The 281919-nt window shown below is 47.6% G+C and overlaps 10 protein-coding genes, 1 long non-coding RNA gene and 1 pseudogene across 29 annotated transcripts; 6 read left to right on the top strand and 6 right to left on the bottom strand.

Moving 5' to 3' along the window:
• Positions 1-67956: 67956 nt before the first annotated feature.
• Rpl11 (ribosomal protein L11) lies at positions 67957-71996 on the top strand. Of its 2 annotated transcripts, none has more exons than NM_025919.3 (6): positions 67957-68002; positions 68633-68783; positions 69630-69736; positions 70048-70179; positions 70960-71070; positions 71334-71996. In NM_025919.3, exons 1-6 carry the CDS (start codon positions 67997-67999, stop codon positions 71361-71363), a joined length of 537 nt encoding a protein of 178 aa, NP_080195.1. In that variant the 5' UTR covers positions 67957-67996; the 3' UTR covers positions 71364-71996. The 2 variants fall into 2 exon arrangements, with proteins under 2 accessions (NP_080195.1, XP_006539175.1); XM_006539112.3 differs by having other exon boundaries at positions 67994-68380; positions 71334-71403.
• A 20469-nt stretch (positions 71997-92465) lies between these two features.
• On the top strand, positions 92466-93074 carry LOC115489947 (uncharacterized). The gene is made up of 2 exons (NR_168717.1): positions 92466-92724; positions 92830-93074. It is a non-coding gene; the product is annotated as an uncharacterized LOC115489947 (long non-coding RNA).
• A 6626-nt stretch (positions 93075-99700) lies between these two features.
• Positions 99701-117980, top strand: Eloa (elongin A). The gene is made up of 11 exons (NM_013736.4): positions 99701-99799; positions 106894-106950; positions 108374-108480; positions 109942-111121; positions 111486-111600; positions 111949-112104; positions 112207-112304; positions 113390-113570; positions 114127-114238; positions 115001-115179; positions 115673-117980. The coding sequence occupies exons 1-11, from the start codon at positions 99725-99727 to the stop codon at positions 115732-115734; spliced, it is 2322 nt and encodes a 773-aa protein (NP_038764.2). The 5' UTR covers positions 99701-99724; the 3' UTR covers positions 115735-117980.
• Positions 117981-123447: 5467 nt separating this feature from the next.
• Gm13007 lies at positions 123448-123842 on the bottom strand (annotated as a pseudogene).
• A 10263-nt stretch (positions 123843-134105) lies between these two features.
• Positions 134106-145748, top strand: Pithd1 (PITH (C-terminal proteasome-interacting domain of thioredoxin-like) domain containing 1). Its single transcript, NM_025411.4, has 6 exons — positions 134106-134412; positions 134915-134958; positions 135332-135409; positions 142449-142553; positions 144093-144201; positions 144854-145748. The coding sequence occupies exons 1-6, from the start codon at positions 134215-134217 to the stop codon at positions 144953-144955; spliced, it is 636 nt and encodes a 211-aa protein (NP_079687.3). The 5' UTR covers positions 134106-134214; the 3' UTR covers positions 144956-145748.
• Positions 145749-148737: 2989 nt separating this feature from the next.
• Lypla2 (lysophospholipase 2) lies at positions 148738-153126 on the top strand. 2 transcript variants are annotated; one of them, XM_006538878.3, is made up of 10 exons: positions 148738-148832; positions 150385-150490; positions 150711-150742; positions 150831-150896; positions 151321-151391; positions 151477-151547; positions 151676-151749; positions 151821-151922; positions 152033-152206; positions 152283-153126. In XM_006538878.3, exons 5-10 carry the CDS (start codon positions 151321-151323, stop codon positions 152331-152333), a joined length of 543 nt encoding a protein of 180 aa, XP_006538941.1. In that variant the 5' UTR covers positions 148738-148832; positions 150385-150490; positions 150711-150742; positions 150831-150896; the 3' UTR covers positions 152334-153126. The 2 variants fall into 2 exon arrangements, with proteins under 2 accessions (XP_006538941.1, NP_036072.1); NM_011942.1 differs by having other exon boundaries at positions 148756-148832; positions 151344-151391; positions 152283-153125.
• A 45-nt stretch (positions 153127-153171) lies between these two features.
• Gale (galactose-4-epimerase, UDP) lies at positions 153172-157669 on the bottom strand. Of its 7 annotated transcripts, none has more exons than XR_003955031.1 (11): positions 157562-157669; positions 155894-156016; positions 155669-155784; positions 155234-155347; positions 154804-154980; positions 154424-154537; positions 154272-154338; positions 154094-154193; positions 153921-153998; positions 153647-153761; positions 153172-153549 (listed from the first exon to the last, which is right to left on the bottom strand). XR_003955031.1 is itself a non-coding variant. In XM_006539218.4 (11 exons), the coding sequence occupies exons 2-11, from the start codon at positions 156009-156011 to the stop codon at positions 153491-153493; spliced, it is 1044 nt and encodes a 347-aa protein (XP_006539281.1). In that variant the 5' UTR covers positions 156012-156019; positions 157562-157643; the 3' UTR covers positions 153172-153490. The 7 variants fall into 7 exon arrangements, 6 of the variants coding, with proteins under 6 accessions (XP_006539281.1, NP_001343422.1, XP_030109702.1 ...); XM_006539218.4 differs by having other exon boundaries at positions 154094-154179; positions 155894-156019; positions 157562-157643; NM_001356493.1 differs by having other exon boundaries at positions 154094-154179; positions 157562-157625.
• A 1012-nt stretch (positions 157670-158681) lies between these two features.
• Hmgcl (3-hydroxy-3-methylglutaryl-Coenzyme A lyase) lies at positions 158682-174902 on the bottom strand. Of its 4 annotated transcripts, none has more exons than NM_001357530.1 (10): positions 172503-173944; positions 170717-170800; positions 168872-168979; positions 167917-168061; positions 167398-167493; positions 165615-165763; positions 162564-162627; positions 161185-161373; positions 160442-160567; positions 158682-159241 (listed from the first exon to the last, which is right to left on the bottom strand). In NM_001357530.1, exons 4-10 carry the CDS (start codon positions 167959-167961, stop codon positions 159140-159142), a joined length of 771 nt encoding a protein of 256 aa, NP_001344459.1. In that variant the 5' UTR covers positions 167962-168061; positions 168872-168979; positions 170717-170800; positions 172503-173944; the 3' UTR covers positions 158682-159139. The 4 variants fall into 4 exon arrangements, with proteins under 4 accessions (NP_001344459.1, NP_032280.2, NP_001344458.1 ...); XM_006538564.4 differs by lacking the exon at positions 172503-173944 and adding an exon at positions 174810-174902 and having other exon boundaries at positions 158735-159241; NM_008254.3 differs by lacking the exons at positions 167917-168061; positions 172503-173944 and adding an exon at positions 174810-174902.
• Positions 174903-181049: 6147 nt separating this feature from the next.
• Positions 181050-200624, bottom strand: Fuca1 (fucosidase, alpha-L- 1, tissue). Its single transcript, NM_024243.4, has 8 exons — positions 200200-200624; positions 198249-198383; positions 195664-195801; positions 191346-191451; positions 188251-188451; positions 186470-186660; positions 184328-184427; positions 181050-182276 (listed from the first exon to the last, which is right to left on the bottom strand). The coding sequence occupies exons 1-8, from the start codon at positions 200544-200546 to the stop codon at positions 182136-182138; spliced, it is 1359 nt and encodes a 452-aa protein (NP_077205.3). The 5' UTR covers positions 200547-200624; the 3' UTR covers positions 181050-182135.
• A 506-nt stretch (positions 200625-201130) lies between these two features.
• On the bottom strand, positions 201131-226161 carry Cnr2 (cannabinoid receptor 2 (macrophage)). Of its 2 annotated transcripts, none has more exons than NM_009924.4 (2): positions 225731-226161; positions 201131-204783 (listed from the first exon to the last, which is right to left on the bottom strand). In NM_009924.4, the coding sequence occupies exon 2, from the start codon at positions 204735-204737 to the stop codon at positions 203694-203696; it is 1044 nt and encodes a 347-aa protein (NP_034054.3). In that variant the 5' UTR covers positions 204738-204783; positions 225731-226161; the 3' UTR covers positions 201131-203693. The 2 variants fall into 2 exon arrangements, with proteins under 2 accessions (NP_034054.3, NP_001292207.1); NM_001305278.1 differs by lacking the exon at positions 225731-226161 and adding an exon at positions 209418-209670.
• Positions 226162-247503: 21342 nt separating this feature from the next.
• Pnrc2 (proline-rich nuclear receptor coactivator 2) lies at positions 247504-250433 on the top strand. Of its 3 annotated transcripts, none has more exons than NM_026383.3 (3): positions 247504-247676; positions 248251-248455; positions 248896-250424. In NM_026383.3, exon 3 carries the CDS (start codon positions 248914-248916, stop codon positions 249334-249336), a length of 423 nt encoding a protein of 140 aa, NP_080659.1. In that variant the 5' UTR covers positions 247504-247676; positions 248251-248455; positions 248896-248913; the 3' UTR covers positions 249337-250424. The 3 variants fall into 3 exon arrangements, with proteins under 3 accessions (NP_080659.1, XP_006539101.1, XP_006539102.1); XM_006539038.1 differs by lacking the exon at positions 247504-247676 and adding an exon at positions 247683-248073 and having other exon boundaries at positions 248896-250433; XM_006539039.1 differs by lacking the exon at positions 247504-247676 and adding an exon at positions 247683-248086 and having other exon boundaries at positions 248896-250433.
• Positions 250434-251441: 1008 nt separating this feature from the next.
• Srsf10 (serine and arginine-rich splicing factor 10) lies at positions 251442-265598 on the bottom strand. 5 transcript variants are annotated; one of them, XM_011250188.2, is made up of 7 exons: positions 265059-265598; positions 262941-263045; positions 259473-259576; positions 258148-258310; positions 257774-257827; positions 257520-257621; positions 251516-254224 (listed from the first exon to the last, which is right to left on the bottom strand). In XM_011250188.2, exons 1-7 carry the CDS (start codon positions 265121-265123, stop codon positions 254164-254166), a joined length of 654 nt encoding a protein of 217 aa, XP_011248490.1. In that variant the 5' UTR covers positions 265124-265598; the 3' UTR covers positions 251516-254163. The 5 variants fall into 5 exon arrangements, with proteins under 5 accessions (NP_034308.1, NP_001271125.1, XP_011248490.1 ...); NM_010178.3 differs by lacking the exon at positions 257520-257621 and having other exon boundaries at positions 251442-254224; positions 265059-265279; NM_001284196.1 differs by lacking the exon at positions 257520-257621 and having other exon boundaries at positions 251442-254224; positions 257774-257824; positions 265059-265279.
• Positions 265599-281919: the final 16321 nt, after the last annotated feature.

The following is a 281919-nucleotide window of genomic DNA, read 5'->3' as shown; positions in this document are numbered from 1 at the left end:
CAGCCTTCTCTCCCACATCAAATGAGGATTACAGATGTACTTCCTGTGCCAGGCTTTTACATGGAAGATGATGAGCTGAGCTTGGTTCTTCTGTAGCAGGCATGTTACTAACTGAGCTGTCTCCCAGATCCTTTCTGCTGTTTGACAAATACGCATTTTCTCCTAAAGCGATTTGTACATAGTGAGTGATTAGCTAGTAGCTATTGATTGACTGATTGATTGATTGATTGATTGATACGCCACCCCATCCCAGGCTTCATGACTTCTTCTTTGCAAGTTTATGTTTGTTATTTCTGGAGGCTCTGCAGACGGGTCTTGGTACCTGCCTATCCCAAATCTTTAGTTTTTGCCATTGCTTCCCCGAGTCTCAGTGTTATCCTTTGCCTTTACTGACCCCTAAGACAGACTGGATGGCAGGCCTGGGATTGCTATCAATGAAGACACTGCTTTGCAATTCACAGCCCCATGTTGCCATGCATGAAGAAGTCACTTTGCATCGAATCAAACACGCTAGCTCATGAAAATGAGAAGAAACTCTGCAGCCAGACAGAACTAAGCTGGAGGACCCTGTGTGATATGCCTGGTCCCTTAAACCAGTGGTTCTCAACTGCCCTTTAACACAGTTCCTCGTGTTGTGGTGACCCTCAACCATAAAATTATTTCATTGCTACTTCATAACTATAATTTTGCTTCTGTTATGAATCGTAATGTAAATACCTGATATGTGACCCCCCCCCAAGGGGGTCATGACCCACAAGGTGAGGACCACTGCTCTAAACCCTCCATCATTGGAGAAATGGAGACAGTACTGCACCCTCCCCCGATGCAATGACATTGGAGAACACACATAATTGTGAGCTGTGCTGCATGGGGAAACGAGGTCTGGCACGTAGTAGGTCATCAGAGAGCAAGTGTATGCCATTCCTGAGGATGATGGATCGCTCGGGGACAATCTAGGAAGAGGCAGAGTAAGAACGGCACTGGAACAGCTGGTGGCCAGTTTTCCCAGCGGAGGAATGAGGGACAGTGAGGGTCTCGTGGGCAGCTGTTTCCTGGGGTTGTGATGTCACTGGCCCATCCAGGAGGCCACAGTACCCGCGCCTGCTGCTGCCTCCCAGCTGGCCGGCTCCACTTCCTGTGCCCCGTGCCTGCCCTCGTCTTCTTTCTCATGACCTCGGGAGGCAGCTGGACTCTGACTCAATGAAGAGCCCTCATCTGTAAGTTGGGAACAACGGCCTCTCCCCGTGCCCCGTGGCTCTGTCCAGCGATTTTTAAGCTGAGTTCTTCCGAGTCCTGGGGATCTGTGGAAGGACTTGGGATTGGTGAAGCTGCAGAGACTGGAGCTGAGGAGAACAGGGTCCCTTGAGCAGGCACCTTCCGAGGCGCTCCCTCCAGCATCCACAGCCCTCTGCTTTCGTCTTTCTTGTCGAGCGAGGTACTGGATCTTCCTATGAAACCTAGCACAGAAACAACACATTCCATGACCAAAGAACATTCGAAAACTTCTGATCTTCCATAGCATACAAATTAATCCCGTTAAAATAAAATAAGAGGCTGGAGAGATGAATCAACAGTTAACACATATATGCTACCCTCTCTGAGCACCCAGGTTTGGTTCCCAGCACCCACATGGTGGCTCACAGGCATCTATAACTCTGGGGGATGTGATGCTATCCCAGAATGCACTTACAGATGGAAGGGAGAAACAACTCTACAAAGCTGTCCTCTGCTGCCACGCGCATGATGAGCATGCCCCCCTCACACCATGCACACATATGTGCAGTAATAACTAAAATAAATGAATGTTAATAAGTACAATCCGTAATGGCCCTTCTGGCAGCAACCGTGGTGGCTTGTGTCTTCTGGGGCTCACTTCCTGGCCTCTCTTTTGCTTCTTGAAAATGGTATCCATTGTAGCTACGTCTGACCATGTCCTTAAGTTTTTCTATGACTTGAAGATATACACGTCCTTGGTGCCTGAGGAAGTGAAGACAGGCTGAAAGGTGGCACGCTTCTCTCTGAGCACGGACAAGAATGCTGTCCCGCCGGAGAACCGGGAGAGCCCACAGCTGGTGTGGCCTGCCTGCGCTGTGGGTGATCTTTACCCACCTTTATGGAGATTTGCCAGACAAATCTACCACCAGGATCTCTAGATACAATCTATGTGACCAAGGAGAACAGGAAACAGGACCCTGGTGGTCACCTGAGTGGCATTCCTAAAGAGCAAAACATCTGGGGCCGGGCATAGTGGCGCCTGCCTTTGATCCCAGCACTCAGGAGGCAGAGGCACTCAGGGGGATTATCTATGAGCTGAAGGCCAGTTTGGTCTACAGAGTGAGTTCCAGGACAGGCAGGGTTATAGAGAGAGAGACAGAAAGAGGGACACAGAGAGAGACAGAGACAGAAAGAGCAAGCACAAAATTATCTATATCAGCTCCTGGACCCATCAAGAAGCTGACCAAAACCCAACATGACTTAAAAAGAGTTACAAGATTCCCTGTGAAGACGAGGGAATGATTCCTGAGCCCTGGCAGAGAAATATGTCTGTCATAGGCAGCAGGCATCTGTATGAAAGAAAGTCCCCAGCCTTAGCCTCATCCTCGGGGGCTGCAGCTGCCTCCTTCCTGCCAGACTGGAAGAGCTGGGGGAATCCCTTTCATCTAAGCTGCCAGTCTGGCCTCTTCCCCTTCTCCTCCAGCTCCTACAGTGCTGACCCAAACGATTGGCTTTTTAAGACACTGTCACAAGTAACCCAAGCTGTCCTTGAACCCATGAAATAGCAGAAGATAGTTCGAGTCTCTGATCCTCCTGTCTCTCCAGACAGCTGGTGTTACTGTATGACCACACCCAGTTTTACGTGCTGCTGAGGATGGAACCCAAGGCTTTGCACATGCTGGACAGGAATAATAATAATAATAATAATAATAATAATAATAATAATAATAATAGCTTTGGGAATAGCAGGAGAGATGGACAGTCAGACTCCTACTCTCGTGGAGATCAGCACTGCAGGGCACCAATAGGTAAGCAATGAGATAAATCAAAACGGAAAGGCCCAATGATAAGCTTTTTGTTATTGTCTGTCTGTCTGTCTGCCTGCCTGTCTGTCTGTCTGTTTATTGAGACAGGGTTTCTCTGTGTGGCCCAGGCTCTCCTAGAACTCACTCTGTAGACCAGGCTGACCTCAAACTCACAGAGATCCACTGCCTCTGCCTCTGCTGGGATTAAAGGTATGCGCCACCATCATCAGGCCCATTAAAAAATTTTTTTTAATTAAAAATGTTCACAATCTTATCCATACATAACGTTTTTGATTCTTCATTATTCTCTCTTAGCGCCCTCTACTCCCGAATCCCTCTTCCATCTAACAATCCTTCCGACGTTCATGTCTCTTTTTTAAAACCAGGGAATTTTATTAAAGCCGATTGCTTGAAAATGAATATGGGGGGGCACTTAATTACTTGAACAAGGTTAACTTACCAGTAGTTACATCACAGAGGAGTATGAGTTTTCCTCCGCAGCAATTATTAGCTGTTTAGAGAGCCTCAGACTAGAACAGGACTCACAAGCCCTGCCTCCTATTCTTTCTCTCTCTCTCTCTCTCTCTCTCTCTCTCTCTCTCTTTCTTTCTTTCTTTTTTGGTTTTTTGAGATAGGGTTTCTCTGTGTAGCCCTGGATTTTTTTTCCACTATTCATCATTTTACGGATAAGATAATTAATTGAGGCTCAGAGAGGTATATTGTCTTTTCTGAAATCACACAGCAGAGCTTGACCTACGCTCAGTTGATCCAGAAGCCACAGATTTAACCATTGGCTGAGACTAACTGCTCATGAGGGATGCTAGGGCGAAGATGGCAGCTTGGGTTTTGGAGGAATGCTGACTGAGCTAAGCTGTTGGAGCTGTTCCAGAGGATTAGCCTGAAGGCCCCGTTGAGTGGCACAGGAGGTCTTAGGCTCTCCTCTTCCTGTATTGCTCTGTCATCCTTCCAAACAAAATCCCTCAGGTCCGGGACAGAGAAAGGGAATCGTGACGGTTGGAACCGGGCTGTCGGGAGGCATGACAGCGTCTGCAATCATCTCTGTGGGTTGTGCAATTGAGACAAGTGTTGAGACCATGACTCACAGCTTTGACGTCGCAGAGGAAATTCCAAACAAGGTCAACGAACAGCCTGTGTTCAGAGAGTAGCCATCCCTCCACAGCTGCGGCCACCTCAGGCCCTGACTCCACGCCCCAGTCACTGCCTGCATCTGGGGCACAGATGGAACCTGCCACCCCTCCTGGCTCCAGGCACCCTCCGCTCAGGTGGCTGCTTGAGGACCACCATTCCCTGAGCTGATGCTCTAGCAGAGAAGCCTGGCAGGTCTGGATTCAAGTCATGTCTCAGCGCTCAGCGGCTGGTGCCTTTGGCGCATGTTTCTGGTCCTCTGCATCCTTATCTAAACAGAGACCAGCAAGGAGGTGTTCCCGTGTAATCTCAGCACATACCGTCTACAGCTGGGGGACTGGCAAGTTCCAGACCAGCCTAGGCTGAGTAAGGAGACCCTGCTTCAAAGTAAAACAAAATCCAAAATAAATAAATGGGAGAAGTAGTGGTGGTGGTGGGGGTCTGATGCTCAATCTCCAGGTGGATACGACATCAGGTAGGAGAGGGCAGTGCCCTTGCCTGCTTCGTTCAGAGCTGTATCTGGGATCCCAAAAGGTAATGGGACACAAGAGAAGCGTTAATCGTTTTTCTCCTCTGTAACAAAATAACCGATAAGAGCAACTTAAGGGAGGAAGGATTTCCTGGCACCCAAGCCGGAGGCCACAACGTGTCAGTCACAAGCAGGGTGCAGAGAACACTGGTGCTCAGTCTCCTTCCTCCCCACCCCTACTATGTATTCTCCATGGAATGGTGCCACCTATGGTTAGTGTAGGCCTTCCTATCCTCTTTAAGCAAATATAGAAACTCACTTAGAGATATTCCCAGAACTTCGTCTCCTAGATAATTCTAGATCTCACCCAATCGAGACTCAACACTAACCGTCATATAGACCTTAGTAAGTTTTGAAAAATGAATGAAAGTTTCGGTAGAGCACCCAGCACACAGTAGGTACTCAGGCTCTGGCTATTACTATCATCAATCCCTAAGGAACCTCTACTGTGTGTCCCCCTCCCCACCCCCAGCACTTGGTGGGTCAGTTCGTCTGGGATGGATCCCCAGCCTGGATGTCTGGGCTGTTGGGATTGGGCTGGGCAGGTGATAAAGGTGGAGTGGGTGACATAGCTGCTCACTGGACAGCTCTTGAGATGTTTCACAAGATGGGTTCACCCTGAGCCCAGAGACCTCCTGCTGGCAGCTTTGGGGCTGGACAAACCTAGAAAGGAGAAGGGAATCCTTGCATCAGCCAAAATCCCTGGCAATAATAGCAGAGCCTCAACTTGGAAAGGGGGTTGTTCTGTGGAGACAGGCAAGTGATTATTAACTGGATATTGTTTTTTACTTTTTAATTTGATTTATTTTATGTGTCTGGGTGTTTTGCCTGCTTGTTTGTTCATGCATCACTTGTGTGCCTGGTGCCTACGGAGGTTGGAAGAGAGTGTTAGAGCCTCTGGAACTGGAGTTACAGACGGTTGTGAGCCACAGGGTCCGGCATTTTTTTTTTTTTAATATGGAATCTTGTCAGGAGGTGGTGGCTCACACCTTTATTCCCAGCACTCAGGAGGCAGATGTAGGTGGATCTCTGAGTTGAAGGACAGCCTGATCTACAGAGCAAGTTCCAGGACAGCCAGGACTACACGGAGAAAACCTGTCTGGAAAACAAACAAACAAATATTTCTTAAGAAAGTAGAGTATAATTTACACATATACAAAGATGTTCGGTTCTGCATGCAATAACAGTGAAACATGAAAAACCTTGAAATAACCAACAACTTCTGTATCATTGTTATCGTTTTGGGCATACTGAAGATCTGTCAACTGCAGGCTCCTTCCTATAACAGGCAAGGGCTGAGCTCTGCCTCCAGTCCTGTCATTCAGTAATTCAACTGTGCCTGGGAATTCATTTACAGAGATGTCAGTGAGGACTGTGTTGTAGACAAGTGTATAACTCACAGGGCCCCGCCCCCACCCCCTGGATGTTTCTGTGGGAGAAGCACAGGGCAGGGCAAAAAGAGGAGAGGAGAGTGCAGCCCAGAGCCTTGAAAGTGGTTTCTGTGGGAAGGAACCTGGGAGGGAAGGCAGAAGTGCAAACAAGGTTAGTGCCCCTGATAACCATCACTTGAATCCTGTAGGTGGGTCTCTAAGTACTCAGTATCTGGCCCAGGGCAGGGAGATGCTAAGTTGGTCTGGGAAGGTTAAACAGAGAGCTTGGTTGGAGATAAAGACTTGTGGCTGTCAGGCTGGTGTGTGGAAGAACGCTCTGTGAATCAGCTAGACCTTGGGAGCAGCAGCCTCCCAGATGTCAAAGAAAATAGAACAAAGTATCCTTGTCCATAGCTATATCCCAGCAATGGAGAAGCCTAGGCAGGAGAATCACACTGAGTTGACGCCAGCCTGGACGTCATAGCGTGTTCAAGGCCACCTGTGCCCGTTCCATTATAATAATAATAATAATAATAATAATAATAATAATAATAATAATATAGTTTTTAAATAACTTAAGCTGGTTATAGTGGTACATGCCTTTAATCCCAGCACGTGGGAGGCAGAGAAGCAAGGGGAATTCTAGGAGTTCAAGGGCAGCCTGATCTATGGAGCTAGTTCTAGGACAGTCAAGACTTTGTGTGTGTGTGTGTGTGTGTGTGTGTGTGTGTGTGTGTGTGTGTGTTCATGTGCATATGTTGTGTGCCTGTGTCTTCAAAGGCCAGAAGAGGGTATTGGATTCCCTGGAGCTGGAATTACACATGGTTGAGAGTTGCCCCACGTAGGTGCTGGGAACCAAACTCGGTTCTATTCCTAGCAAGAGCGGGAAACATAGCCAGGTGTGGTGGCTTTTTATCCCAGCACTCAAGAGGCAGAGGCAGGCAGATCTATGTGACCTCAAGGCCAGCCTGGGCTACAGAGTGAGTTCCAAGACAGCCAAAGTTACACAGAGAAACTGTCTCAAAAATAAATAATTGCCGGGCAGTGGTGGTTCACGCCTTTAATCCCAGCACTTGGGAGGCAGAGGCAGGCGGATTTCTGAGTTCGAGGCTAGCCTGGTCTACAGAGTGAGTTCCAGGACAGCCAGGGCTACAGAGAAACTCTGTCTCGAAAAACCAAAACAAAAAACAAAAACAAATCAAAAATAAATAAATTGAAAATAAAATAAAATAAAGAACAGGAAATAGTCTCAGCTGCTGAGCCACCTCTGTCTTTTCTCTCTCTCTCTCTCTCTCTCTCTCTCTCTCTTTGTGTGTGTGTGTGTGTGTGTGTGTGTGTGTGTGTGTGTGTGTGTACTGCAGGTTAAACTCAAGCCTTATATGCCCTGAAAATACTCTATCTCTGAACTGAACCCACAGGCTCCAGACTCATTTCCTTACTTCTATTTTATATATATATATATATTATCTTATTGTTTTGTTTTGTTCTTGAGACAGGGTCCCACCATATAGCTCTGGCTGCCCTTAGACTCACAGCAATGTTCTTGCTCCAACCTCCGAAGTACTGGGATTACAGGCATGAGTCACCAAGTTCTTGGAGTTAATAGTGTGTGTGAGTGTGTGTGTGTGTGTGTGTGTGTGTGTGTGTGTGTGTGAGTGTGTGTGTGTGTGTGTGTGTGTGTGTGTGTGTGTGTGGTGTGTGTACACATATGTGCACTTGTGTGTGGAGACCAGGTGTCAACCTCTTCAGTTGCTCTCTTCTTTTTTTTTTTAATTTTTTAATTTTTATTATATATAAGTACACTGTAGCTGTCTTCAGACATTCCAGAAGAAGGAGTCAGATCTTATTACGGATGGTTGTGAGCCACCATGTGGTTGCTGGGATTTGAACTTCGGACCTTCAGAAGAGCAGACGGGTGCTCTTACCCACTGAGCCATCTCACCAGCCCCTCTCTTCTTTTTTTAAGAGTAAAAAACAAATTATATGCATGGGTGTATTGCATGCCTATGTGTCTGTGTGTCACATGTGTACTGTGCCCATGGAGGCTAGAAGGGGGAGTCAGGTACACTAAAATTTGAGTTACTTAAGGTTGATAGCTGCCATATGGTTGTTGGGGGTTGGACGCAGGTCCTCTGGAAGAGCAGCTGGTGCTCTCAACCACTGGGCCATCTCTCCAGCCCCTCCACTCTATTTCTTAAGACAGGGTCTCTCGCTAAATGCGATGCTAAGTGCTAAGGCCAGACTGGCCTCTGGGATGAGCATGTCTCCATCTCTCCCACCCCCATGCTGGAAACATATGTCTAGCTTTTTACCCATGTGCTAGAAATTCGAACCCTGGTCCTCATGTTTCTGAGACAAGCACTTGGTAACCGAGTCACATCGGCTCCATTGCCTTAGCTCCAGAGCTTCTGGTTTTACAGGGCAGAGCCCGCCATTGAAGAACGACAAGCTCCAGGAAGCCTGGAATCTGCTCTGGAGTGTGTATTAAATTAGGGAGGGGGATGTGGAGGGGTAGGGGCTAGGAGTGGGGGTTCCTGCAGCCTTGGGGAGAATGAATGGTGAGGCAGACATGGGGGTCAACAGAAGAAGAAGCTGTTGGGCTAGTGAAGTGAGCTGGTAATTGGTGTTAGAAGCACTTGTGGCCTCTGTGGGGGAAGGGCAGGGTAGGGTGAGAAAGAGTTTAAAATGGGTGGCTTTTCTAGCAGGTGCGGAGGGAAGGAAGGGCTCTGACGTCACAGCTGCAAGGTCCACAACCCAGAGCCCAGAGCTCAGCTCTGGCAGAGCGGCCCTCAGACAGAGGCACTCAGGCCTGGAGGAGGCAGGGATTGGATGACCTCACTCAGCTCCTCCACGCCTCAGGCCCACCTCACACCTGCTTGCAGCTCTGGAGCCACGCCACCTGTCCCTCTTGCCCAGTGCTTTTGAATAATAATGTCCATACCTTCCCTCCTAAGCAAGGACTCTCCATCTTCCAAGCCTGGGGACACCGAGTCCCTAGGAAGAGAGAGGGATGGACCTTGTAACTTGACCATGCTTCTTCCATGCTAGCCCTCACTCTGATACTATAGATGGACATCCATCCTATGGACCTCAGTTTTCCTTCTCTACAATGGGTGCATTTACCTGTTAGTTTACAATTAAGACAGAAAATGACAGCCTGACAGCTGGGTGGTGGCGCACTCCTTTAATCCCAGCACTCAGGAGGCAGAGGCAGGCGGATTTCTGTGAGTTTGAGACCAGCCTCGTCTTCAGAACGAGTTCCAGAAACAACCAGAGCTATACAGAGAGACCATGCCTCGAACAAACAAAACAAAACAAAAAGATGAAAAGTTACCCCAAAGTTAATTTCGATAGCCCCGTCTCCTCTCCAGAGTTCTTGCTGCTGCTGCTTAAGGTATTCCAAGCTTCTCTTCTGTTCTTTCTTCTTCCCTTCATCTTTCTCTCTCCTGCCTTCCCCCTTTCTCTTTTCCTCTATTTCAAAGATTTGCTTTTTTTTCCCCCAAGACAGGGTTTCTCTGTGCAGCCCTGGCTGTCCTGGAACTCACTTTGTAGACCAGGCTGGCCTCGAACTCAGAAATCTGCTTGCCTCTGCCTCCCGAGCGCTGGGATTAAAGGTGTCCACCACCACACTTGGCCTTTTCAAAATTCTTGATGAACTTCACTCAGGCTGAGAGCCCCTGGCCTGGCCCATTATGGAACCTGGGCCCCAGCCTGGCTGCCTGCAGAGAGACTATACCCCACAATGTGACCCTAAAACAATCCCCCTGCTGGGAAGATCATGTGCATGTGTCTCCTTCATCCCCCTCTCCTTCATCCTCATCAGCATGAGGTGCTATGGTCCCCACTTACAAAGTGGGGCCTGGGAGGAGTCCTGCCTTGCCCAGGTGCTGAGTGATGGGGCCAGAGCCAGTGCACCAAGTTTATCTTGAAGAGGGAGTCGCTGAAGGTTTTAGACAGAGATAACATGATCCGATTGAGCACAGAGGGCAAGAGAAGGTTATTGTTCAATTTCTGCTTTCCTGCGTGCTCAGGGGGAGGTGGTGCCTGGATAAAGGTGGAGCTGGAGATGTGAACACTTGTCGGGATTGAGGACCTGGGGTGAGATGACCAAACCGAATTGGGTGAGGAGTCCATAGGAGAGGCCCATGTTGCCTAGCACAGTGGTTGTGTAGCCCTAGGCTTCTTGGCTCTTCTGGGTCTCCAGTTCATCATCTGTGAAATGGGCTCACTCACAGCCTAATTTGCAAAGAGCCACAAGAGCTCAACACAAGAAGCAAAGGCACTCAGGCCAGGGCCACAAGTACCCACCCTTCTCCAGCATCATTGGAAGGGACTTCTCCTGTGGTCCCTATTGCTTCTCTCCTGGGACAGCTTCTGGTGGCCTGGGGGCCTCCACTCCCTCAGCCTCCAGGAGACCAGCAGACTCAGCTGAGCTGGACTCTGGGAAGCATCCCTGTTTTCTGGCAGAGAGGGTGGGGACAGCAGCTCAGGGTGCAGGTGCTGTCTCTGGTCCCTCCCCAGCTATTTCCAGCGTATGTGCCGGAGGCCAGTGCAGGTGCGGGTGATGAGTCAGAGCCAGGCTGAGAGGACTGTGCCTGGGGGCCTGATGTCATCACAGTCTCCCTCCTTGGTCTTTTCCAAGTGTACATTCTTTGGGGGGAGGGACTGGGCCAGTGCCAGTTGGTCCCTGTCAGTGTCACCAAGAGGGCATGGGAACCGAGCCTTTCACATTGCCCAAGCCCACCTCTGCTGCTGGCTATGGACGGGGGCAAAAGCATTGTCCTGTTTCTGACTAGTAGGACTCTGACAGGGTTTAGCACATAGTAGGGCTAGAATAAATGTGCACTGGGCCAGTGAACCAGTATTTGTACGGAACCACTGGTTTTGTTCCTGTGCACAGAATGTAGGTTTAAAGAGGGTTTAAGTGAGAGTCAGGTCAGGGAACTTGGCCTCTTTGAACTTTAGTTTGTTGTAGAGGGGGAAGTGGGCAGGGGGCACCTTAACAACTCTGAGATTCGGGATCCTATCATAGAAGCAGCAACACAGCCAGCATTAACCTGTCTGTAAACACGTTCCCCATGAGGCATGACAAGTCCTTGTTCCCATACCCCCTCCCCCACCCAATGGCCTAGATGGCAAGGCCACAGATGAGTAGAGGCTTTTGACACAGTAGGCAAGGACTTGAATCTTGATGGAGCTCAGCTGGCAGAGCACTCCTCTAAAACTCACCAAGCCCTGGGTTCAGTTCCCCAAACCATATAAATCAGGCACAGTAGCCTACACCTGTGACATCAGCCCTGGGAGATGAGGATGGGAGGGTCGCAAGTTCAAGGTCATCGTGAGTTTGAAGCCAGGCTGGGCTATGTGGTCCTGGTTCAGCTTAGTGATGGGGGCAAGAAGTATGGTGAGGACTTGTGCGCAAAGCATCCAGCACAGGATCCAGTGTACAGAGGCAGCTACAGGTAACATACAAAAATCCAGGCTTAGAACTAAGACTCCAAAAAAAAAAAAAAAAAAAAAAAAAAAAGAACTAAGACTCCAGCTGAACAGAAAGCACCTTGGGAGGGAAGAAGAGGCTCTGGAAGTCACTTTGCTCCCAGCTGGCTGTATGTCCTTGGACAAGTCCTCCAACCTCTCTGGGCTCAGCATCCCATCTGTGAATTCAAGGATTTGGACACATGGCTCAATCGTCCTCCTGGCTCATCCTCCCTGAGCTGTGACCAGACCCTGGTGAGCTGGCTCCTTAGCCAGCAGCCAGATGATAATGGTCCTGAGGTGACTTAGATGAACCCCTGTCAGTTCAAGTAGTTAACTGGGAGCTTGCCCTCACCCCAGTAAGCCAAGCTCCAGGTAGGCAAAGAGGAAATGCTGGAGGCAGCCATCTGAAAAGCCAGCAGGCGGTTTCAGGCCCCTGCTTCCCCTTAGGCTGTCTCACCTGGCCACAGTATGCACCTGTCATCCTGGTGTGCCTTCAGGGCACTGTGAAGTACATCCCCCACCACCCTACCCCCCACTCCTGGTCTTCCACAAGAAAAAAGCCAGGATCCTGAAGGCATCTTCCCATGTAGCCTGTAGCTGAGCTCATTCCTTCTTAGTCGCTCTTGGCAAGATCACTTGCTCTCCCTCAGCTTAGCATTCTTTGTTGTGTTGTGTTGTGTTTTGTTTTGTTTGAAACAGGGTTTCTCTGTGTAGCCATGGCTGTCCTGGAACTCACTCTGTAGACCAGGCTGGCCTGGAACTCAGAGAGCCACCTGCCTCTGCCTCTGCCTCTGCCTCTGCCTCTGCCTCTGCCTCTGCCTCTGCCTCTGCCTCTGCCTCTGCCTCTGCCTCTGCCTCTGCCTCTGCCTCTGCCTCCTCTGCCTTTGCATGTCCACTCCACCATCTCGTCTCCCATGACCCTCAAAGACCTCAGCTTTTCTAGCCAGCTACTCCTGTTTCTGGCTTCTGAGTGCTACCATCAGAAGTCAGCCTTGAAGTAGAGGTAAGCCCTGGCCTTTGTTATCATGGGTCCAGGCTATTCCGTTCCTGCTGCACCTGGGGGCCATCAAGAAGACCCTTTTTAGCCCGGCGTGGTGGCACCGCCTTAATCCCAGCACTCAGGAGGCAGAGGCAGGCAGATTTCTGAGTTCGAGGTCACCCTGGTCTACAAAGTGAGTTCCAGGACAGCCAGAGCTATACAGAGAAACCCTGTCTCGAAAAAGACAAACAAACAACAACAACAAAAACCAACAGCTTTGTCCTCATTAGGGAATATAGAAACAAGAGAGCAAGGCCCTGCAGTTAAGAGAAAGAGCTGCTCTTGTAGAAGATACAAGTTTGACCCCCAGCACTCAAGTCAGAGGGCTCAGAACTACCAGCAACTCCATGGGGTCTGATACCTCTGGCCTCCATAGGGATCCTTACACATGTGGCATATGTATGTGAGCACACGTTCTCACATGCGTGTGCGTGAGCACGCTCATGCACACAGACGCAGAGGACTTAAAATATAATTATTGAAAAAACTTAAAAAAAAAAAAACCAAACCAAGTAAGGCCAGGCGTGGTGGCACACGCCTTTAAGCCTAGCACTCGGGAGGCAGAGGCAGGCAGATTTCTGAGTTCAAGGCCAGCCTGGTCTACAAAGTGAGTTCTAGGACAGCCAGAGATATACAGAGAAACTCTGTCTCGAAAAAAACAAAAACAAAAACAAACAAACAAACAAACAAACAAAAGACTAAGAATTTTTCTGGAGACAGCAGGCAATAGAGCAGGGTGCAGTGTAGAGGAGAGGGCTCAGGCAGAAGTGCATAGTCAAAATGCTGGTGGTGTCCAGGCTTAGCAGTTTGAAGAGCGCTGGCTGCTCTTCCAGAGGACTTGGGTTCGAGACCCAGCATCTGCATGGCAGCTCACAGCCGTCTGTAACTCTAGTTCCAGAAGATCTAACACCTTAATCTGTCCTCTGCAAGCACTGCATACATGTGCGTAGACATCCATGCAGACAAAACACCCTTATATATAAAACAAAAATAAAGTTAAAAAGAAAAAAAAAAAAAAAAAGAAAGCCCACAGTGCAGGTGTCAAGTGCTGTTTTGAGGCCGTTGCAGAGTTCGCCAAAGCCTAGTGGATAAGCAATTCATTCCATGGGGAGGCTGGTGGGAGAGGATTCAGATTGGGGGGGTGGGGAGACCGAGCAAGACCTTGGAGGGTTATCAGGGTAGATATCAGGCTAGAGGCTACCATCTAACCCTGGCTACATAGGAGAGTAAGCAAGCAGGCCACAAACGAAGGAAGAGATCCGCACATTCAGAGGTCTAGTGCTTGCATGAACCATACATACCAGGCAAAGTTAGTGGGGGGGGGGGGGGACGACACCAAAAAGGAGCTTAAGCTTAGGGGCGATGGCAAGTAAGCCCAGAAGCTTGGACTTGATTCTGGGGTAACAGGGAGTCCTTTGAGGAGTGCTGAGCAGGAGAACGACCCCTTCAGGTGGATTTAAGAACTCTCATTGTTATACAATCCAAAAGCTAGAGGGCCGGGCCAGGGCCAGAGAGGTCAAGTGTGGAGAGGTCAGGCTGAGGCTGAATCCCCCGGGGGGGTGGGGGGGGTGGGGGTGGGGTTAGTTAGAGCCCTGGAAAGTTCCATCTCTGTGTGGAATCAGAGATTGTAAACATCTAAAACTTGATTCAGCAGGCTAAGAGGAGGGGCAGCCCCAGACTTGAGCTAGAGAGAACCGGGCTGGTCCTGCCTGTACCTGTGGCTGAGCAGAAAGCTGGCGACCAGGCAGCCTACCGCTAACAGGTTTCCTTGTGACTCAAGGTGGCTTGGACTGGAGGATGCCACGGCCTATTGCCATGGGTAGTGGGGACTTTTAGGGGCAGGACCCTGTGGTTAGAATCTTTGTGACGCTTCAAAATTTACCATGAACTGTAAGCCTTTGAAGGACAGTATGAAGAGGCAGGGCCTGTAGGAGGTGATTATGCCAAGGGACCCCACCTACACAGATAAGTTTATAGCCAGAGAAAGCAGGGGAAATGGAAGGTTAACTGGTGAAGCTCTTGTTTATGGGAGACCCCGTCTCGTCTCATCTCGTGGAAGGTGGACGACATTCCTGAGGACATCTGAGCGTTGACCTTTGACCTCTACACACACACACACCAACACCTGTGTGCGTGCACACCAAGATGTTTTAAAATAAATAAAAGGGAGGGAGGGAAGCCGGGTGTGGTGGTGCACGCCTTTAATCCCAGCACTTGGGAGGAAGAGGCAGGCAGATTTCTGAGTTTGAGGCCAGCCTGGTCTACAGAGTGAGTTCCAGGACAGCCAGGGCTGTACAGAGAAACCCTGTCTCGAAAAACCAAAAAAAAAAAAAAAAAAAAAAAAAAAAAAAAAAAAAAAAAAAGGGCGGGAGGGAACTATTTGGCCCCTGGAAGCAGAAACCAGACCCTCACCAGATACCTTGTCTGCCAGGCCAGGATCCAGCCTCCAGGATCCTGGATCTATCCTCCAGCTGGGATAGAATGAACTTCTTTGGCTTATAAACTAGCCAGTCACTGGTATTTTGTTACAGCAGCACAAACTGACTGAGACAGTCTCCTTCGTTGTGGCAACCCTTGCACCCAGTGCAAAGCCTAGCACCCAGTAGGTGCTTATGCAAATGTCCTCTGGGAGAAGACTTTAGCCTTCTCTAATGACTATATCCTGTGATGCTAAGACACACCTGTAGGTACTTAGTTCCTGGATAGGACTCCCATGGGTTGAGAGCAGCAGGCCCTGAAGTGTGACCATCAGATCAGCCACATGGGCCCTTCTCAGTCGCTACCAGCCTTATCCTCCACTCTGAATTCTCTCTGGCCAGCCCCAACACACTCTTGCTCCTTCCTTCCTCCCTTTCTTCTTATACTTCCCACCCCCTTCTTCTTTCCCCAGGCTTGGCCCCCAACCTTGGCTTAGACTTGCTTTAGCGGTCACCAAAGTGGCTCAGCCTCTAGCTTTCTACTTCATTCCATTGAGCCCCGAGCCGTTGGCTATTACTACATCTCAGCTCACAATACCTTGTAGACACAGAGTGCATGCTCGCATATACTAAATGAACAAGCCAGGTGCAGTGGTGCACACCATTAATCCCAGCATCTGTGAGGCAGAGGCAGGCAGATCTTGAACCTGGTTTGGTTACAGAGCCTTAGAAAAACGTGGGGGGGGGGAGGGTGGCCAGCGGGTGGTTCACTGGCCATAGTACCTTCTAGCCCCAACCCCAGCGGTAAGGAAATAGGAATATTCCTTGGCTGGGGGTCGGGGCAGCCCCCTCGATTTTCTGTCCTCTATTGAAGAGCTTCGCTTGAGCTGCAACTGGAGGGTGAGGAGGTGACCTTCCTTGCAGGTGCGGTGGGCAGAGCCAGGGAACCCCTGGGGGGCGCCCACCCGCAAGCCTTGTTTTCTTCAACAAGCAAATCCATATGTAATCCGTCGGTTATTAGCCATGCCCTATTAATTTCTGCATTCATCAGATCAGGCCCCTACTGTGCCGGCAGCAGGGCTCCCAGGCCCTGGGGACGGACAGTGAGGAATGAAAGTGACTCTGAGGCCTGGCACCCTACAGAGAAGGGCTCAGCTGAGGGCTGCGAACCGTTCCCCAGCTTGGATCCCTCCCTGGGGAATCCAAACCAACCCCCAGGTTCCGGCATCCTGGGCAGTCTTCCTTCAGCGACTGCTGGACCAGCTTCCAGAGTCCAGGCTTCCTGCCTGTCCCTCCCCCCATCCACCTGGGCACAGAGGGTCTTTCATCCATTGTCCCCGTTTCCTGCCTCTCCATCTCCAGCTGCTGGCCGGGACCCTGCAGGCTCACTCCCGACAGGCCCGGCTTTCACCAGTACACCCCAGGGAGCGAGGAGGGGAGTGGTCTGGGGGGGAGGGGCTGGAACTTTGTAACAAGGAAGAGTTTCCTGTCCTGTCCCCAAGAGATATTAGATCCCAGAGGATGGGAACTGGGCCTGTCCCCAGAGCACCCCATGCTGCGGGTGGCAATGATGAATGACCCTTAACACACAGGCTTCCTGTGATCTGGGTTCAACATCGTCCCTGGCCTGGTTGATGGTGTGTCAAGGAGCCTGCTTGCCATCTCTAACTGTCAGCGGGGTGAGTCCGGCCAATTCTTAGCCTCTCTCCAGGGCTCCTTTGACAGATGTCGTACCCAAGCAGAATTGTGAAAGCGAACTCGGTCTTGTTGGATTGAGGGCCAGAGAACAGCATCCAAGAAAAAGGAGTTTTTCTAGGCTAATGGCTGAGCAGGGAGGGGCAACCACCACCAGTCCTGGCAATCTGAGTTTGGTCTCTGGAACCCACATGGTGGGAGGAGAGAACCAACCCCTGAAAGTTATCCTCTGAGCTGTGCATGTGTGCTACGACATGCCTGTTCCCACGTACATATAAAATAAATAGCTGTGGGCCAGGCTTGGTGGAACACATCTTTAGTCCCAGTCAGTACTCAGGAAGAAGATGCAGGTGGATTCCTGTGGGTCTAAGGCTAGCATGGTCTACACAGCAGGAAGAAGATGCAGGTGGATTCCTGTGGGTTTAAGGCTAGCCTGGTCCACACAGTGAGACCCTGTCTCCAAAAATCAAAACAAAACAAAAAGCAATGTTCCTCCCTCAGGCTGATCTTCTCTCCAAAGCATGAAGATGATGAACGGGAACCTGTTCAAAGATGCTTGATTAAGCACCTACTGTATGCACTGCTCTCTGCCAAGCGAGAGAAGGAGCAGAACGCCCAAGTTCTTGTTTAAAAGACTGATAAGCAAAGTATAGAGGTCATAGTCAGCTGTGACAATCACACAAGCCAGCTGAGGCGGTGGCTCTGGACACAGCTTGTCTAAGTCTGTGCCCAGCTCTGACACCCGCTGTTCTTTAACTGAACGTTTAATATCGTCAATGTGACAGGATCTAAAATCACCCTAAACAAACCTCTGGGCATGACTATGAGGGAGCTTCCAGATTCGGTTAGGGAGCTAGGAAAGTCCACCCTGAATGTGATGCCTGGGACAAAATAAAAGGGTGGGGTGGGCTGGAGAGGTGGCACCACAGTTAAGAGCACTAGCTGCTCTTACAGAGGACCCAAATTTGGTTCCCAGCACCCACATGACAGCTCACAACTATCTGAGACTCCAGCTTCTGGGGACCCGATGCCTTCTTCTGCCTCCAAGGAAAAGTGATGCATGCACGGGCACACAGTCACACAGGGACACACTCATCCACATAATTAAAATAAGAGGAAAGGCAGAGACAGGCGGATGGATATCTATGAGTTCCAGGTGAGCCAAGACTATGTCATGAGAGCCTATCTCAAAAACAAGCAAACAAATGAAAAGACTAGACTGGCTGCTTCAAGTCCTTGCTGCCATGATGGGCTTGCTTGGGAGAGCATTGTGAAGACTTTGCGTTCACCTGTTATATACAAAGCTATTGCTGTAGATGCTGATGGGGTCACTGAAGGGGTTGGGGGGGGGGTAGTCTGGCTAGTACTGCAATGGATGCCACTTCCTGAGGACCTGAATCTTCAGTGGTGTGAGTGAGCCAGGAGCTTCCTTTTGAGGACTCACAGTGGTCCTGGTAGCAACCAGAGACCCTCTCACGCTGCAGAATTTGGAATCGGGGGATCTCTGACAATCAGGCCTTAATGGCAGGTCACAATTTTGGGCACAATCCAGTGGCCTGTGGGAAGGTTGGAGAGGGTAGGGCACAGGCCAAACACTGAACTTTCTCAAAGCACTTTATAGACATGGATATATTACCCAGCAGCCCTGAGAGAGGCCATGTTGGTTTTGAAAGCACCCTGTCTGGGAGTCTAGGACCCAAATCATGCCTCCAGCATCCACTAGTGGGGAGCCTGCTACAACAGCCCTCTCCCCACGAAGATGATTACGCCAGGTCTCTGTCTCACACAGAGAAGCTAAGCAGTCAAGAAGTGACTGTCTTAGCCACCAGCCCCCTTCAGACAGGGGCTAAAGCCAGAGAGATCTGTCATTGTCCCAAAGCTGGAGTAACCTCCTGTCTTAGGAATAGCAGAACCTTACAGGACAGGTTCCTTCCCTTTCACTGTCCCTCAAAGAGTGACCATCCTCCATGCTAAAGGCTGCACCTGGGACAGAAGTTGTCGCTTGCTTCCTCAGGTCACACTAACTTCTCCAGCAATGACAGTGACAAGAACTCAGACCTCAGCATAGACACAGATCTGAGCCAGTGACGGGCAAGGCCTCACCTTGACTAGAACATGGTTAGACACAGCTCTTGCATCTATGCACAGCTCTCTCATCCTCCCGTTCTCTCCATATTTATTTGTTTGTTTGTTTTTAAGACAGGACTTCTCGGGAGGCAGAGGCAGGCAGATTTCTGAGTTCGAGGACAGCCTAGTCTACAAAGTGAGTTCCAGGATAGCCAGGGCTACACAGAGAAACCCTGTCTCGGAAAAACAAACAAACAAACAAACAACAACAACAAAAGACAGGACTTCACTATGTATAGCCTTGGCTACCCTGGAACTTGCTATGTAGACAGGCTGGCCTTGAACTCATGGAGACCCACCTGCCTCTGCCTGGGATTAACTGTGCACACCCCCTATTTAAATTTAAACTTAAAAGTACTAGAGTCTTTTTTTTTTTTAAGATTTATTTATTATATGTAAGTACACTGTAGCTGTCTTCAGACACACCAGAAGAGGGAGTCAGTTCTTGTTACAGTTGGTTGTGAGCCACCATGTGGTTGCTGGGATTTGAACTCTGGACCTTTGGAAGAGCAGTCGGGTGCTCTTACCCACTGAGCCACCTCGTCAGCCCAGTACTAGAGTCTTAGAGGAGGCTTATCTGTTTCCCTTACCATGTGGATGGGTTGAATAAGTCTCCTCGCTGCTTTTTCTCTTTATTTGTGTCTATAATAGGTGTGCCGGGGCTAGGTGGCCAAGCCTAGATTTTGCTTTTTAAAAACTATGGTTTTAAATGCCATAGGCAAGGGGTTACAAACAAAACAAAAAACAAAAACAAAAACAAAAACAAACAAACAACCCCTACCCCCAGCCTTGCTGGTTCCTCCATCTCTGAGCTCATTCTTGGGGCTGGGGGCTGGAGGGTTGAGCGCCAACTCAGCTCAGGTGGCCAGGTCCTGCTGGAGCCTTCTGGTACTGGGTGGGAACTAAGAGGTGAGGTCTGGGCAGGTTCTGAGCAGGTGCTGGGAGGGAACTGAGAGAGTAAGTCCTGGTAACTTTTCCTGTTCTCTGATAAAATACATAAGCCACTTAAGGAGGGTCCATCAGGGTGGGGAAACGGCATCAGCAGGAGCTTGAAGAAGTCCACGCATTGTGTCCAGAAGTCAGAAGGCCTACAGAGTGGCACACGCCTTTAACCCCAGCACTCAGGAGGCAGAGACAGGCGGATCTCTATGAGTTCGAGGCCAGCCTGGTCTACAGAGCGAGTTCCAGGACAGCCAGGGCTACATAGTGAGACCCTGTCTCAGGAAAGAAGACTGGAAAGGAAAGCAGCAATGCGCACCCCTTTGCTTTCTCCTTTCTCCACACTCCGGGATCCCAGCCCAGGGAATGGTACCTAATTAACTAATGAAGCCGGCAATCCCCGCAGGGATGCTTGGAAGCCATTTCCCAGGGGATGCTAGGTCTCATCAGACGGCCGATTAATTGAGACTAATTGTCATAGATGCTGAGCGGGTTGATGCTGGGTAGGAACTAAGCATGGTGGGTACTGGGTGGGTACTGGATACATGTTCACTCAGTACTGAGGGAGTAGTGAGCAAATACTTGGCAGTAAGGACCTCAGGCTCAGCATCCTGCAGCAGGTGCTGGGGCCTGAAACCCGGTGTCTTAATCCAATACACCTGCGGCTCCTGCGGTTATATTTCTAGAATGTACTCGGAAGTTCTCGGTCTTTCCGTTGGTCCTTACACATCCCAGTCCGGGCTACCACTCCTGTCTGAGAACTGGGTCAGCATTCTTTCCTCCCAGCTTTCAAACAAAGCTCCAGCCAGTCCCCTTTGTGGAGCACCTGCAGTGTCCCCCAACACACATCTCACAGAACCCCACTCTCCACAGGCGGAATAATCTGCCAGTGGTGACCCTGTCATCTGCGATCTTTAAGGAGGAGAGTTATTTTTAGGCTGGTGAAAGTACCCTGGCCTCTCTCAGAGGAGTTTCCACTCCCGCCTGCTTCTACCACAACCTGATTTCCTGTGGTTGTGGAGGCTGCCATCCTGGCCAGCTTTGTTATACTGGGCCTCAAGAGTTAAACCAAACAACAACACCCCCCACCCCCCATCTTTTATCCTTCATGAGAAACGGGAGGCAATACAAGCCTCTGGCAAACAGTGGGAGGATGGGCGAAGCTCTCTGTTCCTTGCTGTGCAACCCTGGGTTTGTCACTTTCCCTCTCTGAGCTGCTGTCACCCATATGTAAAAGCTGGGGGTTGAACTGTTAATGACGAAAAGCCTCAGACAGCTAAGATTTGCATGGAACTGTGAGCTGCTGAGTCCTTTCCATCCCTGGGAATCAATTCTTTCTATGAATGAACTATACATATTATAGTACAGATGCAAATCTATGCAAATTAGAAAAGACTTGAAGACACTGGCTCACACTTAGCTTACATCTTCATACTCTTCAGGGATCTCTCCCTACTCAGCTCCACAGAGAGGAGACAAGCTCAGAGAGGGACACTGACTTGCTCAAGGTCACACAGGGAAACACTGACCAAGCATTTGCAGGCAGGTTTCAAGCCAGTCCCTTTTCTCATGTGCTCTGCCTGCTGTTCGGTCCTGGCCTGGGGCTGGCACCTCTCTGGACTGGAGAGAGGCTCTGCCACTCTCTAAGTCAGCAGAGCAAGCATGCTGGAGTAGGTTCTATTGGAGTAGGGATACGGTGTCTTCCAGGGAGAGCATGACAATTGGAGACCCAGAATGATGGAGATGTAAAGAAAGCTCAGTCCACCAGCAGGGTAGCCCATGAAGGTCACCCCTTCCTCTGTACAATCAGGTCACCCCTTATCTCCCCTGCTGCAGGGCAGTGAAAAGCAAGCACAGATAGATAGCTGGGGGCAAACCCATAAAGGAAACGGTCATTTTAAGAACATGGCTGGAGCCGGGCGTGGTGGAGCATGCCTTTAATCCCAGCACTTGGGAGGCAGAGGCAGGCGGATTTCTGAGTTCGAGGCCAGCCTGGTCTACAGAGTGAGTTCTAGGATAGCCAGGGCTATACAGAGAAACCCTGTCTCGAAAAACCAAAAAAAAAAACATGGCTGGAAGATGGCTGAGTGGTTAAGAACACTGACTGCTCTTCCAGAGGTCATGAGTTCAATTCCCAGCAACCACATGGTGGCTCACAACCATCTGTAATGGGATCTGACACCCTCTTCTGGTGTGTCTGAAGACAGCTATAGTGTACTCATATAAATAAATCTCAAAATAATAATAATAAGCCGGGTGTGGTGGCGCACGCCTTTAATCCCAGCACTCGGGAGGCAGAGGCAGGTGGATTTCTGAGTTCGAGGCCAGTCTGGTCTACAAAGTGAGTTCCAGGACAGTCAGGGCTATACAGAGAAACCCTGTCTCAAAATAAATAAATAAATAAATAAAATAAAATAAAAATAAAAAAATGTGACCCTGGGGTTGGAGAGGTGGCTCAGCAGTTAAGATTACCAGTTGTTCTTCTAGAGGACCCAGGTTCGATTCCCAGTCCCAACATGGCAGCTCACAGGCATCTGTAATTCCACTTCCATGGGATCTGATGCCCTCTTCTGAGCTTCACAGGCATTAAGCATGCCTGTGAAGTACACACACACACACACATGAATAAAATAAATAGACTCAATAAAAAATTTAAAAATTTAAATTAATAAAACAAGAACGTGGATTTTATTCTGAAGGCGATGGGAAGCTCTAGAAAGGCTTGCTCTGATGTTTAGGATAAGCCAGCATCAGGGGACTCAACTGGGCAATGCGGCCAAGAGTCCCACGATTAAAGTGGGCAAACTGGATACACCATGGCGGTCTCCTTCATCCAGTGGGGAGAGGAACCAAGGCTCATCCTTCCTGCCCCTCTGTCCCCAGGCTGGTGCCCAAACAGAAAGGAATGCTAAGGTCATCTGAGCAGCAGCCAGCCTGGAATCCAGGGCAGAGGCAGCTAGACCTAGTCCTCCAGGGCCCTTTAATCTGCTCTTCTGATTTGTCAAAGAAAGATCCAAGGGCCTTAGGGAACCACAAGTCAAGGATTTCTCAAACATGTATTTAGTACCCACTAGGGCAAAGTATTCTTGCAGGGGAGAAATGCACACCAAAGCTGCATTGTCTTTTGGTTCTGGGGGTTGAGTCTGGGTGGCACAAAAGCTCCAAGGACATATTTTCTGACTCTCAACCTGGGACACACGACTCGCATGGACTTTCTCAGACCCAAGTTTTATTTGTATAAGAGGCCTTTAACAACCAGAGTTCTGGGTGGAGTTGTGCCCTCCACCCAGATCCGCTGAGGTCTTGCTCACCCCCGAGCAACTCAGACGCTGGCCTTAATTGGAAGGAAGGTTGATGAAGATATGGCTGTTAAGGTGAGGTCAGGCTGTGATGTGGCTCAGCTGCTAGGGCACTTGCCTCACATGTACCTGGGTTCAATCCTCAACACTGCATAAAAAAAACATGCAGTGGGGCTGGCGAGATGGCTCAGTGGATAAGAGCACTGTCTGCTCTTCCAGAGGTCCTGAGTTCAATTCCCAGCAACCATCATGGTGGCTCACAACCACCTGTAATGAGACCTGACGCCCTCTTCTGGTGTGTCTGAAGACAGCAACAGTGTACTTACGTATAATGATAAATAAATCTTTGGACGAGAGCAAGCAGGGACTGAGCGAGCGAGCAGAGGTCCTAAATTCAATTCCCAACAACCACATGAAGGCTCACAACCATCCTTACAGCTACAGCGTACTCATACACATTAAATAAATAAATAAATCTTTTTTAAAAAATGCAGTAGAACATACCTGTAACCCCAGTAGGTAGTCAAGATGATCCCTGGCTACATAGTGTTTTTGAGAGCTTTGGCTACATAAGACCCTGTCTCAAGTAAAAAACAAAAAAGAAAAAAAGAAAGAAAGAAAGAAAGAAAGGAAGGAAGGAAGAAAGAAAGAAGAGGAAAGGGAAGGGAAGGGAGAGAAGAGAAGAGAAGAGAAGAGAAGAGAAGAGAAGAGAAGAGAAGAGAAGAGAAGAGAAGAGAAGAGAAGAGAAGAGAAGAGAAGAGATATTCAGGGGTGGAGTGAGGCCTTAACCCAAATATGACTGTCCTCTTCCTATAAAGGGCGGAGACACAGGGTGAAGGGCATGTAGTGTCAGAGGAAAACATTGGATAGAAGTTGCTGAAGACTGAGGGATGCCCAGGCTGCCCGTAAAAGCAGGAAGCATTAAAGAAGACACCTTCAGTTTAATCTCCGAGTCCTCAGAGCTGGGAGGGAAGAAAGTCCAGCCTTGAGTCTGCCTGATAAACTCATCAGATAAAGACACCTGTTGGCAAGCCTGAATACCTGAGTTCGATCCTCAAGTTCCACATGGAGGGAGGCAGAAATAGATTCCTGTAAGTCCTCCTCTGACCTCCACACATGCACCTTTGCCTGTGTGCACCCTTCCCACAATTAAAAAAAATAATAATAATAATTTGGGTTTGTTGTTGTTTTGAGACAAGGTCTCTGTGGGACCTTAGCTGCCCAGGAACTCACTCTGTAGACCAGGCTGGCCTCAAACTCAGAGATCCATCTGCCTCTGCCTCCCAAGGGCTGGGATTAAAGGCGTGCGTAATGCTGCTGCTGCTGCTGCTGCCACCACCACCACCTCGCCTGCCCCCCACTGTATTTGTTTTTTAGAAACACACTTCAGCTTTTGGGCACCTGTCTGTGGTCACAACAGCCCAGGAAGCAAACCATAGCATCAACATAAAATCACTTGTCTCTTGGGTCCCATCTGGTTCCCAACTGGTCATGGGGTCCAGGGGTCTCCCAGAACAGATGCATATAAGTTCCGCTGAGTTCCCGGATCAGGGTGGCGCTCCGATGGACTCTGCCTGGGTCTGGCTGCTCTGCCTTTTCCCTGCCCCTTCCAGTTTTAGCTCCACTCACTGGCTTCCTGTTGTCCTCCCCGCCTGGCCTGATGCTCGCTTGCTCGAATCCCTTCCTGCCCAACACCTGTTCCCGTCTCTTCCTCCCTGGGTGGTGCAGGTGAGAGCAGCTAAGCCCAGTTTCCTTTGTGAGTATGCATTTATCTGTTTTGGCTTTACTGGGGATTGAACCTAGCATCCCTTCATTCTGGGCAACCATTTTACCACTGAGCTATGTCCCCAGTCCAGGCGGCTTCCCTAGCCCTGTCGGATACTCACAATAGTAGTTCTTCCCCCTCCCCCCAGCAGGGTCGCTGGAGGTTGGGAAGTCACAGCCATTCTTTTAAGTGCGCAAACCTTAGGAAGAGCATCCTGTTTCCTCATTGTAGACAGTATCAGTATTTGAGCTTCCCGATGCCCCTGTTGGACTGAGTTACCCACAGGGTATGTATGGTTCCTGTCCATACCTGGACGTCTCATGGAAGGAAAGGGGCTATCCTTGTAGCTGTGTCCAAGCACACAGCAGACATACAAAGAATGCTTGTTGCTTGAGCCACTGAGCAGAGAACAACTGGCTATATAGCCAGGAGGTTTGGGGACATCTTTCATAGACGAGCTTATGTATCCTTCAAGAAGTGAAAATTCCCCGAGAGACGGAAGCAGGGGCTGAGCAGAACTCTGAACCGGCACCCCAACCTCACCCCAGATCCAGCTTCCACCCTCCCTCGTTGCCCCCCACATGTTGTCACCCACGCACACCCCAGACACCGGCTTCCTTTGAGTCACATTTTCCATGGCTAGGTGGGGTTGAGCACGTGGCAGGTGAAAAACTGTCCTCAAGGTGTCTTTTTCCTGCCCAGTTCTCAGCACACCTGCAGGCTTCCAGTCCCTGCCGACTGGATCTATCCACTGCCCCCAACTTCAAAGGCTCAAGGCCAACTGGAGGCCAGAACCCCAGAGGTTACCTAATGTTTCCAATCAATGCAGGACAGTAGAGTCCACCTCTGGACTGTGGGACTTTGGCTAAGCTCCTGCCTCCCTTTCCCATCAGTGAACAGTCCCTAGGACTCACCTGGGCCAGGGAGGGAGGACAGTGGGACACTTGAGGGAGCAGGAAGGAGTCTTGCTGTCATGTGCCCTGTCTGGAGTCAGCAGGCTCCTGTTCTAACCTCCCCAGAAAAGAGCTCACATAACATCTGGGGACAGGCAGGAGCTTCTAGAAGTGAGAAGGATTCTCCTCTCTAGGCCCAGTGCTGTGCCAAGTCCTAAAGGGCCATCAGCAGCATTGATTACAATATTGGCAGGGCAGGCAGTGAGGGGCACTCTGGTGGGGAAAGCACCAGCCTGGGAATTAGACACCTGGATTTGGCTGGCTGCCTCTCTGCATGACATATGCACGGCCTCTCTCTGGAGGTCTCGCTGCCTCTGGTCTACAAGAAGGGCTCCCACTCTTGATGCTCCTCAGGCCTGGGACCGCTGGCTGCTTTGCTGAGAGAGAGAGCAAAGGCTGGGGCAGATTTCCAAGTGGAGTCCGTTTCTAAGTCAATCCCGAAGCCAGGGATGGAATCTCGCCTCTAGGCCAAGGCCAATCCCCTTTGATTTCCTCCCAACGGCTTCTATCCCAGGCCCTTTGATTCCCTGTCAGTCCCATTCATGGCCCATCTCACCAGCCAGGACGTTCCTTCCTCCCCCAGGGCCCCCACACCACCACTACCTCCCCGCTTCTCCTTCTGGAGAAGTAACTTGGTAAGTGGATGAATGGGTGGGTGGACGGGTAAGACGGATAGGAGAATGAAGAAACTGGAGACAAATAGGAATGGAGGGGTAGGGATAGGTGGGTGACTCTGTAGGACAGACGGCGTACCGATGAATGAAGAAGCTGGAGTAAACCCAGCAGCTGGTCATTACTTTGAACACACTACAGCTTCCTTGAAGTCCTGCACCCACTGGGGTTGCCACGGAAACCTCCCCTTGCTTGTATCACTCCGGTCCCCAGCTCCTGAGCATGGATGTGGGTCTAAGATTCCCTCCCCGATTCTACCCATGAGGCCCTGGGGTGAACTGCCCACCAGAGAATCCTACTCCCCTGTTCCACGGAAACAGTTTCCAGCCTCACATGTGGACCCTCTGCATACACGCTCTGGCGCAGGGGGCAGGAGTCTCTGGGTGTCTGGGCTCAGAAGGAATTGCTGGTGGCAACAGGAGTCAAAATGGCGGCTATTCTCCATAGCCCAGGGAGCCAGTGTGCCCAGCCCCTAGCTGCCCTCCCAGATAATATGGATAATTAAGACACTGAAGTTTTTTTGTTCGTTTGTTTTTTGGATTGGGAGTGTGTGTGTGTCTGTTTGTTTGTTTTTGTTGTTGTTGTTTTATGGAGACGGGGTTTCTCTGTGTAGCCTTGGCTGTCCGGAATTCACTCTGTGGACCAGGCTGGCATCAAACTCAGAAATCTGCCTGTCTCTGCCTCCTGAGTGGAGGCGTGTACCACCACTGCCCGGCAAGACACTGAGTTTTAATTTATTTCTTTATTTTGAATTTCTAAGGAATTAATCCCAGGTTTGCACATATTAGGCAAAGACAAAGTTATTTGGTTGTTTGGTTTTGGTTTTGGTTTGACATAGAGTCTCTTTATGTAGTCCTGGCTATCCTCAAATTCACTCTGTAGACCAGGCTGACTTTGAACTCACAGATCTGCCTGCTTCTACCTCTTAAGTGCTGGGAATCTAGGCAGTGCCACCATAGCCTGCATTGTTTAAGAGCTAGGGACAAAACTCAGGACTCTGTTCGGGCAAGCATTGTACCAACGAAGCCACATCACCAGTTCCAGGCATACTTTATAAATAAGAAAAAAATGCATAAAGTATATGCCAGTAATGTAATTCCAGCATTGGGGAGGCTGAGGCAGGAGAGTATCTACTTTGAGACCACCCTCAGCAATAAATAAGGAAGAAAGGACAGATGTGACAGAGAAAAGAGGAGAGAGAAGGGGAAGGGACAGAAGTGTGAAGGAGATGCCTCTTAGAAGTGTTCCACAGTTTAGGTGTCTGTCTCCCTGTTTTACCAAGAGGCTCCTTGAAGAAGGCACTGTCCCTTGGTCATCTGCCCCAGGAAGATACATGGCAGAAGTCAACTCAGTGAATAAAGACATGCATAAGAACTAGGCATGGTAGCACAGGCCTATTGTCCCAGCTACTTAGGAAACTGAGATAGGAGGATCACAAACTCAAGACATGCTTGGGCTGTAAAGTGTGCCCAAGAGAGCCTGACAACTTGGGGAGACCCTACCTCAAAAAGTAAAAAGGGTTGGGAGACAGAGGCAGGCAGATTTCTGAGTTCAAGGCCAGTCTGGTCTACAGAGTGAGTTCCAGGACAGTCAGGGCTACACAGAGAAACCCTGTCTCAAAAACGAAAACAAAAACAAAAAACCAAAAACAACCAACCAACCAAACAAACAAAGGTAAAAAGAGGGCTGGTGCGTGGGGCCTGATGGGTAAAAGCAAGCATGATGACCTCACGGAGAGTCCCAGAACCCACATAAGAAGCTGGATGCAGAGCCTGCAGAGTCCAGGGGCTCCTACTTAGAGATGGGAGCAGAGACAGAGTCACCTGGGAGCTGGTTGGGCAGCTAGCCTACAAAATGAAACAAACAAACGCAGCAGCAGAAATGAGAGTATCAACGCTGGAGCAGGAGAGGTGGCTCAGTGGTTGAGAGCGCTGGATGCTCTTCCAGAGGACACAGGCTTGATTCCCAACACCACATCAGTATCTCCCTTCAACTGCACAGACACCCACCCAGTCAAAACAGCCATAAGTAAACAAAACATTTAAAAACAAGATGATCAATCCTTAAGGTTGTTCTCTAACCTCTACTCATTAGCTATGGTACACACATAACAACAAAATTAATAAGGGATGGAGAGATGGCTTGGCGATTAAGCTGTTCCCAGCACCTAAGACACTCACAGCCACCTTTAACTCCAGCTCCAGGGCATCTGACGCCCTCTTCTGGTATCCACAGGTACTGCATATACTTATGGCATATTTACACAGACAACAGAAATAAAAATGATGAAAATAAATATTTTAAAAGTAATTAGCCGGGCGTGATGGCGCACACCTTTAATCCCAGCACTCGGGAGGCAGAGGCAGGCGGATTTCTGAGTTTGAGGCCAGTCTGGTCTACAGAGTGAGTTCCAGGACAGCCAGGGATACACAGAGAAACCCTGTCTTGAAACAACCCCCCCCTCCAAAAAAAAAAAAAGTAATTAAAAGGCTGGAGACATGGCTCAGCAGTTAGGAGCACTGACTGCTCTTCCAGAGGTCCTGAGTTCAATTCCCAGCAACTACATGGTAGCTCACATCCATCTGTAATGGGATTGAGTGCCCTCTTCTGGTGTGTATGACGACAGCTATAGTGTACTCACATAAATACAATAAATAAATCTTAAAAAAAAAAAAAAGTAATGAAAGTAAAAAGTTGACTGGACCTGGTAGATGCCTTGTATCCCAGCACTGGAGGAGGCATGAGTTCAAGGCCAGCCTGGTCCACATAGTCCAATCAAGGCTACAGAGTGAGTCCCTATCTCAGAAAAATCAAATAGACTGAAGAGATGGTTCAGGGGGTTAGAATACTTTCTGATTCTTCAGAGGACCCAGGTTCAATTTCCAGCACCCACATGGTGGCTCGCAACCATCTGTTAATTCCTGTTCCAGGGGTCTGTTGCCCTCTTCTGGTCTCTGTGGGTAATTTGTACATGTATGTGTACCACCACATGTAAAATAAAATGAATAAATGTAAAAACAAACAAACAAAGAAACAAAAATAAAGGAAAGCTGTGGCTATATGAGGTAGTGCACTGTGGTGGCATGCAAAAATAAATGAATTACCAAAAAGCGCAGATGAATTTGAGTAGATTTTCTCCCATCCCCAACGCCCAGGATGAATACAGGGCCCAGGTAGAAGACATCTGACACATTTTTTTTTTTTTAGTTTGTTCAATGCATCCTGAGAGCTAAGGTTTAAGGCCTGGAGGGTGGGACCCAGGCCAGAGACATGCCCGGGGCCACCCTGAAGCATCGACAGCTGCACATAGCCAACCTGGGTCAACCCTGCAGAAAGCCATGAGGGCTGAGTGCCAGCTGCTTCCGCTTTCTTGCCTCACCAGGAGCCAAAGGAGAAAGGGCATCGCTATCACCCACAGGCCACTTGTCATAGCATAGGCTAGGTTAAGGACAGCTTTTGGTGGCCAGGCAAATGAAGAACTCTGGCACAAGACAGAAGACAGTATCCCAGGACCTTGGTTTTGTTTTTGGGGGTTTTTTGTTTGGTTGGTTGGTTTTGGTTGTAGTTTTTTGGAACAGGGTTTCTCTGTATAGCCCTGGCTTATGCTATCCTGAAACTCCCTCTGTAGATCAGGTTGGCCTTGGACTCACTGAGATCTGCCTGCCTCTGCCTCTTCAGTGCCACCACCATCTGACATTTTTTTTTAAGATTTATTTATTATTATACATAAATTTCACTGTACCTGACATCAGACACACCAGAAAAGGGTGCCAGATCTCATTATGGGTGGTTGTGAGCCACCATGTGGTTGCTGGGATTTGAACTCAGCACCTTTGGAAGAGCAGTCAGTGCCCCTACCCGCTGAGCCATCTCACCAGCCCTGACATTTTTTTTTTTTTATCTTTTTCTTTTTTCCAACATTTTTTTTTAACATTATTTCCTCTGTGTGCAGACATGCGTATATCATGCTGTGTGAAGGTCAGAGGACACTTTACAGGATTCAGGTTTTTTTCTTTGACTATATGGACTCTGGGAATCAAACCTAGGTTCGGGGCCTGTCGGCAAGCACCACGACCTGCTGAAACACATTACGCCCCCGATGACTTTGAGAACACCTCTGAGTTCCCTTTTAGAGGGCAGCAAGAGGCTACAATTATAACCATCACCCCTGGGCTCCTACTGTCTTAGAAGCCATGTCATCCCATTCTCCAGTGGTGGCAATGGAAGCTCAGACAGTCCAAAGAACTTGTCCACAGTCACACACAGCAGAATAGAGTCTGGCACCCAAGTCTTATGGCCATCCTGCAACCGTATGCTGTTCAGCATCCTCTCTAGACCCAAACCCTCCGCAGAATGAATGATCTGGTTCCATCTCAGAAGGTCAAATGGCTCCCCCAGAGCTGCACAGCTGTTGGGGTGGAGAGGGACAGGAAGCAGGATTGCAGTTTGCTATTAACTGGAGCAGGTGACAGGCAGCTTGCATGGTGGCAGCCTCAGGGATTTTTTTTAGCCCCCCCCCCCGTGGGTGGAGCCACCTCTCACCAGGTGCCTCCAGGAATAGCTGCCCAGCCTCAACCACGGGGTTTAGAGATTGAGAACTGGGCAGCGCCCTCAGTATCCTTTCTGCCTCCCTGACTTGTAACTTACAAGCTAATCGTCAGCCAAGTCCCTGGGAGAGTCACACCTTCTCTTCACACTGTCACTGCTCTATCACGGTCCCCTAGGATTGAACAGTATCTGCAGGTAGGTATTATGGGATGTTCGCTTTCACAGGTAAAGAAAGAGCTGAGACTCAGAAAGGAACCAACTTGCCTGTGGCCACAGAACAACTCACACCCTCGGTGCTAGGCCCTGACTCAGGCAGCTCTGAACATGCCTGCCAGCTGAACTGGTTCAGACAGGTCACTTCCTGTGTCTTAGTGTGCTCATCTAGATAAATAGGGATGACAGCATCTACTTCTTCTTGTTCCAGTTCAGCTAAAATGAGTGACATACACTATGTGTGCTTAATGCAGCAGATAGCAACGGCTGGGCCGCAGCTCAGCTGGCAGAGTGTTTGCTGGGCATGCACAAAGCCCTGAGTTCAAGCCCTGGCACTACAAAAATGGCCGTGGTGGGGCACTCACCTGTGAGGCCAGCACTTAGGAGGAGGACACAGGAAGATGGGAAGTTTAAGGTCTTCCTCGACAACATAGGGTGTTCAAGGCCAGCTTGGGCTACATGAGACTTTCTTTGAGTGACATACAAACCAACCAGCGGGTAGAATCAACGGTGTGGGGTTAGTGTTCACTTGCCAGCCATATCCTAGGAGGCCAGAAAACTGTGCCTCCGTGTGACTAAGCGGCCACCGAAGGGACCCTGAACTTCACTTTTTATGTCCCTCCCTCTTTTGCAGACAAGGAAAAGCAGCAGCTAGCTGCTCAGGCCTCCAAAGGTCCTGCAAAGCCGGGAAGGCTGCTCCCCAGTGGGGGAGCTAAGCTGGTAGCACTCTCCGGTCCTTGACAATGCAGGAAGCCCCCGGTGTAGTGATTGCTGGTATTGTCCCACACAATGCTACAGACTGCAACAATACAACAATCACAGAGAGGTTTATTTCCATGGGCTCCACAATCATCCCAGCCCAGGGGAGGGGCCTGGGGGTAGAAGAAGAGGCTCCCAGGCAGGATGCGCAAGCAAACAAGCCTAGAGGACCCGCAGCTGGGGCCCAGGTGCAGGAGAGAGAGTGAGGCAGGAAGCGGGCAGGCCATGCTTTCTTTCCTCTTCTTTCTTATTTGTTTGAAAAGCCACTTTACTTTCTAAATCGGTCATTGTCACCCGTTGGCCCCCACCCCACCTGGGCCAGGGCCTCCGGTGACAAGGGCTCAAGAGGAAGCTCAAGGGGACAGGGCCTCAGCTCAGTGGGATCTGAGGCTTCATCCTCCGCAAGGACCTCATAGGCCACCGCCAAGTGACAAGACTCACTTGGATGTACCTGCCCGAGGAGTCAGCATGAACTGAGTCCTGCAGCTTCAGTTGCCAGGGATGGGCCGGCCAGGGGACTCTATAGACAGGAGGAAGTTGGTAGTGGTTAGGGGTTACAGCTCCTGAGGTCTGTCACCCTGGCAAATCTTGCCGCCTCTCTGACCTCTACTTTCTCACCTGTGCAAATGGAAAGCCTGAGAAAATGTAAGATGATTAAACACAGAGAGAAGCACTGTCATTAGCGGGGATTATTAAGGAAGCCACCAGCCCACAGGCATTTGACAAAGTATTTCATTCAACCAGCATACACAGGACTAGGTAGATGAGAGAGGAGAAGCGAGCTGGGAAGCCCAGCAGGAAGTTCTCACAGCAGCTGGCCCAGGTTTTGCAGGACAGGAAGAGAGCATGATTGAAGACACCGTGAGGGGCCTGGACATTCGTGTGGGAGGTTCAAGGCTTCAACTTTACAAACTTCACCCAGCTGTCCCTCTAAGCTCCAACTACCTTGCTAGCCAGGGGCAGCTGCCAGGAGCCGGGTCTAGGACCTGGAAGTGTTGGTAGCTTTGCTGATGGGGGACAGAAGGAAATTAGCAAAAGTGCCAGACGAAAAAGAGGCCTGTGTACTGATATACTGGATGGATGGATGGATGGATGGATGGATGGATGGATGAATGGACTGATGGGTGGGTAGATGGGTTGGAGGGTGAATGGGTGGGTGAGAAGATGGATAGATGGATGGGTGGATGGGTGAATGGATGGATGGATGGATGAGTGGATGGCTGGGTGGGTGGATGGATGAGTGGATGGCTGTGTGGGTGGATGGATGAGTGGATGGCTGGGTGGGTGGATGGATGGATAGATAGGTGGGTGGGTGGATGCATGGATGGAGGAATGAATGGATGGATGGGTGGATGGCTGGGTGGGTGGATGGATGGATAGGTGGGTGGGTGGATGCATGGATGGAGGAATGAATGGATGGATGGGTGGGTGGGTTAATGGGTTCATGGGTGGATGGATGGGTGACTAGATGGATAGATGAATGAATGGCTGGATGGATGGCTGAGTTGGAGGGTTGATGGAAGGATGGGTGGAAGGATGGATGAGTGGATGGGTGGGTGGATGCATGGATGGAGGAATGGAAGAAGGAATGAGTGGATTGATGGATGCCTCCATAGTGCTGAATTCACAAGTTATCTTCTGTATCATGTGCCACACTTTCTCCTATATCTGTAAACATTTACATGTTCCTGTACATGCAAGGACACGTGTGTATAGGTGTACATGCATGTGCATGGGTGTGCATGTGGAGGAGCCCTGACCACAACCTTGGCTGTCATTCCCCAGGTGCTATCCACCCTGGCTTTCATTTTATGGTTTTATTATTATCGTTGGTGGTGGTGTGTGTTTGAGACAGAGAGAACACGTGCTTGTCTAGGTGCGTGCCACCGCATTTGTGTGAAGATCAAAGGACAACTGGCAGGAGTCAGTTCTCTCCTCCCCTCAGAGGGCTCCAGGGGTTGAAATCTGGTCATCAGGCTTGAGTGGCTTTTGACCCAGGCCCTTCCACTGGCCCCATCTTGGTTTTGGAAAGTCTCCCACTAACATGGAACTCACCAAGGAAACTAGCCTGGCTGGTCAGGGAGCTACAGCCATCTGTCCGTGGTGCACACTATCTTTAATCCTAACCCTGGAGAGGCAAAAGCAGGAAGATCTCTGTGAGCTTGAGGTCAGCCTGGTCTACAGAGTAAGTTCCAGGCTACTCAGGCCCTGTCTCAAAACACAAAGAACACACACGAACACACACACACACACACACACACACACACACACACACACACACAGGTTCTGGGGATTGAACTCAGGTCTTTCACATTTACCAACGATCTATATGGCTCATTTTCCCTTAACCATCTCCACCACCCAGGGCGGTACCTATAGGAATATTATCCCCATCTTACAGATGAGGACACTGAGGTCCAGAGAGTAGCAGGAAGCCATTCAGTCTAGGACACAGAGTTAAGAAACTGCAGATTGGAACTGGAACCCTGGCACCCAGACCACAGGAGCCACGGGTTTAGTCACTGCCATAACTATCCCTCCTTTATGACTGGGACTCAGCACATCTTTTTGGGCCTCCCTTACCTCCATATGAAGATGCTCTTGCCCCTTTCTGACTGCAGCTTGTCATGGGGACAAGACACCGCTGTTTGGGGGTCACTGATACCTGTGACAGTCTTTCCTTACCCCTGTCCCGGTTTCTCCTGGTTAAGGGTGTAAAAGGTATATAGGGTGACCATAATGTCTGCACCTCAGTTATTCTTTTTAAAGTCAGAGAAACATTTGGGGGGGGGGTCCCAGTTCTCTTTTTTTTTTTTTTTTTTTTTTGGTTTTTCGAGACAGGGTTTCTCTGTGTAGCCCTGGCTGTCCTGGAACTCACTTTGTCGACCAGGCTGGCCTTGAACTCAGAAATCCGCCTGCCTCTGCCTCCCGAGTGCTGGGATTAAAGGCGTGCATCACCATGCCCCGCTCAGTTCTCTTCTTTCATCATGTGGGATCCAGGGTTGAACTCAGGTCCTCAAGCTTAGAGGCCAGGGCCTTTACCCACTGGGCCACCTTGCTGGCTCAAGCTACTACCTACATATCTGTTTCCAGACCTTGTGGCTGCCCTTGATTATACCCCATAAGGTGCCTAGAACGTCAGAGAGAGGGAGAGGAGGGTGAGATGGCACAGGGGTGCTCAGGACCCACAGACACTGCCACTGCAGGGGCAAGGACACAGGGGTGCCCTTTGTAAGTAGTGGGCATTTAGAAAGGAGAGAAGGGTAGAGCTGGGTGTGTCCAGTACCCCACATTCTAAATGACATCCACCACAGCTCATTTGTGACCCAGTCGCTTGCCCCTTTCTGGACTCAGTTTCCCCATTACAAATCGGATGCAGTAGCACGCTCACAAATAAAATTGTTTTTTGGGGGGGTATTAGAGACTGAATTTAGAGACAGAAGCCCAGGAGACCCAGAAGGGCTTCTAAACGCATTCCTAGGTCACCCCCTCCCCTTTCTCTGGGGTGATGGTCAGAGATGGAGCTCCTGGGATAGAGCTGAGGGCTTGCAGCAAGTGCTTAGACCTCAGCTGCTCCTTGAAGTTCTAGTCCAGTTCTAGTCTAACTTGGGTCTTTGCCTGTACAATGGGTCTGAAGATAAAATATCCCCTCATTCCCACTCTCCAGATGAGAAGACTGAGTTGCCACAAGGCCTGGGACTGATGGACGTCAGTGTCCCAGTCCTGCTCCCTCTGCCTCACCTTGGGAATCCTGGCTGGCCCCTCACCAGGCCTGGCATGCTGTCTGCTGCTTCTCACCCAGTGACAGCTCGCTCTATTGAGGCTGGCCCCCCAAGCCAGCCTTGGTGACCCTACTTAGGACACCTGACCCTGAACTGTTTTCCAGCCTGTGTTTTTCTTGTTCCTTTGCTCTGTTTTGTTGTTGTTGTTTGTTTGTTTGTTTTTTCGAGACAGGGTTTCTCTGTGTAGCCCTGGCTGTCCTGGAATTCACTTTGTGGACCAGGCTAGCCTCGAACTCAGAAATCTGCCTGCCTCTGCCTCCCGAGTGCTGGGATTAAAGGTGTGCGCCACCACGCCCGGCTTCCTTTGCTCTGTTTTGAGACAGGGTCTTGCTGTATGGTTCCAGGTTGGTCTCACACGTGTGCAATCTCTAGGGTTACAAGCATGTACATTTGGAGCAAGAATTTAATCCTTCTACCTGACAGGTGTCCCCAGCTCCCTCTCAGTTCCTTTCTTTGGGGTGAGCTGGGCTGGCATCCACTCTGAAGCCCCACCCTCTGATCAGAACAGACAGGCCAATCACAAAACCGAATCATTTTCCTTCGCGTGGGTCTGGACATGTGATACAAGTTAGGCCAATCAGAATCCCACGCCCTGGGATTTTCGGCTGGAGCACGTGTTGAAGGCTGAGTCTCCTGAAATGTGAGCGAATGGATTGTTGATTAGTCGTCCCTTCCTGGGATTAGAGCGGAAAGGGGTCTGGTGGAAAAGCCAGGGTCGGAGAGATGGTTCAGTGAGTCCAGGCACTTGCGGCCAAACCCGCTCACGTGAGTTCAAACTCCAGATTTACATGGTCGAAGGAGAGACACCTCTCCTGCAAATTACGCTCTGATCTCCACATGTGCCATAGCGTGTGCAATGTAGTTACTGGGCTCCTGTAAGGAGCGTGGGTGAGCCCCAAACAGCCAGCCACGCAGCGAGAACTCCCACCCAGGCAGGCATCAGGAGACAATCTCTCCTAGCTGCACAGATGGAGTTCCCTGCCCCCTTCAGTTAACTAGTTACCATCTTTGTACTGTAGCCTCTCCAGAGACCGCGCACAGCTTGGGTGGAATTCACTGCAGCTGGAAGGTGGGTAGAGAGGGAGGGTCTAGTGACCAGCAGACCCAGTCTTATTGGTGAGCGGGGTCACATGGAATCATAAAATCACAGCTGCCCAGATTAAGACGGTAATGACTGCCCGGCGGTGGTGGCGCACGCCTTTAATCCCAGCACTTGGGAGGCAGAGGCAGGTGGATTTCTGAGTTCGAGGCCAGCCTGGTCAACAAAGTGAGTTCCAGGACAGCCAGGGCTTTCAGAGAAATACTATATCTCGAGAAAACCAGAAAAAAAGAAAAAAGAAAAAAGATGGTAATAACTGTCGGGACATTATGGAGGCGAAGGCAGAGGCAGGTCGTTATCTGAGTTTAAGGACAGTCTGGTCTACATAGAGTTTTGGGGCTAGCCAGAGCTACATAGTAGGACTGTTTCAAAAGGAAATAGAGAAGAAAATGGCGATGACGACTTTGCTGAAAGGACAGAGTTCCACAGGAGATAAACCAACGACATCATTAGAAACCCTGGATCCAGCCATGCCTTAAGTTTGACTCACACTTGAAACTCTAAGATAAAGGAGCCACTTAACTTTTAACTTCTTCCCCTTTATTTTTTTAAACTAGTTTGAAGCGGGTTTCTGGCAAAACCAAGATTATTGGTTAATAGAGCTACACGCTCTCCTCTGTGCAGCTGACATGGGCAGTGCGCAGTTACTGTAGCGGTAGTAATGTACCTCTGGGGGTCTCAAAGGCCATCTCTCCCTGTTCTGTTCCTAGTTAAACAAACCAGTCAGTGCTGTCCCCGCCCCTCTCCTGCTGTCCCCACCTCTCTCCTGCTGTCTCCGCCCCTCTCCCATACTTTGACGTGTTCACTGCTCTGTTCCAGAAGGTTCTTTGCTTGTGCATTCGTATCTTTTCACTCCCCCCCCCCCCCCCCGCCCCATATCATCTCCTTCGGTTCCATGCCAACCTTCTCTTTATCTGTGGCTGTTGCTGCAGGAGCCCTAGGGCCTGGAATTTTGCGCATGCTCGGCCAGCATTCTGAGCCACATCCTCAGCCTCCCAGCGTGGCTCGTAATAAAACCCTTGACCCTGTAGGCCTCTGGATTCCACCCAAAAGGAATAATTACAGTTCAGTACAGTGTATATATAAGTGTGGGGTGTGTTTTCTTGTTGCTCTTTAGATCTCTTTGCCTAGTCAGGGACGAAGTCAGTAACCAATTTTACAGATAAAAATCTTCGTCTCTGAACTAGGTTCTGACCTAAGCGCCCTACTTTCCAGATGAGATGAAGACAAAAGAAACCCGGTGTCCTTGAGTCGGAGGGAATGGCAGTCAGGGGCAAAGACTAGGGATGAAGGTACTATAGCCATAACCAAGAGGCGGCTGTTGTATGGCTTTCGGTATGCCGGGCACCCACCTAGGTTATCTCAGAGTGACCTTGAACTGAGTACTGAGTGGCCAGAATGACCTTGAACTGTCTGTCCTGCCCCTGTCTCCCAAGTACTGTGGTTACAGGTGTGTGCCACCACACCCAACTCTGTCTTCTTCCTCTTTTTATAAGATTTACTAATTTTGTGTGTATGAATGTTGATTGTTTTGCCTACATGGATGTTTGTGTACCACGCTGTGTGCCTGGTCCCCAAAAAAGGCAGCGTCAAATCCCTTGGAACTGGAGTTACAGATGGTTTTGAGCTGCCATGTGGGTGCTGGGAGTCAAAACCAGGCCTTCTGCAGGAGCTGGCAGTGCTTAGCCAACAGAACCATCTCTCCAGCTCTCCTCCTGTAACCCTCCCCTTTAAAGACAAGTTCACCCTGTCTAGTTGGCCTTGAAGGCGCTCAGCTTGTCCTGTTTCTACCTTTCAAATACTCAGATTATAGGTGTGCACCACCATCCCTGGCTAATGAGCTACTTGGGATGAACCCAGGACTCCCGGCATACTAAGCAAATTCTCTATCAACTGAGATACCTCCAACAGACCCTAGGTTTGGTTTTGCTTCTCTTTATTGAAATAGGGTTTCTAATCCCAGTACCCAGGAGGTCTCTGTAGTTCAAGGGCAGCCTGATTTACTGAGAAAGTTTAATGAAAGCCAGGGCTACACAGAGAATCCTGTCCCCCACCCTCACCCCCAAAATGGGGGATGGGTCTCAACATGTAGCCCAGGCTAGCCTCAAAATCACCACCTTCCTCTACTGCTTCAGCCTCGTATCTAATGATGAGATTACAACTGTGAAGTATCAGACCCAGTGGGCCATCTGTTCTGAAGAAGGGTTGCTTACTCTAATTTGGAGAAACTGAGGGATAGTTTATAGAGTCTTGCCTCTTCCTCCTGATGCCTGGGTTCCTGGGACATCATCACCAGCCGGACACAGGGAAATGTCCTGTTCTAGAGGCCGCAATTGCAGCGCCAGAAGCCAGGCGCACAGGTTGAGAGGGTGGCACCTTGCGATCCTCGGGTCCCGCTCGAGACGGGGTGGGGATGGGGCTGTCTGCGAGTGGGCGGCCCCTCCCTAAAGAGCAGTGAAAGCGGAGCGTCCCGCAGCGAGCGCAGCAGGTGCACTGTTCTCCGCGGGTGTGCTGGCGTGGGCGTGGGCGAAGGACCCAGGCGGTCCCCACGCCCATCCTCCCTTCTGCCTGCCCTCCCTCCAGTGGCTGGTGGCAGGTGAGTGGGTGTCGAGGAACCGCCAGGCAGCGGAGAAAACAGGACGCCGCAGAAATCTGATTACTCACCTGCAGCTGCGCAGCCCCAGGGCTAATAAAAGCAGAACATCCTGTTGTTTCTTATTACCGCCCTGTGCCTCCCCCAGCTTGGTCCGCTCCCAGCTGCAGCCCCGGCTCGGCTCTAACTGATCGCCCAAAACCGGTAGCCCCGGGGTCCATGCCCCTCAAAGCCTGACCCTACTGCCTGCCCAGCACACGGTGGGATTAGGGTAGGCTCCGAGGGTGGTCTTCCTCACCTGCCTGATAATCACCTGGATGCTAGTTAACAATGCAGGTCCTCAGACGCCGTCTACACCTGCTGGGTTAGGAATTCCTGCCCTTTAGGCCCCGGGAGTCTAAACCCATGTGAAACGGGGCTGACTTGTATGAGAGATGTTAAGAGAGTCACCAAGTTCAGGTGTTATGGGTGTGTTTCTCCTGGATGCTACCTAGAAGTTAGGGGTGGAAGGGACCCCCCACCCCAGAGCATCAATTTACTAATTTACATTGTAGTGGATGCAAAACCACCCAGCACCCAGAATGGTGGTAGTGGTCACTTAGGAGGAGCTGTGGTGGTTTTACATGGATTGCCAGCTTTGAGGCATCTCGAGTCACCTAGGAGACAAGCCTGTGGACTTGCCTTTACTGGGGGTTCCTAGCTGGTGTTAATGGAGGTGAGAGATGCGCCCTGGATGTGGGCGGTACCATTCCATGAGCTGTGGTCCTATCTGAGTTTTACTCGGGTTGAGTGAGCAGGGGGCTCACCCTTCTGCATCCTGACTTCACATGCAATGTGACCAGCCACCTTACACACCTGCTGCTGTGACTTCCTCATCTTCCAACGGCGGCGTAAATGCTCCCTAGAGTTACTCTGTCAGGGAAGTTTTTACAGCAATGAGAAATGTAGTTTACACAGGGATGAGCGGGGACCAGGCACTGAGAGTGTGCTGCTGTGGCCAGGGATGCAGGGACCATTCTGTGCACGCTGAGGAAGGCCCTTCACTCTCTGCTGCATCAGGAAAATGGTCCTGTCTGGCCACTGGTAGCCCATCCAGCAGCCTCGGCTATCTATGACAGGTGGGACAGGGCCACACCTTTCTCCAAATTCTCAGCCTCCGCAGCTCCAGGGAGGCTCCCATCCCAGCATCCTCCATAGCTGGTCCCCAGGGACTACCCAGCTCCTCCTCCTCCTCCTCCTCCTCCTCCTCCTCCTCCACTCACTGTGATCGGGGCAACTTGGGCTACTGTGCAAGCTCTTAGATGAAGCTATCCCCAGTCCCTAAGCTGAGTTCTGCCTGAGACTATTTGAAACAGGGTACCCCTGGGTCCCAGTTCAGTTGACAGGTAGTGGACGCATGAGAACGCCATACCTGGTGGCTGTGCCCGAGAGTGCTGTCCCTGACCTGCCGCTGTGTTCTCCAGAGCAGCTTTCCAATCTGCCTGCTCCTGTCTCCCCTGCCTGTTGGCACCAGGCAGCCAGAATTCCATTTGTTTGTTTGCTTCGCGATAGGCTCTTGCCATGTAGTCCTTCCTGGCCTAGAACTTGATATGTAGACTTCCCCCCTTGGATCATTATTTAGTTGAGTTTTGGCTCATGTAGGTAGCCCAGGCTGCCCTCACAAACTCACTATGTAGAGAAGGATGACCTTTAACTCCTGATTCTCCTGCCTTTCCATGCCCGGTTTATGCAGTCAGTGGTCGGACCAAACCTAGGGCTTAGGAAAGTGAGATGGCTCAACAGGTAAGGAAGGCTCTTGTCCCCAAGCTTGACACAATGCATTCAATACCAGGACCCAAGTCCTGCAACTTGTCCTCTGGCCTCCACACACAAGCACACAAGTCATGGCACATGAACACACACACAAGCCATGGCACAAGAACATATAACACACACAAACACACTAAAAATGGAGAAAAAAAGCCATCGGAAAACCCCAAATTTCTAGCCCTTCGCCCCGGTTACCTTAACAGACTTCTTAGGTGGCCCTGTGGCTCCTGTCACCCCCTCACTCTTGTCCCAGGGATCTTTCTGAGACTGTTTCTTCCCTTGCCTGGGTACAAACCTCAAGCCATCAGTATGGGATCCATATGCCACAGGGCAGTCCCCTCCAATTTACCTCACAGCAGAACTGGGTGGCACACAGCCAGCTCTCTCCGGGCATCCCTGAAGCATTAGTCTTGATAGGAAAGAGACAGGGGAAATGGGGGTTTAGGTGAATAGCCCAAAGTCTAGTAAGTAGCAGAGATGGGACTCGAACCCAGTTCTTTCTAGCTCAATTGGTGCTTTTAACTGGGCGGCTGTTTGGTCTCCTTCCACCTGGGTCAGGTTCCCCTTTGGTTTGTATCTTCTCTGTTGTTTGAGAAGACGATTGGCTTGTGGTAGATGTTTGATAAGTAAATGAATGGATAGACATTTCTGTCTGCACTCCCAGTTATTCCATAGCCGGTGGATGTGGTGCACACCTTCAATCCCAGCACTTGGGAGGCAGAGGCAGGTGGATTTCTGAGTTCGAGCCAGCCTGGTCTACAGAGTGAATTCCAGGACAGTCAGGGCTACACAGAGAAACTCTGTCTCGAAAAACCAAAAAAACCCTGTCTTGAAAACAAAACAGAAGAAAAAGAAAAAAAAAAAAAAAGCAAGCTTGCAGATGTGGGCCATTGTGTGCACATGTGTGTGTGTGTGTGTGTGTGTGTGTGTGTGTATGTGTGTGTATACACACAGGGTCTTACTAGCTAGTTCCCAGGTTAGCCCTGGCCTTACTATGTATCTCTCAATGCCTTGAATTTATGTTTCAGCCTGAACTTTAGGCAGGAGCTGCCATACTTGGCCAGACTGACTGGTCTGTCTGTCTTTCTTGCTATCTGTCTTTTAAGGCAGGATCCCCCTCTGTAGCACAAGCTATCTTCTGACTCACAGTAATTTTACCCCCTTCTAACTTCCCGAGTGCTGTGCATGCATGCAGCCATAGCTACCACTTCCAACATCGTTCCCATCCTCACCCTCTTCAGTTGACACTTTGTTTACTTTTCAACTGGGTTTCTTTTTTGTGAATTGTTCATTGAAACATTCTGCCTAGTTCTGTGTGCCTGTGTATGGGGGTGGGGGTTGTGTGTGTGTGTGTGTGTGTGTGTGTGTATGTGTGTGTGTGAGAGAATTTTGGATTTGAGATTTGTTGTTGTTGTAGCTTTGTTTCTTCTTGATTTTTGCTGTTACTTTGTTTCATTTTTGCATTTACAAAAAGATTTATTTTTTAAAAAATTTAATTTAATTTGGTTTTTTGTTTTTGTTTGTTTTGTTTTTCGAGACAGGGTTTTTCCATGTAGCCCTGGCTGCCCTGGAACTCACTCTGTAGACCAGGCTGGCCTCGAACTCAGAAATCCACCTGTCTCTGCCTCCCAAGTGCTGGGATTAAAGGTATTTGACATCACTGCCCGACGGTTTGTTTTATTTTATTTTTTTAAAAGATGTATTTATTTATTATTGTAAGTACACTGTAGCTGTCTTCAGACACTCCAGATGAGGGAGTCAGATTCTCATTACTGATGGTTGTGAGCCACCATGTGGTTGCTGGGAATTGAACTCAGGAACTTCGGAAAAGCAGTCAGTGCTAACCTCTGAGCCATCTCTCCAGCCCCTTGTTTTATTTTTTAACAATGTATGCTTGCCTGTGGGAGTGGGTAGGTACATGTGTGCACAGGTACATAGGGTCAGAAGATGTCAGGTCCAGACAGTCGTGAGTCACCCAGCATGTACCCATGGCAACCGAACTCGGGTCTTCTGCAAGTGCAGCACACCACACACACACACACACACACACACACACACACACACACACTTTTGCCACTGAGCCTCCCACTCCCGCCTCTGGCCTTTGCTTTTTGAGACAGGTTACACCATGTAGCCCAGGTTGGGCTGGAAGGCTTCATCTTCTTGCCTCCCTTCCTGAGTGCTGGGATTTTAGGTGCGCCCGGCACTCAGGTGTTTTGGGTTTGGTTGGAGTTAGGTTCTGAAGCCCCAGTTCCAAATCCAGCACGCCTAATGTCATGAAGTCATCTATCCCTCTGTGTCTGGGGAACACCTTCTCAGTCCATCTTCCAGAGGGACAGAGTGACTACTGGGAGAGGAGACACAGCCCTTTTCCCTAGGTCTTGGTCTATTCCCCAACCTCACTGGCTGTGTCCGAAGGCCAATCCTGTCTCATCTATACCTAGACTTCTTTATCTATAGAGCCAGTGAGGCAGAAGTCCCTCACAGCTGCTGTCTGAGGACTGAGGGAGTGACATATGAGAGACTTCCCAGGAGTCACCATGCAGCAGGCGCTGGATAACTAACATCCATTGAGCATCATGCTAGCAGCAGAGGACAGACAGGCCCCTGGGCACCCAGGGCTTTCCGTCCCACAGAAGGACACAAACACAAAACAAACAGATAAGAGCCTGTGGCTAGTGATGAGGGCCAAGCAGAATAAGGGCCATGAGACAGATGACCAGGGACTGAGTCACCTGGGTGGTCACACTGGGAAAGGCTCTGGGGAGGTGAAACATTTCAGCTGAGGCACCACCGAGGGTGTGGGGAAGCCTTGTGCAAAGGGCTGAGAAGAAAGCACCCTGGCAGAGACAACAGAGATGGCAGAACACGGGCAAAGGCCCTGAGGCAGGAACGGCTTGGCATTCCAAGGAACTTCAGAGAGATCAGCATGGCCAGGGCCATTGAGTGATGGGGGAGGGGAGGACTGAGACCTGGAAAGAGACGGGGTGCAGTGGGTGGCTTGAGACACCAGGCTGTCATGATCTTATTTCTGTCCAGCTGCGTGTGAAGGTCAACTCTCTACGAATTCATCTCAGTGCTTCGAGAAGCCACCAGTATTTTTAGCCGGTGCCCACTCTCTGCAAAGCCAAACTTCCCTTTATTGGTATTAAATTTACTGCTTTTGGGTTGCAAGGGGAGCCCCCTTCTGCTTTGTAGCTGAGGGTTAGCGAGGCAATGAGAGCCTTCCAGTCAAGACTGTGTAACAGCGGGGGGGGGGGGGGCGGGGACGACAAGGGGATGTGGAAGAAGCGGGTCCCAAGTTCCTTCTTACCCGCTCCAGGGATATCTTCCTACCTGTAAATGGAGAGTAATAGAAGCCGTGGTGGTGCACACCTGTCCTTCTGAAGGCTGAGGCAGGGGAATCACAAGTTTGAGGCCAGATTGAGCTACAAGGACATCTCTCAGATAAAAACAAAAAACCAAAGAGTATGGTGGCTCTTTACCATAATCCTATCACTTCAAAGGCTGAGGCAGGAGGATTGCCATGAGTTCAAGGTCAGCCCAGAGACCCTGTCTCAAAACATCAAACTAAATAAGTACAAATAAAGTAAGAAAAGCGCCTGACAGCTGATGAGAGGATACAGGGGTCACAGCTTGGCCTGTGGGGGTGACCGATGGGGGTGGGGTGGGGAAGGTTCCAGGTGTGGAATGAGGTGCTGAAGATGATGCTCCTGGTGGAGGCTCACTGGAGGAGAACCCAACTCACACCTCTCAGGCCTGTTTAATGACTGGTGTTCTGAGGGTCTGCCCAGTCTCATTCAAGCATTCTCTAGACCCAGCTTTCCTTCCTGGGCCTGGGTTACTCTACTCTCTCTCTCCCTGTCTTCTTGCCCGATCCTTTCGGCCAAGTGATAAGAGATATAGCATCTTAGTCCAGAAAATTAATTAATTAATTAATTAATCCCTGACCTGGAGCCAGAAGATGATGGTGGTCACTTTGCAGTGTAAGATGTAATACAATGGGCTACCTCAGTGTCATATAATTGAACAAACATACAGAAAGACACCTGTACTTCAAAGACAGCTACAATGTCATGGAGTCAGATGCTCCAGGATGACCCGTCATAATTCCCCAGCCAGTCTAAGTTCCCACACTCCCAGCAGCATCGGCTTAAGTTCCAAGGTTTTGCAGACTCCTGAGGCTCTGGGTAGGTCCTACCTGCAGATGACCAGGGGTCTGCATCTCAGCTCAGACAATGCCTCAGGCATCTCCACTCCCACGTCCAACACAAACCCACAGCAGCTCAGCTTCCTTCTGTGAGATCAGGACTGTCAACTTAGTACAGCTTCCTCTGGCAGGGAAGGGCCTAGTGCATCTGGTCAATTTTAGGGACTTCCTGAAGCTATTTGGGGATGTTTACCTTCCTGTTTAAAGAGCATCTGTTACCCAACAGGTGGGAAGACCTGCCCACTGTGGGCAGCACCATTCCTTGCTTTGGATGTTGGGTATACAGAGGAGACAATGAGCTGAGCATAACTGATCATCCATCTGTTTCTAGTGGATCGGAGGTAATGAGCTGCTTCAAGCTCTAGCTTGTGGCGACTCCCTGCCAAGAAGGGTTGTGCCTTTGAAATGTGAGCTGAAATAAGCCCTCTCTCCCCTAAATTGGTTCCCTGCACCAGGGTTTTTTGTTTTTGTTTTTGTTTTTTTTTCCTTAAATTCCAGGGAAAATAAAGGCACATCTCAGGTGGCCAGGACTCCTCCCAAACTTCACATCTGATCTACCCCAGGTATCACGAGCTCAGCTTCCTTCCCATCTAACTTCTCATCCACTACCCAAGACAGAGGTGTCACTGTTGCCTGCCATTTTGACCACCCCCTCTCTGTATTTCTTCTCCATGTATCAAGTGTGCTTTTTAATGGCTGTAGAGATGGCTCAGGGGTTATAGAGCACTGACTGCTCTTCCAGAGGTCCTAAGTTCAATTCCCTGCAACCACATATAGATGGCTCACAACCATCTATAATGGGATCCGATGCCCTCTTCTGGTGTGTCTGAAGACATCAACAGTGTACTCACATACATAAAATAAATAAACCTTTTTAAAAACCTTTTCTGGCGGTGACCACCTCCCTTCTATAACCTGCCTCTCGAAAAGGATCTCTTTCATCCCTCATCAGAAGAGGAGAAGAGGAAACACAAGAAAAAACACCTGGTGCAGAGTCCCAATTCCTACTTTATGGCTGTGAAGTGCCCAGGATGCTATAAAATCACCACGGTCTTTAGCCATGCACAAACGATAGTCTTGTGTGTTGGCTGCTCCACTGGCCTCTGTCAGCCTACAGGTGAAAAAGCAAGGCTGACAGAAGGATGCTCCTGGGCTGGAGAGATGGCTCAGCTGGTAGGAGCACTGACTGCTTTTCCGAAGGTCCTGAGTTCAAATCCCAGCAACCACATGGTGGCTCACAACCATTCATAATGAGATCTGAGGCCCTCTTCTGGGGTGTCTGAAGAGAGCTACAATGTACTTACATATAATAAATAACTAGATTTTAAAAAAAGAAGAAGAAGAAGGATGCTCCTTTAGGAGCAAGCAGCACTGAAAGCCCCTGTTTGAAGAAGACTAGGAACCAACAAAAAACAAAAAGCAAGCAAGCAAACAACAACAACAACACCCCACCAGCTGAATCACTTTGGTCCTCTGTTCAAATGCTCCATTCTCAATGGAAACATCTCTCACCCCTTTCCATAGCCTATGAGGTCCTGGGTTAGCTGTGAGGCAGAGCATCTTACCTCCTGATGCTTTCCCTTCCCCGCCTCAGCATCGCCTGTGCCCTCAGCATCGCCTGTGCACTTCTGTGAACACCCAAGTGCTTGGCCTCTGCACTTGGGTAGCCCTGAACCACTTCCACTCTTGCCCATTAATCTACTTATGGGAATCACCTCCTTTTCTCTCTCTCTCTCTCCCTCTCTCTCTCTTTTTCTCGCCTCTCTCTCTCTCTCTCTCTCTCTCTCTCTCTCTCTCTCTCTCTCTCTCTCTTCCAGTGCTGAGAATTGAACCCAAGGTCTCCTATGCACACTACACCTAAGCAATATTCTCAGGCCTCCAGGACTCACTTCTGCTTATTGTTATCCATGTTTCCCTGGCCACAGAACATGAAATAGCTCCCCCTGCCACCTCTACCCCTCTGGCCCCTCCCCTGCAGTGTGATCCTCACATTCCCATCTCCATTGAGCCCATTTGTATATTCAACGCCAGTGGAATGTCAGCTTCATAAGGTCAAAGATGTTTTTGTTGTTGTTGTTGTTGTTTATTATATGTAAGTACACTGCAGCTGTCTTCAGACACTCCAGAAGAGGAAGTCAGATCTTGTTAGGAATGGTTGTGAGCCACCATGTGGTTGCTGGGATTTGAATTCAGGACCTTCAGAAAAGCAGTTGATGCTCTTAACCGCTGAGCCATCTCTACAGCCCCCCAAAGATGTCTTTTTATCTTGTTCTCTCTTATCCAGAGTACTTCCTGGTCATAGCAGAATACCTCCTGGTGCTGGATGAATGAACAGCCAAGAAGCTGCTTGGTTGGCACGCGCTAGGTTGTCCTTGAGCAGGATTTTGTTTTGTTTTGTTTTGTTTTCTGAGAGAGGGTTTCTCTGTGTGGTCCTGGTTGTACTAGAACTTGCTCTGTAGACCAGGCTGGCTTCAAGCTCAGAGATCCTCCTGCTTCTGACTCTTGAATGCTGGGATTAGAGTTATGTGCCACCGTGTCCTTTGAAAAGAGTTTTCAATGGTTTGTTCCATAACTGTGTGTGTGTGTGTGCACAGACACACCCATCACACACACACACATGTGTAGGTGTGTGGAGGCCAGAGGGGGACATCAGGCCTGCCCTATCACTGTCTAGTGTTTTCCCTTTGAGACAAGGTCTCTCATTGCGCCTGGAGCTCAGCTTTTGGTCACCGAGCCCCAGAGAGGCCTTTGTCTCTTCTCCCCATAGTCCTGGGGTTGCAGGTGCGCATACGGGTACACACTGGTTTTTACATAGGTGCGGGGATCTGAACGCCAGTCCCCATGCTTCCATAGTAAGCACTCCAACTGGCTGGGCTTCAGAGATCTTCTTGCCTCTGTCTCTTCAGATCTGGGGTCAAATTCTGGTCCTTATTCTTGTCCCTTCCCACCCCTGCCTAATTTTTCAAGACAGGGTTCCTATGTGTGGCCCTGGTTGTGCTGAAACTCACTATGCAGACCAGACTGGCTTCAAACTCACTGAGACTCTGTATCTTGGGTGTTGGGATTAAAGATCTGAGCCACCACATCTGTCCCTACCATTGTTATTTTAAAGTATTGTTTTCTTATTACTTGGGGTGGGGCAGTTTCAAGACAGGGTTTCTCTGTGTAGCCCAGGCTGTCCTGGAACTCACTCTGTAGACAAGGCTGGCTTCAAACTCAGAAATCTGCCTGCTTCTGCCTCCTGAGTGCTGGGATTAAAGGCGTATGCTACCACTGTCCAGCTTTTTAATTTTTTTAAGAGCTATTTTTTTATGTGTGTGTATGTTTTGCTTGCATGTATGTCTGTGCACCGCATATGCCTGGTACCTGTGGAGGTCAGAAGAGGGCTTCTGATCTCCTGGGACTGGAGGTACAGAGAGTTGTGAGCTGTTATGTGGGTGCTGGGAATACAATCCAGAACCCACTGGAAGTGCAGCCAGCGCTCTAAAGCACTGAGCCATCTCTTCAGTCTCTATTACTGCTGTGCTTGCGTAACTCAAACTGATATCAAATTCCATGTAGTCAAGAATGACCCTGAATTCTTGATCTTCTCCCTCCATCTCCTACATACTGGACCATAAAAGTATATAATAAAGTATATAAAAGTATATTACACACTGACGGTACTATTGTTAGTATTTTATCACAACACATCAGCATGTCCATAGGAACATATGAAATATCATTTTATATTTTATTTTGTTTTGTTTTTTTTTTGAGACAGGGTTACTCCAGCTGTCCTGGAACTCACTCTGTAGACCAGGCTGGCCTCGAACTCAGAAACCTGCCTGCCTCTGCCTCCCAAGTGCTGGGATTAAAGGCGTGTGCCACTACTGCACGACTGAAATCTCAATCTTGAGAAGATGAGGAAAAATGATGCATCTAGGCACATTCCTGCCCCCTATGAAGCTCTAGGATAAAGCAGGGCAGAGGTCAGTCTTCAAACACAGAACTGGATCGTGGTCTTGAACTTGGGGACTGGCAAGAGAGAGAATAATGAGGGACACATAAGGAAATATCCATGCTTCGCCAAGCCACTAGCATGTGTCGTGGGGGCCACAGGGTACACAAGAACAGGACACTGTCAGCCTCTCTCTCTCAGGCAGCGTTTGAAGGAGGTAGGGGACTGATATCCTTTAGCCCTCCGCCCCCGTGCGTCATGTGACTGGGAAGCAAGAAGAGGGTTGAGAAGGCACAGTGTGGTGACACACATCACATATTGAAGGTCAAATGAAAGCAGATTTAGCAGTCTTGTGGAGCCACTTCCCTGGATCTTGTGAAGTGGGTCAGAGCGCCCCTGGTGGACATACATGGAATGACAGTCTGCCCACCTGATGGTAGTGCTTTATAGCGCTGGATGCTTGCTAGGCTTGAGTTCTGCGCTGCACCAAGCTTGTGCCTTCATCTTCACGTAATGCTCAGACCTTTCACCCTGCGCTCCGTGTTGTTGTCATGGTCACTTTACAGGCCAGGGAACTGAGGCAGAGAGAGGGAAGGTGGTGGATCCAGCCAGGCTGAACTCTCACCTGCCTATCAACCAGAGCGTCACGCCCCTCCTTCGCTTGCATACGGGAAGGCTGGCTAAGTAAAGGAGGGGATTGGCCGGGACTGAAGCCTAAGAGCCACTGATCTCAGCTGCGGGGAGGACCTGGATCTCATTGCAGCAGAGCAGAGAGCACATTCTTAGGAGGAGGGGGATGAGGTCACAGGTGTTATCTTGAGAGGAGAAGGGGAAGAGAAAAACCAGTGGGGGAAGGGCGGGGGTGGGGAGAGACCATAATATGTGTGTATTTGGAGGGACGACAAGACAGGAGGATAAGGCCAGGGCAGCAGGCTCTAGGCGGTCCCTAGCTAGATTCACTCAGCAAACCTTTGGTCGGGTCCTGATAGAGCACTCAGGAGAAGATGGAACCACGTTGTGGAGAGGCCGGAGATGGGAAAGGAAGGAAGGGACCGGAAAGACCCTGGTTGGTGATGAGTGTGGTGAGCCCATGAGGGTGGCCAAGCACTGGGCTCCAGGAGCAGCTGAATAAAAGTTCTGTGGCTAGCCTCAAACTGCCCGTGTAGCCCAGGCTAACCTTGGCCTGCTCTGCTACCCCCACCTTCCCCAGTGCTAGGATTACCCGGTGTGTGCCACCACACCCAGCCTGAAATAAAAGGATTTTGGTCAACCAAATCTTGAGCCCAGCTTGGTAAACTTACTGAAAATCATGTAATTGCATGCTTAGAATAAGCAAGTGTGTTCTATAAGTTCTACTTTGTTATCTTTTTCTTTTTTTCTCTGTTTTTTTAATGCAACGGGAGGCGAGGAGACATGGAGTCTAAATGTTTTAGAGGCTATGATTCCAGAAAGGGCGAACATTCCAGATGGAGAGTGAGGGAGAAACCAGGCACCTGGCTGGAGGAGCCTGGCCTCACTGTTGGGCTGTGGTGAATCTGAACTGAGCAGACTCTTGTGCCAGAAGACTGTCTGCCTCAACCTCTAAATTTGGAGCAAATATCCCTCTCAGGGCCAGCCTCACTTCCCACACGGGGAATGTGAGACTCAGAGGGGTCAAGCAGACTACCCAGTCTCACGAGCATTAAAGGACAGAGGCGGAGAATGAGGTGCAGTCCAGGGCTGTCGCTCCAGAGCTTGGGCTCTCTGACTTCCTTGCTGCAGCAAACGAACAAGTCCTTGTAGAGGTTCCCGTGCGAACCCCGCGCTGGCGCTTCGCTGGTGCCTCCTGCTGGCGGAAACGTGGAGTTGGCAGGAGGAGGGAAGCGCTGACTTCTAGACGTGGCTCCCCTGGCAGTTTCCTCCCTTCCAGCATTGCCCAGAGGCTTGTAGTCAGGACCAGTTGTCTAGCTGTCATCTTTCCAACGCGGAGATCGAGGGACTTCTCAAAAATGACCCAGACGAGTAGAGAAAGACCCAGGTTTCCTGGGACCACCAAGTCAATCCCAGGGAGTTTGTTATGCTGCCCAGGGTCCCTCTCAAACTGTGTGTGTGTGTGTGTGTGTGTGTGTGTGTGTGTGTGTGTGTGTATGAATATACATGTGTAGATAGATAGATAGATAGATAGGATCCTTTGGAGCTGAAAGACATTACTGATGTGGGTGTCTTCAGTTCCACAGATCAAACCCAAGGCTTTGTGCATGCTAGGCAAACATTCCGTCACCAGGTTCTTTGTGTTGTGGGGGATTTCTTCAGGCTCCTCTTTCTGACTTCATACTGTTCTTTTATAGCCAGAGTAACCAAATCTCAGCGTCATGACAGGGTGTGACCTTTCTGGCTCACAGAACCAACCCAACCCCAAACTCTCCCTTCATGGTCTAAGCTGATACCAACAAGCCCAGCCTTATCTCATCTCTCCATGTTGTTTCATACTGGCTACTCGGCAGCTGTGTGTCCTTGCCGAAGTCCTTCAATCTCTCTGTGCTTCCACTCTGTCATCTCTGAAGTGAAATAAGCACCATCTACTTACCATGCCTGGGTGTGCAGGGTGGACAAGGGCCTGGGTGTGCAGGCTGGACAAGGGCCTGGGTGTGCAGGGTAGACAAGGGCCTGAGTGTGCAGGTTAGACAAGGGCCTGGGTGTGCAGGGTGGACAAGGGCCTGAGTGTGCAGGTTAGACAAGGGCCTGGGTGTGCAGGCTGGACAAGGGCCTGAGTGTGCAGGCTGGACAGGGGCCTGGGTGTGCAGGGTAGACAAGGGCCTGGGTGTGCAGGCTGGACAAGAGCCTGGGTGTGCAGGGTAGACAAGGGCCTGGGTGTGCAGGGTAGACAAGGCGAGGAGGACCCTAGGTACAATGCCTGGCACTAGGACACATTAGTATCTTGTGTGTGTGTGCATGTGTGTGCATATGCATACATATATGCACATGTATATAGTTTATATGTGTTTACATGTTTGTGTGTGCATGTATATGCATTGTGTGCATATGCATGCATGCATGCATGTGTGTGTGTGGTGTATGCATGTGTGGGGTATATGTGTGTGTGCCTATGTGTGTGTGCCTGTGCATGCGTGCATACATGTGTGTATATAGTGTATGTGTGTGTATGCATGTGGGTGCCTGTGTGTATGTGTGTGTCTTTGCTTAACTCTCACCTTTTTTCCCAACTAAAAACAAAACAGGAAGCAACAGGCCAACAGCTTGCTTTAATAGTTTGGGGTGTGGCTGGGCAGTAACTCACTTGCTCCTCATGTGCAAGGCCCTGGATTCCGTCTCTAGCAACAAAAACTAAAACACAATAAGGCAAAATAATGAGTAATCACGCGAGTCAGGACCCACTGGAGGAAAGCAAGAAATGACCTGGAGTTCACTAGAAAAGTTATAGTAGATAGTTAATAGGAAAACCACTGGAGGGTCTGGACACACAGCTCAGCATGTAAGGCTTCCTTCCACCAAGCCTGGCATTGAGGTCCATCCCCTGGACCTACACGGTGGAAAGAGAAAACCCACTTCCAAAAACTGTCCTCTGACCTCTACACACATGCACAGCATGCATGTGTCCAGAAACACATGTATACCGCACATGAATAAGTGTAAAAAGAAATTTTTAAAAGATTAATAGAAAATAGTAGACAAATTAATAAGGGATTGTTTATTAATAGCCTAATGCCTGAGGAGGCCAAAAGAGGACAAGGAATCCTCCAGGAACTGGAGTTAGAGATTGTTGTGAACCACCATGTAAGTGATGGGAACCGAGCCTAGGTCCTCTGGAAGAAAACCAAGTGCCCTTAACCACTGAGCCTTTAATTAAAAGCACTGACTGCTCTTCCAAAGGACCTGGGTTCGATTCCCAGCATCCACGTGACAGCTCATAACTGTGAAACTTGAGTCTGGCACCTTCATACAGACATACATGCATACATGTAGGCAAAACACTAATGCACATAAAAATAAATCAATCTTTTTTTAAACCCTCTTATTTTATTGTTATTATTATTATTATTATTATTATTATTATTATTATTATTATTATTATTATTATTTTAGACAGGGTTTCTCTGTGTAACCCTGGCTGTCCTGGAACTCACTCTGTAGACTAGGGTGGCCTCGAAGTCAGAGATCCACCTGCCTCTGCCTCCAGAGTGCTGGGATTAAAGGCGTGCGTCACCACGCCCGGTGCCCCTCTTATTTTTATGAGACAGGGTCTCTCATTGAATCTGGTGTTCACCAAACTAGCTGTTCAACCAGCCTCAGACATCCTCCGCTCTCTGTGTCTCCAGCCCTGGACTTTATAGGCATAGACCATTGGTCCTCGTCCTTGCAAGACAAACATTTTCCATGCTGAGACTTCTCCCCACACCTCTTTGTTTGTTTGTTTGTTTTGTTGTTGAGACCGGCTCTCAAGAAACCAAGGTCAAATGTAAACTGATCCTCCGGCTCCACCTCCCAACATGCTGGAGCTACAGTCAAGACAGGCGCCACCACATCCAACTGAAATAACAGAATTCCATCTTTTGAAAAGTTGCCAGGGGCTGGAGAGATGGCTCCGTGGTTAAGAGCACTGACTGCTGCTCTTCCAGAGGTCCTGAGTTCAATTCCCAGTAGCCACATGGTGGCTCACAGCCATCCGTAATGGGATCTGATGCCCTCTTCTGGTGTGTCTGGTGTGTCTGAGCGACAGTGTGCTCACATATAGAAAATAAATAAATAAATAAATCTGAAAAATGAAAAGAAAGGTTTTCAGACTAATAGGTGAAAATGTCTTGGTGTTCTGTTCCCCTGGGGATTAGTGAGGACACTTGTTGTATCTGTCTCTGTTATCTATCTATGTTGTCTATCTATCTGTCTAGATATCTATATCTATCTATCATTCCTTAACACTGCAAAGTTGTGTCAGGCATTGCTTGTCCTTGCCCCATACTGCTACCAGGTAGAAGGCTTTTATACATTTTTTTTAAGATTTATTTATTTATTATATGTAAGTACACTGTAGCTGTCCTCAGATACTCCAGAAGAGAGTATCAGATTTCGTTACGGATGGTTGTGAGCCACCATGTGGTTGCTGGGACCTTCAGAAGAGCAGTCAACGCTCTTAACCACTGAGCCATTCTGCCAGCCCGCTTTCATACGTTTTAAAAATCAATTTCTAGGACCTCTTTTGGATCTAATAGAGCCTTATTTTCTGGTGGTTTTCAAACGGTGCTTCTCTAAGTCCTACTGTTCCTCAGAAGCCAAGGACACAGGGCTGGGGGTTGGAAGGGGGAAGAAACCAAGCAGAGAGAACCTTGTGTCCCACCTCCACTCCCACTAGCTTAGCCTTGCACATGGTCTTATCTGAAGACTGAGTCTGTGGTTAAAACATGAATGAAAACCTGACACCTGCAGCTCTTTCCCCAAAGGACAACCAATAAGACAAGGGCTGTAACAAACCCAGCTCCTTAGAGATTCCTGCAATGCACCATGGGGCTCCGGCACCCCCTTTCTTCCATGTGGTCCCAGGTATGAGCACAGAAAAATGTTTAGTTCTTTTGAAAGGATTTGTTTTTATTATTTTTAATTTTTGTCTGTCGGTGTGTATGTGTGTGTGTGTGTTGCCCATGGAGGCCAGAAGGGAGTTTTGGGTCCCCTGGAGATGTCTTTAGTGGGTGCTGGAATTGAACTTGAGTCCTCAGGAAGCGCAGGAAGAGCTCTTTTGTGGAGGGCAGAGTGAGACAGGATTTTATTGTATAACCCTGGCTGTCCTGGAACTTACTTCATAGACCAGGCTAGTCTTGAACTCATAGAGAACTGCCTGCCTCTGCCTTTAAAGGCATGTGCCATCATCACTTGGCTGCCACCATTGAACGGCTGCAGTAGCCTTCTACCTCTCCATCCTTTTTTTTTTTTTTATGATTTTTTTAAAGATTTATTTAATGGGGCTGGAGAAATGGCTCAGTGGATAAGAAAGTGTTCAACCAGACAGCTACAGTGTACTTACATATAATAAATAAATAAATCTTAAAAAAAGATTTATCTTATGTATATGAGTACACTGTAGCTGTTTTCAGACACCCCAGAAGAGGGTGTCAGATCCCATTACAGATGGTTGTGAGCCACCATGTGGTTTCTGGGAATTGAACTCAGGACCTCTCTACAAGGACAGTCAGTGCTCTTAACCACTGAGCCATCTCCCCAGGCCCCTTGCTTTGTTCTTCTAAGACAAAGTTTCATATGGTCCAGGCTGACCTTCAACTTCACCATCTAGCCACGGATGGCCTGGACCTCCTGGTCTTCCTGCCTCTCTCTCCTCAGATGGCTTTACACCCATGGCTCTGGGATGCACTGCATCTTTTGGCTCCCAGGCTTGGCTCAAATAAACCTTTACTTTATAAAAGGGTTAGTGATCTATTTTGTAAACACTAACGGAGGCATCTTCAACCTTTCCCAGTATATATATTGCAGTTTCTCCTTTGTCCAGGACAGGATAGCAGGCTTCCAACATGGCCCCTGAGGCTTGAGAATGGATAGCACAGGTGACTCTGGAGGAATCTGATCTGAGGGCTTGTCGTAAAGTGAGAACAAATCCAAACTGACCGTAGGCTGATGAGCCATGGGTGACAGCCAATGACAGCTTGCAATTCTCAACAAACCACACTCAATGCCAACTTGACCAGCCAAGAGTGAGTCCCTGACTCCTGATACAAAGCATGTCCCCTCCTTTCATGAAATTATGCATGAATCTGAGATTTTCTGTGGATTATACCTTTTTTTCCCCCCTTTGGTTTTTCGAAACAGGGTTTCTTGTGTAGCCCTGGCTGTCCTGGAACTCACTCTGTAGACCAGGCTGGCCTGGAACTCAGAAATCTGCCTGCCTCTGCCTCCCAAGTGCTGGGATTAAAGGCGTGTGCCACCACTGCCTGGCAGATTATACCATTTTTATTATGAGGAGAAGTCTCACTCTGTAGTCTAAAACTTTTATGTAGCCCAAGCTGGCCTTAAATTTGTGGCAATCCAGGGGCATTGGAGAGATCACTCAACAGTTTAAGAGCACTGACTGCTCTTTTAGAGGTCCTGAGTTTAATCCCCAACAACCACATGTTGGCTCACAACCATCTGTAATGGGATCCAATGCACAATTCTGGTGTGTCTGAAGACAGCTACAGTGTACTCATATAAATAAAATAAGTAAGTCTTTAGAAATATTTCTTTGAGGGGCTGGTGAGATGGCTCAGTGTGTAAGAGTACCCGACTGCTCTTCTGAAGGTCCGGAGTTCAAATCCCAGCAACCACATGGTGGCTCACAACCATCCGTAACGAAATCTGACTCCCTCTTCTGGAGTGTCTGAAGACAGCTACAGTGTACTTACATATAATCAATAAATAAATAAATTAAAAAAAAAAAAAAAGAAAGAAATATTTCTTTGTGCCGGTGCAGTGGTGGCGCACACCTTTAATCCCAGCACTCGGGAGGCAGAGGCAGGCGGATTTCTGAGTTTGAGGCCAGCCTGGTCTACAGAGTGAGTTCCAAGACAGCCAGGGCTACACAGAGAAACCCTGTCTCGGAAAAAAAAGAAAGAAAGAAAGAAAGAAAGAAAGAAAGAAAGAAAGAAAGAAAGAAAGAAAGAAAGAAAGAAAGGGAAAGGAAAGGAAAGGAAAGGAAAGGAAAGGAAAGGAAAGGAAAGGAAAGGAAAGGAAAAGAAAAAAAGAAACAAACCAACCAAGCAAAATTTCTTTATGTGGCAATCCTTCTGCCTTAGCTTCCTAAATGCAGGGATTAAGGACAACAGTACCATGCCCAACTGAGATGAAGCCTTTGAAAACTGACAAAGTCAGGGGAGCCCTGGGCTTAGTGCTTGTGAAGGAGACCTTGTCCCTTCCACTCTGTGAACACAATGGGATGGTCACTGAGGAGCCAGGAAGCCGGTTCTCACCAGACATCCTGTCTACCAGCACCTTGATCTTCGGTCTCTCAGGCTCTAGAACAGGTGAAGGCTAAACCTCTATGGCTCATAAGCCCTCGCTTTACAGGATTTTCCAATAAAAGTTCAGGTGTACCATGACAGCTCTAAAAAGACAGACTTTATCCAGTCAATTATGAATTATTACAGAGGGCTGGAGAGATGGCTCAGTGTTTAAGAGCACTGACTGCTCTTCCGAAGGTCCTGAGTTCAAATTCCAGCAACCACATGGTGGCTCACAACCATCAGTAATGGGATCTGATGCCCTCTTCTGGTGTGTGTTTAAAAACAGCTACAATGTACTCATATAAATAAAAATAAATAATAATATTTCAAAAAAAGAATTATTAAAGAGAGTTAAGTAGTGTTGGCACACTCCTTTTATCTCATCACTAAGGAGACAGAGCCATGCAGATCTCTGAGTTCAAGGATAGCCTGATCTACAGAGTAAGTTCCAGGACAGCCAGGGCTGTACAGAGAAACCCTGTCTTAAAAAATATTGTTAAAGTGGGGCTGGAGCGATGACTCTGTGGTTAAGAACACTGGCTGCTCTTCTATGGGACCTGGATTCAATTCTCAGCACCCACATGGCGGCTCACTAACATCTGGAAGTCCAGGGGCTCTACCACCCTCTTCTGGCCTCCTCCAGCACTGCAGGAACCCAGAGCATGGACATTTGTGCAGGCAAAATACCCATATACGCACAATAAATATACAGGTAAAGACAGTTTTCTACCAAGCCTGATAGCCTCAGTTTGACCTCAGCACCTGCACAGTAGACAGAGAGAATCAACTTTTGCAAGTTGTCCTCCAACTTCTTCATGCGTCCATACAAACAAACAAATGTACTCAGATTTTCAAAAGAATTGTTACAGGGACTCAGGTGATGGCTCGGTTGATGGAGTGCTTATCATGCAGGTGTGAGGGTCTGACTTCAGAACCCCAGCACCCATTTTAAAAGCTGGGCATATGCCTACAATTGGTTCAGGTGAAGAGAGAGGCAGGGATCCCAGGAGCCCGCTAGTCTAAAGAGTCAGTGAGCCTCTGTCTCAGAAAGTAAGGCGGGAGCAACAGAGGAAGAAACCCAATATTGTTTCTGGCCTCTGTGAACATCGGTCCACACGTGTACACATGTGAACACACATACACACATGAGAACATATACACAGAAAAAAGAACATGAAGGAAAGAGAGAAATCTAGGTATGACCTTTGTGCTTCTGATTCCAGCCCAAGATGGAGTGACAAGGAATCAGATGTGTTCTCCTGACTGATGCAGGTGACAAGGCTGAGGAGACACGATGGCCTTCTGGTGACAGACCTCAGTTTGTAGGACAGTGCTTCTGAGGGACAAAGAGAAGTGGGGAGCCTCAGGATTGCCCCCAGCTGGCTGCTGAAGGATCTCTAAGCTGGGCCCAAGGGAGGGCTCCCCTAGGGAAGTTGGCTTCTCCAGGAGGTTTGATGCAAGGGCTGAAAGTGCAGGCCGGAGCTGCAGAGAAGAGGCCAAGAGAACTTATAAAGGAGAGGCTGAGTGCTGGGCTCAGTTAGGAGAGTGCTTGCCTAGGATGGGGAAGGTCCTGGGTTTGATCTCTAGCACCGCATAAACTAGGAGTGTGCCACCATCCCTGTCATCTCAGCATTCAGGAAGTGGAGTTCAAGGGCATCCTGGGTTACATAGTAAGTAAGCTAGTCTGGGCTGCATGATACTTTGTCAAACAACAACAACAGCAACAAAGTATTGTTATAGCAGTTCACTCTCAAGACATTCCTACTTATCAATTTCCCTGGTTGTGAGAACATTTTTTTGTAAAGAGGGCAATTCTCAAGTGTTTCTACCTTGTCAAAGAAAATTTAAAGGGTCCTTTCTCAGCATCATTAGGATTTTAGAAAGGGTGAATGGGGAGTTCCCTGGACCTCCCTGGACCACAGAAGCACTGAGTAGGAGGAATAGGGTTTCCCTGGCTAGTTTTATGTCAACTTGATACAACGTAGAGTCGTCTTTGAAAAGGAAACCTCAGGTGAGAACGTTCTCCCACCGGACTGGTCTGTAGGCAAGCCTTGTGAACATTTTCTTGATTGATGTGGAAGCAGCCCTGGGTTCTATAAGAAAGCAGACTGAGTTAGTTGTGGAAGCAGCACCCTCCGTGGCTTCTTCTTCAGTTCCTGCCTCCAGGTTCCTGCCTTAAATTCCTGCCCCAGCCGCCCTCAGTGATGAGGTATGACCGGAGACTTGTAAGTTGAAATAAATCCTTTTGTCCCCAAGTTTCTTTTGGTCATGGTGCTATATTGTAGTAATAGATACTCAGCTATGACAAGGGTCCTTAGATGAAGGGACTCACCGAAGGACAGGACGAACCCAGAATTCTATAAATTAGTTCAGGACTGCTTTTTCCCCGACGGCCAACTTTCCCTGATCTGGGCTTGTTTCCAAGCACACAGCCCAGTTCCTGAACTTCTAGAAAACACCCTTAGACTCGAGACAGGGGCTGTGACCTGAGTCCTGCGGCAACCCTTCAGAAAGAAAGCCAGGCCACTCTCGCTCCTCTTCTGCCTACTCCCTCCCCCTACCCCCATGTTCTGCTGCTTCTAAAACCCAGCACTGGCTGCTGGGACCATGGAGATGACAAGTTGGGGCTTCAGGCCTCCCATCCTCTCTTCATTTCTTCAGCTAGGGATTTACTGGGAGACACAACTAGGCATGAATTCTAGAGTCGACTTAAATTCCAACCCTGGTTTTGCTGATGGTATTATTATTATCATTATTATTGAAATAACATTTCCCTGTGCACCCCTAGCTGTTCTGAAACTCAATCTGTAAACCAGGTTGGCCTTGAATTCACCTGCCTCTGCTCCCCGCTCCCCGCCCCTGAGAGCTGGGATTAAAGGCATGCCCAGCTCTGACTCCTTATTTTTAATTTTACTAAAAACTGTTCTAAGATTCCTGGTTGAGAAATCTTCACATGTATCCTAGATCACTAAACTAGAAACAATTACTAATGAAGCAATTTTTTTAGATTTATTTATTTTATGTGTGTGTGTACACTGTAGCTGTCTTCAGACACACCAGAAGAGGGCATCAGATCCCATTAGAGATGGTTGTGAGCCACCATCTGGTTGCTGGGAATTGAACTCAGGCCCTCTGAAAGAGCAGTCAGTGCTCTTAACTTCTGAGCCATCTCTCTAGCCCAAAAGAATTATTTTTGAATTTTCTGATGCATATTGTCCAGCAGCCCTGGAGAATATTAGAAGAGCAACCAGTGGTTAAGTTTGTTGGGTTGCCGGGCAGTGGTGGTACATGCCTTTAATCCCAGCACTTGGGAGGCAGAGGCAGGCGGATTTCTGAGTTTGAGGCCAGCCTGGTCTACAGAGTGAGCTCCAGGACAGCCAGGGCTACACAGAGAAACCCTGTCTTGAAAAACCAAAAAAGGGGCTGGTGAGATGGCTCAGTGAGTAAGAGCACCCGACTGCTCTTCTGAAGGTCTGGAGTTCAAATCCCAGCAACCACATGGTGGCTCACAACCATCCTAACGAGATCTGACTCCCTCTTCTGGAGTGTCTGAAGACAGCTACAGTGTACTTACATATAAATAAATAAATCTTAAAAAAAAAAAGTTTGTTGGGTTACTCTGTGTGTGTGTGTGTTTTGTGTTGAGCACTGTCCTTGGTGCTGAGATGTGGGCGGTACCCATGGTGTCACTGAGAAGAGAGCTGATGGTTATCAGATTTCAAAGAAGCTCAGTAGACAAAACCACAAGCATAGCTCAGAGATTTTTGTTTTGTTTTGTTTTGTTTCTGAGACAGTGTTTCTCTGTATAGCCCTGGCTGTCCTGGAACTCACTCTGTAGACCAGGCTGGCCTCGAACTCAGAAATCCACCTGCCTCTGCCTCCCTAGTGCTGGGATTAAAGGCGAGCAACACCACGCCCAGCTAGCTCAGAGATCTTAACTGGTTCTTACTGGCGATGTCAGAATGGAACAAATGCCTCACTTGTCAATCAGGATGAGAGTTCCGGTGAGTGGCTCATTGAACTCTGTAGTGGAATAGGCAGCAGGAGGCAGAAACTGGTTTGTTCTCTGTCCAGCTTTTGAAGAAATCACGAAAGAGGGAGAGAGTGATAAAGGAGGGAGGGAAAGAGGAGGAGGAGAAAGAGAGAGTGCATTTTAGCAAATCCCGAAAGAAAGCAGCTTAGATAGGTGGTTCTCAACCTGTAGGTCGTGACCTGTGATGGTCAAATGTCCTTTTCACAGGGGTCTTGTATCAGATACCCTGTATGTCAGATCGTTGCATTATTATTCGTAACTAGCAAATTTGCAGTGTCTTAGGGTTTTACTGCTGAGAACAAAGTGTCTTAGGGTTTTACTGCTGAGAACAGACACCATGACTAAGGCAACTCTTATAAGAACAACATTTAATTGGGGCTGGCTTACAAGTTCCGAGATGCAGTCCATTATCATCAAGACAGGAACATGGCAGCATCCAGACAGGCATGGTGCAGGAGGAGCTGAGAGTTCTACATCTTTATCTGAAGGCTGCTAGCAGAATACTGGCTTCCAGGCAGCTAGGATGAGGATCTTAAAGTCCATGCTCACAGTGACACACACACCTACTCCAACAGGGCCACACCTTCTAATAGTGCCACTTTCTGGACTGAGCATATACAAACCATCACATGAAGTAAAAACAAAATAATTTTATGGTTGGGGGGGTCACTGCAACATGAGGGACTGTATTAAACGGTCACACATTAGGAAGATTGAGAATCACTGGCTTAGGTTTACGTGCCATAATGAAGATGTCAGTTCTGTTTTCATTTGATAAGGTAAGCAACTTAGAGATGGTCAAAGCTGGACCTGGTGGCTCAGGTCTGACTCCAGCTCTCTTGAAGCCTGAGGCAGGGGGGTTGGTTTAAGTTCAAGGCTAGCATGAGTTACAGTCTCAAACAAACAATTTAAAAGGAATAACCTAGTGTTTGGTTTTGTGTGTCTTTGTGATTCAACCTAAGATCTTGTACATGCTAGGCGAGCTCTCTACCACCGGGCTGTATCCCCGACTTTTTAATAAATTATCTGTGGTATGCATTCATGTATATATTAATTTTTTCTATTTTATTTTATGTGCTTGATTATCTTGCCTGCATGTATGTCGTTGTACTATTTGCATGCCCACAACATTGGATCCCCCAGAAACAGTTGTGGGCTACCATGTGAATGCTGGGAATTGAACCCATGTCCTTTGGAGGGAGAGCAATCATTCTTAACCACTGAGCCATCTCTCCAGCCCGTCCTTCTTGTATTTTGAGAGGGTCTTGCTGTGTTGACCAGTCTGGCCTTGAGTGGACAATACTACTACTTCCAGAGAGTAGGAAAGCAAGCCTGGGGTAGAAGGCCTGTTCTTGTGTCTTTTTTTTTTTTTTAAGATTTATTTATTTATTATATGTAAGTACACTGTAGCTGTCTTCAGACACTCCAGAAGAGGGAGTCAGATCTCGTTACGGATGGTTGTGAGCCACCATGTGGTTGCTGGGATTTGAACTCCTGACCTTCAGAAGAGCAGTCGGGTGCTCTTACCCACTGAGCCATCTCACCAGCCCCTGTTCTTGTGTCTTGAACAGTTATTAGGTATCTGTTCTAGAGCCGTGGTTTTCAACCTTCCTAAGGTTTCGACCCTTTAATATACTTCCCCCTATTGTGGTGACCCACAGCTATAAAACCATTTTTGTTGCTACTTCATAACTGTAAGTTTGCTGCTGTTATGAATCATAATATAAATATCAGTTTTACAATCATCTTAGACAATGAAAGGGTTGTTCAAATCCCAAAGGGGTTGAGACCCGTAGGTTGAGAAACACTGTTCTAGAGGCTAAACAAACACACACATCGTGTTAGCTTTTGGCCATTGTACAAGATGTCAGGGTTTAGGCCCAACTCCAGAGAAGTTCCTGTGACATCGGAGACTTCATTTATCCATCTCAAAGATGGAGTTGATGCTGACCTCCTAGTCTGGTGTAGATCTGTGCAGTCGCAGAGAGACAAGTGTGTTGTCAAGTTCATTGTCCTAATGAAGGAGCCCCTCTCAGTTCTACCCTCGTGAAGTGGGCAGCCTAGGGCTTGGCTCAGAGGAGTTGGTTTCATTATCATCTTCTGACTTGGTGCTTAGCCAGTCGCTGGGTGGTACGCAGTCCACTTCTGACCCTCAATTGTTCTCTTCAGGGAACAGGAAGTAATACTCTTTTTATTACAAGTCTGAGTTTTTGTTATTGTTGGTTTTTGTTTTTGTTTTTGTTTTTTTGTTTTGTTTTCTTTTTTTGAGACAGGGTTTCTCTGTATAGCCCTGGCTGTCCTGGAACTCAATTTGTAGACCAGGCTGGCCTCGAACTCAGAAATCTGCCTGCCTCTGCCTCCCGAGTGCTGGGATTAAAGGCATGTGAATTGCTCTGTAACTCAGAATCTGCAGGTCTCTGTCTCATGTGTGCAGAGATTAAAGGCATGTACCACCATACCTGTACCTAAACTTTTCTTTTACCTGGAACTTGCTCTGTAGACCAGGCTGACCTTGAACTCAGAGATCTGATTGCCTCTATTTCCTGAATGCTGGGATGAAAGGCATGTGCCATCATGCCTGGACCAAAGCTTTTCTTTAATTCTTTTTCACAAGATGGAAGCTTAGCTGGGTGGGATCCTGCCCTGGGGTCACCACTACCTTAATATCTTTAATCTGGTTTTCTCCTTGAACACAAAATTTAGCTCCACTTGACTTCCTCGTCATCCTTTAACCTTTGAGCCATACATTTTGTATTTTTCCTTTCCATGCTTGCTACACTTGGTCAAAACACTCTTTATGAGAGTGAACTACAGGACAGAATCTATTTTAGACTTTTTTGAGATTTTTCTTTCTCAATGCAATTAATCTAAATCTCTTCAATTTAGCCAGGTAGACTATTCAGACAAGGGCAAAAAGCAGCTATATTCTTCACCAAATTATCACAAGAACAGTCTCTATGCCACATACTAAAATTCTTCTCCTCTGAAACCTGTTGAGCCAGGCCACCACAGTTGAAATTACCCTCAGTACCACAGTGGTCTTCCATGTTTCTACTAGTATGGCCTACTAAACCCCACTTGAAGCATTCCACTGTTTTCAAAAGTCGCAAAATCCATATTCCTCAAAACAAAGCATGGTCAGGCCTATCATAGCAATGCCTCAGCCTTGCACCAACTTCTCTCTTAGCTATGATTTTATTGCTGTGAAGAGACACCATGACCAAGGCAACTCTTATAAAGGCAAACATTTAATTGGGGTTGGCTGTTAGCAAACATTTCCAGTCTTGGGGAATAACTCTATTATGGGTAGTCCGGTGACTATTTAACACAAGGGGAATGCACTCTACATGAAAGGATAGCATCTTTATAAAGCCTCAGATCTATCATTTCTATAGGGCACCACATTATCTCATCATAATCGTGATCAGCATCATTAGCAGGCATGTGCTGCACAATTACAATCAGAAAACCGGTGGTGATTTTGTAATTCCAGGTCCCTCCTCTGGCAGGGTACTTGGCTCAAGACTAACCCTTCCTCTTAAAACATGGTCTCCTGCTTCTCCTGGCTCCTTGCTCCACCCAGGGTCTTTGGGGACTTGAGACCCGAAGTGAAAAGAAGTGAAAGGCACAGGGTGGAGCCAGGCTCTGCCTTCATGCCCAGCTGGCTTCCCTCTTTCATCCCATGAGAAGCTCTGGCTGTGAGTCACCAGGTCTGAGTCTTTCTGTTCCCCCTTTTCCAGTGCTACTGGCTTTTCAAGAGCTCCTGTCTCTACCTGGAGCCCTTTCAGTTGCACAGGCAATGTTGCAACCCTTTCAAAAATGAGAGAACAGAATGATCCTTCTGGTTTCCCCATTTCATTCTTTTTTTTTTTTTTTTTCTGTTTCTCAGATCCCTCCATATCCACTCACAACTTTTCCCATTGCTCAGCCATTCTCCCAATCCTCTTTGAAATAGAATACAGGGAGAAGATGAAGAAGAAGGAGAAGGAGAGGAGGAGGATGAGGAGGAGGAGGATGAGGAGGAGGAGGAGGAGGAGGAAATAGAAATTCCCCTCTGGGAGCAGTGTGGGAGAGAACCCAGAGCCAGCAGCAGTAAACTTTTTGGTAATGTCCTGAAGCAGAACTCTCATTTCTTCTTCCCTTGCCACCACTTCTCCTATGGCATTAGGAATCCTCTCTCTCTCTCTCTCTCTCTCTCTCTCTCTCTCTCTCTCTCTTCTCTCTCTCTCTCTCTTCTCTCTCTTCTCTCTCTCTCTCTCTCTCTCTCTCTCTCTCTCTCTCTTTGGTTTTTTTTATTTTTTTTTTGAGACAGGGTTTCTCTGTGTAGACCAGGCTGGTCTCAAACTCGGAAATTCACCTTCCCCTGCCTCCCAAGTGCTGGGATTAAAGGCAAGTGCCACCACGCCTGGCCCCATGTGTCTCATTCTGCTCTGTGTTAGGGGTCACTCATAACTGGATTTTTTGGCTTCTTTATTGGGTTCTATTATCTGTTGCAGCAGCAACGGGGAGCAACAACATGGGGAGCAGCAGCTGTCACAGGCCCTCTTGGGCCCCTTGCATTTAAGCTTTCTGAAGTGTCCCCAGAATTCAAAACATAAACATCTACAGCTTGTGAAAATCACACCCCTTCTAGAGCATAAAAGAAATCATAGTTATTGGGCATGGATAATCTGAAACAGCCCCATGTCCCCCACCTGGGATCAAAACAAGAACATAATCACATAACATAACTGGGCTTTAAAAAAACAAACTAGTCGGTCATGGTGGTGCACACCTTTAATCCCAGCACTCGGGAGGCAGAGGCAGGCGGATTTCTGAGTTCGAGGCCAGCCTGGTCTACAAAGTGAGTTCCAGGACAGCCAGGGCTACACAGAGAAACCCTGTCTTGAAAAATACCAAAAACAAAACAAACAAACAAACAAACTGAAATTCTCATTATGTGTAGGTTTGAAAGGTTGGAAATGCTGGGGGGCTTCTGGCCTCCCTGTGTGGGTTAGAGAAGGGTACTGGGGGCAGCAGGAAGGAGAGGGCAGGCCCTTTTTCTACCGAAGGCGTCTGTGTTCTTCTTTGCCCATGCATTCATGTTAGAGAAACTGACTGACTCAAGGAAGGCCAGCATCTGCCTGGGATGTGGATCTTGGTGGTCCTCATCCTTGAGTTCAGCTTCTGAGGATTCAATGTAACCCTGGAAGGGGGCGTGTCCTATAGTCTGTAACTGATGATCTCTTCTCAGAAGCATCTGTAAGCCATTGTCAGATCTCTCTCTCTCTCTCTCTCTCTCTCTCTCTCTCTCTCTCACCTCTGATGTCCTTTTTCTTTTTAGCTACCATGTCTAATACTTCTTTTGGAAGGTGGGTGTTGCTTGGATGTTGTAGGCTTGACTTAATTATAAAAGTAACAACTTACATACTTCACTGAATTACACAGTAACCCATGACACAGAAGTAGCTGTTTTACACAAGGGGAAAACAGACAGAAGTAATTTTAATTAGTAACTAGCTAGTTGGATCAAACCCACACCTGCCTGTATTCACAGCTCAGGACTCTTATTTTCAAAATTTACTTTTTATTTATTAGTTTATCTGTATTTAAGTTTTTCCTGCACATATGTCCTTGTAAGTGTGTGCCTGGGGTCCTCAGAAGGAAGACAAGGGCATCAGACTGGAACAGCTGATTTAAGCCACTACTCTGATTTGTATACTTGTTAACATAGTTACAAAGTAAAGGGTCTAGAATCTGTATGGTTTCTTTTTATCTTCGCACTTATTTTATGTATGAGTACTCTATCTGCATGTACACCTGCATACCAGAAGAGGGCATCAGATCCCATTACAGATGTCTGTGAGCTACCATGTGGTTGTTGATAATTGAACTCAGGACCTTGGGAAGAGCTGTCAAGTGCTCTTAACTACTGCGCTGTCTCTCCAGCCTCAGCTGATTTTTTTGTTTTTGTTTTTGTTTTTGTTTTTCGAGACAGGGTTTCTCAGTCTAACCTTGGCTGTCCTGGAACTCACTCTGTAGACCAGAATTCAGAAATCCACCTGCCTCTGCCTCCCAAGTGCTGGGATTGAAGGCGTGCGCCACCACTGCCTGGCGTCTCAGCTTATTTATTTATAAAAATTATTTTATTTATATGGGTGTTTTGCCTGTATGCACACATGGCCTGATGCCTGTAGATGCCAGAAGAGGGATCTGTCTCCCTGGAACTGGAGGCACAACCAGTTTTGAAATACCGTGTTCATGCCGGGAATTTTGTTCTTAACTGTAAAGCCTTCTCTCTAGCCCTTTGCTCAACTGATTTAATGGACTTTGGGCAGTGACATCACTCAAGAACCACCAGGTTCTGAGACTGTTCTTGGAGTCATGGACTCAAGAACATACCAGCATCGGACAACCCACGACCTAGTCTTTTGCCCAAGATGACTGCAGTTTCGAGGACAGTCCACTAGAGGTGGCAGCGCCACGACAGCTATGCCTCTCTTTCCCCCTCTCCCCTCGTTTGTCTGCCTAGAAGAAAAGCCCGCCTCCTGACCCATAAGGCCACGGGGCCGGAAGTCTCCCTCTCTCTTCCTGTTCTCCACCATGGCGGTGAGTAGGCGAGAGTTGGCTTTGCCTCGCTTTCATCCGTCTCCATCCGCAGTCGGCGGAGCCCAGGGCGGCTGTCTCGCGGGTGGCCGGAGGAGGACGGAGCCCGCGAGGCTGTTGGCATTAAGCCCGGCGGGACTGGGCGGCCGTGGGGCACCCCCGCCGCATCGCCGCCCATCCTAAGAATGGGGCTCAGGTCTGCAGCCCCGAGGGCCCAGACGCAGTGTCTGGGGGCTGCCGGAAGTGCGAGCGCGACGTGCGGAGGTCCACGGCGGGGCCAAGGGGACACTTGCAGCTTGTGTGGTGCTGGGGAGTTTCTGCGAGTCCTACTCGCAGGACCCGTGCTAGCTTGGGAAGGGGGACGGCATGGCGCAGAGGCCGGTACTTCCTGTAGTTTTGATTAGGGTTACATTGTATACTTTCTACGATCTCTAGTGTCTGTTCCCTACTCGTGGATCCGCTTGGGATTCAGGCTCTCTCTCTGTGTTCGTTCTCTTCCAAACGCGGAGACCTTGGTGGTCCCGAGGGCTTAGGCGGGATCCGGGACGATAGAAGTCAGAGCGGAGAAGACCTTGGCTGTTTCTCGTCTCTGACGGGGCGGGAGGGTGTTGATGGCTGTGTCCCTCTTCGCAGCAAGATCAAGGGGAAAAGGAGAACCCCATGCGGGAACTGCGCATCCGCAAGCTCTGCCTCAATATCTGCGTCGGGGAGAGCGGAGACAGACTGACCCGGGCAGCCAAGGTGTTGGAGCAGCTCACAGGCCAGACCCCGGTGTTCTCCAAAGGTGAGTGGCGGTGGGCTGACCAGAGAGGAGTGGATCTGGAAAGCTTGCTTCATCTGACCGGAGCACGGGTGCAAATGGACTTATAACGTGAGCTGTCGTGGGCCTGGTTGACAGCTAAGAACAGGGTTAATACCGTACACTGTTGGCATGAGGTCCTATCCATGCTTTTATTTGTATTTGTGTGTGTGTGCATGGGTACTCTGTTTGCATGCATGCCCACATGACAGAAGAGGGAATCAGATCCCGTTTCTGTTGGTTGTGAACAACCGTGTAGGTCCTCAGAACCTGTTAAACCTCTGAGCCATCTTTCCAACACCCCCCCACCAGTGCTTCTTAACTTCTGGCTCTGCCTCAACTCACTTAAAATGAATTGTGATTCCCTTGTTTGGCCACATGACAGGAGTTACCTTGCTAGAAACATGGAGTCTGTTGCTAGTGTGGTTGTGGGTGGTCTGTGATTGGGTTTGGATACTGTTTCTTAGGACCACAGTCAGCATTTTGAAAACACTGGCTTTTGTCAGTTTTAGTCTCCCAATTAGAGCATAATCATTGGTTGGGCCTGATAGCCCACAACTGTAACCCCATTACCCAGGCTGAAGCAGGAGGATTGCTGCCAGTTCAAGGCCAGCCTGGGCTACATTTGAGATTTTTCTCTCTCAAGGAATGTAACAGTCTTGCTAACCTGTGTCTGTTACTATGGCCATGCTGTTTGAGGTTCTTAGTATGGCTGGGTAAATTAGAGATGGAAAGCTCTGTTTTCTGTGTTGTGGACGATGTTGACTGACACGCTAGATGCCGTGCAATGGAAATAAGACATTACCTGCCTCTTGTGTCCCCGTCCTGCAGCTAGATACACTGTCAGGTCCTTTGGCATCCGGAGAAATGAGAAGATTGCTGTTCACTGCACAGTCCGCGGAGCCAAGGCAGAGGAAATTCTGGAGAAAGGCCTGAAGGTGAGGCTGGTGGGGTGGAGGCTGCTGCATTGTCAGAGATGGGCTATATATACACACATACAGTGCCTTGGCGTTTCAGAGATGACTGTTCCTGGATTTCTGTCCTTGGGATTTTCTCTGCTCTTTGGAAGTGGGGATCGTTTGATGGCATTTGTAGCTGGGGCATGACTTGGTTAGGGGAGGGATACCTGTGCTCCTAGCTAGGACTCACAGAGTTTTGGTTTTGCTCTGGGCCTACTGGGTGTTGATCTGAGCTCATGTTGGGCTACTTGAACATGATGGATAGCATGGTCACTTCTGTGTCCATTCAGGTGCGGGAGTATGAGTTGCGGAAAAATAACTTCTCGGATACTGGAAACTTTGGTTTTGGAATTCAAGAACACATTGACCTGGGCATCAAATACGACCCAAGCATTGGGATCTACGGCCTGGACTTCTATGTGGTATGTGGACTTCTCAGTCCCAAGCTGCCTGTGGGGAGAGGTGGCTCCTCTGTCGACGTCCACACATGCTGTCCTGCTGTTGGGATGGGGAGCTGGGTTGAAGTCTCGTGTCTTGTCTGCCTGTGTGTCCCCCTCAGAAAAGGGCCTTGTAGCAAGTGTAGAGGTTCCGGGGTTTATTCCCTGCCGTTGCAAAGCTCTCTGGGTCATCCTGGGCTGCATTTGCCCTTCGAATTTGCTTCCCTGTCTCCACTCATCTCCTTAGCCTGGGGCACAGGAGTTCTGTGAGGAAGTCATGGAAATGTGGGGGGTGCAGACTGCTCAAATGGGGATTGTCATGTGGGAATGGCCGTTATCATAGTGGAAAGCGCTTTGGGGGGGTATGCTGCTTTTGGCGACTTAAATTTTTCCACATTGCACATGTAAGTTTTTGTTTTGAGGCAGGGTCTTTGATTTACAGCCTAAGCTGGCCTTGAACTCCCTGCATGTATATCTGCACCATGTGTGTGCCTGGTGCCTGTGGAGGCCAGAAGAGAGAGGACAAGGGAATCACATACTGGAATTGGGACTGGAGTTACAAGGATAGAGACCAGTTGAGGAGGAAGCCTGCGGGGCATGTGTGTGTACTGCCTGGTGTGTTGTCTGGGTAGCTAATGACAGTTCTGTCCAGCTGAGGTACTAGTCTTGATGACTTGAAGGTCAGTCTGTAAAGTGTGAGTCTTGTCTGTTCACTGTTGAGCCAACTCTGAGCTGGCTGGGTGACTGTTGGTTATTCTGGCACAGGTGCTGGGTAGGCCAGGGTTCAGCATCGCAGACAAGAAGCGCAGAACAGGCTGCATTGGGGCCAAACACAGAATCAGCAAGGAGGAGGCCATGCGCTGGTTCCAGCAGAAGGTAAAGCCGATTGTCCCACGTGAGCTGGTGCTCTGTGGTGCTGGGGACTGGTGTTGGGATGGGAGCTCTGCAGGTACAGTGCTGTTTGGTGGGTAGCTTGTATAAAGATGGAATATCTGGGCATTTTGGTAAATGCCTCCTAGGGTTGGTGTTTGAAAAGGTCTTGAGTGTAGGTATCTGGAGTCAGAATTCTCAGACGTTAGTCTTTGTTGCAGTTCTTGCTCTGACCTTGTTCTGAAAACATGCAATTTCTTCTCTTTCAGTACGATGGAATCATCCTTCCTGGAAAATAAACTTGATCCAAAAAGCTAATAAAATTTTCTCAGAAATGCATGTTACAGTTGTGTGTTTGTGAAAGGCGCGTGGCCTCATTCAGATCCTGGGACCACAAGCACTTAAAGAAAGCCTCGATGAGAATTGCTGGTGGCGGCGGCAGCCTGCGTCCTGGACTCCAGTGTCTCCCCACAGCTGAGACTGAGCATTGAGTGCCCTGTGGGTGGGCTGTGGTGCAGAGGTCCTTTAAGTGGGTTTTGAGAGGTATTGGGTTGGTTAGGGTTTGGATTTGGTTGTAATTAAGGGCTGGGACAATGTCCCAGTCCCAGCAGGTGTCCCTTGTTTGTGACTTGGTGTGTGGTGAAGGGACCACAGCTTCTGGTGTGGTGGTAAAGACTATTTTGGCTTTGTTCATAGTTGAGTTGCATTTAAAATGACACAGTTGGGAGGGAGGCCTTGTTAGGAAGGAAGTCTCACAGGCAAATTGTCGGATTAGTCCTCCCTTGATTAGCTATGGTAACCTGGAGCAGATCTGTCTCTTTCACGGAAGCAATCATCAGACAACTACTAGGCGTGTGAGCACTTGAATTTTTTTTTGTGTGTTTTGTTCGTGGAATCCTAACACATTAAAACTTGGCTTGTTTTGGTGTGAAGAATCCTGTCACTAGTGATCAAAGCCATTATTTTGGGGACTGTGTAAGTGGCACAGTAGGTAACAGTGTGAGCTTGAGACCTAAATTCAAATTTAATCGCCATTACTCATAAAGGGTTCTTGCCAGCCAGCCTAGCCTAATGGGGAGTACCACGTCCTGGTGTGATGTTCTGCCAGAAACTAGGTTGCTGCCTTCCATGGAGCAAACACACACAAGCCACCATTTATTTAAGCTGTTTCCATCTGTGTGTTCAACACTTGTTTTGAGATGGTCTCTCATCTCTGACTGTCCTATCTTTGGTGTGTCCAAGAACTCCTTGGTCACACCAGGATGCAGAATCCTGGCCCTCTGCCTCCTAAGCCCCTCTGCTTAGGGGCTAAAGGCACACAGGGCCATGCCCAACTCTCTTAAATTTACTTTAATTCAACTTTGTGTGTGCTTGGATGTTTTGCATGTGGGCCTGTACTTGCTACCAGTGAAGGCCAGAGTAAGGCAGATGGCATCTGACCCACCCACAACTGGGTTGCACCATGACTGCCACAGGGATGTTGGGAATCAAACCTGATTTCTGCAAGAACAGCAAGAGTGCTCAAAACCAGCCATCCCTCCAGCCTCTTGTTTGCCTATTTATTGAAAGCTCAGAAAGTGAGCGGTTTAGTTTTCAGACAGTGTTAACTTTTCCTGTCCCCCTCAGCCCCCAAGCTAGAGTCTCCTGTCAACTAGAGTGGCTTGGAACTAGCTGTGACTAGCCTCTGCCTCCTGGGTGCTGGGATCTGAGTGTGCCACCACACCCAGCTCACACAGTGCCAGGCCAGCAGTCAGCCAGGGGAGCTATAGCTGCAGCCTCACGCTCTGAATTAGGTAATTGAGTAAACCTGTTGAAAGCGCCTAAGCTAGCTTGGAGCCTGTACTGTACTGTACAGAAGGCACACAGTGAATTTAAGCATTCCAGAAGCTAGGGTGTGTCAGGTCCCTGTACTACCAAAGGTTCTCAGCATGTGGGTCATGGTCCCTTCATAGGGGCCACATTTTCTACGTGCCAGATATATACAATCTATAACTGGCAAAATTACACACCGGTTAGCAACGGGAATAAATTTATGATTGGGAGTCAGCACAAGAGCAGGTTGAAGCATTAGGAAGCCCAACAACCTCTGCTACTATCCCTAGACTCAGCGTAGAAGGGAGGCTTGGTGTAGGAAGCAGGCCGGAACTCGCTTTCAAATGACAGGGTTTTGGGGTGTTCGTTTCTCAAGCTGGTTTTTCTGTAGGTCAGGCTGGCCTTGAACTCAGGGTCACCTGCCTCTGCTTTCCTACATTGGGTACTGCTGTATTGTATGCAACTGGGGTGGCTTTAATGTTTTATTAGTTATGCTTCTGGGGTGAAGGGTGTTTGACAACCATCTGACAAGTGCTGGGAGTCCTGACAGAACTGGTGGATTTTGTGGGTTTTTTTAATTTTCATTCTTTTTCTTTTTTTTTTAATTGTGTACACTGTAGCTGTCTCCAGACACCAGAAGAGGGCATCGGATCTCGTTACAGGTAGTTGTGAGCCACCATGTGCTTGTTGATAATTGAGTTCAGGACCTCTGGAAAAGCAGCCAGTGCTCTTAACCGCTGAGCCATCCAAGCTTAAGCTGTCTTTATTAAGATCATAAAACTGCCCGGGATTCTGGCTCAATGGAAACTGTTGGGAGTTAGAAGGTGAAACTAGATTTTAGTCCTGCCTCTCAACTCTCAGTGTGATATTGAAGAGGTCATGGCCCATCCAGGAGAGTGGCTAGACAATGAGTAGACAGACAGGATCTCCTGGGATCTCGGGTCCCCCTCAGGCCAGCATGAAAACTGGTGTTTATGTTCTTCCACACCCTGATGCTAGAGCAGTGTCCAGAGTGAGTGTGTAAGCACACTTGACTTTGTTATGTGGTTATTTTTTCCAGCTTAGTCATGAAAAGTTGACAATCAAGCATGGTCAGTCTTAGATAAGACATCTGTCCCAGCAGCAGACTTAGAAACGCCAGGCTCCCTTAGTGAGGGTTACAGGCCTGAAGAGAGCTGAGAACCCAGCTCAGCTCCTGTCCTGGTCCTGCAGAGACAGGAATGCCAGGTCAGTGGTTTGCAGTTGAGCTGCATTCCCAGCTGTAAGGATGTCAGCAATGTGCTATAAGCCCAGAGTCAAGCATCCTGCCATCAAGGGAAATCCCGTGTCTGCTATGCATGAGCAGCGTTAAGGGTCGGTTAAGGATGGGAGCTGGGGAAGCCGTGAGGTCAAAGGGCAAGAATGAAGGTAAGTTGTCTAGGGCTCTACTTCCCAGTGTGAGGTGGGGAAGGAATATGTCAGTCAGCATATCTGCGGCCCTCACAACTGAAGTCTTTTCTTCCCATCTTTCAGTGGGCTCTGGGAGTGGAGCTCAAATCAGCCTTACTACGCAAGCACCTTTACCCACTGACCCATTGCTAGCCCCATCCAGATATCTCTTAAAAGATGTGAAAAATGAAATATAATGATTCATTGTACTAGATGAATAATTTAGACACAATCTCATTAAGTGACAGGGTCTTTTCCCGGTGAAGATACTAAAAACGCTGATGTCTTCTAGTATTTTTTTGCATGTGTGTGTGTGTGTTTGCTTGGCTTTGATTTTTTTTGTTTTGCTTTGTTGTTTTTATGTGCCTTTTTATCTGATGTGACATATTGCTATGTAAAGCGAGCATGTGGCTCCTCCTGTCCTTGCTTGCCTCTGAGCTCTGGAGTTACAGCTACAACTAGGCACTTTATTAACAGTGTTCGGTTTTTTTTTTTGTTTGTTTGTTTTTTTTGAGACAGGGTTTCTCTGTGTAGCCCTGGCTGTCCTGGAACTCACTTTGTAGACCAGGCTGGCCTCGAACTCAGAAATCCGCCTGCTTCTGCCTCCCAAGTGCTGGGACTAAAGGCGTGCGCTACCACCGCCCGGCTCGGGTTTGTTTTTAAAACATAGTTGAGAGAATGAGGAATAGTGAGCTTTCATCTTGAAGCGGCTACGTATTGCTACCTCCACCCTGGCTGGAGAAACCCCAGGGACCAGTCAGTGGGTATCTCAGCCATTAGATGGTGTGGGGAGAACAGAAAGCAGGGACATTTGTAAGCCTCTTGCTGACCCTGCTGCCCTTGCTAGCAGGGCTACAGGCAAGCCTCTGTGGGCCTCTGGAGAGGATTTGGCTTCTTTCCTGTAACCGTGGGCTGGCTCATCCCACCTTCAGTGAAACCTAGTGCTGATGGGCTCCAGGCAACCTTTGGGTGAAGCTCCAAAGTGAATCCTAAAGAGTTAAGGGCCCAGAAAGTACCTACAAACAGTTGTAAACTGCCAGCCACTGGAGACCTGGTGGTGCCTGGGGGTACAGAGCTACTTGGAGAGCACTTGTTATGGAAACCATAGAGTAGTTGTCAGAGGGGAATCTGGCCCAGGGGCACCACAAGGACTGAACTTGGCTCCTGAAGGGACAAGGGCAGTTAGCTGACTTGCCACAGCAGACCAGTGTGAACAGAAAGGATGTGTTTGTACCAGTCAAGGACCGCTGTGCAGCCTAGCCCTGGAGTGTTAACATATTTATAACTAAATACTGATAAAGTCAGTAGAACCTTGAAAGAAGCTGGAAAGCTAAGGCAGTCAACAGTTTCACTCTGGAGGAAGTTACTGTCCCTCCCTGTTTTCCTGAATGCTGCTTTTGATAGCGTAACTAATCCTTTGACTACCATGGTGACCACCATCAAAAGTCCTGCTTTTCAGTTTTAGGCAGTCCCACTGTGGGGCCCAAACTGGCCTAGAACTCAAAGTGGTCCTGCATCATCAGCCCCCTGAGTTGCTGGGGTTACGGGCCTGAGCCATCACCTCTTCCTAGAAATACAGTGGTGTTCATGTTGTCTTTGAGTCAGTTCTGCTCAGATGCAACACCTGGTTTGACCTACGAGCACAGGTAGTTTAAGCATCTGGAGCCCCTGGTGTGGGAGTGAGTGACTGCGCATGGCCCTGACAGGTACACAGGCATATTTCCTTTGTCAGCTCACTAGCTGCCACCTGCTCTCCATTCAGTGTCGTCAAAAGGAAGTCCTGTGGTGAGTGCTAACTTCAGTGCGATGATACAGGTAAACCTAGGAGTTTGTGTGGATGTGGATGTGAGGTAAAGCGCCCAGAATGTTATCTGATGGTCCCTCAAGGGGTCAGCACACTTTACCTCACTCCTGGGGCTTGGGGTTCTTCCATTTTTAAGCAAAAATTATTGTAAAACTATGTGTGGGGGTGGGAGTGGTTATGTGAGGGCAGGTGTCCTTGGAGGCACAGATCCCATCGGAGATAGTTATAGTGGCTGTCATCCGCCCAGTGTGGATGCTAAAAGAACTGAACCTGGGCCCTCAGCTAGAACAGTGTGAGCTGTGCACCTAACCACTGAGCCATCTCTCTAGTCCCAGGGTTTTGAGTTTTTTTGTTGTTTGTTGTTTTAATATTTACCCTTTTAGCCTATATTCCCCAAATCTTCAAAGAGTGTAAAAACCAAGATGAAGGCAGTCTTGTGAACAACTAAGTCTGTAGAAACATACCCAAGCAACTCCTGAATGAAATTTACATGAAAAAAATGTGGTAAGATCACTCAGTGCTTAAGGGAGCTTGCTTCCAGGCCTGGGTTTGATCCCTTATGGTGGAAGGAGTGAACTGACTCCCTGACCTCAGGAGCCCTCCTCTACACATAATTTTAAAATATGTTCAGCTAGGCATCGTGGCCTATGCCTTTAATCCCAGCATTCGGGGATTTCTGTGAGAGGCCAGCCTGGTCTTCGCAGTGAGTTCCAGGACAGTCAGGGCTACACAGAGAAACCTGTCTAGAAAAGAAGAGGAGAAGGAGGAAGACAAAGAAGAAAGAAAAGTAGAAGAGTCTTGCAGGGGCATCATGAGTTTGAGACAAGCCCAAGCCTCAGGGTGACACCTGTTTGAAAATAAAAACAAAATCCCACAAAGCAAACCGTTACCATCAGTGGCCACCTGTTCCTCCTGTGTTGCCCTTGAATCTGACTGAACTCAGATGGAACACAAACAGGCCTGTCAGTCAACTATAATCCCTTTAAGTCTCAGTCCCGGGTAAAATAGATTCTACCCCTTCCTGACAGCGGCGCTTTCAAGAATTAGAGTATAAATGTGTTAGTTTGCACCCTGCAAACTGAAACTTGGAAATACCCTAATTTGAAAGCCCTCTTCAGTACCTGTAGAAATCATAGCCGCAGGGCCCATCAGGTTGACTGCTTGCCCTCACATCTGGAAGGCTAACTGAACATAGCTGTTGGTGTCCCAGCACTAGGAGGGACTTCCTCAAAGAATCCCCATTAAATCCAGATCACTTTCTCACCGTTGTGAAATGAGGAAGCCCTAAATCTGCCTTGTGAGCTATGAGTAGGTAGCAAGAGTTTAATCCCAGAGTCCATCTGATTGAAGGAAAGATTGTCCCCTCCTCCACACTGTTGTGGCAAGTGTGCACACTGTCATATGAACACACAGGCACATACAAAATAAAAAACAAAATAAAATGGGGCTGGAGATGGCTCAGCGGTTAAGAGCACTGGCTGCTTTTCAAAGGATCCTGGTTCAATTCCCAGCACCCACATGGTGGCTCTCAACCATCTCTAACTCTAGTTCTAAGAGATCTGATGCCCTCTTCTGACTCTGCAGACATCAGGCACACAACATGATACACAGGCATGCATGCAGACAAACCACCCATGCACATACAAATTTTAATATTGTTTTTCTTGCCGGGCAGTGGTGGCACACGCCTTTAATCCCAGCACTTGGGAGGCAGAGGCCAGCCTGGTCTACAGAGTGAGTTCCAGGACAGCCAGAGCTACATGTACAGAGAAACCCTGTCTCGAAAAAACAAACAAACAAAAAAAATTTGTTTTTCTTTTTCTGAAATAGGGTTTCTCTGCAAAGCCCTGGCTGTCCTGAAATTCACTCTGGAGACCAGGGTGCCCACGAACTCAGAGTCATCTGCCTCTGCTTTCCGAGTTCAGTGAAGATGTGCATCACCACCACCCACCTTTAAAACGTTTTAATATTAACAAAACCAAAGAGCTAATTCAGGGCCTGTGGCTTAGCTCAGCATACAGTAAATGCACTGATAATACCAGCCCCATTTCCGGAGCCCATGTAAAGGTGGAGAAAACTGACTCCACAAAATTGTCCTCTGGTCTTCACATGTGCCCTGTGCCATGGGCCCTTCAGCCCTCTCCACACACACAATTTTTGAGACCGAGTCTTACTATTTAGCTGTGGCTGGCTGAGAACTCACGGAGATCTACATATCCACTGTTTTTATTTCTATGGGTGCCAGGAATTGGACTCAAGTTGTCAGGCTTGTATGGCACATACGTTTACATGCTGAGCCTTTTCTCCAGCCTGTATTTTTCTGTTTCAGAGGCATTTATTTAAGTGCTAGATTTAGAGCCAGGACCTCGTACATAGCAAACGCTCCCCCAAAAGACAGTTGTCACCACTAACTATGCCTGCATGTATGTCCATGCACGCTGAAATTTTTCATAAAAAAACACCTTTGCTATAGATACTTTTTTGGTTAGTTGCCCCTCCCCGTGCTTATTCTGAGCCAATAAATGTTTACATTCATGCTGCTTTTTTTTTTAAAGATTTATTTATTATTATATCTCAGTACACTGTAGCTGTCTTCAGACACACGAGAAGAGGGCGTCAGATCTCATTACAGATGGTTGTGAGCCACCATGTGGTTGCTGGGATTTGAACTCAGGACCTTCTCAAGAGCAGTCAGTGCTCTTAACTGCTAAGCCATCTCCCCAGCCCTCATGCTGCTTTTTGAAGCCGCTCTACCGTACATGAGGGAGAATTTCAATCACAGAAGCATTCTCAAAACCAGGAGCTGAGTTGAGTCTCTAGCACACACACACACACACACACACACACACACACACACACACACACACACAAAGCACAATTATGAAAGCATCAGAGAAGCCCAAAGAGAACTCCACTAGTGCTCCACTCCTGTGCTCCACTCCTGGCCCAGGGAATCCCGACCCAGGACCCAGCCCCATTTGTACAATCCTCTGTAGAGTGCATCTGTAGAAGCAAGCCCAGCCGAGTCTGACCTCAGGACTCAGGCTCTGGACCCTTCCTCCTCCGAGTCAAACTGCAACAATGAAAATAATCTCCCTCTGTGAATCAACATTAGCTACTACTGAGCTCTTATAGAACACCTGAGTTTGGTTCCCCAAACCCACACCTGGTGTCTCACACTGGCTCTAAGTTCAGCTCCGGGGATTCCACACCTCTGGCACCTGCAACTAATATGTACATTCCTTCAACTCAAACACTCAATGTGGTCTATGCCTGGATTTCTCGCACTTAGGAGTAGCGGCAGAAGGAGCAAGAGATCAAGACAGAACCTGTCTCAAACAGCAGAGAAAAAAGGAAGGAAGGAAGGAAGGAAGGAAGGAAGGAAGGAAGGAAGGAAGGAAGGAAGGAAGGAAGGAAGGAAGGAAGGAAGGAAGGGTGGATAGATGGATGCAAAAGAAAGAGTGTCTGAAATTGAGAATGATGTGGGGGTGACATGACATGTGGCTGAATTCACAGGCTTTATGCTGACCCGGAAGGCTAGCCCACAGAAGTGGGAGGGCACAAGCTACACAGCCTGGGAGATCTGGGACAGAGAGACCCATCCAGGACTGGCTCCTAAAAATCTTGGCATCTTGGTGAATTTTTTTCTTTTTCTGAATTTCCTATCTTTGATAAATAGGAATAAATACTCCTACCTGATTTGGTTACTGTGTTTTTGTTTTCGAGAAGATTTCTCTGTGTAGCCCTGGCTGTCCTGAAACTTACTCTGTAGACCAGGCTAGCTTCACAAGATTCCTCTGCCTCTGCCTCCTGAGTGCTGGGATTAAAGGTGTGGGTCACCACCTCCAGGCTTAATCCAGATCTTTTAAAGTGGGGAAGTCCTCCTTTAATTTGGGCCACACCTCCTGGTGGCAGTCTGTATAGACAGGGAAGAGAAGCTCTCTGTCTGTTTGCCCTCAGTCTCACTGGCAAGTCCATTCCCTCGCTGTGGTTGGAACTTACATTTTTTGGGTTCCAGCGTATATTGAAGACATCTAAAACATCTGGCCTTGTGGTCTGAACAACTACTGGATTCTTGGATTTTCCCTTGGTAGAGAGCCCTTGTTGGACTGACTGGACCACAACCTGTAAGCCAGTCTAATAAATCCCTTTTTACACACACACACACACACACACACACACACACAATCTAAATTCTCTTCCTCTAGAGAACCCTGATATCATTGTGGCGGTCATTGAGGCAGTCAGTTACAGTGTTCATTGTGATAGTGATCCCTGGTTCTGGTGGTCATTGATGTGGCCAGTTGTAGTGTACACTGTTCTGGTCAGCCAGAGTGGCCATTTATTCATCATTACAGTGGTCAGTTGTAGAATTCAGTGTGATGGTTAGAAGTAGTGGTCCTTGAGGTGGTCAGTTGTAGCCACAGTGATGGTCAGCTATAGTGGCCACAGGGTGACCAGTTATGGTATTCATTGTGCTGCTGAGAAGTCACACTGGCCACTGATGTGGTCAGATGTAGTATTCCCCTTGATGAGCGACCATAGAAGTAACTGTAGTGGCCAGTTGCAGTCCCCGTGATGGTCAGCTATAGTGTTCATTGCAATCATCAGCGGTTGTGGTTAGTTGTAATCACTAGTATGGTCAGCTACAGTGGTCATCATGATCTTCAGCATACTGGTCATTTGAAGTGGTCCCTGTGGTGCTCAGTTCTATTTTATGTATATAAGTACACTGTAGCTGTCTTCAGACACACCAGCAGAGGGCATCAGATCTCATTACAGATGGTTGTGAGCCACCACGTGGTTGCTGGGATTTGAACTCAGAACCTCTGGAAGAGCAGTCAGTGCTCTTAACCTCTGAGCCATCTCTCCAGCCCCGGTGCTCAGTTCTAATATTCAACTGTAATTGTCAGCCATAGTGTTCAACACGGTGATCAGTTGTAATGTTCACCATGGTCAGCCATGGTGGTCACTTTTGGTCACTTATGTGGTCAGCTGTAGTGGTCATTGTCACGCTCACTGCGGTCATCAGTTGTAGCTTTAGACTCTCACTCTAAGACTCATTTTTATTTTTTACTTCAAATATTTTTATGTGTATGTGCCTACATGAGCTTGTGTTCAGGAACCTGCAGAAACCAGAGGAGGGCACTGAATGCCCTGCAGCTGGAGTTACAGGAGGTTGTAGGCTGCCATGGAGGTGCCAGGAGCTAAAGCCAGGTGTTTTGCAAGAGCATTCGCTGCTTTAACCACTGAACCATCTCTAGCCCATGGTCTTTTGATCTCTCTCTCTTTAAAATTCTTTTTTTTTTTTTTTAGATTTATTTATTTATTATATGTAAGTACACTGTAGCTGTTTTCAGACCCACCAGAAGAGGGCATCAGATCTCATTACAGATGGTTGTGAGCCACCATGTGATTGCTGGGGTTTGAACTCAGGACCTCTGGGAAGAGCAGTCAGTTCTCTTAACCGCTGAGCCATCTCTCCAGCCCTAAAATTCTTTTATTAAAAAAAAAAAAAAAAAAAAAAAAAAGAATTATTTATTTAAGGGGCTGGTGAGGGGCTGGTGAGATGGCTCAGTGGGTAAGAGCACCCGACTGCTCTTCCGAAGGTCAGGAGTTCAAATCCCAGCAACCACATGGTGGCTCACAACCATCCTTAACGAGATCTGACTCTCTCTTCTGGAGTGTCTGAGGACAGCTACAGTGTACTTACATATAATAAATAAATAAATCTTAAAAAAAAGGGGGGGGGGGCTGGTGAGATGGCTCAGCAGGTAAGAGTACTCCGCTGGAAGTCCTGAGTTTAAATCCCAGCAACTACATGGTGGATCACAACCACCCATAATGAGATCTTCTGGTACGTCTGAAGACAGCTACAGTGTACTTATTTATAATAATAATAATAAATAAGTCTTTGGGCTGGATTGAGCAGGGACTGAGCAAGCGGACTTGACCAGAGTGAGCAGAGGTCCTAAATTCAATTCCCAACAACCACATGAAGGCTCACAACCAGTGTGTACTCGTATACATAAAATACATAAATAATTCTTTTTTTTAAAATAACTATTTATTTATTTTATGTAAAGGAGTACTGTAGCTGTCTTCTGACACACCAGAAAAGGGCATTGGATCACACTGCAGATGGTTGTGAGCCACCACGTGGTTGCTGGGAATTGAACTCAGGGCCTCTGGAAGAGCAGTCAGTGCTCTTAATCACCAAGCCATCTCTCCAGCCCTTTAAAATTCTTTTTACGATTTGTTTTGAGACAAAATCTTTCTTTGGAGCACTGGCTATCCTGGAACTCATTACATAGACCAGATGGCCTCCAATTCACAGAGATCAACTCAGCTCTGCCTCCCAAGTGCTGTGACTACTTCTTTTTGTTAAGAGTTGTTTGTGTGTGTATGTTTATGTATATGTGTATGTGTGTGTATATGTGTATGTGTGTATGTGAGTATGTGCATGTGTATGTATGTATGTGTGCCTGTGTATGTGTGTGAATATATGTGTGTGTATTCACACCTATGTATGTTCATGTGGGTGAGGACTGTCCTCTGACCAACTCCACACACCCACTGGGCATGTACCCATTCTAAGCCTGTGTTTTCTCGTTAGATCTGCCAAGTGCATTTTGAAGCAGAGTTTCAGGGAGAATATCCCTCATGGGTCAGTATCAGTATTTCCTACATAGTTTTTGTCCATTTGACACAAGCTAGAGTCATCTGGGAAGAGGGATACTCAGCTGAGAAAGTGCCTCCATCAGACTGACTGTGAGGTGTTTTCTTGGTTAATGATCGATGTGATGTGGGCCCAGCTCACTGAGGGCAGTCCACTACTGGGCTGGTGGTCCTGGGCTATATAAAAAAAGCAAGCTGAGCAAGCCACGAAGAGCAAGCCGGTAAGCAGAGCTCCTCCATGGCCTCTGCTTCAGTTCCTGCCGTGAGTTCCTGCCCTGACTCCCCTCAGTGATGGGCTGTGATCCAGATATGTAAGCCAAACAACCCCTTTCCTCCCCAGACAAAAGAACATTGCTAGGGCACAATGGTACCAGGATGCTGACACTTCCCTGATGGGGTGGTAGAAAGAGTCTGACCTAAAGGAACTTGGGAGCATGGCATATGGTTGCATACTGGAAGGCCAAGAACAAGAAGAACTGTATATATAAATGTACCAACATCCTGCTCCTGAGCTCCAACCCCAACTACAAACATTGTTTGTACTCTGGCTAGGAAAAGTGTTTTCTATAATGGGCACTGGGAAGGGGGCCAGAACAGCAACTCTGAAACTGTATCTCTCTGAGGATAGAAAGTAAGTAAATACACTGTAGCGACTGAGGACCAGGAAAAGAGTTACCTGTACATAAAGAAGAAATGGGAGTTTACCCAGGGCTGGGAGACCAGAATGGGAAATAAGTATGTGTGTACACAAGTTATCTAAGTGTGTGTGGTACCTGGCCCTTTCTGATGGAAAGTTCTAGAAACAACCCCAGTAACACTACCTTAACCAAGCAATCAAAACTGATGTCAGTAACAAAAATGCACATCAATAGCAGAATTTATGTGAGGCTTGTCTGTCTGTCTATTTGCTTTGCTTTTTTTTTTTTTTAAATGATTTATTTAATCCCAGGACTTGGAAGGCAGAAGCAGGCGGATTTCTGAGTTCGAGGTCAGCCTGGTCTACAGAGTGAGTTCCAGGACAGCAGGGCTACGTAGAGAAACACTGTCTCGAAAAACAAACAAACAAACAAACAAACAACAACAACAACAAAAAAGATTAGATTTATTTATTTTTATGTATATGAGTACACTGTAGCTGTCTTCAGACACACCAGAAGAGGACATTGGATCCCATTACAAATGGTTGTGAGCCACCATGTGGTTGGTGGAAATTGAACTCAGGACCTCTAGAAGAGCAGCCAGTGCTCCTAACCACTGAGCCATCTCTCCAGCCCCAGAGCTTTGATTCAAGTATCAGCTTCATTTTGTTTTGTTTTGAGACAGGGTCTCTCTCTCTCTCTCCATAACTCTGGCTGTCCTGGAACTCACATAGAGCCATCTGCCTCTGTCTCCCAATACTGGGACTACAGGTATATTGTACCACCATGCTCAACTGAAAGTATCAGCATCTTTTTTTTTTTTAAAGATTTATTTATTGTTATACACAAGTACACTGTAGCTGTCTTCAGACACCCCAAAAGAGGGCGAGGGCATGAGATCTCATTATGAGTAGTTGTGAGGCACCATGTGGTTGCTGGGATTTGAACTCAGGACCTTCGGAAAAGCAGTCAGTGCTCTTACCTGTTGAGCCATTTTGCCAGCCCTCAACATCTTTTTTTTGTTTCTTTTGTTTGTTTGTTTTTGTTTTGCTTTTTTTTTTTTCCTGAGACAGGGTTTCTCTGTGTAGCCCTGGCTATCCTGGAACTCACTCTGTAGATCAGGCTGGCCTCGAACTCACAGAGATCTGCCTGCCTCCTGCCTCCCAAATGCTGGGATTAAAGTTGTGTGCCACCACCGCCTTATGAAAGCATTTCCTAAAAAAAAAAAAAAAAAAGAGCCAGCCATGGTATTGAGTTCCAGGATAGCTAGGGCTGTTACAAAGAGAAACCTTGTCTTGAAAAACAACAACAAAACAGAATAAAAGACAAAGAATAGAATAGGAAGCGAGACATGGCAGCTCACAGCACTCAAAAGGCTGAGGCAGCAGAATTGTCATGAGTGTGGGGTCAGGTCATGTCTCAAAACCAACCAACAAATAAAAGAGTAGATTTGGGGGGACCTTTTGGGGGACCAGGCTTCACTCTACAGCTCTGGTTGGCCTGGAACTTGCTATAAAGCTCAGACTGGCCTCAAATTCCTGGTCTTCCTGCGTCAGGCTGTGGAGGGCCAGGATTACATATGTGCACCACCATCCCCTGCTTCTATCAGGTTGTTAGCCTAATTTATTTTTTTTTATTTTTTTTTTAAAGATTTATTTATTTATTATTATATGTAAGTACACTGTAGCTGTCTTCAGACACACCAGAAGAGGGAGTCAGATCTTGTTACGGATGGTTGTGAGCCACCATGTGGTTGCTGGGATTTGAACTCTGGACCTTCGGAAGAGCAGTCGGGTGCTCTTACCCACTGAGCCATCTCACCAGCCCGTTAGCTTAATTTATAACCTGTAAATATTTGGATACCCGACAGGTGGCCCTCTATCTGTACTCCAGCCTTTGATCCTGCAAATGTCGGGGGGGGGGGGGGGGGGGTAAACCTAGTCCAAGGCCACCTTCTATTAAGTGTTTGCATCAGGACACACACATCTGCTCTTCCTGCTGCGTTCACAGGGCAGGTCCGCTCTTCCAGGGAGAAGGCTGTTACCCCTTCCTCGGGTTCTGTATGTCTCTGCTTGCCTCTTGGATTTTACAAAGCTACCTGACTAATTAGTGAGAGGAGTGGCCCTATCTGTAGTCCAGGGATCAAACCCATTGCCCTCCATGCTAGACAAATACTCTAGCACTCATCTGCATGCACAAACCCATTGTTGAGGGGCTAGTCCTAAGCTTTCCGAAGCTATGGCTTTACCACACTCCTCAGTTCCCTGCCTCTGCACAGACCTGTCCTAGACCTATCCAAGTGTGTTCATTTGTGGATTCCCCAAACACTTGTTTAATCCCTCTACCATGGCTACCAAGAAGGCTTAGTCACAGTCCCTGAACTCAGGGAGCCCACAGGAGGCTAGAATTGAGTAAAGGTTTTTCAAAGCAAGGGATGCAATGCACAAGCTGAGGCTGCCGAGCTTGATGCTGGAATCTGGGGTTGACAGAAAGATCCTGAAGCTACAGCGGGGCAGGGTTGAAGTTCAAGTCTGTCCAGTGACTAGAACAGAGTAGGAGGTTAAAAAAAAAAAAAAAAAAAAAAAAAAAAAACAGGCAGAAGTGAAGCTTGAGGCACTGAGGGGCCAATGCTGTTGACACTGTTTATGGGGGACATGAATAAATGTCTGCTTACCTCAGATAGGGAACTGACTACAGAAATAGGGAAGCTCCCAAGTCCGTCTAAGTGAACTGATGAAATTAGGTTTGTTGTTTGTTTGGTTTTGTTTTTTTTGAGACAGGGTCTCACTATGTTGCCTGACTGGCCTTGAGCTGCCTGCCTCTGGCTCCTGTGTGCTCGGATTAAAGGCGTGTGCCACCATTCCTAGGTACCAATGAGTTTTATTGGTGTTACTTACAGGAGCAGAAATGACTCATCTGCCACACCAAAGACCACCATAGCATGGATCACAGTTCTAGAAATCTGGGGTGTACAGCACAACTTGTAGGCATCTGGGAAGGTTGGGGAGAGCCTTCTTCAGGTGCCTAGGCTTTTCTGAGAATATCACTCTGCCATTTTTATTGCTTCTATAAGCTTGGGGAGGAATAGTGCTATAGACTATGGTCAATTTCAGGGACTTCCTGAAGCTACTGAGTTGTTAAACAGCTTCGTTCTGAGATGGAGTGTTTGTTCTCTTCAACATGGAAGTTGGCACAGAACACTGTGATAGGGTGCAGGCACCACGAGAAGCCTAAATAGTATTTGTCATGACAGCCTCAGGTCAAGGGAGGATCTAGTACCCAGCAGGGACTTAGTGTTTGCTGAAGTAATTGGGTAATGCGGAGTTGCTGGAAACTCCTCCAAAAGTTTGTACTGTAGCCTGGGCACAGTGGTTTTCTGCCTGGTCTGTGTACTGACTCACTTAGGGAGCTTGAGGACCTGAGTTCACATCCTCAGCACCCATGTACAAAGGCAGAAATGAAGCTGACAAACTGGCTCAGGGGCCTGTCCACACACCAGAGGGCCTGGCTTTGACCCCTGGACTGATTCGGAGAAAAGACAGAACAATCTCCTGCAACATCTCCTCTGTATGCCATATGCATGCATGGCACACACCTGTATCTTGCACCCAGATACATACATAAACGTAACTTTGAAAGGATTTTTAACGTATCTTATATGTGGGAGTGTGCCTATATGTACATCTGTGAACCATGTGCATGTCCTGTGCCTAGGACAGCAAGAAGACAAAGCTGAGTCCTCCAACTCCTGGAGTTGGAGTTATAGGTGTGTTAGGTCCCAGAACAAATGGCTAACTGAGGTGCCTATTATTATGAAAGCTGATGCTGGCTGCCAGGCTCTTCCATCGTTGCAAGTACTGGTTCCAGAGGGCTGGTTCCCCTCTGTTCTTCTCAGCCCTACTCCCTACTCTAACCCTCCCCACCTCCTGAGCTTCCTTTCCTTCCCCACAGGTTTTTTTTTCTTCTATACCCAGCCATTTTGGCCCTGGGCTTCCTTAGCTTCTTGGTTCTCTTACTCCCATGATTCCTCCTGGTTCTTCCCCCTCTCCTTTTTTTTAAAATATTATTTATTATTATATCTAAGTACACTGTAGCTGTCTTTAGACACACCAGAAGAGGGCATCAGATCTCATTCCGGATGGTTGTGAGCCACCATGTGGTTGCTGAGATTTGAACTCAGGACCTTCAGAAGAGCAGTCAGTGCTCTTAACCTCTGAGCCATCTCTCCAGCCCTCTTCCCCCTCTCCTGGTCCCCTCTCTGGTCTCTCTTTTTTCCTCTTCCTCTTCCTCTCTAGATATCCTCACCCTCATATCAACACTAAAAATCTTTTCAACCACACCTAGGAGTGGTCATGACCTCATTTTCATTCAGGATGCTTGTGAGCCTCTATGTGACCTGGGAATTGAGTCCATGTCCTGTGAAAGAGCAAACTAGTACTTTTAACCACTGAGCCACCATCCCTCCAGCCTGGCCTGACACTCATTTTTTTTTTTTTTTTTTTTTTTGGTGGGGCATTGTTTTCTGTAAGAGCTGTCAGTGCTCTTAAACTGATAAGCCATCTCTCCACCCACCCCCTCCATGGGGTTTTCTTTTCTTTTTCTTTTTTTTTAAATTATTGTTTTGTTTTCGAGACAGGGTTTCTCTGTGTAGCCCTGGCTGTCCTGGAACTCACTCTGTAGACCAGGCTGGCCTCAAACTCAGAAATCCACCTGCCTCTGCCTCCCAAGTGCTGGGATTAAAGGCATGTGCCACCACTGCCCGGCAAGATTTATTTATTGTTATATGTACAATGTAGCTGTTTTCAGACACCCCAGAAGAGGGGGTCAGATCTTGTTACTGATGGTTGTAAGCCACCATGTGGTTGCTGAGAATTGAACTCAGAACCTTTAGAAGAGCAGTCAGTGCTCTTAACTTCTGAGTCATCTCTCCAGCCCTCTTTTGGTGTTTTCAATATAGAGTTTCTCTGTGTGCCCTTGGCTGTTCTGGAACTCAGCAGTTCACCTGCCTGTGCTTCCCAATGCTTGAATTAAAGGTGTGTGAGCCACCACCATCCAGTGTGTGTGTGCCGCCGCCATCCAGCTACCTTTTTTTTTTTTTAAGAAGTCAGAGGGATTGGAGAGATGGTTGAAAATTTAAAAGCACTTGTTGCCAACCCTGATGACCTGAGTTTGATTTTCAGGACCCACATGTTATAAGGAGAGAACTGAATCCCACAAGGACTCTCATGAGTCCTGTGGCAAAAATTCAAGCGCGCGGTTGCGCGCGCGCGGGCACACACACACACACACACACACACACACACACACACACAGAGAGAAGAGGAGGACGAGAAGGAGAAGAAGAAAGGAGCAGAAAGAGTGGCACCACTAAAGAAGCCAGAAATTGTGTCTATAACCCTAAAGTCTGGTTGAGCAGGCCAGGGAGGGCTGGAGAGATGGCTCAGCCGTTAAAGGCTAGGCTCACAACCAAAAATATAAGAGCAGGCCAGGGAAGGAGCTCGGGGTGGGTGAGACAGGAGGATCTTTAGGCTTGCTGGCCGCCATTTGAGCTAAGTAGGTCAGTTCCAGGTTCAGGAAGAACTTGCCTCAAAATAATGTGGAGAGCTACTCAAGATACTTATTATTGACCTCTGGCCTCTACATGTATGAACACACACACACATGCAAGTGCACTCCCTCACACATATACGAAACACACACATATTTAAAAAAATTAAAAGTCCTAACTGGGTGGTGATGGGGCATACCTTAATGCCAACAACACTCAGGAGGCAGAGGCAGGTGGATCTCTGTGAGTTTGAGGTCAGCCTGGTCTACAGAGTTCCAGCATAGCCAGGGCTACCCAGAGAAACCATGTCTTGGAAAAAAAATGAATAAATTATTACTGGCTAATAGCTGTTTCTGTCAAGCTTGCAATCCCAGCCCCTGGGAGGCGGCAGCTGGAGGACCAGGTCAGGACAGTCCTCAGATACGCAGTGAGTTTGATGCCAGCCGGCATTAAAGGAGACCCTGCCTCAAAACCAAAATAAACAAAAACCTTAAGTCTTCCTTGTGAACAGCACGGCTGAAGAGCAGGTGTTGAGAGCAATGGCCTGATTCCCAGGGTGATTCTGGGCAGCCTGAGGGAGAGCAGGGGCTATGGGCCCCAGGGGCCCCTGAGGGCTTTGATTTGATTTGCATATGAGAATCATTCTGAATTAACAGCTCTGCTGGAGAGGAGTGGGGCAGGGACTGAGGTGGCCTTGAGGGTGAATGGGCACTTTGATCCTATAGAGAAAGTGAGAGCCCCAAAACGAGGGTGGGGGCAGGGGGCTTTCCAGGGATTGCGGAAAGCACAGTCAACAGGATCAGCGACTGCAGGTGTGTTGGGGGTAGGGACCAGGACAGCTTCTGACTTGAGCAGCCTGGGTCTCTACCGACTTTCTAGCAGCCCAGGGTTTCCCTAAGCTTTTTGTCTCAGATGCTGAGTAATTTCCTTACTTTCATTTCTTCTTCATGATCTTCCTGTTCATTCCACTTAAGTTGTGTGAGTCAGGGACCGTGCTGCTGATGCACACAACACACACACAAGCATACAACACATAGGTGAACCGACTCTCCTGGGAAGGAAGGCTAGAGGAGGGGAGCAACCCAGCTCCTCCCAGCCAGATAGGACTGGTTTTCAAGGGAAGTTGTGAAAGCTCCTGGTTTAAAACTGACAATTGGTTGGGTTTCCTACAGGCTGTGAGAGCAAACAAACTCTGCCAGCAGGGCCACACTAAGCCCACACGCTGCTATCTCAGCTCCAGGCTTCCTGTGCTGGACAGAGCAAAATATTTACCAAGTGCTGCTCTGCCTGGAGCTGTTTCTGTCCTGGTCATGTTCATGGCTCTGTGGCAGCAAGCCTGCTGACTCAGCAGTCCTTTCAGGACTGAATTGGATCTGCTGAGGTTAGGCCTGGTGTCATTGTGCCTTTTAGTCAAGTCCATCCAGCAGCAGAGGCTGAGTGTCTTCTTATGTATCTATCGAACTTTCTCCTTGGGCTGGAGAGATGGCTGTTCTTGCAGAAAAAGACACCTATGCCAGGTGGCTCACAACCAATTATAACTCTCTCTAAACACACACATAGCATGCACACACAACACAAAACGTGATATAAATAAATACATTAAAATTTTTTTTTCCCCAACAGATTTTTTTGTTTTGTTTTGTTTTTTGTTTTTCCAGACAGGGTTTCTCTGTGTAGCCCTGGCTGTCCTGGAACTCACTTTGTAGACCAGGCTGGCCTCGAACTCAGAAATCCACCTGCCTCTACCTCCCAAGTGCTGGAATTAAAGGCGTGCTTCACCACGCCCAGCTCTATTTTTGTTGTTGTTGTTTTTGAGACAGAATCTTTAGTAGTCCAGGCTGACCTCAAACTCATTATATAGCCAAGGATGGATTTCAAGTTTCTGATCCTCCTGCCTCTACCTCATGAGTTCTAGGATCACAGTTGTGTACCACTAAGCCCAGTTTTATGCTGTGCTGGAGACCGAATCAGGGTTGTGTGCATGCCAGTCAAAGACTACCAACCAAGCCACATCCCTAGCCCCCTCCACAGGACATTTGTTCCAGGCCTTTTACCCAGTTCCTCCTCTGGGTATTGTCTGATTAAGGGCAGGATTTTTTGTTTTTGTTTTTGTTTTTGTTTTGAGTGATATTATATCCATTCGCTAGACCAGACTCCTTGGTTAGGGTTAGGTGGTTTGCATACCTCAGGAGGCTCAGTGTCCAGCCCAGGCAGGACCCTAAGTCCTATTGTGATAAATGTTAGAATGGGCCAGGGAGTGCCGCTTACCAGTAAAGCAAGCAGCTAGCATGTGTGAGGCACTGGATTCTGGAGCTGGAGAGAAGAAGGCTCAGTAGCTAACACTTGTTGCTCTTTCAGAGGATGGGATTTGGTCCCAGTCCATGGTGGCTCACACCACTGCCAGCTGTAACTAAAAAGAGAATATAGAAAGAAGCATCTGGATTAAAATAAAGCGAAAGGATGCATACACAGTCTCTCTTTAGGGCATTTTATGAATTAGTGACCGATGAGGCAGGGTGCAGCCCACTGTGAGTGGCACCAATTGGCAGGGGGTCCTGGATTCTGTAAGAAAGCAGGCTGAGCAAGCCAGTCAGCAACATTCCTCCATGGCTTCTGCATCAGCTCCTGCCTTCAGGTCCCTGCTCTGTGTGAGTTCCTGTCCTGACTTCCCTCAGTGATGGACTAGGATGTGGGAGCGTAAACCTTCTCTCTCTCTTGCTGAATGGTTGCAGGCACAAGGTGCAGGGATAGAAAACGAAAACCAAAAATTAAAAAAAGCCCTTTCCTCTTCTCCAGCTTGTTTTTGGTCATGGTGTTTCATCACAGCAATAGTAACCCTGACTAAGAAGAGGGTCCTGACTTCTGTTTTATCACTCACGACTGGTTTGTTTTTTACTTTTTAGTTTTGTTTTTGTTTTTCTGAGACAGGGTTTCTCTGTGTAGCCCTGGCTGTCCTGGAATTCAGACTGTAGACCAGGCTGGCCTGGAACTCAGAGACTCAGCTGGCTCTACCTCCTGAGTGCTGGGATTTAAGGGGTACATCACCACTGCTAGGCCTTTCAAGGGGTTCTTCAACTATTTTGTGATATTTGGAATTCTCCTAAGAGCTTGTGGTTTCACTGCAAAAGAAATCATCTATGTTGAAATGCTATCAAAAATTATTGCCAAATATTAATTGCACAAAGGAGTTTGATTATGACAAAATAGATACAATTATAATTTGCTTGTTTTCTTATGCTTACTTTATATCCGTAAGTGTTTTGCCTGCACGTATGTCTGTACACCATTTGGATGCCTGGGACACGCAGAAGCCAGACAAAGGCATGGAATTTCCTGGGAGTGGAGTTACAGATGGTGGTGAGCCACTGTGTGGATGCTGAGAATTAAACTCAGGTCCTCTAAGAAGAGCAGCCAGTGCTCTTAACTGCTGAGTCATCTCTTCCAGGAAATCTATTTTTAAAGCTATATGTCTGATGTGATCGTTATCTTTCTTACATATTAAGCTACTGCAGAAGCTCTAATAACTAGTAAACTTTTCCGTTGATCCAGGCCTGGGATGTAGCTCAGTGGCAAGGGAGCTAACCTAGCTTCAGAGACGGTCTAGGTTCAAACCGGAAAAACACAGGCAAACAAGCAAAATCTCCTGCCTCATAAATTCTCTTCCATCTACAGGGCTTGCCCAATGTATCATTGATTTGATAGCAGCGTATTCTTCAGCCACGACACCAGCACTCTGATGAGAGAACTGTGAGGTATTTTTTTCTCTGGCCTAGCCCATTAGCAGCATGAAGCGCAGCTGCTTTGTCCTCATGGCAGCTCTGTCCTCTTTTCTGTCCTCTTCCTTCTTTCTCTTTCAGACCCTGGCCAAACGCCCAACGCGCGCTGTCCCTGGCGCTCTGGTTTCTCTGCACCATCCAGCTCCTTCTGCCACGCCACTGCGCTTCGTTGCAGGGCACGCGGACTTTCTTCGACCTTAATTCAAAAAATGGAGAGCCAGGCCTTCTTCGCCCGTGTTCACCATCTCCCACCTCCAGACACGTACAGCTTGCCTGCCCTGCTGTTTTCTTCGCGGCATTTAATAAAGTTGCCCTCAAACTTAAAACAAGAACAAAATATAGGAGGAAGTAGAAGAGGAAGTGGCTGGTGGCAACGGTTCTCGCAGGTGAAGTCTCTGCTTCCAGGGGCAGTGGAGCTTTCGATGGGCAATGCTGGATATCTGGTTAGCAATGACAGAGAAATTGTCCTAACAGGAAGCTGAAACAGTGCCACAGGGCACAGTGGGCCTCTCTCCGGAGTCAGTCAGTCAGGATGGGAAATTCTTTCAAAGTGAAATGGGAAGCCTTGTTCCCAGCCAGAGGTCTGGGCTTCAGCTACTGCACTCCACGCACTCCTGTCACCTGATCCGGCCTTAGTTTATTTTCTCTGTGTGTAACATAAAGGACAGAGATACCCACCCAAGGTTGCTCTTGAAGGGAGCAACATTTAAAGTGCCACCTCTGCTAACTGAGATGAGTCTTACATTTGGGTTTTGTTGTGTTACCTGGCTGGCCTCTGTCACTCCAGGTCTGAGGGGCGCTTATTGAGGGGAGAGGATTCTGACCACACACTTGTCCCAGATACCATATGCCTGTCTCAGGCAACTCAGCAACCTGGAATGGAATCCGTTTGGACGTGTGCAAGTCTCTGCCTCTTGGGAACAAAGTAACTTCTCTAGAGAGAAAGTTCCTTGAGGGCTGTAGGCGGTCATGCTGGCTTGAACACACATGTTCTGCATGGTTGGTTTGCATCATGCTCAGATGACCTGCCTTGCCTTCAAGGTAGAACTCAGCCTCACAACGCTGTACTTAGTATCTGGAAGTGTTTGTGGGAGTCCCATCAAGTCAATTATGGGGCATTTAGAGCAGGGTTGGTGGTACTCTGGAACATTTGTTTTGTCCTTGCTATCCCTCCTACTGTCATTCAAGGTCATCCAGTCTTCCTGTATCTGCTATTCTCCTGCCTGAACTGATCCTCCACTCACTCAAGTATCCTACTTGGCCTCCAGGCAGACCTAGGCTTCCTTCTTTGTGCAGACTCACTCACTCACTCACAAGTTGGCAATTTTTTCCCATTGGCCATCAAGTACTTGGGAAACCCTCTACTACTGATCTACAGCTCCAGGCCTCTCACATCTCCTAGATCAGCAGAGGAGAGAAGGTTTATAGCTTGAACCTGCTCTTCATCCCAAATAGCATTTCAGGCAACAGGAAGCAAAATAGCTTAAGTACAAAGAACCCGAGTTTAGTACACCCTATGTTGGGGGCTTGGAATCAGCCCAGAAACTACTCGGACACTGATCTCAGGCAAATAGGGATGGTTTACTGAAAGCCACACCCCAAGAGAGATCTATCAGGGCCATGGTCCAGACAAGCTGGATATGACACTGTGTTAAGATCCTTACAGGGGCACAAGCCCCTTCCGCTCCACTGGAGCCCCGGGCTACCTTGCCAGCGGAGTCTCGCCCAACACCCCCAAGGGCCCACACAGGACTCCCCACGGGATCCTAAGACCTCTGTGCTTTGTTAACTTGTTTGCATAACCAAAGCCATGAAGCTGTTATTATTCTGATAAAGTGATGTAAATTTTGAGACACAATCTACAATATCAGGTGTGACTACAAAAAAAAAAAAAAAAAAAAAAAAAAAAAAAAAAGATCCTTACAGGGCTTTTAAGCCTAAAATCCACAAGCATCTGTGTCAAGTTATTCCACCAATCAGGATTTTAAGAGAGGAGATTTCCTTAGGAGCAGACCTTTGCTGTACACTTATCCTGTTCCCATTGATTGGGGTATGCAGCTGTGGCAGGGAACTTGCCTTGGCTAACATTCATGTCTTAACTTGCCAACCAGGATGTCAGTTACACATGTGCATCTCTCTTTCTGCCAAGTAAGATGTCAAGGACAGTATTGGGAACTTAAACTTTACTTGACCCCCTACTTAAAATGGAAGTCTTATTCCTAATGGCCTTTTTTTTTTTTTTAAAGAGAAGATTTATATGTTTGTTTATTTTATACATGTGAGTACTCTGTCACTCTCTCCAGACACATCAGAAGAGAGAAACTGATCCCACTACAGATGGTTGTGAGCCACCATGGGGTTGCCGGGAATTGAACTCAGGACCTCTGGAAGAGCAGTCAGTGCTCCCAATGGCTTCTTATATTGACCTGGGTGTCTCTCTCAAGTTGGAGTCCATCATGGGAGCAGCTTATATAGGCAACAACCATAAAAGCTCATAATAGGTGCAGGAAGTACTGCTGGGTGGTTGGTTCGGATCCAAGCTTATTGTGGCTAACTATACAAAGCAGTTCTAAATAACTTGTATTGAGAATGGTTTCCAAGAACACCAAAGCACAGAACATCCTAGTGACAACATGTGAGGAAGTTTTTTGTTTGTTTGTTTTTGTTTTTTGTTTTTTGGGTTTTTTTTTGTTTGTTGTTATTGTTGTTATTTCAAGACAGGGTTTTTCTGTATAGCCCTGGCTGTCCTTATGACATTAGTAACAGAACAAAAAGGAAGGCTAGAGAGGTAACAGTTACCTAGGCCTTCTCACTATGTAATCTCAGGAGGCAGAGGCAGGAGGATAACTGAAAATAAGTGGTCAGTGTATGCTCCATGATGAATTTCAGGATAGCCAGGGCTACATAGGACACAGTGTCTCAAAAAACAAAACAACAACAAAACAAAAAAACAAAACAAAACAAAAAAATGTGCTAGAGAGATGGCACAGTGGTTAAGAGCACTGACTGCTCTTTCACAGGGCCTGAGTTCAATTTCCAGCAACCATGTGTGGTGGCTCACAACCATTGGTGATGGGATCTGACGCCCTCTTCTGGTATGTCTGAAGGCAGCTATAATTGTACTCATATACATAAAATAAATAAATCTTTGAAAAAAAAATCCAAACAAGCCAAAAAGAGCCAAGGTATTTGTATTAGTCAGAGTTCTCTATAGTCACAGAGCTTATGGTAATGTCTCTCTCTATTGAGGGAATTTATTGTGATGACTTACAGTCTGTAGTCCAACTACCCCAACAATGGTCAGCTCTGAATGGGAAGTCCAAGGATCTCGTAGTTGCTCAGTCCACGAGGCTAGTTGTTTTAGCTCGTCTTCTGTAGAAGTAGATTCTAAAAGATGTGCCAGCAAGTAAATGCAAGCAGGCCAAGAAGAGTGAATCTTCCTTCTTCCAATGTCCTTATGTAGGTCTCCAGCAGAAGGTTTGGTTCAGATTAAAGGTGTATTCTACCATGCCTGGATCTGGGACTTGTTTTGTCACAGGCTGACCTTAAACACAGAGATCTCCTTGCCTTAGTCTCCTGGGATTAGAGGTGTATAGTACCTTCCTTGGGCCTAAGCTTTTCATAGCTACTATGCCTCAAGATCTCCATTCCAAGATCCAGGTCAGAAACTTGTGTCTTCCAGCCTCAAGATCCAGATCACCGGTGAGCTCTCCAATTCTGGATCGTAGTTCATTCCAGATATAGTCAAGTTGAGAGCCATTACATTTCATGAACCTTTTGTGCGTGTGTTTGTTTGTTGCTGTTGTTTGTTTCATTTTGTTGAGACAGGGTCTTTCTGTGTAGCTCTGGCTGCTCTGAAACTTGCTCTGTAATCCAGACTGGCCCCTGCCACATGAGTGCTGGGATTAAAATCATCACTCAGTTTTCCATTTGGTTTTTTCCTTTACCAAATTGAAGGTCCTTCTTTTACCTTCCCAAGTCTTGGGATGCTGAGAGGGATGCCCCATCCTTAAGATTCTTCAGGACATGCTGGGAGGGAGAGATGAACGGCATAGCACAGAGCTGTGCCACCAGGAAGACACACTCAGCCAGCCTCAGTCTGCTTCTGCCAGACATTCCCTGCAAGCAGGTTGACCTGCTGAGCCATCCCTGTGACCATCAACTTAGCCATCGAGCATCTATCAGCTACAGAGCACAGAGACACTCTCTGAGCTCAAAGAATGAAAAGACAACCAAAATAAGCAAGATAAATAGCTAAAGGAAGCTTGCAGGCTACTACTGGATACAATGTATATAAATGCAGGACATTTGAAAGTACTCAGTTATTTTGTTATTCTTTGTGTAAGGAAAGGAGATGGCAGTCAGGACTTCCTACAAGCTAAGCAAACATTGTATCAGTGAGCCAAAGCTTCTATCTGTCTGTCTGTCTATCTATCTATCTATCTATCTATCTATCTATCTATCTATCTATCTATCTATCCATCTATTTGAGACAGGGTCTTTTTATGTAGTCCTGGCTGTCCTGGAACTCCTTATGTTGACTAGACTGATCTCAAACTCAGAGATCTGCCTGACTCTACCTTCTGAATGCTGGGATTAAATGCTGGTGCACCACAGCTTCAGAGTAGCTTTGAGGTGTGGGGGAAGGTGTAATCCCTAAGTATATATCCACTCGTGAAACACTGAGAGATGTAGTCAGTTTAGAAACCTGAACCTGTGAGGAGAACTGTGGCCACAGTTAAGCAAAACAAACATGTTCAACTGGAGGACTTTGTATGCTGTTTTCCAGGAGAAGAGAATTCAGTATTCCTTCTTAACTAGACAGTTTGTCTTCTTCCTTCCTCTCTCTCTTTCTTTCTTTCTTTCTTTCTTTCTTTCTTTCTTTCTTTCTTTCTTCCTTCCTTCCTTCCTTTCTTTCTTTCTTCCTTTCTTTCTTTCCGACACAGGGTTTCTCTGTATAGCCCTGGCTGTCCTGGAATTCACTCTGTAGACCAGGCTGGCCTCGAACTCAGAAATCTGCCTGCCTCTGCCTCCCGAGTGTTGGGATTACAGGCGTGCACCACCACGACAGCACTTGTCTCCTTTCTTTCTTCATTCCTTTCTTGTTTCCCTTCTTTTCTTATATTCCATTTAATGTGTGTGTGTGTGTGTGTGTGTGTGTGTGTGAGAGAGAGAGAGAGAGAGAGAGAGAGAGAGAGAGAGAGAGAGATTCATATGTGCCAGAATGCCAGGATGAGTGTGCAGAGGTCAGAGGATAGCCAATTCTCTCCTCCCACCTTTAGGATGGTCCCAAGGATAAAATTCAGCCATCAGCCAATTATCTGGTAAGCTCTTTAGCCACTGAGCCATCTCTCTGGACTCTATGTTTATAAAGTTTTATTTTTAGGGGGATGGTTTTTGGCCTGGATGTCAATTGGTTTAATCCAAGCACTCCGAGGCGGAGGCGGAGGCGGAGGCGGAGGCGGAGGCGGAGGCGGAGGCGGAGGCAGGTGGATTGTTGTGAATTGGAGGCAGGCCAAGGCTATATAGCTCAGGCTATATAACTAGTTCCAGGGTAGCCAAGGCTACCTACTGAGACAATGCCTCAACATTTATTCTTTCTTATTTAAAAGATTTATTTTTGGCATTCACCTTTAATCCCAGCACTTGGGAGGCAGAGGCAGGTGGATTTCTGAGTTCAAGGCCAGCCTGGTCTACAAAGTGAGTTCCAGGACAGCCAGGGATATACAGGTTTTTTGAGACAGGGTTTCTCTGTGTAACTCTGGTTGTCCTGGAACTCCCTCTGTAGACCAGGCTGGCCTTGAACTCAGAAATCCACCTGCCTCTGCCTCCCAAGTGCTGGGATTAAAGGCATGCATCACCACTGCCTGGCTCTTTTCTTTTCTTTTTTTCTTTTTTGGTTTTTCGAGACAGGGTTTCTCTGTATAGCCCTGGCTGTCCTGGAATTCACTTTGTAGACCAGGCTGGCCTTGAACTCAGAAATCCTCCTGCCTCTACCTCCCGAGTGCTGGGATTAAAGGCGTGCACCACCACGCCCAGCGGCTCTTTTCTGACAGAATCTCATGTAGTTCAGTTTGGTTTTTAATATATTATGACTTTTTATTCATTATGATTTAATTTATTTTTAAATGGAGCCAGGTGGTGGTGGCATACAACTTTAATCCTGGCCCTTAGGACGTAGAGGCAGGTGGATCTCTGTGAGTTTAAGGCTAGCTTCGTCTACAGAGTGAGTTCCAGGACCTCCAAGGCTACACATAGAAATCCTTTTTGAGAAAAGAAATAAAAAGAAAGAGAGAAAGAAAGAAAGGAAAGAAAGAAAGAAAAGAAAAGAATGTCACATGAACAGTCTAATAAAAGGGGCTGCTCTCTGATTTTGCAGACAAGGTGGTTAATAATGTGTTATTATTTTTATTTCTAGTGTTTCAAATTGCCTTGAAACCAGACAGCCTGGATTGCTTTCCCAAAATTACAATACCGTTAAGTTACTTTAAAATTACACGATTTCTTTTATTGCGAGGGTGTGTCACAGCTTGCAGGTGGAAGTCAGATAATTTACCTGAGTCAGTTCTTTCCTTCCACTCCAAGGGTCCCTGGAGCCGCGTCGGACCCTGATCACTGACTCCACCCACCCTTAGGCGAAAACGAGCGTATGACTGGAAAGGCGGTGCGTGAGAGTTAAAGCCAGAGTTTGGCTTGCAGAATACAGGCTTGGGGGCGTGGCTGGTTGCGTGGCTCTGGGTTGGGCGTGTCGGGGGCGTGACCTGTGCTGTATTCGACAGATCGCCGTGATATAGTGGGCGTGGTCTGGCGCGGGGGCGGGTCCTGAGGCCTTCCACACATACACACACCCCCAGCGGAGGCCCGGAAGGGACCATTCGCGCTTCCGTCTCCGCCGGGCCCTCACGGAGGGCGGAGTTGCGGCCCGAGGACGCGACGCGAGCCCAGTTCCGGCGAGGAGGCCGCGCCAGTGACAGCGATGGCGGCGGAGTCGGCGCTCCAAGTTGTGGAGAAGCTCCAGGCGCGCCTGGCTGCGAACCCGGACCCCAAGAAGGTGAGCGGCGGGCGGGCGGGCGGCGCGGGCGGGCGTTGGGCGCGGCGCGGGCCCTGTAACGGTCGCGGGCAGGGCGCAGTGGGGTTCTCCTCCGACCCGGAGCCAGGCCCCACGGAGCGGCGCGGGGCAGTGGGGAGTTCGCGGCCGGCGGGCGCACCCCGGCTGGGGGCTGAGGACTGGAGGGGCGGCCGGGCCTTGCGGCTCTCCCCGGGGTTCGGGCAGCCGCGCCAGCTGTTTCCCCGTTGCAGCCGAGCGACTCCGTCCGCTGCTTGGGGGTCCTGCGGCTCGAGGACCCCTGTGCTGTACCCTGCCCTTTAGCCGAGAAAACGGGGAACGCCTTGGGGTTTTTCGAGCTCTGCTCCTGGAGCTCGGGTCCTGGATGAGGGCGTGAGCGTGTTAACTCCGCTCTGACATACTGGAAGGTGGGACCAGGCTGTGATGAGCAACCATGTTTAATTGCACTTAACTACTTTGTTGCTCCTTTTTAGAAACTGTTACTTTTTAAATACATTGTATCCCCTCGCGGTCCCCCGGGTGTCTAGGCTTCTCTGAGCTCTACGAAGAGGGTATGGTGGGAATTAGAATCGTTTTCACTGTAGTCTCTAGCCGAAAACACCAAAGGGTGTGACATGGCTTGTCAGCATTCTAGCCTGGGCCTGAGGTTCCTAAAAGGTGAAGTGTCCAGCGAGCTGAGTGGAAGAGGAAGTGGTGGAGGGAGACAGCGAGCGGACTTACACATGCAATCTAGGTTCCTAGCCAGCACCAGCTCGGGACTTTGGAGGAGTTCTCTGCTCGACCTGTCCCTTCTCTAGTTTCTTCCTGAAATACCAGCTAGACCCAAGTGCTCTTTATAAGTGTTAATCACCATCAGAATTTCCAGTCAGGGACCCCATTCACTCTTCTTGTTCCTAGTTGGGTCACTACCTCTCAACCTCCGGGCCACTTTTTAACTACCCTCCTTTAGCTCAGAGATACACTTCTTCAGAAGCTGTTGTTATAAGTCAGCGAAAACGTAAATGTTTCAATTGTCTTGTGTTTTACTTTCTTTGGAGGCCTTGGGGACCTTTGGTCAGACATATTTACAAGTTCTTTTTACAATAACCCTTTGTGGGCATCTAATAAATGGTCATTATTTCCAAGTCCCAGATTGTCTTTCTGAACACTATAAGATTTGTGACTGACCTTAAAGTAACCACCCTCATTTTGTTGTTTCTGCCATCAGGTTAAAAAAAATAAAAATCCTCCATGTAATATAATATCTGTAGGGTTTTTTTCCCCCATTAGAATTTAAATTTTGGAATGGTCTATTTGTGCATGAAATGTCAAGTTAGAAAAAGGTTAAGTAAATTTTCTTAAACTCCTAATAATTATTTAAAAGGGTGTTTGGTGGTTTTTGTTGTTGTTGTGTTTGGTGTTATTGGCAGGGACTCATATGCTAACACTAGTAGGCAAGGCCTCTACCTCTGACAGCCCTAATTTGGCTTTTCATTTCCCAGAGAGAAAATTACCTTGGGGCTGGGGATGTATTTCAGTAGCAGCTATGTGAGCTCTTGGCTTCTGTACCCACTGGGGAGGGAGAACTGAATGTGTTGTGAAGAGAGAGGTGAGGAAACTGTTGAGAGACCCCTGTGCAAAGGACCTGAAACGTTGATATTCAGAAACACGCTGACTGCAAAGAGAAAATTGCAAGCCTGCACGCTGGCTTTCCAACCTCCTTTTAACATAGCAAGCTCTCACAGGTTTGTGAAGTGGCAAGATGATTATAGAGCAGTATTGAATTTGCAACCAAATCTTGCTTCCAGACCATTATTAGCCAAAAGGCTGATTCCACACCTGTGTTTTTGGGATTCCTGCTATTGGATTTTGGTGTTTTAAGTGTAAATTAACTATGTATTCACTCTGCCTTCATCTAGCCTCTAGGCTCACTTGTTAGAGACCTTACTGGGAGATGACTTAGCTTTTGCTCCTATCACTGGATTGGAAACAATTTTCATGACAGATAAAGTTAGCAGTCCTTTATCAGGTTTTGAGTGTAAAAACTATGAAGCCCATAGATTGGTGGTAGGTGGAGAATGAGGGGGTCACTGCTGGGAACTGGTTAGCTCTAAGACTGGAAGTGGAGAACCCAAGATTCCTATGTATGGGACTGTGTAAACTTTTGTTATTTCTGTCATCTGCTACCAGTTTTTGCTGGGCTACGTTGGGTTGACAGCGCTGGTTTCCATCTACTTGAGGATATCCATAGTCCTCTCTGCTTGTTGTTGCTTCATTCTTGGAAGTCACTGACTGAAAACTGGGGATGGTGAAGTCTTTTTCTCTTATATTGGGCTAAATCAGCTTGAACATCTCAAGAGTTTTCATTGTGTCTGCTAGACCAAAGGTAGGCCACAGGCAATACTCACTTTGCCAGTCTGTACAAAGCCTTGAGATCAACACATCCTCTTTGACTTCTGACTCCATTTCTCTCTCTTGGCTATGTAGTGGTCCTGTAATTGTGTTTTGTGACCTTTGCCACATGAACTGTAAGCTGTCAAGTAGCATGGTGCTGAGAAAGAGTACCTGCTTTCTTCTTTCCTGTGAAATACTCTGGGCATGAGTTAGGTGTCTGTGTCTCTCCTTTTAAGGACAGTGATATTAGTTTCTTGGCTTTTTAGGCAAGTATGGAACAACCCTAGACCCAGGTTCAATGTCAGCAAAATAGGAGAACAATACCCACTAGACAGGGTCAAATAAGACAAACTTACCATGATTCCGGGCACATGGTGGATGGCATATAAATGTCCCCTTCTTGGGCTGGGCAGTGGTGGCCTACGCCTTTAATCCCAACACTTGGGATGCAGAGGCAGGCGAATTTCTGAGTTTGAGGTCAGCCTGGTTTACAGAGTGAGTTCTAGGACAGCCAGGGCTACACAGAGAAACCCTGTCTCGAAAAACCAAATGGGGGGGGGGGGGAGTCCCCTTCTCCAGGGACCACCATTATAGGAGAACCACCCATTTTAACTCTTTCCAGTAACTCCAGATTTCCCTTTGAGAAAATGTTATTAGCCTTAACCTTTGCATAATGTTTCCTAAGTTGGATCATAGAGGAAGTGGAGAGTTTAAGTATAATTTTTACTTCATTAAGTTTCATATTCCCCAGATACACCACTGGGCCTCTTATACCCAGTCAAACAAGATTGTCACCTGTGATTCAATTGCTCTGCCTAGAGACAATGTTAAGTAATTATGGGAGTAAAATGACCAGAAAAACATACTTGTTGCTCCACCTTGTAGTAATATGACCGATTACAGCCTGGACTATAAAAACAAGTCTTGCTGTCTAATATTTAAAAATGAAGGTAGAGCCAGGCGTGGTGGCGCATGCCTTTAATCCCAGCACTCGGGAGGCAGAGGCAGGCGGATTTCTGAGTTCGAGGACAGCCTGGTCTACAGAGTGAGTTCCAGGACAGCCAGGGCTATACAGAGAAACCCTGTCTCGAAAAACCAAAAAAAAAAAAAAAAAAAAAAAAAAGGCAGATAGTTATCTATTTTGTTTTATGGTTTTTCTGTTTGTTTGTTTTTGTTTTTTTGAGACAGGGTTTCTCTGTGTAGCCCTGGCTGTCCTGGAACTCACTCTGTAGACCAGGCTGGCCTTGAACTCAGAAATTCGCCTGCCTCTGCCTCCCAAGTGCTGGGATTAAAGGCGTGTGCCACCACGCCCGGCTTATGTTGGGTTTTTTTTTTTTTTAAGGTTCATTTTTATTTTTTATGTGTATGAGTTTTACCTGCATATATGTATGTTCACAAGATGCATGCCTGATGCCCATGGAAGCCAGAAGAGGGCACTGAGTCATGGAGAACTGGGCTTACAGACAGCTGTGAACTGCCATATGGGTTCTGGGAACTGAACCCAGGTCCTCTGCAAGAGTAGCCAGTGATCTTAACCACTGGGCCATCTCTTGAGCCCTGTTTTTTTGGTTTTTTTTTTTTTGTTTTTTTTTTTTGTTTTTTAGAAAAAGATTTATTTATTATATGTAAGTACAGTGTATCTGTCTTTAGACAAGGAAGCCAGGTCTTGTTATGGATGGTTGTGAGCCACTATGTGGTTGCAGGGATTTGAACTCAGGACTTCTGGAAGAGTAGTCAGTGCTTTTTTTTCTAACCGCTAAGCCATCTCTCCAGCCCCTGTTTTGACTCTTTAAAAATTGAAATAGCCGGGCGGTGGTGGTGCCCGCCTTTAATCCCAGCACTCGGGAGGCAGAGGCAGGCAGATTTCTGAGTTCAAGGCCAACCTGGTCTATAAAGTGAGTTCCAGGACAGTAGGGCTATACAGAGAAACCCTGTCTCGAAAAAGAAAACAAGAAAATTGAAATAGTTGTGCATATATGTGTTCTATATGCATATAACCAAATAGGTTCAATCTCCTGTTGATTTATACACATGTATGTGGGTGCCCCCGGAAGCCAGCAGAGGGCATCAGGTGCTCTAAAGCTGGCGTAACAGGTGGCTGTGACGTGCCAGATGGTGCTGGGAACTGAACTTGGATTCTCTGGAAGAGCAACAACTGTTCTTTTTTTTTTTTTTTAAAGATTTATTTATGAGTTCATTGTCACTGTCTTCAGACACACCAGGAGAGGGTATCAGGTCCCATTACAGATGGTTGAGAGCCACCATGCGGTTGCTGGGAATTGAACTCAGGATGTCTGGAAGAGCAGCCAGTGTTCTTAAACCTCTAAGCCATCTTTCCAGGCCCCTGTTTTTGCTTTTGAGTGAGGATTTACTCAATATGTAGCTCAGGCTAGCATCAGACTTTGTGTGCTAGGGTTGGTTACAAGGGTATATATACTACCACAGCTGGCTCAGTTATCTGTTTTACACTGGTGTACCTGACCACACTCCCTGTATGGAAAGTGTTTATATGCACTTACCCATTCTTAGAAAAAGGCTTAGCAATCCTGATATCCATTGGAAATTCCGTAAGTAGGGATTGTCTGAGCAGTGTCTGGTCCAGGATCCAGGGTAGGACATGGAAAGAGTGTTGGCTGATGAGTGAGATGATTAGGGAGGAGCATGTTTAACCTTTATGGTGTTGCAGACACCGTGACTAAGCACTGCACATGGTTTGTCCCAATGAATCCTCACAGCTTGCAGCACATGGAGACTAGTTTTGATTTGCAGATGAAGTAATTAAGGTTCAGGGAGGTTACTGACTTGCACATGATCAGCCAAGAAGCTGAGACGACCTCTCTCTCTCTCTCTCTCTCTCTCTCTCTCTCTCTCTGTCTCTTGAGCTTTGCTCTACCAGTTTTGACCTAGTTTTAGAGTCTTCAGAAAGGAAATGGGCAAACCCAAATCTTTCTGATCTACCCAGACATGTTTGATCATTATTAACAGCAAAGCTGAGATGCCAGCAACTCAGATTGGTCTTGGGTTCCCATTTGTGTTGACACTTGTGTTAAACACTATCCCTTAAGGAGGTCTGTAGGTCCTCTCTTCCTTCTTGTTCTGCTTTAGATATACAAGTCTGTAGATGATTTCCCTAAATTTGCTGCCTTTCACAGTCCTCTGCAAAGTCATAATTGCTGATGGCTGTGTTTGATTGTTTTTTTTTTTTATTTTGTTTTGTTCTGTTTTTGTGGGGAGGGGCAGAATCTCTCTCCCTCTCTGAAACCCATATGACCTTTGAACTCTAGGTGATCCGTCTACCTCAGTTTCCTAAATGCTGAGATTATAGACATTAGTCACTATACCAGGCCAGTTAGTGAGGGTTTTTTAAGTCATTATTTAGTTTCTGTATGGATGTTTTGCTTGCATGAATGTCTGTGCACTTCATGTGTGCTTGGAGGCTAGAAGAGAGCATCGGAACTAGGATTAGAGATGATTTGAGCCTCCATGTGAGTGTTGGGAATCAAACGCAGGTCCTCTGGAAGAGCAGCCAATGAGCCATTTCCCCAGTCCCATTTAGTGAGTTTTAATTCACTTCTCTGTCTCTTCTTTCCCCTTGGCGAAGAAAGTAGTTAAAAACACATAATCTAGCCAGGCTTGGTGACATAGTCCTGTATGTAACCCTGCTGCTATTCCAGAGGCTAAGGCAGGAAGTTCAGAAGTCAACGCCAAGCCTGATCTCTAAATGTGAAAAGAAGGCTAGGTTAGGGGCTGGAGAGATGACTCAGTGGTTAGGAGCACTGACTGCTCTTCCAGAGGTCCTGAGTTCAAATCCCAGCAACTGAGTGGTGGCTCCCAATCATCTGTAATGGGATCTGATGCCCTCTTCCAGGGTGTCTGAAGACAGCTACAGTGTACTTACATACATAAAATAAATTTTAAAAAATGATGTCACTTCAGCATGCCAGAACTTAGGGGAAAAAAAGAAGGTTAGGTTATAGCTTGGCGATAGAGTACTTGTCAGCATAGTTAATCAATAGGTTCAATCTCTAGTATTATAAACAAAAAACCCTAAAAGCCACAAGAGAGGGCTTAGGAGACATAATACATTTGGTAACATGCTTGCTTCAGGAGCTTTTCGCTCTGAGTTCAGTCTCCTGTACCTATATAGAAATGCTGTGCATGGTGTCACACTTTTGTAATTCTGTGTTGGAGAGGCAGAGACAGAAGGAGCCCCGGAACTCAATGATCAGTGAACTTAGCCTAATTGATGAGCTCCAGGCCAGTGATAGACCTAGCATCAAGGGAGGTGGCAGTGATTGTTGGTTTTTTGAGACTGGGTCCCTGTTTAGACTAGGCTGTCCACCTCCCCTCACCTAAACAGTGCTGGGGTTAACAGCATGCACTGCCATGCCTAGCATGATGATTGTTGTCCTGCCCTCCGCAGACATATGTGTGTATACAGCACCCACAATTTTAAAAACCTCACAGAAGAAACCAGAGACTGGAAAACCATATAGACTAAAGTAAATCTTGTACTGTTTGTGTCTTGGACTAGTGACAAAGCATCTCTGAGCCTTTCTCCACGCTCTAAGATGCAAATAGCATCCATAGTTGTTACTATGAAGGACGGAGCTCCGAGCAAGTATCTCACCACCAGATAGTATCATCTACCTCAGAGAAGATCCATATGACAATAGAAATTAATATTTGTTTTCTTCTTTCTGCAGCTATTGAAATATTTGAAGAAACTTTCCATCTTACCTATCACAGTAGACATTCTTGTGGTAAGAATTTTTTAATTGTAACTATTATGTATTGCAGATGTTTCCCACTATAGCATGTGTAAAGGGACGCTTACAGAGGTTAGGCTTTACAATGAAAGAAGCCAGGTACAAACCACTGTTTGCTTTATGATTCTGTTTATATGAAATGTCCAGAATGGGCTAATCCATAGACAGAAAGTAGATAGGTGTGTGATTGTTAGGGCTTAGGGAACTGGAAGGAACAGTTTCTCTTTTCACATTCTAGAGTTAGGTTGTGGGAAGTATGAGGAATTATGAGGAGGTAAGTATGAAGAAAGTTCTAGAAATCACCATACTTTAATGTACTTTGTCATGTGACAAGGTGGGCCAGCATGTTGGAAGCAGCTCAGGGTGGTGTGCATGATAGACAAGTGTGCTCAGCCAGGCTGCATGACTATTTCCTGGTACTTGAATGTTGGGTCAAAATTTTTGGTTCAAAATTTAAAGATTTATTCTTTTACTTACATGTATGGGCTTTATGTGTGACTTTATGAGTGTTTACATGCCCAAAGAGAACCCAGGCCCTCAGATTCTCTCAGATTGGAGTTGTAGGCAATTGGGAGCTACCTGATGTGGGTGCTGGAATTGAATTTCTGTCCTCTGCAAGAGCAGTAATTTCTCTTAACTGCAGAGCCATCACTCTGTGTCCCTCAACCTGAAATTTAAACACACGGGGTACATGAGAGATAGGTGAGGGTTTGAGTGCTTACTGATCTTCTAGAGGATCCCAGGTCAGTTGTCAGCATTCATATCAGGCAGCTCGATACTTCCTTTAGTTAACTCCAGTTGGCCTCTGAGGGCAGCTGTTCACACATGGGGTACACTTATACACACACACACACACACACACACACACACACACACACACACAGAAGCATAAATATTTTTTAAAAATTAATGCATGAAAAGAATATTGGCTTTGGGATCTACTACTCATAGATTCTAATTCTAGAAAACTTTTAGGCTGGCATGGCTGTGTGCACCTTTGTAGGTGATTCAGAGTTCAAGGCCAACCTGGTGTACATACTGAACCCTGTCTTTTTGAAAGAGAGAGAGAGAGAGAGAGAGAGAGAGAGAAAGAAAGAAAGAAAGAAATCCAATTTCCATTGCTTTCCGCTGATTCCTTCCTTAAGGGTTGTGATGAGCACTTTCACTGTCTCCAAGAGAGCGAGCTGGATCAAACCCCACCCCTCCTGTTTCATTCTGTGCCTCTGGGCTGTCCTGATGGCCTTACATAAACCTGTGGGCTTTGTTACTTTGTGTCAGACATTTGGGTCTAGGCTACAGAGTAACTTAGTCTAAGGCGTAGGCATTTTAGGAGGGATGTTTCTTGCTTTTCTCTATAGAAAACCATGCCCTTGGTTTCACAATCCTCATTCAGTCAATCCCTGTGTTACGTTTGTAGGAGACTGGGGTAGGGAAAACAGTGAACAGCTTTCGGAAGCATGAGCAAGTAGGAAACTTTGCCAGAGACCTGGTGGCCCAGTGGAAGAAGCTGGTTCCAGTAGAGCGGTAAGAACATTTCTTCTCTGCTTGTTTGGCTTCACATGTCAAATTAACTATGTGACCTCAATTACAAAAACAACCCAGGGTTATTGTAAGTTATTGTAGAATATATGGTAAAGTATTAAGAATAAATTTTTCTTGCTCTCTTACCCTCTTGTTCTTGCTCGTTTGTCTCTCTTACTCTTGCTTCCCGCTTGCCCGTTCTCTCCCCATTCCCTTCCCCACTCTCTCCACATGGCCATGGCTGGCCTCTGCTTCTCTACTCTTCTCCCTCTCTCTGCCTTTCGACAAGAAACGCCTTAAAAGCAAAAACAAAACAAACCATACCACACACACCAAACAAAAAGCAAAAACCAAACCAAAAAGAATAAAATTTTTCTTGCAACCTGTGGGGGAAGGGAGAGCTCTGGCCCTAAAGGTTGTCCTCTGGCCTCCACATGTCCATGATGCAGGCATCTCGTGGGAATAAGTACATAAAAATGCAAGCAAATATTTTTTTCTTAAATTCTTTTTTTTTTTTTTTTTTTTTAAAGATTTATTTATTTATTATATGTAAGTACACTGTAGCTATCTTCAGACACTCCAGAAGAGGGCGTCAGATCTTGTTACAGATGGTTGTGAGCCACCATGTGGTTGCTGGGATTTGAACTCTGGACCTTCGGAAGAGCAGTCGGGTGCTCTTACCCACTGAGCCATCTCACCAGCCCCCTTAAATTCTTTTTGGTTGGTTGGTTTTGGTTTTTGAGACAGGGTCTCTCACTATAGCCATGGTGGAACTCAAGACCAGGCTGGCCTTGAACTCAAGAGATCTGTCTGCCTATGCTTGTGAGTGCTGGAATTAAAGAAATGGGGCTGACATGCCAGGGCACAATTCTTTTTAATGTTGAACATTAACACTTTGTTAGGTGTGTTTTGTTTTCTTTTGTTGGGGGCTTGATGCTGAGGACTGAGCACAGGCTCTCTCACATACTAAGCATACTAAGGGTGGAGGTGGCTGGGCACGTGGTCAGAGATCCGAGGATAGGTTTGGAGAGTCAGTTTTTTTTCTGCCACCATGGGATTGGACTCAGGTTTTCAGGCTTGCATGGCAATAATTATCTGTTGAGCCATCAGGCTGCCCTCAATATCTTCTTTTAACACACCGGCTCATTCTAATCTAGCCTTGGACATGCTATTAACACGATGACCTTGAACATCTGATTCCCCCAACAATCCTATTTTAGCCTCCTTGGTACTGGGATTTTAGATGTGAGCCAGGTGTGGCCTGGTCTTTGTTGTTTGTTTTGTTTTGTGGTGAGACCAGGTCTTCTGTAGCCCATTGGCCTTGAATTTGCTTTGTAGCAGAGGATGGCTTTGAACTTGTGATTATCCTGACCCAACTGTGCCCTCCATGGCTGAGGTTGAGGTCTGTGACTTTGTCTAAGAGATTTATGCTGAGGTCTACTTCTGCTTCTGCTTTTATTTTAGAAATAGTGAGGCCGAGGATCAGGATTTTGAGAAGAACAATTCCCGTAAGCGTCCCAGAGATGCTCTTCAGAGGGAGGAGGAGTTGGAGGGGAACTACCAGGAAAGCTGGAAACCCTCTGGTAGCCGGTCCTACAGCCCTGAGCACAGACAGAAAAAACACAAAAAACTTTCTGAGCCTGAAAGGCCTCACAAAGTGGCTCACAGTCACGAGAAGAGAGATGAAAGGAAGAGGTGTCACAAAGTGTCACCACCATATTCTTCAGACCCCGAGTCATCTGACTATGGCCATGTTCAATCCCCTCCACCTTCAAGTCCTCATCAAATGTATACAGACCTCTCCAGGTCCCCAGAGGAGGACCAGGAGCCCATCATCTCACACCAGAAGCCAGGAAAAGTCCACAGTAATACCTTTCAGGACAGACTAGGGGTTAGTCACCTGGGTGAACAAGGAAAAGGGGCTGTTAGCCACCACAAGCAGCACAGATCTTCACACAAGGAGAAGCACCCTGCAGATGCCAGAGAGGATGAGAAGATCTCTGCTGTGAGCAGAGAGAAGTCACACAAAGCCTCTTCCAAAGAGGAAAGCCGAAGACTACTGTCAGGGGACAGTGCCAAGGAGAAGCTGCCCTCTAGTGTTGTTAAGAAAGACAAGGACAGAGAAGGCAGCAGTCTCAAGAAGAAGTTTTCACCTGCCTTAGATGTTGCTTCAGACAACCACTTTAAAAAGCCCAAACACAAGGACTCCGAGAAAGCCAAATCTGACAAAAACAAGCAGAGTGTAGATGGCGTGGACTCAGGACGAGGGACAGGAGACCCATTGCCCAAAGCCAAGGAGAAAGTTCCCAACCACCTGAAGGCTCAGGAGGGGAAAGTAAGAACTAACGCAGATGGAAAGTCAGCAGGCCCGCTCCACCCTAAAGCGGAGGAGACAGATGTGGACGATGAGTTTGAGCGGCCCACGATGTCCTTCGAGTCCTACCTCAGCTATGACCAGCCCCGGAAGAAAAAGAAGAAGGTTGTGAAAACGTCCAGTACAGCACTTGGAGAAAAAGGACTTAAAAAAAAGGACTCTAAAAGCACTAGTAAAAACTTGAACTCAGCTCAGAAATTGCCCAAAGTCAACGAAAACAAGTCAGAGAAGTTGCAGCCAGCTGGAGCCGAACCCACCAGGCCTCGAAAGGTAACTCTGCTTCCTGCCTGCCAGGCTGCTTGTCCTGCTGTCCTATGACTGGTTGAGTTCTGATTGTTATTATTAATATTCTCGAGCTTGCTAGCACTTAGAGTGGATAGTGCGCAGGATAAGATTTGTTCTGGGCTAGGGAGGAAGCGTGTGTATAGTATAGTATAGTATAGTATAGTATACAGTGCTCACTGAGAGGGTATGAGAGCCTACATTTACTTCTTAGCACCTCAAAATTTTCCAAGACATTTTTTGCCCTATTGACATTTATTTCTTTATGTAAATGGTGTCATTCGTGACTTGGTTAACTACTGCAGGGGAGAAAGCTGATTACAGGGTGGGCTCTGCACTGTGTCTCTTGCAGGTCCCTACTGATGTGCTGCCAGCATTGCCAGACATCCCCTTACCTGCCATTCATGCCAACTACCGGCCCCTTCCTTCCCTTGAGTTGATTCCCTCCTTTCAGCCAAAGCGAAAAGGTAATTTTGGACATCTTTTTATTGATTTTTAGTTTTTTGAAACAGGGTCTCATTACATAGCCTTGGCTGGCCTGAAACTCACTTTGTAGGCGAGGCTGGCTTTAAACTCAGATTCACCTGTCTCCGCCTCCCAAGTGCTAGCATTAAAGATTATATTTTTATTTTGCCTGTATTAGTGTTTTGCTGGCATTTGTGTCTATTCACCAAGTGTGTGTGGTACCCAAGGAGGCTGGAGGAGTCAATGTTGGGGCCCTTGGGACTAGAGTTACAGAAGTGGTGAGCTGCCGTCTGGGAGCTCTTCACCATGTAGTGTAGACCTTTTGTGACTTGGCTTTCTTCTTTCTACAGCTTTCTCTTCACCCCAGGAAGAAGAAGAAGCTGGGTTCACAGGACGCAGAATGAATTCTAAGATGCAGGTGTATTCTGGTTCCAAGTGTGCCTATCTCCCCAAAATGATGACATTGCACCAGCAGTGTATCCGGGTGCTTAAGAATAATATTGACTGTGAGTTACCAACCTCGCAAGCGCTTTGCTCCACTGGGACTTTGTCACTGGGAGCTTGGCTGCCATTCAGCACTCACCTGCCCACCTCTGGTTTCTCTGCAGCTATCTTTGAAGTAGGAGGAGTCCCCTATTCTGTTCTTGAACCTGTCTTGGAGAGGTGCACACCTGATCAGCTCTACCGGATAGAGGAATGCAATCATGTGAGTGTCCTCAGTGGGAACAGTGCGCCTCCCCGGCTCTGTTTCCAAAGGTGGCTTGGTCTCTAGATCTGCTGTGGCAGAAGGGCAGGTCAGAGGGCAAATCACAGCTCTGGGCATGTTTGTTTTGCGAGTCTGGGCCTTTAAACAAGCATTTTTGTGCCTGTTCCTGGGATCCTTCTTTGTTTTGATTGTTTGGGGTGGGGGGTTTGGCTTTGTTTTTTTAAGACAGAGTCTGGCTCTCCTGGAACTCACTGTGTAGACCAGGCTAGCCTCAAACTCAGAAACCCACCTTCCTCTGCCTCTTGGGTGCTGGGAATAAAGGTGTGAGCAACTTCTACCCTGCTACCTGCTATCTTTTTTTTTTTTTTTTTTTTTTTTAAAGATTTATTTATTTATTATATGTAAGTACACTGTAGCTGTCTTCAGACACACCAGAAGAGGGCATCAGATCTTGTTACAGATGGTTGTGAGCCACCATGTGGTTGCTGGGATTTGAACTCCGGACCTTTGGAAGAGTAGTCGGGTGCTCTTACCCACTGAGCCACCTCACCAGCCCCTTTTTTTTTTTTTTTAAGATTTATTTTTATTATTATACATAAGTACACTGTAGCTGACTTCAGACACACCAGAAGAGGGCGTCAGATCCCATTACAGATGGTTGTGAGCCACCATGTCATTGCTGGGAATTGAACTCATGACCTTTGGAAGAGCAGTCAGTGCTCTTACCCCCTGAGCCATCTCTCCAGCCCCCCCCCCCGCCCCCTTTTTTTTTTTTGAGACAGGGTTTCTCTGAGTAGTCCTGGCTGTCCTGGGACTCACTCTGTAGACCAGGCTGGCCTCGAACTCAGAAATCCACCTGCCTCTGCCTCCCAAGTGCTGGGATTAAAAGGTAAAGGCGTACACCACTGCCTGGCATTTTTTTTTTTTTTTTTTTTAATTTAGTGATTTGCCTTCTTCCTAGTATTGTGGTACTGCTACTAAGTCAACCTGCCTCCCCCATACTATTAGGCATCGGGTCCTGTGTAGGTAAAGGGGAGATAGGAAGGAGAGCGTGTACACAAGTCATGCCTTGGTCCTGGTTTCAGGTATTAATTGAAGAAACAGATCAGTTGTGGAAAGTTCACTGTCACCGAGACTTTAAGGAAGAAAGGCCAGAAGAGTATGAGTCCTGGAGGGAGATGTACCTGAGGCTTCAGGACGCCAGAGAGCAGCGGCTGCGCCTGCTCACAAACAACATCCGCTCTGCTCATGCCAATAAGCCAAAGGGTAAGGAAGCGCAGCTGAGCCTTCTGTCCAGGCTGCTCCCGAGTGCGGGTTCACAGGCCCCGCAAACCTTAGAAAGCTCTAGACCAGTGGCCATGGGTTGTGACTCCTTCTGGGGGGTTCAAAAAGTCTTTCACAGGGGTTGCCTAGAACCATTGGAAAACACACATAAACTTACATTACCATTCATAACAGTAGCAAAATTATAGTCAGGAAATAACAGTAAAATACTTTTATAGTTGGGGATCACCACACATGAGGAACTGTATTTTTTAAGATTTATTTATTTATTTTTGTGTATGAGTACATTGTTGCTGTCTTCAGACACACCAGAAGAGGGCTTTGGGTTCCATTACAGATGGTTGTTGTGAGCCACCATGTGGTTGCTGGGAATTGAACTCAGGACCTCTGGAAGAGCAGTCAGTGCTCTTAACCGCTGAGGAACTGTATTAAAAGGTCACAACATTAGGAAAGTTGAGAACCACTGCTCTAGACCCTCACATTGGCAGCAGTTCCTTTGAGTATGAAGGTAAATATTGATGTTTGTATTTCTACTCAGGACGACAAGCAAAGATGGCTTTTGTCAACTCTGTGGCCAAGCCACCAAGAGATGTCCGAAGAAGGCAGGAGAAGTTTGGAACCGGGGGAGCAGCTGTTCCTGAGAAAGTCAGGTAAAATCTCTCTGCTGCAAGAGCATTACCCTGAAGGAGAGCTGGGGGGCAGGAAGTGACTCATTTGTGGTGGAGTCACTCAGTGGAGAGTGTTCTTGAGTGGTTACCAGAGCTGTACCTTCCTCTTGGCCTTTGCTTAGGTGATCATTTCTGCTACATGCATGTGTTCTTGTAGGCAGAGAACAGGACCTGACTCAAGAACGGGCCCCTTCTGCATTAATTTTTCTCACTTATACCCCAAAACTGTTTTTATGTTTGAAGATATAGCTATGCCAATAAAATGCTTAAGCCTAGGTTGATTCTCACACCGGTGTTACCAGGCAGATGGCTGGTGTGCACTTGTGATCCTAGTGCTGGGGAGCGAGTCCCCGGCCAGCCTAGCCTGTGCAGTGAGCGCTGGGTCTCAGTAAGACTCTGTCTCATAGCCAGGTAGCTCCTGAGAAATAACAGCCAAGGCTGACTTGGCCTCCACATGAACAGATGCCCTGGTACCCACATCTGCATACATATAAAAGAAAACAAATTTCCAGGGTGACTAGATTTTTTAGGGCACATGAGCATTTCCAAATTATAGACTGACATTTTAACAGGAAAAGCTTAGTGTGACTGTCACTCTCAATAAAGGGCTAACAGCTGTATCTGAATCTTCACCAGCACTCAGTGTACCAGGCCCACTGCACAGAGCCCCAGTGAAGTCACCCAGCAACAGCTCTGTTGAGATTGTGTGCTCCCAGCTAATTGTCAGCTTTGTCTGTATTGCAGGATAAAGCCAGCGCCATATACAACAGGAAGCAGCCATGTTCCTGCCAGCAACAGCAGCAGCAACTTCCACTCCAGTCCTGAGGAGCTGGCCTATGATGGGCCCAGTACTAGCAGTGCCCACTTAGCTCCTGTGGCCAGCAGTTCTGTTTCCTATGATCCCAGGAAACCAGCTGTGAAGAGTAAGCAACTTTGGTGGGAACAGGGCTGTGGGCCAGTAGGGATCCTGACACAGATGTTAACTGAGCCAAGGACAGGCTGGCCCTCCTCAGGTGTTTCGTGTTTATTAGCTCATGGTGAGACCTGTTGCTGCTCTGGGAAGCTGCAGGGTCTGGGTACTATTGAATGTGTGAGTTGGAAAGTTAAATTGTCGGCATTGTGGCCTCAAGAGTCAGCAAAGACTTCTGATTTGCCTCTTAAGCCGCCATGAGCACAGCGGCCAGTCTTGGAAAGCTGTGGTGTCAGAGGTACTGGTGGTTCTGCACCTACAGGGTCTGGTAGAGTCTGCCCCATTTCATGGGGATTCTCTGACAGCTTTTCAGACAGTTCCTGCTAGTCACTTCATTTGTGTGTAGAGTGAAGTACACAGCCAGGGAATACAAACTCAGTCTGGCTTTGCGTGGTGCATGTCTGTGCTACATCAGTCTGAAGCCACTGACTCCTTTGTCTTCACAGAAATTGCTCCGATGATGGCCAAGACCATTAAAGCATTCAAGAACAGATTCTCCCGGCGATAAACAGGACTTGCCTTGGAGGTTGAGTCTGGAAGCAGGAATACAGGGACGGTGGGGACAGGAGAAGAGGATATCTACAGAAGACCCATATCTTTTGCTTTGTGGAACTTTTGGCCTCTTGACTCCTGTACACTTCCATGTGTCCCACTGTGTGCCTCAGCCCTGCACCCTGCTTGTAGCACACTTCAGATTTCTGAAGACAGTATGAGCCTCAGTCCTACTGAGGACTTTAAGATCAGTTATACTTTTGTTGCTAATTAGCATCTTTGTAAACTATAAGACATAGTTTTAATAATAAATATTGCCCCCAGATGTATTTATAATAACCCCAGGGTTTTTTGTTTTTTTTTTTCCTTTTTTTTGTTTTTTTCTTTTTGTCCTCTATATTTAGCCTTTTACTTTCCAGGTCCTTTATTAAAGTTAGATGAGCCTAGCAAAAGCCATTCTTGTCCTGGGTCAGCTCTTCTGAGTAGACACTGGTCAAAGGGCACCTTCAGAGCCAGTGTGTTGCTCCAAGCCCATATACAGGGCCAGGAGTGAGAGTGCCAGAATGCCTGTCCTCCAGCGAGCCTCCCTGTTAAACCCTCAGAGTTCCTTGATGGGCGCTTTTCTTTCTTCAGTAGTGTTTGCTAAAGAAGGCTGTTTGCAAAGTCTATAGTCCTTTGTGCATCATCTTCAAATCACACTCCTCTTCCCTGTTTTCAGGCTTGCTGGAGGACAGACCCTTAAGATATGAATTTATGTAGGACCTCAGCAGTTTTATAATCCTAGTTTCTGGTTCAGTATTTTACATACACACCTGCCCTTATTTTGCCTTTCCCTGCACTGTGGGGAAACAGACATAGCAGGGCTTTTGTAGCTCTGAGTGTGATTTTGGGGGGTTGAAATGCCAGCACTTTATTCTCTTGTTCTCTATGAATTCCTACCAGGAGTGAATGATTTAAAGCACTGTAGTGCTGTGGAACTTGCTTTTGTTTGAAAGGAAAGGTGCTGATGTGCCCAGAGGAACGGTATTGTGCTGTGGCCAGCAGAGAACTCTGTGCAGCCTCCGCCTTCTGAGTGTTGGCCTTGGGAAGGGTGGATGGTCACCCTGGTCCCAGCCAACCAGTTCAGGAGGAAGATTCCCTATTTCTAGGTCGCATAAGGGCAAGGTTAGAGCTAGGAGGATAGTGCCAGCTTCTTCCTTCCTGTCAGAAAACGTGGAAGAGGACTCAATTGGCTATGAGCCAGGTGAAAGACACTATGAACTTGAGGGGACAGACAGCACTGGCACTGTGCCTATCCTGTTTTAGCACCCTCAAGACCTCAGGCTAGTGAAGACTCCCAAGGCAGTCCAGGAAACCTGCACAGATAAAGCTAGGCCCACCTTACTGTGCATTGCTATGCTGGGTCCCTGTTGCCATGGGACACAGGTATTGCTAAGTAAAACATTGTTTCTCTTGGTTGCTTGTTTCACCATACCACCTCTCAGCCTGACCTCAAACTCTAACATCAGGTCTCTTAGCTGACGTTAAAGGGACATTTGTACTAGGAGCCAGGCCCCTGCTGTCTAGAACAGCCTCCTTTCTAGGTGTTGACCACCTCAGATTTATGCCTTAGCTGTGTTTCAAGACTTCCCTTTGCCATTTTTTCCTATTGCAGGTTCGATTGTGTATGATTTAATTCCCTTTAGGAATTTGTAGGCCTAGGGAAAGAAAGGACATGCATTTGCCCGTCCCAATGTCAGCATCTGGTTTGGCACACAAAGATTTCTGAGGCACCCAGTTTACCTAGAGCCAGATTTTCTAGCCCTTCAAGAGTGTCTGTGTCAGGGATAGGACTGCTGAGAACAGTGAGGGCCCAGTGAGCAGCTGTCTCCACAGTCCCTCACCCCATGCACAATGGCCACAAAGCAGACACAGTCATGTTCAACTTTTGGTCACATTTGTGAAGACTCGTGCAATGTTTTCTGTGCTACACTACATACAGGTCACACATGATGGACTAGCCCTTTACATACAGATGACACATACAGAATAGCCCTTTGCGATCCTTGGCGTTCCAAGGGCTCTCAGGGGCTCACTTTCTCTGTTTTGGAGGCAGGAGGAGCAGGAGTGAGCACCACCCTGCTCTGCATTTGTATTTTGGTCCCAAAATGTAAATACAATTTTCTATGTTACTTTTTTGTGGTAACTACAAGATGAATATTTTAATTAGATAAGTTATACAAAAAGGAAAATCCCATGTCTAAATAAAAAGCAAAAAAATTCTACCTGCTGAGCCTTTCCTCATTTTGTAAGGGAAGAGAGGCCAATCACCAGATGCCTGCTTCACTAACCACTGATGGAGCTGCAAGCTCAGCCCAGTGTGGAGGCGGGGTTCAGCCGATCTCCGTAGGAGAGATTTTAAGGGAGCAAACATCTTCAGGGGGACAAAGGGAGCTAAGGTGGACATTTTCTGTGTATGGTCAACATTCATGCAGGGACCAAAGGAAGATTGCCATCTCTCAGCCTCCCCTGGGAAGGCTTTACCACTCTGTTGGCGTTGGCATTCTGGACCTTGTCTCCCTCACGTCAGACAATACACATTCACTCAGGCATTTACTTGCTTCTTTATGTTTTGTTTTGTTTTTTGGAGAAAGGGTTTCCCTGGCTGTCCTGGAACTCACTCTGTAGACCAAGCTGGTCTCGAACTCAGAAATCTGTCTCTGCCTCCCAAGTGCTGGGATTAAAGGTGTGCACCACCACTGCCTGGCTTTAATTGCTTCTTAAACGCCTAGGGTTGGGGTTTCTATCTAGAACACAGCAAGACCAGAGAGGAGTTCCAGAGACAACAACCAAAAAAACCCCAACAAAACAAAACAAAACCAAACAAAAACCAGGGTAAGGAGCAATTGTCCAGGGCCTGCTTTGTGTCACTGTCTCTTGTGATTCTTGGAAAGCCTGAGGCTGAGTTCGTAACTTCATTGTTAGGAACTGTGACTCTGAGGTGGGGTAGTATAGCCATGGTCAATAGCTTCAAGGGGCAGAAAGGAAAGATTGGAAACTCAGGTTCCCAGACTACAAAGATTTGAGCCCCTCTGGCTCTTGGTCTTTTCTCACAGGTGTGAAAGGTAAGTCTGTCTCACTCACCCTTGGCATCTTGAGATCATAAAGAACTTGGTAAGAACCTGCCATGTTGGCCGTGACTGAGCCGAACAACCCTGCATTTATCTGCTGGGTCAACAATTATCTCCTAGTTACCCAGTTCTGTTAGCCCTCCTCTTCTTTTTTTTTTTTAATTTATTTATTTATTATATGTAAGTACACTGTAGCTGTCCTCAGACACTCCAGAAGAGGGCATCAGATTTTGTTACGGATGGTTGTGAGCTACCATGTGGTTGCTGGGATTTGAAATTGGGACCTTCAGAAAAGCAGTCGACGCTCTTAACCACTGAGCCATCTTGCCAGCCCAGTGCTCCTCTTCTAAAAAGGAATCCTCTTCCCTCCTTTCTTTGCTTTAATGGATCTAGTTGGCAGTGTTAGAAGAGGCACATCAAAGCTAATTATGGAGCAGTGTATCTGGTGGGTTACTGTACCTGGAGTCTGTAAGTCAGTTCTTTGGCTCTTACATGTTGCTGAGCCTGCACCTGCATTACATCTTGCCCGTTAGGCACCTGCTCCATGCCAGACAACTTTTAGTCCCGATGCACTCTGGGTTCTCACATATGTGCTAGGGAGTCAGCCATATTGTTGCAGGTTGAGACAATATATAGCTCAGATTGGCCTTACAGTGATTCTCCTGCCTCAGCCTCTTGAAGGCTGCGATTACAACCATGTGTCACTGTAGCTTGTCTTTTGCTATTATGTTGGTTCATTCTTCCACCTGTCACTTTTTTTTTTTTTTAAGATTTATTTATTAGTATAAGTTCACTGTAGCTGTCTTCAAACACTCCAGAAGAGGGTGCCAGATCCCATTATGGATGGTTGTGAGCCACCATGTGGTTGCTGGGATTTGAATTCAGGACCTTCTGGAAGAGCAGTCAGTGCTCTTAACCACTGAGCCATCTCTCCAGCCCCCTCCCCTGGCCCCCGTCACTGTTTTCCTTCCACCCTTTCAACCCCATGACACTAGATAAAAAAAGAGGATGGAGAGGAAAGGAAACGGGTCCAAGAATAATGGCAGAGTCAGAAAGGGTGATGCTATTGTTAAGACTACTTCCTGCTGACTAGGGGCAATGAGTTCCTTGGAGCAAATTTGATCTTCATCATCAAGATATCTAATTTCTTGTTGTTTGCACCACAACTACTTAAACTATAACCAACAGCAACCAACTAACAACTCACAACCAACCAACAACCCATACACACACATACACACCCCCTCTGAAAATTTCTCAGGTTTCCAAATGTCACACAATTGCAAGAACTATCTGCATCTGTCAAATTCACCCCAACCCCTCTTTCCTAGAGCATGAATCAAATCATAGCTACTGGACAATATGAAGCAGCCCCCTTTCCTACCTCTGAGATTAAAACAAAAACATTGGGGCTGGAGGGATGGCTCAGTGGTTAAAAGCCCTGACTGCACTTCCAGAGGTCCTGAGTTCAATTTCTAGCAACCACTTGGGGGACTCACAACCATCTGTAATGGGATCTGATGCCCTCTTCTGGTCTGTCTGAAGACAGCTAGAGTGTACTCATCTATATGAAATAATAAATCTTTAAAAAATTTTTTTTCTGTTTTTTTGTTGCTTTTTTAAGAAACAAAAATTCAGCCGGGCGTGGTGGCACATGCCTTTAATCCCAGCACTTGGGAGGCAGAGGCGGGTGGATTTCTGAGTTCGAGGCCAGCCTGGTCTACAAAGTGACCAGGACAGCCAGGGCTACACAGAGAAACCCTGTCTCAAAAAAACAAAACAAAACAACAAAGAAACAATATTCCAGAATTCTCACTACATTTCCCCCTTTCTGTTTTTGAACCATTAGTTGTGCTGTGTGTAACGGGAAGTAAGAAACAGAAATTTTAAATAAAATCACATTTTGGATCAGTGGCCAAGGCTTTCTGGAGACTTCTGCTCTTAATCTTTAACAGTTTTGATGATAGCTACAGATTTTCATTTCCTGTAGAAATGTAATTAAATCCACATCCCCAACAAAACACTTGTGGGCTTCCATTCTGATGTTAACATATCTTTATAGCATACAGGCTGATTGAATTCCACGGGTTTTTTTCTCTAACCCAGTGTCTCTTGGCTGCTATTGTTCCTTTCTCATCAACTTTCAGAATTTAAAAGTTAACAGAGCACTATTTAATCTATCCCTGGGAATCTTTATTCTTGCCTTTTGTTTTTAAGCATTTTTTTTTTTCCTGAGACAGGGTTTCTTTGTGTAGCCCTGGCTGTTCTGGAACTCACTTTGTAGACTAGGCTAGTCTTGAACTCAGAAATCCGCCTGCCTCTGCCTCCCAAGTGCTGGGATTAAATGCGTGTGTCATCACATATTCCAGCCTAAGCATTTCTTTAAGGTGTGATTAGATCTTTCTACAACTAGTTGTCCTGTGGGACTCTGTGGTATAGCCTTAATGTACTTTTTTATTATAATGTGTGAAGAGTTGCTTCATCTTACTGGAGACATATGTAGGGGCATTCTCAGCCTTAATTTGTACAGGTATCCCCATAGTAGCCATTAATTCCAGTAAATGTGTAGTTACAGAATCAGCCTTTTCAGAACTGTTGAAACTGTAGCTATGAAACAATGCTCTGATGAACAAACTTTAGTTTTCCAATTTCTGCAAATGGAAATATCCATCTGACAGATGTCATGTCTTTTGGTACCCTTAGAGTTACCTCCAGCAGGTAATGGAGTTTGGTTATACAGAGAACAAGTAGGACATTGTATTATAAAATCCTTGGCTTTTGGCCAAGTGACAGAAAACTTTTTCTTAGCCAGGCTTGGTGGCACACGCCTTTAATCCCAGCACTCGGGAGGCAGAGGCAGGCAGATTTCTGAGTTCGAGGCCAGCCTGGTCTACAAAGCAAGTTCCAAGACAGCCAGGGCTACACAGAGAAATCCTGTCTCGAAAAAACAAAACCAAAAAAAGAAAGAAAACTTTTTCTTTAAACCTTTACTATTAACATGTTTTTCATGAAATTTTAAGGCTTCTAATACATTTCCTATTAATTTTCTTAATTAATAGGAAGATAAATAAATAAAAGTCAGTTTCTTAATTTTCTTGTGCTAATAGACCCAGCAAGCCTGTATGAGACCAACTATGGGTGATGTGTAATGGATATTTTCTATTTCTGATTGCCTGTTGCAGTTGCATAAATAACAAAGTTAATTCTTAATTATCAGGGTTAAATTAAACAATTTCTATATGCAAAACAACTGCATATTGAGAGTAAATATATTAAGAGATTCAGAAAAATCTAATAGTACCATAACAATTGCATACAGCTCTGATTTTTGAACTGAAGTATATGGACTTTGAATTACTTTGCTCTTTTTTTTTTTTTTGTCTGCTTTAAAGCCTACCATTCCCAACTTATTTGCATCTCTATAGAATATAGCTGCTCCAGGAATTGGCATTTCTTTTAGAACTCATGGGAGAATGCAACTAGTTGTTCTTTTTAAACTGAAGACATTTGCTTTTAGGATATTTGCTGTTAATTTCTCCCAGATAGTTTGCCAGAAGCTTTTTGTCAATTTTCATTGATTACCCATAAAGACAATGATCTCAGCATTAGTATAAGAAATAATAAGGTACCACAACTTCTTCTTCATCTGTTCCCAACAGTTGGTATAGTTTTATTTTAACTTTTATGATTAAATCAGAAATTTTCCTATGTAAGTCATTAAGTTTTTACTTTGATCAGTATTAAGAAAATCCATTCTATAACACTAACTTCCCTTTGCAAAATGAGTGCAGTAGGAGAATGATCTGAGAGCAAACTAACCAGACTCCAGTCAAGCTTGGATCTGGAAGGGCCACATACGCATCTTGCAGTCTGTTTTCTCAGGGTTCATTCTCTCTCTGCCTCAGGAGTTAATCACGTTGGACTGTTGAAGTTCCAGTCTCGTTGTAAAGTTTGAAATAAGTTACTTAACCCTTGAGCAGTTTATCCAATGGTAGGCCATAGCTAATTAATATCTCCCATTAATTTTTGAAAAATTTGCAACTGGGGACTGGAAAGATGGCTCGGAGGTTAAGAGCACTGGCTGCTCTTCCAGAGGCCCTGAGTTCAATTCTCAGAACCCACATCATGGCTCACAACCATCTGTAATGGGATCTGCTGCCCACTTCTAGCATGCAGGTAGGTGTACATGCAGATAGAGCACTAATACACATAAAATAAATAAATCTTAAAAGGAGTTTGCAACTGATCTCTGATCTGTACCTTTTGTGGTTGAATTTTTTTGTTGACTTTTTTTTGGATACGACCTTTATTGAGCTTATCCACCAGAGTGGGAACAATGTATGTACAAAACTAAATGCTTGTTATTATAATTTCTGCATCACAATTAAAATCAAAACAGTTTTTTAAAAACCGTCAACTCAGCCGGGCCTCGTGGCACATGCCTTTAATCCCAGCACTTGGGAGGCAGAGGCAGGTGGATTTCTGAGTTCGAGGCCAGCCTGGTCTACAGAGTGAGTTCCAGGACAGCCAGGACTACACAGAGAAACCCTGTCTCAAAAAACCAAACCAAACCAAATAAAGCAAAACAAAACAAAAAATTTAGAGTCCTGAGATAATAAGGAATCCAGACATCCTTAGACAGTCTTCTGTTGTCCTTTCTTCCCAGTCAGCGATTTGTGGATGTGTGGGATGACACCACCACCAGCAATGGTAGCTTTGATCAGAGAATCCAATTCTTCATCTCCACGTATAGCAAGCTGCAAGTGACGAGGGGTGATACGCATTACCTTTAAGTCTTTTGATGCATTTCCTGCCAACTCAAGTACCTCTGCGGTGAGGTACTCCAGGATGGCTGCGCTGTACACAGCGGCGGTCGCACACAGTCGGTGGCTGATTCTCCTAGATTTCAGGTGTCGATGAATACGGGGCCCCAGGGAACTGCGACTGGGGAAACCGCCTTTGACTTGGCCTTTCCGGAGTCCTTTCCAGCTGCAGCCATCTCGCTCCGACAAGCGAGGAAGAGACGAAGCCAGGCGGACGCTCAGCGAGATCCCGGTGCCCACTCCTCTGTCGGACCGCAATTCAAACTGCCAATTTATTTTATAACACAAATAGTTAATAGAATCTCCTCTCTGTCGTTTTTCAGGAGCAATTTGTAAACCCCATCATGGCAGAATTCTTTGTGTTTTCTTAAACATTTTATCTAAAGTATCTGCATCAGAATGAGCCAACAAACATTACCCATGTAATTATAATGGATTGAATCAATTGCCTGTGAATTATTTTTCTAGCAGGTGCACAAAATGTTGACATAAAGGTGAACTATTTAACATTCCCTGTGGAAGAATGTTCCACTAATACACACACACACACACACACACACACACACACACATATATATATATATATATATATATATATATTTTTTTTTTTTTTTTTTTTCCTGAGACAGGGTTTCTCTGTGTAACCCTGGCTGTTCTGGAACTCACTCTGTAGACCAGGCTGGCCTCGAACTCAGAAATCCGCCTGCCTCTGCCTCCCAAGCGCTGGGATTAAAGGTGTGCGCCACCACTGTCTGGCCACTAATATCTTTTTACAGGTTGTACATTATAATAAATAGGTATTGTCTCTTACCCTATTACACTCTTGCCCCCTTACTCCCAATTCCCTTCCCCCCTCTCTCCATGTGGCCATGATTGGCCCCCATTTCTCTACTCTCTCCTTCTCTCTGCTTTTCTCTGCCTCTACTACCCTCTTAACTCGCCTCCCCATGCCCTGAATAAACTCTATTCTGTACAAAAAAAAAGGAGGTACTGTGAAAGCAAACTTTTCCCTAACTTGCTTTTCAAGGGGATAGTTTAAAAAAAAAAAAAGGCAGTTTCTTAAATCACTTGCTATCATAGGCCATGCCTTAGGTAATAAAAAAGGTGAAGGAGTATTAGGTTGTGAAGGACCCATTGGTTATTTACTCTATTCACCTTTGTGTTAGGGTTTTATTGCTGTGAAGAGACACCATGACCAAGGCAACACTTATAAACACAAGCATTTAATTGGGGCTGGCCTACAGTTTCAGAGGTTCTGTCCATTATCATCACGGTGGGAAGCATGGCTGCATCCAGGCAGACTTGGTGCTGTAAGAGTCGGGAGTTTTACATCTTGATTAAAAGGTAGCCAGGGAGAGACTGTCTTCCATACTGAGTGAAGCCTGAGCATAGTACCTCAAAGTGTACCTTCACAGTGACACATTTCCTCCAACAAGGCAACCCCTCCTAACAGTGTCACTCCCTATGGCCGAGTGTTCAAACACATGAATCTATGGAGGCCAAACCTATTCAAACCTCCACACCACTCTTTTTTTTTTAAAGACTTATTTATTTATTATATGTAAGTATACTGTAGCTATCTTCAGACACTCCAGAAGAGATCGCCAGATCTCCTTACGGATGGTTGTGAGCCACCATATGGTTGCTGGGAATTGAAGTTAGGACCTTCGGAAGAGCAGTCAGTGCTCTTAACCGCTGAGCCATCTCTCCAGCCCTCCACACCACTCTTAAATCTGTCAACATCCTCCATCTTCCTGATTACATTTTTATAATGAATACAGTGGAGTTCTATGAGCTGGTGGACTCTTCTTTATGTTGCGCATCCAGCTGCTCTTGCACCATATGTTCAAATGCCTGTAGTTTTTCTTAGTTAAGGGCCATTGCTCCACCCACACAGACTTGTCAGACAACCATTTTAAGGGTAGGGCTGTAGGTATCACAGCAGTGGCTCCTCACAAATGTGAAGACTCAATCCCAGTGTTTGGACAATTGGCACAGACTGGGGTTGTTGTGGATGACATATATCAATGCCTTCCCCAGGGACATCTACCATTCATTTCACCCTTCTTTCATCATTGGCTGTCTGGAATCTCAGGAATCCACTGAGCACCCCACTGTTGTAAAAGATTCCTTCCACGTAAATTCATGGCTATGTCAGCCACACAAGTATTAACTTTCCTATTTGACCTTTGGTCCTACACATTTAACCCACCACACCCTTTATCTGAGATAAATTTCGAATTCGTAGAAACTATATAAACCTTTTGAAGTGGCCAACATTCTGAATTCCAACAGTTTTGTTAAATGACAGTTACACCAGTTCCTGTATCCACCGCACTTCCATGTCAATACCATTGACTTGCAGTTTTAATCATTAACTGCTGTCATTTTCCAGTACTCCCAAACCCTCCTGTTCTTTCTACTGGAGCAGCTTTGCCTTTGATGTAGGGAAACAGTAGCAGCTGAGTAACCCTATCACCTGCACTAAATTTCTTTTTACATAGGCCATCATTTTAACTTCTTATTTGTAATCTTCATCTATAATTCGTGGATGCACAATGAATTTTTAGAAGTCAATCCACTCTTTCTCAAGATCATCCCTCTTGTCCCTGAGGGCCAACGACCATAAACTCCAGTAGCTATTTTCTAACATTAAAATTTGGGGGGTATTGTAAAATGTTTTTCTATGGCCAAGTCTAGACTAGTACTGCGTAGATCTGAGAATTTCTTTCTGCTGCATGGATCTGATACCCAACAGAACCCTGTATGTGGCTTGGTACCCTCTAGAGTCTGGTCATCTCAGTTTCTCTTTTCCTTGAGTCTCCCTAACTGTTTAGAGAAGTATCACAGTCCATCTTCAAAATCCACTGGACTTCCCTTTCTGTAATAACTATTGTCTGAATGTTCTTTAAAGACTAACAAACTACAGGGCATCAAACACTTCTCACACACGCTCTGCATCCAGAGCTCATATTTTAAACAATAAGCAACAGCTGAGACTGTTGTAGCAACAACCAGGGAGCCTGCCCCCGCCCTCTCTCTCCTCTCTCTCCTCTCTCTCCTCTCTCTCCCTCTCTCCTCCTACTGGGTTGCCTTTTTATGCCTTAATATGAGGGGAGGTACCTAACCTTATTACACCATGATATGCCATGTTTGGGTGATTTCTCTGGGAGCCCTGCCCTTTTCTGAAGGGAAACAGGAGGAGTGGATGGGAACGAGGAGGAGGCAGGCAGGCTATGGAGGAAATGGGAAGGGGGGGGGGAACTGCAGTTAGATATAATGTATGAGAGAATATTTTGTTTTGTTTTGTTTTTCGAGACAGGGTTTCTCTGTGTAGCCCTGGCTGTCCTGGATCACTCTGTAGACCAGGCTGGCCTCGAACTCAGAAATCCGCCTGCCTCTGCCTCCCAAGTGCTGGAATTAAAGGCGTGCGCCACCACCGCCTGGCAGAGAGAATAAAATTTTTATAAAAGCAACACATGGGTTTTGGCCTGAATGTGTCCTCTTCCCCTCCCCCATCAGTTCTGAAGCTGAAATCCTAAAGTCCAGCATGACAGTGTTAGGGGGCAGGGCATTTGGAGGTAACTAGGTCATGGCAGCTTTAGCTTTGCGGAGAGGATATTCCCTGTATAAGAAGAGAAATGTGAGCCTGGTGTGGTGGCACATGCTTATAATCCCAGCCTTCATAAGGTTTAGGATTATGAGTTCAGGCCAGCCTGGGTTAAATGACACCATACCTAAAATTTTAAAAAATCAATAGTTTGAGAACTACAGATAGTGCTGTATGCAGCTCTTGCCGGCAGGGCTAACCGTCAGGGCTGGGAGGGCTCTCATCACAGGTCTGTGGGGGCTACTGTCACTCCATTACTGTTTAAGGAGATATGGCCCTTGTCCTCAAGAAGCCATACAGTAGAGGCTGGAGAGATAGTCAGTGGTTAAAGAGAATTGCTCTTGCTGAGAACCTTGGTTTAGTTCCCAGCACTCTTATGGTAGCTCACAACCATTGGTAACGCCAGTTCCAGGGGCTCTGATTCAGCCTCCGATGGCAGCCAGGCACAAACACTGCACATGCACCCATGGGCACTGTTAAGATCTTGTTGCTTCTGGATGCTTTTTGTGGCATATAAGGATATAGTCAGTAATAATTGACAGTCAACAACAAGCATGCGATTGTGGGTTTTCTGCTGTTTGGTTCTCCATTTGGTTTTGTCTTTTTGAGGCAGGGGCTTACTCTGTTGCCCAGGTTGGCTTTACAATCTTCCTGCAAGTTCCCCACTCTCAAGAGCTGGATTCCAGGCTTAGGCCTCCACTCTGGCTCAGGCGTGGCCAACATTTCTTGTTTTCAGTTTGAGTGATGATCATGGAGGCCAGAGGAGGCCCTCAGGTGTCTTACTCTGCTGCTCTCTACCTTATTCCTCCCCCACACAGTCTCTCTCCTGAGCTAGGCTGGACACCCCCCCCCACCCCCCCAGTGCTTGGGTTAGAGGTGCAACTGTCCCAGTCCTGGCTTTTTACACGTGTTCTGGGATCTGAACCCCAGCCCAGTCTATCTCCTCTTTTTTTGTTTTTGTTTTGGGGTTGTTTTTCTTTTTTTTTTAATTAATTAATTTATTTATTATATGTGTGTACGCTGTAGCTGTCTTCAGACACTCCAGAAAAGGGCATCAGCTCTCCTTACGGATGGTTATGAGTCACCATGTGGTTGGTGGGAATTGAACTCAGGACCTTTGGAAGAGCAGTCGGTGCTCTTAATCACTGAGCCATCTCACCAGCCCCGGTTTTTGGGTTGTTGTTTTTGGTTTTGGTTTTGGTTTTCTTGAGACAGGATTTCTTTCTATAGACCAGGCTGACCTTGAACTCAGAGATTTGCCTGCCTCTACCTCCCCAGTGCTAGGATTAAAGATGTGTGCCACCACATCTGGCTTGACAGCTGTTGTCTTCAAGCTGGAGAGATACACTGTGTGCTTTTCTAGAAAACTGAGGTTCAATTCCCAGCTCCCACATGGTTGCTCCCAACTGCCTGTAACTCCAGTTCAGGGATCCAGTGCCCTCCTCTGGTCTCCATGAGCATCAGGATAAATATGCAGACACACAGTCTCATAAGATACCCATGCATATAAAAATAAAAAGTAAAAAACAATTCCCGTTATCTAGCTTCACTGAGAGAAAGAGAAAGGTGGACCCAGACTTGGCTGTTCCTGAGGGATGAAAATGTTTGCAGAGGAGGAGCCTGGGAATGGGAAAAAGAAGAAGTTTGCAACCTCTCCTTTTTGTTTTGTTTTGTTTTGTTTTGTTTTGTTTTGTTTTGTTTTTCAAGACAGGGTTTCTCTGTGTAGCCCTGGCTGTCCTGGAACTCACTCTGTAGACCAGGCTGGCCTCGAACTCAGAAACCTGCCTGCCTCTGCCTCCCAAGTGCTGGGATTAAAGGCATGCAACACTACTTCCCGGCTTGCAAACATTTCCTATTCACTCCAGGGCAGTCCTAAGGTCCCTAAAATTCCCATTTGGTCTGGCGACATGGCTCAGCAGATAAGAAGTGCTTGCTGCCAAGCTGATAACTTGAGTTTAATTCCTGAAACCCACAGAGTAGAAGGGGAAACCAAGTTCAGCCAGTTGTCTGTTTCCCTCTGAATCCACATGTACACAGTGCAATTTCCTCCATAAATAAATGTAGACACTCCTACAAGACAAGAGTGGAGAAAAGGGTCTTCGTTGCCTTTCCATTGCCATGAGAAGACACCATGGCCAAGACAACTTACAGAAGAAAGAGTTTATTTGGAGCTCACCGGCTTCAGAGGGTCAGTCCATGCACACCATCACAGGGAACATGGCATCAGGCAGGCATGGCACTGGAGCAGTAGCTGAGGCCTTAAATCTTGATCCACAGACACAGCTAGAGAGAACTAGCCAGGAATGGGCATGGATTTTTGAAACCTTCAAGCCCCCCTCCCCCATTGACACATCTCCTCAGACAAGGACACACCTCCTAAACCTTCCCAAACAGTTCCACCTACTGGGGACCAAACTATATGAGGCCATGGGGCCATGTGGAGTGGAATCATTCAAACTACCAAAGCCTCTCCTCTCTTACTTGTCTTTGTTCATGTTTCTTATCACAGGATTAAAAAAACAAACCAGACCACTGCACAGAAAACCAGGAAACTGAATGACATCATGTTTCTTCAATATTCTGAATGAGCCGGGCATGGTCGCGCACGCCTTTAATCCCAGCACTTGGGAGGCAGAGGCAGGCAGATTTCTGAGTTCGAGGCCAGCCTGGTCTACAGAGTGAGTTCCAGGACAGCCAGGGCTACACAGAGAAACCCTGTCTCGAAAAACAAACAAACAAACAAACAAACAAACAAACAACAAATTCTGAATGAATTTATCCACAGCCAAATAACCAGTTTCACATCTTCAGTACCATGCGCCATGTGTGCCTGTGTGGCAGCCAACCTCTGAGGTGGCCTCTGACGAGCTCTGCCATCTTTATGATGCAGTTTCTCACACCCTAAACATGTCTGCCCCCATGGAACCATGGGCCACTGCAGACCTGACAGCGTGGGATGACCAAGCTTAGCTCATAAAAGACACTGTGGCTTCTTCTGCCTTGCCTTGTCTTGGGTCACTTGCTCTGGTGACAGCCAGCTACTGTCAGATTATGGGTCCACTTGAAAAGGAAGCCAGGCCTGCACAAACTTTCTCTCACCTGAGTCTTCTACCTTGGACCTTTAGGTGACTTCAGGCTCCTGAGAGACCTCAAGTCAGAAGCCACCCAAGGAAGCCACGCCCAAATTCTTGACTCAGAAACTGTGAGATAATAAGTCTTAATTGTTGTTTGACGCCATTAAACCAGGGAGTTATATAACCAAAGAGACCCAGTTTTAACTGAAGGGAGGTGGGCAGACCTCAGGTATTTTTATAGCCTAAGCAACAAAGCCTGTCTCTCCATCTTTGAATTTGGACTCATCTATGAAACTGGTTTTGACTAGGGAATCATAAACAAACCACAGAAGCAGAGGTTAAAAAGCGACTGTGCTTAGCCAGGTGTGGCAGGCAATCCCTGGGACCCCAGTATGCAGAAGGTGGGGGTAAGAGGAGTGAGTTGAAGAGGCCAGCCTGGGCTATCTAATGAGCCTCATTAGATACAAAATACAAAACAGGTACCAACCAGACTACAGATCAGGCCAAAAAGGTGGTTCTGGTTCAAGAGTAGAAATGCTTGCCACCAAGTTTGATGACTGTGTTAGATCCCCTGGAATTTATATGGTAGAAAGAGAGAACTGACTCCTGTGAGTTACACACACACACACACACACACACACACACACACACTTTAAAAAGTAAAAAATGTGATCCTGGAAATTTGGTGAACTCCTCTTATATCTAAGCTAATGTCCTCCCTGCTAGCGCCATGGGTCCCACATCCCAGATAGCCAGCCTAACTAGACTCAAGGTAATCCCAGACTTTCAGCGCCTGAGACTGCAGCCCAGGAAAGAGCTACCCAGCTAATCACAGACTGATGGGAGAGACAGTGCTGTTTAGAGCTCCGTTTGGGGTGAGTGTTCAGCCTCTAGCTAATTGACTCAACACAAAGACTTCTGGGTGTCGCCCCTTTCTCTCCTCTAGGGAGTTCTGGAAGGATGCGTTTCAGGATTCCTATTGGTTGATCGCAAAACTGGGTCACTTCCTAACCTTGTCTGGACTCAGCTTAATTCACCTCTTTCGGTCTCTGTTTTCAGCATCTGCAAATTGGAGATCACCCAAGTTTGAGCCCCTCCCCCTTAAAGTTCAGGGGAGCTGGCTCGTGGGGAAAGTAGGATCCTTGTTCAGATCCCAACGCCCACGTGAGAGCTGGACTGAGGGCCTGTGGTCCAGTGCGGGCTGAGGGCATGTGTCTGTGGCCCAGTGCGGGCTGTGGGGTCAGGAGGACTCTCCAGGGAGTCACGGCCAGCCTGTCTAGCTGAAACAGTGTATTTCAAGTTCAATGAGAGACCCTGTCTCTCTTGTTTTAAATATTTATTTATTTTATGTATAAGAGTACACTGGCTAGGCAGGGGGGTGGTGCACACCTTTAATCCCAGCACTTAGGAGGCAGAGGCAGGCAGATTTCTGAGTTCTTGGCCAGCCTGGTTTAAAGAATGGGTTCCAGGACAGCCAGGGCTACACAGAGAAACCCTGTCTTGAAAAAACAAACAAAAAAAGAGTACACTGTAAGCTGGAGAGATGGCTCAGCACTTTTATATATATGGTGAGTGTTCTCATCATATATGTATAATAAATAAAATGTATATGAGTACACTGCAGCTGTCTTCAAACACCAGAAGAGGGCATCAGATCCCATTACAGATGGTTGTGAGCTACCATGTGGTTTCTGAGAATTGAACTCAGGACTTCCAGAAGAGCAGTCAGTGCTCTTAACCACTGAGCCATCTCTCCAACTCTGACTTTCAGTTTTTTTGACTTCGACTATGAAAGTCATTCCATGTGAACACAAGACTCAAAATGGAAATCAAAGGTCCTTGTCATATCAGATGGGATGGCAGCCTGAGGGTAGGGGTTCAGTCACCTGCCCAGCACCACACTTCTAGTAAGTACCAGTGTTTAGACTGCACAGAGGTAACGAACAAATTGGATACTTCACCTGTGTTAGCCATTCACTGCACTGTGTTGTCTGTTTTGGTTTTGAGACAGGGTCTATGTGCCTAGTATGGCCTTGAATGTGAGATCTACCTCTCCATTGCCATTGCTGGTCCATTGCCGGCTTTCCAGCAAAAATCACCACACCCATGTGTTTTGCTTGTTTGTTTTTCAAGACAGTTTCTCTGGATAGCATTGGCTATCCTGACACTCATTTTATAGACCAAGCTGGCTTCAAACTATGAAATCGGCCTGCCTCTGCATCCTGAGTGCCAGGACTAAAGGTATGTGCCACCACCTTACATGTTGAGTTCTTCTTTTGCGGGGGGTGAGGGGGTGTTTCGAGACAGGGTTTCTCTGAATAGCCCGGGCTGTCCTAGAACTCACTTTGTAGATCAGGCTGGCCTCGAACTCAGTCTGCCTCCCGAGTGCTGGGATTAAAGGTGTGCTCCACTGTGCCCGGCTTCTTTTTTTTTTTTTTTTTTTTTTCCCTTAAGATTTATTTTATGTATATGAGTACACTGTAGCTGTCTTCAGACACACCAGAAGAGGGCATTGGATCCCATTACAGGTGGTTGTAAGCCACCATGTGGTTGCTGGGAATTGAACGCAGGACCTCTGGAAGAGCAGTCAGTGCTCTTAACCACTGAGCCATCTCTCCAGCCCACATGTTGAGTTCTTGAATCACATTCTTCCCTTACTATTCAGTGTGACTACTCAACAGATACTATCCTGCCCACGGAACAGAGAAAAATGACTCAGAATAGGAAAAGGTGATATTTTCCTAGTGTCACACCGTCAGGGACAGACCCAGCATTCTCACCCCAGGTCTGGTGGTGAGTATACCTTCTATCAAGAAGGTAGCTATGGGCTATGAAGATGACTCAGCGGCTAAGAGCATTTGCTGTGGAAACACAAGGACAGAGTTCAAATCTCCAGCAGTCACATAAAAGCCAAGCACAGGCCCAGCAGCAAGCCCAGCTTTGGAGGGTGGAGCCTAGAAGCTCGCTGACCATTTAGCCTAGTCTAAATGGTGAGCCTCGAGTCCGGTGAGAGACTGCATCAAAAAAATATGATGCTGCTGAGCAGGATGGCCCATGCCTTCAATCCCAACGCCCCGGAGGCGGAGGCAGATGGATTTCTGTTGCGTTTTATGCCAGTCTGATCTACACAGTGAGTTCCAGGCTCAGTAGATAGTTCCAGCCAAAACTAGGTAGTAAGACACTTTATTAAGGGAAAGAGCGCGATAAGCCACAGAAGACACCAAATAGATAGATAGATAGATAGACCCATGATAGATATATAATAAATGTAACTAATTAAATCTAACACCAGATTTGGTGGTGCGTGCCTTTAATCCCTGAATTTGGGATTTGGAGGCAGGAGGGTCAGGAGTTGAAGGTACATAGATCATCTGAGGTCAGCCTGGGGCACATGAGAAACTAGCTTAAAAATATGGAAGGAAAGGCGGAGAAAGGAGACAGAGAAGGAAAAGAGGCGGGAGAAAGTAGGGGGTAAACAGATGAGGTTAACAGGGCGTCAGGGGGAGAGAGGAGGCAAGCTTTGCTGTGCTGTCGGCCCCGCCTTATCCACCACGCCGGAGAAAGGTGGCCGCTAGGGAAGAAAGCGCACGCTTTGGCTCGGGAGGGGAGGATTCGCGTCCCTGCCACGCGTCCCCAGCCCTACAGTTTCCACGCTTGAACGGTACCACTGAGCGACACCGCCAGCGTCCAGCTCTGCTGGCGCAGGTCCACGTCAATCCCTCCCGGCCCCGCCCTCTGGGCCGCGCGCGCATGCGCCGCGCAGGGGCGCCTTTTACGACGCCTCGGTGGCGGCGCTTGGCGGTCGTCGCGGAGCCGAGTGAGCTCCGGGTGAGCGGCGGTGCCGAGGGAGTCACAGGCGAGCCGGCGGGCGGCGTCGCCATGTCGCACGGCCACAGCCACGGCGGGGGCGGCTGTCGCTGCGCCGCTGAGCGCGAGGAGCCGCCCGAGCAGCGCGGCCTGGCCTACGGGCTGTACCTGCGCATCGACCTGGAGCGACTGCAGTGCCTCAACGAGAGCCGCGAGGGCAGCGGCCGCGGCGTCTTCAAGCCGTGGGAGGAGCGGACCGACCGCTCCAAGGTGGGCGGCCCGGGAGCCCCGGGGCCTCGCAGGGTAGACAGACAGGGAAACTGAGGCCCAGAGGAGCAAGGTGGGCGCTTTACCTCCCTTCCGAGGCGGCGAGGGCATGTGAGGGAGGAGAGCAGAGAGGACTGCTGTCTCTTCCTCTGACCATTGGTCCAGATGGCTGTCCGATGGCCTCACCTGGCCTGGGGTCGCGATCCGTACTTCTAACCTGGAACCCAGACCCCTTTGAGAGCCATTTGAAGGTTCTCCAGAAGGGTACACAGAAGCACTGGTCTTTTGAGTTCGCAGCCTGGGAAACCCCCATTAGAATCCCTCTAAGAGGGGCCGTGGTGATTAGAATATGGAGACTGAGCAGCTCCCAGCTATGAGGACCTGGGCGCGGGTTGTTGGGACAGGTCCATTTGCATCGCGACTCAGTTTGTAGAACAGGGAGGCCAGATGCCTGAAATTGTAGTTTCTCAGCAGATATCTGTTGCTTCCTCCCCATGCACCGCAGTTTGTTGAAAGTGATGCGGACGAAGAGCTCCTGTTTAATATTCCGTAAGTATCTCCTTGGCTCTTGCCTCAGGCAAACTGGGCTGTACCCAGTTGTCTCTTCGGATGACTTCATTTGATGGCTATGTCAAGAGTGCACACCTGTGTCTAGAAATGGGGTAGATTTTCTTTGGTGGGTTTGAGAAAGTAAGTATAGGAGCTTGTGTGTGTGTGTGTGTGTGACTACACATGCATTTGTCGAATTATAATTGAGGTGATTACATTTCTTGGAGGTATGGAATGACAGGGTCTTTGAAAGGACTACAGGTGGCAGATGAGTCAGCTGAGCTAAAAGGGAAGGGTCTTGTCAGAGTCACATGGCTGCTGGTCCTCAGGGTTCAATCCCAGGTAGACAACCTTCTCTTTGGAATTCTGGCAGGTTTACGGGCAATGTCAAGCTGAAAGGCGTCATCATAATGGGCGAGGATGATGACTCGCACCCCTCGGAGATGAGACTGTGAGTAGTGAGGGCTTCGGCCCTCGGGAGACTCCCACCTAGCTTTTGCTGGTATATTTTATTCCAGGGATATGGAGATGGCTCAGTGGGTTAGAGGGCTTGCTGCATCAAGTATGGGGGATCAGAGTTCAACAACAGGTTGGCCTTGTTCTTAGTTACATTGAAATGCATGTAGTGCTTCTTGAATTAATTACATAAATAATTTAAGATGTATGTATATGTGTGTGTGTGTGTGTATATATATACACATATACATACACACACACACACATGCGCGCATGCGCCTTCATTTTTGTGACAGGATCTCTTGTTTTCTGAACTCCTACCTCCCAAGTTACAGATGGGTGCCACCATGACGTTCCTTTGAGACAGATTCTCCTTATGTAGACCAGGCTGTCCTGGAAGTCACAGAGATCTGCCTTCCTCTGTATTCTGAAAGCTACCCTACCCAGCTGACTTTTTTTGTGTGTTGTGTGGTGCTGGGGATAGAACACTAGGCCTTGTGAGTATGAGGTACCTGCTCTACCACTGAGCCTCATCCCCAGCCCGATGACTGTCTTGGTGTGAACATCCTTGGGGCCAGCTGCTTATCTCTTCCAAGTGCTGACATGGCACCATTCACTGAGAGAGTGCAAAGCTGAGGCCGGCTGGTGATGACTTTGCAGTTTCCTTAACCTAGCTGCAGGTCCCAAACGGTCTTTTTCTTTTTTAAAAATATTTACTTATTATTATACGTAAGTACACTGTAGCTGACTTCAGACACACCAGAAGAGGGCATTAGATCTCATTACGGATGGTTGTGAGTCACCATGTGGTTGCTAGGATTTGAACTCAGGACCTTCAGAAAAGCAGTCAGTGCTCTTACCCGCTGAGCCATCTCTCCAGCCCCCGAATGTTCTTTATGGCTCCTCTCACTGTACACAGTTCCCATCTTTACGCTGTTGTGCTGATGTGGAATTGCTCCATCCGCATCTGTGTGGCTGCAGCAAAGTTCCAGATCTGTTGTTGCCGCCATTGGTAATCCTCCCTTCTGGAGCGTTTGCCTGATTCTGAAAGAAGAGGAATCTGTTTTGTGAGTTCTGAGAAGATACTGAAAATTGTCAAGACAGGGCTAGGAGCATAGCTCAGTCACTAGCTTGCTTGCCTAGCAATCACAAGGACCTGCGCTGCACCTCAGGCCTCGGGTGAAAATGGTTATAGAGTGTGCTTCTGATAACCCCAGTGCTGGGAAACAGGAGACAGGAATCCCTGGAGCTCACTGGGCAGCCAACCTCAGCTGATTGGTGAGCTCCAGGCCAATACGAGGCCCCATTCAAAATAAGGGGGATGGCATTCAACCTAAGGTTGTCCTCTAGCTGCCACACAAGCACACAGACATAAATACACATACACACGAGTGGAGAGATAGCTCAGTGGTTAAGTATATTGGCTGCTTTTTCAGAGGACTAAGGGCCCACATGATTCTCAGCACTCACATGATGGCTCACAACTATCTCTTAATTCCATTTCCAGGGACTCTGACACCCTCTTGTCCCCTGAGGGCACTAGATGCACAAATGAGGTGCACAGGCATACATGCAAGCACTCAGATACATGAAATAATAAATGAAGGGACCAGAGATAGAGGGCTCAGTGATTGAGAGCACTTAATGCTCTTGCAGAGCAAGTGGCTCACAGTTGCCTGTAGCTCCAGTTCCAGGGCATCCAGCATCCTTTTCTGGCGTCCTTGGTCACCTGCATGCACGTGATACGTGCACACACATAATAAATTTTTTTAAAAGATTTTATTTATTATTATATGTAAGTACGCTATAGCTGTCTTTAGACACAGCAGAAGAAGGCATCATATCTTATTAGGGATGGTTGTGAGCCACCATGTGGTTGCTGGGATTTGAACTCGGGACCTTGGGAAGAACAGTCAGTGCTCTTACCCTCTGAGCCATCTCACCAGCCCCCCACATAATAAATCTTAAGAAAAAATATAAGCTAGGTAGAATATTTCATGCCTATAATCTTAGCACTTGGAAGGCTAAGATAGGATTGCTGAGAATTTTAGACTAGTTGGGGCTATATAATGAGCTCCAGGCTGATCTGGGCTACGGAATGACACCCTGTTATAACAAAACATTTGTAAAAGTTTTAATATAATATCAAATTCAATTTGGAGCTAAGGTTATATAGCTCAGTGGGAAGGGACTTAGCACAGGTGAAGTCCCAGGTCCAGTCCCTGTCATTCTTGGAGAGGATCAAAGTTCATTCCTGGTGCCCACACTCAGTGGCTTACAGTCATCTGTAACTCCAGCTCCAAGCTATCAAACACCTTCTTCCGGGTGCCTTGTTACACACCTGTAGGTGTTCACCCACACAGAAACACACATAAATAAAATCAATAAAAACAAATCTTTCAAAGCTTGTCTGTCTCTGTGGAATCATTTGAAGGAAAGTAGTTGTTTGATCTGATGCTTTGCGGATACTTGTTCCTGGGGGCAGGTTGACTTGACTGGGGCAAGCTGCTCTCTCCCTGTGTCTCTCTGGTTAAGAGTATGGTCTGTGGAGCAAAGTGAGCTAGCTCACCCTTGCTAGCTGCTCCATGACTTACAGACACTGTTTATCGCTATGCTTTGATTTATCTCATGGATATGTGTGTATGCCTGAGACTGTAATTCTGTATGTGCACCACATGTGTGCAGTAACCTGGAGAGGTCAGAAGAGGAGGCTGGCCGGGCAGTGGTGGCGCACGCCTTAAATCCCAGCACTCGGGAGGCAGAGGCAGGCGGATCTCTGAGTTCAGCCAGGGCTATAGAGAGAAACCATGTAAGAAGATGATGGATCCCCTACAATCTGAGTTACTGGTAGTTGTGAGCCACCGTGTAGCGACTGGGAACCCAAAATGATTGCTTTTAACCTCAGAGACACAGCTCTCGTCCCTTAGTGTTGCCCTCTTTCTCCCTTCCTCCTGCCCTCTCTTCCTTTCTCTCCCTCTCCCTCCTTCCTTTCCTTCCACAGGGTTTCTCTGTGTTGCCCTGGCTGTCCTGGAACTCTCTCTGTAGACCTGGCTGGCCTCGAACTCAGAGTCCATCCACCTGGATCTGCTTCCTGAGTGCTGGGATTGAAAGTATGTACCACCACACCTGGCAGGGCTTTGGTTTGTTTGTTTGTTTTTAAATTTTTGTTTTTTTCTTTTCTTTTTTTGTTTTTTTGTTTTGTTTTGTTTTTTCTGGTTTTTCAACACAGGGTTTCTCTGTGTAGCCCTGGCTGTCCTGGAACTCACTCTGTAAAGCAGGCTGGCCTCGAACTCAAAAATCTGCCTGCCTCTGCCTCCAAAGTACTGGGAATAAAGGCGTGCGCCACCACCCAGCGCTCGCTCTCATCCTCCCCCCCCTCTCTCTCTTTAGAGATTTATTATATGTAAGTACACTGTAGCTGTCTTCAGACACACCAGAAAAGGGCATCAGATCTCATTACAGATGGTTGTGAGCCACCATGTGGTTGCTGGGATTTGAACTTAAGACCTCTGGAAGAGCAGTCTGTGCTCTTAGCCACTGAGCCATCTCTCCAGCCCAAGTAGATTTTCTTAAGGCTTTGTGTTGTTTTTTTCCAGAGGGGATCTTATTCTGTAGCACACACTGGTCTCAGATGTGTGGCTGTCTTCCTGTGCCAGTCTTCCATATGCTGACATTGGGTCACCTGCCTGGTAGTCAGTTGTTAGCCGTAGGAGTCCTGCTGTCCTACAGGGCACCAGAGGGTGTTCCTTCCAGCTAGCTGCATCGTATACTAGTTAGCTTCTTCCTCTTTGCTCCAGCACACCTCAGGCTCTGGTAGTTGCTTCTCTGCTCTTGTGTCCGTGAGGTCAACTTGCTTTGCTCCTGTGTGTGTGAGAGCATTCATCATTTGTCTTGTGTTATTTTACTTAGCGTAATATCCTCTAAGCTTGGCTCCATTTCATCAAATGACAGATTTTATCTTTTTATAACTGAATAGCGTCCCATAGTGTACTTATGTCCCATTTTCTCTCTCCATTCATCTGCTGAGAGCACTGAGGTGGGGTGTGTTGGACTCTGAATGGCACCATAATAAGCAGCAGATGGCAGTAGGCGTGCGCCCGTCTCTCCCTGGCTCCCGGCTTCAGCCCCTTTCCTCTGGGTATTTACTCAGTAAGGGAATTGTTAGATCAGACGGTATTTCTGTTTCCTGTTTGCTTGGGTTTTGTTTAGTTGGTTGGTTTTTAAAGAACTTCCCATAATGACACCTCTAGTTTGCATTCCTGTCCACAATGTTGTGTTCCCCTTTCTTTGCTTCCTCATTAGTGTTTGTTTCTTTTTTCTTTTTTTTAAAGATTTATTTGTTTATATATGAGTACACTGTTGCAGTTGCTGTCTTCAGACACACCAGAAGAGGGCATGGGATCCCATTACAGACGGTTGAGAGCCACCATGTAGTTGCTGGGAATTGAACTCAGGACCTCTGGAAGAGCGAGCAGTCAGTGCTCTGAACTGCTGAACCATCTCTCCAGCCCCTAGTATTTCTTTATTGTCTTTTTGGTAGTAACCATTCTGAGAGGATAAGATGGTAGATAGATAGCCCCTGGTTTAGATTTGCATTTTCTTGGTTAGTGACTCTGAACATTTTTCTTACTCCTGTTGGCTTCTTGAATAGTTTCTTTATGGGATTTTGGGACAGGGCTTACTGTATAACCCGGATTGACCTCAAACTTGTGATCTTCCTGGTTCTCAGTGCTAGGATTACAAGCATGTGTCATCACGGACGGTTTGCATGTCTTCTGAGAAGAGTCTTCAGGTCCTTTGCCTGCTCTGTAATCAGATTATGTTCTCTTTGGGCTTCAGTTGACTTCCTTGTGTGCTTCGACACACTGTTCACCGGTGTCAGAGTAGCTTGCTGCACTGTCTGTCGCTCTGTAAATGGAAGCCTGGATGTTTAACTACAGTGCTGCCCTGCCTCATAATGCTGCTCGTGAATGCTCACTGTCATTACCCTGCTGTGGACGTGTCTCAGAAACGCTTTGAAGCAAACACCTGCCTTCTTTAGTGACACACATTCTGCTACAGTGGGTGTGTCAATCAGATACCTTGAAGTGATAGGAGCTGAGCGCTTCAGAATTTGTTAGTTAATATTTTCTTTACTGGCAGCTTCTTTTAAAGATTTATCTGCTTATTTTATGTATATGAGTACACTATAGCTGTACGGTGTACAGATAGATGGTTGTGAGGCTTCATGTGGTTGTTAGGAATTGAATTTAGGACTTCTGCTTACTCCGGTCAACCCCATAGACTCCAGTCAACCCCACTCTCTCCGTCCCTGTACGCTCTGACCCAAAGATTTATTTATTATTAATAAATAAGTACCCTGTAGCTGTCTTCAGATGCACCAGAAGAGGACGTCAGATCTTATTATGGGTGGTTGTGAGCTACCATGTGGTTGCTGGGATTTGAACTCAGGACCTACAGAAGAGCAGTCAGTGTTCTTACCCACAGAGCCATCTCTCCAGCCCCCCTTTACTGGCAGCTTTATCTTAACTTTCCAAAGCCTTTTATGAATTTGTGGTCTTTTTATGTACCTTTTTTTTTTTTTTTTTTTTTCTTTTTTTGGTTTTTCGAGACAGGGTTTCTCTGTGTAGCTCTGGCTGTCCTGGAACTAACTCTGTAGACCAGGCTGGCCTCGAACTCAGAAATCCGCCTGCCTCTGCCTCCCAAGTGCTGGGATTAAAGGCGTGCGCCACCATGCCCAGCCTTTATGTACTGTTTTTTTTTGTTTTTTTTCCAGAGCTGAGGACCGAACCCAGGGCCTTGTGCTTGCTAGGCAAGCGCTCTACCACTGAGCTAAGTCCCCAACCCTATGTACTGTTTTTTGAATTAGAAATCCCTGATTGGGGCTGGAGTAGTGGCTCAGTGGTTAAGAGCATTGACTGCTCTTCTGAAGGTCATGAGTTTAAATCCCAGCAACCACATGGTGGCTCAGAACCATCTGTAATGAGATCTGATGCCCTCTTCTGGTGTGTCTCTAGATAGCAACAATGTACTCACATAATAAATAAAGAAATCCGGCTGATGAGATGGCTCAGCGGTTAAGAGTGCCGACTGCTCTTCCAAAGGTCCTGAGTTCAAATCCCAACAACCACATGGTGGCTCACAACCATCCGTAACGAAATCTGATGCCCTCTTCTGGAGTGTTTGAAGACAGTTACAGTGTACTTACATATAATAAATAAATAAACATTAAAATAAATCTTAAAACAAAAACCCTGATTGTAGTATTTGAAGAAACATTGCTGGGCATTGTGGCATAAGCTTTTAATTTCAGCATTTGAAGGCAGAGGCAGGTGGATTTCTTGAGTTCAGGGCCAGCCTGGTCTACCTACCAAGTTCTAGGACAGCCAAGGCTATATAATGGAGAGACCCTGTGTCCAAAAGAGAGAAAGAGGAGAGCAAGGGAGAGGGGGGAAAGGAAAAGGGAAAAAAAAAGGAGGAAAGAAAGATAATATGATGATGTTCAGTGCTGTTTTGCTTGTTGAGCTGCCTGCTCTTATCTCTTAACTGTGTCTCAGGTGTTTCTGCGGAGTAAGCCGTTGTATTGCTCCACGTCTCGGTGTGGGCTGAATGTGCTGAGTTCATGCTTCTCTGGGCAGCCCCTGCCCGTTACCCAGGATCTCAAGCCACTCAACAACGCCCCTGGCTTGGGCTTTGGAACCTAGCTTTTTTCTTGCTTCTCCTTCCCAGTCTCCCTTTCTCTTCTTTCTTTCAAGGTGGGATCTTGCTCTGATGCCCGAGGTACCCAGAATGAACTCTGCCTAAGCAGTCTTCCTGCTTTGGTCTCCTTCATAGTCAGGGCTGCCGGCAGGCTTTGAGCTTTGTAGTCAGTCATCAGACATTTGTGTGTAAATGCCAGGAGAGTGCCATTCTGATCCTAACTTTGATCTTTTGATGGAACTGAAGCTAGTTAAGTAGTCGTCAGAGAGTTTTAAAACACTGAAAAATTTAATAATGCATATCCCTTGACATTTCTTCTTTTTTCTCCCCCTCAGGTACAAGAACATTCCACAGATGTCATTTGATGACACAGAAAGGGAGCCAGAGCAGACCTTCAGTCTGAACCGAGACATTACAGGAGAATTAGAATATGCTACGAAGTAAGCGTGGCACCTCCCCACTGCCTTCCCTTCATTTCCTTCTGGGGATGGTCTTGATCTATAGCCCAGCCAGCCTTGAACTCTGTCCTCCTGTATCTGTCTTCCCGGAGGCGTGCTGCCTGCTCATGGCTCTTCACCTGCAGTGAGCGTGCAGCCTGTGTGCTTGCCTCTGTCTTTTGTCCAGTGTCCTAATCTCTGAGTATTGGAAATGAGTTAAAACAGCAGAGAAAGCTTGATCCTTGGTGTGGCTGCTCTTGGCAGAGATTGTTGACTCGGAAGTAAGTATTGAGCAGTCCTGGGTGAGCAGCTAGTGTGGCTTAAGAAAGGTATTTACAGGGGCTGGCGAGATGGCTCAGTGGGTAAGAGCACTGACTGCTCTTCCAAAGGTCCTGAGTTCAAATCCCAGCAACCACATGGGGGCTCACAAACATCTGTAATGAGATCTGACGCCCTCTTCTGGTGTGTCTGAAGACAGCTACAGTGTACTTACATATAATAAATAAATAAATCTAAAAAAAAAAAAGAGGGCTGGTGAGATGGCTCAGTGGGTAAGAGCACCCGACTGCTCTTCCGAAGGTCCGGAGTTCAAATCCCAGCAACCACATGGTGGCTCACAGCCATCTGTAACAAGATCTGACGCCCTCTTCTGGAGTGTCTGAAGACAGCTACAGTGTACTTACATATAATAAATAAATAAATCTTAAAAAAAAAAAAGGTATTTACAGAATTCCTCTGCAAAGTAGGCTCAGGCGGACTCAGTCACCTGCACCCAACTGGCCCCTTCTTTAGTGAAGTCAACACAATAAACATGGCTTAGAACCCTGCTTTGTCACCCACCTTGACATTAGGAGCACTGTCCTTTCTTCCTTTCTTTTTTTTTTAAGATTTATTTATTTTGTATATGTGAGTACACTGTTGCTCTCTTAGACATACCAGAAGAGATTCCACTACAGATAGTTGTGAGCCACCATGTTGTTGCTAGGAATTGAACTCAGGACCTCTAGAAGAGCAGTCAGTGCTCTTAAGTGCTGAGCCATCTCTCCAACCCGCCTGCCTGCCTGCCTGCCTGCCTGCCTGCCTGCCTGCCTGCCTGCCTGCCTTCCTTCCTTCCTTCCTTCCTTCCTTCCTTCCTTCCTTCCTTCCTTCCTTCCTTTCTTCCTTCCTTCCTTTCTTCCTTCCTTCCTTCCTCTTTTTTTTTTTTTTTCTCCCAGACAGTCTTGCCATAGATCCTTGTCTGGGCTGGAATTCACTTGTAGACCAAGTTGATGTTAAACTTGTAATTCCTCTGCCTCTGCCTTCTGGTTATAGTGATGGCATATGCCACATGTCTCTCTGTCCTTCCTGCCTCAGACCAGGTCTGACAGGTGCTTAGCGCATGGTTGCTTCATTACTTGCTGCTCTGAAGGAGCCTGGTGATGAAGGAGCAAGTGTCCTGATATTTGCCTGCAATTTGCACTGAACTGTTATCGTCCCTGGTGGCGAGATGCAGACCACGTGGTAACCCGTGTCTTCTCTCCTGCTTCCTTTTCCAAACTCTAGAATCTCCAGGTTTTCAAATGTCTATCATCTTTCCATTCATATTTCAAAAAACTTTGGAGCAGATACGACGAAGATCTTTTATATTGGCCTGCGGGGAGAGTGGACTGAGGTAAAAGACATTGGTAAATGTGTGTCTACACCATGGGGCGGGCACACCAAGGGCAGGAACAAGGGAGGGGCTGGCTGCTCCATCTGTTCATGATGTTCCTTTGGTTTTTTTGTTTGTTTTGTGACGGGCTGTCATTATATAGCCGTAGGTGGCCTAGCACTCATTATGTAGACCAGTCTTGCCTGGCTCTCACAGATCACTGCCTCTGCTTCCTCAGTACCTGGCTTCTTTAGATTTCATCATAACGTCTTCAGTGGATAGACTATAAGTTTTCTTTTATTATTCATGTATTTCTATTTCATGTGTGTATGCACATGGTTATGTGTGTGTTGTGCTATGTGTATTTTGCCACAGGGCTCTCTTTTAGCACACAGGAAGCCATGGGTTCCACCTGTCACACATTCTTGACAATTTCTTGTTCTGGGCACCAGCAATAAAATGATAAGTTCCTTAGACAAGTTCCTATTCTCGCCTGGATTTTCTCAGCTGCTGAGAAGCCTTGAGAGTAGATAGTGGTCTTTGCTGGCTTCTCAAGATTAAAAGAGTCCGCAGAGGGAATGTCAGCCGGTTCCCGAGGCGGGAGCCCGCGGAAGAGCTGCTGCAGAATGTGTGCTTTAGTAGCCGCTGACCTCATCTCCACCTTTTCCTGTAGCTTCGCCGGCATGAGGTGACCATCTGCAACTATGAAGCGTCAGCCAACCCAGCAGACCACCGGGTGCATCAGGTCACCCCGCAGACACACTTCATTTCTTAAGGGCCAGCCGGGGCTCCCTCAGATGCGCTGTTAGTGAAGATGTGCGACCACCTGCTGGGAAGGACAGAGGATGCTCCAGCAAGAGTTGCCTGCCAGAGCTTTGGCCAGGCTTTGTCTCGGGGTTGCTGCAGGAACCTGGCCTGTGGAAACCGCCTCACCACCAGGAGCGGTATGGGTGCCAAGGGATAGTCTCTCTCTAAGGCACTGCAGAAACTGGGTCTTAGGCTGGGTGGCATCTGTCAGTCATGAATAATGCTCACTTCCCAGTCTGTGGCCACGGGATCCCATGTGTCTTTTTGCTTGTGGCAGATTTCTTGTGTGGTTTGTCCTTTTTCAAAAAGGATGCTTCCTTGACCGTAGGAATCCTTCTGAAACCCGAGTTTCGTGTTTGAATTAGCCATCAGGAGGGTCTCCAGCTAGAAACACTTCGTCCCTGCTTGCTCCTCCTCCTGTCATTGCTCAGCATTCGTGTCAGGGTGCCTAGCTGGTGTCACATATCAGACACAAGTGTCCCACAATGGTGGTTGGAAAGGAAGGAGTCTCCTGATACATGACTGCTTGGGGAAGGTCTTACACAGTCTAGCCAAATAGTTGCGAGTCCTTTCCCTGTGTGGGTGACCTGGTTGGGGTAAAACTGAGACAGTAAAGATTCCTCTTGGGACCTCCTTGGTGTTTCCCTGCTTCTAACTCATGTTATAAACCCAGGGCTGGAGTCTGGAGACCCTGCTCCTTCTGTTCATGGCTTTCATTCATGGTGACTAATGAGCTTCCTAATAAATCCTTAGAGACTTAAGGTCTGTCTTTTCTTCTGTGCTCTTGGTAGTGCTGTGAAACTTATATCTCACTAGGAACTGAATTGAACTTGAATCCTGTTTTCTTTTGATCTAGGTAGATCATGCATGTCACAGTTAAATAAAGACTACATCAGTTTCTCCAGGAAAGGTTCAGCCTCTGCATTTTGTAAAAAGGATGCTGAGGTTAGAAACCTAGGTTCCATTTCTCACAAGGGGGAAGAAACTTGTTGAGTTACATGTAAAAACAAGGGAGGCTGTGGGCTGGAGAGATGGCTTGTTAGTTCAGAGCACTTGCTGCTCTTCCAAAGGCCCTGAGTTGACTTCTCAACACTGGCATGGTGGCTCAGTACCAATTGTAACTCTAGTTCCAGGGGATCAGATGCTCTCTCTTGGCTGCTGTTGACATTTCATTCACGTGGTACACAGATGTAACATGCAGATGAAACAGCCATACACACACAACAATCTTAAACCCAGGAGAGATGCTGGAGGCACCACAAGAAGTAAGGGTGTGGATCCTGAGAGCAGTTACTTCTCAGTGAACACAGTACGCTTGGCAAGAGCCCCAGCAGCTGAAAGCATCCAAGACCCCACTGTTTCTGAAAGCAGGAAGAGCTGGTGAGGGAGCAAGTGCTGCGTCTGGCCCTGGAGAACTCTGAAGAACACCCATCCTTGTCCGGAGGATCCTGCCGCTTTCTCTCAATCTGGAGAAACGGGCTTTGGTTGTTAGGAATCGAGGTTCTGAGGTACACTAGAATGTGAACAGTGCTCTGTGCCCTCAGACTCGCTCCAACCTGCTTTTCAGAAAATCCTCCAGACTAGAAGGGCTGCTGGTGAGGGTGTAGCTCTGGGACAGTGCTTGCCTAGAATGTGTGTGGCCCTGGAATGGGTTTCTAGCATCCAGAGAAGGGGCTGGAGAGATGGCGCAGTGGTAAAGAGCACCGGTTGCTCTTCCAGAGGTCCTGAGTTCAAATCCCAGCAACCACATGGTGGCTCACAGCCATCTGTAATGAGATCTGATGCCCTCTTCTGGTGTGTCTGCAGACAGCAACAGTGTACTTAAATATAAATAAATCTAAGGCCCTGTGGGTAAAGTGTTTGCTGCTCAAGCCTGACAAGAATTCCCAGAATCAGGCTGAGAAGCCACAGGACACTGCACATGTCTGTGATCGCAGTGAGCTAGGCAGACAGGACATTGCCCTCAAGCCCTCGGGCCAGCTTGGCTGGAGTACACAATACAACAGCAAACCAGAGACTGCCTCAATAACCGAGTGCTGGGCGTGGTGGTCCACACCTTTATTCCTAGTCCTTGAGTGGCAGAGTTGGTACATCTCTGTATGCTGAAGGCCAGTCTGGTCTATGTAGCCAGCTCTGAGGACTGATGTCTTGAGTTCGTACTCTGACGTGTGCTCAAAACATGGATGCATGTCATTCACACGCAACACCCAACACATTACAATACTAGCTCATTTGTTCCACTAGCTCATTTGTAGCTCACAGGTAGCTCCTGGAACTGAGCCTGAAGATTGGAAGCGTCACTTGCCACTGTGGCTCATGTGAAGAAAGTACAGGGGCTGTATTCATCCACGGACCAACCCAGCAGGGTTCTGCAGGCACTGGGGCTGGTTAGCTGTGTTGCTTTCTTCTCGGTTTTTATTCCTCTTTCTTTTGTGATATCCGTTTCTAGGTCTTTGGCTTGCTGTGGTCCCTTGATCTCCATATTCTAAGCACCATCCCATGACCTGAATACAAGAACAAGCTGCTTCTCTGTCAGGAGGGAGGTGTTTTTGTTGATTGCCCAAGCTTGTATTGCTTTGGGTTCGCAGGGTGGGAAAAAAACAAAACCAAACAAAAAAACTAGTGTAGGTTAATCTGGAAGTCCTCTGCAGCTGAGGGGACCCCTGTGACTCATTTCCTGTTTTCTGGTCCCTAAAGGTTCTCTACAATTCAGTCCTTCAATTCAGCTTGTCTCTCAGCCTGGACTCCAAGTCCAATTTTCACTTTACCAGTGTGACTCAGTGGTGACCAAATGAAGCCCTTTTGTTCTTAGCTCACAGCTGGTGGCATTTTGTGCAGCCTGCAAGGCATCACTTGTCAAGGACAGTGCCGAGCCAACCCTGCCAGTGTGTCAGTATCCTGATACGGCCTACGGACTTTCCCAGGGTCCTTCTTCAAGTGGGTAAGGCCTCTCACACTGTGATTTTAGTGTTCAAAGCAAGTTTACGTGGCCTCCTTGAAGCTTAACAGCAAAGTGATGAAATAGCAGGTGGTTATTATCATTTTATAGCTGAGGAAGCCGGTCAGGAAAGAGAGATCACAGTGTAATCTTGAGGTCGATATATATTTACTTCCTTCCCCAAGCCTTAGCTTCCTCATCTTTAAAGATAAGAGTGGAGGACGGGGTGAACTCAGGTCTTTTCAGGTCAGGGTGTATAATGCTACAGCTTGAGAAACAGTATGGAGGGTAAACAAGAAGCAAGACGAATAAAGAGACAAATCTAAAGTACGACAGGAGACGTGTGGCTAAAAGCATTCACCAGTTTTGAGAGGGAAGCCAATCTCTGAGACTTCACAGAGTTCCACTAAAGTAACCATTTCACTACCTAAGCATACGATACTGCGCACTGGAGACCTAAGCAGTGAACTGTATCTTAATGAAACAAGACAGTGGGGAACATCCAAGACCACACCTGGAAGTGCACCCTGCTCCACGGGGATGGGAAGACGGCTAACTTTATGCTAAACAATACTGAGGAATGCCTCTCCTCCAGGACGCAGGTCCACCAGGAGGGCTTAGCTGGTAGGACATCTGGGAATCCAGTGCCATGTCCAGACGCTGTAGGTGGCAGCGTCGCATCACAGGGAGTGGTCCCACTGTGGGCAACATGGCAGCTTCTACCTGGAAAGCCGGACTCGCTTCCGGGTTCCGTACTGCTGGCCGGGCTACTTCCGGCAGCAGGATGGCTGGGTTCCCGGGACTGGAACGGAAGTTCCGGCGGGGGCGGCCGAGGGGGAAGAGTGTGTGCCTGTGCGGGAGAAAGGGGAGAATCGCCCGAACGGTCTCGGAAGCCACTGGGAGTGAGGTATCCAGGCGTTCGCTCAGCGAGGCTGCGAGGGTCCCGGGGTGGCGGTGGGGAGTGGCCGGAGGGCGCTGTCCAGTCCCGGGACGGCCGGGCCAGGGGCTGCGCGCGTGGCGGGAGAGCGGCTGCGCGCTGGGCAGTGGGAGACCCCATTGTGGGGCGGAGGCTTTCCAGGGTCAATGCCCCTTTGTGGGCAGGTGCGAGCCGTGGGGCAAGGCAGCAAATGCCACCGTAGGGATGTGATGACCCTGGCTCAGAACCCAAGTTCCCACTGTGGAGAATGGGAGACGACGGTCATCCTTTGGAGAGTGGGAGCCGGGTGGAGTGGGAGTCCCCAGAGCTTAGAAGGAAGGGGATCCTAGCTTAGGGTGTCAGGTGCATTCCCTGTGGAAAGAGGAACCCCAGAGTCAGAGGTGTGGAAAGATGCTATGTGATCATCCTACCGTGAGGAGGGGCAGTCAGGGTCAGAGCTGGAAGGTGGGAGCCAGCGGGAGGGCGGGGCGCCCTTAAGACACTTCAGAGGCAGGTAGCACAAGCTTCCGGAGTTTGGAGGATGCTAAGGATGGGGAGGGGCCAGGCAGCCTGATATTCTTTTGTGTTGGGAGTCCCAACACCTGTTCATTTGGGGACCCGTTTGGAGTCAGTGACAGCAGCAACAGCAGGTAGCCTTGTGGAACTGGGAAAGCTTAGAGCACCAGTTTTTGGTAGAAGATGGCAGAAAGGAGTTTGGCTCTCATGGGACATGGGTGGCTTCCAGAGGCCTCGGGAATTTCTTACTGAGCCAGACAGCTGAGAAGACTGGATAGGGGCTGGATAGGAGGGGAGGAGAGGGAAGATGGATAAGATGGGATGTGGGTGGGACTGAAAGCCTGTTTCCAGCGGTTTTCCTCCAGCTCTCTCTAGGGGCAGGACTCAGGGAAGGGGAATTCCAGGAAAGGGACACCTGAGACCTTGGAAAGATGCAGTTAGCCTTCGGAGACATAGGGGGAAGGCTACAGGGACCACCCTGCCTTCCCTTGCCCCTACACTTCCAACCCCTAAACCCAGTGCCAGCCCACCTGTACCATGCTTAGGCTTTGGGATTGGGTCAGAAACCAGGCGTGCCAGTTCTAGACCAAGTTCTCCTTCTCAGCCTTGGGATGGAGACTTCTTTCTTTCCTTTCTTCCTTCCTTCCTTTCTTTCTTTCTTTTTTTAATTATTTGGTTTTATGCACTTTGGTGTTGTGTCTGCATGTATGGCTGTATGAGGATGTCAGATCCCCTGGAACTGGAGTTACAGACAGTTGCGAGCTGCCATGTGGGTGCTGGGAATTGAACCCTGGTTCTCTGGAAGAGCAGCCAAGGCTCTTAACCGCTGAACCATCTCTCTCCGGTTCCCTGGGGCCAACTTTCTACCCCTCTGCCTGAGATTTCTTTCTGCCTTTACTTTCTCTCTGCTCAGAATCAAACCCCTGTTACTGCCCAAGGCTGAAGGCCTCCGGGCGGGCTTCTTAAACCAGGAAGGCTTCTCTCCCCTGGCTTTGCTTCTAATCTACGACTACCTTCTCTTGTGTAGGCCCAGCCTGCAGGAAGCCCTGCAGTGTATGTGTGGTAACACCATGTCTGTGCCCCTGCTCACCGACGCAGCCACCGTGTCTGGAGCTGAGCGGGAAACGGCCGCGGTAAGGGGCCAGCCAGGTGGTGGGTGACGGCTGGCTTTGGGCAATGTGGGAAACATGGAGGAGGCTATATGAGAAGGGTTTAGCCTGAAGCTAGAAGGGTTAATCATCTGTTGGCTCCCACCCCGGATCCTCTGGGTCTGAGGGGCTGGGGGAGTGGTAAGCTGGAGTGGGAGGTCTAAGGGGGACCTGCCTGTCTCATTTCTGACTGTTTTTTTCCCAGGTTATTTTTTTACATGGACTTGGAGACACAGGGTGAGTGAGCTGAGGGGCGGCCGTTCCTTCATTGGGTAGAGCTGGAGGGCCTTTGTCCTACACCATCGTCTCTTCTTCCTTCCCACAGGCACAGCTGGGCTGACGCCCTCTCCACCATCCGGCTTCCTCATGTCAAGTACATCTGTCCCCATGCGTGAGTGTCACCCCAGCTAGAGAGGAGTGTCAGGGGCGGGGGTTGTCCTCTGGTCCTAGACCTGTTGTCTTCATCAGCTGCCTCCTGGGGCTTGGGCTCGGAGCAGTCTGGCCATATCAGTCCTGGCTCTAGAAGCCCTAGGAATGGGCTCTAGTTCTGCTTCTCCCCGAGAAGCTCCCTCGACCCAAGACCTCCTAAAAGGAGCCTTTCCCCAAGTACTCACCCTGAGCTGGACCCCCGTCACTGAGCCTTGGTCTCTGCTTCTCCATCATTACCGCTGATGCCCCAACCACAGCCTCCAGCCCCACGTGGCAGGTTGCCTGGCAACACTTGAAACACAGGGCTTGCCCACTGGGAGGGTTCCCCAAGGGCAGTTCTGCCCATTCCCAGACTCTCAACTGATGGATGCTTTATCCTTCCTAAGATGTTCTGGCCCTCCCTCCCCAGGCCCAGGATCCCTGTGACACTCAACATGAAGATGGTGATGCCCTCCTGGTGAGTTTGGGGGACAAGATGGAAACCTGGGGAGCTATAGGGGTTAGTGAGAGCTTTCTAACAACTCCTGTCTGTCTTTGCCCAGGTTTGACCTGATGGGGCTGAGTCCGGATGCCCCAGAGGATGAAGCTGGCATCAAGAAGGCCGCAGAGAACAGTAAGGCCCCAGCCCTCCCCCAGCATTCCCTCCCCCGTCCCCATTCCCAAAGCACCAGGCAGTGCCCACCTGCTCCCTTCAAGCCTCCAGCAGTCTCCTTCACCGGGTCCTACCCTCCCCCTCCCCAGTCAAGGCTTTGATTGAACATGAGATGAAGAACGGGATTCCTGCCAACCGGATCGTCCTGGGTGGCTTCTCGCAGGTGAGGAGGCTGTGAGGGGGAGGGGAGGTGTGTGTGTCCTTCTTTCCTGACCTGTCATTCTCTTCTCCCAGGGTGGGGCCCTGTCCCTCTATACAGCACTTACCTGCCCCCACCCTCTGGCTGGCATTGTGGCATTGAGCTGCTGGCTGCCTCTGCACCGGAACTTCCCCCAAGTGAGTATCCTTCCAGGCCCCTCCTCTCTCTCCCCCAATGGTCCCTGTGGCTTGGGCGCCATGTTCTGTGTAGCGCTGACCTTGCCCTGGAAATTCTGTCCGGCCCACAGGCAGCCAATGGCAGTGCCAAGGACCTGGCCATCCTTCAGTGCCACGGGGAGCTGGACCCCATGGTACCTGTTCGGTTTGGAGCCCTGACAGCTGAGAAGCTCCGGACTGTTGTCACACCTGCCAGGGTCCAGTTTAAGACATACCCAGGTGTCATGCACAGCTCCTGTCCTCAGGTCAGTGGCGACAGCCTACTCCTGTGTTCCCCCTCCTCCTTCCATCAGGGAACCTCACCATCTCCCCCCACCCCAGGAGATGGCAGCTGTAAAGGAATTTCTGGAGAAACTTCTGCCTCCGGTCTAACTAGTTGCTGGCTCCCACCATGGTCCCCCAGCTCATGGGGGACCCAGCAAGCAAGCACCGCATCATCTTGGATCTGAGCCGGTCGAGCCCCTGTCCCTTCTCTTCCCACCCTATCCTCTTCCCACAGGCCTCTGGGGCAGGTCGCCGAGGCTGGCCAGGCCTTCTTGCTGGCCTTGGCCATCTGGAAGTCAGCAGCGGGGTGGGCTGCTCTCTTATCCTGCGTCCCCAGAGGCGGGCCCCAGCAGCAGTATTGGAGGGGCTGTAGGCGGCGGGAGGAAGGGGCCCAGCTGCTGACCCGCTCACTCAGGACCTCACCCACTAGCCCCGCTTTGGGCCCCCTCCCGTGACCTCAGGGTTTGGCCCGTGGGGCCCTCGTGGGCCCCTCCCCCCATGACTCTGCCCGGATAATCGTCTCTCCTGCCTCGCTGCAGCCGCTTCTGTCACGAATGTGTCCATGGCCCGGGGCCCTTGCTGCTGTGGGCTGCCTGCTCCAGGACAGGCTGGCCAGTGAGGAGGTAGAGTCCCTCGGGGCCTCCCCTCAGCCCCTCCCCGAGAGGGGCTGGACCCTGCCTCCCCATGGCCCTTCCTTGCAGGCCTGGAGCCTGCAGGGCTGGATTGAGGTTCAAGGGCCCCCCCAACTCCCTGCTGTCTCACCCCCACTATGTCCCCCCTTAGGGCCAGGGAGGTGGTGGGGGAGGAGTTGTGTCTTGTCTTCTGTCTTCATGTGGTTTTGGGTGTTTTTCTCGTTTTGTCCTGGATTCCGATAAAATTAAAGGAATTGCTTCAACTCTCAGGGCTCCCTTATGTGGTACAGCGTGGCCATCTGTGAGAATCTGCCTCTCGATAAGAAAACATCTTTATTTTAAATACTTTGGAAAGCTTAATCATCAGTGCCTGGGGGAGGCTATGGTCCCAGACCCCCTGGCCTCCCCATCCCCAAGGCTCTGGGGATCACATGAGCTGCTGAACTCGGGGGGGAGACAGGCTGGAAAGACCTGGACTTCTTTCTGGTCAGTGGAACCAGAGGTCTCCTGCCTGGAGGGCTGAGCAGACAGCTGGCATTTGAGGTAGGGTGGCCCCAGAGTGTGAGGGTACAGGGTCCTGTGGAGACTGGAAAGCAGGCAGCTGCTCTTTTCTGGTCCATGGTAACGAGGTCCTCAGGCCTGCGCCCCAAAGCCCGAAGGGTTCTGCTTCTGCCAGCGCCACAGATCTTCACCTGAGCAGACATGGATGGTCAGGACTTGCCTGAGGACGGCCCGAGCAGTTGCCCTTATAGCCGGTTCCGCCCTCTCCTGGGTTCCACAGACACTCACACATCCTGTCCAGCCCCAGGGCTGCTGTCCAGCCCAGCTCCTCATGGGCCAGGCTGGGGTTGGCATAACAGGCCGCCACATCACCTTCCCGCCGTGCCACCACCTTGTACGGGATCTGCAAAGGGGATAGTACACATACTTGGTTGACCAGGCCCCGGGCCTCAGGAACCACAACCAAGAGCTCTGTCATAGGCACCTAGCACTGAGGTTCAAGGTAGCGGCTGGAAGAGACGGCTGGACTGGAGAGCCCACTGTGTTTGTGGGTGGGGCCTACCTTCTTCCCTGAGGCTTTCTCCATGGCTTGGACCATCTGCAGGACAGAGTAGCCTGTGCCCGTGCCCAGGTTGTAGGTCTGCCCAAGAGAATGGAGTCTATCATTCACCCTGTGTGCCACCTTCACCCTGGATTCCAACCGTTTCCTCCCCGGCTCTTCTCTTGGCTCCCTACCCGGCAACCACATTGCTCCTTCAGCTTCTTCAAGGCTGCTATATGGCCCTTCGCCAGGTCCACCACGTGAATGTAATCCCTCACACCTGTGGGGGAATTGCTTCCATCGGAAGTTTGCCCCCCCCCCGCCCCCAACCCCTGTCCCCATCTCCCTCCTTGCCCTGACTCCTAGGCTCACCTGTCCCGTCCTCTGTAGCATAGTCATCACCAAAGACATTCAGGGCCTCTCGTCGCCCGATTGCCACCTACAGCAGAGGTCAGGTCAACTTCAAGGGCGCTGGCACCAGTGGTAATCTGTGTCCCGCTCCCCCAGAACTGCCCCCCCCTTACCTGGGAGACGTAGGGCATGAGGTTGTTGGGAATACCCTGAGGATCTTCACCGATGCGCCCAGAGGCGTGGGCGCCTATGGGATTGAAGTACCGAAGCAGCACGGCGTTCCAGGCCTGCGTGGTAAAGGTCAGACGGTGGGGCTGGGCCACTCGGAGGGAGTCCCAACTCATCCACAGCCATCTACCTCCCCATGTCTATTCTGTGGTCTCTACCAAGGAGCAACAGAGGGCACCTGCATACCAGCTGCCAAGACCTTGGGCAGAGAACACTGCCGCTTCTCGCTTCTCAGCCTCTGCCTCCTTGTGCTGAGAGTGCCCGGGGTGATCCTGGGCTCAAGGGGGCCAGGGAATGGAGCAAAGGTGGGGTGAGCGGTCCTCACCGTGTCTGCCCGGCACAGGTCCCGGATCATCTCCTCGATGAAGAACTTGGACTTGCCGTAGGGGTTGGTACAGCCCCCCGTGGGGTGGGCCTCATCCAGAGGCAGGTACTGGGGGTTCCCGTACACGGTGGCTGAGCTGCTGAACACCAGGTTCTTCACTCCGTGGGCCCTCATGATCTGGCCGTGGAGGGGAGGGTCAGTGGCCTGTGCCTCACGGGTAAGTCCCACTTGTTACCCCACCCTAGGAGGGTGGGGCTGAGGCGACGGGCATCAGTTACAGAGAGAGAAACAGGCTGGGGGGGTAAAGAAAGGCAGGTGTCCGAGATGGTACGGCTTGGGTCCTCTCTGACTCTCCCACGCAGGCCCTTACTGTGGCCAGCATGCCAGCCAGCCTGGGGCCCAGCTGGCGTCTGTGTCCCCGTCCTCTTACCTCTAGAAGCTGGATGGTCCCTGTTAAGTTAACTCTATAGTAGTCCAGAGGCTTCTGCACTGACTCGCCCACAGCCTTGAGGCCAGCAAAGTGGATGACGGCCTTAAAGCTGTGCTGCAGGGGGAAAGCCAGGGTCAGAGGATGCTGTGCCTGCATCCTTGGCGATGCTCCTCCTACCTGCCACGCTGGCCCCAAACTCACAAAGACTCCCAAGTGCTTGGTTTAAAGGCATGCTCTAAATGCCCCAGCTAGCACCTAGCTTCTTTTTTAAAAATGTACTTATTATTATATGTAAGTACACTGTAGCTGTCTTCAGATGCACCAGAAGAGGGCATTGTGAGCCACCATGTGGTGGCTGAGATTTGAACTCAGGACCTTCAGAAGAGCAGTCAGTGCTCTTACCCGCTGAGCCATCTCTCCAGCCCCAGTACATACCTTCTTAAAGAGGTGCTGTAGGGCTGCCTGGTCCAAGATGTCCATCTCCTCAAACTCCACAGAGCGGCCTGTCAACTCCTGGACCCGGCGCAGGCTCTCAGGCATGGAGTCTTCTCCTGGTGGTGGTGGTGGTGGTGGGGCACACGGTGTTCAATATTAGAGAATGGGGTCCTGTACCCAACCCCTCTAGAAACTGTTCACTGATTCGTACCCAGCTTCACTCACCACGAATGGCGTTATGGAAGTTGTCAATGACCACAGGTGAGTAGCCTGCCTCCAGCAGCTCCAATACCGTGTGGCTGCCGATGTAGCCAGCCCCACCTGTGACCAGCACCTTTTCCATGGCGCCTGCTTAGAAGACAGAGTTTCAGAGGTGGCCGAGGCTTCCTGCTCAGGGCCTCACTCCAACTGGATGCTCGACCCCTACCTTCATCTTGGAGGATGTAGGGGTGAGCCCTAGTTTAAGGAGAGGTTCCAGAATCAGCCCTGGGTCTAACTAGCTAACTACCAGTTTCTGGCTGTAGGGGCTGACGTTTTGAACTCTCTCTAGGGCACAGTTTTCACCTCTAGAACTAATTATTGTACACACCCCATGTATTAGGAGGGCCCAATGAAGCAGTTTAAAGGTCTGCCACCTGCATATGTAGGACATCAGACACACCATGCTGTCTAGTTCCTGTTGACAGAGGGTGGGAAGATGGGCCTTTTGAAGACCCACCCTTCCTGCCTCCATGTCTGGAGTATGGACAGTCTCGGGCAGAAGAACATCGCTTAAGAATGGGAGGCTAGGATACAGAAAAAGGGACCTGTCCCTGTAAACTGACACCTTTTCCCCGGAGCAAAAGGTTCCTGGGTTTGATGACTAACATCTAGTGCTCCAACAACCCTTCCCCTGGAAGGTCAGTTGGGAGGAAGCAGTAAGAACGCCAAATGGCCTCAAGGGTGGGGTCCTTAGCCAGGAAGGCTGTGCCCAGCTCAGAGGCTGCAGTGCCAACAGCCCTGGAGTGGGTAGGGCTTCACCCCACCCTGGGGCAGCCAATAGCTCAGCTTTGGCCCAGCTGACTTGGAGCCACAGATCCCGCCCAAGGAGGGCAGCACCAAGTGAGCCGGTGTCGACGTGGATTTGGCTCGCTCTCCGCTGCCAGGTGTGCATCCCCACCCTGAGCAAACTGCTGGGCGGACAGAGAGGCAGTCCACACAGTGAGGCCTTTCATTTTCACGACCTGGCTCGCTGCCGTCTTTCTCCGAGCTGCCTCAAGTTTCTGCTGGGGTTATTCTGCTGCAGCCCACTGGACGGGGCGTCCAGTGCGACCCAGAATCACTACCCCGCACTTGTGCGTTATTTTCCCAACATCTGGATGTGGCAGGTGTTTCTACCAGCCCTGGGTACTAGGGTCTGAGCCCAGAGGCAGTCGGCCTGGGGTCACACAGCAATAAGAACTGACTAAGGGGGATCCCCGAGACTATGCCCCGCGACTCCCTGCAGCTCCCGCATTGCGCGAAGACGCGGGGAGGCGGTCGCTGAGGGGACTCTGGTGGCAGAAAGGCTGCTCTGAGGTCGCTCCGCTCCGGACTAGGGGATGACCTTGGTCAGCGGTCCCCTCCTCAGTTTTCCCTGTCTGTACAAGGCAGGAGAGCGGATGCTGGGTCTCAGCAGCCTGGGCGAGGCGGAGCTTAGCTCTGGACTTCGGGTCTGGGCTGGGAGCAGGAGCGGGGAGCCGAGCCCCGAATGAATGGGCTCGGGTGGCCCCCGCTACGGTTGCGGAAAACGCGAGCAGAAGGGGTGAGCCTGGCCCTGTTCCGAACACGAACCGACCCTCTTGGAACCTCCTCGCTCCCCACCAAGCATTGGCCCTTCCGAGCTCACTAAGCCCTTCATTCTACCGGCCGAACCTGCGGAAGCTCCAGCGCTGACTCCAGGCACCGCCTCCCGCGACCAGCGCCGCGGCCCCTTTAAGACCTGACAGCCCAGCCCGACCCCGCCCCTCCACGCCCTCCAGGAAACGTGTGTACTGGGTTACTGCCTGGACGGCAACCCTGGAGGGACAAATGGTCTGCACAGGCTTTAAACGCCTGCGCAGTGCGCTTCCATCGAGGGCGGAAATGAGGGGTGCGGACGCCATCCGGTTACCGGCGGGCTGTTGAGGAGAAACAAGGTCGGGACTGGGCCCTTTCTAGTCCCTCCACTCAGAGCCACTGTTTGTGTCAAACCCTTGGTCGGGCAGCTCCAGTTGGAGGACATGGCTGGCCCGGGCTGCGTCCAAGTTCACGTGGGAAGAAACCCGCGATGGCGAAGGAACCTTGACATTCACAGTAGCAATTGCTGTGCCCATCGCTGAGCCGCTGCCTCCCTCCCCCAAAGCTGTGTTTGCGCACCTGCCCCCGTATAGGGACTCAAGACACTTTTGTCTCGGTTTAAGATACAAAGCGGGACCGGGCGGTGGTGGCACACGCCTTTAATCCCAGCATTCGGGAGGCTGCTCCTGCAGAGGCCCCGAGTCCTGTTTCTGGCACCCACATACCTACCGCCTCTCATTACATAGGATGCCATGCCCGCTTCTGACCTCCGTTGCACATACCATACATAGCTGGCATTCTCTCACAAATACATAAATGAAGCTAAATCTTTCCTGGTAGTACAGGTCTTCAGGCCCAGCAGAATTTCAGTGAGTTTATGAAAAGGGAAGCTGAAGATAGCTAGCGCGTGAATAAATAATAATAATAATAATAATAATAATACTGTCAAGTTGACCATTGTGGAAGTTTGTTATCTCACTGGAAGCAGATACAGATGGATCCCTGGGGTTCACTGGCCAGCCAGCCTAGTCTCCTTAGCTAGTTCCAGACCAGTAAGAGATCTATCTTCCTGATCTATCTTCCTGCTCTGGAAACAGGCACGTTCTCAGAAGCGAGTCCTAGGGTGTTCCCCACAGCAATGATTTCCAGTCAGTGGTCTGGGGGCTTGGGTGTGGCGATGGAAGAGATCCAAAGATGAACCAGCCACAAAACCTTCCCTCTTCCCTCAGAGCAATTTTACTCCTCCACCCATAAACACACGTTTGAATGTTATATTAGAAAATTAAACCTTTAATTACATAAGCTGTTTTCAAAAAAATCACACACAGAGTGGAGATTTCGTTGGCAGATGACCACAGATGCAGATCAACCCCCACCATTCCAGCAAATGCTCTGCTGGCATAAGGGGAAACTGCTCTCTGTCCTCAGAGGTAGAACAAAGGCCCTGCGGCGGTGGACATCAGCTCTGTTGGCAGGCAGACTCACCCAGGGCCATCCCAAGCAAGTGCTTAGGCACAGCTCTGGGGAGCTGGCCCAGGCCAGGCAGCTCTAGCCCTTATCATCAGGGACAGGGACCTCTGTGATGCCGGCTCATTTGCTCTCATTCCATCTCTTCATCCAGGAATCATTGTATACACCCAATTCCCTCCGTTCTGGTTCAGGCGAACGAGGGTCTCAGAGCTTGCAGGTGGCCTGTGCCACTTTGGAACTAGTTTTTCTGTTAAGGGCTTGACAGATGAAGTCCCCAGCTTCTAGAAGTTTCTGGAGGTTCACACCCTTGAAGAAGTAAGGAATAAAGTAAGGCAAACAGACCATAGACAGCTGTTGACATGGGAAGGGGAAGATGACAGCAAACAGGCCCCTCCTGCAACAGTTGTGACCACTGTCTGGGGCTGTCTCCAGCAGGCGGTTTGTGGAAGGGACCTTATTAGTGGTGTCCCATCTCCATGTTCAGGGTCCAGCCTGCCCCACAGGAACTGTGATGTCCATTCGTTGGCCTTTGTGTCTCTTTCCCTGTGCTGAGACTGTCCCCAGACCATTGCTAATGCTAGAGAAGGTCTCACCTACTAGACCACTCCCTCACCCAACTCGACTGTAACAGTAAGTCCAATCTGCTAGCCGGCCATTACTGAGTGCCAAGCACGCTACAGTTTCTTCTGATGCTACAGATTGGTCCAGGGTGTCTCCACTGACCTATGCTTCTGGCCATGCGTTTTCTTAATCCTGTGACAGTGGAGAGCACACGCACCGTTGTTACTCGGGTTTACAGAGATGAAATACTTGGAAGTCGAGCAGCCGGGGTGGAAGAGATCTGGGCTTTCAACCATCAGACCTCAAAGCTGAGATGTAGTGTGACCTCTGTGCCACCACCGAGGTCCCACAGAGTCCAGTGGAGCCCTGTGTGGCTAATTTCACAGTGTGCCCTTGTTCATAGAGAAAACAGTCTGGGGGAAGTGACTCACTGCAGGTCACAAAGCTGCCCCCTCTTAGGGCTCCTTCCACTTTCTGGGGGCCTCCTGCGACTGAAGTGTGGATGTCACCCTGGGATCTTGGCCTCCTATGCTCATGATCATATCCAAGCAGACCAACCTCTCTTCTGCCACGCTGCTTCCTCTCTGTTTCCTCTGCCGGAGACCTCTCTCTTCATTCCCTTTTTTGGTTGGCTCATTCTCACCCTTGGGGTCTTAATCTCCTCCCTCTAAGGCCACCAACAGAGCCTCTCCTGCTCAGGCCCTTGTCTACTGGTTATTAATACACACACCCCAGGCTGCTCTGTCAGGACTTCAAACCCCACAAGGGCTCCTACTCCAGATTGCTCACTCTCACCTCTCCTAGATAACTCTCAGAAACAGAAAGCTTCCACAAGCCCTGCTTAAGCTCCATCAACCCTAAGCATGCCGGGCACATCAGTCCATGGACTCTAGGTAAGCCCTGGGTAGTTGAGGGATGTCACCACCAGGGGGCAGGCTGGCTTACCGTGTGAATCCCTAAGCCATTCAGCATGTAGACCAGGTCCTCAGTAGCCAAGTTCCCTGATGCCCCTTTTGCATAGGGACAGCCTCCAAGTCCTGCCACAGAGGAGTCCACAACACTCACACCCATCTGGAAACATAAAGACGGTGAATGGCGGCTGTTGCCTGAGGAGCCGCCTCCTACACCTCCTGCCCCAATGTCAGAGGAACCCACTGAGGGTCAGAGCTTCTCTCCCTGGAACACAGTCTCCTCTGTGGCACTGCTCTCCCTGCTGGAGGACTTCCTCTACCCCTTTATGGTTGGCTCCTGACTCAATTTCACCCTTTGGGGCTCTCCTCAGAGAGGCTCGCTCCTCCGGGCCACCAGTCTAGCCCCTCCAGTCCCAGAGTGGTAGATCCTAGGTACAGCTCTTTTGGGGGGCTTTATTTTGAATAGTGTCAAAGAAATGAGAGGTTGGAGAATTCTCAGAAGGATTTGTAATGGGCCAGCAAGATGGCTCAGAGGGTAAAGGTGCTTGCCCCCAAACCCGATAACCTGAGGTTAATCCCCAGGCCTTACATGGTGGAAGGGAAGGACCAACTCTAAGTCTCTCAGTTATGTTCTGTGGGAAGCCATTCCCTTAACCTGTGTGTGCCGCCATCTGTGGCCTCATAGACATCTGCCTCAATACTTTATTAATAAATACGATGAAATGGTACTTCCCTGCCCCATGCCCTCTGGGAATATGGGCGCACGGCTTTCATTACCTGCAGGGCCACCAAGGTGTTGGCCAGAGCTTGACCATAGGTATCATGGCAGTGGACAGCCAATGCTGTCACAGGCACTTCATGCATGACAGCAGTCAGCATGTCTTTCATGAGTCCTGGGGTACCTACGCCGATGGTGTCCCCAAGGGAGATCTCATAGCAGCCCATCGAGTACAACTTCTTGGCAACCTGGAGAAGTAAGCAGATACTTAATAGAGGAGCCCAGAGCCACCAGCATGTGACACTGGGGCTCTGAAGCAGGGACTCTGCCCATCAGAGGCGCTGTGTTCCTCTTGGACTCTACCCCGACAGTTTCAGTGGAAGGGACCAGCATTACCCAGTGGCTGCAAGACTGCGCTCCAGAACCAGCCAGCACCTCCAGCAGCCCCAGCCTCAGCCCATTTCCTTCTTCCCCATGCTGACTGGAATCAGAAGCCCGTCCTCCAGAGGGAGGTGGATCTGTGATCTGTAGGTCTAAGGTACTAGTTTGATACTTCAGGAAACACAGGGACTATGTAACTCTTTGGAAGCTCATTTGCAATTGGCTGGCTCACTGCAAATCCTAAACTGCCAACTGCTCCCTCATCCCCATGCCTGGCCTGAATGACAAAGATGACCATCCTGATAAATGACCAGGTGATGTACCACCCTCCACCCCTGCCCATGTGCCTATCAGGTGACAGTAATGGCAGGGCCCTGAGCCCATGTTCCAGTCCGCACTCTGCTGTTCACTGGCTACCTGCTTTGGGAGGTATAGCTTCTGTGAGCTTCAATTTCTGCTTCTAGAGACTGGTGATGGGCTATAGGGAGGTAGCCATGGGGGTGGGGTGCACAGACCAGGGCACAGCAGCCACCCGCCATTCCTCTACCTGGATGCCACATGGTATTGGGGAGAAAGAAAAAGGATTCCATGGGACACAATGGGCTGAGACCCAATCTGCCATCTGTACCCAGGGTGGCGAGTGACTTACTTCCTCAACTATACATGGAAGAGCAGCATTAAGTCAGCAGCGGGGTTTTCTGGATGAAATGGCCCAGGTTCCTCACACTCAGTCCCTATGCTGGGTCTTCCTCCGTGGAGCCCGGGTTGCTAGTCAAGAGGATGAGTGCGCTCTCTAAGCTACTCCAGGGGAGCTGGGGTTCCTGGGGACTACCACACTGGAGATGACGCCTTAGCTGATGAGACTGGAAGCTGGGCTGGGGCTTTCAGGTGGGCTAGAGACCTGCCACGGAGGTAGCCTGTGGGGCAGCTGGGCTGGGCTCGCAGTATATGAGTGAGTGTGTGTTCTTCTGGGAAAGGGAGGGGAGCTGCGCCTGCGCCTGCGCGTGCAGGGTAGCAAGGAAGTTACCCTCACAAGACCTGGCCCCACTGCACACACCTCAGCAACTTTAGCCGGGGAGACCTTCCCCTCGTAGGGGCATCCGAGGGCACAGGAGACATACCTGTGAAAAAGGGGGAGGAACGCATCAGTGTCCCCATTGCCAATAGAAGGGCTGGTGACCATTTGACCCACATCCCTGGTGAGCCCACAGTAAACATGAAGCAGAGCAGGAGGCCCAGTGCTGGGTGAAAGGTCGGCTCTGCGTGGGGAAAAGGCTCTTTGCCCTACTTCTGGGCAGAAGCAGAGAGGACCGGCAGGGAAGGTGGGGCTTAGAGGCCACTGGACCGGAAGCAGGGCTGCAGGTGGCTGAGAATTCCCAAGAGGAACAAGGAAGCAGACTGGAGCTGAGTGTCTGGAGGGGGCGCCCCTTGGGGTGGGAGTGGGGGAACAGTATTCAGGTCAGTAATGCCAGCGTGAACACACAGGCTCCAGGGCCTGATGTCTCACCAGCTTTGATATTTACTGAGATGAAGAGGATGTGCCAGGCACTGGACACAGAGCAGTGGGAGGACCCTAACCTGCAGGAGCTCATTCAAGTCAGGAAGATGGTAAATATGACCTCAGTCACGTTAGGAGGGGAGAGAATTCCAGAAAGAGATGAGCTGTGAAGGGAGCAGTGGGGGATGGGGAGTTGTGGGGAGAGGCAGAGGCGGCTAGCATGGCAAGGGTTAGTGAGGCAGACCTCCCTGAGGGCATGGGGACTTCAGAGGGAAGATCTTCCAAAGGTGTGTTCCAGTCAGGGTCAGGGTCTGGCATGCTCGGGACAGAGCAAAGGACAGACTAAGGCCTGGGGACAGTCGGGGCAAGGAAGTATGACATGAGGCAGGAGGGGCGCCCAGACTGACTGTGACAATCATGTAGAGTCTGCTGTCACCACCTGTTGGCACTGGGGCAGCTTTAGTTATGCTGAGGGTGAAAATTCAAGCCTGCAATCCTAGCCCTTGGAAGGCAGAGGCAGGAGGATTGCCAACTTCCGTTACAAAATGAGTTCCTAGTCAACATGAACCTAAAGAATGAAATGGTACCCAGGCAGTGGTTCCCAGATGTACACCTTTGATCCCAGCCCTCAGGAGGCAAAGACAGATGGATCTGTGAGTTCCAGGCCAGCCTGGTCTACAGAGTGTGTTCTAGGATAGCCAGGGCTACACAGAGGCAACCAGTCTCAACAAACAAACAAAACCCTAAACAAAACACCTCATGGAAACAAAAATTCTATATATTAAAAAATGGAGCCGTGCGTCGTGGCACACACCTTTAGTGCCAGCACCTGAGAGGCAAACGCAGAGGCAGGTGGATCTCTGTGAGTTCCAGGCCAGCCAGGGTTACAGAGAAAGACCCTGCCTCAGTAAATAGATAAATAAAGCTTAAGAAATAAAATAAAGGGGCTGGAGAGATGGTTCAGCGGTTAAGAGCACTGACTGCTCTTCCAAAGGTCCTGAGTTCAAATCCCAGCAACCACATGGTGGCTCACAACCATCTGTAACGGGATCTGATGGCCTCTTCTGGGGTGTCTGAAGACAGTTACAGTGTACTTATGTATAATAATAAAGAAATCTTTCTTTTTTTTTTTTTTTTTTTTTTTTTTTTTTTTTTTTTTTGGTTTTTTGAGACAGGGTTTCTCTGTATAGCCCTGGCTGTTCTGGAACTCACTTTGTAGACCAGACTGGCCTCAAACTCAGAAATCCGCCTGCCTCTGCCTCTAAATAAATCTTTAAAATAAAACAATAAATAAAAAGAGATTCAGTAAATGTTTGCTGGATCAACATTTCCACAACCTCCGTGTGCGTTCCACCTGCATTTGCTGTTTAGTTCTTTCTCCAAACATTGCTAAGCAAGGAAAGGTGGTACAGGGGCACACCTCTGATCCTAGCAGTTGGGAGGCAGAGGCTGGGGATCTCTGTGAGGTCCAGGATAGCGGGCTACATAGCTACATAGTGATATCCTGTCTGGGGAGGGGGCGTGGGGAATTTACCAAGCCCGAGCACAGGCCTGGGAGCTGGGGGGCACACGACGGAGAACCAGCTTCCCTGTCCTCCACCTGCTCATCAGGTCTCTGTGCAGCCTTTGATGGGGCAGCATCACCCAGGGATGTGGGAAGTGGGCCTTCCCCAGGCCAGAGCACAGTGGTGAGGGAGGCTGAGGAGCTAAACAGCTTAGTGTTTCAGGGCAACGGAAGACTTTGGCCCCCAAGGAGGGGCGCTGTCTCCTGCTGAGAGACAAAGAAAAGCAAGAGGAGCTGATGTGCAAGGAGGACCCTGCAGGAGCTGAGAGGCAGAGCAGAGGAGAAGCACTGTGCCTGTGGGGAGCGAGTGCAAAGGCCCTGGGACAGGGGCAGGGGCAGAGGGAGAAGGATGGGCAGGGACAGAGGGAGAGACAGGGGCAGGGGCAGAGGGAGAGACAGGGGCAGGGGCAGGGACAGAGGGAGAGACAGGGGCAGGGGCAGGGGCAGAGGCAGAGGCAGAGGCAGAGGGAGAGGCAGAGGGAGAGAGAGAGAGAGAGAGAGAGAGAGAGAGAGAGAGAGAGAGAGAGAGAGAGAGAGAGAGAGAGAGAACGCTGCAGAGGGCAGAGATGCCGCACACAGAGCCCTGAAAATCACAGTGAGAGCGATCACTCAGCGTGGACATAGCTCAGTGGTAGCAGACTCACGTGTTACAAAACCTCATCGGGGCTGGGCTTCATGCCCAGCACGGCATTCTGCTGTTTGTCTGTCTGTGCTTGTTTGTTTTGAGACACGTTTAAAGCCACAGGCTACCAGTTCCCATGCTGCCGGGCCTGGCTTCCCAGCAGGGTTGGGCATGGTGGCACACAACATTCCAGACTTAAGGCAGGGTCAGCTGGATGTCTGTGAGTTCCAGGCTGGCTTGACCTACACTTGGTCAGTCAACACTGTATGTCTGAGAGAAAGCCCGGCTCATCTGACCACATGCACTTGGAGAAAGGTTCCCAGGAGTAGAGCTTGGGACACCCAGCCCGAGGGAGAGAGACCGACCGGCAGGTGGGGGAATCCACCTACACTCTACAAGGGTCCCGAGAAAGGGGCTCACTCACCCTCTCACAGAGATGCTGGCGGCCTGGGCCGCCTGCATGACTCCAGCAAAGCGCTGGAAACTCTCCTCTATAGAGCAGTTCGCGTTCTTCCGGGTGAAGAGCTCAGACACAGCACCGAAGACGCTCACTTCCTTGGCACCCGCAGCTACCTGCCAATACCCAGTGAATACCTTTAGCACTTTGCTCCTGGAGAAAGTGGTCACTGGCAAAAATATTTTTTATGGCAAGTTTTACAGTTTTATAACTTTCATAGGCTGAACATACATACATACATACATACACATATACATATATACACTTTAGGAAATAAGGTGGGGCAGGCAAGATGGCTCAGCAGGCAAAAGGTATATACCATCAAGCCTAATGATATGAGTTCAATTCCCCAGGACCCACATGGTAGGAAGGAGAGAATCAAATCACACAAGTAAATAAATTAAATAATAATAAACAAAACATGTGGACGTCCCAGTCCCTAGTTCCCCAGACCATGTTACCTACTTGGGAACAGGGTCATTGAAAATGTAGCTGGATAAATTAGACCACACCGGAGCAGAGTATCCCTAACCCAGAATGACTGGTGTCCTTCAAAGATGGCTGTGTGAAGTACTGAGACATGAAAGGCCACGTGAGGTGGAGGCAGGCACTGGAGTGAGGCACGTACAAACCCAGCAATAGCAAGGCTAACCGCGCATCCCTAGTTACTACAGGATACGTGGCTCTCTGGAGGCCTCAGACGCAGCCAACACTCCTGACCTCTGGAACGTGAGGCAGCAGAGCAATTCTGTGATGGCTTGCACTACTTTCTCAAGCAGCCCTCGGAACTGCTTATACCTCAAAACAGAGCACACCTTTCATCCCAGCACTCAGGAGGCAGAGGCAGGTGGATGTCCGTGAGTCCGAGGCCAGCCTGGTCTACAGAGGGAGTTCTAGCACAGCCAGGGCTACACAGAGAAACCTTGTCTCAAAAACAAAACAAAACAAAACAAAACCCAAAACCCAAAAAACTAACAACCAAAACAAAAACAAGGCTGGAGAGCAGCGCTGGGCTGAAGTGTTCCCCTCGTGAGCATGAGGCTCTCCATCTGAGATACCAGACACCCATCAAGTCTGCCACTGTAAACCTGGGTGTGTGTGTGGGGGGGGGTCACTCATGAAATAAGTTTATGTCAAATCACACCATCAACCTCTCCAGAAGCTAACTACTGTCCCCACACAGCTGCTAACTACTGTCCCCACACGGCTGCTGACTACTGTCTGCAATTCCAGTTCCAAGGATCTTATGCCCTCTTGTGGTCTCTGCAGGTACTGCATGCACAGGGCACTGCATGCACAGGGCACAAACAAAACAAACAAAACAACAACAACAACAACAACAAAAACCGCTATAGTACACATAAAGTAAAAACTAAAACAACAACAACAACAACAACAACAAAACCAAAGTGGGTGATCCCAGGCCTTGGTGTTTTTTTTTTTATCAGGCCTTGTCTCTCAGCTATTACTAAACATTGATTATGGGAGCATCCACTTAGTGGTAAAGTGCTGCTATCGTTCGTGGCTCAGAGGCAGAACTGACTGAGGTTAAGCAATTCATCAAGACAACAGAGGAGTGAGTGACAGGGCTGAACTCCCCCCTCCCCCAAACCCTCCAGCCCCACCCCCAGCCCCAGTCTGATGGTATTCAGCCCCACTGGTGGCAGGCTGTTCAGAGGGACATCCCAGGACAAGGCAGGGACTGGTAACCATCAGTCTCTCTCAGGGGCCTCGCCAGTCAACCTCTTACCGCTTCCTCAAAGCCTTTCATGTTTGGAGTCAGGACTGGGTAGTTGATGCCGGGAAACTTCTGAATGCCCTTCAAGACGTCAGAGTGGTCAGCCATCTGGGAGCCGAAGAAGCCAAGAGCTCAGCGGGAGAAAAAACCTCCTCACTACTGAATCTTTTGTCTCCAATACTTTTCTTTTATTATTATTATTATTATTATTATTATTATTATTATTATTATTTATTTATTTATTTATTATATGTAAGTACACTGTAGCTGTCTTCAGACACTCCAGAAGAGGGTGTCAGATCTCATTACAGATGGTTGTGAGCCACCATGTGGTTGCTGGGATTTGAACTTCGGACCTTTGGAAGAGCAGTCGGGTGCTCTTACCCACTGAGCCATCTCACCAGCCCCTCCAATACTTTTCTTATCTGCCTGACCAGAGAGGGGTCAGGGGACATCCTGGTCAGCGTGATCTTGGCAGCTCCTGTGTCAGTACTGCCACCTCTGAGGTACCTGCAGTCACAAGCCACTTACCAAGAACCTTCTCTGGTGGGGCCCTGGGCGCCACTCCTTCTGCATTGCCTGGTGCTATCAAAGGGATTGTTTGCTATGAAACAGCAATTCTGGGATGGTTTGTATATGCTCGGCCCAGGGAGTGGTGCTGTTAAAAGGTGTGGCCCTGTTGGAATAGGTGTGTCACTATGGGTGTGGTCTATAAGACCCTCATTCTAGCTGCCTGGAAGTCAATATTCTGTTAGCAGCCTTCAGATGAAGATGTAGAACTCTCAGCTCCTCCTGCACCATGCCTGCCTGGATGCTGCCATGCTCCTGCCTTGATGATAATGAACTGACCCTCTGAACCTGTAAGCCAGCCCCAATGAAATGTTGTCCTTTATAAGAGTTGCCTTGGGCCAGGCAGTGGTGCTGCACGCCTTTAATCCCAGCACTTGGGAGGCAGAGGCAGGCGGATTTCTGGGTTCGAGGCCAGCCTGGTCTACAAAGTGAGTTCCAGGATAGCCAGAGCTATACAGAGAAACCTTATCTCAAAAAACCAAAACCAAAAAAAAAAAAAAAAAAAAAAAGAGTTGCCTTGGTCATGGTGTCTGTTCATAGCAGCAAAACCCTAACTAAGACAAATTTTCGCTCTCCCCTTTACAAACACAGATAGTGCAGATCACCAGCATCCTATATTCTCAGAGCTAGGAGAGACCTCAGAGGCCATCTCTAACTGAAGAGGGCAAAGGCCTCACTAAGCAAGAGCTCCAGTAAGCCAGGTCAGAGCCCAGAATGAATCAAAGCCCATGGCTCCCAGGTCGAGTTCTTCCCATGCTACACAGTGCTCAGATTCACCTGAGAGCCCTCAAGCCAGGGACATGGAAAGCTACGCTTCCAGAGGCTACAAGAGCAAATGGGACACTTCCCTCCCTCCCTCCCACCTGGAACAGGCTCCTCCCACCTGGAAGAGGCTCCTCCCAGAGCCTGGGCTCACCTGTGGCACCCACTTGGGAGAAACAAAGCTGGTGGCCTCGATCACGGGGAGCCCTGCTTCGGAAAGCATGTCGATCAGCCTGATCTTCACTGGGGTGGGTACAATACTCTGTGGTAGACAGAAACCCAGAAAAGGAAGTCAGCCACACTGGTAACGAAAGGCAGCCGTGGTCGTTGGCCAGCGCCTCAGCCCAAGCCTAGGCTCCTCACTGACTTCAGCCACTAACGCGAGCTTACACGTGGTCTCCAAGCTCTACGACCCGTGTCTCCTGGCACAGAAGCCTGCTCACTCGAGGCGTTCATATTTACACGGAAGCCCCCTTTTCTCCCTATGCAGACGCATCCATAGTTCAGTGTGTTAGTCTAGGACCCCATCATTAACTGAGAACCATGTGCCTTGGCTGGAGATGAATCACCACAGCTGTCTGTGTGCTGTGGGATGGACCCCCAAGTGCCACACCCTCCCCTTCTCTCTCCTCAAAGCTCCTTTCCATTCCTTCCCTATATCTGGTGACTCAGCGGAGCCTCTGGGTTCCTTTCTAATCACCCCGAAGGTCCCAGGTGTGCTAGGGCATGGTTTCCCCCGGTCAACTCGCCCTATGTTGGAAGCATCCTTACTTTCCTGCCCAAAAGTCTCCCATGAGGGGCTGGAGCATGAGGACTGGCTCAGCTCATCAGTAAAGAGTCCTTTCTGTTTTCCAGAGAATCCTTTCTCAGTTCCCAGTACTCATGCTGGGCAACTCACATATGTCCTTGAACTCCAACAGCTCCAGGAGACCCAATGCCCCCTACTGGCCTCTGTAGGCACTGCATGCATGTGGCAGATATACACAGGTACACACATACAGACAAAAAATTCAAAATAAACCTTAAGGTAGGTGGTGGTGGTGGCACATGCTTTTAATCCCAGCACTCAGAAGGCAGGGGCAAGTGGATCTCTGTGAATCTGAGGCCAGCCTGGTCTACAGAGCGAGTTCCAGGACAGTCAGGGCTACACAGAGAAACCCTGTCTCAAAACAACAACAACACTAATAAATAATAATGATAATAATAATGCCTTTCATGACTCCTTGGTACCAGCCAGTTGGATTACGTTACGTGTCTTAATGGTTCTAGGTCGGCATCGTGAGGCCTTCCCGTCATGCTCCCTGGGACTGGAGTTACAGATAAGTCACCATATAGGTACAGGGAATTGAACCCTGGTCCTCTGAGCAGGAAGTGCTCTTAACCATTGAGTCATGTCTCCAGCCCCATCGCTAGCCACATTCAAGTGCTCACAAGCCACATATATTCTATACATATATTAAGGCTGTGTGAGCCACATCAAGGTCACCCTTGGCTACATGAGTGCTATGTCCACAGGTTTAGAACACCTTAAAAGAAAAGATATATTTATTTTATGTATGTGAATACACAGTTGCTCTCTTCAGACACACCAGAAGAGGGCATCAGATCCCATTATGGATGGTTGTGAGCCACCATGTGGTTGCTGGGAATTGAACTCAGGACCTCTGGAAGAGCAGTCAGTGAGCTTAACAGCTGAGCCATCTCTCCAGCCCTAGAACACTTTTTTAAAGAAAGTTTTATATTCCTTTCTAAGTAAATACTTCTACATATATATAAGCCTTTTATGTTTCTTCTACATAGGGGTAAGACTGAGTATATATTTTGTTTTTCAGTCTTGAGCCACTTGATATACTTATTATTATAAGATTATATTATTACAATATTATATAATATTAACATCTGTATAATATTCCAGGTTAACAAAGTCCATAATGTATCTGACCCAACTTCCCTGGAATGCTCAGAACAGAGGCACGAGGCATCCTTTCCCCCTCCTTACCTTTTCATTCTGCAGCCCATCTCGGGGACCGACTTCCACGATCTTCACCTGCTTTGGCAAAGTGCCCATGGAGGAGGTGCTCACCTTTGGTTTAAATGAGGAAACCCAAGTGTCAGGCGTTAGCATAGGACAACACAGAAAGCACTGGTCTCTCTTTGCTACCACAGGCAGCTATGGTACCTCACATCTAGGCTCTTTCAATCTTAAGATAAAAAAGCAAACTGCTTTGAACAGGAATAAGCAAGGAAGCTGTGCTCCCAGCCCAGCCGGGTCCTCCTCTGGTCCAGACCCACCTCCCCTGCCCCCCCACCCCCTTGGCTCCGTTTGTACATCAGTCATTCAGCAGTCCCCAGACTTCCACACTGTCCTCTCACTCACTTGATCCCATCCTGCCTATCTCTGCAGAAGGTAGCGCGTATGCACATCCACACGTATACACTGCTGCTCAGCTGGAATCTGACTCACCCCTTCCTCCCCCTTGTCATCCTGCCTGAGAGGCTCTGCAGAGTTCAGTGCTGGCTGACCTCATCACTCACCCCTACTGTTCCACCCCCTTCCACCCTCTGCCCACGCTTGCTATGCTGCAGCCCAGCAGGCCTGACCTAGATCCCCTCAATCGTTCAGTCAGTCAGAAAGCCTTCCTCCCACCAGCCTTGGCAGAGCTATTTTTTTATTAATTTTTTTCGAGAAAGGGTTTCTTTGTGTAGCCCTGGCTGTCCTGGGACTCACTTTGTAGACCAGGCTGGCCTCGAACTCAGAAATCCGCCTGCCTCTGCCTCCCAAGTGCTGGGATTAAAGGCGTGCGCCACCACCACCTGGCACAGAAGAGCTATTAACCCACCATCTTGGGTCCTTTGTATTTCTCCAGACTACAACTATTTCCTTCCATATACGCTCAGGGAGAGGAAGCTCTCTCTACTCCATCTCATCCTGACTGGCTCTGTGCCTGGCAACACGCTCAGTAACGTTACAGGCACAGCGGATAATGAACAAAGGGCACAGCTGTCCAGAGGACAGCAGTCACTGAGACCCAGGAGAAGTGAGCCTCAGATTCAGCATCAGTGATGGGATGCGGAGAAAGACTTGGCTATGTTAAGGCTTGTGTAAAGCCTGATTTGAAGCGAACGGCTCACAGGAGGGACAGTGGGTCTGAGAGAACACCCCCAGCAGTTGAAGAAAGTATTTCCCCCAAATTTTAAAGCTTTTAGTCTACTGTTGAGTCTCTCTCAGATCTTCCCCTACATCCTAAAGAAACTTGCACCGGGCAGTGGTGGTGCACGCCTTTAATCCCAGCACTTGGGAGGCAGAGGCAGGCGGATTTCTTGAGTTCGAGGCCAACCTGGTCTACAGAGTGAGTTCCAGGACAGCCAGGACTACACAGAGAAACCCTGCCTCAGAAAAACAAAAAACAAACAAACACCTTGCTTAATTATTTATGTGTATGGGTATTCTGCCTGCATTTTATGACACATGTGTGCATTGTCCTTTTAAGAAAACAGCATATCCCTTAAGACTGGAGTCACCGATGGTTGTGAGCCACCAGGTAGATTGTAGGAGTCAAGACCAGGTCCTCTGGAAGAGCAGCGATCATTTTAAAGCAGGGAGCCATCACTCCAGCCCTTCCCCCACACCCAGGTAAACATACTGCAATGGGTCAAAGAGAAAGATGCCATGCATGCCAAAGTTCTCCAAGCCCGTGAAGACCTTGAGGAAATCAACTGGAGCTCGCTTGTCAGCGCACCTGAAGCGGCTTTGGGTTTTAGCTGGAACAGTTTCTGACAAGCACCTGAATTACAAGAAGTCGGCAGGGCGCTGGAGAGGTGGCTCAGCAGTGAAGAGCACTGGCTGCTCTGCCGGAGGACCTGAGTTCAATTTCCAGCAACCACATAGCAGCTCACCGTTGTCTGGAATTCCAACTCAAGGATCCAACACCCTCACACAGACAGACAGACATGCAGGCAAACACCAATACACATAAAATTAAAAATTAATAATGACATTAATAATAATAATAATAATAATAATAATACAACCCAAGAAGTCGTCAAGCTGAGTGAAAGGTCCATATAACGACGTCTCCCTCCAACAGACTGTCAGACTAAAAAGACCTAAAACGCCCAGAGGGGCGCGAGTGTCACAGGTCAGGGACTGGATCTGTGCATTGCTCTTCCCAAGGCCCTGAGACATAGCAGAGGCTCAGTGAGTACACACTGAAGCAGAGCCTGCTTCCAACTTCCTTTTCTGGAACACAGTGAACTTAGTTCCACTTCCTCCAGCACACAGCTCTAAACACAACAACCCAGCCAGGTGTGGTGGCTCGCGGCCCGAGGCCTGAGGCCCAGCGCTTGGGAGATGGAAGCAGGGGGAATCAGAAGCTCATGGCTGCTTTCAAGTTGCTACACAGCAAACTTGAGGTCAGCCTGAGATATGTGAGAAATTTTTAAAAAGCCCAGGGTCGAAGAGATGGCTCCACAGAAGATCTGAGTAGGGTTCTCAGACCCAAGTCAGATAGCTCACCTGGTGGTGCATGCCTTTAATCCCTTTAATAATCCCAGGACTTGGGAGGCAGAGGCAAGTAGATCTCTGTGAGTTCAAAGCCAGCCTGGTCTACTAATTGAGTCCAGACAGCCAAGGATGAGTAAGCCTGCCTTTAAAAACCAAACCAAACCAAAAACGGAACAACCAAACCAAACCAAATGAAATAAAAGTGCCATCTTGTGCCATAAGACTCATGAGGGATCATTTCCTCACACTAGTTTGTAAAAATTATCCCTAGCTGGGCATGGTGGTCCATGCCTGTAAGCCCAGAGTCATAGCAGGCTCTGAGTTTGAAGCTAGCCTGGTCTATGTAGTGAATACCAAAGTTATATAGAAAGAAACTTTGTCTTAGATAGATAGATAGATAGATAGATAGATATTATGACCCACCATGTTACTTAATTCTCATTCTCTCCCCCTCTCCCCCTCGGGTTTATTTCCTTAACTTTTCACGTTGATATTTGCCTTTTCATTTGATCCCTGAGCAATCATTGGAAGTGGGTAGACTAAAGATGCAGAAGTGGCTTTCTTTTTCTTTCCCATTTTTTTTGTTTTTGTTTTTTTTTTTTTTTGTTTTTTTTTTGTTTTTGTTTCTTTCGACACAGGGTTTCTCTGTGTAGTCCTGGCTGTCCTGGAACTCGCTTTGTAGACCAGGCTCCCCTCGAACTCAGAAATCCGCCTGCCTCTGCCTCCCGAGTGCTGGGATTAAAGGCGTGAGCCACCATGCCCGGCCAGAAGTGGCTTTCTGGGCTTTCTGAGAGGCACCCACGAGCTGCAAGGAAAGTAGTTTTTCCAAGTGCTAATACAATGCCTAAACTCCCCAACATAAAATCGTAACAGCGCCATCACAGAGCTGAGGGTGTAGCAGTGACGCTGGCGCTGATCGCTCCTAAGTCCAACTCTCACAAAGCACCACCACCGACTGACTGGTCACTCACTAAATCATCCTGAGACTCTGCATTTTACGTATAAGCAAGCTGAGTACACACCTCTGTCACTCAGCCTAGAAAGTGGCAGATCACCCGGACACCAGTTTGCGGTTTAGCCAGCACAGCTCTTTTTGCCCCCCCCCCCTTCCTTCAAATAACTGCGCGTGGTCAGAATGCCAGGACCAAACATGCCCAAAGGACAGTTCTGAGGGAATCCCTGTCCGGCCCACGCGATCCAAGTTCTCCCCAGGCGTCCATAAAAGCAACAAGGGCCGAGTAAGGCGGCAGACAGGGATGCTTGTGTTTCCCACACTGAACACTGTTTTCCACTAATGAAGGGCCGGAGAGATCCGAAGCTCAAATAGGGGAAGGAGTCAGGGTCACCGTAAGGGAGGTAGGACGCCCAGGATGGTGTCCCCGGTCTCCACAGTCACAGCGGGTCGATTCTCTTCCCGCCGCCTCAGTTTCCCCGTTTCTTGCAATGGATCTGAGCCAGACCGGCTGGGTCCGGAACTCTCAAATCCTCCCGGCAACAGTCCCTCGAGCGGTCCCGCTCCTCCGCCTGTCACAGCAGCTGAGGAGGCCCGCCCGATCCCATGACTGTCACCCGCCTGGGGAGCACTTACAGCCCGGAGGGACGTCAAGCCCACCAGCCTCCGCGGGAAAGCCTTCCTCACTGACGCCATCTTCACTCCGGAGGCCAACCCACTGGGCACCACGTGACCGCCGATCCCTCTGTGGGCGTGGTTAGGGCCGGAGGCGGTGCATCGCTCCTCTTGTGAGGCTCCCAGTTTGGTTCCTCCCCTCAGCCTGTCTGTTTTCTTTTCCTACTCCCCTCTAAGTAGCTCTACCCTCCAATCATGCCCACTCCATGATTTTCTGAACACGTGTCCCATGAAGAGCCATGACATTTGACAGCCCATGTGTAGATCCCGAGATTTTTTTCACCTCCACCTGCTTCCCCCACGTCTTAAATCACGCCCGGTTCCAATCCAGGGCCATTTATCTGCCTTCTGAAAGGCGTTGTGTTCCCAGGGCGTGTTGGGGTTGAAGATGACTGGGAAGCTGGTGGGCCAAGCCGATGGCTCCTTTAGTCTTAAAGGAACAGGGAAGGCAAGAAGGCCTAGGTTAGCGAAGGACTGCTATAACTGTGGGCTTCTAGGGGCTACTACTGGTGCTCGGGTGACTTGTGAAACCCTGAAGCTAGCCATTAGGAAATCATTGTGTCCCTGTGTATACACTGTCTTACTTCCTTCTTGTCTTCCCGTCCTCAGCCTCAGTGGGGAAGTCTTCAAATGACTAAACATGCGTGTGCATCATGCAGAATGGCGCAGATCCCGCCCCAAAGGTTAAGGTCACAAAGTAGAATATAAAGGTTCACTGTGGAGCTGGTGAGATGGCTCAGCGGGTAAGAGCACTGACTGCTTTCCCGAAGGTCCCGAGTTCAAATGGTGGCTCACAACCACCTGTAGTGAGATCTGGCCCTCTTCTGGTATGTCTGAAGACAGCGACCATGTACTTATTAAATAAATCTTTGGGCCTGAGTGAGTGGTGGCCGACTAGAGCGAGCAGATGTCCTAAAATTAAATTTCCAACAACCACATGAAGGCTCACAACCATATGTACAGCTATAGTGTACTCATATACTCCATGTAGACCAGGCTGACCTAAACTCAGAGATCTGCCTGCCTCTACTTCTGCCTACTAAGTGCTGGAGTTAAAGATATGTGCCACGATGGCCACCAAAGTTTTAAATTATTACTAGTGTATTTACTTCATGTGCATGGCTGTTTTGCCTACATGTAAGTCTATGTAGAACACCTGTGAGGCCATAAGAGTGAAGCAAGAAAAACATCTTTGCTAAATCCTGACCTGACCTTGGGCTGACATTGAGGTCAGCTTGACCCTCAGGCACTTACAGGAATTTTTGCTAACCTGCTCTGGCCTGCTTTTGTAACCACAAGGCTTTCTGCTCCCATCAAGCAAAAACAAACCTGTCTCCACCTCTACTTTGTTTTTTTTTTAATATTTACTTATTTTATGTATATGAGTACAGTGTAGCTGTACAGATGGTTGTGAGCCTTCATGTGGTTGTTGGGAATTGAATTTAGGACCTCTGCTTTCTCCGGCCCACCCCACTCACTCCTGCCCAGAAGAGGCCGTCAGATCTCATTACGGGTGGTTGTGAGTCACTGTGTGGTTGCTGGGATTTGAACTCCGGACCTTCAGACTCTTACTTGCTGAGCCATCTCACCAGCCCTGTTTTTTGGTTTTTGTTTTGTTTTTGTTTTTCCGAGACAGGGTTTCTCTATGTATCTCTAGCTGTCTTGGAATTCACTCTGTAGATCAGGCTGGTTTCAAACTCAGAGATCCACCTGCCTCTGCCTCCCAAATGCTAGGGTTAAAAGTATGCGCCACCACCACCTGGCTCCCTTTTTTTTTTTTTTTTTTTCCCCAGACAGGGTTTCTCTGTATAGCCCTGGCTGTCCTGGAACTCACTCTGTAGACCAGGCTGGCCTCAAACTCAGAAACCCACCTGCCTCCTTATTCTTACTAAAAGTTCATATCCTGTCATGCTTGCTAACAGCCATCACAGCTACATCAATGAGAAGTACCAAAGTTGTGCCTTTCCCCTTTATAAGCCCCCTGCTCAGAGTGTAAGCATGCAATATCAGCACTTAGGAGCTAAATGCAGGAAGATTAGGAGTTCAAGGCTAGCCTCAGCTACATGGTAAATTTGAGGACAGCCTGAGCTACATGGGACTCTTGTTTTAATTGTGCACTGTAGCTGTATTCAGAGACACCAGAAGAAGGCATCAGATCCCATTACAGATGGTTATGAGCCACCATGTGGTTGCTGGGAATTGAACTCAGGACCTCTGGAAGAACAGACAATGCTCTTAACTGCTGAGCCATCTCTTCAGCCCGGTGGCACGTATCTTTAATCCTAGCACTTTGGAGGCAGAAGTAGAAGGATCTCTGTGAGTTCTAGGCCAGCCAGGACTACAAAGAAAGACCCTGTCTCCAAACAAACAAACAAACAAACACAGGTTCAAAAATAGAATGGGGTCAGTTAGATGGCTCAGTGGGTAAAGCACACCTGAGGCCACAATTTAACATCTGAGACGTGATTCCTGGAGTGCCTGTGCCTGCAGGCACACACATGCACACGCTGGAACAGAAAGCATTCTTAGGGCTGAAATGATACTGAGAACAAAACCTACATTGGAAAGGAAGCCAAGAGGCCTGGGATGGCAGCCTGCACCTGCAATCCCACTGGAAGAAAGCAGCCACCTCTAGGTGGAGTCAGGCCCTTAAAGGGTTTAGCCGATGTGGCAGGATCTGGCTAGGGGACACTCCTAGGAAGATGTTGTTTTCCTTCCTAGAATTCCCACCCCTAATGCAGTCCCCACTGGCCTTGTAAGCCACCATGAGGTCTAGTCTCCACTGGATCTAGTCTAAGCCCCTGACTTGAGAGGTGTAGTCGCCTCCCACAGTCCCTTCCTCCTCTTTTTTGGCAGGACCATTTCTTGGCTCTCGGATGCTGCTCCAGAGCCTAAGCTGCAGGGAGGCTCCCAAACAGTTCGGGTTTCCTTGTCCTTTTTTACTGGGCTCTGGTCCCTAGGCTGTGGCTGCCTCCAGGCATCTGGCCTCCTGCCTTATCTCTAGCCAGGAGCCTCGATATTGGCTCAGTCTCCTCTCCATCCTCTTCCTTCCTTCCTTCCAGGAAGCTGTGGGGTACACAGCTCATCTGCCCTAGGCTTCTTTCAAACTAATCCATTGCCCTCAGCTTTGGTTTGAGTTAGTTCTTTGTGCTTACAACTCTGTTTGCGCTTGTTCTTAAATTTTATTAATGAAACTGAGAACCCCAAGAGGGCACCCTGACTTTCCCAGTATCATATGAGGCTCCACTGGGACCTCCAAAGACTCCTGGCAACTCATCTCCACTGCGTCTTAATTCTTTAATTAGCAGAGCAAATGGACTTGCTCCTGAACCTCTAAACCACATCACTTTGAAGCTGAGGCAGGAAGATCCGGCAAGCGTTTGAGGCTAGCCTGGGCTACACGGTGAGTTGCACAAAGACCTAAGCTACAGAGTGAGATCCCGCCTCAAAAGACGACTAAAAAAAATAGTGATTCTCTCTCTTCCCATCTTCCTTCCTTTCTTAGTTAAAAAAACAAACAAACCAAAACCAAAACGAAACAACCCTACCCCCCCAAAACCAAAACCAAACTAAAACCCCCTAAACCAACCTAAGAACAACAAAACAAAATAAAAAGTGAAGACACCACTAGGTATCTCAGGGAGAAAGTGCTTGTTCCAGCTTCCAGTTGTAGCCTCATGACGGGTTGTCCAGGTAGGAACTCAAGAGAGGCCATGGAAGACTGCTTATTTGTTCCTAACAGGTCACTCAGCTTGCTGTCTGTCTGTCTGTCTGTCTTTCCTTCCTTCCTTTCTTTCCTTTCTTTCTTTCTTCCTTCCTTCCTCTTTTTGCTTTCTTTTTTAAAGATTTATTTATTTATTATATGTAAACTACACTGTAGCTGTTTTCAGACACACCAAAAGAGGGCATCAGATCCCATTACAGATGGTTGTGAGCCACCATGAGGTTGCTGGGAATTGAACTCAGGACCTCCCACTGAGCCATCTCTCCAGCCCCCTCACCCTAATCTTTTAAACAGTTGCTCTGTGACTCAGCTATGTTCCTAAATGAGACCACTGTCTTTTTTTGAACAATGACTTCATGCTGTATGTTTCTCCTTCAAGTTATGTTTGTCGTGGTTTTTATCAGAGCGACAAGAAAGGAACTGATACCATGTTTTTATGCTTACGCATATGGTTCCTGTTGGGCCACCTTCGTGACAACCTTGGGACATACGTGGCTCCCAGACTGTGGATTAGACATGTCTGAAAGCAACTCAAATGTCCATGAACACTGCTTATCCATAAAGAGAATGAAGGAACTGGGGCGTGTCACAATGTAAACGAACCTGCTGAGTGACAGAAGACAAACACAAGGAGCTCAGACCATGAGATCTCAGTGACATGTGACCTAGATCAGGACACACCATGGATGCAGAGGGTGACAGTGATCACTTACACAGTGGGTCTCACAGAGTGCATGGAACATCAGTTCTCAACCTGTGGGTCTCGACCCCCGAGGCAGTTGACTGACCCTTTCACAGGGGTCAAGTAAAGCCATATACACATTATGATTCATAATAGTAGCAAGATTACAGTTATGAAGTGAAATAGTTATGGGATGAAAATAATTTTATGGTTGGGGGTCACCACAGCATGAGGAACTGTGTTGAAGAGCGGCAACATCAGGAAGGCTGAGAACCACTGAACTAGAGGTAGGAGGGTGCTGGAGAGAACTTCCAACAGCCATTGTTTCTTACAGGGATGGTGAGATTGTTCTAACTACTGTCGTGGATAACCTGTGAATATTCTAAACGCCATGGGACTGTAAGTGGGTTTTGTTTGATTTTCTCCTTTTGTTTTTTGTTTGTTTGTTTGTTTGTTTGTTTGTTTTTGTTGTTGTTGTTTCAAGACAGGGTTTCTCTGTATAGCCCTGGCTGTCTTGGAACTCACTTTGTAGACCAAGCTGGCCTCGAACTCAGAAATCCGCCTGCCTCTGCCTCCCAAGTGCTGGGATCAAAGGCATGCGCCACCACGCTCGGCTTCCTTTTGTTTTTTTGAGACAGGATTTGTCTGTGTAGCCCTGGTTGTTCTGGAACTCACTTTGTAGACCAGACTGGCCTCAAACTCAGAAATCCACCTGCCTCTGCCTCCCAAGTGCTGGGATTAAAGGCATGCGCCACCACACCTGGCGCATACTATTTTTTAATGACGTATTTTGATTTTGTTTATGGGTGTTTTGCCAGCATTTATATTTGTGCTCCATGTGTGCAGCCCAAAGCAACCAGAAGAGGGCGACAGACACTGTGTCTGTAACTGGAGTTGTCGAGTGTGTGCTAGGAGCAAGCCTTGACCCCTGATGAGCCATCTCTCCAGCCTTCCTGGTTTTCTCAAGCACATAGGTAACGCTAAAATCTCGTGGTGGGCCAGGCAGTGGTGGTGCATGCCTTTAATCTCAGCACTTGGGAGGCAGAGGCAGGCGGATTTCTGAGCTTGAGGCCAGCCTGGTCTCCAAGGCAAGTTCCAGGATAGCTAGGGCTGTTATACAGAAAAACCCTGTCTCGAAAAATCAAAACAAGAACAAAAATAAACCCAAATTACACAGCCACCATATATTTTAAATTAAAAACAAGGGAAGCCAGTCAGTGGTGGTGAGGGTCTCTGAGTTCAAGGCCGGCCAGGGCTACCCAGAGATGGCTCAGTGGTTAAGAGCACTGACTGGCTGCTCTTTGATTTCAGTTCCCAGCACCCACATGACAGCTCAGAACTGTCCGTGACTCCAGTTCTGGAGGATCCAATGCCCTCTGCACATAAATTCCTGAGTACACAGTGAAGCACAGGTTGAGCTGGTAGTTGTCAAAGACAGACACCAGAATGAGAGAGAAGCCCCAGGGACCACACACAGTGTTCTGCATTAAAGAGACCAAACAAGCTAGCTCTCTCCTCCTTCCCTTCCTCTGGACAGTCTATACAGCTTAGGGCAGCCTTGAGCTCACTATATAGACAGGCCGGACTAGCTTCGGATCCTGTTGGATCACAGGCATGCATACCACACTTGGTTTATGCAGTGCCAGGAACTGAACCAAGGGCTCTGTGTATCCAAGCAAGCATGGTACCAAGTGAGCTCTATCTCCAGGCCACTTTTTTTTTTCTCCCTAAATAAAAAAAAATTTTTTTTAAATTAAAAAAAAAAAAAAACAAACAAACAAGGAAACCAGAAAATGAGTATAAAGCTGTAACCTAAGTTAGGGAAAGAAACCTATCACATGCTTGTGGTAGAAATAATTTGGCATACAAATTTACTTCCATCTTTTTTTTTTTTTTTTTTTTTTTTTTTTAAGGCAAGGCAGCATCGCCTTCTTTCATTGGTATCTCTGTGTCAGAGACCATCCCGTGAGAAAGCGAGCCCTTCACAATCTCCCTGACAGGCCAAATGGCCTCATGCTAGGAGCTGGTTATCACTCCCTCCTCCCTATTCCCTTCCTGGCACCTGAGGCTGTAAAAGCTAAATTATAGTCCCCTCTTCCCTGTCTCTTCCTGACTCCCAAGCCATCCAAGGACATGAGTTACGCCTGAGCCCGGCCTGACACCCCAAGGCTGTCAAGGAGGATCTATGTTCCGCATAGATCTATAAGATGCAGAGTGCCCGCCGCCTGGAGCCTGACTTCGGACCTCATGTGAGCAGATGCCCACTTTTTTGTTCTTTGTTAAAATTCCCCCTCGACCCCTCCCCATTCCCTGCAATGTATGCTATAAAACAAGGCACCTCAGCATAATAAATGGAGACCTTGATAGGTACAATCTACTTGGTCATCTGCTTCTCTTTTCTCTTCCAATCCCATATCCTTACAGGTCTGCGGTCCCCCTGGCACCCACGAATAACTGAATCCCGAGGGACGGGATATCTCTGAAGACGTGCTCAGTGGCAGAGCGTTTGGCTTGCTTGGCATGACAGCCTGGCAAGCCCGGAGGGCAGGACCTGGTCCATCTCTGCGGGACTGGTACCAACCAATAAGGCAGAGGGGGTTGAGCTCGCCAGACCTCTCTGACCTGCTCCCACAGGCAAGAGGATGACTTGGCTCATTATCAGGTAGGTCATCAGAGAAGAGAGGGAAGTTCCACCCTAGTGGAGGCATGGGTGACTCAGCTGAGCTGGCCAGGTCTCTCTGCCCACCAGAAATGCTAGCAATGGCTCGCCCATCCATTAGAACGGCTTGGGAGATTGACCACTGGGTGGAAGGAAGGGAAGCTACTTTATTGCAGGGATGGTAAGCAGCGCCCCAGGCAGTCTGTCCTTGAGCTCCTTTGATCAGTTCACCTTTGTCAGCTTCAGAGTCCACGCAAACTCCACCGGCAGAACGGTAGGTGGCAACTGTGGCAGAGAGATGAGGACGCCCTCCAGTGGATCCTGGGTCCAGCTCAGGTCTCCTTCTAGTCCTAGCATTGTTATCTGCAGAAGGCAAAAGTGGAGAGCACCCGGTTATTCACTGATGAGCAGACTGTGCTCCAGATATGGTGGGGGAAAAGCTGTGCTGGGACAGAACAGCAAAGACAGGTGGGTGGGACATTCGTGTGGAAGGAACCTGGGAAGGAAGAAGCAAAAGCCTGCCATTAGCCAGGCATGGGGTAATTTTAGCACTGGGAGGAGACAGGAATGTGGAGGTTTGGTCTTTTGCTATGTACTGTGATGCTAAATACTGGCCCCCAAGGCCTGGTTGCCTCCAGGGATGAGAGAATCTGTACAGATAAAGTAATGCTATGTGACCTTGTTCCTTAATTTAAAACTATTGGTTGACTAGAGATGCCAACAGCTTATAACTGGGCAGAGGAGAGGTAGGTGGGATTTTGGTACCCAGGCTTGGGACCATAGGTGGAGAGAGGAGTTACAAAAACATAGCCATGAGGCTGGAGAGATGGCTCAGTAGTTGAGAGCACTGACTGCTCTTCTAGAAGTCCTGAGTTCAATTCCCAGCAACCACACGGTGGCTCACAACCATCTGTAATGGGATCTGGTGTGTGTCTGAAGACAGCTACAGTATTCATGTATAAATAAAAATAAATAAATAATATTTAAAAAAAAACCAACAACATAGCCATGAGGGCTGACCAGATGGAAATGGCAAGTTATACCTTGGGGGTTATTGATGGAAAAGTAGACAAAATAGCATAGAGGGTAGATATCTGCCCAGCTCTAGTGCATTAAAGGCTTATTATAAATATGAAAGTTTTCTGTCTTTTATCTGGGAACTGAATGATCAAAAGTGGGGTAGAAACCCCCAATTGAGATTAAATACTTAATACAACACAGGAGAGCCACAGGCTGAGATTAGCCTGAGTTACATAGAGAACTCAGCTTAAAAAACAAGAGCTGAGGCTGTAGTTCAGTGGTGGAATGTTTGCCTGAGCATGCCTAGGCCCTGAGGTCTATCCCCAGCAATAAAAAAATGAAAAACAAAACCAGAACATGCTAAACCTTAGGAGGGTGCAGGGAGCCATGTAGGAAAGGCGAAAGGCTGGCAAGTGTCTCCTGGAGCTAGCTTGTCATTCTGCACGGCCAGCAACGGGTGGGCTCCAAGCAGGCAGGGTCCTTAGAGACTTCATCCCGGGATTGGGTCTCTCTGCTGATACGCTTTCCTGTCACTATTACACAGCCTAAGGACTCCTGGGCATTATCCCACCCTATTTGGGCAGACTTTCTGCAGGCCAACATGAAGATGTACTTTCACATAGTAATGCTGGACAGACGAATTAATGACTCCATAATTCCTAATGATTTTGCAGGATTTCTAAGTTGATATAAGTAATTTCAAGTCCTCTATAGAATAAAAGCTGCACTTAGAGCTCGGTAAATCTTCATGTGTCATGGGCTAATTGTACTAGAAGAAAAAAGCAAGCGTGGAACAAATTTACGATCGCGGACAACATTCCTTCCAGGTTAGCTGTGACACTATTATCTGGTAACTGTGACACTATTATCTGGTAAGTACAGGTCACAAACTGGGCACGGAGAATTTATTCTAGGTGCGAGAACAGCAACTACTGACTAGTTTATCTATCCAAACCTTCAAAATAATAAGACACAAGGCAGATAATTTGTCTCTTGACAAAACTGTGCTAACGCGTGACATTAATGAACTTAGGGGCTAGTGACAGGTAATGCTTAGTGAGACACTAGCCTTCATGGGAGGACATGTAGACAATTCCGCCGTTAGACCTCAAGTCTTATCGATTTATGACTTGAATTGTTGCCGTAAACTTACTATGAGCTTATTGGAATGTAAAAGTATTTAGAAAATCATGTGATCAATTACCCTTCTCTAATAGTTCTGCCTGCTGGTTGTATGAGGTAGCTTTTAGAGACAGTATTTATACTGAGGACGGAAGTAGAGGGAGTGAGAGTGACAAGACCAGAGATCATCAGTCTCTGGCCTTCGTGCAGTGCTGGGTCCTGTGAAGGCCCGGGCAGGTCTGTGGCAGGAGGGACTGACAGAGTCTCCTTACCTTTGTGGCCGAGGTCGTTTTGGGGGATTTGAGGTTCACGATCCCATTTTCTGGCCAGTACAGGAAAGTGGCGTAAACAGTTGCGTTTTTAGTAGTGTACCTGGGAACAAAGAGACATCACTGCCCACGTCTGAGTCCAGCTGTTATCCCTAACATTCCCCCACACCCCAGTTAGATAGCTCACCCATCAAAGCCCTGGTGTTTGTCATCACCACTAGGGAGTGCAGTAAGGTGCTCGGGAAGGAAAGGGTCTGGAAAATTCATTGGGATTTTCTATTATCCCTTCACTGGGTTTTGTTAAGGTTTGTTGAAAAATTAAAATTAACCCTTGGGCAACTTATTTTCTAGAGCTTTCCCTGATGCCTCACTAGCCTTAAGCTTGCTGCCTCCCCCTTTCTCCCAAAAAAGAAGAGAAAGAAAAGAAAGACAGCCTAGTGGTAGCCATTAAAGGTGGTCCATGCACCATTCAGGAAGTAGATGCAGGTACATAGATATCTGTGAGTTCAAGTCCTTCCTGTCTACACACAGTTACATGCTGTCTCAAAAACAAACAACAAGCTGGGCTGTGGTGGTGCACGCCTTTAATCCCAGCACTTGGGAGGCAGAGGCAGGTGAATTTCTGAGTTCGAGGCCAGCCTGGTCTACAAAGTATGTCCCAGGACAGCCAGGGCTACACAGAGAAACCCTGTCTTGAAAAACCGAAAAAACAAAAACAAAAACCTTCTGCTGGGTGTGGTGATGCAGACATAGAATCCCAGCTACTAAGGAGGCTGAGGCAGGAGGACAGCTTGTCCCCAGGAGGTGGGGGACAGCCTACGCAGCATGGTGAAACCATGACCTACACATAGGAAAGGTACTCATTAGGAGCCGACGCCACAGAACTTGGTATTGAAACCTTCTCAACTCCAGATCCACGAGAAAACAACAGAGGGTGAAACAAGTGAAACACACAAGGGTGACACAAAGGTGACACATCCCCTGGCCCGAGAGGTCACCGTGTTCAAAGACAGGATAACAACCAGCTCACAGAAAATCATCCATAGGGGAGAAGAACAAAGGCACTCTGGTGTGGCACCAGGCTCCCTGCTCAGGCCTGGCGCTCCGCGGGGTCCTCACACAGATGATGGTAACTAGTCTTCAAATCGAGTCTAGGAAGCCAAGTACCATCACACACTTTGCAGTTGAAAAAACTGAGGTCCAGGGTCAAATAACTAGATCTAGAAGTCCGTGTACAAATAGGAAAAATTTAGGGTGGAGCTCTGCACAGGGTGGGTGGAGACAGAACCCAGCTGGGACATGAATCTTACAGCAAGAGGCAAGTAGCCAGGCAAGGACCTGAGGATGTGCCAGGTCCACAACAGCCACAGGCCAATGCTGGCCCACATCGGAAGTATGAAGTACAACACTGATAGGCTGTCCTGTGTGGTTTGAGCTCACTTAGAAGCTGGCTCTGGAAGCAGGGCGCCTTCCACCGAATTTTGGACCCAAGCATATTTGTCTCAAAGTGTCCTGAGGCCCCTTATCAGGGGCTGGGCTGCCCCCTAACTCCACGTCAGGAACGGAAAGAGAACAGATCAGAAGCAAAACCCCTGAGTTTTTGAGAACAGCTAGGTTAGCCATCTCCAACAGGGCTCTCATTGTCCCTGATACAAAGCACCCGTGTGTGTGTGTGTGTGGGGGGGGGTGGCGGGTCAGGAAGCCAGAGGCTCAGCCATGGGCAGCTCATCCGCGGAGACAAGGAACACTTGAAACTCCAGCTGACTCCCCCAGCTTCCCCAGTTGATTTCTGCTGGTGTTCGTGAGCCTCAGAGTGATGACATCACTCACTGTATTGTCTTACTTGTTTAGTGAGAAGTCTCACTCTGCTCTACCCAGGACTCCCTGTCAGGAACTCCAGCCTTAAGGGCTTCCCCAAGTGATTTTGGTTGGGTGTTTAAAGTACTCAGTTTAATATTTTGCCATCTATCTATAATCTATAATCAATCTACCTATAATCTATGTATCTATAATGTATGTATGTATGTATCTATCTATCAGCTATCACTTGTTACTAATTCTTTGACTTTAGCTTTACTATCACTCTGAACTGAACCATGGCTATTATCAGTCACTCTCCTGACCACAAGAGAAGGCAGGGCTCACCACACAACCGTCTTGTTCTTTTCCGACTGCACCCTCCAGGGTTTGGAGGCATAGATGGCCTCCCCGTTGATCTGCAGCCACTTGCCGACAGCAAGAAGCCTTTCTTGGAAGATGGGGACGATCAGACCATCTTTAGTTGGTCCAATGTTGAGAAGATAGTTGCCTCCCAAACTTACCGTCTGAACCAATTCCTAAAGAAGGCAGAAACAATAAAAACTGAGGTGTGACTACCAAGCCTGGCAGTGTCTAGAACACACAGACATTAGGGAATGCTAAGAGAAAAATCCCTGGCTTCAATCCTTAGCACCACAAAGGGGAAATGGGGGGGGGGTGAGTTACACCTTAGAGCTGGGTACGGCAGCAAATGTTGTTTAAGTACAGATTATATGCACCTTCGGCAAAACCGATGAAAGGGAAGCTGGGCGTGCTAGCCCATGCCTGTAATCTCTGAGGAGGGAAGAGGCAAGACGACCAGGAGTTCAAGGCTAGCCTTGGCTACCAAATTTGAGGCCAGCAGGGACTCCCAGAAGACTCGGCCTCAACAAAGAATACATACCATAAAGAGACATTCTGAAGACACTGGAGAGCAGGTATCTGCTGTGACCGCTAACAACTGTTGCTCAAGGCAGTCCAGGACTAATTTTACATACAGAAAAATTTAAAGGCGAGAGCCCATTAGAGAACACCTAAGGAAACTTCCATTGACTTTTGGTGTCTCCTCCTACTCTTGATTTTACGTAGCTGCAGCTACACATGGCACTTTATTCCATACCGAAGCAGCCGGCTGAGTACTCTTCAGTGTAGCTGTCCCGCCTACTGAATCACCCAGTAAGGAATGGAAACCACTCACATGCGAACTGAAACACCCCTGGGAAGGGGCTGGGAAACGATGGCCCAGAGGGGGCGTGCTTGCTTTATGAACAAGAAGACCTGAGCTCAGAACTCAGGTTCAAAACAAGACACACAAAAACCAGCAATGGCCAAAAGACTCTGGGTGTTGTGCTGGGTGTCACAAACACACTTGTGAACACATCAAAACAAACATTAGCACATGTTATGTTACCTGTGTACACACACACACACACACTCCACAAAGACAAGAGAAAGTTCTGGAAGAACAGCTCTGTAGAAAGAGCTTCCCCTGAGGCTGAGAAGATGTCGAAGGCAATGACCTCAGACAGTGAAGTCCCTTGCCACCAATGTGAGTGACGTAAGTTTGATCCTCGGGACTCAGGGTGGAAGGAGAGAAGTGACTCTCAAGCTGACCTCTGACCTCTGCATATACAACATGGCACACACTTGCCCCCACCCCAAACAAATAAGGAGACATAGTTTCAAGTTTTCAAATTCCAACCCCTTCCTCAGTGATAGGGACAATGTCCTTAGGAGAGCTTTGGTCTTGCTGGAGCAGCTGTGGCCTCGATGAAAGGAGTGTGTCACCGATGGGGTGGGCAATGAGACCCTCCTCCTACCACGTGACAGTCAGTCTTCTCCTGCTTGCCTTCAGAACAAGATGTAGAACTCTCAGCTCCTCCTGCACCATGCCTGCCTGGATGCTGTTATGCTCCCACCTTGATGATAATGGACTGAACCTCTGAACCTGTAAGCCAGCCCCAATTAAATGTTGTCCTTATAAGAGTTGCCTTGGTCATGGTGTCTGTTCCCCCCATTAGAACCTGAAGACAGTCTCCGTGTACTGTGGCCCGAGCAGGCTGGAGCCACTGGACTCCTGGTCAGAGGGCAGCTCAAAGACAGACGAACAGCTATGGCAATGCTCTTACCTCGATGATTTCATTTTCCTTGGCGATGGTCGACATGGTCATGTCTTTTCGATAGCCCCAGGATGCTCTGTCCATGCTGGTGCACATCTCCCACTTGTGGTCTGGCAAGCTCTGTGGCTTGTATTTGTCTTGACAGTTGTAGTACCCTCCATGATGACAGGAGCAGTTCTGGCCCCACCGGTCATTCACTATCACCTCATCCTAAAGGAGGGAGGAGAACGGGGTCATCGGCACAGCACCGCCTGGCTCCTTTATGCGACGCAGCTCCCTCCGGCAACAGTGTGTTTGGAAGGAGGAAGAGCAGGACTACACGAGTGCTTTCCCCTGGTGCTCGCTTGCTCTACAGAGCACATGCGGGACTCTAGACGTTTTTTGGCTGTCCCAGTGAGGGCCGTGCTGCTACCCAGTGAGAGAGACCAGAGATGCTGAGAAATGTCCTACAGTATTGAAGACAGTGCCTACTACAAAGCAGCAACCAGGGCTGGAGAGATGGCTTGGTGGGTAAGAACACTGGCTGTTTTTCTAGAGGACCCAGGTTCAATTCCTAGCACTCACATGGCAGCTCAAAAAAAAAAAAAAAAAAAAAAAAAAAAAAGGAAAGAAAAAGAAAAAAGAAGAGAGCTGTCTGTAACTCACACAACCCTCCCCCCAGATATACATGGAGGCAAATTCCAATGCACATGAAATCACCAAAAACCAAAGCAGCATCCAGCCCCTATCGTCAGCAGTGCCCGAGCCCAGGGACCCAGCAGAGGGATGCATGGACTAAGTGTGTATATAGAGAGAGTGCCTGTGGCCCAGGAGATGGCTCAGAGGGTAAAGCACTTAATTCGTAAGCCTGAGGCCTCTCCAGCACTCATTTGAGATGGCGCAATGGTTAAGAGTGCTTGATGCTTTGACAGGAGATCTGGTGCCGCGTTCTGGCTTCTATGGGGTTTTGCCTACACACATTACTCATAAACTTACACAGGCAAACATTCATACACATATAATAAACAATTAAAAAACTTGTGCGAGTGTTTTGCCTGCATGTATGTCAGTGCACAAGAAGGCCAGAAGAGGGCATCAGCTGCCCTTGTGCTGTAGTTCCAGGTGGTTGTGATTCACCTAGTGAGAGCATGCAGGGTAAGGAACTCAAAGAGCCTCTGCTCTGAGCCCTCTCCCCAGCCCTGGCTGTCATTTTTTTTATTTTTATTTTTAATGTGATTGGCATTTGCTTCCTTCCCGACACTGCATCTTTGCTTATGTTTTTTTTTTTCTTTTGTGATTCTCCTTAATGGGGCTGTCATCCCATGCACTATACGACCCAGCCCCATGAAGGCCCAGCCCGGAGGAAAGGCACCTACCTCTCTGGGTAGTCCTGGCTGTCCTGGAACTCGATTTGTAGACATGCTGGCCTCTGACTCATAGAGATCCACCTGCCTCTACCTCCTCAGTGCTGGGATCAACGTTGTATGCCATCCCACCCAGCTGTTTAATTTGTTTCTTGAGATAAGAGTCTTACTATGCAGCCATGGCTAGCCTGGGAACACACTGGGTAGACCAGGCTGGCCTCAAACTCATAGAGATCTATCCACCTGTCTCCTGAGTGCTGGGGTTAAAGGCGTGCACCACCACATCTGGTCCATCTCAAAGTCTGAATGATGGCCATCAACTGCTCACTCATAACGGTACATAACTGAGGCAGAGACAGTGGTGCCATGGTGAGTTACAGAGTGTTTTCCCTTTAAACGCTGAGCAGAGACAGATGTGGACAATTTAGACCATGGCATCCCGTCTGTGTTAACTACCTGGGGATGAACTGCACATCTGGGAGTCCCCAGAGACTCGGGGGACCCCTGGAAGCCAGGCTTGCCCTGCTGTTGGCCTGCCCTCCCGTGAGTGAGTGAGTGAGTCTGTCTCCAGCATGAGAGCCACCTCCACCAGCACTCACCACTCAGGGGTCTCTTCTTTCTCTCCTTCCCATTTTCTGAGTTTAGTAATGACTTCTCAATACGACCCCCACAGACAGGACTCCACCAGGCCACCTTCATCCAAGCTAAGTTTTAGTGCTTCTCTCTCTCTCTCTCTCTCTCTCTCTCTCTCTCTCTCTCTCTCTCTCTTCCTTATATGTAAGTACACTGTAGCTGTCTTCAGGGCGTCAGATTCCATTACAGATGGTTGTGAGCCACCATGTGGTGGCTGGGATTTGAACTCAGGACCATCGAAGAGCAGTCGGTGCTCTTAACCACTGAGCCATCTCTCCAGCTCCCGGTTTTGGTGTCTCTGATTACACCCAGGCCGGTGCATGCGAAGCACCTCTCTACCACCAACTAAGCTATTTCTCCAGCTACCAAGCTCCCCCCTCTCTCTCATTTTTTGAAACAGAATTTCTGTGTGGTTCTGGCTGTCCTAGAACTCACTCTGTAGACCAGACTGGCCTGAAACTCAAAGAGATCTGTCTGCTTCTACCTCCAGATGCTGAGATCAAAGGCGTGCGCCACCACCGCCCGGCCCGACCTGCTTTATACTTAGATCTTTCTTTAAAATCTATAAACCAAGAACCTGTAAAATCTTTGGCATTTTCTATCAGAGATCAAGACCTCCGTCATTCAGTCCAAGGTCCATAACACAAGGTGTAAACTGGCAGCCTGTGTACTGGCCAGTTACAGGGAAGGCTCAGTTACCCAAGCACCCTACAAAACCCAGCATAGGGCTGGTGAGATGGCTCAGTGGTTAAGAGCACTGACTGCTCTTCCGAAGGTCCAGAGTTCAATTCTCAGCAACCACATGGTGGCTCAGAACCATCCCTAACGAAATCTGATGCCCTTTTTTGGAGTGTCTGAAGACAGCCACACTGTACTTACATATAATAAATAAATAAATCTAAATAAATAAATAAATAAATAAATAAAACCCAGCATAAAGCTAGGAATGGTGCCTCACACCCATAATAATCCCAGCTCTTGGAGAGCGGAGGCACGATTGCTAGGACTGCCCCTGCTACAGCCTACCTACCCCAGCTGAGACTATGGGTAAGTATCAGCGTGCTCATTCACACTCTTTTTTTTTTTTTTCAGAACCTGTAATTCATAAGGTAGTTGATAACCACCTACCTTGACAGGGCTATCGTTGTAGAGCCAAGCAAGGAAGCTGGTGGAGTTCCAGTACGTGTCAGGACACTCCCACTCCCCGTCGGACCAGATCAGGTCAGGCTTGTAGCTGGAACACATGGGACGAGAACAGTTTGCCATCAGAATCTGTATCTAGTCCAGTCTTACGGACAGGTATTACAATAAATATTTACAAATTAGAACTGGGAGTCTGGCTCTGAGGGAGAGCACTTGCCTATCACATGTGAGGTCATGAGTTCCACTCCTAGCTTGTCAGAAGGAAGTCTCTTGATTGGAAAGGACCATAAAAATCACAATGCAGAAACTAAAGAGATAAGAAATCTTTTTTTTTTTTTTTTTGCTAACACAACCACAGTCTAAAAGAGCCTCAGAGACAGGGTGTGGAGAGGTGGCTCTGTAGTGCGGGGTCAGCAGTGGATGGCTCAGGCTCTGGAAGAGAACGGGCTGCTCGTCTAGAAGTTGAGACTCTCGTCTGATTTCCCACACCCACAATGGAGGTTCACAATCACCCATCCTTCAGTTCCCCTGGGGATCTGATGCCACTTTCTGGCCTCTGTTGGCACCAGGCGTACATGGAGAGCATAGACAAACATGCAGGCAAAACACTCAAACAGCTAAAGTAACGATTTTAGGGCCGGGTGTGGTGGCGCACGCCTTTAATCCCAGCACTCGGGAAGCAGAGGCAGGGGAATTTCTGAGTTCGAGGCCAGCCTGGTCTACAGAGTGAGTTCCAGGACAGCCAGGGCTACATAGTGATACCCTGTCTCGAGAAAAACAAACCAAAACAAACCAAAACCAAAAACCAAAAACCAAAACCAAAAAGTAACAATTTAATTTAATTAAAAGGAGAGCTGCAGGGGCTGGTGAACTGGCTCAGTGTGTAAAGGCGCCTGCTTGCCAAGTCTCACAACCTGAGTTCAGTCCCGGGCACACTGACTCTGCAAGTGGTCTTCTGACCTCTGCATGCACACCATGGCACATGCATGCACACACGTCCCAAATAAACTAAAGGGTAATAATCATAGTAATAATAGCAATAGTAATAATAATAATAAACTGCGGTACTAAGGCACATTTCCCCTAATCTCCTTCGCTGCCCCTTTAGAAAAGGAACTACATATAATCAGTAACTAATTAGGGGGGCTGCTCCCAGGGCTCCAGTCACCTCAGGGGGTGAGCGAGCCTGCTACTGCTCGCAGAGAATTGGGTTTGCTTCCCAACGTCATGGCGGCTCCCAACTGCTTATTTCAGGGAATTTGATGCTCTTTGGTTTCCTCAGGCACCTGCTGCCCATGGTGTACACGAACAACACATAAATAATAATTAAGCTTTGACAAAGAGGTTGGTGCTTGGGCAGGCCAGGAGGCTTGCCTTGAGCTGGCAAAGCTTCTGCTGCCAAGCCTGATGACCAAGCCTGACCCCCAGAATCCTCCTGGAAGGAGAGAACCAACTTCCGCAGGCTGACCTCTGACCTCCTCCACATGCGTGCTCATAAGGCATACGTGCTCACGGACACATCGTAATCAAACGTGACTGTGGCTCAGTGGCAGAGCACTGCTCAGCAAGTTGAAAGACCCATGTCTTGTCAGGGACCAAGAAAATAAAAAAAAGAGCTAGGTGTGGTAGCATTTGGGAACCTGAACCTGAGTTATTGCAAATCAGAGGCCACCCTGGGGCTCTATGCCCATCACCTTGTCAGCTCCTGTGATTTCTAACCCCAGTTCAGGGATAAAGAAGAAAGCAAGGGGGCTGGCAAGATGGCTCAGTGGGTAAGAGCACTTAAAGACTGCTCTTCCAAAGGTCCTGAGTTCAAATCCCAGCAACCACATGGTGGCTCACAACCATCTGTAATGGGATCTGACGCCCTCTTCTGGTGTGTCTGAAGACAGCTACTTACATATATAATTAATAAGTAAATAAATATTATTAAAAAAAGAAGAAAGCAAGGGAGAGACTAAGCAAGTTACTCTAAGCCACAAACTTTACAAAAGAAAAAAGCTAGGGGCACTGGCACAGGCCTATAATTCCAGCACGAAGAAAATCCCAAGCCATCAGGATTGCTATAGATGTGAGGTCAGCCAAGGTTAGATAAGACTATAGAGGGAGGAGAGAGGAAAGAAGAAAAACAACAACAACCCAAAAACTAAACTTGATTTCAGAACTCCAGACACCTGCACTTGTCCTGCCCTCTACAGGTGTTTTACAACTGTCCTGACAGTCATCTGACTAAAACCAGATGCAAGGGGACTGGCTAGAAGTTTGGGACAGTGGCTCATGGCTGTAATCCCATCACTCAGGGGATGCTTGAAATTAGAGGCCATCCTAGGTTACAAAGGAAGACCTGTCTCAAAAACAAACTAACCAACCAGCCAGCCAGCCAGCTGAGAATGGAGGCTCAGCCTGAAATCCTCACATTTCAGAGGCTGAAGCGGGAGCACCAACAAGGACTACAAAGTGAGATCTTACCATAAAAAGAAAAGCACACGCCTTTAATCCCAGCACTCGGGAGGCAGAGGCAGGCGATTTCTGAGTTCCAGGCCAGCCTGGTCTACAAAGTGAGTTCCAGGACAGCCAGGGCCACACAGAGAAACCCTGTCTCGAAAAACCAAAAAGGCAGGTGGAGCTCTGAGTTTGAAGCCAGTTTGGGCTACATAGTGATTTTCAAGATAGTCAGAGATACACAGAGAAACCTTATCTTGAAAAACCAAAGAAAGAGAGAAATTCAAACATAATAACAAAAATAAAATATATAAAGTGAGAGTTAGGGCGCGTAGCCTCCCCCAGCCTTGAGCAGGCTGGCTCAGACCTGTTCTGCCACTGTTAAGGAGACCACTCAGGGTGGAGTCTTCTGACCTAGATAGGCCAATTGTTCTGCCACCTTTGAGCTTATCTCCAAGACACTGCTACCTGTCTCAGGAAGACAGGTTCAGAAACCTGTCTTCCTGAGACATTCCTGAATAAGCAACAACTTGGTGACAAAGCATCAAGAACCTGGCGTGGTGGGGGATGGGCCTTCCCCCTTTATAAACTCAAGACTCTTAAGTAAACTTTGGGCCTTGATCAGTATCTTTGTCTTGGTCTCTTGCCATCTTCTCTCCATTCAGGCCCAGCCTCCCCTTCAGGAACCCGGTTCTCGTGGCCGCGGGCTACAGGGGCGAAGAAGCCCCCCTTGGGCTCCAAGGGTCCCCCATGCAGGGGTGGCTCCCACATATAACTAGGGAAAGCATTGAACGGATTAGCAAGAGGGGCAGTGGGTGAAAGGGCTTGCTGATCCTTGGGGTCCACACGGTAGATGAGAAAACTAACTTCCCAAAATTGTCCTCTGACTTGAACACGTGAGTTGTGGCACGCCAACGCCACTCATCCTCCAACCAATCAGTCAATCGACATAAAAGAAAACATTGGGCAGGTTAGCTGGAGGGGTGGTTTTTATGCTAAGGTCTTGTTCCCCAATTGGTTATTGGTCTATCAGTAAAGAAGCCAAGGGCCAATTGCTGGGCGGAAGGAACAGGCAGGTCCTGGAAGAATGAGACAGACACCAGGAGAGAGAGGGAGGGGAAGAGAGAGAGAGGAAGGGAGGGAAGGAGGGAGGGAGGGTGAGAGAGAGAGAGAGAGAGAGAGAGAGAGAGAGAGAGAGAGAGAGTGTGTGTTCACCGTGCTTCAAAGGGAGAAAAGGTGACCAGCCATGTGGGATCTCAGGCCTGTGGGCCACTCTCACAGGCAGGCAGTTGACCAGCGACAAGATGTAACTGAGCAACTAAGTTGAGGGCAGATGGAGAGGTGCCGAGTTAAGAGTATTGATAAGGGCATGCTTCTCCAGGCGGGAGATAAGTAGTGCCCAGCAATTGAGCCAAAAAGGCAAGTTGAAATTGAGCGACATGTGTGTCTGTGATTTTTATTCAAGGGACTCTGGGTGAGGAGCGGTAGTGCAGTCTGTTCCCAGAGCTTAGGTGGGGGAGCGAAAGCTACCGTTAGCAACAACTCCGCATTGCAAGCAGTCGATTTTCAAATGGTGACCTCGGCGAGGTCTTGACTGGGCCCAATGGCAAGGGAAGAGGCCCTGAAGCACTGGCTTTGACACTTCACCAGCCAGGTCCCCGTGACTGTGGCATCAGTAAGTGAGCACAGCCCAGAAGATCTGAGCGGTGGGAAGGGAAGGAGGGAAGCAAGCTTTGCATTGATATAAACACCACTTTTATCATTTTGATGTCTTGTACTTGGTTTTCATAGAGCTGCCTTGTGCCGGAGCCCTGGAACAGCACTCTACAGTGGTGGGGCCCCAGGCGCCCCTGTTTCTTACCTGTTAACAAGGTCATACAGCTCTGGCATTGTTTTTGCCCTGACGAAATGCTGAGTTTTGAAGCCATTTTTCTTATCAAGTAGGTAGAGTGGATGGAACCATTCCAAGAGCGAGTGGTAGAGGCCGTAGCGTATGTTCCTTGAACAGAAAAACACAGCAGCAGCTGGCATTAGGCAGAGGGCCAACCATTTGCTTTAAGAAAAATCAGGCTGGGGCTGGAGTCAGCACTTTGGAGGGGGAGAGGGAGGGGTCAGGAGTTAAAGGCCATCCTTGGCTACCAAGTGGGCTTGATGCCAGCCTAAGCTATCTGAGATCTTTTATTTAATTTTAATAATTTATTTCACACACACATTTTTGAGACAGGGTCTCAATATGTAGCCCTGGCCAGCCTGGGACTAGCTATGCAGACCACGCTGACCCCAAACATCCACACGGCTCTGTCTTCCGAGTGCTGGGATTAAAGGCATGTACCACTACCATCTTCTTACTTTATTTTTTTATGGTCCTGGGAATCATCTGTGCTACATCCCCATCTGTATTAAATACTTCTTTAAAGAACCAGGAGAAAGGAGACTGAAGGCCTCTAACCCAAAGAAAAGACACATTAAGGATCTAGAAGTGCTAACTGTCCTGATTTGTTCATCATACACTGTACAAATGTCACACTGTGCCTCATAAAAATGTTTAATTCTTATGGTTAAGATATGGTGCTATGCAAACATTAGAGTGCGGGCAATAAAGAAAAATAACACAGCAAGAAAGAACTGAAGTGTGTGTGTGTGTGTGTGTGTGTGTGTTTGTGTGTTTGGTTTCAGTATGTAACTTGTGGACTAACCACTGATAGAGAAGGTACCAATGCAGCCTGCTAAGGCTGGGCATGGTGCCAGGCCCGGAAGCCAAGCACCTGGAAGGCAGAGGCAGGAGGATTGCATCAAGTTAGAAGGTAGATTGGTCTGCACAGCAAGTTTCAAGCTCTTCAGGGATCTAGAGCAAGGTTCTGTCTCATAAGACCAAACTAAACTGAAAGAAAACAGCTACTTCCAAAGTCCAAGTGTAGTCCACACTTAAGATCACATGAACACTTATCACAGGGTTAGTGGCCAAGTGCAGCATGGGGCACGGACCAGAGCAGGTAACAGGAGTCAGCAAATGCATTTTTAAAGTCCTGGGCAGTGTAGAACACAAGCATAGCTGTGTTTCAATCAAACTCAATTTATAGAAACAGGCAGTCAGTCTACATCTCAGAGTCATAGCAGAAAGCAATCTTCCTTCTTTTTTTTTTTTTTTTTGGTTTTTCGAGACAGGGTTTCTCTGTATAGCCCTGGCTGTCCTGGAACTCACTCTGTAGACCAGGCTGGCCTCGATTGAACTCAGAAATCCGCCTGCCTCTGCCTCCCAAGTGCTGGGATTAGAGGCATGCGCCACCATGCCCAGTGCAATCTTCTTTCTTAAAGGCAAACATATCTAGGAGAGTTTAAAACCCGGATACGAACTGGTGGCAGGGGATAGGGCTTGGTGCTGAGGCTTGAATCTGCACTATCTCCCCCCAGGCTCCTGTTCTGAAGGCTTGTTCCTTTCCTGATAGTGTTGTTTTGGGGGTCCATGGAACCGTTCCGAGGGGGGGACATGCTGGCAGAAGTGGGACACCTGAAGGACATCCTCTAGTTCCTGCTGCTCCCGAGTCATTTGATACGTGAATGAATGGCCTCGACCACAGCGTGTGCATGCCATGTATGCAGATGCTCCACCACGCTGGTCTGAAAAGCAACCTTCCCTGCCTGAAGCTGGTTTTAACAGGTATGGTGGTCACTAACACAGAAGTGCCTAATGCATTCGGTGTAGGAGCGGCCGCCTAATATATGTGAGGTCCCGTGTTTGACCCTTAGCACCAAAACCCAAAGCCACCCCACCTCTTAATGGAGAAGTTAATTTCTATTATTAGTAGTAGTATTTGGCTTTTTGAGATGTAGTCTTGTTTAGCCCAGGCTAGACTCAAACTCACTACATACCTAAGGCCATTCTTGAACTCCTGACCCTCCTGCCATTGCCACCCAAGTGCCATCATGTCTGGCTACTCTGTCTGGCTTGGGTTACTTTGCCTCCCAAGTAATTAGCAGCAGTCTGGCTTGTTACTTCCCGTTAAGTGACAAGACTGAGGGGTGCTGAGGAGAATCAGCTGTGTGTTGCCCTCTTTGGTTTTTGATCGGCCGTCATCAGAGCTTGCCCTCAGGTCTGAACAGCTTGGTGTTGGATGCTGGTGGCTATGGAGGAGAAAGGTGGGACCCAGTCCCTGGCTTCTGTCACATATTAGAGAAGGCTCTGTATTGCAAGTTCTCTCATGGAAGTCCTTTGCAGGTTGCAAAGTTGACCACCATGGTCTATGACAGGTGTCCTCCACCCACTGTGAACTTTCTTTGGATCACCTTTGGTCCTGTGAAAACCACCAAGTCTCAAATTCAAAGTCTGGGAGTCCATCTGCTCTCTGGCTAAATGACCCTAGCAGACAAACAAGGGGACCCAGACTGGCTCTCTGGAGGGCTAGATAGGGAGGTTGGTGGAGTCGCTGGCTGTCCACAGACACCCACCTCTTCCGCACAGCTGCTCCCAACTCACCGACCAAATCACGGTGGGGCCCCACGTCCTTCGAGTTCCAGTTCCAAGACACAGGGCTTGGCCAGTTTGTGAAGCCTTCATGATGCTTTGTGGTCAGGACGACGTACCTGCAGGCATCAAAACCAAACGAGAACAAAGGAGTTGGGCGATGTCCACAACCATGGCCTTGCCAGGCATGTCTGAGAATTTTAACAAGTCGGGCAGGTCTTGATGAAAAGGATAGGCCCTTGGGATGAGTCACCATGACAACCGTGATGATGTTTCTATAGTGATAATTATCCCTGTGCAGGTATGACTCAAGAATGGATGGAGGCACTGGAGGTTCAGAGGCAGAGGGGAGGCTGGCAGAAGAAATGCTGTGCTACTTAGCTCTCAGGTTCAACCCTTCTGGAAATAAGTGATGAACCTGTGTCAACCCTGTGCCCCAATCTATTGGCAAGAGCAAAAAGCAGACACAAGCACCTGCTCGTTTTCTTTTTTTTTTAATATTTGTTTATTTATATTACTTATATGTATGAGTACATCATAGCTGTCTTCAGACACACCAGAAAGAGGGCATCAAATCCCATTACAGATGGTTGTTGTGAGCCACCATGTGGTTGCTGGGAATTGAACTCAGGACCTTTGGAAGAACAGTCAGTGCTCTTAACCGCTGAGCCATTTCTCCAGCCCCCATCTGCTTGTTTTCTTAACCAAGATTGTGAAACTGCCTGTCATTTAAGGTGACAAAGGCTCAAATATCTAGGACTGAAAAAAAAAATGTGTTGAGATAATCAGTCCATTCAATATATCACTTACTTTTATAGGAAAAGATAGCATGTTACATGAGATTTTACCACTAGCTGGTGTAGGGGCCCCTGAACTTCATCAGTCCTTCCTGCAATACATCTCTTTCCCCTTTCAAAAAGTCCTTCTGAAATATAAAATCCCTTCCCACTCAACAAGCAAATAACCACGCCCTCTGGGTATGGCTTGCAGAGCCTGGGCACACCTGTCCCATGAGCTTTCTGGAGCTTTCACTTCCAGATCATAGACCTGCAGTCTAGGACACCAGGCTCCTTCCTCTCCTTCCTCTCTCTGGGCTAGTTACCTCGTCCATTAAACAGGAAGTCTGGAAAAAGGCTGGAGTTCAACTTTGTAAATTACGGCTCTCAAGATGGCAAGATGACAGATTTCTGTTCCCTCAGGCCTTTTACTTGGCGAAAATACTAAGTGCCAGCTATACACAGCCTTTCCCTTCGGGGGAGAAAACCTAACGTCCCGAGGGAATAAAAAGTCGGAGTTTGGCAGAAAATCAATGAAGAGAGCGGAGGACTACACTAAGCCAGGAGCGGGAGGCTGCCCTCACAGTGGCCAAATCCCGCGTCCAAAGTCAGCCAATATTTTCTCTGGCTTAGAGGGCTCTCAAAACGCACTTCCTCTGCAGGGCTTTGCCCAAACAACCCCCTTCCTCCTCTGAGTTCTACTATAAGCAAGTGAGAAGTGAGGGAGACCCCAACAAAGAGCAACCCCAAACTTCCATCCTTCCTTCTTCCTTTAGAGGCACAGGGCTACAAGGAAGTCAGGCGGCGCTTTTTTATAAGCTTCCACGGACGGACGCTACCCGTAGCCTAAGGGGACTGGTCAGATCTACAACTCAGGGCCACCGACGGGAATCTGGGCTGTGTTCTGGACCTTTCAAACGAGACACCGATGTAGCCTGATTCTAGTCTCTCTCCGCACAGGTGTACCACCCAGTGCTTTCCCGCCTTAATTTTATTTTATTTTATTTTATTTATTTATTTTTTTAACTGATCCTCAGCTGGATTCTCGTCTTTAGCGTCCTTCCTCCGAGATGCAGAACGTAGGGTCCTGGACCTTCCGAGGTCAGGCAGCGCCGGCTATGGCCTGCCTGCTCCCGCCTCGCGCCCGTCCCGCACTCACTTGGCCCCGGCAGCCTGAAAGAGTTCGGCCCACTGATCCGGGTGGAAGAAGCGCGCTGTGAACTGCGGTGCGAAGTCGGCGTAGCTGAAGCCGGGCGGGTAGTTTTCTGTCATGAAGCGCTGGTAGGCCGGCATCCGATCGCCCTGCCAGTGCCACCAGAACCATTCACTGCCCCAGGCGGGCACCGAGAACACCCCCCAGTGCACGAACACCCCGAACTTGGCCTCATCGAACCAGCTCGGCAGTGGCCGCGAGTCCAAGCTCTGCCAGTCCGGAGTGAAGCGGCGCGGAGCCAGGGCCACTGCCTGGGCCGCAGCCACTAGCAGCAGCAGCAGCAGCAGCAGCATCCCAGAGTCCACAGCCCACCACTCAAGTTCAGCTCCTACATCCTTGCTTCCGGGCCCGCACCGCCCCCCTCTTAACACGCAAGCGCCGGCGAGTAGCCCCGCCTCTCAGAGTAACGATTGGCTTGGAAGGAGAGGGGGTGGGGTCAGGCTTGCGGCTCTGGAGCGCCCTCTGGCATTGGAAGGGAGAAAGACTTAAGGCGGCGTTGCTGGTTCTGCTCTATTGAATTTAAATTCCGTAGACTCGCCTAAGGATTTAATTGCCGGATTCCCCGCAAGTGAGAAAGACCCAAGGTGTGGGGAAAACTGGGAGAAGTCCACGTTGTTGCACCAATCTTCAGGGGAAGGCTGAAGCCAGGTCGTTTTATTTAGTGACTATTTAGGAGCCGCGGGTTCTCTGTGCTATACCTCCAGCCAGCAGGTGGAGTTTAGCAGATTGGAGAGTTGCCGAAGAGATTGAGAAATAACAAGGTTAGAAGGAGCTTTATGCGGAGGGAGAGAAATGGCTGCTGAAAGATTAAGGGCAGACGTGGTTATTTTAGTCTATCTTTTGTCCGTTGAACTTAACAAGAACTCCGAGGAACTTAAACATTTTTTTAAAAAAAGATTTATTTACTTATTTTATGTATATGAGTACACCATCGCTCTCTTCAAACATACCAGAAGAGGGCATCAGATTCCATTACAGATGGTTGTGAGCCACCATGTGGTTGCTGGGAATTGAACTCAGGACCTCTGGAAAAGCAGTCTGTGCTCTTAACCACTAAGCCATCTCTCCAGCCCTAGACATTTTAATTTAATTTAGAATTGTAACTTAAATTTATTTTGAGGTAAGGGGGTCTCAACTAGCTCAGGCTGGCTTCGAACTTACAGCTACAGTAACTTTGCATTCCTGATCTTCCTGCTTGTACCTCAGGAGTGCTGGGATTACAGGTAGGGGATGGCACTGCCATTCCTGGTTTTAGGTAGTACTGACCTTTGAACCCAGAGATTTGCTCTTGCAGATGCAGCACTCTACTGACTGAGCTACACCTCAAAAACTTTGAGGGTCTCTCAGAGAGCTTAGTTAGCATCTAACTGAAGAAAACCTGACTCAGGAGTACAACACTTGCTTGGTACACCGGAAGGCCGGAGCTTCAGTCTGGCACCGCTAAACAAGCATGCCTGACCCACACACAGGGGACCACTGAGGCATGAGGGACCAGAAAAATTGAGAGCCAAGAGAACCCTCTTGCCCTGGGAAAATCTCTAAAACTCATATGGCCAGTCACCCAATTCCTCTACAGTCAGCACACGCCCAATGGTATATGGTGTGTGCCCATAACTTCAGGAAGTATGGGAGCCAGAAGTCACATGGTCCATATGGCACAAAGGTCTCCATGGTTGCAGAGATAACCACAGCATGTTAGAGCAATGAGAGGTTTTAATGGCCCTGGAGAGCATTGTTTTCCCCACCATTCCCAATTTACCGAGAAGGAAACCAAAGCAAGGTAAAGGGCGGGGGTTGATCAAGACCACATAAGTGTGGACCAAAGCTGGTGCAGGAATTCACAGCTGTGGAAACTGTATTCCCTCCTCCTCTGTCAGGCACCTTGGAGAGATCGGCTTATGTTGACAGAACCAAGCACTTCCTCCTTTGAGGAGTAATAAGGAAACACCGTGTCTTTTCTGTCTCTTCCTCCCCCAAGTTGATGTTGAAATACAGTCTAAATCACTAAGCGTGGGCGAATCGACTTCTTCCCCTGATCCTCCCAAACAGCGATTAGAATTTGCAGCAGCTTTTGATGCACAGAACTTGTCTTGGGAAGAATAAAATGAGACGCCGTTGACCTTCACAGAGAAAACAAACTGTCACCTTGCAGAAGCTTAGGAGAGGCTGTAGAGCCGAGTGGACCTCCTTGCTTTATTAGGGAGGCTGATTTTTCTTTGCACTGGACACCACCCTGTTAGTTCCTTTGGGCAATGGGGAAGTCCTGTCTGCGGGCCGGATCTTCTAAAAGCAAAAGTATTAAATGTTTAAGAGTTTTCCTTTCACTGTGTCTGTGGTCCCCAGTGCCACCTACCCCTCCTACCACCAGCAGCGCCTTGAACCTCCATCTGTTGGGACTGCAACCTTTACTGAAGGGCAAAGGCAGGCACCCAGAGACACAGCGTGGGGCTGTGGACCTAGGATGCCTGGTTTGCAGCAGGAAGTCTTCCCTCCCAACTCCTTCTGCTTATCCTTCAGGACCAGAGTGTGGAAGAGGCCAGTGGGGCTGAGTCAAGCATCACTGGGAACAGCCTAGGACCCAAAGAATCTGTGTGAATATCTTGCTTTGTACTGAAGCTAGGCAAGACTGGGATAGTGCTGTGTGAGACACAGCAAAATGTCACAAGGAATAGAGTTCTCTGAAGACTTTGTACCTCCAGTGAACCCAGCTTCCTCTGCGCCCCTAAGGACCTAAGGTCATAATGGCTTTCAAGGCTTATCAGGATGTCGGGAGGGCCCTTTCCCAACAACAGGATACCCTGAGCTGACAGCTCCTGACGCTGTCTGAAGGATGTAAGCGAACATCCTTGGTCCTTAGGGCATCATAATTCTTGACCCCCAAGAGGCAAGGGTGACCTGAAGGTAGAGCCTCACATAGCTCTACAGCCACAGAGGATGAAGCAGGAACCAGAAGCAGCTGGTCTCTCTATCTTCAGCAGGACAGTCTAGAATCCACACTATGGAAGACATGGACATCTATGAAGTTGAGGGCAGTGGCCCCACGGCTGGGGTACTCTAGATTCCAGGAGAACAGGTCCCTTGTCTTCACAGATCTCCTGAATCCTTTAGTATCATCTCTGGAGGCCCCTCTGGCCTCTAGGTCTTTGGAGTCAGAAGGCTTTCCTGATTTGATATGAACAGAGCCTGCCATTCTTACAGGCCCCTCTCCACAGACTGGAAAAGGTAGGCATGACCAGGCCACCTTCCAGCCAACCAGCATTCCTTAGCAAAAAGGGGGATCTGTTTCCATTACCCTAGAACTGGCTTCAGAAAGAATCCGGGTCTGGAACCCCTCTCTCTTCGAGGGAGTGAACTGAACGGACTTCTGACTCGGGCTGTTTCCAGTAGAAAGACAGGTGGTGTCAGCAGTTGGAGCAGCCTGGAGTTCTGGATCCTGGCTCCTAGGTGGTTTTCACATCAGCCTCTGTTTCTGTAACCGAGGACCTTGGGCCTTCTTCTTTCCCCTCAGGTCCGAGGCCCTGTAGATACTTCTTCCAGCCTATCAGGCAGTGCTGGGCAGCAGAGCGAATCTCTCCACTCCGCAGGGCGTAAATGATAGGATTGACCATAGAGTTAACAAGGCACAGCATGGAACAGAAGGCGAAGGCCTCCTTGACCTGGTCACTCAGCGTGGTGACCAGGCTGTGGCCCATGAGAGCCAGTGCAGGGAACCAGCATATGAGCAGCACAGCCAGCACCAGGCCCAGAGTCTTGGCCAACCTCACGTCTAGCCGCATCCGAGCTATCCCAGGCACCTGCCTGTCCTGGTGCTCAGCCAAGGTGGCTACATGCCGGTGGGCTTTCCAGAGGACATACCCATAGGTATAGATGATGCCGGAAAAGAGGATGGCAATGAATAGAAGCCAGCCCAGTAGGTAGTCGTTAGGGATCAGTGGGAAAAGCTCAGAGCAGGGACTAGGGCAACAAGTCCACCCCATGAGCGGCAGGTAAGAAATCAATGCTGAGAGGACCCACATGACACAGAGGGCCACCAGTGCCCTCCCACGGGTGACTAGAGCTTTGTAGGTAGGCGGGTAACACAGACATAGGTAGCGGTCAACAGCGGTTAGCAGCAGGCTGCCCACAGAGGCTGTGAAGGTCATGGTCACACTGCCGATCTTCAGCAGGAAGATAGCGTTGGAGTCGACCCCGTGGAAGACGTGGAAGATGACAAAGTTGCAGGCGAAGATCACGCTGGCCAGGAAGTCAGCTCCAGCCAAGCTGCTGATGAACAGGTACGAGGGCTTTCTGCGGAGCCGCCGGGAGGACAGGATAATATAGAGCACGGCCATGTTCTCCAGGGCGCTCAGCAGCCCCATCAGGGTGCACAGCACCGCCACGGCGATCTGCTGGCCACTGCTCAGGATCATGTACTCCTTCATGGGGTTGAACTCCAAGCCACCGTTGGAGCCGTTGGTCACTTCTGTCTCCCGGCATCCCTCCATGGATGGGCTTTGGCTTCTTCTACTGGAGCTGTCCCAGAAGACTGGGCTGTGGGCAAGGAGAAAAGAATCCTTGAATGTTAACAGGTGATGACGTCAACTGAGAGCTGACACCAATCAAGCATTTACCCAGGTGCCGAAAATATCCATTTATTTTTTAATTTTTAAAATTTTTTTTGGTTTTTTAAGACAAGGTTTCTCTCTGTAGCCCTGGCTGTCCTGGAATTCACTCTGTAGACCAGGCTGGCCTCAAACTCAGAAATCCGCCTGCCTCTGCTTCCCACGTGCTGGGATTAAAGGCATGTGCCAACACTACACCAGCACACACAAAAAAAATTTTAAAGACTTATTTATTTTATTTATATGATTACACTGTAACTGTACAGATGGTTGTAAGCCATTATGTGGTTGCTGGGAATTGAACTCAGGGCCTCTGCTCACTCTACCCCACTTGCTCCAGCCCAAAGATTTATTTATAATTATATATGTAAGTACATTGTAGCTGTCTTTAGACACACTAGAAGAGGGCGTCAGATCTCATTATGGATGGTTTGTGAGCCATCATGTAGTTGCTGGGATTTGAACTCAGGACCTTCGGAAGAGCTCTTGACTGCTGAGCCATCTCACCAACCCCAAAAATATCCATTTATAGTTTGCTGCCAAGCATTTACCTTTTTTCCTCAAGCTAAGTCTTTTTGTTTCCAAACAAGCAGAAGTAACTTGCAAGATGTTTTGGTCTTTTGCTTTCTAAAAAGATAAATCCTGAAACTTCCCTTTGAAACCCAGGGGAATTCCTAGGGGCCACCAGCCAAGAGATCAAAACCTAGAAGTGGAACTGAAGATGTAGGGATATTGTTTTTCTCTATTATTGTTATTGTTGTTGTTGTTGTTGTTAGTGTGTGTGTACACATATGTGCTCACATGTGATGCGTATTGCAGGCATGAGTGTGCCACAGAGTGTGTGTGGAGGTCTACCAGGGGTTCTGGGATTTGGACTCGGGCCTTCAGGCCTCCTACTGCTCACTTCTACTCTCAAAGCCATCTTGCTGGCCAGATTCCCTTTTGCTTTTTGAAACATGGTCTCACAGGTAGACCCTCTTACTTCAGGTTTCAAAGCAGCTGGGATTCCAGACAGGTATGCGCCACCAAACCTGGCTTATATCTCATTTTGATTTCTGTGTTCTTCCAGCTTTGGTAAGATACTAAAGGCTTAGTAACTGTTTGGGGATGGGAGCCAATACTTTGGTTTCACCTCAAGTGTTGGGAAGATAAACTCAAAAGATAAATATTTTATGGAGTGGTGGTGCATGCTTTTAATCCCAGCACTCGGCAGGCTGACATACACAGATCTCTGTGAGTTTGTAGGCCAGCCTGGGCTACATAGGAAATCCCTGCCTCAAACACAACCTTTTTTTATACTCCTGTAGGGAACGTAGCTCAAGCACAGCACCTGGAAGGTGAAGGCAGGGGGGTCGAGTCAAAGTCATCTTTGGTTCTGTGAAACTCTGTCTTAAAAAGTAACTGTACTAGATAAGATATAGAAGTCCCATTTATTTAAACATCACATAAAGAATCATTTTTTAATATAAGCATGTCCTGGATTTGGAAGAAAAAACTTAGAACAAGTGAATATTGTATGAAGCATTAGTAAACTTCACAAGATAGCAAATTAAACATCTTTCTAAAAAGACAAATTTTCTAAACAGGTTATGTGGAAATATTCTATCTAGGGGGCATGAAATTTGACCTTATAAGCCCGGGAGTGATCAACAAACAAGCAAGAGTTCTCAGATGTCTGCTGGAGGGGTTATAGCTCCCATTTGCAAGAGACTTATGCAACTCTTGGGCATACTTTATAAAGAATTAAAAGAAAGGCCGAGAGGGGTGGCACATGGCCTCTCATCCCAGCACTCTGGAGGCAGAGGCAGGTGGATCTCTGTGAGTTCAAGGCCAGCCTGGTCTACAGAGCTAGTTCCAGGACAGCCAATGCTACCCCAAAACTCTAAAATTAACTAATTGACTAACTAACTAACTAACTAAAGGCCAGAGGTGATTGAGATAGCTCCACAGGTAGAGAAAGACTTTTTTTTTTTTTTTTTTTTTTTTGGTTTTCGAGACAGGGTTTCTCTGTATAGCCCTGGCTGTCCTGGAACTCACTTTGTAGACCAGGCTGGCCTTGAACTCAGAAATCTGCCTGCCTCTGCCTCCCCAGTGCTGGGATTAAAGGCGTGCGCCACCACCCCCCGCTTGAGAAAAACTCTTGATGTACTGAGTTTAATCCCTGGGCTTCATGTGGTAGAATGCAAATTGTCCTCTTACTTCCACACGCGTACCATGGCATCTTCCCCAACACACCACCACACACACACACACACACACACACACACACACACACACACACGAGAATAAATGAATGGATAAATAAACAAATATAATTTTGTTTTACTGAGACAGGGTTTTCCCATGCATCTCTGGCTATCCTGAAACTCATTCTGTAGACCAGGCTGGCCCTAAACTCCCTAGTGCTGGGATTAAGGGCACGAGCCAAGACTGCCCAGCTTTTTTTTTTATTTTCCTCCAAGACAGAATTTCTCTATGTAGTCCTGGCTGTATTGGAGCCTGCTTTGTAAACCAGGCTGGCCTCGAACTCAGAGATCCACCGGCTTCTGCCTCCCACGGCTGGGATTAATAAAGGCAATAAGTATTATTTCAAAATTAACCCACATAGAAGGAAGAGGAGGACACCTGGTGACTAGGTCTGTGTCTCAGCGACTCAGGAGCCCTGTCCGGATTACAGACTGACTGAGTTCAGGCCCAGTCCTGATGGCCTAGGGAGACCTCGTCTCAAAAATCAATGAATAAATAAATAACTTGCAGTCTATATGGAGTTCAAAGCCAGCAAGGGCTAGTTTTATCTGTACCCAACAAACCAATCAACTCCCCCCAAATAAAACTGTCCTCTAAGAGACCTTTTAAAAAATTTTCACTTATCTTTTAGCAGGAGGAAATTCAGCATAGGAAGGAAGAGAGGAAGTCAGACACTGTGAGCTGATAAACCGATATACACATTTAATGTATTTTATTTTGTTCTTGGTTCTTATTTGTTCGTTTTTTATTTATTTGAGACAGGACCTCTCTATGTAGATCAGACTGGCTTTAAACTATAGGCATCCACCTGCCTCTGCCTCTCAAGTGTGCACCACTACTGCCCAGCTCTGTTTTGTATTTATTTATTTTTGTGGTGCTGGGGAATCAAATCTAAGGCCTTGCACATTCACAAAAGCCTTACCACTGACATATTTTTCCTTATTTTTTAACTCAGAATAGACTCTGTGTGTGTGTGAATGCATGTGTGTGTATGTGTGTGAGTGTGTGTGTGTGTGTGTGTGTGTGTGTGTGTGTGTGTATTTCCACATCCCTATGTAGACAGGGAAAATTTCAGTGACATGTAGGACTTCTGTTGTGTGTTTTTGGGGCAGCTCAGTACACTGCCCACTGCAGTGCACTGGGCTGCCTAAACATAAAGGGTTCAAAGCAGTGCACTGTGCTACAAAGGCGTGTACCCAGGGCCGCTCTAGCCCCCAAGCCCCACCCAGCTGGCCATCTGCTGCTTCTGGAAAAACATGCCATCTGGCCTCTGGCTTCATAGCCCTTCGGGACTTACCTTTGCTTCTCTGCCCAGTGGAGCCTTCCAAAGCCCCCCCCTCCCCCATGCAGCAGCTCCCCAGCAGTTTTACATGCTGCCTGCCCCTCAACTACATCAATAACTGAGAGTATGGAATTTAATTTCTGCAGACTGCTGCTCCTGGGGCTGGAGAGACAGATTAGTTGGTAAAGGTGCCTGCCAGACAACCTGAATTGGAACCCCTGGACCCAAATAAAGATGGAGGGACAGAGCCAACAAAGCAAGTTGTCCTCTGGCTCCCAGAAACCAGCTGTGACATGCACACACACATGCATACATACACACATGCACACAAAATACGTAAATAAAACTCTGATACAATTAATATTATTCCCAGTCATAATTTTATTTCATCCACATGACACTATAATATAAGAAATCAAGTTGCAAGGGTGTTGGCTGGAGAGATGGCTCAGTGGATAAGACATCCTTAAGGACCTGAGTTAGTTCCCAGCACTCACATAAAACGTTGGGCCTGGCCACACACACACCCATAACTTCAGCACTGTCTGGAGCAGACAGAGGCTCACTGGAGTTTGCTGGCTGCCAGCCTAGCTCTGGGCTCAGCCAGAGACCTTGTTACAAAGGAGTACGTTAGACATCAGCAGAGCAGGACACACGATATCTGATACATGCACCCACACCCACATATACATCTTCCCCCCCCACACACACACTAATAGTAAGTAAATAAAAATAAAATAAATTTTTAAAAATTTAAAAAATAAATAAAAGTTTTTTTTTTAAGTAAAATAAATAAATAAAAGTTCTGGTAGGGATTGCCAGGCATGGTGGCATATACCTGTAATCCCAGCACTCAGGAGGCTGAGGCCAGACTGCTCTGTGTCAGAATCTAGTAAATTCTGAGGCTGGGGCTGCTGTAAGTTTAATGTTGGGTAACATAATGAGTTCAAGGCCAGCTTAGACAACATAGCAAAACTCTGTCTCAAACTACCTACCTACCTACCTACCTAACTAACTGTTAGGGAATGCCTTACCCCAGTCTGAGTCAGCAGAGATGTTTGCTGGGTGGCCACGGCTGGTGCCTGTGCCTCTGCTCATTCAGGCACAGCTTGGCCGCAGACGACTGTTACTGTCCAGAGTTAGGAAAGGAAATGCATGCATTTGATGGACATCCTAACAAGAGAACAACAGGATGCACACAGCAACAGGAAGCCCGGCTCCCTGTCTCCACGAAGATAGAGATACCCTCTGCAAGTCACATGGGTGCCTTCTAGAAGACCTATTTCTAGGGCAAGGATGTGTTTGATGTATAAGTAGCTGCTCTGGGTCCAATGCTGTCACTCTCATCATGTGACTTTGGGCAAGTCCCTCTTCTCACTTGTGAAGAGACAATAACAATACCCCCCCCCCATTCTTAAGGAGGCCAAGCGCACCGAGGACATTCGTTCTAGTTTTTGAAACTGGGAACTGGCAAGTTCTTTTTGATCCTTTCAAAGTGTATATAAGACCTTTCCAGCTTGCTATGGTGGCACACAGCTTTAATCTTAGCACATGGGAAACAGAGGCAGCTAGATCTCTATGAGTCTGAGGACAGCCTGTTCTATGTGGCAAGTTCCTGGCCAGCTACATAGTGAGACCCTGTCTCAAAAGCAATTAATAGTACACACACACACACACACACACACACACACCAAATGCATGGGGCTGGAAGAGATGGTTTAGAGATTAACAACACTGGCCGTTCTTGCAGGGAACTGGGGTTTGGTTCCCAGAACTCAAATAGCAGCTCATAGCTGTCTTTAATTCCAGTTCTGCTGTCTGCTAACACCAGGCACACACACGGTACACAGACATACATGAAAGCAAAACAGTTATACACATAAAAATAAATGTAAATAAATGTTTTAAAACTATTTTATCTATCTATCTATCTATCTATCTATCTATCTATCTATCTATCTATCTATCTATCTATCTATCCATCTATTTGGTTTTCTGAGACAGGGTTTCTCTGTGTAGCCCTGGCTGTCCTGGAACTCACTCTGCAAACCTGGCTAGGCTTGAACTCAGAGATCTACCTGCCTTGTCTCCTTTAATCCTCTTTTAGTGCCGAGATTAAAGGCATACACAACCACACCTGCCTTAACTAAACACAACCACACCTGTCTTAACTAACTAACTAACTAACTAACTAACTAACTAACTATATAAACCTAATGCCTATACATCTTTTCAGGAGAAAAAAAAATCATGTTTTATTTTTTATTTTGTTTTATTTATTATTATCATTGCTAGTACTTTTCGCTTTAAATTTTACTCATGTATCACTTATTATGACTACATCTGGGGGACTGAAATCAGGTCAGTAGGCTTGTGTGCCAAGCCCTTTCGCCCACGGAGCCATGTCCTTTCGGAGTCAGGGCTACATCTAGTCCAGGCTATTTTAGAACTCAAAATATGTTCAAAGCCATCCTCGAACTTCTCATCCTCCTCCTATTATTATTATTGAAGGAACCAAATAAAAGCCATTCCACTTTGTATAGGGGTCAAATAAAGTATAAGTCCCAGCAGCTCCCTTGGTAACGGACATCCTAGCTGTCAAGTTGAGACATGAATGCTAGGCAAGTCCCCTGCCACTGCTGAATACCCCAACCAATGGGAGCAGGATAGGTGTACCACAAAGACATGTTCCTAAGGACGTCCCCTATCCCTAAATCCTGACTGGTGGGGTAACTTGGCACAGATGATTGTGGATTTTGGGCTTAAAAACTCTGTAGTATTCTGGCTCGGGGTGGCAGGTCAGCTGCTGGGTCTGTTTCTCTGGCCCTGATCAATCGGTGGTGGCCTGGATACACTGTTTTCATCCCTTTAAATCCTTACTAAGAGGGACGATGCAGCCAGCTCCCGAGTCTGTACTGTTGCCCTGCTGCTTAATTCAAAGAAAGATCTTGCTTTTCTGCACTCTTGTGACTGCTTGGGTTGTTTCAGATTTTTGACACCTAACATTTAGGCTTTGGAGACACAGGTCTTGCTATGTAGCCTCTGCCAGGCCTGGTAATTCATCTTTCTTATCAACAGGTTAGTGATAAGAAAGCGCTTCCAAACCTTCACAGCCAGAGGTGTGTACAAGGACATGATGTCGAACATGCGATAATCTGATGTTCAACAGATGTTAGGACGAAAGAGAGCCAACCAGCCTTGGCTTCCACACCTCCAGGAAATGCCTAGTCCAGGAACTCGGGTTCCTGACTGTGTCCCTGCTGCTGGACGTCTGAGGCTGTAGCTGGGACCCGGACTCGATCTGACTTTCTGGGAAAGACCCCGGCGGGGGGGGGGGGGTCTGGGAACTCTCAGGAAAAGGTGTGGCAGGTTGTTGTTTTCACGTGAAGTGAAAGTGTGAAGTGAAACAGGGTCACAGAAGAGATGGCCTCTGCCTCTGCTCAGCTGGTGGAGGGGGCCCGGAAGGAAGCCTGGGACTTCAGCACCCACCATGGGAAACTGAGATTTGATGCCTCCAAAAAAACTGAATTAATTTTTGTGTGTGTACTGGGGATGGAACCCAGAGCATTTTGGCATACCAAGGAAAAGCTCTTCAACTGAGCCATATCCCAGCAGCCTGGTTACTTTTGCCTAGGACTGGGAAGGGGGAGGGGAGGGACTGTGTTCTAGTTCCTGTCTCTTCACTAAATCTTCTCCTTCTGGGTTTTTTTTTTCTTCTCATCTTTAAAGAGGGCAGGTTGGTGATGGTGATTCCTGAGTCTCTGGATCCCAGTGTACTGAATGTGTAAATATATATATATATATATATATATATATATATATATATATACATACATACATATATGATATATAAGCCTATAGTATTAGTTATATATCATATTATTATATATTATTAGTAGTGATATATTAGTCTAATGGTATCTATATATTAATATTATTCTAATATATATACATATTATAAGTATGTTAGATAAGAGCTCTACCACTGAGCTACCTACCCAGACCTTCACTCCACTAATACTTAGTGTAGCCAGCCTCCCCTCTCCCCCACAGTTAGGAAGGATTTTGTATTGTATGGAGCTGCCATGCCCATCTCCACTGGGATGCCTTCTTCTGGCATCTCTTAGTTGTCACAGGATTCTGCATGGTCAAGCTCAATTCATGTCAAGCCTGCTTTCTACTTACCATCATCACCTCACCGGACTTCCGAGGCTGACATCTGACCTCTACAACTACACGCATACATACAAAGGCAGTTGCAGCAACAGCAGAAGCATGGCAGCCAGAGGGACCGGAAGACGGCGCCAATGTGACACAAAACGAAGGATCCCGGCGTGGTCAGAGTCTCAGCCTTGACTTTGGCTCCAGTTCTGTGAGAAGCCATTTCTTCTCTGGACCCAGAATGGCCGCCCAAAAAGGACCATGACAACAGTTTGGTATTGAACTATGCTCTACACATTGTTTGTTTATTTTGAGACACGGTCTCTCTATTATGTAGCTCTGGCTGTCCTGGAATTTGTTCTGTAGACCAGGCTGGCCTTGAACTCATAGAGATCCACTTGCCTTTGCCTCCCAAGTACTGGGATTAAACACCACTCCAGGCTACACAGTCTTGTTTAAATGTCAGCATGGGCACCAAAGATAGGTAACACTGTTTTCTCCATTTGTGGATGAAGAAATTGGTACATAGAAATATTCAGAGATTTGGCGGTGTTAGAGCAGAGCAGAAAAGAGCACTGGGCTGTTGGGGGAGGGGAAGCTGAGTCTGAAAGAGACAATTTCAAGATGGCTTCTTGTTGCTGTTGTTGTTGTTAATTAATTGTTATAACAACAGAGCCTTATGTAGCCCAGGCTTGACTTAAATCTACTGTAACTAAGAACATCCTTGAACTACAGCTCCTCCTGCTTCTAGCTCTCAAATGTTGAGATTGCGGATGTGTGCCACACCTAGGTTGGCTCAGTGGTTCGGGGGACCCAGGTTCAATCCCAAATGATCATATAGCAGGCTCACAACTCTTTGTAACTCTGTTTCCAGAGGATCCGATTCCCGCTTCTGGCCTCTGATGGCTAAGGCGTACCCATGATGAACATACATATGATGTAGACAAAGCATTCATAAACACAGTAAAAGTAATGAACAAACAAAACCCCTTTCAAACGCTTGTGTTACCATTCGTGTTTAAGATACAGCAAGCAATCCTCAAACTGCTCACCAGAAAGGACAGGGGCCGGAAAGCTTCGTGGTTAGAGCACGGCTGCTCGACCAGAAGATCTGGGTTTGATTTTCACCACCCACTTGGCAGCTACTAATTGTCAGCAACACCATTTCCATAGAATCCAATGTCCTCTTCTGGATCACTGCATGCACACGATGTGCACAGACATATGTGCAGGATACCCATATATACACAAAATAAACCTCAAAGAAGTCACCAAAAGGGCTGGTGAGATGTCTCAGTGGGTAAGAGCACCCGACTGCTCTTCCGAAGGTCCAGAGTTCAAATCCCAGCAACCACATGGTGGCTCACAACCATCTGTAATGAGATCTGACGCCCTCTTCTGGTGTGTCTGAAGACAGCTACAGTGTACTTACATGTAATAAATAAATTAAAAAAAAAAAAAAGAACCTGCCACACACACAAAAAGAAAGCACATTAAAAAAAAAAAAGAAGTCACCAAAAGCTCTGGGAACATCGCTCAATTAGTAGAGTGCCTGCATAGCATTCTCAAAGCCTTGGGTTCGATCCCCAGCACTGTATAAACTTGGCACATAGCACACACACACACACACACACACACACACACACACACACACACACACCTGTGATCCCAATACTTGAGAGAGGTAGGAAAATAAGAAATCCTATAGAGTGAGTTTTTGGCTAGTCTAGGTTACATGAGACCTTGTTTTTAAAAGGAAAACGGGGTGGGGGGTGATCATAATAGCAGTTCAGAGCCCTCTCCTGGCCCCCAAGCTAAAGGGTACATTGAGGTTTGTGAATGCAACCAACTCTGCCTTCCTACCTTCCTAGCCTGAAGCAACTAACACTAAAATGTGTCCAATGTGTCCGCTGTCTCTTATCTCAAACACACATCTTGACTCTGCAGCCACAGAGGAGAAACAGTCTTTAACCTACTTTGAAGTTGAGCCAACCCCTCGCTATATCGGTAACCATTTTGCTCCATGACTGCCAGCTATTTCATATTGCAGCTGTAATATGCCTGCCAGCCATTGACACAGAGAAGTGACCCAGAGCAGGGCCATGCTGATCACATCTCCTATTGTGTTCTGTATGCTACAAGCTTTGTTAATCTTAAGAAATCCCACAGCCACTCCCACAGCTCCACTTAGGAGCCATCCAATTAAAGCTCTGTATGAACTGTTACGTCTAAAATAGCTTGAGTCAGGGCTGACCACTGGGCAGCACTTTCAGCATTGTGGGTCTTACCGTTTGAGCCTTTATAAGCTGGCTCTGAGAAATGTTCAGGGTCGTAGCTTTCAGCTCCCTAGGCTATGGCCCTGATCAGTCTTAGGGTGTACATTCAATAAAGCATCCCTGTCTAACTGAGATTGGTGTTTGTGTGGTTTGTGGGGCGATTCCTGAAACTCAACAATTTCTTCCAAGAAGGAAAAGGGCAGTCTTTGAACCCAAGGCTCACATAATCCTGGGCAGAATGAAGTTTCCTCTGTCAATAAAAGCCTCAATGGGCGAAGGCAAAGAATGGCGAGGATCTTTTTTTTTTTCCCCAAGACAAGCTTTCTCTGTGTCATCCTGGCTGTCCTGGAACTTGATCTGTAGACCAGGCTGACCTCAAACTCAGAGAGATCCCAGCTGCCTCTGCCTCCTAAGTTTTGGGATTATAGGCGTGCACCTTCACCCTGCTTTAGGTTTTGTTTTCTTGTTAAGATTTCTTTCTCAGTTCTCAGGCCTTGAGAGGCATTCTATCCTTTTCTGAACTCTGTTGTTGTTATTTTATATCTGTGAGTACACTGTCACTCTCTTCAGACACACTAGAAGAGTGCATCGGACCCCATTACAGATGGTTGTGAACCACCATGTGACTACTGGGATTTGAACTCAGGACCTCTGGAAGAGCAGTCAGTGCTCTTAACCACTGAGCCATCTCTCCAGCCCGAACTCCGCTCTTACTATAAGCTAACTTAGCATTTCCTCTGGATCAGGCTCGGCTCATTGATAAGATATTCTAGGGAAGGTGTATGTCCCTAAACCTTGAGCTGTCATCTAAGGACTTTGGGGATTCAACATCTCTGTCCCCTTGGGGGGCACCTGCTCTTACACACACATGCTCACACAGGGACACACACGTACATCAGACATAGAATGAAAATATGACCATTTTAAAAATACATGCTATTTTTAGTTAGATGTAATGGCAGGAGGCTGAGATATTAAGAAAGAAAGGGGAGCAGAAGGAGTCCTTATGTCACCTGTGAGGTTAGGTGTGACAAACTCTACAGGATGCTGTGCCTGCCACCGTGCCTGGTTCAAGTCCTCTCACAGTTGACAGGGAACATGGACCACAAAGTCATCTTTGTTGTGCCTTCAGGCTAGTGAGGGAAGAGCTGGAGGCAGGAGAGAAGGGTGAGGATGGAAGACAGAGGGAGAGGACCCTGTGGCTGGATGGAGTTGCAGGCAATGCGGAGCCAGCAGCAGCAGCAGCAGCAGGTTCTGGGAATCAAACTCAGGTCCTCTGCCACAGCAGTACTCAATCTTGACAGCTAAGCCGACTCTCCAGCCAGAAAGAATATCCCTTTAATGAACATAGGAATATCCCTTTAATGAACATTTCCTTACTGCCTGATTAATAGCTGCTTAGGCTCAGCTTGCTGAACAGGCCACTGTGGCTCAAGTCTATGAAGAGAGCACCTTCGTGGCAGGCACAAGGGGCTTGTGTGTGTTGACACCCTCCCTTTTTTGCTGTTGTTATTCAAATTCATATCATTTTTTTTTCTTGTGGTCCTGGTGGTTGCAACCAGAGCTTCCTGCATACCAGGTAAGCACTATACCACCTAAATCATATCCCCAGATCCACTCCCCCCCTTTTTTTCTTTTGAGATGCACACACTAATGTGGCCAGGACAACATAGACTGGGCTGGGCTGTAGCTCACAGTGATCCTCCTGCCTCTGTCTCCTGAGTACTGGGATTAAAGGTATGAGCCATCACACCTGGCCAATCCAGCCTTTAATTTTTTTTTCTTTTTCCTTTTCTTTTTTTAATTTAGGGACAAGCACTTGCTGTGTAGCCTTGAACTCACGATCATTCTACTTCTGCCTTTTGAGTAGCTGGTCCAGCTCCTATGTTGTTTTAATCTAATTATTCATTTGTAATGTTCAGATGGTAACTATTTTTGGCTACCTAGGAGCAGAGCAACCAGAGCCACATAGGGAAGGGAGATCCTGTCTCAAACCAAACAACCAAAAAGCACCAGAGAGACTTGGTGAGCAGAGGTGGGACAGGCTGTCTGGGGTGGCTCCCTCCTTCTCCGTGCCTAAGCTGTGTGCTGGGGTCTTCACCTTTGTTAGGGAAGAGCGAGGGGACCTGAGTGGCAGACTGCCATTGTGTGGCCATCCCTGGAGTGACCACCACTCTGTCCATAATGTGCTCTATGTAGGAAGGGAACTTTTCTGGCAAGTCAGGTAGTAAGGCCAGGGGGACATCAAAGTGGAAGGATAACAGAGTCTTCATACATACAGTGGTCCCTCTGCAACTCAGGGATGGGACAGGGTCGACTTGTGTTGGCTTTTTCTTCATCCCCTGTGGTTTTCCCTGATGGCTCTGGACCTCTTCCTGCCTCGTCCAGGTTTTACAGAGTGGGGTCCCTACCCAGCCTTGATTTTGATTGATTTAAATGATCGCAGCATCAGAGTGGGAGGTGCAGTTCAGACAGGTTCCCCCAACAGAAGAGAGGGTGTGGGAAAGGGACGTGAAGTGCCTTCAAACCTTCTGTGTGTTACGACAATAACCACACCATTGCTGTCAGTGTTGAGTGAGGAGTCTGGATACTGTGAGCCATGAAGGGCACTTGTGACACAATCTTAGGGGTGATGGTGGTGGCAGTATCACTGTTAAGCCATGCCACATCTTGCTGGGAAAACGTACTCAAGGGCTCTGGGCTGCTAGGATCTGGTAGCGACAAAGTAGCTGTCAGGGACCCAGAAACCTCAGGACCTTAAGCCAAGCAGGGACAGTCCTGTCATGGAGAGTTAGCTGAGTCTGGAGGACAGATCTTTCTGCACGCTCCTCCTACCCCTGAAGGGTGAAACAGGGTGACTGCTGGGAATTTGAGGCCAGCCTGGGTTGATAAGAATTAATTAATTGATTGATTGATTGATTGATTGATTGACAGGCTTTCTCTGGCTGTCCTGGAACTCACTCTGTAGATCAGGCTGGCTTCGAACTCAGAGATCTGCCTGCTGGGATTAAAGGCGTGTGCCAGCACACCTGGCTTGTTGTTTTTAAGATTTACTTTATTATTTATTTCTTGTGTGTGTGTGTGTGTGTGTGTGTGTGTGTGTGTGTGTGTGTGTGCTTGTGAGTGCCGTTGGATTCCGTGGAGGCAGGCTTACTACAGTGGGCAAGCTGGAGTGAGTGCTGGGATTTGAACTTGCTTTACCAGAGCAAGACATACTCTTAAACACTAAGCTAGCTCTCCAAACCCATAAAAATAATTTAAAGTAAACCTTATAGTACTCACAAAGCAGCAGTAACATAAATCTCAAACATGAGATTGTTTAGCTATATGTACACACACACACACACACACACACACACACACACACACACCTTTTGTTTTTGGCAGTGCTGTGAATCAAACCAAGCCCTATGTGTGCTAGGCAAGTATGCTACCCCTGTGCTACATCCCAACCACATGAATTTAAATCTGATGTTAAGGGTGGGGGAGGAAGAAAGGGCAAATGGTACTCTTACTGCAAACAGCACATTTGCTGGAGGTGTTGGGGTACTCCCTTCTCTAACCACATTGCTCAGGACAGAGACCTAGGCGGATCCCTGTGGGGCCAGCCTGATCTACATACCAAATTCTAGCTTAGCCAAGGTTACACAGTGAGAGTGTGTCTCAAAAATAAGAAAGAAAATAGTAGACTTGACTTCAAATCACTTCCTTTCTCATGAGCCACAGGAAGTGATGAGAAGACTCAACAATTCCCACTGGGGTTTGTGCGTTTTCACACCCTTGGGACTCAAGCCATTGAGTCCAGGCCCAGGATGGTCAGGTCGGACTCCACTCTCTTAGGTCGCTGTGTAAAGTTTGGATCCACTGCATTATTAAGTAGCCAAATGGAGAAAATACACAAACAGACAGGAACCATAACCAGCATGGATAGCCTGGCTCCCATCCAGCCCCCTACAGGGCTTCTCTGTATAACGCTGGTTGTCCTGGAACTCATTCTGTAGTCCAGGCTGGCCTCTCACAGAGATCCACCTGCCTCTGCCTCCCGAGTACTGAGATCCAAGGTATGTGCCAGAAGTTTGCAGTAGAAAATTACTAACAGCCAAGCTTGCCTACAGCAAGATCATGCACCCAATAAGCTCTGGTACAAACAGGCCGGAGGCTGGAGCCTCTGCTCTTGCGGAGGATGGAGTCTGGTTTTAGTACACACACCAGACTGCCCATTGCTGCCTGTAAGACCATCCAGCCTCAGAGGGATCAGCAATCTCTAGCTTCCTTGGGTACCTGCACTTGAATGCATACACAGAGAGAGACAGACAGGCAGACATTATTAAAAATTAAGAACAACATCAAAGGACCTGGAGAGATGGCTTATCGGTTAGGAGCAATGGTGACTCTCCACAGGACCAGGGCTTGATTCCCAGCACCAACATGTGGTGCCCAACTGTCCTTAACTCCAGTTCCGGGGAGTCAGACACCCTCTTTTCCTCTTCTGAATTTTGCAGGCGCCTGACACATACACGGTGCACACACTACACCCAGACAAAACACGTAAAATAAATACGTCTGGGCTGGAGAGATGGCTCAGCGGTTAAGAGTAGTGACTGTTCTTCCAGAGGTCCTGAGTTCAATTCCCAGCAACCACATGATGGCTCACAACCATCTGTAATGCCCTCTTCTGGTGTGTCTGAGGAAAGCAACAGTGTACTCACATACATAAAATAAATAAATAAATCTAAATAAATAAATAAATAAATAAATACGTCTGTCTTTAATTAAACAAACCAACAAACGTTAGTAAAATGTCCAGATGAACCCACACAAGGCATTAGTGTGGACCAAAAGGACTGTAGATAGCAGAAGTGAGGATCCACGTTTCTTGTGGTTTGGTGCTTTAAAAGTCAATGTATGGCTGGATACGGTGGTATGTGCCTGTAATCCAGCACTCAGGAGGCCGAGGTGGTCGGACCTGAATTTGAGGCTAGCCTGGATTATACAGTGAGCTCAAGGCCAGGCTAGACAATAGAGAGAGATCTTATCGTCCCAAATGAGCCCCCAACACCTGAATTTCTACCTTTATTTTATTTTTCATTCCGCCTGTGTTGTCTGTGCATATATGTGCTGTGTATGCACGTATGTGTGCCTATGTGTGCACGCGTGTGGATGCCTGCAGTTTATCTCTCCATCACTCTTGGTCTCCTTTTCTTTTTTTTTTGAAGATTTATTTATTTACTTTATGTATGTGAGTACACTGTAGCTGTACAGATGGTTGTGAGCCTTCATGTGGTTGGTGGGAGATGAATTTAGGACCTCTGCTCGCTCCGTTTGGCCCTGCTCGCTCAGTCCCTGCTTGCTCTGGCCCAAAGATTTATTTATGATTATAAATAAATACACTGTGGCTGTCTTCAGACACACCAGAAGAGGATATCAGATCTCATTACAGGTAGTCATGAGCTCGTGTGGTTGCTGGGAATGAACCCAGGACCTCTGGAAGAGCAGTCAGTGCTCTTAACCACTGAGCCATCTCTCCAGCCCTCATAATAAATCTTAAGAAAAAAAAAGTTTTCCAAAGCTAAGAAACATAGCACACACCTATAATCTCAGTACTTGGAAGATGAAGACGATCTGTTTTGTTTTTGTTTTTGTTTTTCGAGACAGGGTTTCTCTGTGTAGCCCTGGCTGTCCTGGAACTCATTCTGTAGACCAGGCTGGCCTCGAACTTAGAAATCCATCTGCCTCTGCCCTCCGAGTGCTGGGACTAAAGGCGTGCGCCACCACACCTGGCGAAGACGATCTTGAATTTTAGGTTGGCCTGGGCTATACTGTATCTTAAAAAAAAACCAAAATAGCCAAGCATTTTGTTCTGGTTAGTCTGGTCACTTCCCTGACACCCAGATTGTCCCTTAACTTAACTTTCACACGTTCTTAGTTTTTGAGAAAGGCCAGATACACGCTGGTTGGTTCCTCTCTACCTTTGTGTAACTTAGTCTATGAACCTCTTCTTCTTGCTTTTGGGGTGTGGGATGCTCCTGGCTTGTTTCCGTCCCGAAGTCACACCTCTCTCCTAAGTCCCTAGTAAACTGCAATCCTACATCTCAAAGCACCTTCCAGAGCTGTTGACCTGTTTTCCAGAAACATGTGTGGTTCTCCATAGGTCCCCCCAAACCCCTACCTGTAGTACTGATGGACCACCCAGTACCCCAACACACCCACGGGGAGGGGGGGGAGACACAGGAAGGACTCATTGAATCTGGACAGAAGCACCACCGTGAATGCACCTGTGGTTCTCAAAGAGGAACTGAGTGGGCACAGCCCCTAGGGAGCCAGGGGAATCACCGCAACAGGGCAGCAGGGGTTTAAGTGAGAGCCCCTGGGAGCCATAGAATCAAGGCTGCCCCGTCTGGCTGTGCGAGAAAGCTGTAGGGGAGGAGAGGAGAAGAGAAGCCACAAACCTTAGAGGACACCCAACCTGTAAAGCCTAATACTCACTTTGGAGTGAGGTCCTCTCCTCTTTGGATCCTGGCAGCTAGCCCGACTCCACTGCAGCCCCTTCTTCTTCCTACCCACATCACCCACCTCGCTTGTCTGTCCTCCTTAGCATTTGGGGGTCTTCACCGCCTGGGTGAGGCATGCATTGTGGGTGTCTTAGTTAGGGTCTTACTGCTGTGAACAGATATCATGACCAAGGCAACTCTTATAAGGACAGCGTTTAATTGGTACTGGCTTACAGGGTCAGAGATTCAGTCCATTATCATCAAGGTGGGAGCATGGCAGCATCCAGACAGGCATGATGCAAGGCAGAGCTGAGAGTTCTACATCTGCATCTGAAGGCTGCTAGTGGAAGACTGGCTTCTAGGCAGCTAGGATGAGGGTCTTAAAGCCCACACCCACAATGACACACCTACTCCAACAAGGCCACACCTTCTAATAGCGCCACTCCCTGGGTCAAGCATATACAAGCCATTACAGTGGGACTTTCTTCTTCCTAGGAGATGGAAGAAAGGACAATTTCTTCCTATTCGGGGCTCTGCAGGGGGTCTGGGGAGACCAAGGAGGGAATCCCAGGAAAACCACCACCAAACACCCTGCTTTTGCTGGGGCTCCTGCTTTGGCCTTGGCTAAGCAGTTAAACCCTCGACTCCCTCACTTGTGTCTTGGGACAGGGGGAAAGTGTCCTCGCAGGATCAGGGTATTATGGTACGAGCTAATGTCAGTGACAGCCACAAGCCCAGAGAGGGAAGTCCTGTGGAGAAGGCCATGGGATGAGGAAACCCTTGGGTTTGTGGTTGGAACCTCAGGGCCTAACACACAGTATGCTTCCCTCTCCACTGTGGCCCTGCTCTCGAGCTGCACATACCATGGCATCAAAAACCTGTTCTACGGGCTGGTGAGATGGCTCAGTGGGTAAGAGCACCCGATTGCTCTCCCGAAGGTCAGGAGTTCAAATCCCAGCAACCACATGGTGGCTCACAACCATCTGTAACAAGATCTGACGCCCTCTTCTGGAGTGTCTGAAGACAGCTACAGTGTACTTACATATAATAAATAAATAAATCTTAAAAAAAAAAAAAACAAAACCTGTTCTACAAGGGACAGTTATGTGACAGCAGTGACCTGGACTGGGTCTTCACACCTATGAGGGATTCTCTACCATTGTCCAGCTGTTCACTCTCATGACAGAGCAGGGCTTGGCTAAGACCAGCCTGCTAGTTTTAACTGAGATGGTTTCTTTCACAAATAACCCTGACTGGCCTTGAGCTCTGTGTCTCTGGGGTGAGAACCCACCAACTCAGGTGGCTTTTAAGTCCCGGTGGGCTTCAGATTTCCACCTTGAAATTGCGAGTGGCCACGAGCTGCCACAGGCTGCATTGGTGGAGCTGAAGACACAGAGGTTCAGGAAATGACGTCAACTACCTAGCCGGGGAGGCTGGCTTGGATCTGTCACAAGACTAGCTAGCGTCTGCCTGCCACTCCCCACTGCTTTGACCAAGTGACATTGTGCAAGTCCATACTGCTGCTGAGCCTTGTTCTCCTTATCTGTACAATAACGCTGTCTATCTCTCTGCAGACAGCCTTCTGTGTCTCCGGCCTTCAGGGCTTTTCACAATCATAAGCAGAGGCTGCTTGAAAACCCCTCTCCTAGTCCTTTGAGAGAATCCAGCTCAGGGGGGGTGAAGCTGATGCTCAGGTGGGCGGGAGCAAAACGCCTTGGACTAGAGAGGGATTCCGGGATGTGGGACCCTCAAGTAGCTGGGGGCTAGGTGGACTCTGATCCCTGGAAAGTTTGGGGAAAGGGGCTCCCTAGGGGAGATTGCTGAAAGTCAAATATTAGAGATAGGCAGGGTTTTGTTTTGTTTTGTTTTGTTTTGTTTTGTTTTGTTTTGTTTCGAGATAGGGTTTCTCTGTGTAGCCCTGGCCATCCTGGAACTCACTCTGTAGAGCAGGCTGGCCTCAAACTCAGAAATCTGCCTGCCTCTGCCTCCCAAGTGCTAGGATTAAAGGAGTACGCCACCACTGCCCAGCGAGATAGGTGTTTTAAGTCTTGACAATGAATCTGGGACTACAGCTATTCCAGCAAAATGGTGAGGCCAGACCCAGCAGGGAAACGCCGACCTAAGGACCAAATGTATCTTTTGTTGGTGTCAGAGTATTAGTGAAGCTCTCTATGTGACCTGTGAGGCTACTCCCACTGGCTTGGCAGGGTGATGCTCAGAGTTCTATTGGATTCCATCAGAATCAATACAAGGTTCGGGCACCCTTAGAACACGCAGTCAGAGTAACGGGGGCAGAAGAGTTGAGGACACAGCTCAGCTGTTTAAAAGCCTGCTATGGAAGCACAGGACCTTCTGTGGAGTCCCCAGGGCCCACAGGAAAAAAGTTGGTATGATAATGCGCCTGTAATCCCAGCACAGCCAAGGGGAGACATGACTCTCTGGCCAGCCAGACCTGCTGACTGAGTGAGCTTCAGGTTCAGAGAGAAATTGTCTCAAGAAACAACATGGAGAGCAACTGAAGAAGACATCAATGTCAACCTGTCTCACTTCCACAAGCTTACCCACACAGGGGCATGCACCCTCTCTCACACACACAAATAAATAAAACAGGGAACAGTGAGATGGGGAGGCAGCCATTTTGGCAGTTTAACTGAGGAGAGAGGAAGGGTTGCTTCACAGGTGGGGAGTCACACGCATGGGACCACACAGATTAGGGAGCAAGCTCCCTTGAGCCACAAGCAACTGCAGAACTGAGGCCATGTCCCCCTCCCCCCTCCCCCCGCCCCCAGACTTCCTGAGTCTGTCATGAGCCCTTCTTCTGCCCAGTCCTGGCTTTCATGACCATGGCACATCTCTCTTGAGACCGATTTCTATCCTAGGGAAGGAAGTGGTACCTCCTTTTCATATTTCTAGTCCACAGCATGGGCAGAGGGGACAAGGCCAAACTCTCCACCAAAGCTATTCACGGAGCCCCAGTGCCGTTGTCTCTCCCTAACCAGTGTCACCTGGCTGAGCCCTGACCACAAGCCTGAGGGTGGCGTTCTCAGACCTGCGCTGCCCCAGAAGGAAAAGCTGAGGGCCAGAGAAGTGGAGTTATTTGTGCCAAGCCATAGAATGTTAAGAGTTAGGATTAAACAGGAGCCTCCGCCCCAGGACTCCCACCTTGACATCTGTCTTCCCTCAATAAGAGTGACTTCCAAGGAAGCAGAGCCCGGGTCTCACAGTCTAGTACCTGTCGTCGTATCTGACAGCCAATCATTTCACTGCACCTCAATTTTTTTTCCTTCTATAAAACACAGGCTTCAAGCCGAGCGTGGAGGCACACGCCTTTAATCCCAGCACTCGGGAGGCAGAAGCAGGCGGATTTCTGAGTTCGAGGCCAGCCTGGTCTACAAAGTGAGTGCCAGGACAGCTAGGACTACACAGAGAGACCCTGTCTTGAAAAACCAAAACCAAACAACAAACAAACAAACAAAACCCCACAGGCTTCAGATTGCCCAGGTGAGTCCCAAGGCTTTAGTCTTCTGGAGTCCTTTTCAAACCCCCACCTGCTATGGATGGCCCAGTAGAGTAGACCAGGACGCCAAAATACTCATATTCAAGCCAATATTCTCAAGAGATGCCCCTGGGACTTCAGGGGAGTAGCACGCAGCCTCCCTCTGCCGAGTGTGGGGTAGGGTAGCATTTAACCACAGAGGTTGACTTGTGAGCAGCCAATAAAGGAAACCTTGAAAGGGCCTTGGAGCAGAGCCCAACCCACAGAGAAGATCTGTGTGGCGTGGAATTCTGTTCCCTGGGCTTGTGTGGCCCTTTCTTTCCAACAGCTTCGATTATCTACAGGAGGCCTTCAAAAAATCGTGCCTGTACCAGTCCCTGTGTGTGGGGTCATTAGACCCTCCCCTGACGTTCCAACACTCCATCCCTCCCTCCTGCTTCACCCCTGCAAACCGTCCTGTCTGCTGCTTGGAGGTGGACTGTCAACTAATGGGGACACCAGCGATGTCACTAGCTTTGAGCACTTGTCACCATGCTGGGGTAGGCTTTTTGATGATACAATTGCCCAAGCCACCCATGTCCCTACAGACAACACCAATAAGTTTGTCCCATTCACTAAGCTGGACTGGAAGCAAATTTTCTTTGGCCTAGAGTGGCTATCTGTTTCAGGGGTAAATAGAAATAGACTCCCCCAAAAAGGCCACCTAAGTTTTGGGGGTTTATTACTGTGAAGAAAGGCAAGGAAAATTCTATCTCAGGAGAACCAGTCTTGAGCTATGACCCATGTTCCCAGTCCGACATCCATCCCCCTGCCTCAGACAGTTCCCTTTTACTTAGCGAAGAGTTAGGGAAGAGTTGAGGTTAGAACATAGGCTTTCTGGAGCGAGGAGTCTGAAGTAAAACAACAAAGGAAGTTACACTCACTGTCATTTGTCAGCCGCTGGGCCCCAGGGTCTTGTGGAGCCTTGTCCTGGCTATTCTGTATCCAGATCTGGAGACCCAGCAGGGACCCCCACGTAGGTCCCAAGAGCTGCAGCTCCAGCCTGGGGTTTCTTGCTCTCACACTTTCGCAGATGAGTGAATGAGAGGAGGTCTGGTGCAGATAAGTGAGTGAGAGGAGATCTGGCCTTCCGTACCGGTTACCACTTCCCCTCTGGGTCCTCAGTGCCACAGTGTTCTTGCCCTGCGGTTGAATTCTCTCTTCCTAGGAACTCTGGCCAGGGGAGGGCATAGGCATAGACCTTAGACTCCAGAAACTTGGGTTCTAATCTGGCCCCGGGTGTATGCTGTCCTGCAACTCACTTGACCTCTGTAAAGTTTACATCCTTTTGTCTGTGACATGTGCCAGGCTATGTGTGTGCCTCATGCCTCCTCCCTCTCGCCCAGAGCTTTGAGATGCAAATGCCTGCAGGTGTTGGCAGATGACATGAATGAACGCTGCTGGCTCCTGGTTCTGCTCCATTCTGTGACTGTGACAAAAGCAAGTTCAGAAGCTGGGCATGATGACACACACCTTTAGTTCCAGCACTCGGGAGGCAGAGGCAGTTCAAGGCCAGCTTGGTCTACATAGCAAATTCTAGGACATTCAGGGCTACAAATAGAGACCCTGCCTCAAAAATCACAAAGCAGAAAATCAAAAGTGTGTGTGTGTGTGTGTTTATTTCAGCTTGCAGGTGACAGTTTCTTATTGAGAGAGACATCAAGGCAGGAACCCAAGCAGGTACCTGAAGCTAGGCTTGTTTGCTATTTGTGGTGGTTTGAATATGCTTGGCTGTAAGAGTTGCCTTGGTCATGGTGTCTCTTCATAGCAACGAAACCCTAGCTAAGACACCATTCCACACAGCATTACCTCTAACAGAGGAATTTGCTATGAAGACATAGCAAGAACTGTGGAGGGGGCCAGTTGCTGGCTCAGTTGAATGCCAGCTTGTATCCTCCTAGATCTACCTTGAGTTTTGCTGCAAGGTCTCTCACTGGAACCCAGGATTCACCCGCAAGGCTAGGCTGGCTGTCTCCATCTACCCAGTGTTGGGATTATAGTATTCTTCACCATGCCTGGTATGTGCACACAAGCATGTGTGCATGTGCCTGTGGATGCTCGTGTGTGCACGTGTGCATGTGAGTGTGCATGTGTGTGCATGCATGTACATATAGGCATGTGAGTGAGTGTTTTGCCTGCATGTGTGTATGCACACCACATGTGTGCCTGGTGCCCTCAATGATCAGAAGAGGCTTCGGATCTCCTGGGTCTGGGGTTTCAGGCAATTGCAAGCAGCTATGTGGGTGCTGGGAATTGAACCTGGGTCCTGTGGAAGAGCAGCCAGTGCTCTTAACCACTGAATCACCTTTCCCTTTTAAAGCTGGGTTCCAGGGGATTGACCTCAGGGCCCCATGCTTGCAGAGTAAGAACTCTGCAGATTGGTCTCATCCCATCCCAGGAAGTGTGTTTTCTCCTTTTCCTTCCTTCCTTCCTTCCTTCCTTCCTTCCTTCCTTCCTTCCTTCCTTCCTTCCGTCTTTCTTTCTTTCTTTCTTTCTTTCTTTCTTTCTTTCTTTCTTTCTTTCTTTCTCTCCTTCTCTCTCTCTCTTTTTCTTTTTTCTTTTTGGTATTTCAAGACAAGGTTTCTCTGTAGCCCTGGCTGTCCTGGAACTCACTCTGTAGACCAGGCTGGCCTCAAACTGAGAAATCTGCCTGCCTCTGCCTCCCAAGTGCTGGGATTAAAGGTGTGTGCCACCACTACCTGGCTTAGGAAGTATGTTTCTAATGTCCAGTTCTAGAACATACTCTGGTATTGTATCTTCCTCATACATTTTTACAGCTATCATTAGGTAAAATGTTTAAGTGGAATCTTATGACCATCACATGAAGTCTTCTCTATAGGAGGGATGATCAGGGCTTCTTCAGGAGGGAGATTTTTATGCTGTGGGTAATGTTGCTAGATTCAGCATGTGAGAATACAGCAGAAATGTTTGAGGGCTAGAGAGATGGCTCAGTGGTTAAGAGCACTGACTGCTCTTCTGAAGGTCCTGAGTTCAAATCCCAGCAACTACATGGTGGCTCACAACCATCTGTAATGAAATCTGATGCCCTCTTCTGGTGTGTCTGAAGACAGCTACAATATACTTAGATATAATAATTAAGTCTTTAAACAAAAAAAGAGAAATGTTTGAGATATGTATGTACTAAGAGTTATTCAGGGCTAGGGATGTAGCTCTGTGGTAGAGTACTTGCCCAGCAGGTGAGCAGCCCTTAGCTTCCATCTCTAGGCCTGGAACAAACTTTTTCCTTTTTTGTTACAGTGAACAGTTAACAGGGTGTTAGGGTGTTAATTAGGTGATTTGTGAGACAGCCCTATGCAGGGTGTGTGTGTGTGTGTGTGTGTGTGGTTTTGGTTTTCACACCAGCAGGAGGTATTCTCCTGACATCTAGTGGGTAGCCTCCAAGAATGCAGCTAATGCGGCTAAGCATTACACAACTGTGGAGGCTGAGGACCCTGCTCTTGTCCCGGATCTGACGTGTTCGGAGCAGACCTACTGCTGCAGGGAGGGGCTGCTGTGATAAGGAGAGCCTTTGGGGGAGGGCAGCTCTTGCTTCTCTCCCAAGAAAGAGTAATTGCCATCAAGAAACAGGGAGAGAGTTCAGGTCCTCCAAAATGAGAGTAAAGGCCAGAAAGGCAAGGCGAGGCCCTCTTGCAGCCTGTGCTTGACCTGTGTAGAGTCATAGAAGCAACTGGAGGTGGCAGGGGTGACCTGGGAAAGATGGAGCTAATGCTCAGAATTCTCACTCCCAGACATCTGGCTCTGAGGAAGCCGCCATGGGAAAGAGAAATGGCATGTCCCCCAACACCTGGCTCTGTCTGCGGCTCAGGGTGTGTGATGGTGGCTAGAGGCATGCACACATGAGGGAGGGAGGGAAGGAAACATTACAAGAACCAGGGAAAAGAAGTATGCAGAATTGAGTTCTCTCTTTTAAAAGTTATGTACTTTATTATTGAAGTGTGTTTATTGTCTTTAATAACTTATTATTTGTATTTTTATATACACTGGTGTTTTGCCTGCATGTATGTCTGTGTGAGGGTGTTGGATTCCCTGGAACAGATGTTAGACAATCGTGAGCTGCCATGTGGGTGTTGGGAATTGAAGCCAGGTCCTCTGGAAGACCAGCCAGTGCTCTTAACTGCTGAGCCATCTCTTCAGCCATGTGTGTGTGTCCATGTGCAGTACTTGAGGAAGCCAGAAGGTGCAGCCTCAGTTGCAATTGAAGGCCCAGGACTGAAGGGGTCATGCAGTGTTTTGGAGATGCAAGTACCATGAGATGACCACCAAGAGCAGCAGCAGCAGTGGAGTACAGACATCTGGAGCCTAGAGGATGACGCGTGTGCTACAAAGGGCCTGGCTGGAGAAGTGACCCAAGCCCTTGGAGGAGCCCAGAAGATCGTGAGTTGGATCCCAGACATTGGACAGTTGGAGATTGACTTTTGCTTTTGATTGTGACTGTGCCCTGATATTTTCCCTCTTGAAGGAAGAAACTGTTTTAGTGGAGCCCACAGTTAAGAGACTATTAATTGTAAAAAGACTTTGAATTTTAAAAGAGATGGATATTTTAAAGAGATTGAAATTTTAAGAATATGTAAAGAATCTCTGAATCTCTGAAACTGGAGTTAGAGGTGGTTGTAGGCTGTCATGTGGGTGCTGGGAACCCAACTTAGGTCCTCTGAAAGCGCAGCAAGCTCTCTTAACTGCTGAGGCATCTCTCCGCCCCTCTGCTACTCCATCACCACCTCCTGGGCTCTCTCTGGTGTGATAAGTCACTTCCTTCATCTGGTCTCAATTTCCCCATTCCTGGAATGAGGAAGTTGGAGAGAAAAGGTACCTTTAAAACCTCCACACACATCTGAATCACCCAGGGACCTGACAAACAGATTGCTGGCCCTGACTCTGACTCTGACTCTGATTTCTGGCTGGAGGTGGGAGGATTGGGTCAAGAATCTGTGGAGAGAGGCTAGGTACGGCAACCCCAGGAGGTCCGGACTTCTCTGTCCTTAGGAAGCAGGTAAATGGAGGAAAGTTGGTTTATATCTCAAATGGTCAAGTGCTGGGCAGCCAGAATCAGTTCCCATGGAGACTGTCTTTCATAACAGATTTCTTCTGGGGGGAATAGCAGGATTTGTAGGGTTTTTTTGTTTTTTGTTTTCCCATCAGGAAACCCTCCACCAAGAATGGGTGGAATCAATCATCTTTGTGGCCCAGGCCCTCCTCCAATGGCTGGTGGATGAGGAAGGTAAATGTCTGTCCTGAGAGGTAGACAACTATGGAAGGAAGCCATCAAGCTGTGAAGAGCAGCTCATGCAGGAGAAGATGGTGTCTGGCCAAACAAGGACTGCTCTGTGTCCTCACAGATGAATGAGGCCATGCTGGGAATTCCTTCTGCAGGATCTGGCCTGACTGATATGCAGTTCTATAAATGTACATGTTTGTCACCTTATATTTTTGTATAGTTTACTAGAGTATTAATATAGTTTTTGGTTTTGGTTTTGGTTTTTCAAGACAAGGTTTCTCTGTATAGCCCTGGCAGTCCTGGAACTCACGTTGTAGACCAGGCTGGCCTCGAACTCAGAAATCCACCTGCCTCTGTCTCCTGAGTGCTGGGATTAAAGGCGTGAGCCACCACGGTTTAATATAGTTTTAAAAAGTAAATGTTTTTAGGTCGCAAAACTTGATTCTTTATCTTTATATGATTATACCCAAAATCTTTAATTTTTTTGTTAAAAGATTTATTTATTTATTATATGTAAGTACACCATAGCTGTCTTCAGACACCCCAGAAGAGATTCAGTTATCATTACAGATGGTTATGAGCCACCATGTGGTTGCTGGGATTTGAACTCAGGGCCTTCGGAAGAGCAGTTGGTGCTCTTAACCACTGAGTCATCTCTCCAGCCCACCCAAAATGTTTAATCTGGAAGAGATAAAGACCTTGTATTTAGTACTGGAAAAGAAGAAGGAGGAGGAGGAGGAGGAGGAGGGGAGAAGAGGAAGAAGAAGGGGAGGAGGAAGGAAGAAGAAGAAGAAGGGGAGGAGGAAGGAAGAAGAAGAAGGGGAGGAGGAGGAGGAGGAGGAAGAAGAAGAAGAAGAAGAAGAAGAAGAAGAAGAAGAAGAAGAAGAAGAAGAAGAAAGAAAGAAAGAAAGAAGAGAGAGAGAGAGAGAGAGAGAGAGAGAGAGAGAGAGAGAGAAAGAAAGAAAGAAAGAAAGAAAGAAAGAAAGAAAGAATCTACATTCCTAGCCAGCTCCTAAGTGAGGCCCTGCTGCGGGCCTTGAGCCCACCTCAGGTCACGTGGTCAATAAGGGCATCCCAGCATCTCCCCTTTGTATCCTGTCCACCTGGCTGGGTCCACTCAGAACACAAGTCCTCCCACTCCTATTACAGTGGATCACCCTGAGGGCTTCGTACTGTGACGTGCTGCCATCTACTGGCTGTGGCTGAGCTGTTTAGGCCCCAAGGGGTGTGGAAGGAGAGAATTGGCTTTGTTCAGCTGTTGTTCTCTGATCTCTACATACACACACTTGCACAAGAATAAGAAATCTTCTGATGCAAAAAACAAAGAAAGAAATAAAAAAAAAGTAAGTGGTAGAGAGAAGTGTGAATACAAGATAAATGCATGTGTCTCATGAATATTCTCTTTGACCAGACTTCAGTTCAGGGTCCTCGTATTTTCAGCTAAGCTTTGGCCTTGGCTCTGCCCTACTCTATCGAGTATTAGCAGAGAGCACTACAGGAAGACTCCATGGTGCACACTTGTCATGACAGTCCTGGGGTGGTTGAGGCTGGAGGATAGCCTTGAGTGGGCCCCTGTCTCAAACAAAGAAAGAAGCCTGGTTGTTCCTCCCATGGAGTTCCTCACACTCTCTGGAGTTCTTTCTTACATCTTCTCAATACAATTAACTCTACTTAAAACCAAACAAAAACAATCGAACAAATCCTGTGGTCCAGCATGGTGGCACACGGCTTTAGGCTTTCATCCCAGCACTCAGGAGGCAGAGGCAGGCAGATCTCTGTGAGTTCGAGGCCAGCCTGGTCTACAGAGCGAGTCCAGGATAGCAAAAGGCTACACAGAGAAACCCTGTCTTGAAAAACAACAACAACATCTTACTAAGTCATGGTCTCCTAGACATTTGACCTTTGACATTTGACCTTTGACATTTGAAACTCCTTAGCTTTCACCTCGGAGGTGAAAACTCCTGGCCTGCCATTAAGCCAGAGTCAACTGACCTTGGTGTCTTCCCTTTTTAACTGCATCTACAGACCCCTTGTTGAGCTTCTAGGACCAAAGCCTTCCTTTGGCCCTTATTGTATCTAAGGGTTGAGTCTATTTCTCTCCTCTTGCAATGGTATTCAAGGAGAGGTCACCACAGCCCAGTGCACTGGCCCCTGCCTAAGTCTCTAGAGGCTGAGGCAGGACAGGGTCAGTGCCAGGACCCAAGAGAGAGAGTTCACCGAGTAAAGACCCTTGGTGTACATACCTGGTGATCTGAGAGAGGGAAAGAGAGGGGGGAGCGGGGGAGAGAACCATCCGGAGGGCTGGACTGGGTGGGGCATACATTTAATCTACTCAGGAAATGGAGATACACCGATCTTTGTGTTCTAGGCCAGCATGACCTACAATAGTGAGTTCCAGGAAGAGGCGGCCATGGAAGAAAGCCACGTCAAACAAAGTACAGGTCCTACTCAAGTGTTAAGGGAACTGGGTGAGAGGGAGGAGATCCTTGCTACCATTTGCTGGGGCACAGGTTCTGGGTAGGAGCCACTCTGTGCGTGTTGAGCTGGCTGGAGAAGTTCTGGAGAGGCCTAGCTCGGGCTTCCTGGAACGGGAAATGGATGGGATCACCACGTCGTTCTCCGTTCTCCATTGCAGGCTTAGGAGACACACACCTTCCCTCTGCCGTCCCCTGCTTACACGCTTACACGCGTCACGGTGAACCCTCCACGCAGGCAAGCTCGCCCTGGATTTCTGTCCGTGCGCACGCACGTCTGCACTGGTCGGTGCTAGCAGAGGAGCCTGCTCAGGCTCTTCATCCTCTCTGCTGAGCTCTGGTACCCTGTCCTCCGGCCCCATTTGTCAGTCCAGCCAGAATCCTCCTTCCCCCTGGTGTTTCTTTCATGGTTCAGCTTTCTCCCACGGCCTCCTCTTCCTGGAACTCACTATTGTAGGTCATGCTGGCCTAGAACACAAAGATCGGCCTAGCTCCATCTCCTGATCAGATTAAAGTTATGCCCCACCCAGTCCATCCCTCCGGACGTTTCCCTCTCCCTCCCCCTCCCCCTCCCTCTCTGTGTTGTGGAGGTCAGGGGACAGCTCTTTGGAGGTGTTTCTAGAAATGGGCTCACTGCTTTTCCTGTCTTGGCAATCTTTTCCTGATGCCATACATTCCCTGCCCTCCCTTTCTTGGAGTGAGAGATGCTCTTTGGCCTATACAGTCTCTGTGCTTTATTTTATTTTATTTATTTATTTTATGAATGTGAATACTCTATCTGCATGTACACCTGCATGCCAGAAGAGGGCATCAGATCCCATTACAGATGGTTGTGAGCCACCATGTGGTTGCTGGGAATTGAACTCAGGGCCTTCAGAAGAGCAGCCAGTGATCTTAACTGCTGAGCCACCTCTCCAGCCCTCAGTCTCTGTCCTTTGGTCTGTGGCTTCCCTTGAATAGTCTTACAAACTTTACAATTAGTATGTCACAAATAATTTTACCATTCAATTTATTTTTTTATTTTTAGACAGGGTTTCTCTGTATAGCCCTGGCTGTCCTGGAACTCACTCTGTAGACCAGGCTGGCCTCCAACTCAGAAATCTGCCTGCCTCTGCCTCCCGAGTACTGGGATTAAAGGCGTGCGCCTCCACACCCAGTCCACTCAATTGTTTTTTTTCTTCATATGTATATCTTTTTAAAAATATTTTTTATTAGGTATTTTCCTCATTTACATTTCCAATGCTATCCCAAAAGTCCCCCATACCCTCCTCCCCAACTCCCCCACCCACCCACTCCCACTTTTTGACCCTGGCTTTCCCCTGTACTGGGGCATATAAAGTTTGCATGACCAATGGGCCTCTCTTTCCAGTGATGGCCGACTAGGCCATCTTCTGATACATATGCAGCTAGAGTCAAGAGCTCAGGGGTACTGGCTAGTTCATATTGTTGTTCTACCTATAGGGTTGCAGTTCCCTTTGGCTCCTTGGATACTTTCTCTAGCTCCTCCATTGGGGGCCCTGTGATCCATCCAATAGCTGACTGTGAGCATCCACTTCTGTGTTTGCTAGGCCCCGGCATTCAATTGTTTTTAAGATTTTATTTTCACTGTTATTGTTGATGTTGTTGAAGGCAGCACACACATGCCCTATGAAGAGTGTGGAGAACAGAAGGCAACAGTGTGGACTCAGTTTTCTCCTTCCATCTTTTATGTAGGTTCTTGAACTCAGGGGTAAGTAGCTTTAACCATTGAGCAATCTTGCTGGCTCAGTTTTGTTTTGTCTTTTTTGTTTTAGATGGGGTCCTACACAGTTGCCCACATTGGTCTTGTATATTCTCATCAACGCCCCCCCAACCCCCAGTTTTAAAACTCTCAAGTGCTAGGATTCATAGGTGTGTATCAGGTCATCCAGGTGTGTATCAGGTCATCCAGGTGTGTATCAGGTCATCCAGGTGTGCATCAGGTCATCCAGGTGTGCATCAGGTCATCCAGGTGTGTATCAGGTCATCCAGGTGTGTATCAGGTCATCCAGGAGTGTATCAGGTCATCCAGGTGTGTATCAGGTCATCCAGGAGTGTATCAGGTCATCCAGGTGTGTATCAGGTCATCCAGGTGTGTATCTGGGTCCCAGTAAGTTGCCTAGGCTTGAACTCAGTCCATAGCCCAGCCTAAGTTTTGGAATCCTTTGGCTTCAGTCTTTTAAATAGCTGTGATGATAGACCCACACCACCAGGCACAGCTAAGATAACCGTATCTTCAAGGGTAGATTTCAGGACCCACGACAAAGCAAATAGGGGGAAGGAGTTAACTTAGTGGTGAGAGCATTTTCAAACCTGGATCCTGGTAAAAGCTGAGCGTGTGTGGTGCACACCTGCAACCCCCACCTCCTGCCCCACAACACTGGCTGGGGCCCCGCACAGCACTGAGAGCAGACAGGAAGATCCCCAGGGATTGCTGGTGACCCAGCCAGGGCATACAGAGGTTGGGGGGTGGGTAGGTGGGTGAAGTCAGCAAGCTCTATGTTCAGGGACAGTTCTTTCTCAAGAGAACTGAATAGAAAGTGACACCTGATGTCACACACACATGAACACACATCACACACACACACACACACACCAATCAGTAACAGGCTAGGCATGGTGGTATATGCCTTGAATCTCTGAGTTCTCGACAGCCTGATCTCCACAGTGACTTCGGGGCCAGCAGGGACTGTAGAGTTAAGACCCAGATGGATGAGGGGACAGTGGGGAAGCAAAGTCCTATGTCTGACTGTGCCTTGCTTTGCTGTGTGCTCTTGCGTCTTAGGTTCCTCTCCAGATACTCAACCCTTTCTGGGAGGGACCACACCAGTGTAACCTTTGTTACACTGCACGGACACAGGGAAACCCCGGCGGAGCTGCGTCACAAGGCCACTCGACTCATTGGCTTCGGTGGCTGGATCTCTCTGGTGTGGAACAGCCCTCAGCGTGAATCAGGCGCAGAGTCCTGCTTGCCACATATTCTCATTTAATCTTTATACCACATGTCACAGAATTCCAGGAGATGGGTGCAGGGGTGCTGGCAGCGGGTGGGGAGCATGCGCAGGAGGGGCCTCAGGTGCTTTGGGTAAGACAGCACGGATCTACCATCTCTGAATCCTAGTTCTCAAGTGGTTCCCAAATCCAGGAAGTGAATCTCCCACCTCACCCAGGATTTCCTGTGTCTCTGACCCACGGCTTCCCTGAAGCCCTAGGCTACCCTGGCTTCCACAGCGCATCCTACGGATTCTCTCATCCGTCTCTTCCTCCTTCCTGAGCGTCTGTTTCTGTGGTTTTTCTATCCCGAAGTGCAGGAATAACGTTCTGCATGTAGGGGGCACCCAGCTAATACGTTTAGTGAATAAGAATGAATGAAATGGGTGAATGAATGAAGTAGGTGACCTCGGAGAGGTCAGACAATACGGCTGTGTGTGCGTGTGTGCGCGAGTGCGTCCAAAGAGACCCAAGGGGAGAACATATGATCCCCTGGATCTGGAGCTACGGGCAGGTGAGGGTTGCTGAATCTCCTAGTAGGTGCCTAAGCACATACTAAGCAGACGTTACTAGTTGTTTTAGGGCTTCTATTGCCATGACAAAAACACCAAGCTGGGCGTAGTAGCACAAGTCTTTAATCCCAGCACTTGGGAGACAGAGGAAGGCAGATTTCTGAGTTTGAGGCCAGCCTGGTCTATAGAGTGAGTTCCAGGACAGCTAGGGCTACACAGAGAAACCCTGTCTCAAAAAAAACCAAAAACCAAAAAACAAAAACAAAACAAAACAAAACAAAACAGAACAAAAGACCAAAAACACACACACCAAGACCCCAAAGGCAAGTTTGGGAGCAAAGGGTTTATTTAGCTTCCAAGTCTAGATCACAGTCCATCACTGGAGGAAGTCAGGACTCAGGACGAGAACTCAATCAGGGCTGGAGCCTGCAGGCAGGAGCTGATGCAAAGACCAAGCAGAGCGCTGGTTACTGGCCTATTTCACAGCGCGCATGCTCAACCTTCTTTTTTATAGAACCTAGGACCCTGGGGATGGCTCCACCCACCACGGGCTGGGCCTCCCTCCCCTCACTGATCACTAATTGAGAAAATGCCCTTACAGCTGGATCTCATGGAGGCCTTTCCTCAAGGGAGGCTCCTTTTTCTCTGATGACCCTACCTTGTGTCAAGTTGACACACAAAACCAGCCAGTACATTGATCAAGGCTCTCCTTTCTGTGGAGGCCCGATCCTGTTCACAGTCCTCCTCCAGTTTGGCACTGCCAGCTACACGCAGTTGACACCAAAACAATTCCTGACTGCCACGTGTATGCAGGGCTTTGCCCATCAGTCAGGACCCTGCTGCTGCTGGGCTGTGCTGCCAACCTCTGTGGCCACAAGTGCAAGCCACATGGCCAGCATAGGACTTCAGGTTCCTCTCCACTCCAGACAAGGTCTTTCTAAGTCCTCTCCCCAGCCACTGGCCTTCTACGAGGGCACAAAGGGCAAGAAGTTTAGCTAAGGTCATTGAAGGCCCTAGAGGTCACACCGGTGGAGTTAGGTCCCCCAAAACCTCAGGACAAATGGCTAACTGTGGTGCCTATTTAATGTATCAAGGCAGACACTGCTGCCAGTCGGCTGGTCTCTGTCAGCACCCACAGGTACCTGCCCCAGAGTGCTGGCTCCTTTTGATGCCTCTTAACCTTGCCCCCTTACCCTAACCCTCTTCAGCCACGCTCCCTCCCCCAGCTTCCTGTCCCTTCCCCCAGCTTCTCTTGCCTTATAAAACCTAGCTATTTTGGCTTGCTCATAAGCAAGTTTATCTGTTGAGCCCTCTCACAGGACCAGGTCCGCACCTTCATTCTTTTCTGTAACCTGTACAACTTCTAATCCAATGCCAAAGGCAGAATTCCTCAGGACAAGCATTTTCCTGATGGCCTGGGTACCTCCTCACTTAGGCTGAAGTGCTAAGTCAATTATTCCCACTCATTAATGAAAAACAAGATAAAAACAAGAACATCCTTAAAAATACATTGAAAAAATTCCCAACATTCCAGAGGACGTCTGACGCAAGCTCCCTGCTTTGCCCTTTAAACCTAACCCACTAGATTCTTTCCAGAGAGCTTGCCAGGGTCAAGGTGGTCAGAAAGGGGGGAAAAGAAGAAGCAGAGGGTTGCTCAGGACTCTGTCAGACACCTCCAGTTGTATTCTTCAGGGTCACACTCTACTGGGGAGGTGGGGCCACTTGAAAGCTGAACTCCCGCAGGAGAGAGATTCTTTTGTGTACAGTCTTTCGTGTGTGCGACCTGACCTAGAAACTCTGGGGAAGTTTGAGCGAGTTGTTCCAAGGCAGCGGCCTATGCGAGTTCATCAAAATGACTCACGGGAAGGGACGCTTGGCTGTGTTCTTGTCCGAGTGCGCGCCTGATCTTCCTTCTCTACACTGGGGAGCAAATTCTAGAACCCCAAATAGCATTTCTCAAGTGCATCAGCCTAGTGCTTAAGGGATTTCAGGAAGGAGTGGGGGGAGAAGTGGGGAGAAGGGTACTCATTTTCCTGCCCCAACAGACAGCTGAGGTCTTGTATATCACAGAGCTGGGTCCCGAACAGTGTCTGTCTCCCATTCCTGAGGTTCCGAGTCGGCCATTCCTGAGTGGAGAATATGAACCACTACTTTTCTTGTTTTGCTCCTTTTTTTTTTTTTTTTTTTTTTTAGCGGATGTTGTTAGTTTACTTATTGGATTTTATTTTATTTCCTGTGTTGAGGCAGGGTCTCCTGCAGCCCAACCTGGTCTTCCTTGATACCTGGTGAAGGATAAGCGTGTGTGCGTGTGTGTGCGCGCGCGCGCGCGCATGTGTATGTCACAGGACAACTTAAGAGAGGCGGTTCTCTCCTTCCACTATGTGGGTCCCTAGATCAACTTCAGCCTGGCAGCAAACACCATTATCCACTGAACCATCCATTCTGGTCATGCTCTGGATCCCAGATGCTGGGATTGAAGCCTCCAGTGCCACCATACTGTACTGAGGGTGGAACCAAAGCTTTGCGTGTGTTTAGCAAGCACCCCATCACCCTCCCCCTCACCAGCCTTTTTCTTCCTCCCTCCTTCCATTTTTGAGAGAGAGATTCGGCTATCCCAGGCTGGTCTCAAACCTAACGAGTGGCAGAGGAAGCCTCATCCTCCTGCCTCGGTGTCCCAAGTACTGGGATCGTAAGTTTGAGTCACTACTCTGGTTCCACTTTGTATCCCAGATTAGACTTGAACTCACCATCTGACTCTAGAGTGTTAGGATCACAGGTGTACAACACTATACCCAGTCCAGGATCCGTACAGAGTTCACTTTGAAAGGGAAGAAAGAAGGGGGCTCTCTGAACTAACACCTGAGGCTGAGATAAGAAAACTGCCTAGAGTTCAGCGAAGTCTGGGATATAGAGCGAGTTCCAGGTTAGCCTGGGTTAGAATGAGACTCTGAGAGAGGGAGAGAGAGAGAGAATACACGTGTGAGGGGAAGGCTGGAGTGTTCTGAACCAAATGTTCTGACCAAATTATTTTGGGACATCCTGAGCCCTCATAATAGGCACTGAGTGTCCTCTGCACCTGACCTAACAGCTTTGTGACGGTTAGGTAAACCCTTTGCAGTGTATAGACTCCTACTTTCCAAATAAAAGCTAATCGGGTCTGTCAACAGATAGCATCGGGGGCCTCAGCAGAGGTTTCCCTCTCTCATTTTGCCCTGCCTACCTAATGTTTCCCTAATATATCTAAAAAAAGGGCCTCGGCTTTGTTCTATTACTGCAAAAATGGCAGGAAACTGCTTCCAAGTTTTAAGATGGGATTTGGGGCTACCTCAGACATGGTCTCTCAGTTTGGGTTCCGGTATAACCTCCCTCTTCTGCTGTTTGAAATAAAAGTTGTAGTTTTGTATCCACATGCTTATAAAATGAGGTACCCAAGCCTCTGGGCATGCAGTTCTCTCTAGGAGGATGTACGGGCTGGAGTGTGCACTCGCCGGGAACCATCCTGTAATCTGCCTGGGGGGAGAAGGGGGAAGGGGGCAGGGATGGAGATATTCTAAAGAGTACCTTGTGCCTCTGGAGTTGGCTTATCAGATTTGTCAAGGCTGTGATCCCATCAGACACACTCAGTTCCTTTGTTTAAGGCATGATTAAAAAACAAAAATTTAGGGGAGGGGGGCACTGGAGAGTTGGCTCAACAGTTAGGAACACTGACTGTTTTTCCAGAGGTCCTGAGTTCAATTCCCAGCAACCACATGGTGGCTCACAACCATCTGTAATGGGATCTGATGCTCTGCTCTCTTCTGGTGTGTCTGAAGACAGCGACAGTGTACTCACATACATAAATTTAATAAATCTTTTTTTTTTTTTCTTCCAGACAGGGTTTCTCTGTTTAGCCCTGGTTGTCCTGGAACTCACTTGTAGACCAGGCTGGCCTCGAACTCAGAAATCTGCCTGCCTCTGCCTCCTGAATGCTGGGATTAAAGGCATACGCCACCACACCCAGCCTGGTTAATAAATCTTTAAATAAATAAATAAATAAACAAACAAATAAATAGTAAATAAAATCCCATTTAAAGACTATCCTGATACAGTGCTCATCCTCCAGGGAGCTTAGCTGGGAGAAGCCCTGTGGATCACATGGGCTGGAGTCCAGAAGGACACCTGCTGTGATTTTCAGACCCTTATGTCCCCAATGGAAGAACGTGACAGACACATGGCTGAGGACAGAAATGGAGATAGTTGCCAGGAGTAATGATCTGGGAGAGGGAGACAAACTTTGAACTCAACAGAGAGCTGTTTGTCTGGTTTACATAGTTCGAGGACAGCCAGCCAGGGGCATGTAGAGAGACCCTGTCTTAAAAATAAGAAAAAGAAATCGAGAGAGCTCCTAAAGCAGAGAGAGGTGCTTTGAAGAACAGAGGTTGGCTGGACCGCCAAGACAGGTCCAAGCTTCAAAGGCCTGAGGTCCTGTAAGTGGACTTGCAGTGAGCCATTTGCATAGCATCTGCTCTTGGAGAGTGCAGCGCTGGAGCACGCTCTGTTCTGTTGCACATGGCCCATGCCTGGTCAGGTTGTCCCGTCTTCCTTGGTTGACTGATTGTTTCTCACAGTAATCGTGGCATTGTGCACGGAGCCTTTAGTGGCTGAGCACTCCTCCTTCCAGCCCACCGGGCAGCGGGGGTGCACACTTTTTAAAAAACAGACAAACCAACCAACCAACCAACCTTTTTGGGGTTCTTTGTGAATTTCACATCATCCACCCCAATCCCACTCAACCCCCCAACCCTTTGCATTTGCTCTCTGCACCCCTCACCTCCAAAAGAAAACCGGGACTCCTCTTGGATCCCCAGCTGTTTGCCCTGTGTCATGGAGATCCTGCAGCTTTGGACCTGCAGGACCGGCCCCTGACTTCATGCACTCCAGCAGTTCATAGGTGGGGTAGATGCTGGAGTGGGCCAGCTCAAAGCCCTGGATGGTAGCTGAGTTGGTCAGCTTGCCAGCTCTCCTACAGATGGTACACAGCTTTTAATCCCAGCATGGAGGCAGAGGCCGGTGGATCTGAGCTGCAGGCCAGCCTAGGCTACAGAGCAAGTTCCAAGACAGCCGGGGTTACAACACTCACTGTTATTGTCCAAACCGAGTTATTTGTTTCGTGGGTGAGGCTGGGTTTGAACCTAGAGCGGTGTGCATGTTAGACCAGCAATATACCACTGAACTATATGTCCCCAACTCAGTACATGTGAGTTGTGGGGCAGCCTGGACCACACTGGGAGACCCTCCCCCTAGGGCAGGAGAGAATCACTTCCTGGTCTTACACGCGTTCTCGCGACCGGCCAGGAAGAACACAGCAAACCAGAATCTTCTGCGGCAAAACTTTATTGCTTACATCTTCAGGAGCAAGAGTGCAAGAGAGAGAGCAAGAGAGAGAAAGAAAGCAAGAAAAAGAACAAGAACAAGAAAGCAAGAGCAAGAGAGAGAAAAAGCAAGAACAAGAGAGAGAAAAAAAACAAGAGCAAGAAGAACAACAAGAGCAAGAGAGAGAAAAAGAATGGCAAAACCCCGTCCCTTTTAAGGAGAATTATCCTCCGCCTAGGACGTATTACTCCCTGATTGGCTGCAGCCCATCGGCCCAGTTGTCATCACGAGAAAGGCAGAACACATGGCGGGAAAACTGCCCCTGCACGTGTGCAGATTATGTTTACCACTTAGAACACAGCTGTCAGCGCCATCTTATAATGGCAAATGTGAGGGCGGCTCCCAACATCCTGGGACTCAGAGCTGTTGACCCTCTTGTTGCTGCTGTTCCCAAGAGTGAGAATGTCAATGGCTGTCGTTGGGCCAAGCTATTTAATCCTCTATGGGAATGAGTCTTTGTCCGTGGTAGCCTGACTTTCGAAGTCTCTCTCAAAATCAATGCCACAAGGCAGACAACAAATGTTAGCCTGCTCTAGTGAGTGGAAAATTAACAGATGTTCATGGATCAACTGACAAGTCTACAGCCGTGGACGATGTTGACTTAAATGAGTCGGGAGACCTCATTACTGTCATATTTGGTGGGGCAAAGAGCTGTCCTATGGGGCTTCTTGTACAAGAGGCCACATATGGTATGTGACCTTAAAGAACACTTTAAAAAAACAAACAAACAATTTCCATTATTTCACCAGCTCATCTTACAGATCCAAGGTCAGAGGAACAGCCATTACTAACAAGGAAGAACAGTGACTCCAGAGCTGGGATGTGACCTGAACGCTGGTGCTAGGGACTTAAATGGACACATAATTTTTAAATTAAAAAAAAAAGTTGTTTTTTTTTTTTTTTTTTTTTTTTTTTTTTTGGTTTTTGGAGACAGGGTTTCTCTGTGTAGCCCTGGCTGTTTTAGAACTCCCTCTGTAGATCAGGCTGGCCTCAGACTCAGAAATCCACCTGCCTCTGCCTCCCGAGTGCTAGGATTAAAGGCGTGCGCCACCATGACCTGGCACAACATATAACTTCTTTATCTTTCCTCTCTCTCTCTGTATGTGTGTGTATACATGTTCATATGTGGGCACACATGCATGTCTGTGTGGATGCTTTGTAGCAGCTACATTAGAGACTGAGTATCTTCTTCAGTCACTCTCTTATATTATGTTTTGAGAACCCAGAGTTTAGCAATTGGCTAGGCTGGCCGGCCAGTGAGCCCTGGGAATCCACCTGTCTCTGCGCTCCTTGAATCCAGCACTGCGGTTACATCCCTGCATAGCAGAGCCTAGATTTTAATGTGAGTTCTAATTTTAGGTCCCCATGCCTGTGTCTGAAGTATTTAACTGTTTGAGCCAGCTCTCCAGTCTCTACATAGTTTATAGAAGGTGTTTGGTAACACATACTAAAAGCTTTACTGTCTACTTTTCTGTTGTTAAGATAAAACCAGGTTGAGCCGGGCATGGTGGTGCACGCCTTTAATCCTAGCACTCGGGAGGCAGAGGCAGGCGGATTTCTGAGTTCGAGGCCAGCCTGGTCTACAGAGTGAGTTCCAGGACAGCCAGGGCTATACAGAGAAACCCTGTCTCGAAAAACAAAACAACCCAAAAACAACAACAAAAAAAAAACAAACAAAAAAAAAAACACCCCAGGTTGAGTGTCAAGGCCGGTACGTGCAGGAAGGAACTGAAGCAGAGGTCTTAGAGGGACTCTGCCTATTGGCCTGCTTCTTGTGGCTTGTTCAGCTTGTTTTCCTATAGAACCCAGGACCACTGGCCCAGGCAGGGGTGGCACCACCCACAGTGGACTGGGTCCTCCCATTTAACCACTAATAAGAAAAAATTCCCGGGGCTGGAGAGATGGCTCAGAGGTTAAGAGCAATGACTATTCTTCCAGATGTCCCAAGTTAAATTCCCAGCAACCACAAGGTGGCTCACAACCATCTGTAATGGGATCTGATGTGCTCTTTTGGTGTGCCTGAAGACAGCTACAGTGTTATTCATATATATTAAATAGATAAATTAAAAAAAAAAGGCAGGGCATGGTGGCACACGCCTTTAATCCCAGTACTTGGGAGGCAGAGGCAGGTGGATTTCTTAGTTCCAGGCCAGCCTGGTCTACAAAGTGAGTTCCAGGACAGCCTGGGCTATACAGAGAAACCCTGTCTCGAAAAACAAACAAACAAACAAACAAACAAACAAACGACAAAATTCCCAACAGACTTGTCCTCAGACCAATCTGATGACTTTTTTTTCAGCATAGTTCCCTCTTCCCAGGTGATCCTAGCTTGTGTCAAGTTGATAAAAAATTAACCACACTTAACCTATATGTTTACCTCATGACCTAATAATTTTGTAGCTTGGAATTTGAGGGAAATTTATTTAAGGAAATTAAAATTTGTAAGTATATCTAGCTCAGCCTATAATAATAATAAAAAAACCTGCAAACACTGGCTGGCCATGAAATTAATTGCATATGGCCATAGCATACAATTCTAATAACCACACAAGTATGTTGTTTCCAAAAGCATAAATAAATTAGGCTGGGCATGGTGGCACATAGCTGCAGACCCGGCTGTTGGGAAGTGCAGATAGCAAGGCCATTCAAGGACACTCAGTTGCAAAGCAAGTTTGAGGCCAGCCTGGGGTATGAGATCCGGTTCAAACAACAACCCCCTACTGCAACAAACCTAAGCTAAATCATCTTGTTTAGGAAATGCCTTCTTATGTGTTGTTGAGAGCGACACAGCAAACAAGGACTCCAGACACACCGCTCCATGATAGGGGACTGCCAGAGAGTAACTCAGATTCCTGAGTGAGAGACTGGACTCAGCTGGACTGAACCATGCACAGGCCCATCTCCCAGGGCTGTGAATGTGGGTGTCAGTCGGTAGAGATCAGGCAGGGCTCTTTAAGGTCTTGCAGGCTGAAGCCCTCCCCGGAGCATCACGAGAGCCAGAGCCGTGGGAGTTTCCCACGGACATCCTGTGCTGCCTCCATTTGGTAATTAGAATCAGGTGACTGCCGCGGCTGACAATAGACTTGCAAGTTCTCCCGAATGTGTGAACGTGTAGAAACCAGCCCCAGATGCTTCCTCAGGAAACGAAAGCACGCGGTGAGAAAGGAGGCGTGGGGCTTCATACTAGTTTGGTAACACTAATGAGAGCGTGAGCTGTCTCTGAGAGCCCGGGCTCCTCCTAGCAGGCCTGCCTGCAGACATTCAAAGTGACCCCGAATTTACAAACAAGCTTGAAGAAGAAAGAACAAACAAGTGACAAGCTCTTGAGTCAGTAGATTAGAGACTTGTATAGGTGTGGCCCACAGGGTGACTGTGCCAACAACCCCCCCCCCCCCGCGTTGGAGTCTAAACAATAGACCTCGGGTGTCATTTGACTTCCCTCTTTGTACTTCTATTTAGATTAGGCAGGGGAATGCTTCTCTTCTCTGTCTCTCTCTCTGGATGGGCACACGCTGTTGAGGCCAGAAGTTATTTGCACTGGACATTCTCGATGGCTCTGTACATTGTCTGCTTACATTATTTCCTCATTTATGGTGTTGGCATGTGTGTGCCACGGCATGGTGTGGATGTCATAGGAAACGTTGTAGGAGTTTGTTCTCTCCTTCCACCATGGAGGTCCCAGAACTCAGGTTGGCAGGCTCGAGGGGGAGGGGCGTGGGAGTGGCTTGACCTGCTAATCAACCTCACCAGCTTCTCCTTTTTTGCTTTTGTTTTGGACACAGGATCACAGTAAGCCTGGCTGGCCCTGACCTCTGAGATTCTCCTGCCTCCACCTCCCAGAGTGCTGGAGTTAGGAGGGCTATCACTATGCCCTTCATTTTGTTCTTTGAGATGAGTTCCCTAACTGAACTTGGGGCTCACTGGCTAGAGATTACGCACTTCCCACAGCAGTTACAAACTTCTATGTGAGCCACTCTAGTCCCTGCCCCCTTTACAATTTACAATTAAGAGTCCTCTGTGGAAAAACCTTCAAGCTATACCTTCTTAACTTTTTTTCTTAAGATTTATTTATTTTTCGTATGTACACTGTCGTTGTCTTCAGACACCCCAGAAGAGGGAGTCAGATCTCTCGTTACGGATGGTTGTGAGCCACCACGTGGTTGCTGGGATTTGAAGAGCAGTCGGGTGCTCTTACCCACTGAGCCATCTCTCCAGCCCACCTTCTTAACTTCTAATTCCCTTGCAATGAGCAGGTTATTTGTCTAGAGAAACCAGGCCAAACTTCCCCAAAGCTCAGCTCCCTTCTCTCACAAATAGGAAAGGGCTTTCCCTTCTTTTGGATCCAGATGAGGTTTCTTTTTTTCTTTCTTTCCCAAAGCAGGCACTAGATAAGTGTGGGCAAGATGAATGCTTTAAATTAAATATCCACTGGCTATGGTGGCGGATGCTGTTAGTGCCAGGACTAGGGAGGAAGAGGAAGGCCTCTCTGTAAGGGCTTACGGTTAGTGCCAGGACTAGAGAGGAAGAGGCAGGCCTCTCTGTAAGGGCTTACGGAGGACCTGTCACCCTCTTTTGGCCTCCCAGGACACTGCAAGCATGCGATGCACAAACCAAACAAAATCAGACAGGCAGACGGTGATATTTCGAAGAAGGAATTCTTTTTTACACATGGTCCAGAGTTTGGAGCTCTTGTGGACTGGTAGCTATTAATGAGCTAGAGACAGTGCTAAGACATGGTGAATGCCGGAACCATGCTCTCCCAAAGGGCAGCCTGACGCTGACCTTGTAGGAGAGAGCAGGCTCAGCCAGGTGGCAGGACACAGGCAGGCTTCATGGCACCCAAGCTTTCCGACAATGTGGGTAATGGTGTCCTCTATGTCAAGCACCTTTTAGGCACAGAGAAGAAGGGCACATGAGCCCAGGCTCTTGAAACTCACTGTAGCATTATGCTTTGAAGTGTGGCACCACTGAGATGTCCTGAATCCAAGAACACTGGAAATCAGAATAGCACCTTGCCCTTAAAATTGCTGAGACTGGAATGAGATGACATAAGCAAAAGTCTAGCATGAGGTAGGGAGCAGATAAAACACCCTAGATGCATTTGGACAGGCTTGCAGAATTCTGGACCAACTTAATTCTGGACAGCAATGGCTATATAGATAGATGTGTGAGTGTGTGTGTCTTATTTGCATCACAATTTGGAGCCAATGAAACGTTTTTGTTTTGCTGAGATGGGGGTTTTGCTATGTACTCCAAACTGACCTCAAAACTGAGAAGCTGTGATTACAGGCCTGAATGAGGCAAGACACCTGGCACATTTACCCCCAGAATTATTCACTGAAATTGGTGTTCACCCTTGAAATGTTGACTCTAGGATACACGTTTTTCTTTTTCTCTTAAACAAAAGATATCTCTCCTTTCTTTCCCGAACCTTGCTGTCATTCTTGAGCGGTATATTTCTTTTCTCTAGTTTTCCCACTTTCGAAACAAGACCAAAAAATGTGTAGGGATCCAGCAAGTGCTGTGTATAGAAAAAGCAGGCCCTGATAGTAGTGACAGTCTCAGGTACCGAGAAAAAAGTGAAGCTAGATCAGAGGAGACATAAAAAAGGAAGGTGGTCATGTGCAGAAATAGTTGCCGGGCTCTGGGTGGGGTGAATATGACCCACGGCAGCTCTGGGGCTGGCCCAGTGACCGCAGGACAGAAAGGGCCAGGAACAAAGACGGGCGCCGCGCAGAGGTCTGGTCACGGAAGTAAAGTACGGGCCCCGCTGCCAGAGGCCAGCAGAAGAGCAGCTGCCCTCCGCCAGCCGGGGAAAGTCCAGCAGCGCGGCTCCCGAAGCGGGCCAGTTATTCCCGACATGCTCCTCCCGCAGGATTTCAAACCATGACAACAGCCACCCCGCACTCCCCCCCCCCCCCGCGTGCCCCAGCAACAGGCGGTGGCTGGCGTCTCATTGGCCGCGGGACGCGCTGCCGCGTCCTCATTGGCTGCACAGTCTCCGGTCCTCTTCCGCGCTTGCAGCGGCCTCCATTTTGTCGGGAAAGGCAGTAGGAGGTTGGTCCCCAGACGGAGTTGTGATCCGTGACTCGTTCGTGGGCTGTTAGATCCGTGCATCGTTTCTCCCTGTAGAGGGAAGGAGGCTTGGAGGTCGAGAGGGAGCCGCCGCCGCCGCCGCTCGAAGTCGGTGAGTGTGGCGGGGGCGGCCATGTTGGCCATCGCGGGCACCATTGTTGGGCCTGGCTGAAGAGGAAGTGAGGCCGGTCGGGTGCGACCGACTCCCTGGGAGCGGAGCCGCGGGCTGAGGCTGCGAGCTTGCAGGTTCACTGTGCGGGTGACTGCGAGTGCGGGCCTTCTGACTTACAAAGTCGGAGGCTTCTCAGCCTTGTGAGGGTGTTTGCTAATTAGAACAGAGAAACCTTTCCCCTTAGAGGCGTGATCTTTAGGAATGTAAGGTTATTATGGTTTGTGAAAAATTATGGCACCCGTTACCGGAGTCATAGGCGAAATCACGATGCGCGCTGTTGGGAACAGAACCTTGATGTGGAAATGGCTGTGCGGGTCCTAGTTTCACTTTAAAACGGGTAAGAGTTGCAGGTAAGCCCCCAAGAGTTGTAAGCTGATATTTATGAGGTCAAAGAAAGTCGTGGTCTCATACATCATCTATGAAGCTTTGAGGAAGCAGCGACAGCCATTTCTGTAGAATGTCTAAAAGATCACTTTTTGGGGTTATTTTCAAGTAATTCTCTTTCCTTTTCTAGCTAGGACTTCTCTCAAACTTGTGTGCTGAGGAGACTCGATGTGGACCTCAGCTCCTAGGCTGAAATCAGCAGACTGGCTCATGAAAACTTGTGTACTGAGACAAAGGAAAGGATCTAGCAGAAAGCAACGTCTCTTATCCTGGGCTTGGCAGCAAGGAAGAGGACAAGTAGTGGAAATCCTTCAATCTGAAAAGCAAACTGAAAGGTATAAAGATTCCCATCACAGTGGGGCCAATTATCTTAGGAGTGAAGCAATTCTAAACTATTAAGGTCAGCGGCCATGCATGGCGATGCTGCAGTATTATGTGCCTGTAATTCCAGCACTCCAGAGTTTGGGGCAAGACTGCTTAAAGTTGGAGGCCAGTCTGGTATAGGAGACCCCACCAGCCACGGGTGGCTTTCGGTGTGTGGGGTTATTTCTTTTAGCTTGTACAAAGAATGAAAGAAGAGCTTGCTTTAATTTTTTTCTTCTTTCAATTTCACAAACTGGTATCTAGCTCACGACTTTAGTTTTTTGAGGTAGATGGTTTTGAAGTCGAGCCTAATGCCATCTTGTCATATTTTCTTCAACACTTCTAGAACTGGAACTATGGAAACATCACAAGGAACATGTGGAATTTATTGTTTACATGTATTTACTTACAGGTGACAAAGAAGCTGAAGATGGGTGGCGGAGAGAGGTATAACATTCCAGACCCTCAATCTAGAAATGCTAGTAAGAACCAAGAACAGCAAAATAGACAGAAGAGCAAGGATCAGAATTCTTCCCAGACGAAGATTGCTCATAAGAAAAAGGAACGAGGACATGGGTACAATCCAGCAGCAGCAGCATGGCAGGCCATGCAAAATGGGGGAAAGACCAAGAGCCTTTCTAACAACTCCAACTGGAATGCTGGTTTATCAAGTCCTAGCTTGCTTTTTAAGTCTCAAGCTAGTCAGAACTATGCTGGAGCCAAATTTAGTGAACCACCATCACCAAGTGTTCTCCCCAAGCCACCAAGCCACTGGGTTCATGTTTCCTTGAACCCTTCAGATAAGGAAACGATGACATTTCAACTTAAAACCTTACTTAAGGTACAGGTATAAAGTTAGTAGGTGTTAACTTTAAATTGTGACGCTTACACATGACATCTGATTTATGTGCTGTACACACTATACAGTGTCGATGCAATTTCAACAATTTAAGTGACTAATTGATTCTACTTGGTAAATTCAAGTTTAGATCTGGGAAATAGTAACCTTAACTTTTTTATTGTTTGATGGGAAAAATTAAGATTTATGGGTTAACACACAACTTCTGAAGAAGTCAGACAGTGCATTTAGCATATACAAGGTTGCACAGTTCAGTTTCATGGTCTAGGGTCATCCAAACTATCTTGGGCATTTTTCAAAAGATAGCGGCGCAGCACATGTCCCAGTGGTCATTTCTTAAATGCAGTGGATAAGTACCCAGAGATGTACCAAGTCTATTCTAAAAACAGACAGTGCTGACTAGCACCCCACAAAGCTGCTAAAGTGATCCTGGCCTCACCTATATACAAAGCCTGTTTGAAGTAGGGAGTTGTGTTTGTGACATTTAAAGTCATGTAAATACATGTAATAAGCTTGTAACATATGTAATGTTTTCTTAGCCTTTATTCTACAAAAATAAGACTATTTTTAGTGTGAATTTGATGAATGTAAGACCATGAACTGTTTTTTTTTTAAAAATCTTATGGCCTAATTTTGAAGGTCTCCAATTTTTAAAGGTTGCCCTTGTGCTTAAGTGCCAGAGTGAATCAATGTAACTGATGTGTGAAATCTGTTGTATTAAGTTTTTATAATTGAAAAGATTTAAGCTACATTTCCTGTTTTTTTTTAAAGAGATATAAAGATGTAGGACAAAACTTCCTCCCCAACCATCTTAAACCCAAAGACTCATTTTGGCTTTATCAACCCTAAGTCACCCCTGCCTGATTATGTGCAACCCCTCATTTTCATTGGCAAAGGGAAAAAGTCTCTTGTGTTATTAAACCCAGTAACAATTACTTCTCAATCTTTATGAGCAGAAGAGCTAAATTGTGTTTTCTCAATTAAGTTCAGAGCAAGAGTTCAAGTCAAACATTGAGTATCCTAAAGGACAAGTTCACAAAACTATAATCTGACTGAAAAATAAAATTCATAAATAAACCTTTCCTCCCTAGTACATTCTTTTTATGTAAGTGATTTATGATTGTCTACTTGGGATGACTGTGATGCTACTATGCTGTTTGACACAGGTCTCTCTAGCTTGAACGCTGAGATTGACAGTGTGCACAGCCCTGCCCAGCTGAACTATGCTTCCTCTGTGCTGATGGGGAATTTAAACATTTTATTTATGACTATTCAAACTACCGAAAATCCTTGTATGTAGGCAGATATGAGTTACAGAACAGCAAGTGCTTTACCTGGTCTCAAAACCAAAAGTGTAATTAGCTTTTGCTTATTTGCTTAAACAATCCCACCTGCAGAGGATGGATTATCCCTGGTGTGATTCAGTGGAACAACTAACAAAGTCTTTTTGTGCCTCTGCCTATACTTTTGTTTTTTTATGTATGCATTAGAATGCAGCAATATGCCCAGATCTCTAATTTGGACTAAGATGTGTGCTGATTGCATAAACACTTCAATAGACACTAATAAAACATAGCTGTAAGTTCATTCAGGAGGCACAAATAGCAAAAAAAAAAAAAAAAAAAAAAAAAAAAAAAAAAAAAGGCAGCCAGGAGGGCTATTTACAGAGAAAGCCTGCCTTTGAGGGAGGGTGGGTGGGTGGGTGGGTGGGTGGGTGGGTGGGTGGGTGGGTGGGTGGGTGGGTGGGTGTGTGTGTGTGTGTGTGTGTGTGTGTGTGTGTGTGTGTGTGTGTGTGTGTGTGTGTACTCCTGCAGCCTTCAGTAAGTATGGCAGAATCCACCAGTTGGTTGCCGAAGGCAGCCATACAGTGTTCACTTCCTATGTATTTTGGTGGCAGTGTGTAGTATGATAGACTGACTTTACCTTAAATCTATTAATCCATTTTCAAATGGCTCTAAATTATGCAACTTCCCCCCCCCCCCCATATTTTCATAGGCAATGTTCTAAATCAAGTAATACATCTCTAAAACCTCAGAGACAAGTATCTGCTTGGGTAGTTATACCTGTAAGGTACAACAAAGTCTACAGAAAAACCAAGATTTTTTTTTTTAAAGCTCCTAGACCAGTTTATTTTACTCTCCAACAAAGAAATGTGATCTGCAAAAACAAAACCTGGATTACAAAAGCCTTTTACTTCTTTACAAACTACTGTTACTAATAAAAATTTACATGCCTCAAGTTTTTATCCCCCCCACCCACTGCACACAAAAACTCCCAACAACAAAAAACCAAGAACTACAGTTTTAACACAGGGTGAATGGTGAACCAGTTTTACAAATACACAAACATTAATAACTAACAGGATTGGAGGGACAGGAAAAGAGAAGAGAGTCTTCTGCAACAATGAATCGAGTATCTTAATCTTGATGAAGCTAACAGTTGAAGACAGTAAGTTGTTTAACCTCTCTGATTCCTGGCTATTGTTGAAGTCTAATCTCAATATTTGTAAAAAAGGAACATGGTAAAAAAGTACAGTGAAGGAAGCCAGCTTCAGAGTGCTGGAGCTCCAACAGCCTACAATCCTGGAATACACTTTAAATCTACTTTTAGTAAAGTTAGAAGGTGTGTATGCAAAAACTCCTGTCCACATGGTGGGTACCCCACGGAAGACAGCTTTCTTATTTGAAAAACAGGATAAGTGTTCATTTCCTGGGAGTGATTTTAAGGTTAAGTAGGAATATCTGGAACACACACAACTTGGCACAGCAAGTGCTGAGTAATATTGACAGCCTTTCATATACATGGAAACCACAATAGACAAGACTAAAAACAAGCTACCCCAAACCACAGGGGCCCCCCCTCAAACTTACTACACTCAACCCAAGAGCTGCCGATTACTGTTACTGCATTTATAAAGGAACAGGGATATTTTCCAGCATATGAAACCACTCCCCCAAAGAAAAGAAATCTAAAAAGTAAATAGAAACAATGTATTGAATTTTTAAAATGGAACAAAAACCTCATCTGAACTCACAACTTCATTTTCTCCTCTGGAAGGCCTTAAGCTCAATTGGAAAGGAAATGGAGGCCAAGTAAAGGACAGAACACTGCAGACGGCACAGATACTGTTAAATACACAGAACCTTTAAGACCAATCCAATGCTAATGATGACGTAAATGGTATAAATACACTTAGTAATTTATAATCTCGAAATAAACGCTAAATTCAGTTTTACCAATTTTTATTGTGTCCTTAAAAATAAAACTTTAAAAGCATTTCCAACTTGATTCAAAATAAAAACAACAAAAATGAAGCCAAAATTTATAATTCTCACATGGTGCCTGTTGCCTTTTTGAGTTTGGGCAGGCTGAAAAAAAGTTAAAAAAAAAAAAAAAAAAACCAAAAACCCCCAACAAATAACCTTCATTTTACCGCTCTCTTCATTTATGTGTAATCCTACTACATTTTAGAAAAAATGGTCAAAGGCTTAACACTGTTTCCAGATTTCAGATATTGACAGTTTTAAATATGTGGCAAAAATACAACAAAAATCCGAATGTGGTGGTATTAATGGTAGGATAAACAAGCTTCATATCCTGATAAGGAACTAAGGAATCCAAAACATTTGTGACACTATAAAGTTATTTATTAACTATACACATAATATGTCCCCTATAAAATGTACAAGTAGATCACTAAAAAGTCGTATCCGGTAAACACTTTCTTCAATACAGAATATACTAAGTCCATTGGGATAACAGCTGTCTGCCTCAAAATAATCTAATTATAGCACCCAGGGTCTGCTTTAATGTAAAGTTAAATACTTGTTACTTTGGGGATTACCTATTTGCTTGACAGAGCCAAGAGTTATACTCTAGTATATTAATCACTGCACAACAGATCAGCTTATCACAGGTTTTCTTCATTATTTGTAGTAATGGGATACAACAAATACTAGATACTTTTAAGTGGCAAACAACCATAAAATTACTTTTCTATGATAGTATATTGGGTTTTATAATTACACTAGGATATGAGTGGTATAAAATATTACCATAATACACCTCAAGATAATGAGGTTATACTGTAATGATTCACTAGATTGTGCTCAGTAGGTTTTACTAAATAAGGAATCTGTTCTCCTCTCCAATTATCCAGTATGTTTTGCCCACAGTAAGGGTTCAATAAATATCCATTGAACATACTGTCTACACAGGAGTTGAGAAGAGATGGGCCCTCGTGGGTGGATATCAAGTATAAGTGGAATTAGCCTGGGAAGGAGTGGTTAGATGTAAACTGTATGTAGTATACAAGTAAATAAACTCGGATGCCAACAAAACAAACAGGCAGAAAATACTGGCACTGGAATAAACAAAGGCAAGACTTGCCAACATTGGCATTAAGTGGAACTGACTTTTAAGAGATAACTAGGAAAAACTTTATATTGGACCATACCTTTACCATCCAATTTAATTTGAGACAGACCAAGAGAGGCACTGTTAGAGACTATGGCTGTCTTCCTTGATGTTCAGACATCCTAGTTTCCAGTAACTTATTATGGACCGGCTACCCATGAGTCAATATAAACCTGTTCATATTTAGGGATTAGTTTCCACAAGTACAAAGTTGAATTTCCTTTTATTTGTCCTAAAATGCTTACTTTCAAACTTGAAGGGACTTCAATTATTCCATGTAGTTTTCGATAATTCTTTTATCTTTTCAGACCAGAGTCAAAATATTCGTACAGTATTCATACTGCAGCACCTTCCACCCACCCTTTGGTCGCTTGAACTGCCCTTCTTTGGTTCTTTTTTCCGCTTTCAGATCTTTCTTGAAGTGTAGTAAGCAGAACTGTACTGGGTATTCCAGCTGCAGTTTGGTCTTAAATAAAAGAAGGATGTTTGTCAGTTTGGTTTTCTCTTTATTCTTCTCTGTGGTATACAGGATTTTGTTAGTTGAACTGGATGTAGCAGCTTACTGGGCCAAAATTTCAAGAGAATAGTACAGTAGTTCCCAGGTCTCTTCCCTAGGTTGTAACTTAACAGCTCACACTCTATGTAGCACCTGTCCTTTCTCACTGAAGCATGAGCTCTCACTGTTCTTCTTGCTTACTTGGCTTATTAAAAAGCAAACAAACAAATAAACAAACAAGCAGATTTTTAAGTAAAAAGAGATGTGAAGTGTCAGCCTTCACTTGAATCTTGACACGACTATCCTATTCATAGAGCCCACTGCTATGCACAGAGGAGTCTTATTGACTGTGGAACTTAATATGATACAAATTTAGTTTAAAAAAATGTAAAATTTCTCACCTGATATCATTAGAATCCTACTATAAGCGCAACTGTATGTATATAGTCCTTGTGAAGCTATGTTGGGTATACCATTTCATAAACACTATGTAAGCTTCTCAAGTTAACAGTCTGAGTGTAAAAATAAATTGACAAAAAGTTTCAGCACCAGGCCTTCTAGTTCTACAGAGACTAAGCATAATTTTATTGAGCTACCTCTTCAACTACTGTTTCTTAAAAAAAAAAAAAAAAAGTGAGGCTCATATCTTGACTCTTGCCATTAACAGCTTTTTCTCTGTGCCTTAGTTTCCTGATATGTGAGGGCAAATCTTCCTTAAAGGTGTTGTGATGAGTGAACGAATCAATAAACTCTCTTGAACAATGTCTGGCACAGCATAAATAATAAATTACCAGCTATAGTTGTTACCTCAAAATTGCTATAATTCAATAAAAAAAAATATACTGAAACCACTCCCGGCAGTGGTTATCATTTAAATGCTCACCAACATACAATGAAAAAGAATTTAAACCATGTCATAAACATAAAACCCAGTATGTCTTGTTCAGGAAGGGGAACGAGCAGGATTCTTTGTAATAATGAAAATATAAATTTATAGTTAGCTTGCCCAAATTTTCATTTTAGTGTTTACCAATACTACTAAATAACCTCTTCTATTATTTAACCCAAGAGGTTTAATGAACAATCATGACATGATTTTGACATAAGGAAATTTCTTAAGCACTATGTAAAAGACGTAGATTTCTGACAAGTTCTATCATTCCCAGAGTAGGGCAGTTGTGCCTAATGTCAAGACTGATTAAAATATTCCTAAAGCTACAGAGGATAATTTGCATTATTTTAGACTCATTCAGAACTATAATAATTCCAGTTAATCATTATTTCCTTCATTTTGTTTTTATTATAGCATCTTTGCTTAATTTACAGCAAGCAGAAAATAAGCTGGGTCTTGTTTTGATCCAAACATTGATGTTTTAAAGGTTGTACACAATATTTGTTAAAAAGAACATATAAAAATACCTTTTTAGAAGCTTCTATAAGAAAGAAAATACAAAGTTTAACCCCACAACTTTCCTCTTTGCTAGAACTGCAAACTACCGCTACAGTTTTAAATAGACTTTGTTTAAACTATACATCCAGGAAAATCTAAAAAAATTAAAGAAACGTGCATATAAATGATTGCATAGCAGAACAAGAACATTAACTGCAAACAGTAAAGAAATAAAAGTTAGAAATACTATTAAATATACAAAGGTTCTAGAATTAACCCTCCAAACACATTCCACAAACAGTTCTTAAAACCATCTTTTGTTGTCTACAAGCAAGGACTAAATTTCTAAAAACAAAATCGAAAGGAAAAAAATAAGGTAATCCTCCAGGAGGATCGTCCCCCACAGTATCTTCACTCACATCTGTAAGCAACGAATCTAAGATCTTAGAGACACTAGCTTTGTATTCTGAAATGACACCGGACATTTCAAGTCATTTTATTGCCTCCAAAACAATCTTGAAATACTAGAAATTATAAATATTTAAGGGTATCATTTCGTTATTTTTTAGTCATGTCCTACATTACCAAAAACTAAGTGATGTGGCTTTTGCTTAAAACTCAACTTTCCCCAAAAATCCACGGCACCACAAAATCACCTAGGAGTGTTATCTTCTCAGCCTGTCTCACATGAATAAACTGAGGTGTGAAGAGCAAGCCTCCCCTATGAAGAACAGGCAGATTTTGATACAAACGCACATGGTAAGTGCTGTGAGCATCAAAATTCAGTTTGTTTTACACTATGCATATAAACAAACAAAAATGTATTTTCAAACAGTTCACTTGTTTCTAACAGAAAAAACAAACAACAAAACAAAACCCCTAAATAACAATGATCAACAATAGTTAAATTTAGAGCAACTATGCTAAGAACAGTCTTTTCCCCTTACAATGGTTTCTGTGATCACTGACTCACTCACAACTTAAGGGGGAGGGTTTTCCCTTATGCTTTAATGTTCCATATCTTAGAAACCAGCAGGGATTGAGGTGGGGAAAGCAGTGAAGGCTCCATGTTTCAGTGAAAAGGGCACTCTCCCTGAAAACGCTATTTAACCCAGTTGGCATCAATCCCCAGATGGTGGATTTAACAAAAGAACTATTCCACATTGCATCATAAATAATCATCATGGGCTTAGACATCTTGACAAGACATAAAGGTCCACCCTGAACCTAAATGTGTCTGAGCAGTCAGTGTTGTAATGTGGCTACCACTTCACTTCTGTATCATTCTATCTTATTAGCAAGCTACATTTCTAGGTTAACAGTTCTACCAAATATGGATATGAAAATTTATTTCTAATAAGACAATGTTGCAAATTATGGTCAACCAACATCTTTTCACCAAATACTTCAAGCATAAAAAATGAGAATCTTTACAAAAATATACAGAGACACCACAAATTGGTAGCTGCCCATAACATTAAACAAACTGGACTCTTAAGAGTGGCTTCTCAACAGCGCATCTTTTTAATTATAACCATTGCCCAGTACAGGGAAAACTAACAAGTTAAGTTTGTTTGTTTTTAAACGCATCATTGCAACATTGTATTCCTGATAATTTAAGTATACCAAACTATGAGTAAATGAATGATACATGCCTAGAAGTATCATAATTTATACTATCAGTGGCCACTGGACTTGGGACTAGTCCAAGACCTTGACCTAGATTTTGACCTAGACCTAGACTGTGATCTTGACTGAGATTTGGATCTAGGTGGTTCTTTTTTCCTTGATTCCTTTTCATATCTTGAGCCAGACTTATAATGTGTTTTGGAATCTGTTTTAGAGGTGCCTCTAGTTTTGGTGTGAGATGCAGACCTAGAACGTGATTTAGCCTTCATTTCTTTCTTGGGCTGGGACTTGGACCGTGATCTTGAATTGGATTTAGATCTTGAAAAAGATCGATTTCGGTGTTTGAATCTTTCAAAACAGAGGAGAGATACAATTAGAGTAAAAATTAGATTCTATATTAATCAAATCTGTTACACTTTTAGAGCAAAAAGTTCACTCTGAAATTGAAAACAAAAAACAAAAACAAAAAAATGAGTTGTTTTCAAAGCAAAATTATTTACCTATCATTGTCGGAATGGCTTCGGCTACGCCGTGGTCTTCCAGTCGGTCTACTGCTAAAAAGCATACCAGAAAAAGCAAACAGTGACAAATGTCTATTTATAGTCTTAATGCTTAAATAAAGCACCAAAAATAACTTTAATCTTAACGAAGCATCCAAGATGCACAATTAAAAATAAGAAAAAGGCATTTTAAAAAACATTTGCAAATATCTCCTTTAAAGAAAGGGCCTTAAAACACTTTATTAAGTGAGCTTAGAACTCCTGAGCTTGCGTGGTCCTCCCACCTCAGTCTTCTGAGGGGCTGGGATTATAGGTTAATGCCATTATACTTGGCTACAAACATTAAACAACAGATCATTGTGTACCACACTTACTTTCTAGGACTGTAAGATCTCCTATAGTTATAATCAAAGGAGCGACTCCTCGATCTTCTCCTTTCATAACTCCGGCTTCGAGAGCGTCTATATCGGTCATAATCGTCATATCGTGAAGAGCTGTATACATTCCTCCCTTCCTTGGCTTTCATTTGATTTGGTGCTAGGAAACAGAATAGAAATACTTAGAAAAATTAAAACTTTAGTATCTAAACCGCCATACTAAAGAATAACATTCCTAAAAAAAAAAAAAAAAAAAAAAAAAAAAGAATAACATTCCTGCACTCTTCCTCTAAAAGATTTCTATTTATGTGTATGGGTGACGTTTGCACATATGTCTGTGCAGCATATGTATACATTGCCCAGAGTCCAGAAGGCTGTTAGGACCATGTGGATGATGGAAATCAAACCCGATTCTTTAGAAGTAGTTAATTCCCTTAGCTGAGACATCTTCCCAGTCCTGTCTTTGAGAAAAATAAAAATGTCATTATATAGGCCTGGCCGGCCTCAAACTCTTGAATGTTGAGAGTGTATGTCACCATACCTGGCTCATTACTGCATTCTTCATCTCATACTAAGGAATAATGTGTTTTGTATCTCAATATATTTTTTTTTTTGGTGTAAGAAGCATAACTAGAAGCTGGGCATGGTGGTGCACGCCTTTAATCCCAGCACTTGGGAGGCAGATCTCTGAGTTTGAGGCCAGCAAACCCTGTCTCGAAAAACCAAAAAGACAGTGCTTAATGTTAAAAATAATAAGTCACTGGCTTTTTTCAATGTCTTCTCACAATTACTTTGCCAATCAATGTTAACTACTTTTGACTCCAGGAACTGATACCGCAAGAGTACATGAAATGCAAGATTTGGCCTATAAAGAATATGTAACACCAAGTACAGTAAAGTGGGACTATGCAGCTCTGAGAATCAATGCATAGAAAAGCTAAAAGGAGCAAACACTGATTTAGTAACTCTTCAACAGCCATATTAACCCGTCTTGTAGTAAATCTAACAGCAGAGTCAGAATTGAAAGCCAGGTCTACAAGTCTCCAAAGTCTATATATAGTCCTGCTGCTATAAGCTGACAAATGATGTATACCTGCATAACCAGAGCAAAGTGTTAATATAAGATCTAGCCCAGTTTTAACCTAGTTACCTTTCCATGTCTAATCCTATGAATTTATTTCCATAGTTATGTACCTACACAACCACCCAATTAATTTTTTAAGCTCTTGGAGAGATTAGAAAGAAAATAATAAAACTAAAAAACTTAAGTCTAAAAAGCAACACACTGCATGCATGTTAGGCATATGGGCATTTATACTTACTCTTCCGATCCCCCTGTGCGAACTGGATTTCAATCTGACGCCCACAAATCCATTTTCTGTCCAAATTATGTAAAGCGTCTTCAGCATCACGAACATCCTCAAATGTGCTAAATGTTAAGGGGCTTGAGAAGTTTTGTAAACTTTGATAATGGTTTGTGAAGTCTGAAACAACTCATAATCTCTCAGCATCGCTCCTCTAGACCCTTCATGATTATTTGGTTGACTTGGCCAGTAATACTACAGGCATTAAAAATACTCGTAATCTTCTATGGTATACAGTTTTAAGACACACATGTAAATACGTGTTGTAATAAGATCTGCCTTAACTGAACTACCAGGTACACTATAAAAAACTTCCCCATGTACTAAGAATTAACTTGATAAAATAGAAAAACAATCAGTCAAATCTGTTGGATACCAAAAAAATTTCTTACAATAAAACCAAATTACGATTTTCATATTATTTCAAATTAAAAAAAAAATGCCAGTAATTCTTAAATAAGCAAGCAAAGTATGCTTTACAAGAAAAGAAAGCATTAACTTAAAACTTCAGATACAGGCAATATTATTTCATGTAGTTGTCTTCCTTGCACCACACAAGATAGGCATGCTAGTCATTTATAGGCATAAAGTCAGAATCAAGCAATACACTCAGTCACTATGCCAAATGCACATGACATCCATGCAGACTGTAGAAGCACACTATCAAGAAGTGGCAAAAGGACTCCTAGCTTAAAAAGGCCTAACTATGACACTAAGTATGCAGCTTCCTGCAAAATAATATGTCGGCTGGTTTCCCATTTGAGTCATGGCAGTATTTACCCGCATTAAATAGAAAAACTGTTGGCACTCAATTTTCATCTGAGAAACTAAGCTGCCTTGTAGCTCTCCCCCATGCCTGCAACAGAACCCCTAAGTTGACCGTTATTTTGTCTAAGCACATCTTTTCTAAAAGCATCATTCAAATGGGAGACAAGTACACTTAAGACCATGACCAAAAAGAATTGACTTTTGGAAAACGGATTTTTACTACATCCTAAAATCATCACTCTAAGCACATCCAGTTCAGTGTCTCAGATGACTGGAAATGCATATTTGGAGCACCAATTAAGAAAATACTCCCAAAGTGACACATTAACTTCAAGGCTGACATATTTGTTCCTTAGATATAAACAGTCTGTCTCAGCCTATCACTAGACTTCCACTTTCTGTCCAAACATAATTAAGGGCCATAGGCCTCAAGATCTCTCTCTGAGGCCACTAAATATAAGTTAAACAGGAGAGATTTTTGCAAAGTCTCAAATAACTGTGCTTTCAACTTTTGTAAAATGGCTGATAGTTATAAACATCCCTCAAGGTTAACTGTACTTAGGTACTAAACTAACAGGAATCAGTTCACTTGATGTATACTGTACTACTTTGTTACACCAAGAGACAGTATAGTTTCAGAATGACTCACATTAAGAGCTGCAAAGATTATGAATGTGAGCAGAGCATTCTTGGGTACTATCCTTAAAAACAGAATCTTGGCCTAGAGGACAAGGAGCTGCAATTCACCCACCTCTTAAGCCAAGGATAAGGAGAGAAGGCAAAACCAGGAAGTCTTGGAAGACACAGTAGCATTAAGCGAAGCCAGGTACTGGTCACCAAGAAATCTTTGTGTTCCCAAAATATTAAACTGGCAAACCTGTTAACTTACTCCTGTTTACTTACTACTCTGGACTCCTTGTGTAACCCATTACTGTTCAAATACAGCATACTCTTGAGGAAAACTACTGCTGACACTGTTCCCAGGCCACCTCACACCATACAAATCCCGAACATTATAAACCAGACTGATCAATGCATTTATGAAGCCAGATAAGGCATTATCCTTTAAGTTTCACAACGAATCCCCAAGGTTCTCCTGACCACCCACAGGCCCCACATGAGTGAGCAGCGTTAGGTTTTTCCCTCTCAGCTTTACTAGGAATTTATAAGGTCAGAGTTTCAAGAAAACGAATTTAAGGAATAGGAAAAGTTTCCTGGGTTGAAATTCAGCTTTAGACACCTCCTCTCTCCACTTCCTTGGACAAGGAAATGACCTTACAGGTCAGAAACACAATCTCCTGAACCTCAGGATCAAGGCTCATTTCCCATACACCATGATTAGGACCCATATCATGAAGGTGGCCTTCTGCAGTCCATGCAGAGCTAACTGATATTCTGCCTGTGCCAAGCCATGCAGGGACAGCAGGATTCACAGAACCAGCAGCCACTTAGGAAAAGAAAAAAAAAAGACAAGAACAAACCAAAAAGACCTATTGCTACTTATTTTTAGTGGCTCTACCCTAGACCATCCAGCTGTCTCTCTAAGTGCATGCACCTGCCTCTCCCTTACACAGGGCTCTGTGACTGGGATTTTAGTACCTCATATTACAAGAGCCTCTGATGAACAGGTCTAAAATCAAATTATGCGGAATTTAAACTTAACAATGTTTTATTTTGCTATAACTTTAACTTGATAAGCTAGGAGAAAATACACTCATACAAGACCACAATCACAATCTCAAAGGCCCACACAAACTCAAGTTACAGGTTTTGTCACTAGACCAAACCGGCATAATTATGAAAATTAACTGCTTGCAAAATAAAATAAAAAATAATAAAAAAGAAAGTAGTTATTCTGTAGGATACATCAGGTATGACTCCTTTAATCTTGGCCATCATTCAACTTCATCTTGACCTTTAACTCTTTTAGTGCTTGTCAGAAGGACTTGTCATGAGATGCTTGGTCAAATATGACAGATGGCTTTATCTTTAACTTTGAAAAACAACCTTTTCCCCCTTTGTGGATAAATCGAGGCTTTGTCTCCCATTAGGCTTGTCCTTCTTCCAGCTTTTCTTTATTTTTTCTTTTCCCAAACTCTCCCTTCTCTTCAAGCCTGATCCTTAAGAGGTCTTTGGCTTGTCTACTTGCCTTAAGTGTTGAACTCTACTCTAAAAGTTCTTTCATGCTTTCTCTTTGGGGTCTCCATAACTGTACAGCTTTACATTCTGAGGTAACAACAGAGGACAGCAAATTAGGGGACAATATTAAAGAAGTTTACCTCATTGTTATACAATTTGTTTTCGATCAAGTGATTCAAAATAACAAACAAGATTACTAAACTTTAATTGCTAAGAACAAGAACATATTAACTTTTAATTTGACTTATAGCAAAGATGGTAGCAACCATTGTATTCAAATTTTTTAAAAAATTACATATTATAATCACTGATTTGAGTTTCAGCAGCAAGGATGGGAATTTAAAGGTTTATTTTTGGATTAACTAAGAAATAAGAGCAATGAATCAGGAAATTTTAAAAGATTTGAAGACATAAGACATTAGAAGACAAAAAGACTATTTTTTATGTTACCACTTACATAAAAACTTGAATTTCAAACTTCAACACCCCTCACTAATCATCCATCTGAAGAAAGGATATTGAACATATGCAAATCCTCTTGGACGCCGAGTGTAGAAATCAAGTGGGACATAAACATCTACTATTGGACCATAACGACCAAATTCCCGACGTAAATCTTCAGACCTAAAACATCATGAAAAAACTCAAACTTTTTATGCTCACATTCCTGAACATGTTCACATTTTTCAACATCACCTTAAGGAATATAAGGATTGTGGTTGATAATAGCATATAACCCATGGATCCTTATACCCCTGCCTTTGCCAACAAGCTTTCTGAGCTACAAGGTGGCACACACCTTAAAAATTCCAGGACTCAAGAGGCAGAGTCTAAAGCTAGCCTGGTCTACAGAGGAAGTTCCAGGACACCTAGGGTTAGTTACATGGAGAAACTCTGTTCTGAAAATCCAAAGATAAACAATGCATCTCGGGATGGGGATTACACCATACAAAGGCAGCTCAACTTTAAATCCACCACTGTGAAATCAGAGGTAGAGGGATCTGGGAGTTCCAGATAAATCAGGGTCAGTGAGACCCTGCCAAAAAAAAAAAAAAAAAAAAAAAAAAAGCGCACGCCTTTGATCCCAGCACTTCAGAGGCAGAGGCACGGGGATTTCTGAGTTCGAGGCCAGCCTGGTCTACAAAGTGAGTCCTTGACAGCCAGGGCTACAGAGAAACTGTCTCGAAAAACCAAAACAAACAAACCCGGGTCTTCACTGTTCATAAAGGGCATGTCTTCAACTTTTTTAAAAACTGAAAGACTGCTGCTGGTGGTGAACACCTTTATTCTCAGCACTCTGGGAGGCAAAGGCAGGAGGATTTTTGCTAACCTGTCTACAGAGCAAGTTCCAGGTCAGCCAAGGCTACAAAGAAACTGTCTTTAAAAAAAAACGAATAAATGGCAAAAACAATCATCAAATATTCTAGCATTCTGAAAAGTATTGTATATTTGTTTTAAGGCAGGTCTCATTCTAGTCAAGTTGGTTTGGAACCCAATTTCCAGCATTAAGCATTCCCATCACATCCCCGCTTACGCTAAAATTGTTCAACAGGGTCAGCCATTAAAAATCTGAAATAAAACCATCACAGTATCTACATACTTCATACTTAAGTATTAAAACGACAAAATGGAAAAATTTTTAAGTCGTTAATTAACCACTTTTGTTTTATGCGTAATGACAAAGAGGATACAAAACTCCACAAAACAAGAAAAACCCAAAACCTCAGTTTTTCTTCGGAGTTTATTTTGTACGAACACGAAGAGTAATCCTGTGATAAAAATCTCTTCTGAAAAATTCCGAAGGCAATTCAAAGCAAAGGACAAGCTGTGAAAACAAAGCCCTTTACCAGGCGAGACTCGAACTCCCAGACCCGTCTTCTGAGTGCTGGGGCTACGCCCGGAGACAAGGCGGACTTTTATTAAAAGTACCGCCTCCGTTCACCCAAGTTAATCACGAAGGTCCCTAACGGGAGCGGTCTCTCCAGCACCTCGTTTTCAAAGAGATTTCCGCGAAAACACGTGGATCACTCCATTTAACCGAAAAATTGTTACACTCGCCCCAATCTCCACGACTCCTCTCCCCCACAGCAATCTCGAATCCACTCATCACCATCCACACAGATGGGGGAGATGGAGCTGCAAACCCTCCCCTCCGCTATCCCGTTATCCCACTCGCATCTTTTCCATCTTCTGACTTCGTAGCCCGAGCTGACCTCCGACTCGCGCCGATCCTCCCGCCTCGGCTTCCCCGAGTGCTGGCCTGGGCCGCCCCGCCTGGCAACCCTTTTCCCGTTTTCAACAACAAAAATCCCTTTCAGGCCGAGGGGGGCGTGCACCTCATGGAACGTGGACGTCGGATCCATGAGGGACACACACGTCCGGCCCGCCGGCTCGGCCCAGCCGCCGAGCACGCGGGGGAGGACGGGGCCCCCGAATGCCCGCCACGCGGCCCTCACGCCTGCTCGCTCGCCAGCGCTCGGCCCGGTGTCCGCCCTTGCTCCTGCAGGCCGGCGGCGCGGCCTAGAGCCGGCGCGGGCCCCGCCATCTTCGCCCCGCCCCTCCCCCGCGCCACGGCCGCCGCTCGCCGGGCGCCCGCGGCCTCCCTCCCCCGCGCAGTAGCTGCTCCGGTGCGCTCACCTGGTGTCGTCCGCCACGTTCCTGACGAACAGAGACGTGTTAGGGGGGCGCAGGTATCGGGACATGGTGGCGGCGGGACTCTGGGCCGGCGGCGCTAACGGGCTCGGGCAAACCGTCCGCAGCTCCGGCGGCGGCTCACATCCACTCACACCACACTCGCACAGACCCAGAGGGCTCCGCTACGGCAACTGCCTCTTCTCGCGAGACTTGGCTCCCGCCTCCAGGCCCCCTCCCACCTCCCGCCCCGCAGCACCGGCGGAGGGGGACAACGGCTTTTTCCCGCGAGATCTCTGGGCGTGCGCGCGCCGCCGGCCTGACGCGCGCACCGCGGCCTCGCTGCCGTTCATTGGCTCCAGGCGCGGGCTCCTCCCCTCCCCCTCTTTCTTTCTTTAGCGCTGCGCTTTCCCGCCCTTTCCCGCCCGGCCGAGCCCGCCATCCCTCCTCCTCTCGGCGAGCGCTCGGGTTAAACTACCATGACCGGGCTCGGGAGCCTCGGAGCCAGCTAGAGGCTGCTCCGGAATCCGCTGTTCGGAGTTGCGCCTGGGCTTCTTATCAGATCTCTGGCCAGAGAGAGGAACTTAGAGATTCTTTGTGGGGTTTGGGGGAGGGGCAGAGCTTTCGGCGTGCCGTGCGTGCAACTCTCTGCCTTTGCTGCACATCCGCGTCACCTAGGCACGCAATTCCCTCCCCGTGAGACCCGGGCCCTGCTGTCCTTGTCTCTGTTGCTCACATGCAAGGTGCCTGAACCCCTTTTCCAGCCTTGAAGAGGTGGTGTTTGTCTCTTTGTTGTTTTCTGGGGATCCAATCTAGGTCCTTGGATTTGCTAGCCAAGTTTCTTCCCACAGACCTGCCTGCACCCTAAGACAGACACTGCCCACTCACCCCGGCCCATCGTCCCCCTCTTGCTCCAGTCCCCCTCCAACTTTCAGTCCTCATCATGGGACTCCCCAGCTACAAAAAAACCTTGGCTAGCTGGTTTGCTTTTCTCCCTCTCCTTTTTTCTCCTCTCTTCTCCCTCCCCTCCCTCTCTCTAGCGCCTCCTCCCCTCTATTCCCCACGTTGAGGGAGCGGGCTCAGTGCTTTGTTACTAGTTCCCTCTTTGGCCTCCTAGGGCACCCATACACAAGTGGGCAATACACTTAGATTTTTATTATTGTTTTTGTGTGTGTGGTTTTTTGTTTGTTTGTTTGTTTGCTTGCTTTTCGAGACAGGGTTTCTCTGTACAGCCCTGGCTGTCCTGGAACTCACTTTGTAGACCAGGCTGGCCTCGAACTCAGAAATCCACCTGCCTGTGCCTCCCAAGTGCTGGGATCAAAGGCGTGCGCCACCACTGCCCAGCGCCCTGTTTTTAAATATGGCTTATATGCGTTAATATCTACGGAGTTCAAACTTATGAGTGAGAAGATGCACACATCACTTCCCTCACATACATCACACAGTCTCTGGTAAACATGAGGACTGCGGAGAGAATGAGAGTATGACCAAGAAGAAAAGCAAGAAGTCCAACACCCCTTGACCACCAGGCTTTTGGGCACGTTGTGCAATTTACCAAACAGCAGCTCTGCCAAAGGAGTGGTGTGAAGGAGGCTGTACCGAAGGCCTTCAGGAAAGTACTGCCCGCTGGGAATGCGTCTTCAGTATTTTGTTTGAATCTTTGCTTTATTGCAAGATGGTATAATTGATTTAAATTATAATTTGGTCATCTGGGTGGGGGAATAAGTTGCTGCAAATCTTTTTGTTCGAAAGCGACTAGAGAGGTGGCTCAGCGGTTAAGAGCACGCGCTGCTCTTCCAGAGCACGGACCTGAGTTCAGTTCCAATGTAGGTGGCTCACAGCCGCCTGCAACTCCATCTCTAGGGGATCCAGCACCCTCTTCTGACTTCTGCGGGCACCGGCACACCCATACCCACACACACATGCTCACATTTCTCTCTTTCTGTTTAAAAGCGCAGGGAGGATTAGAAATACCCGACTGGCTGGCAGATCGATGTAACCCAATAAATGAACATTTCTTAAGAAAGGCACTGTAATTTCAGTAGCAACCCAGGAAGATTCAACCACGTAGATGAGCTCCCATCAGCCAACTGCTTCTGGCTGTCACCATTGAGATAGGTGTATTTACATAACATGTTGCACTGGAGCCTTCTCTGTGAGCAGCTTGGGTGTACAGTGTGCCTGTCAATCATCTCTCTCTCCTGCTGTGTGAAGATGATCTGTTCCGCCTACTTCTCCACCCATTACATCCTGCAGAGAAATAGGAATATTCCAGGCAATTTTTGCTTTACCCCCTTCTATGGTCTACGTACCATCCATAAGTGACCTCCAAGGCCACGACACTGTAGTTTCTCTGTCCAAAGGAGCAAAGGTAGTGGTGTGTTTGAACCAGTAACTTCTCTAATTCTCTAGCATCCGGGATCTGTTTAATGGGTGCCTGGTTTGCTTCTTCTAGTCAGGCAATGTTTTGCTCATTGAATTTATCAATAAATTCTCCAACAAAGACATCATGTTTTTAAAAAAATTACATGGATAGTTAACTGCTATTGATATAGTAGAGAGATGGTCTCTCGGCAAGCAATAACATATATATGTCTGTGGATAGAAAACACAAGATAAGCATGGCATTGTGGGGCATGCCTTTGATCCCAGGTGCTTGGGAGGTAGAGTCAGGAGGATTTCTGTGAGTTGGAGGACAGCCTGTTCTATACAGTGAGTTCTAGAACAGCCAGGGCTACACAGAAAGACACTGTCTTTAATAACAACAAAAATACAACCCAGGTTAAACCTACTTCCACACACCTAGGACCCATTACACTAGTTTTAACATTTATTTACATAGACATGCAAGCAAAAACACTCAAACACTCACTATGTAGCCTTCCTTGGTTTGGAACTAGACTGGTCTCATACTCACAGATTGCCTCTGCCTCCTGAGTGCTGGGATTAAACGTGAACACCACTCCCAGACCTCTTACTTTCTTTTAACTCCATAGCCCTGGGTGATCTGGAACTTTCTATGTAGACCAGGCTTGCTTAGAACTCACAGAGATCTGCCTCTGTCTTCCAGGTGCTGAAATGCCTGAGCCACCATTCCTGGTCCTCCCTTTATTTTCTCAGTGATGTGGTAATATACATCCTGACTAAAGTGTGAAGAAATCTCTCAGTAGCTTTAATTTGCATCTTCTTGATGGCCAAGGATGCTGAACCCTATTTGAAATACTTATTGGCTATTTATGTTCCTTAAGAACTGTCTGTCCCTGGCCTGAGTGAGCCAGGTTGGGGGGGGGGGTCCGAGAGATCGGGCCAGAGCAGAGGGAGAAAGGGAAGGGGGAAAAAAACCTGTCTGTCCAATTATTGGTCCATTTATTTTATTTTTATTTTGTTTTTTTGTTTGTTTGTTTTTGGTTTTTGGTTTTTTCGAGACAGGGTTTCTCTGTGTAGCCCTGGCTGTCCTGGAACTCACTTTGTAGACCAGGCTGGCCTCGAACTCAGAAACCCACCTGCCCCTGCCTCCCAAGTGCTGGGACTAAAGGCATGCGCCACCACGCCCGGCTATTGGTCCATTTATTGATGGTCAGGTTGTTGCTATTGTGTGCTTCCCCATGAGACTTTTTTTTTCCCCCCTGAGACAGGGTTTCTCTCTGCGTATCCCTGGCTGTCCTGGAACTCACTCTGTAGACCAAGCTGGCTTCAAGCTCAGAGATCCGCCTGCCTCTGCCTCTGGAGTGCTGGGATCAAAGGCGTGTGCCACCACTGCCCAGCCCTCCCTTCGAGACTTTTAAAACACAAACCTTTGATTTTGTAAGTATCAAGTGGTGTGCAGAGTAGGTTGAAGGGAGTGTGCCAGTGTGAGTATATGGAGGTCAGAGGGCAACTTTGGGCAATCCATACTCTCCTATCTTTACATAGGTTCTGGGGAACAAACTGAGGTATCCAGGCTTGCATGACAACCTTTCTGGCCAAGCCATGTTGCCAACCCGGTTTTTGGTTTTGGTGTTTAATTCCTTAGCTATTCTTAATTATAATTTAGTTTATTCCCGTTAGCTACGTTAGGAGCAAACATATCTGAAAGTACAGCATGTCTCCAGAGGGTTCCGCCCATAGAACCCAGAGCTATCAGATTCTGCCAAACTGGCAGGGATCTGTCTCTGCTGGGCTTACAGGCGTGGCCCAGGTCCTCATGCCCGAGCAGCAAGCAGTAAGCTGGCTGGGTTCGGATCCCTCTTCCCTTGCCTGTCTTTTTATGAGATGGACTCTCGTGTAGCCAAGGCTGGGATGGAACTCTCCATAGGGATGAGCACAGCCTTAATCTTTGATCCTCCTTGCCTCTGCCTGCGTGTGGTGTGCCAGGAGCAGACCAGAAAGCTTCAAAGATCCCCAAGCTAAATACTTTTCTGGTTAGATGTCCTGGGGTTGCTCCTAGCCAAGGTTACAGCAAACAAAATGGCTGTGTTCCTTCTCCTCCTTTCTAAGACAGGGTTCCCCGGTGTAGCTATGCCGTTTTGAAACTCACTCTGTAGAAGAGGGTGGCTTTGCACTCAGAGAGCTGCCTCTGTCTCCCAAGTGCAGGGATTAAAGGCTTGTGCCACCACTGCCTGGCTATTTTCCTTCTCCGTAGAGGTATTTAGATTTTGTTTTGGCATTCTAAGGTGTGGTCTCAGGTAGCCCAGGCTGGCCTCACATTCTCTGTGCAGCAGAGGATGGTCTCAAACACACAATTTTCCTACTTCCACCTCCCAAATTCTGGGTTTACAGGCACAACTCACCACACCTAGTTTTATAGAGTTTTAAGAGATGATTTAGGCGCAGCTCTCCAAGTTGGAGACATTCTGCTTGGCAGAAAAGCTAGGTTTAGTGGTGCACACCTGTAGTCTCAAAACTTCTGGGGGTGGGAACAGAGGTGGGACTGCCTGAAATTCAAGCCCAACCTAGTTGACATGGCAAAACCCTATCTCTTAGAAAGTAGAGATACGGGGTGCACCCTTTAGTCCCAGTACTCAGGAAGCAGAGGCAGAGGCAGGCAGCTCTCTGTCAGCCAGGTCTACATAGTGAGGTCCAGGCCAACAAAACAACATAGTGTAATAGTAAGCCTCTGTCTCTGTCTCTGTCTGTCTCTCTGTCTCTGTCTCTGTCTCTGTCTGTCTGTCTGTCTGTCTGTCTCTCTCACACACACACACACACACACACACACACACACACACACATACTGATGCACACCCGCTGTGCTAGTTTTTCTCAGGGTGAACAGATGAACAGATGTCATCCGGCAGTACCCTCCCTCCCTGGAAAGCATTTTGTCTGCTGCTGTCTTGGTATTGGCTGGCAAGCCCCACTGATCAGGAACCACCTCCGCCAGCCTAGCAGCTACTCTCAGAGTCTCTGGGCCAGCGGAGCCCCTTTGAAGTGCTGAGGGTGAATCGAGACACTGAATTAGATCATTCAGAATTGCACAGCCTGCATGGGCACTAGGGGAGACTCCAGGAAGCTGAGGTTGGGCAGTTAGCATCTTGGGCTTCAAATGAATAGCCTGCTATGTACTGCCAATTCATCCCCCCTCCCCTCGGCTTCCACAGCCAGATAATCGCAAATAAGTGGAAAAGGAGGAGACATTATCCCCAGGGTGCTGTCGGGGAGCCAGGAAAAAGTAAAGCCCGGGGCAGCCTGGGTAGTCCTGGAAGGTTTGTGCCTTTAGGATAGATAGGGCTGTGTGTAAGAACTGAATTCGAGCCAAGCCCTGACTGAGGAGTGGCTGTGGTGCTCAGGAGTGATATAGGGCATACTGGCACCAAGTTTGAAACCGAAAGGCTTAAGGGAGGGGCGGATAAGGTGAGTTAGAGAAAAGAATTGTGCATCGGTGTGGCCTCTGTAGTGAGAGGCATGGCATTCTTCCCTGTGGCTGTGATAAGCATCAGGACTCAAAGCAATTCGGGGAAGAAAGGGTTGATTTCAGTTTACCTGTTACAGTCCATTATGGAGGAAAGCCAAGGTAGGAACCTGGAGGAAGTGATGCAGAGACTGGAGAACAGTACCTGCTGATTTATTCTCTCTGCCTCGAGCTCAGCTAGTGTTCTTTCAGCCCAGGAACACCTCCCACGGTGGTCCCAGCTCTGCTACATCAATTAACAATTAGGAAAATGTGGCCCCAGACACAGCCACAGGCCCATCTGATCTGGGCAGTTCTTCAGTTGAGACTTCCCTAGACTGACGCTGGGCTCAGCTGAATCTAACAGAGATGAACGTTTGTTCTAGCTTAGTAAGGCCTTAAATTCCAAGCCAGGTTAGCCAGCTTTCCATTACTGTTAATATACACAAGACGATTAATTTATGAAGAGAAAAGAAAAAAAAATTTAAGTCAGGCTCTCACTATGCAACCCTGGCTGGCCTGGAACACACAGAGATTTGCCTGCTTCTGCCACCTGACTGCTAGGATTAAAAGCATGTGGCACTGTGCCCATCAAGAAAATGTTTAGGGGGCTGGAGAGATGGCTCAGTGGTTAAGAGCACTGACTGCTCTTCCAGAGGTCCTGAATTCAATTCACAGCAACCACATGGTAATGGGATCTGATGCCCTCTTCTGGTGTGTCTGAAGACAGCTGCAGTGTACTCATATAAATAAAATAAATAAATAAATCTAAAAAAAAGAAAAAGAAAGAAAAAAGAAAATGTTTAAAAACTATTTCATTCACGTATGTATGTATTCATTTTATTTATCATGTATGTATCTGTGTGAGCATATGTACATACATGTGTACCAGTGCACATGTATGTGCATGTATGGAGGCCAGAAAAGGGAGTCAGATCTCCAACAGCTGGAATTACAGGAGTTTTCAATATGCCTAATTTGCCACAGGAATGCTGGTCTCAGAACTCTGGACTTCATGATCTTGCATGCAGCAAGCATTCCTAATGGAGCAGTCACCTCTCTGTTCCTGGTCTTTTATTGTTGTTGTTGTCTTGAGGTAGGGTCTTATGTAGATCAGGCTGGCCTCTAACTCACTTAGTAGCCAAAGATAACTTTGACTTTCTGATCTTCCTGCCTCCATCTTCTAAATGATGGGATAATGGGTATGTACCACCTCTGCCTGATTCAAGCTTTCAGCCCATGGTTTCTTGGCTCTGTTGCTTTGGATCTGTGTGGGGCAGTACATCATAGTATGGACCAGAGGTAGCTGCTCACTTCCTGGTAGCCAGGAAAAAAGAAAGACCAGGGGTGGGTACCTGATCCCAACATCCCCTTTAAGGCCATGGCCACCATTACATACTTTCCAGTCAGGCCCTATCTCTTAAAAATTTCACAATCCTGGGTATGGTGGCACTAAAAATACCCAGTACTCTGGAGGTAGAGGCAGACAGATCTCTGAATTTGAAGCCGCCAGGTGTGGGGTTACTAGTGAGTTCCAGGCCAGCCATGGAGTGACACCCAGTCTCAAAGAAGAAGGAGGCAGAGGAGGCAGAGTAGGAGGAGGAAGGGGAGGAGGAGGCGGAGGAAAAGGAAGAGGAGGAGGAAGAGGAGAAGCAGGGGGTGGTGGAGGTGGTGGTGCATAACTTTAATCCTAGAGGCAGGCAGATCTCTGCATTCAAGGCTAGCCTGGCATACATAGTGAGTTCCAGACAGCCAGAACTAAAGAGCTATACAGAGAAATCCTGTCTCCAAACACCACCAACACAAACACACAAGAAAAAGAAGAAAGAGAAGGAAAAGAAAGGAAAGGAAGGAAGGAAGGGAGAGAGAGAGAGAGAGAGAGAGAGAGAGAGAGAGAGAGAGAGAGAGAGAGAGAGAGAGAGGAAAAGTGCTCCACTCTTTTTCAACAGGCTGGAGACTGAGCCTTCAGCCACATCTTCAACAGACTTTTGGGGGACACTTACCTTGGTGGCCTTGGTCTTTGAAGATGAGATAATAGGGACTCAGGAAAGGCTTCTGAGTAAGAACATTAAAAAGCGGTTTCAGGCCAGGCATGGTGGCGCACGCCTTTAATCCCAGCACTTGGGAGGCAGAGGCAGGCGGATTTCTGAGTTCGAGGCCAGCCTGGTCTACAGAGTGAGTTCCAGGACAGCCAGGGCTACACAGAGAAACCCTGTCTCGAAAAAACAAAAACAAAAGTGGTTTCAGGGCTGGTGAGATGGCTCAGCAGTTAAGAGCACTGACTGCTCTTCCAGAGGTCCTAGGTTCAATTCCTAGCAACCACATGGTGGCTCACAACCATCTGTAATGGGATCTGATGTCCTCTTCTGGTGTGTCTGAGAACGGTGACAATGTACTCATATACATAAAATAAATAAGTAAATCTTAAAAAAAAAAAGTGGTTTCAAACCCCCATCCCATCCCCTTTGCTGAGGACTGTCCTTTGCCTCCTACCTGCTACACCTTTAGGGCCACCTCATCCCCCTGTCAGGAAGATTCCAGACAGCGTGGGCATAGACCACTCAACAAGGCCATCAGTGAGCAGAAGGAAAGAAACATCACAGAGGTCATGGCCCAGGATGTTGGGAAGCCTGCCAGTGTGCCCGCTGCTGGGGCCCTGGCTGCCTCTGCTGCTGCTGGCTCTGTCCTTGCTGCAAGCAGAGGTGAAGAAAGGCAAAGCAGAGGCGTCTGGGAAGTCAGACGAGGTCGTGGCATTTGGATGGTTTTGATTCAATTTCTGCTCCTGGGCAAATAGGGCCATTGAATGTATCATGAAAAAAAAATTATGAAATAAGGACAGTATAGTACCTGACTCCAGTTAATCTTTGAATTTTACAGGCTATGCAGATATGCAGATGGGAGTGTGACTGGGCTAGAGAGAACTGCAGTTAGTTTTCTGACAAAAGCAACTCACGGGAGGAAGTGTTAATTTTAGCTAATAGGTTGTTTTTTTTTTTTAAGCTTTATGTGTATGGTTTTATTTTGTTTTTTGGATATATATGTCTGTGCACTGTGTGCCTGCCTGGTGTTCTCAGGGGTCAGAAGAGGAATGGAGTTACAGGTGGTTTGTGAGCCATGGTATGGGTGCTGGGGATTTAACTCAGGACCTCTGGAAGAGCAGTCAGTGCTCCTAACCACTGAACCACCCTCTCCAGCCCATATTTGGCTCAGAGCTTTAAGGGCTATAATCCATAATGGTGGGGAAGGTGTGGTAGGTGTGTTAGCAGGAGCATGAGGTGGCTGGTCATGATATATCTACAGTCAGGCAGGAGAAAGGGAGAGAGAGAGACAGAGACAGAGAGAGAGAGAGAGAGAGAGAGAGAGAGAGAGAGTTAGTTGCTGGTGTTCAGTCCACAGCCCCAGCGCATGGCAAGGTGGCATAGGTAGATGGCATGACCTTTCTAGTAGGTCTTTACTGTCAATCGAACCTTTCTGGAAGGACTTCCACACCCACACCTGGATGTGTGTTTTCCACACTCACACCTGGATGTGTGTTTCCATGGTGATTCTCGATGCTCAGTTATGCTCACAAGAAAGATGAACTGCTACCAGGACTTATCGCCTAGTGATAGTAAAGAGAGCCAGTCTGCTTTCTCCCTCAAAAGCTTTTTAGGGGACTGGAAAGATGGCTCAGCCATTAATAGCACTTATTCCTGCAGAGGACCTGGGTTCAATCCCCAGCACCCATAGGACGGCTCACAACCACCTGTAACTCCATTTCCAGGAGATCTGACGCCTTATTGGATCTCTACAGGGATACAGGTGGTGCCCAACCATGCATGCAGGCAAAACATTCACATACATAAATAAGAGCAAACAAATCTGAAAACACAACAACAACAACCCCCCTTTTTCACTGCTTCATTGAACCCAGGGCCTTCTTCTGTATACATTGAACATATACTTGATCACTGGGCTATACCACCAGCTGCCTTCAAGACGAATTTCACTTCTTATTTCTGTCCGGGAGACAATGGGTCTTTGTGAGAGGGGTTTTTGCCTGCTTTTATGGAGAAAGCATAGGGTTGCTACAATTGTAATAGTTAAGACTCAGGAGTGTAAGGAGTACAGAACACTGAGTGAGCACAGAGTCAGACAGTGCTGATTATTTATCTGCTGTACTCAGCCCCTCCCGCCCACCCACCCACCCGCCTGCCTGCCTGCCTGCCCTCACTCTGCTACGCATCAGAGAAAGACAAACTGTACTTTCCTGGCTCTTGTCTAGCTGTCTTCTACTCAGGTTATTGCTGACAAAAAGCTTTGATGTGTGTGTGTATGTGTGTGTGTGTGTGTGTAATGTATATGTATATATGTGTGTATATGTGTATATGTGTGTATATTTATATATATATGTATGTTTATATGTGTGTATATATGTGTGTGTGCATATATGTGTGTGTATATATGTGTGTATATATGTGTGTGTATATATGTGTGTGTATATATGTGTATGTATATATGTGTGTGTATGTATATATATATGTGTATGTATATGTGTGTATGTATGTATATATGTGTGTATATATGTGTGTGTGTGTATATTATATGTGTGTGTATGTGTATGATATCCTTTCTGCTTCTGGATTCTGGTGGCATCTTTGGTAGCAGAGATAAATGACACTAAGAGTATTGTCTCTAGTGACAATGACATCAATGGATCTGGGTGGTAGCTGCAGGAACAAAGGCTTGAAAATATAGAAATTGGCTTCTGCCAACACAAGCCTTAGGGACACTGTGCCTTTGAGCTTTGGGTAACTGCATAACTGCCTTCCTCCTTCACCCCAGGTCCACTGAGGTTTCGTAGGTATGAACCTCTGAGTGGTCCTGAAGGAAGCAACATAAGGGAAGAATAATTCACTTGGCTCATGGTTTGAGGAAATACAGCCCACCATGGCAGGATGGTTGTCTGAGTCTGTATCCTACTGCTGTGAAGAGGCACCATCACCATGGCAACTCCTTAAAAAGAAAGCATTTAACTGGGGCTTGCTTACAATTCAATGGTTGAGTCCATCATCACCATGTTGGGGAGCATGGTGACGCACAGGCAGACATGGTGCTGGAGAAGTAGCTGCGAGTCCTACAACCATATCCACAAGCAACAGAGAGAATGACACTGGGCCTAATTTAGACTTTTGAAACCTCAAAGCCCCACTACCAGTGAGCCATTTACTCCAACAAGGCCACTCCCCCTAATCCTTCCCATATAGTGCCACTCCCAAATGACTAAACACTCAAATATATGAGCCTATAGGGACCACTCATTCAAACCACTACAATGGTGGTGGAAGTCACCAAGGAAGTAGGTGGTGGGAGTTAGCCTTGGCTGGAGTCTAAACCTATAGGCCTGTTGCTCAGTAACACAATTCCTTCCATTAGGCCCCAAGACTCTATAACCTTCCAAAGCAGTTCCACCTGCTGGAGACCAAATGCCCATTAATGTGAGCCTGTGGGGGACCATTAACATTCAGCCTGTAACAGTACTCTGAGACCCAGTTCATTATTGCTCTCTTATTTTTTTGAGACAGGGTCTCACAGTGTTGTCCTGGATGGTCTCAAAAAAAAAAAAAAACAAAAAAAACAAAAAACAAAAAAACCAAAAAAACCAAAAAAACAAATCAGAGACATCTACTTGTCTCTGCCTCTGGAGTACTGGGATCAAAGGCATGCTCTGCCACACCCTGCAGGTTTCCTTTCTTGAGTGTGTCCTGACTAATTCAACGCCCCTCCACTTCCTCTATTGGCCTTCTGGGACACCTTCCAGCCTTTCCTCCCACCCCACAGTCTCCCTGGCTGAGTCACCCCCTTTTAAACGCTCCTCCAAAGGTGTGCTGTGAGGGATTTTCACTTGAGTTGTTTACAGTGATTTGAAAGGTCTAATCCTGAGCCAGTTGTGGTGCCACACACCCAGGATTCCGGCTTCTGAAAGCCCGGGGCGGGAGCGTTTCCAAGAGTTGGAGGCTATTGTAGGCCACAGACAAGTGAGCATTAGATCAGTGAGCATCATATAGCAAGTCTCTGTCTTAGAAAATGAACTAGGACAGTGGCTGTAGCTCTGTTGGTATTGTGCCTGTCCAGCGTGCAGGAAGCCCTGTGTTTGATCCCTAGCATGACATTAACTGGAATAGACTGGATGTGGTGGTAAAGACCTGCTAGACCAGCACTGGGTGGTGGAGGGAGGAGTCAAGATGATCAGAAATTCAAGATCATCCTCAGCTACAGAGTGAATCAGAGGCTAGCCTGGGCAACATGAAACCCTACCATTGCTGTGATACCAGGCTTGCCTAGACCCTCAGGTACAACACCAGCATTGCTAAACAAATCATTGAAAACATTTGGGGGCTGGCAAGATGGCTCAGCGGGTAAGAGCATTGACTGCTCTTCCAACGGTCCTGAGTTCAAATCCCAGCAACCACATGGTGCTCACAACCACCTGTAATAAGATCTGATGCTCTCTTCTGGTGTTTCTGAAGACAGCTACAGTGTACTTATTTATTAAAGTGAGCAGGGATGACCAGAGCGAGCAGAGGTCCTAAATTCAGTTCTCAACAACGACCCGAAGGCTCACAACCATCTGTACAGCTACAGTGTGGACTCATATATATTAAATAAATAAATCATTAAAAAAAAAGAAAACATTAAAAAAAAAAATAGATGAGTGTGGTAGTAGCACGTCCATAATCCTAGAACTTGGGAGGTGAAAGCGGGAAGATCTGGAGTTAAAGGATTTTTTTTGCTATGCAGCAAATTCAAGACCAGCCTAGCCTACATAAGAGCTTGTTAGAAAGAAAGAAAGAAAGAAAGAAAGAAAGAAAGAAAGAAAGAAAGAAAGAAAGAAAGAAAGGAAGAAAGATGCTTATATCATTTTATAACCAGCTTCTTAGAAATGATTTATTTTTTAATGATTTATTTTATGATTATGTGAGTGGGGAGGGGGAAGGGGTTTGACCACATGATTGCCACTGGAGGCCAGAAGATGGTTTTAGATCCCCTGCTGCTAGAGATCCAGGCTCTTCCCCAACACGGATGCTAGGAACTGAACTTGGCTCCTCTGAGAGAGCCGTACGTGCTCCTCACTGCCAAGCCAGCTCTCCAGCTGCCTTTTCGCCGTAGTATTTCCAAAACCTTTTGCAGTGTCTTTAAAGGGTCTTAGTAACATTAGTAATGGTTTCTTAATTCAAGTGACATTTTTCTATTATTATTACCATGGTTTGAGGAGACTGGATCTCCCTATGGAGTTCTGGTTGTCTTGGAACTAGCCAACCAGACCAGGCTAGCCTTGAATTTAGAGAGATTCACCTGCCTTTGTTTCCCAGGTGCTGCATTGAAAGGTGTAAGCCACCCCTGGCTCCACAGGGACTTTTATTTTTGTTTTTTTTTTTTTTAGGTTTTTCGAGACAGGGTTTCTCTGTGTAGCCCTGGCTGTCCTGGAACTCACTCTGTAGACCAGGCTGGCCTCAAACTCAGAAATCCGACTGCCTCTGCCTCCCAAGTGCTAGGATTAAAGGCGTGCGCCACCATGCCCGGCTTCACGGGGACTTTTAAACTGTTTTTGTCACCGGTTTTGTTTAATGCCAGTCCTGAATCCTAGGGCTGCACTCTTTCACAGCCTTTGCTCTGTGTGGCAGTGCCAGGGTTAGGCTGAGTTCCTTGGAGGATGCAGTCTAGAGTAAGCAGGCTGGCTTCCAAAGCCAACACTCCCAAGAAAGGTTTTTAGTGAAATGTCAGTTTACCTTGAATATTTGCCTGATCCTGTAAACAGTCTTTGTTTTCTTCTCCCAAAACAAGGGCCTTCTTTTTCATGATCTCTTCCCCCTTTCACCGTAGCAAGTGTCAAGGTCGTACTGGCTCTCCTCGCAGGAAATAAGATTGTTTGTTCTGAGCTAAGTACGGGTGAACATGGATTCAAGTTATCCTGGAAGACCTTTACCATCGAAAGAATTAAGCTTCTGTCGTCAGGCATCAGAATACTTGCAAAATACATAGGAGGGGTCATGAGGTAGGAGGCTACAGGAGGATGAAGACATCCTTAGGATTTCGGTGTTGTCCTTAAGCACGTTTTAGCTGCAGGCTAAACCAAGGGAGGTAGGCTGGTGGAGTTAAGAGGGTGCTGGGTCAGCCAGAAAAGTTGATAGCAAAGCGCTGATAAAAGGAGCAGAGGGAACTGGGGATGTAGCTCACTTGGCATAGCGCTCGCCCAGCGTTTGTGAAGCCCTGCGTTTGACTCCTAGCATTAAATAAACTTTTCGTGGTTGTACATGCCAGAATCGCAGCCCTTGGGATGGGGAGGCAGAGAGATCAGACACTCAAGGTCATTGACGGTTACAGAGTGAGTTCGAAGCCATCCTGGGCCACATAAATCCTAATAAGCCGTCTTACCAGCCCAAGAACACTTTAAATTAGTCATTCCTATCCAATAAAATATTAAAGTAGGTGTTGAGAATCAAAAGGGAATTCTCCAGGAAAGTTTTATTGACACTCGTGTGGGATTAAGTATAGTTAGAAGGTCTTGGAGGAAGCCCTCCCAAGCAAGGCCCCGCAATTACATTGATTCCTGGAATTCCAGAGCAGTTGACTCTGGATGCTTTGAATTAAATTCTGCTACTTCTGTCTCCCAGACCCATTTTCAGCCAAAGTTTCTCCTGATTGCAGGTAGTATCACAAAATAAAATAAAAATAAGTTCTGTTGCTCCCAGCCTTGATCTCTAACATGAAAGAAAAACGGTTTAGGCTTCTTCTTCTTTTTTTTTTTTTTTTTTCCTATGCACTTGCAAGTTGAGGCGCTGTAATTTACCCAACACAAATTCCAGTGCCAGATGGCGATCTTCTCCAAACACTTCCTTCTTCCTCACTCCCATTTTCAAGGAAGTGATGGAGGAAATGAGCAGGAACAAACCTGGAGGGGCAGCAAGAATAAGTGAGCAGGGCTGGAGAAATGGCTCAGCGGTTAAGAGCACTGGCTCTTCCTTCTTATAGAGGTCCTGTGTTCAATTCTGAGCCACATGGTGGCTCACAACCATTTGTAACAAGATGTGGTGTGTCCAAGGAGAAGCACAATGTGCTCATGTACATAAAATAAATCCTAAAAAATGAAAGAAAGAAAAAAAGAAAGAAAGAAAGAAAGAAAGAAAGAAAGGTAGGTTATGGTTTTAAAAAAAAGAATAAATGGACAGTTAGGTAACAATCCTTCAACAAAAGCTTATGAAAACAGACAGACAGACAGACTGACAGACACCCAAACTAAGCACCCCAGAGTAAACCTAGGGCTGTCAAGCAGAGAGAGGCCTGGGCCCCAGGTAGAATTTGCCTCTATGGGAGATATGCTGTGCAGGTACCTGCCAGCCACCAGGGCAACTTCTGTGGAAGTGCCAAAGATAATTGACTGACACAGAACTCTGGCTGGGCCTAGTGGCTCAGCCCGGATACTTGGGGAGCTGAGGCAGGAGGTTTGCGAGTTTCAAAGGCCTGCCTACAGAGGGAGTTGGGGTTACCTGAATTACTTAACAAAAAACTTAGTCCTCATAAATATGGAACCCTTCCCACCCCACCCCACCCTACCCCAAAAAAACCCAAAAACCCAAAGCTCAACTCTTCATTAAGGAAATAAAGGAACACCCACACCCACCAAGTGTGAGTGACTGTGTTCTGGGGAGATCCATAGATTGACGTTACTATGACTAGCACATTCCACCAGGAGAAGGTTGGATAAACTTTTATTGAGATGGTGTCTCTCATTGGCATATCCCAGGCTGGCCTGGTGTCTCTCATTGGCATAGCCCAGGCTGGCCTGGTGTCTCTCATTGATGTAGCCCAGGCTGGCCTGGTGTCTCTCATTGGCGTAGCCCAAGCAAGAACGACGCTGCAACAGGATCCTTCTGCACACGTTTATTGGAAGAGCTTGATTGCAGAGGCGAAAAAACCCCAAGCCCAGAACTGGTGCTGCTTATATAGGCCTAGGAGAGGCGTGTCTCACACCTGGATTGGTTGTGCTTGGGTTATGCTTACCACCTCATTTGCATGCCTACATCTGATTGGTTAACTTCTCTCTCATCTGATTGGTTAATTTTGGTTAGTTCTCAAAACCTCATCTTGGCAAAAAAAACTTTACTGCCTATGTATGCGTGGTGGCCAGCGGTAGCCAGCGCCACCCTGCAACGGCACATGTGGCTTCCCACACCCAGGCTGGCCTGATGTCTCTCATTGGCATAGCCCAGGCTGGCCTGGTGTCTCTCATTGGCATAGCCCAAGCTGGCCTTGATGTCCTGAGCCTCCAGTCTCAGTCTTCTGATTGCTGGGATTACAGGCGTGCATCACAGGCCTTATATGAACTTTATACATTTATGCTTACTTAGGAAAAATAGTTCATGAGAGCACACTGCCAGAGGGCAGCGGGCCGGACAGTCACTAGAGTCCTATGTGATCTTGTATGTCACAGGAAAAAAGGCCAGCCTAGTTAGAGAAGATATAGCTGAGGTCATCAAGTCGGGGGCTACAGCAAGGTGGGGACTCTCGTGCGGTTTGGGGGTTGTCCGGTTCACGCTCTTAGCTTTGGGTGGAGGCTGATTGTGTCCAACTTAGCTCCACGTGCCAAAGCACAAGAAGGTGTTAGTTACATCCAGAGGGAGAGAGTAAATGGCTATTTAAAGAACCTGGGGAGCCTGGGGTGGGGGTGGGGGAAAAACAAACCTGAAAGTAGCCAAGGTCATTTGGCTGTTAACCGTTGTGGCCCCTCTCTCCAAACTCAGCTGCCATGTTCTGATGTGCGAGCTCAGGCAGGCTGCAGGAGCTCGGCTTCCAGAGAGCAGCAATCTGGGTGGGAAACAGCTAGCGTTAAATGATTTAGGTGTGGGGAAGAGAGGGAAGTGATCCAGACGTACGACAAGTTGAACCTAGAAACTGAATGTTGTGCAGTGTTCCATGTACTACAAGGCTGTCCCAGATTCCGTCGCCACAGATACTGTGAAG

This window comes from Mus musculus, chromosome 4, assembly GCF_000001635.26.
Source record: "Mus musculus strain C57BL/6J chromosome 4, GRCm38.p6 C57BL/6J".
NCBI lineage: Eukaryota > Metazoa > Chordata > Mammalia > Rodentia > Muridae > Mus > Mus musculus.
This window is presented reverse-complemented; position numbering and strand designations above follow the sequence as displayed.

What these genes read in the sequence shown, in the direction of transcription:
- Rpl11 (XM_006539112.3), top strand. An exon ending in TTCTGGAGAAAGGCCTGAAG is followed by an intron (nt 69,737 to 70,047) that starts GTGAGGCTGGTG and finishes GTGTCCATTCAG; the next exon opens with GTGCGGGAGTATGAGTTGCG. An exon ending in TGCGCTGGTTCCAGCAGAAG is followed by an intron (nt 71,071 to 71,333) that starts GTAAAGCCGATT and finishes CTTCTCTTTCAG; the next exon opens with TACGATGGAATCATCCTTCC.
- Fuca1 (NM_024243.4), bottom strand. Translation starts at nt 200,546, where the DNA reads ATGCTGCTGCTGCTGCTGCTGCTGCTAGTGGCTGCGGCCCAGGCAGTG. An exon ending in CTGTATGACCTTGTTAACAG is followed by an intron (nt 191,452 to 195,663) that starts GTAAGAAACAGG and finishes CATGTGTTCCAG; the next exon opens with CTACAAGCCTGACCTGATCT. An exon ending in AGGAAAATGAAATCATCGAG is followed by an intron (nt 186,661 to 188,250) that starts GTAAGAGCATTG and finishes TGCCTTCTTTAG; the next exon opens with GAATTGGTTCAGACGGTAAG.
- Srsf10 (NM_001080387.2), bottom strand. Translation starts at nt 265,123, where the DNA reads ATGTCCCGATACCTGCGCCCCCCTAACACGTCTCTGTTCGTCAGGAAC. An exon ending in AGAGGATTTGCATATGTTCA is followed by an intron (nt 259,577 to 262,940) that starts ATATCCTTTCTT and finishes AACATTTAGCAC; the next exon opens with ATTTGAGGATGTTCGTGATG. An exon ending in AGCCATTCCGACAATGATAG is followed by an intron (nt 257,622 to 257,773) that starts GTAAATAATTTT and finishes CTGTTTTGAAAG; the next exon opens with ATTCAAACACCGAAATCGAT.
- Pnrc2 (XM_006539038.1), top strand. Translation starts at nt 248,914, where the DNA reads ATGGGTGGCGGAGAGAGGTATAACATTCCAGACCCTCAATCTAGAAAT.
- Pithd1 (NM_025411.4), top strand. Translation starts at nt 134,215, where the DNA reads ATGTCGCACGGCCACAGCCACGGCGGGGGCGGCTGTCGCTGCGCCGCT. An exon ending in GAATTAGAATATGCTACGAA is followed by an intron (nt 142,554 to 144,092) that starts GTAAGCGTGGCA and finishes TCCAAACTCTAG; the next exon opens with AATCTCCAGGTTTTCAAATG. An exon ending in TGCGGGGAGAGTGGACTGAG is followed by an intron (nt 144,202 to 144,853) that starts GTAAAAGACATT and finishes CTTTTCCTGTAG; the next exon opens with CTTCGCCGGCATGAGGTGAC.
- Cnr2 (NM_009924.4), bottom strand. Translation starts at nt 204,737, where the DNA reads ATGGAGGGATGCCGGGAGACAGAAGTGACCAACGGCTCCAACGGTGGC.
- Eloa (NM_013736.4), top strand. Translation starts at nt 99,725, where the DNA reads ATGGCGGCGGAGTCGGCGCTCCAAGTTGTGGAGAAGCTCCAGGCGCGC. An exon ending in CTTTCAGCCAAAGCGAAAAG is followed by an intron (nt 111,601 to 111,948) that starts GTAATTTTGGAC and finishes TTCTTTCTACAG; the next exon opens with CTTTCTCTTCACCCCAGGAA. An exon ending in TCATGCCAATAAGCCAAAGG is followed by an intron (nt 113,571 to 114,126) that starts GTAAGGAAGCGC and finishes ATTTCTACTCAG; the next exon opens with GACGACAAGCAAAGATGGCT.
- Gale (XM_006539218.4), bottom strand. Translation starts at nt 156,011, where the DNA reads ATGGAAAAGGTGCTGGTCACAGGTGGGGCTGGCTACATCGGCAGCCAC. An exon ending in GGACCATCCAGCTTCTAGAG is followed by an intron (nt 154,981 to 155,233) that starts GTAAGAGGACGG and finishes CTCCACGGCCAG; the next exon opens with ATCATGAGGGCCCACGGAGT. An exon ending in AGAAAGCCTCAGGGAAGAAG is followed by an intron (nt 153,762 to 153,920) that starts GTAGGCCCCACC and finishes TCCCCTTTGCAG; the next exon opens with ATCCCGTACAAGGTGGTGGC.
- Lypla2 (NM_011942.1), top strand. Translation starts at nt 150,413, where the DNA reads ATGTGTGGTAACACCATGTCTGTGCCCCTGCTCACCGACGCAGCCACC. An exon ending in CAAGAAGGCCGCAGAGAACA is followed by an intron (nt 151,548 to 151,675) that starts GTAAGGCCCCAG and finishes CCCCCTCCCCAG; the next exon opens with TCAAGGCTTTGATTGAACAT. An exon ending in TGCACAGCTCCTGTCCTCAG is followed by an intron (nt 152,207 to 152,282) that starts GTCAGTGGCGAC and finishes CCCCCACCCCAG; the next exon opens with GAGATGGCAGCTGTAAAGGA.
- Hmgcl (NM_008254.3), bottom strand. Translation starts at nt 174,869, where the DNA reads ATGGCGTCAGTGAGGAAGGCTTTCCCGCGGAGGCTGGTGGGCTTGACG. An exon ending in GCCAGCATCTCTGTGAGAGG is followed by an intron (nt 162,628 to 165,614) that starts GTGAGTGAGCCC and finishes CCTTTTTCACAG; the next exon opens with GTATGTCTCCTGTGCCCTCG. An exon ending in CCCCGGCTAAAGTTGCTGAG is followed by an intron (nt 161,374 to 162,563) that starts GTGTGTGCAGTG and finishes TTACTTCTCCAG; the next exon opens with GTTGCCAAGAAGTTGTACTC.